Source organism: Rhinopithecus roxellana, chromosome 10 (assembly GCF_007565055.1).
Source record: "Rhinopithecus roxellana isolate Shanxi Qingling chromosome 10, ASM756505v1, whole genome shotgun sequence".
NCBI lineage: Eukaryota > Metazoa > Chordata > Mammalia > Primates > Cercopithecidae > Rhinopithecus > Rhinopithecus roxellana.
Window position 1 is genome coordinate 40,456,189 of NC_044558.1, and position 288,358 is coordinate 40,744,546.

General features: G+C 36.2%; 2 protein-coding genes and 1 pseudogene across 8 annotated transcripts; 1 reads left to right on the forward strand and 2 right to left on the reverse strand.

Moving 5' to 3' along the window:
• Positions 1-10,660: 10,660 nt before the first annotated feature.
• On the reverse strand, positions 10,661-120,746 carry CNOT2 (CCR4-NOT transcription complex subunit 2). 2 transcript variants are annotated; one of them, XM_010358718.2, is made up of 16 exons: positions 120,599-120,746; positions 82,922-83,064; positions 55,346-55,468; positions 46,841-46,907; positions 36,402-36,549; positions 35,509-35,691; positions 33,126-33,205; positions 30,420-30,545; positions 28,462-28,586; positions 27,413-27,533; positions 27,154-27,310; positions 23,838-23,899; positions 23,699-23,748; positions 21,812-21,912; positions 19,401-19,545; positions 10,661-11,804 (listed from the first exon to the last, which is right to left on the reverse strand). In XM_010358718.2, exons 2-16 carry the CDS (start codon positions 82,967-82,969, stop codon positions 11,718-11,720), a joined length of 1,623 nt encoding a protein of 540 aa, XP_010357020.1. In that variant the 5' UTR covers positions 82,970-83,064; positions 120,599-120,746; the 3' UTR covers positions 10,661-11,717. The 2 variants fall into 2 exon arrangements, with proteins under 2 accessions (XP_010357020.1, XP_010357023.1); XM_010358721.2 differs by lacking the exons at positions 82,922-83,064; positions 120,599-120,746 and adding an exon at positions 64,794-64,923.
• LOC104658651 lies at positions 120,444-140,344 on the forward strand. Of its 6 annotated transcripts, XR_004059533.1 has the most exons (4): positions 120,683-120,767; positions 120,873-121,011; positions 121,171-121,240; positions 123,746-124,899. XR_004059533.1 is itself a non-coding variant. In XM_030938638.1 (3 exons), exons 1-3 carry the CDS (start codon positions 120,630-120,632, stop codon positions 137,897-137,899), a joined length of 246 nt encoding a protein of 81 aa, XP_030794498.1. In that variant the 5' UTR covers positions 120,444-120,629; the 3' UTR covers positions 137,900-140,344. The 6 variants fall into 6 exon arrangements, 3 of the variants coding, with proteins under 3 accessions (XP_030794498.1, XP_030794497.1, XP_030794496.1); XM_030938638.1 differs by lacking the exons at positions 120,873-121,011; positions 123,746-124,899 and adding an exon at positions 137,862-140,344 and having other exon boundaries at positions 120,444-120,767; XM_030938637.1 differs by lacking the exon at positions 120,873-121,011 and having other exon boundaries at positions 120,467-120,767.
• A 129,396-nt stretch (positions 140,345-269,740) lies between these two features.
• Positions 269,741-269,877, reverse strand: LOC115900241 (annotated as a pseudogene).
• Between the last annotated feature and the right edge of the window lie 18,481 nt (positions 269,878-288,358).

The window sequence follows — 288,358 nt, forward strand, 5'->3', positions numbered from 1 at the left end:
CGGTGACCCTTGTGGCAACTTACGTCTCTGGCAGCCGGGTCGACCCCAACTTGATTTGCCCCCATGGCTGGGGCTGACTGAGACCAAAGGAAACAGGTGGAGAGCTTTGCAGCCTGGAAAGAAATACCACTTTTCCCATCAGAACTTGCTTCGGAGCTCCCAAGAACAGAATCGTTTCTGTCGTTTCCCTCCTTAGGAGTCGTGCCACCCCTGACCCGCCCCAGGATTTGTAGATAAGCTTTCCAGGAGCGCTGTTTAAAGCGACAGCGGCAGGCAGACCCACTTTGGGACAGGTACTGTTTCTAGACCTGTGTTCTGCTCTTAATACTTGCCGTTGCTCCCTCCACCCCCAATTACCTCCACCCCAACTATGCTTCAGCCTCTATTCTTTTCGCGACCTTTTAAAAGTTAGAATTACCTTTTTTCCCAAACCACACTTTTATCATAAAATCAAACTTGAGACCTATTTATATCTACATTTCGAAGAATAAAATCAGAATATTGACTTCCTTGCAAACTACATAAACTTTGTAAGTCGCAAATGAATAAACTCTTAATTATGTTCCTGATGAATACGGAAACATGGAATCATGGAATTCTTGATTTCTCTTTCCTGGACTTCAAATGTTACTTAACTGGTATTGAGTACCTTTCGACTGCAGTTCTGATACGTTATTTGGAAGCACTACATTATGATAGGTAACAAGTATTTCCCAGCAATGGGCAAATTAGTTACAGGAAGATCTTAAGTGTCTTTTTCTCAATAAATTAAGAAGATGTAGGGTTTGAAAAACTTCCAAATTAGGAAGATGCTTTGTTCTCTAATACCTTTTAGGTTTTGAGAGAGATTTTCTTTTTTTAATTTAAATGTAAGTATTGTATTCTTTTTCTGTTAGCATAAACACAATTTTGATTACATTACTTAAAAGCGAGTTTAATAGTTGAAGTAGCATAACCCAAAATCACAAATCTTCAATCTGAATATTTTTCCTAGTGCAGGAAAAATAAAAAGAAATAGGAAATTTTTTTTCTATTGTTATAATCTTCTTTTCCAAGAAAGCAAAAGCCATGTCTAAGATCTGAAACAATGATGAACAAACAAGATCCAGTTATTCTAGCTCAGTATGATGAGGAACTGAAACTTGAGGCAGAATTAATTCCTATTGATGCATAGCAGTTGGGGGACTACCAATAATTAAATGAATATGATTCATTTTTCAATGATTCCAGAGCTCAAAGTCTTCTGTGAATGAAACCTCTGCCTCAAAACTGAAGTACGGTGGTCTAAGTCTAGGGAACAAAATCAGAAAATTCTATCTTATTTTAACCGAAATTCTTGAAATTTTAAAATCCATTTTCTTTTAGTTCTGTTTTTAGTCAATTTCTTTCCTGGCAATTATTCTTAAAGTATTTGAAGAAACTTGTGTCTTCTGTTCTTTAGACATTTTTCTCCTGTTTTCCTGTTTTTAATTTAGCTTGTTTTCTCTGAACACATTATCTTCACATCTTTATTGCAAGTCAAACGTATTAAGACTTCACAAATCAAATCAATTTCTATTTTATTCTTAATGAAATACTGGAAATGTTTATTAGTTTTACTTACTTGAAGCGGAGCTGCTTTATCACATTCCCAAGGAAGATTGCATATGTCAGCCTCTCAGTTTCAGAATACAGGTCACCACTTACTAAGTCAGAATGGTAGTAAGAACTCCAGGAAAGCTCAGAAATGCTAAGCTCTGAGGTCACTTAAAATCTCTGTTCCCTGTGGAAAGTGGAAGTAGCACAGAGAAAGCAGCTAGTCTTTTCTTTGAATAGTGTTCCACCAATTAAGATTAAAAATGTATTATTAAGAACCAGACTAACTTATTTGATGTACATCATCTGCAGTAGTTTTTCCAGTAGGATCATGGCCAGGTCTTGATAAAGTTCAATTTAAAAGAAAAAGCCTATCTAAACAAGGGCATTTAAAGCTATGTTATTTATAATTTGTTCTCATGATCAATATTCAAAAAGTCCTGTGGCTGATGCTCAAGTTGCAACATACAATATCATATTATATATATTTTTATTAAAAGACTCTAAGAAGAATTATAAGGCAGGCTTTTGTATCCTAGGAATAGAAGGGAATTTAGAGCAGGTGGGAAATTTTTTTCAAAAATTGGCACATTATGAAGTTTTTTGATAACTGCCACTAAACACTTGAAAAGCTAAAGTACATAGGAAAATAATGTATAATCACCTTCTATTAAAATTTACATTCTAGAGTTTAGACCTTTTTAACTGCTATAATTATAGATTTTGTTAATGTCATAGGAAACTGAGTTCCAGCTTGCCAATACTAAAACATTAATTTTCTTGTCATGCTCCATTATGAGTGTTAAATATTTGTCATTAGCCTCAGAATTTTAAATTCAAAATACATTTCCTATGTGGTCACTATTTTTTCTGATTTTTTTTTCCTGGCCATAAACTTCACCTATTAAAATGAGCATGTAATTATTACTAAGAACACTACTTACTATTTCTATTTCTAATCACAGTAAATTAGAACAGGGATTTTAACCATTGCCTAGTTCAACATTAATGAAGAAGCTCCCAGACTTTGCATTTTGCTTGTAGTAATAATTATTTAAAATATTTTTTAAAAGCTCAAATTTGTTTGTGTATAGCCTTTATGTTTGCAATTGAGGAAAGCAAAACACAGATAATCAATTCACATTTTTTCCCATTAAAATTTACATTCTGGATTAGCAATTTTTAATACCATACTGGTAGTGCCCTAGAGTTCCTAAAATCTCACCAACTGTTGAGTCTTTCATGTTAACTGCAGTAAATCTCTATGGGAGAGATACACACAGGTATGTAATGAAAGGGAAATCAGCTTTGGAACTTGAAACATAGAGGCCAAGAGGTTTTGGTCCCAGCTTAAATAGTAAATAATTTGACATAAGGTAAATAATCCTTAGTCTATTTTCTGTTGCTATAACTGAATACTTGAGACTGGGTAATTTATAAAGAAACTTATTTCTTACAATTCTAGATGCTGGGAGGTCCAAGAGCATGACAGTAGTATCTCGTCAGGTCCTTGTGTGCCGTAACATGGCAGAAGGCAGTTGCATAGCAAGAGAGCAAGAGTCCCTATTAACTCAGACCACCATCCATATAACCCATCAGGCCCCACACCCTGATGACCTTATTTAATCCTAATTATCTCCCAAAGGCCCCATCACCAAATACCATCAAAAATATGAATTTGGGGAATACGTTCTAACACATTAAATTTGGGGGACACTTTTAAACCATAGCAATAATTTTAGTTTCCTCCTTGTCATACAAAAGGGTTGATCTAGAAGAAAGTTTTAGTATTCTACTAATTCTCCATTTTTGCTTTGCTATGCACTTTAGAAAATTGGGTATTGCTATATAACAGTATCTAGTGAAGTTAAAAGGTCTTTAACAGAATCCCAAAACATGGAGAGCATGTCCTAGCATGACGGCTAATAGGAAGAGTGTTTGTCTTTCGAGAAATGGACCTACGTCGATGTAACACCTAACATAAGCTAGGTTATTTATAAATGCCCTAATTTAACCTTCCCACGAGAAAAGGGAAAAACATTCAGAGATTAGGTAATTTCTGCAAGGCTGCACACATATTGTGTGACAGGGCCAGGGGATTTTATATTTGCATTTTATGAGATCACTTGGACTCGGGAAGGGGAACATCACACACCAGGGCCTATCATGGGGAGGGGGAAGGGGGGAGGGATTGCATTGGGAGTTATACCTGATGTAAATGACGAGTTGATGGGTGCAGCACACCAACATGGCACAAGTATACATATGTAACAAACCTGCACGTTATGCACATGTACCCTAGAACTTAAAGTATAATAAAAAAAATTAACCAAAGATAATAAATTACTTAAAACAATTTTTCTACTATACTATGCCACTTCTAAGAAATTTGTTAACAAAAATGAAGTGTAGATAATACAAAAGCATTTACAAATGGATTTAAAATGTGTTTCTATACTTATATTTAAGTAGTTAGGCTTAATCAAAATCTCTACTGTAAAACCTGATTATGAAGGGGACGGTGAGTAGAGGCTGAAGGAATTAATAATTTAATCTGGTCCCCCTGCTTAATTTTACTCTGAATCACATTTGTGTTGAAAAAAGCCTCTTCAGATCCTTAGCAAATAGTAGTAGTACTGTTTTATGTGGAACAGAGAGATTAAGTTAGGTTTCTAGTGGCTTGCTAAAAATTCAAGGTAAATTCAAGGTAGAAGTAAATACAGGGAATAATTAGATGTGCAATAGTTATAAGGCAGATAGAAATCCTATCCTCTGCAGACTGAAAAGCATCGAATACTTCTAATAATAGCTTTTTTTTTTTTTTTTTTTTTTTGCCTTTGCTTGGACACTTCCAGTGATGGAAAGATCATTCACTCCTAATGATTTCTGGAGCTTTTGAAAAATTATAAAGTGGTACTTTATTACTGTAGGTGGAAATTTGCCTTGCCATAACAGCCATGTAATGGTCCTTATTCTGCCCTCTGGCATTATGTAAGATAAACATATTTTTAAGAATAAAGCCTTACAAGAGGCAGGAGAATGGTGTGAACCCGGGAGGCAGAGCTTGCAGTGAGCCGAGATTGTGCCACTGCACTCCAGCCTGGGCGACAGAGCACGACTCCGTCTCAAAAAAAGCAAAAAACAAACAAAAAGAATAAAGCCTTACAAATGACTCTACCTCAGATATGAGAAGACAGCCATTTGTCCCTCCTAAGCCTTTTGTTACGCGCATCTTCCAGTTTCTTCAGTTTCTCTTTTGATATGATTTAGGAAACTAAGGTTTTACCCTTAGTCCAAAATGCTAAGAATGGTTAAGTCAAAGTTGGAAAGGATGCCCCACTTTAACATTTGAAAGTCTGAACTTTGCTTTTCCATGATATCCAATTTACAAACACTTCTAGGATAACGGATTTTGTTGTTCAATGACAGTGTCATTGCAAATGTAGAGAGAATTTAGATTCATAAGTGATATACAAGTCAACTAATATTCAAATTTTAGACCTATATTAAATCATTTAGATTGAACTGAAAAAAATTACACAAAACTTTAGATAAAAAAGGGAAATCTGGAAATAACTTTTTGAGCAGAGGAGTAACATGACTTGCATTTTTTAAAACCGAGATATAACTCATGCAATAGAGAGCATGTTATAGTTGAAGAATATTAACCACTTGAAGACAATAAATTAAAACATTAAAAATAAACAAATACATCTTTCTCTTAAAAGGGGAAATATTTAACAACTCAAAGACAGCCCATTTTTCATGCACTGTTACATATGGTAATTAAAACTCCATCTTAAAATAAATGTTCAGTATGTAACAGATTTAAAGGTAGCTTTGAAACATTCTGGCTGCCCCAAATCTTTATTTTTATACATAAGAAGATGAAACTATTTATATCATTCCCTCATGTAATGTTTTCTCATTCAGATGTATAATTTTGAAGAATAAATGTTTAATTTAAAATAGTGTTCTCATTATAAATTAGTATCAAGAGGCCTGATTCTAAAAAGAATCAAGCAGACTCAGCGATTTGTGGACATGATACTACCCTTGAAATTTGAAGCATTTCTTCCAAAATGTTTGAAGAACTCATGTATTATCATCAAAATTATCTTCATTATGCACTAGGAAATAGTTTGGTCTGGAAGAAAAAAGCATTTATTGTAAATTTTAAAAGTAAATTATGTGGTCAAAATGTCACTTAGGCCAAAAATAAATGCAAATCACAAAAACATTACATTTCAGGAAACACATACAAATTAGAGACCAGCTCTGATTGATAGTAAAGATTTGTTTTCCTCAGCTAATGCCCTCAATTATTGTCTAAAAGAACGAACACTTTTGGTATAAAGCCAGTTTTATTTCATCTTCTCTAAGAAAGATATCAAAACATTTTTGTGGTATGGTATGGCCTTTCAGGCCTAGAAATGAAAACTAAGATAAATCTCAAAAAGAATGAAAAATTGGCTTTGCTATGTAGAAGATAGTTTAACTGAAGTATTTTAGCTCATGTCAACTGGTTATCATATGCTATTTGACTATGCAATAATCTAGATTTTCAAGATAGGGAATTATGACAATTATGACCTTGTGAATTTTGATACTTTCAAGAAGTCATTTAAATAACTGAGAGAAAACTGTATAATAAACATGGAAATGACTAGCTTTTTTAAAAAGCCTTAAAAATCTTGAGTTCTTATGATAAAGAGACATGTCACTAATATCTTGTCACAGTATTTACACAACTGTTTAACTGGATTAAAAAAAATCTTCAATTAATGCACATGTAACTGATCATGTAATTCCCATTACCAGTTTTTATACATACAAACTGAAGAGGAAATCTTAAGATCAGCAGAAATATTCCCAGGAAATAACTGAGATAAAAGCACTTTTGCTGTTTTCTATTTATGTATGGATTCAACTTTCCTCCTGTTCTGCTAACAAATACTATTGTAGTAACATGGTTTCTGCCCTAGAACACTGGATGTCATAGGAAAAAGTAAATGAATGCCCCTGATACACAGGGATTACAAGATTTTGTGGGATTTCATCAGAAACTTAAGATTTTATTCTACTTAGTACTTGTACACAGGAGATTGCACACTAATGCAATGTACAATTTCAGACTAAACATTTACGACAAAACTTAAAAACTGTGTTTTTCCTCTTTCAAATGTAGGACTAAAATATACACATAAATAAATCTGGTAAATACATACATATATATATGATTACTATTTGTTGTGCTTTATTAATGTTTCACATTCCTATTCCTAACATCAAAAGAAAGCAACTCTACCAGGTAAGTTCGATAAAGTTGCCTTTTGTAATTTTTTTGATTTAAATTTCTTTCCAAAGATACAGCAGTGATTTTAAGTATACCTTATCCATGATTCACAGAACAGCATATTCTTATGTACTTAAAGGTCAATGCTTTAATTATATACCTTTTAGCCCTGGTGACATCATAGTCTCCAACTTCAAATCAAGAAAAGGGTATCAGCCCCTTAAAGAGCTGAAGAGAGGCCTGGAAGTAATCACATTCGACTTTTTATTTAAAAAGGCAGTCCTGTCAATTGAGTCATTCAATTTCTGTTTGCACATTGACTGAACCTTTACTTCATGAAGCAGCTAAGTACTGTGTAGCACCTTAATATAGAAAAAGTCTGTTTCATTCAACTTCTCCCTATTGGTTTGAGACTTGCTCTGTTACAGTTCTTCCTGTGTTTGATGACAACTGTCATGCCTCCCCTTAGTATTTTTTAGTTGTCTCTTCTCCAAGCCCTACATCTCATCAATTCTAAGGTGCATGTTCTTTCCTCACATAATAGATACATTTTGTAATTGGTGGCTTGTCATAGTTGGAGCTTTTTTTTTCTTAGTGGTACATAAAATGGTGTACCTTACAACTGATGGCAATTAGATTTCTGAAATACAGTAATTATCTCACTTACTTTAACACTTTTTCCATGAGCCACCGGAACATTAAGACATTCAACTCCTTACCTTATGCACAGAACACTGTCCAGCTTGTCTCTCCTAGGTTATGTTCTATGAGGTTAAATTTAATGTTTTACAAAACAACTGATTTGAAAATCTTAATTAACTCAGTTACTTTTTAATATTGCACTGAAATCTATTATTTGTCCTAGTTCTTCTCTTCCAGTCACAAGAATGAGCTTAACTGCCTTTCATTGACAGCTCTTGAATTTGATACCTGAAGACAAATACCATGTTTCCAAAATTTTATTCCTATTTGTTGTTTTATATACTTAAAATCTACTCTAAAATGGGAATACTAAATTTCACCTTGTGATGCTATTCTTCAAACAAGATACAACAATATATATAAAAACACACAGCATTTGCTGGGCAGTTAGAACTTCTCCCTCCCCTTCTCCTTCCCCAGGCATGGTAGCTCTTATAATACGGCATTCAAACAGAACGTGACATTTCATATGCGTGATTACTTCCAGTACAGTGGGCTTCCTATCTTTTTCTGAGTGCTATATTTTCCTTAATGTAGCTTAAGATTACATTAGTATTTTTGGCAACAGGATCACAGTTCTTATTGATCTATATATGAACCACTCAAATCATGATATATTCCATTATCCTTTATTAAGAACCAAAGTGCAAAACTAAGTAATTTTCTTGATTGAATGTATCTTATTTGATTCAACTCTACACACCAAACTACTGGGTTAGATTTAGGTCCCAATTTTAACCTTCAATGTGTTTATTTGCTTCATCTTCCACATCTGTCACGTATTCATGGTATAATCAAAGTCACTGGTAATGCCAGTGGCAAGGAGACAACCTTGTGACCTGCCATTAGGATCCAACTTTTAGAAAGTAAAGGCATCTCAATGTCTGGCTTAGTTCATTCTCCAGAGACTATCTTAATGGAACCTAGTAGATATTTCTAGATCTTATTAACTACATAGACAAACCATGGTTAACATACAATCCTGCTTCCACACACACGTTTAGGTTTTCAGCAACTTTTTGCAAAATTGAGCTATTAAATCTAAGTTAAATGAGTCCTACTGTATAGCCATACTCAGATGCCACATATTTTATGAGCAATGGATGTAACAAAGTGGAAGATCTATGGCTTGTGAATAGAAAAGGATATATCAACTAGAGAGGCTAGAGACTGGAAAATTTTGAAATATTTAAAAGTTATTGAAAATGCTTAAAAAGATTCTTGTGAAAATGAAACTACAGCAAATGATAATTGAGTAAACTATCTCAAAGCCCAATGCTTTAAATTATACACTTTATTTTCAAATTGAAATATCAACTTTTATCATTCGATCAACTATTTATCAAGCACCTGCTTTGTCCCAATTTCAGTGTCAAAAAGAAACAGACTAGTTAAGTGGCTGGCTTTATATATACTTTAAGAATTTAGATAAACTTTCAGTTCTTAAAATGTATTATATCTAAGGAAAACTATTTGTGAAGTCTCTGAAAATACAGCTTTAGCATATAAATTATAGTACCACTTAAAGAATTATATTTGAAACCAAATAAAGGATTTCCCTTTGCAATTAAATACCTTTTATTCCCAGAAAGTCAATCATAGTTTAATCTAAAAAATTTATTTAACATAGTGTACACTATATTTCACTAATTATATAAGGGGAAATTAACAGAATTAAAGCTTTGAAAGAAAATGTGAAATATAATTAGTTGGGGTCAGTACATGTATAACCATAAGTTATAAAATCAAGGAGTATTATAACTGTGTTATATTTAAAAAGTTTAAAGTAGTGTTTTAAATATTTCAAATAGAGTAACTTGTATTTTGAAGTCCACAGCATGGTAATTTCTGATATTAACAAGTTATAAAAAGTTGGCTAACATGCAAGAGTTTCTTCATTTTGGTAATTCAGGATAAAAATAACTCAGAAAAATGGAAAAGTGTGCATTTAAAACTCTGTATATGGCAGTTAACAAAAAAAGAGAAAAAAGATTAGAGCCAAGACAACAAACCACTTGATATGAGCTATCTTACTTTTCTGAGTCATTCATCAGTACCAGTCATGATCACGCTTCAGTTGAGACTTCAATCTATATTGTTGTTTATATTCATCAGAATAAAGATCCCCTTCCACATTTTTCTTCCTACTTGTTTTTTGTGGTTATGTAGGAAAAGTTACATTTTATTTTACGAAGTGAATTACTAGGAAAAAATCTAATTTTTTTTTTTTAGACTCATTTCTATGTTTTGACTCTGGTTTATGTCAAATTAGGTATAGTGTTCTGTGAAGGTTTTTGTACAATAGATAAAATGATAATTACATAGTGCTGTCTTACTGAGGAGATGCTTTGGTTTAATTCTGAAAGACAGAAATTCCTGTTTTTTTAAATGTTTCTCATATCTCAAAATGCATAGAAAAAGGTAAATTTTAAGCCACTTTATATTCCTGGTACACAAACACAGCAATGTTATAAATGTTTCATTTTCAAAAGATTTGGTTAATGCCAACAGACTTTTATTCTTCATAGAAAAATAGGTTAAAAATGAAAATTTAAAGGATCAAAACTCATTGCCTTTTTTCTACTCTCTAGTTCTGCTTTTGGTAGCTTCAATCATCAGATTTTTTAAATGCAGTACTTGTATATAGATGGGAAAAGAATCCATTAACTTGTAAATATGAGGTATCTAGGCCAGCAAACTGAAGGTAAAGTCTACCCATTCCCACCTTATGGCTTACCTTAATTTGCACATTACTTCTTAGAGATACATTTAAAGGTCCATCAAGAAATTTCTAATAAATTTTTCACAGAAGTACTTTGGTTGGGTTCCAAGAGTATTTAGAATGTTTTATTTCTAATGCTGCCACAATTCATTTAAAAAAATAGTTTTCTCTTATTAATACTGTCTACATTTTTAACCTACAAGTGAAATGGTTCACTACATTTCCATTAAATTACTTGTTTGAAGCTGAAAAAGACATTTGAGTCACACCATTCAGTTTGATATCTGTAAAACTTCAGTTTGTTTCCTCTATTTTTCATGTTGAAGAAATAATTTCGCAATTTCAAATCAAAGCCAACACTGCAGTGAGGAGAGCTTTTCTACTTTATTACAAAGAGAAGAAGCCTTTATGTGGTCAGAAAATACAAGATTGATCTTTTTTTCTCTTCCTATGAAACGCTGCTGTTCAAACAGCCAGAGTGAATTGTCTCAGTTCACTTCTTTAAGTCCCATCACATTCACTTGGGTATGGATGTCCTTGGCTGCTGAAAATCTGGCCCTTTTAGTGCACAGGGCGACAAAGTCCCCTGACCAGCAGTTCCAGAATGTCCCATTTTCATATATTGCATCCATGCACACCTCCTAAAAATGAGGTACAGCAGGGCAAACATTTTCCAAAATAGATGTCATATATATAATATATACACATTCGTACATACATACCTTTATTCATGTGATGTCCAAAAATTTAAAAAAAATGTACACATTTATTACAAAATCGTAACAAAGACTGGACAGTGTTTTGCTCATTCTGGAAAGATGAAGCTCAGTAATAACACAACCCTGGAGAACCATCCAGAGATTGTGGCAATATCTTTCTTCTAAACAGTCAGATATTCTTGCATTAAGCTTGGCGAAACTGCCTTTCAAAAACAGAAGGGGAAGTAAAATGAAGGAAGCAGACCTTGCTCATCTTTCCAAATGAAATACGAGAAGGATCCTCACATAAAAATGCACAAACATTTGTTATTTTATTACCAATAGTGCTACAATGAACAATGCAAAATTTGTGGTCTAATTTTGTTGAGTCTTTTGTGGGTTTTCTTTTTTACATTTTAGAAACTATGGTAAACTTCTGTCAGTGTATTTGCTTGTCTTTACAGACTCAAGTCTGCTGGCAAGAAAGGAAATAAATGAAAAAATTTCAGACCCTGCTCAAACTAGAGAAAAACAAATTATAAATTTAGTTGTTGGGCAGCACATAATTAGTAAGGCAGGACCTCAAATGGTGACCCTTTGCGTAAGCCAATTGCCAGATCCTCAAGGAATTAAAACCAGGGTGCCTGAGCCACATCAGTTCTGCAGTTATGTTGAGTATTGTGCTGAGACAGCCATACCCCAAGAAAAGGGAAGTCTTTTTTTTTCAGAAGGCTTGCTGAGCAGGGTTGTAGTTGAAGGTGGATGGCAGGTGAGGCCGTTCTTCTAATTTGTCATATTCCAGATGGAACTCCTATAAAAACAAATTCAAGAATTTAGATATCTTCTCCTTTTCATCTTAAATTATTGTCAAAATGTATTTACTATACACATAAATAAAATACCCAATATATATGAATCAACATCAACACAAATATACCAACTCTTTTTCCTGTACATAAAATACAGCTTGAAGAAAAATAATGCGCTGTAGTTTCTAACCGATGAGTACAAAAATATAGACAGGCTCTCTGTGTGTTAGTCAAGAGACTACTAATGGAACATTTGACACTGAAATGTGTATTGTTTTTAACTTAAAAAAAGAGGGGGGCAATTACTGTATCTCTAAATCACTGGAAATTACAGGATATTTAAAATAACGCCCCCTTCAATGAAGTATAAAAACCTCCCCTTCAATGAAGTATAAAAACCTAACGATTTATTTTGTCCATGAAAAAAGTTTAGAAATAATTTTCCAATTTGTCTTTATTATATTTATATTAAAAAATAAGCAGGGCCGGGTGAGGTGGCTCACGTTTGTAATCCCAGCACTCTGGGAGGCCGAGGCAGGCGGATCACGAGGTCAAGAGATCGAGACCATCCTCGCCAATCAACATGGTGAAACCCCGTCTGTACTAAAAATACAAAAACTAGCTGGGCGTACTGGTGCACGCCTGTAGTCCCAGCTACTCAGAAGGCTGAGGCAGGATAATCGCTTGAACCTGGGAGGTGGAGGTTGCAGTGAGCCAAGATTGCGCCACTGCACTCCAGCCCAGGTGATAGAGCGAGACTCCATCTCAAAAATAAATAAATAAATAAAATAAATTTAAAAAAAGCAAACACATAAAATTATTCTAACCTCATTAAAATCTGGGGAAAACAACGAACTTAAAACTCACACATCGCTAGATTTTCATTTCACAAACCCAAAACCCTGACTCAAATATAAATCAACTGCCACCAAAAACTAGACAATGGTTCTGCTGTAGGAACATTTGAAGACTTAACTAGATACCAGCTCATTTTAATCAAACTTTCAAAATACTATATTAACTTCATGAGTTTTAACATTTAAGAATGGTGAAATTAATTTCTTCACACTTCCCACCCAAGATCAAGATAGAGATGCAGAATAGCTATGTTTATTAGAAAAAAAATGCAAACAAAAAATACCTCTGCAACCCCAAAAAGCAAGAGGCTCTAAAAGCCTCTTACCAATTCTACAATCTGAATTAGCACAAATTACTGCACAATTCAACTTAAAGAATTATGAAGCTTAATATGTATTATGTATTAAAGATTAAGCCAACAAGTGACATTAGCTACCATGGGTTAACATATTTTACCTTATCTGTCTGGTTTCAAACTGATTCCATGATGAGTATTTCCATTATTAAATTAAAATGAAAACCTAGACTATAATGATCAAATTTTAAGATGGAATACCAAGTATTTAAAATTTAAAGATATTACATTACATTTAAATAAATTTAAAGATATTACAGACCTAACAGCAGAATTTATTGAAAGCCTAATATGTGCTAAAATTAGAGACATAGCTAATTTTATTCTAATCTTTATAATAATTCTGCAAAGCAGATATCATTTTCATTTCGTGCCCGAAGAAAATGAGGCTTACAAGTAACTTGGCCAAGTCATACAGTAAGTGATACACATAGCATTAGGATCCAGACCCATGTGACAAAAAGCCTCCATGTGACAAAAAGCCTGTGTCTTTTGTAGTGTAACACATCGTTTTTAATAGTTTTAGTCCAAGATCCAAAACATATTCATTTACTTCATTACACAGCAATCCAGAAATGCTGAAAAAATTCAGTCCCCTTCTCTCTTGGTATAAGGTGAAGAAAAAGGAAAAAAAAAAAAAGAAAAAAATTCAGTCCCCTGACAGAAGTTTATAAATAAGGTACACCTTGGTGACTTTAGCTTGAAACGGTTGACTTCATGTGACTGGTACAGTAATTAAGGCACAGAGGTTATCTGCTTATCAGTAAAAATTAGCAAACACCAGAATCACCACCACAACCACGACATCCTGCCCTAATGCACTGTGTAGCTACTACTCTCCCTCTCCCAGCCCTAGCTAGGAATTAAAATAATTTTATTGCTTGGTTCAAGTTGAGTATCTGAATTCGTGAAGAAGAAAATTTATTCTTATTATTCTTCTGAAATTAAAATTGGCATTTTTGTTTTCAAAATGTGTAGTTACAGGGAAAATAGTCTAATTGTAACTTCCACAATGTGATAAGTTACACTGAATAAGTTAACTAAAATTTTTCACATTGGTGAACTACAATGTATTACTAGGAATTTAAACTAGATTAGCTTTATCAATGTACATTTTCCCCTAGAAAAATATAATTTAAACATAAGGAGCATAAATAATTTTGATATAATTTAAAAAAATCTTCAAAGACTCTAGTGTATCAGAGATTTAGAAATTATATAGGTCAAATTTTGCCTTCCAAGTTTTAAAATCTTGTTTTCCACGTATTTTTATTCTTCTTAAAATACATAAAAGTTACTTTATTTAATTTGATTACTGGTAACACCATTTACATGTTTATGTTATACACACACACACACTACACACATGCACATCCTCCTACATTCTGTAGGATCAAGTGTCTATCTACTTTGTATACTACTACCTACAACTTGGAATAGTGCCAAGTCCCTAGCAGGTGTGTTATTAACATATGATGAATTAATAAACACAAGCTTTCTTCCTTTGTTTTAGAAACAAAACATTTAATTCTTCTATTATTATCGAATGATACATTAGAGGATCTATGTATCTATTTGCTTTTAGTGGGGAAAAAAAGGATTTCTAGATTATAATACAATGATTGCAAAGGCTAGAAAGAGTTTCAAATACTTTTTAGACAACTTTTTAATACCTTAGTTCTTCTATTAATAAAATTAGGTTATGTATTCTCCAAATGTTACTTGTTCAATTCAAGCAAAACTGAATGCAATGGATTCATACAGTCAAATATTATAAAAACATTAATGTAATCACTGATCTACTTATGTAGAGAAACATACACCGCAGAAGTGTTTTCTCAAATTCTCATGAAATGTTAGCTTTCTCTTACCTACATGTTGAGTATCTCTTATCTGAGATTTTGCTTATTCTGGGAACAGAAGTGTTTGGAATTTTGGAATATTTATACATATAAAATGAGATATCTTGAGGATGGGACCCAAGTTTAAACATTAAATTAATTTGTTTTATATATACTTTATTCACATAGCCTGAGGGCAATTTTATACAATGTTACTAATATTTTGTGCATAAAATGAGGTTTGTTTACACTGTACACTGAACCATCAGAAAGCAAAGGTGTAGGGTATGGAATTTTCCACTTGTGACACCATGTTAGTGTTCAGAAGTTACAGATTTTGGAGTATTCAGGTTTTAGATTTTTGAATCAGAATGCTAAACCTGTATAAGAAATCCACATTAACTTAAATTTTAGGAAGTAGCATACTATCTTAAATACAGTTATTAGAAATAATCTTTGAAGAAAAGTACGTATTACTAAAGTATAAGGCTGTACTAATATGTAACAGTGAAATTAATGAAAAATCACATTTATATCAGACTGTGACATAAAAAATCTTAATTGTTAGAAATCCCGATAGATCTACAAGGTCAAATTAGGCCGAAAGAATTCTTAAATTTTAAGTCTTTGAGAAAGCTACTAATAATAAGGCAGCCTCTATCACCTAAAAATTCACTGTGGAAGAAATTATTTTAAAAAATTTATGCATGAAGATTATATATACTATCTGAATTACTGCAAATTTAAAATTAGTGAAATATGAGTAATTCCAGCAAAACGACACAGGAGAACATGGCCTGCTAAAAAGTTACGAGTATCTAAAAGGAAAGAATAAGCAAAATACAATGTTAAATTAAAAAAAAAAATAGAGATAGGATCTGGCTCTGTCACCTAGGCTGGAGTATAGTGATGCAATCACAGCTCACTGCAACCTTGAACTCCTGGGCTCAAGCAATCCTCCCACCTCAGCCTCCCAAGTAGCTAGGACTACAGGAGCACACTACCACATCTGGCTATGTTTCTCTCTCTCTCTTTTTTATAGAGACAGAGTCTTGCTATGTTGCCCAGTCTGATCTTGAACTCCCGGCCTCAAGTGATGGTCCTGCCTCATTCTCCCAAAGTGCTGGCATTATAGGCATGAGCCACCATGCCCACCCAATATCAACATTTTAATGTATATATTATTGATTTACAGGAAATTCTGTAAATAAATAATGGATTGGATTCTAGAACTCAGGGCCACAAAATTTTTAGAGGATAAGAAATACTTCTGGTTTAGATTATCTATTCTCTTATTTAATATTACAATTACCTGAAAATAGTAAGTGATTTGGGGAAAATGCTCATACAAAATATTATGAATGGACATAAAATATTATGAATGGACTCCAGGATTATGGTGTAGAGCAGTTCAGTACCTTTCAAGAACACCATAATATCAGCTATTATTAAAATATTAATCCATATTGTAGGCCTCTTACAATGAATTGAGGTTATTTAATATACATTCTTTAACTGTGAATAGTAAGGCACACCCACTTTACAGGTGGGGACTCAAGTTAATTTGGACATGACATATTAATGGATTTTCTATAATTTGATGAAGGCTGTTAATAAATATACTCATGAACAGGTCCCAGATTTCTTCATTCCTAATCAATATTCTGGGAAAGCACTGAACATATCCTTTAAAAAAATGTTGAAAAATCTATTCTGTGAATATAATGCAACTTCAAAATTTTAAGTGCATGAATTTGTATTTTAACATAATCAAGAGTGAGCTGCTTATTAATGTCTTAATACCAACAATTCTGCCTGTTTTCATTACTATGAAAATAATTTTAAAGGGTGTCAGTGCAAGGGACCAACAAACTATTACCTTGAAAGGGATTTCTGAGGGAGTAACTTCATGATACTATTTCTCACATTTTTCACATCACAGTTAAAACATTTAAAAAGACAAAAGCTTAATTGTACATGAGATAGATAAAACTGAGCTAAATTATTTTATATATAATGTATATAAAATATGTAAATCCATTTAGATAGATAGATATAATTTTCTTTAAAATGACATTAACCTGATTGAGGAATTGCTTTTGCTGGAAATTAAAGGGGTCCTACATTAATGTTAACATTGTTTTCTAAATATTTAACTTTATGAGGAGAACTTAATTCTGGAAAGCTGATTTTCTCATAAGTTGATTTCCTCACACATATATCTAACTAAAATTATGTAGCTGTTTACTGCAAATATCCACCCCTTTTTACATATGTAAGTTTGGAATAATTTACAATAATATTGAGCAAAAATGTTCAAATTGAATGGAGAAAACCTCAGTTATTTCCTAATAAAATTTTTTTCTTCTTCCAAAGATGTTTTTGACTCCTGTAGCATCACCTAATCCACAGGTTCTTTAAATATAGTTCTGGACCAGGACCAGCATGTCATCACTGGTGTCACTTAGGAGCTTGTTAGAAATGCATTTCTTAGGCATCACCCACAGACTCATTAAATCATAAACGATGGAGGTATGGTCCAGAAATCTGTGTTTTAACAAGTTTTCCAGGTAATTCTGATACAAGCTATAGTCTGAGAACCAATGACCTAACCTAATTAACAATCAGCTCTAATTTTTTCATCCTTGCAAAAACAGTAGCTACAATCATGATGATAAAAACAATAGCAGTAAACTTCTACAACTACCAAGATGTATCAGATACCCAACATGTGCCAAGCACTGTACTCAGTATGTGTATGTGTATATAAATATATATGAAATTTCATTTAATCTTCATAAAAACTTAAGAGCAAAATCTCACCTCAATTTTACAAAAGAGGAAACAGGCATGAAAAAGAAAATTGTAGAAGGTCAAAGCATAAATAACAGCAACAGGAGTTAAATTCAAATCCATGATACAAAGGCTATAGCTTTCTACTATATACTAGATATCTTAAAAAGCAGGTAACATATATAATATCTCAGGCACTATTTTTAATTAATGTGATTATTTAACCAAAAGGTTAACTCATAAATATGATTTTTGAAAACACAATGTTCACATAAATTAGAACTGTTAGAATAATTCAAATATTAAATACAGTATGTGGACTTGGTCTGAGAAGTAAAGACATTTACCACTGAGATACATCTGAAAAAAAAAAATGAAAGATTTAATTTCTTATGTGGATTTTATTTGGTGTTGTCTGTTAGGGGACATCTGTTTTTATTTCTTTTTTTGAGTTTTTTTTCTTTTTTTTTTTTTTTTTTTTGAGACAGAGTCTCACTCTGTCACCCAGGCTGTAGTGCAGTGGTGTGAACTCGGTTCACTGCAAGCTCCGCCTCCCGGGTTCACGCCATTCTCCTGCCTCAGCCTCCTGAGTAGCTGGGACTACAGGCAGCCTCCACCATGTCCAGCTAATTTTTTTTTGTATTTTCAGTAGAGACGGGGTTTCACCATGTTAGCCAGGATGGTCTTGATCTCCTGACCTCGTGATCCACCCACCTCGGCCTCCCAAAGTGCTGGGATTACAGGTGTGAGCCACCGCGCCCGGCCTTTTTTTGAGTTTTACATGAACTCTCGGGATGTAAAAAATTTTTGTGATAAATATCTCTGGTAAGCATTTTACATTGTCTTCTTAAAATGTTTTACCTTTTTTAATAATAATTTTAGTAAAGGAGATTCAAAACTACAAACAAAAAAAACAAATCGACAACTAAAAAATTGTCCAAAGAACTGTCAGAAACATTTTTCTTCTCTTTAAATTTATTTAAAACAAACAAATTTAACTCTTTAATTTATAATCCTAAGAATCATTGATGGAAAATGTATCAGAAAAATCATGGAGTTGTGAAATCAGATAATGTGGGTTATATTCTCTACTAGGCAGACTAAATAAATACAAGGTACTAAATAAACACAAATATGAAACATGAATTGACACTGATGAAAATTTTGCACATGGGACAGTTAGAAAGGTGTTTAAGTGAGGAAAAGTTGCAAAACCAAAATAAAATAATTAACATTTCTCCATAGCTGATTTCTCCCCAATATTTAGCAAAATAGTCACAGAAATAGTTATGGTTAACTTTAAGCCTTTAATTTTCTTTCTTAAAATTACTCACAAATAAACATTCAGATGTATTTCCTGCAATTAGTCCAAGTGTAAAAAGCCTTTTAATATCTGCTTTTACAAAAATCTCATCCTTGCTTAAAGTTACATAAATATAAAAATATATGACTGGGGATGCAAGAAAGTATCTTTATTTTACAATGCAGTAGACACAAAAAATATTTCGAATGTTACCAAGGCTTGTGCAAAATTACAAAATCTCTTACCAAATTCAATAATGTAACTATCAGTGAAATGAACTGTTTTGGGACACTCTTCTAAGTGTCAAGCCAAGGAGATGGAACAAAAGAGTTGGCAAATATGTGGCACATTATTGGAATTGGATGTATTGGTACTTACAAATAGATAAAAGAGGATGCTTCTTTTTTCAAGTTTAGATTTATACATTTGCACATGGAAAAAAATATACCTTAGCTACTTTCCTCCAGTTAAGACAGTCAAAGAAGTAATATGTTCCCCTCTCATAGGTATTGGTTTTCATTGTTGGCTCCATGCCTGGTGCCCTGGTAATCCATACTCGTTCTTCTTTGTGGTATCTCCAATCACGGTTAAAACTTCAATTTTTAAAAGAAAAGATAATTAACTTTTTCCTGTGGCTTACATCAAACATGTTCTACATTTTGTAAAGCTTTCCTCAGGGGGAAAAAAAAAATTACACATAAAATAAATAAATATGAATGCTTGCTACTCATTTATTATGTTATTAAATACAACCCTATTGAAATATAGAAAAATTATTTCTTAATTTGTCCAGAAGGCACACTAATTAATATACACACCTTTATTTAACTAAAGAAACTTTTTATACAAACAAGGATTTTAAAAGTTTTATAAGCAATGTGATAAAAACATAGGCAGACCAAATAGACACAATGTTACAAAAACTTCACTCCTTTCTTGCTCTTCTTAACACTGAAAAGAAATTGAGGTATCTCCAACTATTCGCATTATTTGACAAGAAACTAAATACAAAGTATATCTGAATTAACTATGTAAATTCCACATAATTATTTAAGTAACTTGAAAAGAGTATTTTGAAAAATTATACTGAATATATTTAATTCAAATTTCAGATTCTAAATTCTCAAAAACTAAGAGAAAATCCATTACAATTCATACAAGAGTCAATGAGAATTTACACTACTTGTAAACTGAGGAAGTAGCATCCAGAGGAGGTAACATCCCACAAAATAAACCTCCATGTAAAGAAATGCTTTCCTACCAACATAATGAGGTAGTTTTTAAGACATAAATATAAGCCGGGCGCGGTGGCTCAAGCCTGTAATCCCAGCACTTTGGGAGGCCGAGACGGGCGGATCACGAGGTCAGGAGATCGAGACCATCCTGGCTAACACGGTGAAACCCCGTCTCTACTAAAAAATACAAAAAACTAGCCGGGCGACGAGGCGGGCGCCTGTAGTCCCAGCTACTCGGGAGGCTGAGACAGGAGAATGGCGTGAACCCGGGAGGCGGAGCTTGCAGTGAGCTGAGATCCGGCCACTGCACTCCAGCCTGGGCGGCAGAGCAAGACTCCGTCTCAAAAAAAAAAAAAAAAAAAAAAGACATAAATATGAAAACAGAACTGCCAGTGATAGATGAATGAGTGCCTGAATGTATTTATTTACTCATGAACAATGAAAAGGAACAGGTAATGATCTCTATCTCACAAAAATGAAAGAAAAATATAAAGGAAAAATCCTCTCAGTTGTGAAATGAAACAATTCATTATCAACATAGTGAATTTTATACTTTACACTATGTCATCGAAAGCCATTTATAGAAATGTTACTAGAAATGCTATGAAATACTTAAATTTGAGAAAAGTTCTCCCAATCATAAGGTCATAAATAATTACTAATAATTTACAGTAAACATGATAAATAGAGTTGTCTATTGATAACAAAATGTGTTACCAACTATACGTATGAGTAATGACAGAAAATTTATTTTTAGAGCATCAAGTAAATACAGAACTGCTCAGGGAAAAAGTTATCAATGAACCAATTTCTTTACATTAATATTTGTTTACATTGGCCAATAGGCTGCCGATAATGAAAATGTGTACTTTATTTAATCAGCACTTCAAAACATACAACAAATATGCAGTGCCTTGCTTATAAGTAATAATGTTTATGAAATGATGAAATTCAGTATCTAATTATTTATACATACGGTTCCACAAGCAGTAAAAATTATAGTCTTGAATCATATCGTATAACTCACATGTTTACAAAAATTAGATTCACCAAACCCACGAGTTACGTCAATTCTGTGTTCTTACAAATCTGGCATTTATTAATTATTTTTAGAGACAGGGTCTTGCACCATCAGCCACACTAGAGAGAGTGCAACGGCACAATCACAGCTCACTGAAACCTCAAACTCCTGGGCTCAAGCAATCCTCCTGCTGTAGCCTCCCAAGTAGCTAGGATTATATAGATGTGTGCCACCACACCTAGCTAATATTTTTCTTTATTTTTTGTAGAGATGTGGTCTTGCTATGTTGCCCAGGCTGTCCCTAACTTCTGGCCTCAAGTGATCTGTCCACCTCAGCCTCCCAAAGTGCTGGGATTACAAGTGTGAGCCACTGCACCCAGTTTCAGCATTAAGTTTGAAATTCTTTTTATGTATATAGATTATGAAGCCATGGTAAGATATGGTTTTAATCTAAATTAAATTCACTTTAATGAATGTAAAAATAAATTTCTTGATGGAGAAACAGTCCCATTTAAAGATAGCCATCATCACTTAAAGAAAGACGTTTTCAGCATAGTCAAGATCCACTATAATACAAAAGTGATTAAAATACTTTGAACATACAGCTCCACTGCAGCTAAAAGTTGTAATACGTCTCCTCCATTCATGTAATAGAGATAGAAGAGAAGGTCTTCACCATATCGGCCAAGTTTTATCGCAGCCAGCTGAAAAAGAAAAATAACTTATTCTGAAATATAAAACAAATCTGCAAATCCTAACATATAGTTGCTACTACTAAAGTAAAAATGGAGAGATAAACAAAAACTCCCCACTTTGTAGTGGATAACTGTTATTACACGATTACACAGATAGGTAGTTATGACTCTAAAAGGCAATTTCCTCATTTAAATGACTCAAGTCATTTAAACAATTATTTCTGATACATCTATTTGATATGCTGATTGGAAGAAAAGCTCAATAAAAACTTCCAAGCAAGATCCACTACAAGGATTTAATACCCAATGGGGAAATGATGCTAACAATAGCATTGTGCTCAGAGATCTAGGACTTGTATTCAAGTCTTGGTTTTATTATTCATTAATATGACTGTGTCCTAGTTATTTAACATCTCTTAGCTTTACTTGTCAAATGTGGACAATGACACCTATGAGGGTTACTAAGAAAGTAAATAAAATGAGTGAAGGTATATGAAAGCACCTTGTAGAGTACCAAATATATAGAAGGCTTATAAAAAATGTTAACTGAATCTATATCTGACAGTGATTCACAAGTCAGTTGTATGCTTCCAGCAAATCACAGATGATGAATACAAAAACCATAAAGAAATGGCTTTTTAGTTTGTTTAAATAGATGCCTGAAAGATAACTGCTTTACATTTCTCTCCACAAGGTAGAAACATAACTGCCTACCAAGAAATTTTCACATTTAAATAAACCTTAAAAGTGTACCAAAACAACATTTTTATCTTGTTATTTGATCCTATATCTAATTACTTATTTGGCTATTACAGATTATCTGAATGTAATTTTTCTCTCCATTCATGCTATCCCTATTCAGGCAGCAGCCCCCATGTGACAAATTCTCCTAAATTAGTATTTCTCGAATTGGCAATAAGAAAAGGTTCTGGAACACTTAGGTAACTGGAGCGAAAGAGCTCTATAGTGGGGGTGAGAGCAAATCACACAATCCACAAATAGAAAATAGGAGACCTCTCGATCTCATACTTCTTGCCTTCCATCTACTGAAGTATTAAAAGACATTGAGAAAGGTATCCCTTTTACTTGCCTGGCCACAACGTCAACATCCACTTGACCACAGAACTGTAAGGCACCCTCAGAATGCTGTCATATATATACACATACACATACACATACATATTTATACACAAATATACAAAACTGTATTATTTTTTCAATAAATTGTTGTTTCCCAAGGCTAAAATTTAGATATCATTGTGAATTTTTTTGGTAGTAGAAACACTCAGTTCTAAAGCAAAAAGTGCCACCATTTTCTTAGATTGAAAAAAGAGAGATTAAGCTGTAATCTGTTGTTAATAATTACTTTAGAATTAGAATTTTAGGTGATTTAAAAAAATGGAAATGAAAAAATACAGAGAAAAGTCAAGGTCATAAATAGTTTTTAAAGATACAGACCATCTCATTAAAAACACTGTATCTGTAATACTTGTAAAGAAAATCTTTTTACTGCTAAGATCATAAAATAAGATTATCAGAAGGAAATTTATCAAATGTTCCAATCTAGTTTATTCCCATCAACTGTGGTTATGGTTCTAACCTGTTGTTAAATATAAGAATTTTTATTTTTTACCAGTCCTAACATTTACCATTTAACATGTTAACATGGACATATGAAAGCATATCCCTGAGACCATTACTAATTATTTCAAAAATAGTATGCTGCCTGAACTGAAAAACACGTGAAAAATAGATAAATTCATGCTGACTGAGTAGAATAATAAACTACACTCACCTTATCCCTAATGTGAATGTTCGTTAAGTACTCAGATGGAACATGGAAGTCTGGATAATAAAATGAAAAAAGCCTTATTAACTGATTCTCAGTTGTAAATTTCTTTTTAAAAGGCCTAAACACAAATAGATTCTCCTACCTATGTCTTGAGGTCGACAAGGTGAAGATGCCCAGGGTGATGCAAATTTGGGGTAGAGATTTCTGAATAAGGAGGAAAAGAAAACATTTTGAAATCCAAAGCAGAAAAACAGATTTCTAATTTTATTTCAGGAAAAACAAAGACTCCAAATGTAAAATGACCATCTTTACTTCTAATTCCCTTACTTGGGTTTACTGACTTATACAGAAGCAAAGGAAGAATGCATGTGTGTGTGTGGGGAGGAGGTGTATGTGTGTGTATAAAATATGATAAGACTCCTTCCCTCAGTATTCTTGCAACACAGTATAAATAACACAACATATCACAATATACAAAACACATGATTAAAAATTTTCTACTTTTACTTGACTTCAACTCAAGATGCTTTAAATTCTTCAATACCATGCTCCCAATTTAAATTACTTTCCCACTTATTTATGTGGCAAGAAGAAAAATGAGTAACTATTTGTAAAAGTTTAAATTCATCAATATGTACTGAGTGCCTATTATGTGCCTGGCACTGTTCCAAGAGCTTATGACACGTCAGTGACCAAACAAGATCACTGACAACATGAAACTCACTTTCTGGTTGAGGAATGGTGGATTGGAGGGAGGCAGACAAAAATCAATTAACAGAATAAATAAATAAACAATGGCCCATGTTAGAGGGAACTGGGAGGGGAGACTGGACACATAATTATTAAATAGGGTGGTCAATTAGGTTTCATTAAGGTGGTCAGATCTGAAGATTTGAAGGCTATGAGGGAGATAATCTTAATTATCTGGCAGAAGACTCTTCTAGTCTGAGGGAACTGCTAAAGCAACTAAGGCAGGGACATGACTGACATGTCTGAGATACAAGGTGGCCAGTGAAGCTGGAATACAGTGAACAAAGGGAAAAGCTGTTGAGGTGGGGTTAGGGGACAAACAATAATCATGTAAGACCTTGTAGGCCTGTAAAGATTTGGGGTTTCTGGTCAGGTGCAGTGGCTCACACCTGTAATTCCAACACTTTGGAAGGCCAAGGTGGGCAGATCACTTGAAGTGAGGAGTTTGAGACCAGCCTAGCCAACATAGTGAAACCCTGTCTCTACTAAAAATACAAAAATTAACTGGGCATGGTGGCACATGCCTGTAATCCCAGCTACTCAGGAGGCTGAGGCAGGAGAATCGCTTGGACCTGGGAGGCAAAGGTTGTAGTGAGCCAAGATAGAACCACTGCACTCCAGCCTGGGCAACAAGAGCAAGACCCTGTCTCAAAAAAAAAAAGATTTGGGGTTTTTAATCATAACGAAACCACAAACTTTTACTGGGTGTTGAGCAGAGGAGTAATTTATTCAAAAAGAACTCTCTTGGCTGTTATATGAAGAGATTGTATGAGAAGAGGGATAAGGACAATCAGTTCCCCCAGGAACTGGCTAATGGAGTATTCAGGCAAGAGAGAATGATTCAAACAAGGGTAGTAGCAGTTAAAAAGTAGTGAACTTTGGTCAGATTCTGTATATATTTTGGGAAAAGCCTGATTATGGGGTATAAAAGAAAGAGGAGTTAAGAATAATGTCAAGCTTCTGGAAGTACAGAGTTACCACTGACTGAGATTGGAAAGGCTATAGACAGAGTAAGTTGGGGGGTGATAATTCAAGAAATATTTAATTGGCAATTGAATGTAGAAATCTCACACTCAGAAGTATGGAATGGAAACATATGTTTGGGATTCCTTAATATATATGGTATTTAAAACAATAAGACTAGAAAAGACCATAAAGGATATAAATGCAGAGAAGAGGAATGACACAAAGAGGTCAAGAAGAAAAGGAGGAGGCACCAGCAAAGGAAACTGAAAAAGACCAACCAGTGAGGATGAGGTAAAAAATGGTGCTCTCAAATTCAAGAACAAGAATGTGTATCAAGGAGCAAGAGTTTCTCCAAGTGATCACTGAATTTAATAACATAGAGGTCATTTGGTGACCTGAATAAAAGCAGCTTTAGTGAAGTGGCGGGGACAAAATCCTGACTGAAATGGGCTTACCAGAGAATGGAGAAGACCAAGTTGGAGGAAGGGAGACCATTCTTTGAAAAGTTTTGCTTCAAAGAGAAATAAAGAAATGGGAAAGTAACTTACAGAGGAGATTGGATCAAATGAAGATTTTAAGATGAAAGAAGTAACAATGTATTTCTATGTTGATGAAAATGACCCAACAAAGTGTGAAAATCTGTTGTTAAGTAGAACGCATGGGTCAATTGCAGTAATAGGGTGGAAGACAAGAATAACGTAGATGTAGATGGCTGTAGGTAGTCAGATTTGGTGGCTAGATTGTGCTAAATGTGCTCTTCTAATTGCTTCCATCTTTCTTAGTACAGTAAAAGTAAAAAGCAAGGTCATCATTTGATAGTAAGAACAAGGAGAAAAGGTATTAGGGGCATGCAGAAGTGTATGTAATTGTATAAGAGAGCAAAAGAGTAAATGGACTAAGCATGCAAGGTATAATTATCCCTGGTCGAATTAAGAGCCTACTTTTGAGGTTCCTGGGTACGAAAATAAAGGAAGCCCAGGCAGTGATATCATGTGTTTTTCTCTAGCAGGGCTCAGTAGCACAGGTCAGGAATGAAATAGGCAGAAACAACCAGTACTGTAGCTTTGGCCATGCAAGTATAACAACATGAGAAAATGGCAAAGTAGTCATGGGATATGTAAATGAACAATTATGACTGACCACAGAATTTCATGGGTAAGAAGGGAGTTGATCACAGAAGAAGAGAGACAGGGATATGGAAAAACAGTTAAAACACAGAAGAATCAATAGATTGAAGGCCCCAGTGGAGTGAAATGATTACAGGAATTACAGTACCAGAAGAAGATAAATAGAAAATAGAAAGTGGAAGTCGGAAAGCATGTGAGCACAGATTTTAAAATTGAGAGACTGCAGTTACTAACAATGACTAGCTCAAACGGTTAACTAAAGGAGTGGCTGAAGTATACTACAGGACAAAAATTCCTGGAGGAAAGAAATTCAAGGAGCTGAGATTTCAGGATTGTGGAAGGTGTGTGTATATATATACACACACCTACATACACACACACATACTTGCACACGCACGCACACACGCACCCACACACAGACATATAAAATGCCAAATTATAAAAGGAATACTGCAGCGTGCCAGTGATCTAAGAGCTAATATGAAAGGGAATGACCCAGAGAAAAAACAGATTACAATGAGTAGCAGTAGGTGAGATAATTTGATGACATGATATTAAAAACTGGAAGTCTGAAGAGGTATTATGTATAAACATGGAAAAACAGAAAAAACTTACTCAGGAGAGTTCAGATTGAGGCCTAATGTTGTTAAGTCACTTCCTAATGCAAGATGTACCATTCCTGGGTCTGTCTCTGCTGCCCTGATAAATGTTAACAGGCCAATCATTCCAAATTGGTCCGTCACCATCCCTTGAGGAATGTTAGTAACCCGACCTGGGTAGAAAAAACACAGTTGCTTTTATTTTCAAGGAAAAGTTAAAAAAAAAAAAAAAAAAGCATTCTATAATATCTTTGACATAGATTCTAGAGTCCCACCATCAGGTAACACCTGGATCCCTTTTTTCTGCTGGTTATTATTTTGTGTTGTTGAACTTTTATCTCCAGGGAATTTGGGTCCATCTGTACTTGAAGTTGTCTTGCCAGATGTATTCAAATTCTAGCATGAAAAAAATTAAATGTGACATTAAAATTTGTTAAGTATACAAATTAAAGTTCACATATTAATACCTTGCTATTTATTCTTTATTATATTTAAATTGGTAGTAAATTATTACCTGTTTTTCAAGTTCTATAGAAAATTATTTCCATCACTGTTCCATGGTATACAAATAAATCCTATATCATCCACATTTGAGTATTTAAAGAAAAAGAAATCAAGGGAAAATATTCTTATTTATCTCAGATCTTCAGTCACAGAAAAAAAAATCTATCTCTTTCTCAGGTCTTTATGCTTTGGGATACACTTGAAGTTACACTCCTCAATGCTTTCATGTAAAAGAGAAACTAAATATAGTACATTACCTAAAATCACCAAAGCTACCTCAAAGATAAGTTAGAACATGTAAGCTTTAAAACTTTGTACTTATTCTAATTCTTACCAATCTTCTTTATCAATTATTTTAATAATATATAAACTCCCATCACACACACAGAAAAGCTATTTTCAGTGAAATGTGGAAGAAATAAACATATTTGTTAAGTCAGAAAGAAGAAGCTGAGTTGGCTGAATCAACACAGGTATAAAAATGTGTATAAATTCTTCAAGGAGAAAACTTACTCAAGAAAAACACAGCTCCTTAGAAGGCTATATTATCAAACTTCATGGGATCCAGCTGACAGGGACTACAATAAAAGTCTAAATTAACTCTGAGAAGTTCAACAGAAATTTGCAAACCTATATGAAATAGGAAAAAAATAGGCTATCTTCTAAGTTATAAAGCTTTTCCACATTCTTCAGAAGTTAGATTATTACAGAAATCAAGATAAAACAGTTTTGTAATAGTATTTAGTAAGTAACTGTTAATATAAGAGAAATCTGAAGGGAAAAACTACATCACTCACTCACATAGTTCTCAGTTACTTACAGATTTACTGTCATCATTACTTGATGTTGGATCTTTATAACTGGAGCCTGGTAATGCTGGAAAATCTTCATTGTGTATTGAGAAGTCCTGGGATTGTTCATTTGCTGGTTTTGTTACCATTCCAACTATGTAATGAAAATAATCCGGAGAATTGCAATTGATACTTATGATATTTTGCTACAGATTATAAAGTTAACTTTCCTCATGATAATATACCAAAAGGTTTCTTTTTTTTAATGCTATGAAAGCGTACTTCAAAAAATTAGTATCCAGGGTAACAATGAAGAACTAAATTTTCATTTACTGATTAATAACTCAACATACAAAATAATACAAGGGAAATCAATAGTAATCTTGTACATCTACTGTCATGTGTAGGTGCTTAAAAATTTAATTTGATATTGGATTAATTATTAACAATTTTGGTTTAAAAGCTTGTTTTATTTAAATATTTGACTAGATATAAATACCAGTTAACTGTCAAATACAAATGAACAAAATAAAATCTAAAAGAATATGTCAGTATTCTACTTGAAAGCGACTTACAGAGTGAGCAAATTGCAATCAATTATAAAACAACTCCATATTATTTCAGATTTTCTTGGACTCCATGTTATAGATGTAAAACATGCAAGAACTGGGAAATAATCCTCCCACTATACTTGGCATTAGTCAGGCCCTTATTGGAGAACAATATCCAGTTTGGGGCTCCACAATTCAAGAACGATATGGAGAAACTAGAGATGGTCCAAGGAGAGCAACGGGAATGATTAAAGGGATGAAAAAATGGACCTATGAGGAAAGGTTAAAAACATTAGAGTCTGAACTGAGAACCAAGTAGCTAGGCACTCAACTTCCAGAGCAGATCATTTTTTTTTAAATTTTGGGGAGACTAATTTGGAAACTTTAGAATTTAAACAATACATTTTTCCCTTCTTCATATACTGTTATTTGTATTCATATCTGAATGGCACAGAAATCCTTCTTGGTTGAAAATGTGATCAAATATTAATTCTATCTTAAAATAATGGATGAACTGATTCTTTTAAATCCACCATTTTGTTACTGGCCTCCATCAGGTTTTCCCAAAAGAAAAAAACTATGTGATAAAAACAGTATAGCCACATTGCTGTCACAGAATTTTCATGCCCAAATTGTTACACTGTTATTGCATATGTTTCCCCTCCTTTATTTCTGTTTATCCCTGATTAGCCAAATCTCTTATCTGTTAGAGACAGTGGAAAAGGGTGATGAAGGATATTCATGGAAACCAACAGTCTGCATAAGCTATACATGACCCATGAGCAATGGTTTTCAACAGGGGGCAATTTTTTTTCCCCAGGTGACATCTGCCAATGTCTGAAAACATTTGTGTCTGTCACAATAGAGGCTGTGGGGGTTGGAAACAGAGAGTGCTACTGGCATCTTGTAGGCCAAGGCCAGGAATGTTGCTTAGCATTCTATATAAACACCACAGCCCCCCCACATCTCCTCTCTACAAAGAATTACCTGGCCCAAATGTCAACGGTGTGGAGGTTGAGAAACCTTGGCTCAGAAAAACATCTTCAATGTATAGTCAGTCATTATTAATCACCAGGAATATATTCTTTTGAAAAAATGTGTGATCAATTAAGAAGAGAAAAGGCAGACCACAAAAATAAATCACCTAAGGTAAACTAAGGCAGGGATAACAGAAGAAAATTAACTTCTGAATACCAATGAGGACTTCCTCTTGGGTTTTTGTACAAAGTTTTCCCATTTAACTTTGCTACCACGGTATTCTGGGAAGAAAAATCACTTTTAATATATCAATTCTGAAAAAATTACACTAACCTGATTAGAAAATGCAAATATATATGTACACACACACAAACATATGTATATGTACATGTAAATGCATGTGTGTGTGCACATACAATGGAAACTTCTCACTGGTCTTCATTAAAAAGCTTAATTACCATAAGGAGCTCTTCCAGCCAAGGGGTTTATTAATGGAGTTGGGTTACCACTTCCTTCCCTTCTGTTTCGGTCTGCTAATGCTGGGAAATCTGAAAGGTCCAATCCTGTCACATTTTCACTTCCGTCTAAATAATAAGAAAGAACACTGGTTACTGATTCTACAAATATTTTTAAGAGATTATAAAAACCAACCATAATATAATTAGAAATGATTGTGCTTTCTTCCTAAATAATGCACGGCACTGTACTAGGTATATGTAGCTGCTCAAAAGATACTTGCAGACTGATTTCATGTCAAAGAATTTCATGAACAATTTAGCAAAGCAATACGCAACCAGCATAATAAAAACCCCCAAATCCTAGAGATACAACAAAGAGAAGAAAAAACACATATTTCCCCCGTGGAAGATGGTAACCTAAAATTATAGCTTGTGAGCTAACAAGAGGGAGATTGTTACGATATAACTGGTCTTTTCATTATGCTCAGATGGAGGTTATATCTAGAATGCTTGAAGCTTCAGTTACACACAAATGGTGACAATGATAGTGCCTCCTGCAAATGGCCAGAAAGATAGCTGAGGCACAGGCAGTGACGCAGAAGCCCTGAGGACTTCCACCTGTAATTGATTGCGTTCATATACAAATGTGTGTGCACACGGGTGCGGTACAAAAGGGTAGCAGTAGGGTTCCCATATATGGTAAATGGGTTGGAAATACAGAAACACGATACAAAGCCCAGAAGTTTATATTACCTATTACACAGTAGGCGCTCAATAAATATATATAGAATAAATTAAATGTATTTTTGTTCATTTTAAGTTAAAACAATCAGCTGGCTTCCTTTAAAAATTAAAATTTAACCCAACTTCTCTACTTTGTCTATTTTAATCATCTCAATTTCTTAACTTTTTAGTATTCTTATAACCTTGTGTTCTTAATTTTTGAAGAAAACTTTCTACCTTCCTTTTAGCCTGTGCTATAGCTTTTAATTTTTGTTTCACCATTTTCAGTTTATTTTGCCATTTCCCAATTAATTTTTAGTTTTCTCCAAATTTCACAACTGTAAGAATCTCAAACAGCAAATGTTATCTCAAGATTACTTTGTTGACAGAAAAACAACAGACACCATTAATTTATTAACATTCAAAGACAGGTGACAATTTCAAATTACAAGGGTAAAGGATAAATCATTCATACCTGCTGTTTACAAAAACTGCAGTTTATAAATTTATTTCTGCAGTTTAAGAACTTTGAATTAAAACATCATTGAGTAAGACAATAGAAATTAACAATTTATATCCTTCTTCAATTTATAATTTCTCAAATTCTTTGATTATAAATTAATTATACATTTTGAATATATATTAACTTCTAATACATATCTTTAGGTCTTCCAAGATGGAATTTAAATTTGCCATATATTATTTGAGACTATGTTTTAAACTAAAAAAGTTAATCAAACCCCAATCTATATTTTTAGGAAAGAACTGGGCATTTTTCTAGCATAAAATACGCTTAGTTAAAACAGAATTGAAAAAATAATTATCGTTTTATAGCACTGTATAAAACCATAATGCAGAATCTAAGATGGCACTGTCAGACATCTTTACTTGTTACTTTACGTCACATTTAGGAAAAAAAAAAACTACAACTAAATTACGATATGCAGATGCAGCCTGATTTCAAAGACATTAAAGTATGAAGAAATGTACATTTTAGAAACAATGGAATATACTATTTCATACTACATCTTGAACACAAGCTACCACTTACAAATGCTAAAATTTGGAATCTTTTTTCAAAGCTTTTAATCTTGTGTGGTTAATCTGTGCTGCTGAGCATACATTAACATTTAGAAATTAAAAGCTCATAGCTACAAATGACATTTCCTTATTAAATCTTCTCTTGCCTCTACAAACGCTCCATTTCAGTGAGCATTCTTTTACCTTTCACTTCCTTTACACTTAATTCTCTCCCAATTATGCTGTTCATTTTTGCTCCTATGATCATAACATCCTTTATTTCCTTTCTCAGGAAAGGGTCTGTAGGGTGGAGAGGGTAAAACCTAAAGCAAAATAGCAACAAAGCTTCCTGTTCTCTTCTATCTGAAGCAGTTGATAAAAGAAATAAACCAAAAGACTGCAGGAATTTTTTACTGTCAAAATCAGAGTTAGTTTTCCATGTAACTAAATTTTATACATAAAACTGGATCAATAATTCATAAAGGTTAAATGCCAACATTAGTATTATTAAAACTATTAAGAAAAAATGTAAGTGTTCTACACAATTTTAAAGGTTCTCTTCAGTTTGGATCTCCATAGCCAGAATGTCATACCACCCAACGTAGTCTAAGCTATAGTTCTCACAGTTGCAGGGCTGAGGACAGTAAAAGCTATGAAGCAAAATATTTTGAGGCATAAATACGAACTAAGTTAATGTGTAGGCTCTCTCTAGGTGTTAAGGAAATAATCCTGATGTTATAACACAAATTACTATGTTACCATGCCAAGTAAAAAATACATATATTTACATATCTCTCAACTATTCACTGTATTGAATTCTATTCCTATTTCTCACTGAATTAAAATCTACCATCTAGCACAATAAAAAATCCTACAGTATTTAAAGACCAGTGTGTTGAATTGCTTTATATTTCATAAATCTATCATATTTTTTGTAGGGTACTAGCTCCAGAATAAGCTTACCTGTTCCATTAAAAATGTTACTTGATAAGGAGTTATTCATTCCAAATGCCTGATTCCTGTTCATTCCAAATCCAGACATACTGGGTACATAGAAAATAGTTTTAGATATACAGTAAGAACACTAACTTTCAGATGAAGAAAAACAGAAGTGTATATTTTTGGTCTCTTCATATAAAATAACAATATGTTTCAAAACCAACACTAGTATTATTTTTCTGAATCTATTCTTTATCTTTACTTGAAAACTTCTCTAAAGTCCTTCCATGAACAAATGAGAACCAGAACAATTTAAGCAGATTAGTTAAAAAACAAAATCTCAAGAATTTATATATGAACCTTGAGGAAAACAGATTCAGGGCACATTTTGTGTACTTGAAGAGTCAACTTACTGGATACCTGAATTACCTAACCTCAAAAATATGCAGGTTAGTGTTAAGATTATTCTTGCTAAATAGTTGTTTTTATTCTTTATTGGTAAAGCTTGCAATTACTACTTTTCATAACAGATCTTCTCTCATACAGCATCCATCTTTCCCAACTAGCATATAAACTCCTCATGGACAGAGTTTATGTCATATGCCTCCCATGTCAAACTCCTCCCTGCGTCCTCTGCCCTTTAGTGTTCAGGAAGACATAACAGACATTCAATAAATATGTAGCTGACCTGAACCGAATGGTGCGTTTTAAAACTGAATTCAGTGCTCAAAAACACATCATTCTTATCTAAATATAGTTTATCTTTCATATACTTAAAAGAAAACACAGTCTATGGTGTCCCCAATTTTAAATTAACGCACAACTGGTATTTCGTAAATAGTTACAAATGCCTCCCTCCCTTTTTTGTAAAAGACTAAGCATGTGAAGAAAAAAAAAAATAAGGCTGAACTTAGAGCAAGGCCAAATAATTAAGAGTGTCAATAGGAATTGTTAATGCAGATTCTATAGTGAAACTACACGTCTTTAACGTCATATATTCTTCTGATAAAAGGTACTTAGTGTATCAATGTTGTAAGTGGGGTTAATCTGTATGAAGATGACAGGGGTTTTTGGGTTTTGACTAAATCTATAAACCTATAGCGAAAACAATTTTTGGATAAAACATGCAGCTGACAAAACAACAAACACTCTAGAGAAGAGCCAGAAAGTCAATGGAAATTTTTGTTTAATAGCATATTAGAATTGCTGATGCTATTACAGGTACCATCAAACATGGAATAAGTGCTCAGAGATGAAAACAATTTATAATAAATACAATCTGCCAATAGTAGAAATAAGCAGGGTTTTAGAGATCCATGTTACATTGACAATTTAAGCAAAGTATATTTTAAAAACAAAATGTGAAAAAATACTGAAAGGTAAAATTTTAAATATACATTCAATGCCCAATACTATGAGAATGTACAAAGATAGGATAAAGTTACGATAAAGATATAAGGTTAGAAAGCTATCAAGGAGATGAGAATTTTGATAACTTCACAAATAAATTTTTTAAAATTTAAAAGAGCAGTAAAATTATAGATATCTAAATAAAAGCAAAACCCGGAGTTTATGGAATGAAGATTAAACAGTAAATGTGCTAAACCTATTTTAATTCAGATGTTACTAGACAAAAGAAAGTGAACCAAATAGGTATGATAATAACAACTAGATCAAGGTCATTTTGCCCCTACATTTCTCCATTTAAAAAATATACATATACATGTAGGCAATCAAGCTTCAATACTACTTGGCAAGAAAGTGTTGTATTTCAGACATAATTCTCATACAAATTACCCAAACAGCTTGAAAATCTAACAAAACGAGTAACTCCTCTTATTTGCAAAGTATATGCAACAGACTATGCAAAGAGAAGTGAAAAAGTACAAAAACCCATCTTTTTGTTTTGAATCCCTAAACATGATACGGTTTTCAAATACTATAGATGTGATCTTAAAAAGTCTTTGGTTGGTAAGTCTCCAATGCACAAAACCAAATCTTACTTGAGAAGGTATTCAAAGTATAACTAAAGCAAAGTAATAACAGTCACACATGTCTCCAGTTCTATTCATAAGCCTAGAACTCTTAACACACAGGTAATCAACTTATTTTATAAAGAGAGGACATATCAACTAAAATCTGCCTGGTGGCGAATCCAAGAACAATCCTTTTCTAACAACAACAACAACAACAACAACAAAAAGTTTTAATGTGCTTTCCAAAATCAACCTGATTTTCAAGAAAACGTATTGTTTTGTGATGGGTAACAGAATCTTTGGACATAAATGCATGATGAAACACACTTATTAAAGAGAAGCCACACCTCAAGAACAAAGTGAAAATATGAAAAGGCAAATCTGAGTATACCCAGAAAGACAATTATACACAGTATCAATAAACATCTTACCTGTTCACAGTAAAAGGCTGTCGAGAAGGCTGCTGCTTTGGCATACATATTATGCTTGGCGAGCTTCTGTTGGGGCTACCTAACCCTGAACTGCTCATGCTATTTGTCCTGCTAGGAATTCCAATGCCCTGACCAACCTGGGAGTGGTTCATCATATTCCTAGGATTCATAGGCAAAATACCCCTGAAAAAGAAGTCCATTATACTAAATAAGCTCTCTACAATCACTCATTAAAATTCTCTATAAATAATCAATTGGTCCAACCCTAGAATCTCAAATATACTTTCAAATTGCAGTTCTAATTTTTATTAATTCTTTAGTCATTCTAGCTCTTTGAAAAGAAAAAGTAAATAAACAAGAAAGGGCAAATTATAGTGCAACTGACATGGTATCTAAGATAAAAGAACTACTGGTGTGACTGTGACATAAAATATAACATATTTCACACACATGATTAGAATAATTTCATTTCAAAGGCATATCGTTTTATCCTCTGCATACTAAATGTATAGTCTATGTCATCTGTTTTACTTTATGCTCATTAGAGCAATGGATGCGTGGTGAGGGAGCAATGATCACAATCATCTGGGGAGGAATTTTAAATTGCACATATTTCTTTGAGGAAGACAGATGCCTTTTGAAAAAGCTCCCCAGGAAGTGATTAACCCTTGATATCCACCCCACTGACAACCAGTATGAGAGCTGCAGTATAAAAACCACTTGTATTGTACTTAACAATTTGCACTGAAATAAAAAGAGCATAGGTATTTTCTTCCTCAGTGAAAGGCACTGAACCAGAAAATCAAATAATTAATTACCCTATTAAAAAATTAAAAGTTTGCTTACTCTACCAAGATACATTTTGAAAAATATTCTGGTCCATTAATAAATACCTGCTTGGAGATGGAGGCGTATGAAGTGACATTGTTGGTACCCCTGTTGTTGGCGTGACGTGGCTCGGTAACTGAGTGCCTTGTGATAAGCTGCGATTTAACTGAGGGGTATTGTTGCTCATCCCCCTCATTGGAAGGCCTAGTGCACCTAATAAAAAAATTCAGAAGAAGGAAATTCATTGCCATCAGGAATGAAATTGTTATCCATCTTCTGGAGTTGGCAATTTAAGACACTTTTAATGACCTAACATAGTACGCAAATTTTAAATGGATATATTTGATTCATTCCAAATAAACTCTGATTTTAACAAAAAACTATGTTCTAGTCTGAAATTTAATATTACGAATGGATATTTCTTTCATATTCCTATTTTTCATATTTCAATTTCATTATAAAGTATATCAATGACTAACAAATAAGTTACAATATTATGAATAGATATTGCTCCAAAATTTTCTTAAAGGCCTATTTGCACATATGTACATGTGTATATACAAAGAGGCCATTATGAAATTTTGCAATCATGTGTTTTTATGTCTTTATTCACAACTGATGTATACAGAAAGACATTTAATTAACCCCACTTTGCTGAAGTAGTTTTAATTTTATGTGATCCTTTAAAAATATATTTTAGAAAAAGCCAATTTACTATTTATACATATTTCTCAACATTAGTATTTTTACAACCCCAACATAAAATGCCAGCAACTGTTAAAAAAAAACTCAAACTGATATAGCTATAAAAGACAAAATTTTAAAACATTTAAAAATATGTCAAAATATAATGGCCCTATATTTATCTAGTACCCCTGAAGCCAGGTGTGGGGATGGACTATACATTCTAATAGGTTTATTTTTTTAAAGACTACTAAGAGTTTTATCATTCCGATACAAAACAAAACAAAACAAAAAAAATACTTTGGATAAACTTTTTTTTTTAAATGTATATTTCCTGAGTTTTTATTCAGATTATAGGAATTATAATTTATTTAATAATCCAGGATATTTATCATAGACAGCATACGTTTATTTTGTTTCCTTTTATGCTTCAAAGTCAAGAAGTATAGCTATCACTTATGCTGTCATATCTGTCTACGAATTCCTCCTCCTTTCCCCTATCTTCCTGACCCACACTTTTTAGTGCTTTCTATTTCTAGTCTGCTTCATCAACCAAACTTGTTCTGAACTAGAGATTAAATAAAAGGGATAAGATAGAGTGAGAGCTAATCAGTAAATAGATGACTTCAGTGCTAGGGACTTAAGGTGATTTTATCTTTTGGCATAATAATGTTTCACCTTCCAACCTAGGGACAGGAGTGGTTAGCGAGTATCTCACTGATTGTTATCTTAAATTTGGCAGCCTGTATCTCAGCTTGTAGCCTAACTTTGCCTCTCAACTGAATGAATCCAATCAATCTAATTCAATACAGCTAATATATTCTATGTATATACTTTTCACTCAAGTTTCATGAAGACCCCTGCTTGGTTCTGCCTTTCTGTAAGATACTTTAAGGGAACTGGCCTAGATTACATGTACACTGTTACGTATGTCTACAATCACCGTAAGTTTTGTGACTATGAGAATGCCACTAGCTGTAGCCACTTTCTCTGAATCTGGGACAAAATAAGGAAGAATAAGAGATTAAAAATCAGCCTGCTTAAGATTTCTTCTGAAGAAATCTGTCTTTTCCCTCCCTAAAGCACACCATTTTTCTTTAAGGCTTTCTAGGTGTGCTCATAACCATCAACATGATACTTTTCACATCATTCATTCAACAAACATTTAATGAATGCCTACTATGTAACAAGCATTGTGCTAGCTGCTGGGGATACAGCAGTGAACACAATAGAAAAGGCCCCTACCCTCAGGGAGCTTACATCCTACTCCCTAAACATGCTGTCCTGAAGTCAGCTATAGCTGCAAATTTTCCTCAGGAATGTGTTTCTCACAGTTACTGACCACCAAGATAATGTCAAACAATTTTAGAGCCAGAAGGGATCTTAAAGATCACCTAGTTCCCATTTCCCAGACAGATAAGGAAACTGAGCCTCATATAAGTTAACTGACTTCTCCATGGCAACACAAAGAACTAGGACTAGAATTTAGATCTCTCAGCTCCTTAATAGCAGCACTATGGGAGCCCAACAGAACTCTCGATTAGCACCCCTGTGAGTGCCTATTAATTGCAACACCTCTAATGTATTTTCTCGCTGCTTCCAACCTTTTTTCTAAATCTCCATGTCTTGCTCTCTTCCCTCCATTTTCTTTTTCTCTCATCTTCATACCTATCAGTTTTCTTTCTTGTTTTACTTTTCCTTTACTTTTCACCCTCTCTACACATTCACCACCATAAACAACATACATTTTTCAAAAATCTAGTGCACCTTTGTCCCCCTTTTAATAATCGTTGAGCCCTACAAAAGGCTCACTGAGATTTGACTCCTTCAAGTCTCCACATATATATTATTCTCTGCTGTATCATAAAAATTTATAATTTCAGGAATATTTTAGAGATTGGAAGTTATCTGAACATCAGCAAAAAAAAAAAATCTGGAGAAGAAAACAAAAATGGTAAGGCTGTCTTGTCAATTAGGGATTGGCATCCTTGAATTGATTTTAGTGCTAAAACTGGACAGAGACCATATGGAATAAAGTAACTTACTTTCAGTGTTTAATTTTAGCTTTCGAAAATTAATCTTCACAAAAACAGCTAACAATTTCAAAAAGTCTAAGTTTCATTTTGCTGAAGTAGTACAAAAAGATCAAAAAAGAGTACATCACTTCAAATTGGATCATCAACCCCTGAATACTCAATAACTGTTACTTTAAATTTATTTTAAAAACTGAATTTCTTTAAAACATAAAGAATTAATGGCACTGGATAGGTATATATAAAGATCTGTTTTTGGGAAACTAAATACACCAAGTCATTAACTTTGAGTTGCTTGAGTCCTGAATAGGATCAAGGGGAAAAAAAAATCTAACTTCTCACTAGTATAATTAGAAACAATCACAGAAAATCATCTCTAAAATATTATGCCAAGAATAGGACATACAGCTGAAAAAAAGAAAAAAAAAAAAGAAAAATGGGAAGAACTCAAGGAGTTTCTTGGCATAAAAAAATGAAAACAGGCAAAAATATGTATAAATGAGTTCTGTATGAGCAGGTGACTGGGGGGGACAGTAAAATTAAAATTTATCGGGCACTTCTCAACAAAGCACTATACTACTTCATCTCACTTCCTTCTTATAATCATCTTATAAAGAGGGTTATCACCTTTTTACAAAGAATAAAATAACAAAATTTTAAAAAAAGTTTAAAAGGTTGTAATTCTGAGTCAAATTTTTCTTTCAATCTAACAACTGCTAATTACGAATAATACAAATGGAGGACTATACGAACACATTCTAAATAGATTCCTGCCTCTTATCTGGCAGGGTGTTAGACAGTCAAAACAAATTCTTTATTGATCATTTTTCAGAAACCCTTAAAGAATATGATCTAAGAAATTATTCCACTAATTATTTTCACTGCACAAACTGATTAACAGCACATCCCTTAAACACTTATGGCAAAATATGTCATTCTTTATTCAATATTTTACTAGAAACAAAAAATACTAAGTTACATGAAAAAAATAAAATCATAGCAACCAAATCCCTGAATAGTCATACTTAAAGTCCTCTAATATCTTTATTGGGGTAGGAGAGAGTAGTCCTTAATTGATGCCTCAAAGTGTCCCCTTTTCCATTTGCAAAGCAGCCAGCTTCCTCTAGGAACTCACTGGCATGCCCATACTAAAAAGGGCAACAGTTCTAAATGGTGCTCTATCTCAATGGCTTCTTACTTTCAACCTGTCTTGCACTTAGCTGGTTAATGATCCCTGTAAAATGATTTCCTTATGCAATTTTCTTCATTAAATTGAAAGTATTTTAGAATAGAAAAGACTCCAGAGATTATCCAAGTAGGTTACAGATAAAGAACTCACTTTAGGCATTAAGTGACTTGCTCAAGATCACAAGTAATGAGGCATAAAGACAATGATCCAATTTCTTGACTCCTATTTCAATGTCCTTTTTGCAACCAATATAATTTTCCATTTTTAAATGGTAGTTAATAATGTTTGCATCATCCAGGGAACTTTTATGTCTGGGTCTCCTCTCCAGCCATTGTGATTTTGGGCAATTATGGCAGCAGAATTTTAAAAATTCCCTAGGTGTTTCTATGGGTGCAGTCAGGGTTGAGAACCACTGTTCTATAGTATTAACATTCTGTCAAGACCCAAAGATGTTTTCTAACCTTAACGGACATTTTACTCTGTTTACATACTACATATCTGATTTATAATCTTCTTTCTTCTTTCTCTATTCCTTTCCTCAAATCTGTCCTTTACTACTCATATCTAGCTCCTCACCAAGAATACTTTCCCTTCTCCTGTTCTAGAGATACAAAAGACTACTTAAAAATAAATAAGTGCTATGACCAAGGTGTTTACATGCAGTAGACACGAAGTGTTTGAGTGCTTGTAAGAACTAACTCAGACTTGGGAATAGAATGAGTCTGGGAGCAGAAAAATTTTCCTGGAGGGGATAGAAGTTAGTATATGAATTAAACAACATATGAGACTTAGCCAGGTGTCTGGTGGTGGCAGTGGTGGGGAGTCAGGTGGGTATGAATGTTACAACAGTTCTGTCTGAGAGAATGACAAGATATATGAAAATAAGGACAAGTTATACACCTGAAGGAGGAAGAGGCTTTGCCTTCTATGTGCTAAGAATGCATGAGACAAGAAACATGGATGGAGCTAAGTGGCTTCAACAACTATGAGAAGTGGCTGCTGTGCTCAAATCAGCTGAGAGTGCCAACATGTGGCTGGATCTTTAGAGGAGCGCCACAGAATCTTTACCTGTGGAACAGCTGTGTGGATCTCCCAAGTACACTCTACATTCCTCAACCTAAATTTCTGCTCTAGATTAGTGGCACTCATTCACAAAGGTTTGCAGGTCTGAAAGCTCAGAAATCATTCTTGATCCCTTTCTTTCACTCCTACATCATCCAGTCCCATTAGCTCTATCTACAAAATGTCCCAAATCTGATCACTTCTCAACACCTCCACTAGTCCAAGTCATCCTATTTTTTTTTTTTTCCTGGACTACTGCAGTAGTAGTAACATTCCCTCTCTCTCTCGCTCCATAAAAACAGGACATTTGTTGTTTGCCATATTCTTACTTATATCTTGAAATAATACCTCATTCATTGTAGGCACTCAATAAATACATAATTATTAGAATGAATACATTCCATCACAATGTCTTAATTCAACAGATTCTTGGCATCTGTGGATTTAACACTGGTAGCTTCTACTATGTACAAATGGCTTTCTAGGGTCATGGCATTCAGGTTTCAAAGAAACTGATGTTTTCAGCTAATGTTCACATAGTTACTCTTACAAAGTAATATAATCCTGGCTCTACTACTTACTATCCATGTAACCTTGAGCAAATTCCTTAACCTCTCATGGAGCTGTTGTGAAGGTTAAATGAGTTAATTCACATAAATACTTAAAATCGTATCTGAAACACAGTAAATAATACTCAATAAATATTAGCTCTCTCTGTGTATGAGACATACCTATGGAAAGAAAGCCAACAGGTGGTACCAAAACTGAAGATAAAATAAGATAGTCTAATGAAGTGATAGTTTTCGCCAAAAAAAAAGAAAACAGATGTTTTATGGCGGAAAATGTTATTCTATAGCTGTGTTCTTAAACTTGGAAAGTAGCAAAATATGAAGACTGTACTTCTTGCTGAAATCAATATTAACAGCCTAACAGGTTTCTCCTGTCTTGATATAGTAGGCCATTCCTAAATCTATCCCATGCTGTGGATGTTATTCCCACTGCTAAAACAAGTTTACTCACAGTGTGTTCAATGCTAATCTCAAATATAATCTCATCAGTAAATTATTTTCCTAATCATTTTCTAAGATACATGATTACTCCTGCCTTTGAAATATCCAAATAGTCTACAGCTGTACCATCCTGAATGTGCCCTATCTCATCTGAAATATCCAAATAACCCTGAACTTCTTACTCTACTACATAGCAAAATCATTTGTGTACTTATCCTACTAGATTATATGAGACTGCCTCTTGTTCATCATGCATTCAACATTTACTGAGTGCTTGTCATATGCAAAGTACTGAGGATACAAAGGCAATGAAGACATACAATAAATAATGCAGCAACACCACAGCAGTAGGTATACTATGCAGAGATGGCATAAATGAGGATGATCTCTTCTACCACACATCTGCAGTATCTAGCATGGCAGAACATGCATGGTAGGGACCCAATAAGTATTTGTCAACTTTAGTTCCTACCACCTTTTTGAAGCTTTTCCATACCACTATAGATAACTTTTTCTTTTTTTTGGTTCTTCTCAAGGAGAATGGTATAGACAGACTTTGTTCCCTACAAGTCTGTCTCCACCATTCTGCATATGGTATCTTTAATCTATGTGTTAGCATGATAAGCGGTTATTTAATATTTTACATATAAATACGTTCTATCTTCCCTAACTATAAAACACGTGTTCAAGAGAGCAAGAAATCCCAGAGCACTCTGTACTTATTACTAAGCATTTAGTATCTGTTCAATGGTCCTACAATTTCCTAAAGCAACCAAAATATGTCATGCACCTATTTAAATAGCTGATAGCATCACTTCTGAACCACCCCACCTGTGCTCTGGGTTCTCTATGAAGCAAACAGCTTTCACATAGGTGTTCTTAAAGCAGGAGGCTAAAGAAATGTCTGCTGGAAGCATGAGACTATGTCATTGTTCTCAAGCTAGGAGTCCAGAACTTAGAAAGACAGATTTAGTTCCTCTTCCAACTAAACACCTGGGTCCTCTGAGAATTCAGATACAAATTTGTATAATGAATTCACCCAGATATTTTGCTAAGCTATGTGCCTATAAGATAATATGCACATAGAAAGCACTCAGTAAATGACAGTTTCCCTTTTTCTCCAATCTTACAAGGCCCTAGATCCTGCTGGTAACTAAGAAAAGGTAAATGCAATTATCAACCACTTAATTCCAATGCTTTGACTATCTAGGAGAAATTAATTCCTGGTTCCCTGTTGATTCTAATCTAGGAGACAGCTTAAGGGAGCTCATGGGTCTTGAAGCCTGTAAGGTGTACAGAAAGTCCTCACTTAATGCCATTGATCGTTCTTGCAAACTGTGATTTTAGGCAAAAAATCATACAGCAGGTCCTTGAATAATGTTTCATTCAACATTATTCCATTGTAATGATGATGAGAACAAAAAAATTGGTTTTGTTATATGTAGTTTTGCTTCGAGTCGCAGTTTCAAAAAGCTTACAAATGTTTTTTTTTTTTTGAGACGGAGTCTCGCTGTGTCGCCCAGGCTGGAGTGCAGTGGCACGATCTCGGCTCACTGCAAGCTCCACCTCCCGGGTTCCCACCATTCTCCCGCCTCAGCCTCCGAGTAGCTGGGACTACAGGCGCCCACCACCGCGCCCGGCTAGTTTTTTGTATTTTTAGTAGAGACGGGGTTTCACCGTGTTAGCCAGGAGGGTCTCGATCTCCTGACCTCGTGATCCGCCCGCCTCGGCCTCCCAAAGTGCTGGGATTACAGGCTTGAGCCACCGCGCCCGGCTAAAACTTACAAATGTTAAGTGAGGACTTAATTCACCTAAAAACTTATCACACACTCAAATATAACAAATAGGAAACATTATGCAACTTGAATACAAGAGTATACCCATTGGTTTCTATACTTATCATTCCGTGCACAGTATTCACATGAATTCTTGGATGAAAAGTCTCTTACATATTTGGATACCATCATACTATACTAGAACCGAAGACCATACGAGTCTCTGTTCCAGCATTTTATGGCTACCTCATGGCACTGCATAATCACTTCCACCCAAATCTAGCCAAATCTAAGTTTAAGCACTTCTGTATCTATTCCAAGATGAACTCCCTTTCTTGTTTAATCTCAGTGACTCTTACTTCTAGAGAGGGCACTCTTCCTTCTGTATCTCTTCCACCACTAACCTTTCTAACCATCAAGAACACACAATAGATAGTAGATCTCACATTTTAATGGCATGAATTACAATTAAAGTTTGCCAACTGAATAGAATTAATAGTGGTACTCAAATGCACTTGGGAAACAAAAGAACTTTTAGTTACACCAATCTCAACGTGCAATTACAGTAAGTTGCCATAAGAATAATATCTCTAATCTACACTCACCTACTAATTCCTTATCTCTCCATCTTTCATTCAAGTCAGTCCCTTAAGTTTTGTCATTCTGACTTAAATTATTAAAACCTTAACCCTCAAGCCCCACATGGTAGCTTGTGTTCTGCTGTCTGACAAGGTGTTTGTTCAGAATACCTACCAGCTGAATGACCTATTTGGCCTTCCTGGGTCTGTCCTAACAGACAGAAATTGGCAACCTAGACTCTTTCTTTCTCCACTGGTTATAGTTTCTAGCTCAACATCTTGGAAAGTTGATCTAAGGTTCAATTTTTCTGCACTCTATCTAACATTTAAAATGTCATTTTAAAAGAGTAAGCCATACATTCAAAATGTTGCTTCACCAATGTGACAGGAATATAGTAATTTAATATATTGAACTCCAATGGAAAATGTTTGCCATACATGGCTTCTTTTTAAACTAATAAGTACCTTAAAAATTCTTTTTCTAATGAAAATAAATTTGCTCATGTATTAATCTTTGTATGTCCTTAAAAACAAAAACATAAATGTCTATCATACCAATGACATAACTGCATTTCAAACCTAACCCATTCCATATCTTAGCCCAGTTACAATTTCACATTTGTAGGTTAAAAAAATTAGACCAGAATTTTAAAAAATCCAGATAGCTAATTATAACTATAGTAATTGCCATTATCCTTTACAAAATAACCTTAGTTTCTCAAATACAATTTTTCTCCAATCCATATATACTTTCTGCTGTGATAAACGGTGGTCTTCCAAAAGATAAAGTAAGTTCCTTGCAGTTGCTCTAAAGAAATAAAAAGTAGCTTTAGAATAGCTAGATATTTCTATAGTAAGGGTTACCAGAAGGGTGAAAATCATTCTAAAACACAGGGTAAGCAGAATAAATTACTAGCTAATAATAGTCCTTCAACAACTAGGATAAGTATTTGTAGATAAACAACAATATTTTTTATGTAATAAGCTATGAAAATGTTTCTTGGTTTGACTGGAGAAAAACTGTTAATACAGAGTAAGTTTTATCTACTAATTCTATATTAACAAAATTGTCTTCCATAGCAAAAAAAGAGAAAAGCCACAAAAGAGAGACAGAAAAAAGTAAATGGAAACCATGCTTGTATATAAAATAAGTTTCATCCTCCCACTTTGAATCAATTTGAAAGGTAAAGTGGTATGACAAACTATTCTGATACCTATCAAAACTTTGCTTTTCATTATACTGGGAGAGTTCCAAATCAAATTATTGATTTTTATTTGAAACTGGTTAAGATAGTCAGTCATCAGATGTGTTCTTCAGTTACTCAATTATCCTATAATGTCTGATGGGAATTTATAACACTTTTAATTCCCTTCTATTAACAGAGATTACATTAACAGAAATGAGAGATCAACAGATCTGACATTAACAGAGATAAAATCATACTAATATTTAACAATTTGGGAAGTTAATTTGAGAAAATATAAAGATATTTTATTGTTTAGTTTTATAAAAATTTTATGTGATAATAGCTAACATTTATTGAGCACTTACTATGCACTAGGTTCTGTGCTAAGCGCTTTAAAAGTATTACAACGCTTTAAAAGAAATAGAAGCCTGCAAAATAGAACAAGCATTAAACTGTTTGAGTCAAAAATCTAGATTCTATATCCATACTGAGCTAAAGCAAAAGAAGAAATATTTCAGAAATATTTGTGAAACAAAGAACATTTTACAAACTGCTAAGTAATGAGCTTAAACAGGTGCGCGCGCGCACACACACACACACACACACACACACACACACACACACACACACAGCAGCCAATCAAATAAACTAAAAAAAGATTTTAACTTTCTTTAATTGAAAACAGAGAATGTCTATTTTTAGTTTGTTTAGCAAATTCTTCAAAAATACTGCAAAAAAATTAGATATAAAAGATGTTGAAATAAATTTCATTCTATGCTATATCCAAGTAATAGCAACCTTAGGATCAATAAGGTCTGAAATAATGAGATTTTGCTATGTAAGTAAAATAAAACGATGAAAATTAAACATTTTTCCTTTTAAATCATACAATAAACCCACAAAGGAAGTACTGGTTGTTCTTTATTCGGTAGTTACTTATTTTTCTCCTTGAATAAAGTATCCCAGAATAAACACAAAATTCTTACTTTGTTGCCCGTATAAACTTGCCCCAAACTGAGACAGCTGACCTGATGTAGATGGTGATGCCAGCATCTAGAAACAAATTAATTATATTAGAGCATAAAGAAAACAGAGCATTGCAATTATACTCTACAGATCTGTGAATCATACCATAAATGTGAAAATCTAACGCTTTTTCTCATTCTTCAGAAAAACATAAAACAAACATTCTATAATAGATTCCATGTTTCTTAAGAGAATATCACAATTGGATAAAACCAAACTGTGCAAATGAAATTAATATTTAATACTGTAAGTTTTCTAAAAGTCACATTAACTTCAGCTATAGCAACACTACTATTTCACTTAGCAAGTTAAAAAAATAAAATTTTATAGATATGGTATATAATTTATATTTTTGTGATATGAACTTCACGGCACTTGTATAATGCCTTTGAATTTACTTCATCAATTTTTTTCCTTGTAGATGTAAATTATTTGAAGATATATTATGTTCACAGAACATACATTCATTTTATATTCCTCATAGAAATGAATGTAGCAGTGCTATATACTCAAAGTAAATACGGAAGCTGAGTAAATGAAAATATGTGTGTGTGCCTATTTGTGTATTTACTGTCTTATATTAGACAACCATCAAAACATCCTAATTAAATAAGACATGAGCCATGTCATCAAGGGGCTTACAATCTAGTGGGGAAAGAGAATGAATTATACGACTCATATTTTAAGGCACAGTGTGGTAAATGTTCTAAAGGAAACATGAAACATCACTGGAGCTACACAAAGGTATCAGGAATACACAGAGTGGTAACATTTAGGTACATACAATGAAGGAGTCTTCCCTCAAGAATATGCAGTGTAACAAGTGTGATAAAGGTTAGTAATGTAACCGGAAACCATTTGTACCCCCAAAACTACTGAAATTCAAAAAAATTGAACAACAATTTAAAAATTGAACACAAAAACCCAGTATCCAGTTGTCAAAAAAAAAAAAATAAAGGTTTGTAATATTATTAGAGAACATAAACAGTGGTGACAGGATAACTATGAAAGGAGATAAAGTTCACCTCTATTCGGATATAAAGCTCACCCATGTTAGGGCATAGAAGAATGCAAAATAAATGCCATACAAGAATGGCTACCAACTATAGCAATAAAAAGAAAAATAATATTAAGCAAGAAAGTGGCAATCAAAATGGGCTTTGGGAAGATAACTCTAATAGCAGAAATGGATTGTGTTGAGATGCTAAACTATAACAGCAGAAGTGGAACTAAAAATAAGAGGCATTCTGGTGGTAGAAGTCAGAGTTATTTTATGTCCTGTTGACTAGATGGGGTATAATGGGAAAAGGAGGAGAATGGAGACTCATAGAAGAAAGAACTATCAGAGGCTGATCTGTGGTTTCCAGGGATGGGAAATCATGCTGACACTGACACAGTTAGAAAAACCAAGAAGTGAAACAAGTATTTTTGTTTGGTTTTCTCTATTTTCTCACCCTGTCTTGTGGTGCTGCGAGGTGAAACATTTAAATGGTAGAGGTTTTACAATATGCATTTCATACTATTTTCATGTCAAAATTCTAAGTTGTTTTAATTATACTAAAGTTTGCAAACTTTTTTATACAATTATAGTTTTAGACCAATGATAAACATCAGACGCTCCTGAGGTAGGGCTGAATTATACACTACTCTAAAAAAAAAAAAAAAAAAAAGCAGTAATATTAATAAGACAGTAGTGATTTTTCTAAAAAAAAAAAAAAAAAAAGCATCAAACTTTACAAATATTCCCTCCCAAATCCAGAGGATGTGTAACCTAGACAATTAAACTAACATTCTTTATCTATACAACTAAACTGTATAGTTCTTTCTCAAGTATAACCCAATAGATCAAAAGATGCCTGATAAGTTCTTTTCTTAGGTATTATAGATTACTGTTACTGCATTAACTGAAAATATTTTGTTAAGTATATTAAAAGTTCATTTCCAAATTGCAAGAACAAGAATATATAATAAAGCTTTAGTTGATCACACAAGGGAAAAGGTTTATGGCACATGTATACCTATGTAACAAACCTGCACGTTCTGCGCACGTATCCTGGAACTTAAAGTAAAATTAAAAAAAAAAAAAAAGAAAGCAAGTTTTATCCTTTTTAGTAAGTTTTATTTTATGATTATGTAGTGGCCTTCTTTATTCCAAATAATGCTTGATATCTTAAAATCTGGTTTTCCTAATAGTAATACAAATCAACCATCAAAACAGGGAGGTAAAAGATGTGTATAAAATTTATAAGAATCATGATTTTCTATCATTATAAGCTATAAATGAAAAAGTATAGTTGTTTCTAAAGGCTGCAAATATAAGGTGTTGGCCAACATATATGCATGCCTTAAAACAATCCATAATGTGAATGTTGTCAAAACACTTAAAACATTTTTCATCAGATATTTATGTTTATTGAATAGTTAACTCCAGACAACACACATTTTAGTCTACTTTCTCACACTGATTATACATCCATGAGTTACAAGTATGCCTGAGTATCTGCCCTCTCAAAATGGGAGGAAGGAGTAAGTAGGGAGGGGAAGCAGAGCATGAAGGTAAAGAGGCGGTGGGTCCCCAGGCCAATTACTTGACATCGAGAGCAGTAGGGTGATTCACTTACCACAGTGTGTACTATTAAATATAATTTTCTCTATGTGCCACTACATGAAAGCGGTTAGTAAACACAGCTTTACAGGAATAATAAAAGTAGTTTAACGTTAAATTTAAGAGTTTATAACCTTCAACACATTCATGTAAAATAAGCATCGATCAGCTATACAGACATAATGTTAAAATTACTGCCTCAAAATGTTTCAAAAATGCAAATATCTAATTTCTTATAAAGTCTATCCCTAAGAATCTGTACTTTTAAATTCTGAAGGCAATATTTCATGAAATAAATTGGTGCTAAAAATGGATTTAACACACAGTGAAGAAATGTGAATGTCACAGAAATGCTTTTTATGAGAGTATAGAAAACGCACAAGAAATATACTGACAGAACAGTAAGTACTATTAACAGAAAACAAAATTTATATATTTTTTAAATTCTGAAAGTTAATAATATAAAGGTAAATTTCTTAGAAAAGTATAAAACTTTAGATCAAGAAACACATTACAGTAGGGGATGCAGCACAAGTAGAAAGAGCCTAGTTTTGGAGTCAGAAATAATCTGGGTTTGAATCCTGGTTCTGCCACTTACCTACGGAACAGCCAATATTCGGTTTCTCCCATAAAATGAAAATGACTACCTACCTCACAGAGCTGAAGTGAAGGTTAAATGAAATAAGATACGGCATATAGTATGTGCTCAATAAATGGTAGCAGCAGCTGCTAATAATCCAATCTTCCCCTCAGTTGCAGAACTCTCATTAACAGGAGTGAGGGCGGGTATTCAGACTCTGAGAAATTTATTAAATAATACCCTTAATTTATATAACTTTTTGCCCAGGGTGCTAAAGAAAGAAGTTTATCTTCACAAATTCCAGGTAAAATAAGGCGTAGAACTTGTGTTCTCAAGAGTGGCAAAAGGTAGAAAAAGATTAATAGAATGCTGAAAACAACAAGTTACAGCACACTCTAAAATCATCAAAATAATCAGGTCTTCCAAATCTCTCAGAAATCTATAATGCACACTGCAGTCAAACAACAAAAAAAACCAGGAAGCAACTAGAAGAAATAGTAATATGATTCTGGTTATTTCCCTAACCCATCACAGAGCTTCTTTATCCTTTAATACACAGAATGTCAAAGAAATCCACAAATTGTTGTAAGGAAATACAAAAAAATTTTGTTACATAAAAATTCCCTGACCATGACAGCAATTAAAAAATAATATTTAAGTTTTAAAATATTATTTTTAAAAGACTGTATAATATACTCAAAATTATGGTGATAACATAATTCCTAGCACTATGTTATTCCAGGACAAAAACCACAAATGAATTATGACTTTTTAACTGTATCATATCTACAAAGAGAAAAAGAGACAAAGAAAAAGGAAGAAACCATATGCATGCACACACATAGAGTTCCAGATCTAGACAGAAGCTAAAGAACCTTTAAAATTGGAAAACGAATGACTTAAAACATGAAACTAATGAAATCTAGCAAACAGGCACAAAAAAAGGAAAGACTATGAGAAGGTAATACATTAAAAAGAACAAGGCCGGGCGTGGTGGCTCATGCCTGTAATCCCAGCCCTTTGGGAGGCTAAGACGGGCAGATCTCCTGAGGTCGGGAGTTCGTGACCAGCCTGACCAACAAGGAGAAACCCTGTTTCTACTAAAAATACAAAAATTAGCTGAGAGTGTTGGCGCATGCCTGTAATCCCAGCTACTTGGGAGGCTGAAGCAGGAGAATCGCTTGAACCCAGGAGGCGGAGGTAGCAGTGAGCCAAGATCGTGCCATTGCACTCCAGCCTAGGCAACAAGAGCGAAACTCTGCCTCAAAAAAATCCCCCAAAACAAACAAACAAACAAAAAAGAATAAAAGAGAAAAGGGGCAAGGGAGGATCTCCTGCAGGGAGTAAAACAAAACAGTCATTAAGTCACAGAATAGGGTAGCTTACAAATCAGATAACTGACAATATGCATCTACTAGGTATTTCAAATAATTTTCATTAAACTATTCTTATGCTTACATAAGGAACATTTGAAAAATAGTGTAATACTCAATGCAGTTAATTCCTTAGTGTTAAACACTTGAGACTCAAGTTTTTTATTTAAAAAAAGGTATGGCATTATATTATATTGTCTGAATGTCAGGTTAGAGCTGAAGTACAAATTTACAGAAAGACATATGACTGACTCAAGGAATGTTTACATTTTAAAGGTTTTTAATATTCACTGCTAACCTATTTTCTACAGTCTGTCTTAATTACAGCAGTCACTTCAGTGTCCCCCTCACAAACACTAACTATTCTCCCACTTAAAAAAAAAAAAAACATCCTCCATGAGCTATGTACTATTGTTCCTATTTTACAGATGAGAAAACTGAGACACACAGAGACTGATGTCCTAAGACACATAGCTAGCAAATCAGGTAGCTGACATAAAAATTAATACAGTAGGATTTCCAGGGCCTACATTCTCAATCACCAAAAACTAATAAAAGAGTGTTACATGGCAGTTTGTTATAAAATAAATACACAAAGTATTCCATAGGTCAGTAAAAACCAATCTGAAAAATGTAATGAAAATGGCAACTGTAAAACCCTATTAAAAGACACAAAGAACAAGATTAAAGAGAGAAATATCCTTCTGAAAAACCACCTACATAGGTATTAATGTGCAATAAGCAAAAACTATTTTTTAAAAAAAAGGATGTGGAAGATTCTTACCCAAGACGTTAAAATGGTCTACAAAGCTATGGTAATTCAATGACGTAGTTCGGACACAGAATCAGTATGGTAAACAGAACAAGATCTTAGAAACAGGCCTAAGAATGTATGAGACACTAGCACATATAATAAAGGGATATTTTAATTAGCCATAAATGAATGATCTAACCCAGGAGTGGGCAAATTATTGTCTGCAGGACAAATCCAGCACACTGCCTGTTTTTGTAAGATACGTGAACTAAGAAAAGTTTTTCCATTACAGACAGTTATATGAAGACCTATTATACAAAATAGGTTATGATTTTATGTATATCCTTGATTTTACTTCTTGGTCCACAAAGCCTAAAATAGTTACTCTTTGGTTCTTTAAGGGAAAGTTTTCTGAACCATGATTTAAAGCATAAATGGTGTTGGGGCAATTGGATAAGCTTGTAGAAAAAAAAGTATTTGGAACCCTGCAATTCAGAGGTTAAACCAAAACACATTTCTAATGGACATAAATTATATGTGAAGAACAAAACATAAAAGTATAATAAGAAAGTAATTGGGAAATGTCTTCCTAAGTATGATCTCAAAAACAGAAGCCATTTAAAAGTAAGACTGGTGGATCACATTTAATTAAAATGATAAATATACGTATACTACAAATACCATTAATTAAAGGTGAAAAACTGGGAAAATATTTGTAATGAATGACAAGAAGTTATTATCCTCAATACATGGAGAATGCAAACGAGTAAGACTTTAAGATCTCAATAGAGATATAGAAAATGGCACAAAAAAGGTACACAAAGGAATAAATACAAATGACCAATAACTATGTGGAAAAGACACATCACACTGTGTGTGTGTGTAAAATTAATGATGTTTTACTGTATGTACATGAAAACAATAAGCTTTTCTATTAGCAAAGACTTAAATGTAATTGCTGGTATTCTTGTTGGCATGGAGAGTGGTGATTAGAGTAAAAACTGGTACAAACTTTTTGACGGAAAATATGTCTGTATGACTCAGAAGATTTAAATAATCGTGTATTTTTCAATAAAAATATTTTAAACATAAAATCAGAATTTTAGCAATTAATTATTTCTGAGAGTATTATAGGTAATTTTTCTTCAAGTGTACTTTTTTTAATTTGTATAATTTCCCTGTGCTATTTTGTAATTTTAAAAAAGTAACAGCAACAGCAGCCAATTTATGAGGTAGTTAATATATTATTATTCCCATTTTTACAGAAAAGGAAACTGAGACTTGGAGAAGTTCTTGCTAACAGGCAAAGTCAGGATCCAAACACACATATTTGTATTGCTTTAGAGTCCAAGTTCTTAATTCCTATGCCATACTATGTTCTTAATTAACATTTTTTAAAAAAAGATTTTGTGGAGCAAACCATTCCGTTACTTCCGTGACAACCAACTGGATCAGAATGGTGGCCAACATTTGTGAGTATGTAAGTATATATACTAATTCTGATTTTAAAATTTAGACATACAGTATTTCTGCTTTTGAGAAGACATATATCTCTTTGTCATTCATTCTCTTTATATACTTTATTTTAGATTTCAATCTGAAAGCTTCCTATCTTCCTAATTAGAATAAATGCATTCATCAGTAATAAACATTTCACTAACATTTTCCAAGCAAACTCAACTTTCATTATATAATCACAGCAATACACACAAATTGTAGGTTTTTGTTTTTGTAGTTGTACTACCAAAAATATATCCCAAATTCTTTATTTACAAGGTCAACACTTAAAATAGAAACCTGTGTAAATAATAATTCAATTATAACTTACATAGCACATAGCTAAAAGGGCAGTAAGATAACAGAAAATTAGATGGCATTATTCCATAAGCTGTTAAACTACACACTAATTATGAACAAAGCCACAACACACATTAGTTGAAAAAAGCCCAATAATGCCATTGATAGTTTGTTTCCAAAATGACACAAAAATGTTCAAATCAAAATAAAAAAGGAAAATACCAAAACAAAAAAAGGAAAATACCAAGAACAAAACATAAAAGTATAATAAGAAAGTAATTGGGAAATGTCTTCCTAAGTATGATCTCAAAAACAGAAGCCATTTAAAAATAAGACTGGTGGATCACATTTAATTAAAATGATAAATATACGTATATACGAATAACAAATGTCCTAGCATAAACCTAGTAGGTTAAGCCGATTTGCGAAATTCTGCAAAAAGGAAGTGATTTACTAATGATCAACTTCAAAGAAAAACGAGAGCATTTGTTACATATCTTAGAACTTTATAAATACTTCAAACATCAGTAAAAGTCTCATTAGGTTAATAACTACAGTAGATTGTTTTATACATAAGGAAATTAGACATAGCAAGTTTATAAAGGTGTGAAAGGTAAAAAAAGTTGGGCAGGTGTACGAAGTATAAGAACGCAACTGGTGTGACTAGAGTGTACAGTGTATAAAGTAGCTTAACAGAATTTTAATAATTACATTCATTTTAAAATATTTTGTAAATTTGCTAATTATGACTTCGTTACATTCTAAATCCTTTTATCCCAAATGGGATTATTGAACTATTAGCCTTCCAAAGCATTTAATTCATATCTCTATATCATCCATCCATCACATTTTGAATACAGTTCTTCCAAATTTTTGCTACTGTAGTATCCTTATGGCTGAACAGAGAGATACACCTGAGGTCTAGAATTACAGCTAGATGACACAGTAAGCATAAAGTTTTATTGCAGCTTGCCATTGTATCTTCAAGTCTGCATAAATCTGCTTTCTGTTCTATATCTGCATTTGTTTTAATATCAAATAAATTATTTCCCATATTGAACAAACAAAAAAAAATCAGTGATCTAGAGGTTATACCATGTTTACTCCACATCTCTGAGTACTTCTACCACAGTATCACCATATCCCAACTTGAGAATCATGGGATATTTATTTTCCCCATTAGAATACAAGTTCATTATCTTTGTATCCCAAAAGGATACAAGCACCAAAGGGACTAGCACTGTGCCGAAAAGATTGTCACCCAACCACAGACAGTATTCTGCACTTGATACGCTGTTTTTCAGGAACTCATAGACTTACATTGCTGAAAAAATACAACACAACTGATTAACTTACATCTTTTTCTGACCGATGTGGAAACATAGAAGACTGGCTGTAGTACATGTTTTCGTCATGGTAGTCACTGTCGACCCCCTCTACAAACTTCTTTCTTGAAGCACCAAACATGCTGTTTGTCACCTAAACAAAAATATTAATTTTATCAAGGGTAATATTTTGGAAAATGTTCAGTTTTACCTTACTCCTACATGGAAGACAGAACATGAAGGGAGCATTGTTAAGGTACAGAAATTGATCAACTAATGGCTAGTGGGGCATGTGATAAAGTCATAAATCTGATAATAACAATAAAGTGTTAGACGTTTATTTCCAGACCCTAAAAGTAGGAGAATCACATAAAGCTTCTCAACAATTCCACTTCCTTTAAAAAAACTAAGTATCACTTACTCTTCAAAAATGGCAACCCCAAATATCATTTTCCCATACATAGATTTTTTAAAAAATTAAGTTTAGGTTTAATTATTCAAAATCTTCACATGCATCTTCCACCTTTGTGTATTTGCCATCACCTTATTTTCTCAGTTATCTGTTTTCCCAAGCATTCATCTTTCCTTACAATCTAAGGTTATTGAAATATACCATTTTTTTGAATCAGTGCATATATAGTGGCATACTAGAATTTTATCTCAAGCAAGTACCCACTAACATAACTGGAGTACAATCTTTCATTGATCATACTGGTGTAAAATTATTTCAATGATATAACCTGTGTATTTGTTTGCTTTTCCAGTCTTTGTAACATCCAACGTTAGCAATTTTGAGCTCACACCAACATAAATTGTTATTGCTTGTTATCTGTGGAAAAATGGTTCTAGGACCTCTTCCCTTATGGATTAAAAAATAAAATCCACGGATGCTCAAGTCTCTCACATAAAATGACTTATAATATTTCCATATAACCTATACACATCCTTTCATATACTTTAAATCATCTCTAGATTACTTACAATATCTAATACAACATAAATGCTATATAAATAGTCATTGTATTGTTCAGGGAATAATTACAGGAAAAAATAGACTGTACATGTTCAGTAGAGACACAACCATCCATTATTTTTCACCAAATATTTTCATTCTGCGGCTGGTTGACCCACAGATGCAGAACCCATGGGTATGAACGGCCAACTGTAATTATTAAAATCTGTGCTAATTTTTATTTTTAATCATTTTTAAAATGTGACCTCTATAAAATTACCAAAACTATTAACTGACTAAAGTTATTTAAGGTCAATGTGTCTTTCTCCTAACAGTACTTTGAAAATCAAGGTAAATCAATGTTAATGAGAGATTTTAAAGACTTGAATACAAGGTGACTATGTCTTTTCACAAGTACATTTTTGGGGAAAACTCATCTCAAATTTGGTATCTGTCTTGTACATTCACTATGACAAAGAATATTTTCTTCCATTATAAATAAGTGAACAATTTCCATGTCTCATTTCAAAAAATGCTGTAGTCACTATTATATATCAGTAGACGTGGTGAACTATGTTGCAGACTTTAAAGGCCAAACTTTAGGTTTAACTCTGTTGAAAGCACCTATGATGTGTAATATTTGTTATATATTTTAAGTTCCCTGTTAAATATGTAAGAAACTTAATTATTTGACTGACCTCATCCTAACGAGGTCTGAAAACCTATTCAGTCAGGGATAAATAAAGTACTTTGCTATATGCTTTTAGGCGAGTAACTGCTGGAGGTATGAAATAAACAAAGATATTTTTTAAGGGTCTAACAATTTATTAGAACACAGGTACTTAATCTTTTTTTGGGAAGCAGACTCCTGGTGAATCACAGAATGCTATTCTGTAACTCTGTTATTTCAGACTAGGATCCCACATGCCTATCCACCAGCTCCCTAAGTAGTCCCTACTAGGGGGAAAATAGATGTTTCTTAGTGAGTAATTTCAAAAAGCAAACAGTGGCAAAAAATCACTTTAGAGCTTGCAAATTAAGATTCAATACACATAAGATTTTAGAAGTTTGTTTTGTGAAAGTTGAAGATACATTTAATCATCTTTACAGAACTTTTACTACTGAGCTCTAAGAAAGAATAAACATGGAAAATGCATAAAACGTACATAATTCAATAAAGTTTCAGGTGAATGTCAAGGCCTCTCTCATCAAATTTTACACACATAAATAAGCTCAAATTGATAAACTCTTCTTTTGACACTGCTTGTATAACACTTATCATCAAGACCATTATAGACTCCTAGAATTCTCAAATTGAAGTTAATTGTATAGAATTAAAACTTTTATGCTTAATACCTTGCAAAAAGGTTTGAAGGCAAAATTAAACATATGTTCCAGATGAAAGAAAATGAAGAAATGTTCCTTTTCCACCAATACCAGATTTTCTCAAGAGTCACTGTGTGTGTGTGTGTGTGTGTGCCCGCGTGTGTGTTAGAGAGAGAGAGAGAGGGAGAAGAAAGAAAATACGCTTGGCCGGGCGCGGTGGCTCAAGCCTGTAATCCCAGCACTTTGGGAGGCCGAGACGGGAGGATCACGAGGTCAGGAGATCGAGACCATCCTGGCTAACATGGTGAAACCCCGTCTCTACTAAAAAATACACAAAACTAGCCGGGCGAGGTGGCGGGCGCCTATAGTCCCAGCTACTCGGGAGGCTGAGGCAGGAGAATGGCATAAACCTGGAAGGCAGAGCTTGCAGTGAGCTGAGATCCGGCCACTGCACTCCAGCCTGGGCGACAGAGCGAGACTCCGTCTCAAAAATAAATAAATAAATAAAAAAGAAAGAAAATACGCTAAACTTAATTTCCGTTTTGTGTGCCTTGGCACAGAAATTACACATCAGTGACAATACTAATTATTTTTACATGACTTTGGCAAATAATTAAAAAACAAAACAAAACGAGAGAGAGACAGACAGACAGACGGATGGAGGGAGGGAGAAGTAAGGGTGTTTTACTTCTCCCCCACAAATGCAAGCCCCCATCCAGAGATGGGTGCTGGTATGAGACAAAGAATTCTAATCCACGGCAAAATCACAAGGGAAAAGACAACACAGATTATTCATAAAGCTAGATTTATTTAAAGTGCCTATTCTTTATTCTACATAGAATGATGGAACAAGGTAGAAGTATCTTAAAATAATCAGGGAACATAAGACTGGGATGAAAACAAGCAGAGAAGTAACTGACCAGGCAAATGCTTGAAGGAAAAGCAGTCAGTTCACAGGGTCCGTAAGCCCCTCACTGGTATGGCTCAAGCAGCATGAACTTAGGTGGTGAAGGGTAGGAACTGATGTTAAGAGAGACTGGTTGGGGCTAGACCATATAGTGCACCTTGCAAGCCTGAGAAACTCTGGATTTTATTCTTTGTCAGATGGGAAATCAAGAGAGGATTTAGGGGAAGTTTAAGAGTAACTTAATTTGGCTTTTTTTTTTTTTTTTTTTTTTTTTAAAGGTCCTAGCTACTTCATGAGGAATGGGCTAAAGAGGGTATAAAACGAAAGCAGAAAAATAGGGTGGTGAGTAGTAGTTGGATAAAGGATATACTCTGAGGCAGAACTAGTATGAATGGATGGATGGATGATATGAAAGGGTGAAACTATACCCATCTTCTCCCTGGAAGAAAAGTTAGCGTACACAGAAATCAATTTCTATACATTTCAAAGAGGATATGTCAATATTATATCAAAATACATTGAAATTACTGGTTATAACGTACGCTAAAAAGTTAATTTGGTAAACAAAAATTTTAATAAACGACAGTCATGTGCTGCATGACATTTCAGTCAATGATGAACCATATATATGACGGTGGTTCCACAAGATTATAAGCAAGCTGAAAAATTCCTATTGCCTAGTGATGTCTTGATAGACCTAAGCAAATATAAAAGTGTGTATATCAGTTTTTAACAAAACAAAAACATTTAAAAAGTAAAAAAACAAAAAAATTCAAATAGAAAAAAACTATGAATATAAGGGAAGAAAATATTTTTGTACAGCTGTACATGTTTAAGTCAAGTGTTAAGAGTCCAAAAGATTAAATAAAAAAGTTACAGTAATCTAAGGTTAATTCATTATTCAGGAATGAAAATTTTTAAATAAATTTAGTGTAGCTTAAGTGTCAGTGTTTCCAATGTCCACAGTAGTATACTGTAATGTCCTAAGCCTTCACATTCACACACCACTTACTGAATTACCCAGAACAACTTTCAGTTCTGCAAGCTCCATTTATGATAAGTGCCCTATATAGGTGTAACCTTTTTTAAAAAATGTTTTCTATCTTAATTTCACTGTGTCCTTTCTGTGTTTAGGTATGTTTAGATACACAAATACCAATGTGTTACAACTGCCTACAGAATGCGTATAGTAATATGCTGTACAGGTTTACAGCCTAGGAGCAAGAGGTTATATCACCCAGGTTTGTGTAAGTATGGTCCACATTCGCAAAATTGCCTGACGCATTTCTTAGAATGTACTCCCATTGTTAACTGACATACAGCTGTAGTTTAAAATTTAATCAGACTTCATCATATATTAGATACACAGCATTAGAATCTTTGGTGTGTACAATTTGTCAGCTTTAGTCAAGCAAACAAGTGCTTGTATCTACTTTGTTAAGTGACCGCCTTTTTACTTGACACTCACACCAGACTTTCTAAGAACAAGAAGCAGGACAAATTGAGATTTTACCAAGAAAGAATATATGCATGTAGCAAAATCAATGTTCCTTTAACGTTTTTTGAACACAGATCTAAAACGTTTAATCAAGACATTTAATCTTTCCTTTGATTTCATAAGAACTAAGCAGCATATTCTAAAAAGTACACAGAGGTCAGGAACGGTGGTTCGTGACTGTAATCCCAGCACTTTGGGAGGCCAAGACAGGCGGTTCACTTGAGGTCAGGAGTTCAAGACCAGTCTGGTCAACATTGTGAAACCCTGTCTCTACTAAAAATACAAAAAAATTAGCCAGGCATGGTGGCGTGCACCTGTAATCCCAGCTACTCAGGAAGCTGAGGTGGGAGAATTGCTTGAACCCAGGAGGTGGAGGTGGAGGCTTCAGTGAACCAAGATCATTGTGCCACTGTACTCTAGCCTGGCTGACACTACGAGACTCCGCATTTAAAATAAAATAAAAAATACAGAGATAAAAAAGCTAATCCTCTGTACCAAACCGAATCCCCAGAAAGAACTGGCCTCAAAAAGTAACAGAGAAAGAATTAAACTGGAAGATGTAATGGAGGCACTTAAGTTGGGTGGATTTTCCCAGTATATTCCTCCTCCATTATTTAGTTTAGACTAGCTATGAATTCCTAAGGTATGACATTCTCAACATTTAAATACAGTATTTCAAAGCCAAATGTGGTAAATCAGAATAACCATAGAAATTTACCAAAAAACAAAACAAAAAAAAAAAAAAAAAACAAACTTCAGATAATCTAACCAAGAACTTTAGAGAAGACTGTAAAGTGGTCCCTGATACAGGCAGGATGAATGGCAATTAGGGAACCGACGAAGTAAGAGGCAAGGCATGAAGCTACATAGAGGATACAGCTCAAAATCCCTGAGATCATCACCTCAACATGACTTTGCAGCACTAGTTATCTTAGAACCCAACACAAATCTTATGTTTCAGCTTAATTTTCGCTATTCACAGTTGTTACTGTTCATGGTAATCTCTGAAAAAGGTCACTTTAACTCTGAAAAATGCTGTCGGTAACTTTTGTGATCTTCAACAATTAAAATTCAAGTTGATCAAACCAATCCTACATATTTATTGAAATTATTTATATCATCAGTATCTTTTCATTTCTACTGTCATTTCCTAGCTGATATGGTTTGGCTCTGTGTCCGAACCCAAATATCACCTTGAACTGTAATAATCCCCACGTGTCTCGGGAGGAACCCCGTGGGAGGTGACTGAATCACGAAGGCAGGTTTTTCCTGTGCTGTTCTCATGATAGTGAATAAGTCTCATAAGATCTGATGGTTTTATACAGGAGGGTTCCCCTGCACACGTTCACTCTTGCCTGCCGCCATGTAAGACGTGACTGCTCCTCATTTGCCTTCTGCCACGATTGTGAGACCTCCCCAGCCATGTGAGACAATTAAAACTCTTTCCTTTATAAATTACCCAGTCTCGGGTACGTCTATATTAGCAGCGTGAGAACAGACTAATACACTAGAACAAGCCACTCCAATAGCCTCCAAACAGGTCTTTATTAATCTATTCTTCTTCCCCTCAATTCTACTCTCCCATATCAAAGTGATTTTTTAAAGTAAAAATTTCTTATCTTCATGGATTTGCTGATAAAAATTCCTTAACAGCACTCCCAAATCAACAAGGCTTATAAGACGTTTGCAACCTCTGACTTCTCTCCTAAGTCCCCTGACACCACCAAACCCTTGCCATACCTTCAGTTACTCAGAACACAAGGTAGTTTCCATGTCAAGGTCTTTGCATATGCTGATACGGCTACTTAAAATGCCCTTTCTCCCATTCTTTGAAATTTTCACACTAAGTTAGGACTCTTGTTTTATACAGTCACTGAAAACACTTTATCATAACTACAACTATAAAATAATAAATTATTGCACCAGGCAATATTTTAGGTGCTTTAAATTTTATTTTTTTATGTAATTATCAAGATAATGCTATAAAGTAAGAAAAATTAACTATCCCTACTTTGTAGCTAAGGACCAGAGAAGTTAGGTAAACTTCCTATGGTTATGTATCTGATAAATGCGGAGATGGGTTTTGAACCCAGACCAATTTGCTAGAGTACCCCTTTTTAACCATGATAGTACACTGACTCTCAAATACACAATTAATAGTTGAATGTGTGTTTTGTTCTTGAATCTGTAAAGGGAAAAAAGGAGCAAATAAAAAGCTGGTTGGAGGAGGGAGGTCCTTATGCTGTGAACAATGGTAAGTAGGGTATACCGCAATTCGAATATTTATGTGTGTCAAAAAGATCACTTTAGCACAAGTACAAGAATGGACTGATTATGACTGACTATAGACATGTGAGACAAAAGCCAGTCTCTACAAGACTAATCACATGTGTTTTACAGAAAGTTGCATTAATTTGAGAATGAAGTTACACTTAAAAGAAATACTATTATACCAATTAAAAATTATTACCCGCCAGGCGCAGTGGCTCATGCCTGTAATCCCAACACTTTGGGAGGTTGAGGTGGGTGGATCACCTGAGGTCAGGAATTCAAGACCAGCCTGGCCAACATGGCAAAACCCCATCTCTACTAAAAATATAAAAATTAGCTGGGAGTGGTGGTACACACCTGTAGTCCCAGCTACTTGGAGGCCGAGGCAGGAGAATCACTTGAACCTGGGAGGTGGAGGTTGCAGTGAGCCAAGATGATGCCACTGCACTCCCGCCTGGTTGACAGAGTGAGACCACGTCTCAAAAATCCAAGGAGGGCTTCAGATAAGTAGAAATAACTATTAAAAGTTATATATACCCAGTTTCTATGTTCCCAAAGAACTAGCATTTTTAGGTACTTAAGTATAGTGAACACAATTTAACCCTTCAAGGAATTAGGATAATTATAACCAAACTCTTAATTTCATTATAAAAGGTCTAATGTAGACATTATAGCATTACATATAGAGGACACATCTAGAACTTGTGTTAAAACAAAAACAATTCCCTAGTAGCAACTTTTTATTGTAGATTCTCTAATGTAGGGAGGAGTTTTACTGCTAACATGTTGATACAGGTGTCACATGGTAAAATCAATTGTCTCATTCACTGCTTCATACTGAGTACCACATTTTCACTCCCAGCTGCAGAGTTTGTACTCGTTTTGCATTATACAAGATGAAGAGTGCTAACTGCAAGATATACAGTACCTAAGAACGGGGAAAAAGTGTTCCTTTCTCAGGCACTGTTTTCCTAATGGAGATCTGAGTAATTTAGGATTTGTCTTCTTTCTTTCTCTCTGAATTCCATATTCAGTATCAACAAACACTTAATATACAAATATGCACAATTTCTTGTCTATAAAATAGGCAGAAACTTAATAGAAAATCACAGCTAACTGCCATTAACACTCAGCTGCCTTTTATCAAGGTGTAGCCAATTAACATCTGAAACCAATCATGAGGAGTCCTAATACCTGAAGACAATCTGGTGTTTTTATAATTGCCCTTTAGAGGGAAAACATGATAGGTAAAAATCTCACAGACTGCCCAAATTCTATGGAAGCAGAATATTCCTATATCAAATATTATATTGTTACAACCTGGAAATATTTGTTAAGAAAGATATTTTTGTTTTAGTAGTATTTTTCCCGATAGGATTTTAAACTGCTTATCCTGCTTCACAACTACTATAAATAATTCTAATTTTATTTAATTCTTGAAAAAGAATTTTAAAAAGGGGAGTGCTTAAATAAAGGACAGAAAGGCACCTACACTGCACAAAAAAATTCTAGCTTCTTAAAGAACAAAGACATTAATACCCGGAAATCTTAACTAAAACAAAACAAATAAAACCTCTCTCTTCACGTGAGAAACAAATTCAAGTCCTCCTAGTTCTAGAATACTGTGGTTTCATATTTTTAATATGATATATGCATAATGAAAAGTTCATGAATTTGCTTAGGATGGATCTAAGAAAAGCGAAGAATCAGATAAATTTTAAAGTCTAGAATTACAAATCACCAAATCAATAGCATGGAAACAAATAAGAGCAACTCATTTCATAGTTTTAGCCAATGCAGAATGACCATAAAGAAGCAATAAAGGCCTTAATGAATACCAAAGATAGTTAACATGTAGATACACACACAAAAATCTATGACTAGTTGGAAACAGGCTTTAGTAGAAAACTATGGACCTATACAAACATTTCCACAACAATCATTTTGGAGAGTAGATAAATATCCTGGCAGAGTCCTTTCCAAGGTTTACAGAAATATTTAGCATTATTTCTGTATATTTTTGGGGGGCTCATCCAATAAAACAAGATGGCCTGTATCTGAAAGATGGGGAGGGTGTGTATGAGTGTTGGTGGGGAGAGGGGAGGGTGAAAAAACACATCACTCTTTCCCAATCCGAAAACTAGAATCTGGTGTCTGAAGCTGATTATTCAGAAAATAATCCGAAAAGCCATGTACGTTATCCCTTAATATGCAATCCCAAAGTCTGCAAATTCTCTAGGGAGTGTTACCAAAATGCTACAAATGCCTCCACAAGTTTGACTCTGATCTAGAGAGAATAAGTTCTGTATGCTTCAACATGAATAAACTGATTTTGTGGTTTTCTAGAATCTTAAAATGTGCTGCACCAATATGCTTTATACAGATTCACACTCGAACAATCAATATATAAGCTTTAAAAGCAAAGTGCATCATCCTAAAACCAAAATTCTAATTATTCAAAAAGTGCTAATCCACAGGAAAAAAGTACACATATACCAAACTAAAAAACTAAATATAATTGGTACCTCTTATGAGCAGTAAGAAGTTAAAAGTTGAGAACTCGGCCAGGCGCGGTGGCTCACGCCTGTAATCCCAGCACTTTGGGAGGCCGAGGCCAGCGGATCACGAGGTCAGGAGATCGAGACCATCCTGGCGAACACGGTGAAACCCCGTCTCTACTGAAAATACAAAAAAATTAGCTGGGTGTGGTGGCAGGCGCCTGTAGTCCCAGCTTTTAGGGAGGCTGAGGCAGGAGAATGGCGTTAATCCAGGAGGTGGCGGAGCTTGCAGTAAGCGGAGATTGCGCCGCTGCACTCCAGCCTGGGTGACAGAGCAATACTCCATCTCAGAAAAAAAAAAAAATAAAGAGTTGAGAACTCACACAATAGAGCCTGAAATTAAAGTAGTACTTTATCTTTAAATATTAGGATGTAAAACTATAAAATACAAATTGAATGACATATAACAGTAGAAAATTTCTACATTTAGAATACAAAACAAATCCTCTATTCATAAAGAAGGAAAATCTTCTAATGAGAATATTTTAAATCCTTAAAAGAGGGTAGGCAAAGATGGGTCTGATAAAGAGGGAGGAAGGAAGGGAATATGAATATATATTGAGAAAAAAACGGGATGTACTTTGCTGAGGGAGATGTGTTTGTATAGAGCTTCCAGTTATCTAAAAAAACTCAAGAAAAAAAAGGGAGACAAATTGCTGGGAAGTCTGTATTTTGAAGACTTGTTTTGAGACCTGAAATACCAAATACACTAGTACCCCAATCTCATTTAACCCTCACATACTTTCGCTCAAGAAATTTAGCAACCATAGGCCATCTTAAGAGTCCGTTTTTCTTGGGTTTAATGTGAATGTCTTGTATGTGCAAAAATCTATAAATCACATGAACATGAATTATATGGGATAGATGTAAGAGAACGAAAGAAACAAGTTTTGAAAGCTTTCTAAGAAGCTCAAAAGTATAGTAGTGAAGACCCAGAACTACATCCCTACAAAATTAAATCTGTAATGTTTAGATCATGATTTCCAGTGCAAGGCAGAGAAGGAGAAAATGCCAGGAGTGTTGACCTCTCTCTGTCTCTCCCTCTCTCTCTCTCACAGACACACACACACAGAGGACACAGGATGTGACGAGTTTATTCATTCGTTCAACAAATATTTGCTGAATTATGTACCAGGTATCTGTACTTATTTTTGTTAACTTCAAACCTAGAGATTGGTAGAAATGTTCCAGTCCTCCTGTCAAGACTTCAAGGAAAAAGATGTTTGAAGTTTGTATTTCTGTACAGATTAAAAACATAGCTACCTGCCTAATACCTCGGGAAAAAATAGCACATCTAAAGCTAGTGGAAGAAAACCAAAACTTGCCTCCTTCTGAGACCAAGTTACATATGGCAAAATTATAGCCTATGGACTTACGCCTTGCCCAACTTTTTTTTTAGCTTCTTTTTTGAACATGGGTTTTCTGGACCTGTTATATAAACTGTGGAGAATATAAAGTTTAAAAAAATTTTAAGAATCTTCCTTTGCAATATAATATTAATAGTTTATTAAGGTTTTTTCCTATGTCACATCTAACAAGAATTAAAATTATTTCTTCTACACTATTTTTTAAAATAATTTATGAGTTTTATGAGAAAAATAATTTATAACAAACATTGTATTTCTAAACTAACAAAATGACTCATTGATAAAATGGCCCAACATCCACCCTCAAAATACTGATGACAGTACCATTTTCCCCCCGGCTTTCCCCACCACATACTTACCTGTGCAACTTCTTTCAACATTTGCTACTCTGGGGATTGGAAAGCTCAGAGCTGGAGGCTGAAGTGAAGAAGGAAAGGTTGGAGGGTGAGCCATGGTACCAGCCCCACACTAGGAGCTCCCCTGAGATATTACAGGAGGGTTCACACCATAGCTCTTAAGTTCGACTCCAGCAAATAGTAAGAAAGGAGTCCAACCAGAACATGATAAACGATGGGATTCTTCCACTCTTGAAAAATAAGGAAATCATGCTATAAAGTTCTGAATGTCCAGTTTCAACATTATGACTCCCTGTTCACCTCTTCATTATTCCTGAAACCCAGGTTCAACTTTCAGACTAATTCAAAGTACTAAGTTTACAAAAAAAAAAAAAGAGCAGTGCTCATTATAACCTTACACACTTTTCCAGAAAATGCAAAAACAGAGTTTACCTGGCCATCATGAAAACATGTAAGGCAATGTGTTCAACTACTTTGTGCCTATCCACTCCTTATACACTCTCTTGCTCTCTCGAGTACTCAACATTAAATCTAAGGCTCTCATACACATTAACACCATCAACAAGCAGAATTAAAGTTGCACTATATGGATGTACTTAAAATTCCTAAAGGTGGCCCAGTGAACTTGTAAAAACTACACATAACTCTGATATAAGTACATTCCTTGGGAAAAAGTGAATTTCTTAACTGTTCCATGCTGATAAAAACAAATAAGGACCCCTCCATTTAAAAAAAAAAACAACTTGGCACTTTAACCAAACGAGATAACAAAGAAAAAAACTTTAAGATTTTAAAACAAAACAATCTGAATATAGGATTTAAATAAGATACGAAATCCAGGCCAGACACAGTGGCTCATGCCTATAACCCCAGCACTTTGGGAGGCTGAGGTGGGCAGATCACCTGAGGTCGGGAGTTCGAGACCAGCATGACCAACAAGGAGAAACCCTGTCTCTACTAAAAATACAAAATTAGCCAGGCATGGTGGCCAGCATGTCTGTAACCCCAACTATTCGGGAGGCTGAGGCAGGAGAATCGCTTGAACCCAGGAGGCAGAGGGTGCAGTGAGTTAAGATCGCACCACGGCACTCCAGCCTGGGCAATAAGAGCAAAACTCCATCTCGAAAAAAAAAAGGGGAAAAGGAAAAGAAAAAGATATGAAATTGATTCACTTTTACAAAAATACTGAATCTTTGAAAATATAAAAAGTGAGTTATTATTCAGAGAAAAATAGACTCTAAAACTAATAAAAATAGAAGCTTATTTAAGACATCTATTCAATAGCATAAATAGGTATTACTGAAGGTGACGAATTATTTTAAAACCTTTACATTTTAAAAATATAAAGAGGTATCAGAATCCTAATTTATGTTATAGGACGTAATTAAAAATGAAAAGTATTCCTTTAGCAAGGAAAGACATGATCTTTAAAATGTTTCTAAACATCTCGCCATGTACACTAATTCAATAATCATTGAGTGAGCATCTACTACACCCAGTGCTAGATGTTAGGTATTACATTTTATACTCATATACTTTATTCCCTTCATGCTCAGAATAAAAGAACATCAGAAATCAAAGGGAACAGAGGTGAAACACATTTACAATGGACTCCTGCACCAATACCAAGGCCTCCAAGGCTTTCATGACCTTACTCTGTTACCTCTAGTCTCCTCTGTTAGCATTCTCCCCGTCTCTTCATGTGCTCCTGCCATACTGGCCTCCTTGCTATTCCTCAAACACATCAGACATACTCCTGTCTCTAAGCCCTTGCATTTGTTATCCTCCAGGAATGCTCTTTCTCTAGACATCCAGATGGCTTCCTATTCACCTACTTCAGCTATGAAGTCATCTCAGTAAGGAATTCCTTGTCTATTTAAAATTACAATACTTTGTCCCCCAACTCCTTACATTTAGTTTTACATTTCCTTAGTCTTCTCCAATCCGAGACTTATTCCAGTCTTTCCTCTCATCTTTCCCAATATTGATGTTGTATCACACACACTGCAGAATGTCCCACAATTTGGGTTTGTCAGATATTTTCTCATAATTAGATTGAAGTTGTGCATTCTGAAAGCCACATCACCACAGGTGATGTAGTCTTCTCAAGTGTATCATATGTGATGCATATATTCCAATATATGAGTGCATATGATGTTAATATGTCTTATTATAGGTGAAGTTAACCTTGATCATGGTTAACGTGGTATATCTGGAAGTTTTCTCCACTGTAAACTACTAGTTTTCTCTTTTTAAATAAGAAATGTTTTGGAGAAGTACTGTGAGAACATGCAAATACCTGTCTGTCCTTACATTTCTGTCCACTCATTATAGCATTCATCCATGAATACTGCTTGCAGTAACTATTCCGTGGTTTTTTCTTTTTGTTTTTTTGAGAGGGAGTCTTGCTCGTCGCCCAGGCTGGAGTGCAGTGGCACAATCTCGGCTCACTGCAAACTCCGCCTCCCCGGTTCACGCCATTCTCCTGCCTCAGCCTCCTGAGTAGCTGGGACTACAGGTGCCCGCCACCACGCCCAGCTAATTTTTTGTATTTTTAGTAGAGATGGGGTTTCACCATGCTAGCCAAGCTAGTCTCAATCTCCTGACATTGTGATCTGCCCGCCTCAGCCTCCCAAAGTGCTGGAATTACAGGCATGAGCCACCGTGCCAGGCCTACCGTGGTGTTTTAATGGTAATTTTCTACTTTCCTTCTCTATTTAACAGAAATGCTTTAACAAAGCAAACCAAATCTTTTAAAGATTTCACTGTTAACTATGCCCACAGTGTCAAAGACTTTATATAAATGGACCCAAGTGATTCAGGTAGAAGGTGAAGACTAATGGCTCAAACTAAAGGCTCTTCACTCCACCAAGCACATTTGTTTTAGCTTTATCACAGTGCCTTTAGAAAAGTGCCTTGGGGCCGGGCGCGGTGGCTCAAGCCTGTAATCCCAGCACTTTGGGAGGCCGAGACAGGCGGATCACGAGGTCAGGAGATCGAGACCATCCTGGCTAACACGGTGAAACCCCGTCTCTACTAAAAAATACAAAAAAAAACTAGCCGGGCGAGGTGGCGGGCGCCTGTAGTCCCAGCTACTCCGGAGGCTGAGGCAGGAGAATGGCGTAAACCCGGGAGGCGGAGCTTGCAGTGAGCCGAGATCCGGCCACTGCACTCCAGCCCGGGCTAGAATGAGACTCCGTCTCAAAAAAAAAAAAAAAAAAAAAAAAAAAGTGCCTTGGTAGAAAAGAATAGGTGTAAAATTTCACGTGCTCTTAGCATTTTTGGCCCTAATAAGGGTGTTTTCTTTTTCCTTGAAAACATCTTCAAAAATTGAAGATGTTTTCTTCAAATTTTCAAAAATCCTTGAAAACATCTTCAAAAATCATATAAAAATTAGCACATTTATTATACTGTCTTTAATTTACTGATCCAGATAAAATAATACAGAGATAATATATACTATTTTATGCTATACAACACAAATTTTTTAAAGAAATGCTAATTAGTAAAATGTTTACCTTATAGCTGAGAAAATGAATGACCACTGTATCTACGAGCCTCCTGGATTCTTAAGGGAATTAGGAAATTCAGGGCAAACAGTTCAACTTTTAAGTTAAATTGAATCAGGACTGTGACAATTCTACGTAAGAACTGGAATTCATTTACTGACCTGTACTGTTTTATATTTCTTTCTAAATGACCTTAAGTGCTGATAAATGGCCCAAGATTTGTGTATATTGCACACTATATAGTATTTTATATAACAGAAAGCTTCCAAGCCTTGTCTGAATATTGACACAAAAGCTTATTCTCTTTATCAGGAATGGTTTTCATTCATCTTCTCAACCAAAATACAGTTTTTAAAAATGAAATAGGGGTGAGTGGCTCACACCTGTAATCCCAGCATCTTGAGAGGCTAAGGTGGGAGGATCACTTCACACCAGGAATTTAAGACAAGTCTGACATAGTGAGACCTTGTCTCTATAAAAAATTTAAGATATAGTGAGACCTTGTCTCTACAAAAAAATTTTTAATAAGAAAAAATACTTTAAAAAAATGAAACATTAAGATTTTCACTTCCAACCAAGAGAGAGTAGTGGTAGTACTAGTTGTAGCAGTAGCCCACCTAAAACAACTTGAAAATGGACAAAATATATTAAACAATGAATTTTAGACACAGGATATTAGGCCATGCAGGACAACAATCCTTGAGACAAGAGAAAGAATCAATGAGGGCTCAACAACTACCCTTGCTTATAAGACCGGAAGAGTTTTCAGTCTGCAGTGAGGGAGAGGGATTCCAGACTGGTGGAGCCCAGCAATCTTTGTGAACTGAGGAAGTGGAAAAGACAGTCTGGGTAATTAAAGGCAGCCAGAATGAATAGGCTGGGACACTAGACGAGAGAAAGTGGCACAGAGAAAGAGTTCTGAAAATATGCAGAGCGTCCCTCTGAGTCTTCAGCTAAGTACTGATTAGCACATGCATGTAAGGAAACTATCAGAAACTTTAAAAAAAAAAAAAAAAAAAAAAGCCACCTGAAAGAAACAGAGAAAACAATCCCCACGGCCCAGACAGGGCTGGGAATCATTTATTTTCCTACCAGCCAGAGTAGAAAAACATAATTTACATAATTCAGAAAAGAATTGCTTAAGTAGTTGGAAGAAAATTAACCCTAAAGACTACTCTGGTTCTGTTAAACAAGACCTAAAAAAAAGAAAAAAAGAAAAGGATGTCTCAAAGATCAAATGGTTTCCATTATAAGTAACTTAACTGCAACCACAAGAAATCTAAGGAATATTAATACAAATACAAACATTATATAGCACTCAACAAGATAAAGTTTCCAAAGACTGGCATCCAAGCAAAAAACACCAGCCATACAAAGCAACAGTAAAAGAGAACAGGTAATGAGGAGGGAACAAAAAACCAACACTCAATAGAAACAGACAGAGTTTCTACTAGTAAACATGAGTAATAGAATTAGTAGACAATGATATTCAAAGAGGTACAATTACATTTTGTATGTAAAAGAAGGCAGAACAATGGGCATGCCGAAGAAAAGATTAGCAAACTTAAAAACATAGTAATATTTTATCCTAACTAAAACATGGTGAGAAAAAAAGAAAAAAAAAATGAACAAAGCATCAGTAAGCTATGGGACAACTCCAGGCAAGTTGATATATGTGTAATTGGAGTCCTCAAAGGACAGTAAGATGGGTAACATATTCAAATAAATAATGGATGAAAAAAATTCCTAAATTTGTATAAACATACAAATTCAAGATGCTCAACAAATCCCATGCACAAGACTCATGAAAAAATTACACCAACATAGACCTTAACAAAGCTGTGTAAAATAACTGACAAATTTAAAAATCTTAGTATTAGCCAGAGAGAAAAAGGTATATTATATACAAAAGACTAAAGATAAGAATGACAGCAGACTTTTCATGGGAAATAAGATAGTGAAGCACCATTTAAAAATTTCTAAAAGCAAAAAACCTGTCAATTTTGAACTTCAGACTCAGTGAAAGTATATTTACAAATAAAGGTGAAATAAAGACTTTTCAAACAAAACCTAAAATAATTCATTACCACTAGAAATGCCTTAGGAAAAAAATTTTTAATCCTTTAGGCAGAAGAAAAATATTATGAAGAAGGGAATAAAAAAGGAAGAGAAGTGAGCAAGAAAATAAAGAAAGCAGGGCAAGGGAGGGAATTAAACAAAAGAAGGGAAACGAGAGAAGAAAGGGTTAAGAAGTAAGAAGAGAAAGGAAAAGATGGGAAGAAAAGGAGTCAACAAACCTATTCAGTTATGAATGATAATAAAAAGCAGAAATAACATTACCACCACCCCTAAAATTACCATGAACCATGAGAAAATATAACAGAAGTCTAAGCAGAAAATGTTTCCCTTAGAAAATGAGATTTCAGCTGAGATCTAAAGAATAATTAAAATAGATGTTGTTTGGTAGTACTACTAAGAATCCAGAACGCTCCACTAAATAACAACTAAAATTGCTCCATAAAATACTAACTTTATCCAATCAACAATACTTACTACATGCCAGACATTATTCTCAGGGGAGGATATAGTAATGAACAAAATAAACACTAACAGAGGTTACATTTTTAAGTGTACAGCTGAACCTGGAAGGGAGCAAGGGAAATTCAGCACCCTTAAACAAGAGTAAAAGCTAGAATCCCAGAGAAGCCACAAGCTTATATTCCTAAAGGAGAAGCTATTTAAAAAATCTTTTTATAAATCAGATACCTTAAAATGTTACACCATGGCTGGGAGCAGTGGCTCATGCCTGTAATCCCAGGCCGAGGTGGATGGATCACCTGAGGTCAGGAGTTCGAGACTAGCCTGGCCAATGTGGTGAAACCCCATCTATACTAAAAATACAACAAAAATTAGCCAGATGTGGTGGCAGGCGCCTGTAATCCCAGCTACTCGGGAGGCCGAGGCAGGAGAATCACTTGAACCAGGGAGGTAGAGGTTGCAATGAGCCGAGATTACACCATTGCACTCCAGCCTGGGCGACAAGAGTGAAACACTACCTCAAAAAAAAAAAAAAGGCCGGGTGCGGTGGCTCAAGCCTGTAATCCCAGCACTTTGGGAGGCCGAGACGGGCGGATCACGAGGTCAGGAGATCGAGACCATCCTGGCTAACACGGTGAAACCCGGTCTCTACTAAAAAATACAAAAAACTAGCGAGGTGGCAGGCCCCTGTAGTCCCAGCTACTCAGGAGGCTGAGGCAGGAGAATGGCGTAAACCCGGGAGGCGGAGCTTGCAGTGAGCTGAGATCGCGCCACTGCACTCCAGCCTGGGCGACAGAGCGAGACTCTGTCTCAAAAAAAAAAAAAAAAAAAAAAAAAGAGCTACACCGTAATTGTAATAATTCCTTAGTAAAGAATACAGCAAAAATCTTGTAAGCAAAAAGTGGTGACGGAATGCCCTGAAAATTTATAGCCACAAACAAGCATGAATTCACATTACCTATGTGGACTCCAACCTCAAGCTAATATTTTATTTGGAATTGGTTCTGGATTGGTAGTGCCTTAGGGGCTTAGCAAAAACAAGTGAAAATTCCCTTGGGAGAAATGTCCCCTTCTACCTAGTCCTCAAAGAATTCCCAGAGTTCTAAGAAACATGAAATGATAGCTTAATATACACACAAGGAAACAAAGCACAATGAGAACCAGCAGAAACAAAAACATTAGCATAATCTATGACAAATTCCAATTGTTGGATCTATCACAAGCTAAACACAAAAACGTATAAAATAATTAAAGAAATAAGATATATTGGAATCCAGATCTAAACAAAGGGATAAATGATTATATGGATACATAAGATATACATAGTAAGATTAACAAACTTGATCTAATGGAGAGAAACAAAGCAATACACCGGCCAATTTGGTTAATATACATTTTGTTCAAACACATGAACAAATAATTGTATCATACAGACCACGTTCTTGAACCAAAATGGAATTATATGAGAAACCAGCAACAAAAAGATAACTAGATGAACCTGGTAAGTTAATTACCTGGAAAACTAAAAACATAAGATTAAAGAACAGTATAACAAACTCTAAGAAGTGAAAGGAAAACATTAAAGAACACTGATGAATAAAAAACAAAACTAAATTTTAGAAATAAAAAAGGCTAAAATTTGACTCCTAGTAAAACTGACATCACTAGCAAGTCTGAGCAAATAAGGGGAAAAGGCACATGGTAAACAACCTTAAGAAGAAAAAAGATGCTACAGAGGCAAAAATATATAAGGTAGCATCATGAACAATTTCTTTACCCTGACAAAGTATATCTATTAAAAAAATCCTGTATCAAACATTATTTAATGATGACAACTTCAAAACTGGTGATAATTTCAAAACTGTCATTTCCTAATGATGTGTTTACTTACATGAACCCCCCCAAAGCCTACACATAAATTATAAAAATTAAAACGTTTAGCAACATTGATAGATACAAAAATCAATTTTAAGTCAACTATATTTCAGTAACACCTATAGCTAAAAATATTTTTTAAATTTACAACCAAGAAAAGCAACAAAAGTAGTCATAAATCAGACTAAAGATTTCTAAGTCCCTTATGAAAAAAATATAAAACTTTGAGAGAAAATTCGAAAGAACTCAATATATAAATTCCAGGTTAGGAAGAATATCATATACTTATCAATTCTTCCGCAAAGAAAACTGAAGTCAATGCAATTCCACTTACAAACTCAGTTGTTGGAGGGGAGCATTTTCATGAATATTTTAAATTTGTCATAGAGTAAAAGACCAAGTCAAGACTCTTATGAAGAAAAGGGCAGACAGACACAAAGATTTAACACAAAGCTTTAGTATTTAAGAAAACATGATATTGGTACAGGCACAGACAAACACATCAAGGTAACAGAAACATAAGAAATCCATGCATATAAAGAGAAACTTGATTTACAAAAGAGCTAGCACTGCTGAATAGTTAAGCAGGGTAGAACAAACTGGTACACAATGCTCATATGATAATTTAGGTGCAGGGGAAAGGAAACTGTACTCCTAACACCATGTACAAAAATCAATTTCAGGTAGACTGAATATGGAAGACAAAACAAAAAATCTTTTTTAAAAGACTACGAAGACTATCTCAATATATCTCAAACACAACCTCAACAGATGGAAATAATTTTAATTCTGAAATTATCAAATGTCAGATGAATATGAGTACTGAGGGGGTTCAAAATTGGTATAAACACTCCCAAACATATTTCTAGAAGACCTCTTAGGAATTGAATCTTTCTGAATTTTTAGAACACTGCTTTGTTCAGATAAACTTCTCTAACTTCATAAAGTTCTCTGTTCTGTTATTTTCACATAGTGTTTGAAAATACGATCACTTATTTACTGAGATTTCCTGGTTCTGTTCTCCTCTCCCATTTTTGTCTGGACCTTCTCTTTCCAATGTCTCTTGTCCCCTTCCCGCACAGTTTTAATTCCTCTCCTCAGTGGAATCCTAGAAGGACACACTGGTGGGTCATTCTCAGGAGGTCAAAGAGCTAAGCTGTTCCAATCACTAGCCTTACCATGGGTCCCTCACACTCACCTTATGAAGCTGACAAAATCTCTCCCAATTTCAAACTGGCTAATCGTATTTACCAGTGAATACTTGTTGACTACTTTGGGTGCTTCCATTCTCAGGTCCATCAGACATCCCAGTGTCTCTCTTTTTTATGCATAAAAACTGGTAACTGTAGGTCTTTTTCTTAGTTCTCACCTGCTTGTATTGGGGTTCATGGGGACACTTAGTCAACAAGTTTTGCTATAAATGTTTTCATGAGTTTTAGTTTTGCTGTCTAGTTGGTTCTATTTTTATGTGGAAATTCAGAAAATAGATTAAAAAAAAAAAAAACCAACTAAACCTGCCACCATCAATGCTATCATCCTAGACTCCACGCAAGACCTAAGAATTACGTCTTAAAAGATAACTTTGCTTGCTTCTGTATTTTCTCTGATTCACAGAAATATCTGCATTAATGTCTTAACTTTTGGTTTAATGAGTACACATTTCATATTCATGATTAAGGCAAACCACTTAAATGTATTTTTTTGAAAGAGAACACTTCATATTTCATATACAAAGTCTAAGGCATACATTGCCAAAAGGAACACCAGAGTGAACACACAGGGGTGCTACTAGATATTTTATATCTTCTTAGGAAATACAGCAGTATCTATCAGATAACCATGTGAATATAAGTGATTTGGACCTAATTACTTACTTAGCAGAGTTTCTTTTGGCCCAAGGCCACTATGAAAAATTTACCAATTCACTAAGGGTGCCATAAACCAGGTGTCTTGGTGAAACTTACGTTTTGGAAAACAAATGTCACCTTATTTGATGATTTCAGATGATAAAAAAAGTATCAGAACGAATAATGCATTCAAAGAAGGGTTAACACTTAGCATCACACAGCAATGAGCCAACCACTGAGGAACTTGGGAATTCATTTAACTTGATTTGACATTACTGGTTGGCCTGAGAAAGAGGACAAAGAGAAGCCATGAACGCCAGAAAAAAAAAAGGTCAAATTAAAAAATTTAGATTAGGCCAGTACAGTGGGTCATGTCTATAATCCCAACACTTTGGGAAGGCCAAGACAGGCAGCTCACCTGAGGTCAGGAGTTCGAGACTAGTGTCGGCAACATAGTGAAATCCTGTATCTACTGAAAATACAAAAATTAGTCGGATGTGGTGGCGCGTGTAGGTAGTTCTAACTACTTGGGAGGCTGAGGCATGAAAATTGCTTGAACTCAGGTGGCAGAGGCTGCAGTGAGTGGAGACAGTGCCACTGCACTCCAGCCTGGGTGACAGAAACCCTGTCTCCAAAAAAAAAAAAAAAAAGTTGGGTGCAGTGGCTCACACCTGTAATCCCAGCAAATTGGGAGGCCGAGGCAGATGGATCGCCTGAGGTCAGGAGTTCAAGACCAGCCTGACCAACATGGAGAAACCTTGTCTCTACTATAAAAAAAAAAAAAAAAAAAAAGCAGTATTAGCCGGGTGTGGTGGCATGCCTATAATCCCAGCTACTTAGGAGGCTGAGGCAGGAGAATCACTTGAACCTGGGAGGTTCACCTGAACCTGGGAGGTTGAGGTGAGCACTCAAGCGATCACGCCATTGCACTCCAGCCTGAGCAACGAGAGAAACTCTTTCTCAAATAAAAAAAAATTTTTTTACATCACGGAGTCAAAGTGACTTCTGTTGCTAATCATGTGATCATGACATTAACACAGCTTTCACAATCAAAAATTTAATTATAAGAACAACTTCATCTTAAGCAGCTGTCCAAATGCAAGTAAAGGGCACATAAAAAGTCATCCATGTGAGTTTTTTCTACCCCTTTCTCTGGCTAGTGATAACGTGTCACAGTCATCTGGTTGCAAGACTTTCAAGAGCAAAGAAGAGAAAACTGAACCAATTCAGTGGATTCAGGCTTTTTTCCTTTTTTAAAAATCATTCTGTCATTAGGTTGCTCTTACTCATCTTCACCCAACACCAAGCCGCAGTATATAACTAAAAACTCAATTTTTCTTCTCTGGGCGCCAGATCTGACAAATTTTCAATTAAGTATTAATTTAATAAAATTCTATCCATCTATCGATCCATCAATCGACTGATCGATCGACCAACTGACTGAGAGGGTCTTGCTCTGTCACACAGGCTGGAGTGCAGTGATGTGATGATAGCTCACTGTAGCCTCAAACTCTGGGGCTCAAGCTATTCTCCCACATCACCCTCTCCAGCAGCGAGGACTACAGGTGCACAGCACTACACTCAGCTACGATTTTATTTCCTTAAGTGTTCTTTATATTCATTATATATCTCTAATATACTATATATCATAGATTCTAAGATGCTTTGGTGCTGGTACTGTTTGTCACAACTATGACTCGAAGTCACCATAAGCTGTAACATGCATCCTGAACTTCAGGGAGAAAAAAAATGTTCAATAATGTGCCACTTGCAATAAAAGAAAGGAAATACATTAAATTGTTTATTTACAATTACATTTTTATTGCAGTATAAAAGAAAAATTATGATCTGAATACAGCACATACTAAATGGAAATATACTTAGTGATTCATTTGTTTCTGTTTATATTAAGTAGCTTGTATTTCAAATACTCTGTATTATGGAGAAATCCTTGGTGAATTGTCAAGTAGGTGTTGAGTACTTTAGCTATATCTAGGAAATTGTTTAGGGTCTTGAGTGGGCTGAAAATTCATTATGATTTTTCCTACTCAAAATAATAAAATACGGGGCACCACTTTCCAAAAAATTGCCACACAATACATAAAAAAGATGTACCTCAATATACTGAAACACATATATGTAATAAAGTTACAAAAATATAAAGAATGAAACACAAAATTAAAACTGCTGATTACTTCTGGGGAAGAGGGCAGAGGAAAGAATGGGAAACGGAAACAGCTCCATTAAGTACAATGCAGAAAAATACACATTTGTTAAAGACAAAGATGATGAATCACAGCTACACTATATAGTCACTAGTAAAGATCTGAAAAGGTACACAACAAACTCTTAAGAGTAAAGTTGTCAAGGCAAACTTTCTCATTGTTATTTTATATTCCGTATTTTTCTTCAATGTTTTGGTAATGGGCATCTGTTATTTTTAAAGTTAATAAAAAGGAAGTAAGGTATTTAATATTGGGAAAGAAAATGGCAATACAATCATTGTTACAGGTCTCTGACACACTATATTCCACAAAAATACAGTGTTTTAGGTTATGAATCATTCTTCAGAAACGTATGGACTAGGATGCATTAGACCCAGTTTGTAGATAATGCATTGAATGAACTAGCATATGATGTGACCAGTGACCTCATATTGAAAAGTTCCACTCAAAGTAACATCTAAATATCTTGAAAATACCTCTATTTTCCCATACCTCTTACACTGGTATGTTACCCAGTATACTTTCCATTTCTTCCTTTCCCTTCTTTCACTGTTTTGTTTAATTTTATTGGAACAACATGCACTGAACACCTATCTACATACCAGGCACCAAGCTAGGGATTGGCAGTACCAAAATATAGATACGGTCCCAGTTTTCAAGAAGCTTATTAGATACAGCAGTATTATCTAATTCGATTTTCTGCAATGATGGAAATGTTCTGTACCTGCACTGTTCAATACAGTAGCCATTAGCAGCATGTAGCCACTGAGCATTTGAAATGTGGTTAATGTGACCAATGAACTTTCAAGTTTATTTAATTTAAATGAGTTTAAATTTAAATAGCTACTTGTGACTAGTGCCTATGGCACTGGACTGCCCAAGTCTACAGGAAGACAAGGACAAATAACCACAACTACAATGTATTATGGTAAACTCTGAACTAAAAGTATGTTAAAGGCTATGAAAGAAAGGGAAAGGAACACTAAGTCTACCATAGGGTGACGTCTGGAAAAACTGACACTTAATTCTTGAATCATGTGAACAAAGGTGAGGCATTACATGAAAATAACCAATATAAGTAAACCCTTGTGGATTTAAAACTGCATGGCAGGGAGATTAAAAGCAGTGTTGTATTACTAAATAGGAAAATCTACTACAAAGAGTAACAGGACAGATACCAGAAAGGTAAATGTATGTTAAGAAGGCCAGAATGTGGGAAGTCTAAATGTAATGTTTAGAAGCTTGAATATGCTATGTAACAAAGGAAAGCAGGGTCGGGCACAGTGGCTCACACCTGTAATCCCAGCACTTTCAGAGGCCGAGGCGGACAGATTACGAGGTCAGGAGTTCGAGGCCAGCCTGACCAACATGGTGAAACTCCATCTCTACTAAAAATACAAAAATTAGCTGGGCATGGTGGCGCGCACCTGTAATCCAGCTACTTAGGAGGCTGAGGCAGGAGAATCCCTTGAACCCAGGAGGCGGAGGTTGCAGTAGTGCACCACTGCACTCCAGACTGGGCGACAGAGTGAGAGTCGGCCTCAAAACAACAACAAACCCCACCCCCCCCCAAAAAAACAAAAAAAGGGAAAGCCATTGATTAGTCAAATTGGTAATTAAGATGGTTTATATTTGTGCATGCGCATGCTCATAGTTAGGGTAAGTTAGTCTAAATTAGAGGAAGATAAGAAAATGCTTACAAAAACTGAAGGTGCATTTCCTTGGAAAAACCTTGACAATCCAAAAATGAACCGTGAGCCATATAAATAAATTGTTTTATCTGAACTAATATGGCAAGTCTATCTCTGCAAATAAACTTCAACTACTGTATTCAAACTCCGAATACCTAACTGGGCTTAAATTTATAGTAAGAAAGGAAACACACAAAGTAGATACCACCATAAAAATCAATACTTCAAACCATGCCCATTTAAAAGTCACTATCTTCAGCACATAGCCGAGGGAATGCACTTTCCTACACTAAATTCCTAAGGCTTTAATCAGGTCTGAAAGGAAATGAGACCTGGAGAAATGTTACAAAATTTTTTGTTAAACTCTGGAGTATTAGCCTATTATCAGAATGTTCGAATAAATACAAAGTGTCTCTCAAAAGCAAAAGCCCTCAAAGATAAATGAAAATGGTTATAAACATAGACACAAAAAAATTCTACTTTACCCTTGAAAAATAAATAAATTTCCTCCAAAATAGAATTTTTAAAAACCCAAAATCATTTTCATCAATTCGGAAGATTTAAGTTCTCTCTTCTAGCTATTTTGAAATATACAATACCTTGTTAATTATAGTCACCCTACTCTGCTATGGAACATTAGAATTTATCCCTCTATGTCCCTTTTCTCTTTTGTTTTTACTTAGTGATGTTAAATGCATATTGGAGTATCCTTGGAAACAGTTGTTTAAAGCTGGGTTGTAAAATTATTTTATTTTTGAACCCTACTCTGAAAAGCACATGTATAGAAACAGAATTTCCTGTTAGGTATTATGATGAATATATTAAGAATATAAAAATTCTTACACTACCAGTACAAATACAAATGTTACTTTAGTGATGAACATTCCTTTGAATTTCCCATACATTCTTATATACACATTCTAAACATGTGACAAAATACCACACGTACCTCATAAATATGTACAACTATATATCAATAAACAGAGAAAAGGGACAACATTTTGAGGCAGCAAAACCACAACCAAAAATGTGTTTTCCAGGTATGCTCAAAAACCTGGATTATTTGTAAATAATGTGACTGGAACAATGGAGTATTTTTAGTGTAGAATGAGCAAGAATAAGCAGATGTCTTCATATATAAAACCTAATTCTGTTTTCTTTCTTAACTATAAATTTTGGAATTCTATATTAATATGGTTCCATGAGACAAATTAACTATAGTGTGTAATTACATAAAAATTCTACATTTACACTTTACAAACTGGATTATGAGCACTGAAAAGCTACATAATTCAGAATCACAAAATTCTTAAAATAATTTGGCAGAACCTACCAAAAGATGCAGAAGTTCAAGAAGTGTGACCAATTAAAATCTTATGAGTCAAGGTAATTGGAAGTGGTTGGGAAGCAGGAGCTACACCTGAGTACAAATAATTAGCAAAGGCTATGTTGGTCAAGTCTGTGAGGACAACTCAGAAGAAAACTTACAGAGAAAACTGATTCAGCATAGCCTCAGTTTTCTCTGGCTTATTAAAATCATAAAGATCTGGCAAGAAACTTTAGACACCAAGTTAGAAAAAATTCTAGAAAGGTTAAATATGACATTATTTTTAATTAGGAACAGTGCCTAAACCAGAACCCAGATCTTATAGTCAAAGGCTCTTTGTTATACTACACACCAAAAAGACTAATTTACAATTTGCTCCACCGCTCACTTTTACAATTTGAGGGAAGAAAAGATTAGCTGGGCTAAAATAAATGGTTAGCAGATAAACGGTTAACCAAAGCTGCTGCTATCATACTAGTTGCCTTCACAACCTAGAGGGAATGAACTGATGAGTGAAAGGAAGTGTGGGAGGTCGGGAGGTTTGACACATATCTGTGCAGGAAGCCTAAAAGTTTATTTGTACTCAAGCTTTAAAGTATTCTCTATTCCGGATAACTAAATAAATGTGATAACAGATCACTATCAAATGAATAAAGGATATTTCCTTTAAAAAACTAAATTCAAATATGTTGGTTTTCTTTAAATCACTGTTTAATAGCACAATCCTTAAAATTCACCTTCTTTTCAAAGTTCAGAAATAGCAACATTACATTTCCACTATTCTTTCAGCCTTCCTACACACTCAAGGAATGGATATGATTAACCACCTTATTAAATGAGAAAACAAGAATTGAGCATTTTAAGGACAGCAAACTAATAACAAATTCAATAGAATTTGGGTCTCTGAGCACCCTGGGTTTCTCATTTCTATTTCTTCTATACTCTACTCACCTCTGTCTACATTTCTGTGACATATACTTTGCTATCCAAAATACAGCACAAGACTTAGGGTTTAGCCTTCCAGGAATAATATACATAAAAGCAATCAACACTTTCATTTTTACTAGCTTTGAATCCAGTCATGAAGTCATAACGTGTATATCATATAATCTAAGTTTTGACATACATCTCAGAAAACCTGATTTGACACTAAAAGAATATACATTATGAATATGTTTTATTCTGAAAAGTGTTCCCAACTGTTTCAACTATCAAATCCAGTACTTAATTTAAAATTATAAACCCAAATTTTCAAATTGAGGTGTATCGAATTTGCTGGTTCCAATTACATATAACACATTTAAACAGTTTCAATATAGCTATAAGACCAATAGAGAAAAAAGCAAAAGACTGGTCTTACCTGGTAGTTTCTTTTCTCAGATAATGTATGTCCATCAGTCCTCACCATAGAGTCGTGTCCTTTCCTCACAGTACCGGAGGCAATCAAATAGAACTGTCACTCAAGGGTCGTGTCACAGGAAGGACCGCCCACCACTTCTCCCTCTAGAGTGGAATTATCCAAAAGCCGTCAAAATTACTAACACATAAATATATCAACAGTAGCAAAAATATTCAATATGATACACAGAAAACAAAAAAAAGTAATTGTTCTATACTCCAACCAGTCTTCCTCGTAATCATTTTCGTGGGCTAGACTAGCATACTTTATTTGCAACAGAAATTATTAAATATGAAATATTCTTCCTACCCACTTCTACTTTCCTCAGTTAAGACTGTCTGCCAGACATCATACACAAGGGAGAAATTTACAGTGAATAAAAAATGAAATGGACAAAAAAGTTTACCCCTCCCACAACTGATATTTTTTTCTTTTACGTGTATCTTCTCCAGTTATCTCAAAAACATACAATTCATATTCAATCATTTAACTACAAATCCTTCCCCTCCAAATTATTATATATATGGTGATAGAATATATAAGTTACTCACACAGCTACTGATTCACTCTGTGTAGGTTTATTCCCATACAACAAAATGGGAATGCAACATATATTCTTAACATGATTAAGAGATACAAACCTAACTCAATATTCCATTAAGCTTTACTCCAAAAAGAAGAGCAAAAAATGTCAACTTCCATTGATGCTTTTGTCTTTCAGTCATCCAATTTCACGCACACTCCAATAGGGAATTCACTTTTTTTACACTGGGCAAAAAAATGATAGGGCTAATTTCTTAAACTGCAGAGATATAAATAAGTTCAAAATGACCTGCACTCGAGGTACCACCTCCCATCAAAAAAAAAAAAAAAAAAAAAAAAAAAAAATCACTGAAGCTGAGGTGACAGCCACAAGAAATGCTGTCTTTAAAATGAATATTGAAAATGAGAGTTCAAATGTTCAAAGGTGGAAATACAAACAATTCGTAAATATGCATTTTCAAGACAGAAATCTCTTAGCTAAGTTTGGTTAAACATTCTCCCTAAGGAAGTACTATGTATACCTACTGAACTAATAATCTTGCTAGCCACTAAAGATTATATTCAAATTCAGAGCAACTATGTAATATCAACAAACATATTTTGTGAGGAGGTAACATCTAATCTATAATTTATAAGGAGAATGAATCAGTATTATTAAAACCAACAAACACGCATGTACATATATACATGGAGTACCTCTAAAAAGCAATCTATACGGGCAGAACATTTAAAAAAAAATGTTTAAATTTAAAAAAAAAAGTTTTTTTAAAATCATAAAAAATGAATATTACTAAATTTAAGTTTTAAAAAGAACCCAGGTGACAAAAACCTATCTTCTGGCTCCTCGTTTATGTTTGATCACAAAAGTAGTGGGAGGTGTATTTTTACTTAAGTCTGACTATCTTACAGTGTACATTTAGCTGAAATATTTCAAGATGTCAGGCTGCATGACAAAATTGTAATTGCTGATTACCAAATTTATAAGTACCTTTGAAATTAAATATGTCTCTTTCAAAAACAACAAAGGAGTAAAGTTTTAAAAGCATATTGACTACTATAATGTAATCTTTATCATTTAGCAAGCAATGAAGTTTTCATAAGGAAAAGTTACCAAGTGAATTGGATATTCAGGAATTGTTAAATGACGCACATTTGGCACCAACTCAAATTTTCACGATTGTCACAAAAAGAGAGCAAGATTATTTTATTATGCATCCCCTAAATATTAACTGTTTTAATATTAGTGTTTTATAATATTAAATTGTAAAGTAGTACTTGCTTTACCATTAATACATACATGGTGACTCTGAATTTAGTGGATAATAACGCAAAATTTCAGTCAGTACTTACAGAATAAAATGTTTTCCTTCTTATATAATACTTAGGGTCTGTGAATTACTTTCAATTATATTAATGTCAGCAAAAGAATGTTGGAAATCTATAATCAGGTAAGGTAATTTTCTTTTCTTTTTTTTTTTTTTTGAGACGGAGTCTCGCTCTGTCGCCCAGGCTGGAGTGCAGTGGCCGGATCTCAGCTCACTGCAAGCTCCGCCTCCCAGATTTACGCCATTCTCCTGCCGCAGCCTCCCGAGTAGCTGGGACTACAGGCGCCCGCCACCTCGCCCAGCTAGTTTTTTGTACTTTTTAGTAGAGACGGGGTTTCGCCATGTTAGCCAGGATGGTCTCGATCTCCTGACCTCGTGATCCGCCCGCCTCGGCCTCCCAAAGTGCTGGGATTACAGGCTTGAGCCACCGCGCCGGGCCAGGTAAGGTAATTTTCAATACACTAATGTTGTATACATCTTTAACATAACCTAATTATATACAAAAGATAACTGAATTTTATATGCTAATACCATAACAATACATATTAATATTTAATCTGTAAGAATTTATCAGATAAAAGTTCACTTTGAAGAATTATGGATTTTCGTATAAAGGGAAAATCTGTTTATTATTTGCTTTGTTTCTTCTTCTGGGGATAATTGGAAATATTTCATGGCCTGGAGTTTCAATCCATAGCCACCATACTCTAATCAATGTGGGAGCTAATATTCTATACTGAAATAAGAATCATTATCTCCTTTCAATAAAGAGAAAAATGACTGAAGACACTGTATTTTCTTCCAAATAAACATAAAAAGTTAACATTTGTCACCACTATCTTCACTGTACTATATTAAATAAAAATATTCAGCAATAAATTATGTTGATAACCTTCATATTGGAAATGAAAGGATGTACAATAAGTCAAAGAGACAGTCTGTGAAAAGGAACAAGCATGACAGAGAGCAAGCACCCTAGGTGCCAAAATTTATTAAGGTTTATACACTGTTCTCCCACTAAGTCCTATAAATATTCAAGAATTCAGAAAAGACAAATATTTGCAAAACTACAATGAAATTTTCTATAAGGCAAGGGTGTATTTCATGATGAAAAAAAGAGGCTATGTTTACCCTTCTACCTTAAATAAACAGAAAACTAGACAAAATATATGAAACAATGGTTTCCAGACATCACACAACAATCTTCTCAGGACAGAGATCATCAAGAAAAAGGAACAAATATAGTGCACCCAGCTCACTGCCTGTAGAGTTTTGAGGCTGAAGCACAAGGAGGGGAAACTGGAACTAATTCTTTTTAATATATTTGATGAGCACTATAAACCCACAGATCCAAATTCACCACCTCTAAAGAGAATAACAACAACAAAACCACATGATCATAACATCTCAGAGTAAAACTGCTACAAAACAGCAATAAGAATCTTAAAGCAGGGGAAAAAATACATAGAGTAACAAAGGTAGGAATGACATCAGACTTCTCAGTAGAAACAATGCAAATCAGAGGACAGTGGTTCAATATATTTAAAGTATAGAAAAAAGAAAACTATCAACAAAGAATTCTAGGCCCAGCTAAAATATCTTTCAAAAATGAAAGTAAGTACAGCCATGTTAGAAGGAGGTTAGGCAATTTCTTATAAAGGTAAACAAAATCTTACCATACAACTCAGCAACTATGCCCCTAAGTATTTACCAGTATAAACTGAAAACAGGTTCACACCAAAACCAGTACATGTATGAAGATGTACTTCATTCCAGTGAAGATGTGATGTCCTTTAATAGGTGAACGGATAAACAGAGTATCTACACAACAGAATACTCTCAACAATAAAATAGAAGCTGTTAATTCATGCAAGATGGATGAATCTTAAGTGCATTTTTGCTACAGGAAAGAAACCAGACCCCAAAGGCCACAAGTTGAACAAGTCCATTAATATGACATTGTGGAAAAGGCAAAATTATAAACACAAAAAATAGACCAATTACTTCTCTCTGGCCTTAGTTTCCTAAGCTATAAATAAAATGATTTAGATGAATCTTAACTTTTCCTTTCTTTAAACTTTTTAAAAAACTTTTCCCATGTTCCCCTCAACCCACTTCATTACTCAATAGTATTTAAACAATGGCCAAATATTTTAAAGGCTGAAAATAGTATCTAAAGTATCTGTAATTTGGTAGTCATTACCACACTCAAAATATGAATTTCATCAGGTTAAGACAGCTGAACCAGCTGAACAGGTTTTCTTTTTTTTAACAGAAGACATTACATTCTAGGGTGGCTATTAATTAGGACAAACTACAAGATGTGACCAATTTCACTGGAGCTCAATAAAACGTGCAGTAAATGCACTTAGCCATTATCTTGAAAATAAGGGTTCCTCAAATTCTAGAACTATGTCAAGCAACGTTTTCTTAATAGGTCGACTGCAGTCACACAAATATTTCCTTGCCCTTATGAACTAATTTTTTGCTTGATCAAATGGATAAATGTTTTTAAAATTCTAAGTTGATGGGCAGATGAAATAAATATAAATAAAATTCAAGAATTTCAGTAAAATAAAAATAAATAAAACTCAAGAATACCATACCTGGTCTAGGAAAATTGCCATATTAACTAAGAACAGTTTCTCTATTTTAGTAATATAGGTTTCATAGACCTATAATTAGCATGTAAAATGAAAAGTTGCCTATATCTACAAAGAAAAACAAATACAACTTAACAATATTCTACTGAAATGAATTTGCTCTCTGGTTGTCATAATGAATGAATTTGCTCTCTGGTTGTCATAATACTGTATAACAATGTTGTATGTGTCTTCCATTTTCTATAGTGGTACTACTTTTAACACAACTGTATAGTTCTCTCATCCATACTCCAAGGAGGATTCTACACATCCGATACAAAGAATTTACTCTAAGGAGAGAGTCAGGTCTATCTAAAAGGCCCACCATCTTGAGACATAGAAATTTTCTTCTACTGCAGCTTAAAAGTTTCAAATGAAGTGAATACTTAAAGGGAATCCTACTGATCTTAAACGACAAAAGTTCAATAATTTCTGAACCACAGGCTTGAAAATTAAAAGCTCTTCATTTGATTTGGGCTTAAATAAAACTGGGGTCTGAAATTCAGACAATAGGGGTTGTTTCTAGTCTTCCTGCTGCCCGAAATGTACATATGTTTACACAAGTTGCTTAGCTTCTGTCTGATTTAATTTCCTCCTATTATAAATGAAAATAATATGGTCTAGTTCATGGTTTAGAGAAGGAGCAGCCGGCGAGGGAGATGAAAACCAAAGAGAGTATGGGAGATGTCTTGAAAGTTAACTGGAATAAGTGGTTCAAGGAAGAATGTAATCAACTGTTTCAAAATGCTGTTAATTTAAAAAAAAAAAGAGAATTAATCTTTGGATTTAGCAGCATGGAGATCACCGACTTGGTAAACTTCACAAGATAGCTTTGGTGAAATAAATGTACTAACTAGACTGGATTCACAAGAGAACAGGAAGAGAGAAACTGGAGACAAAGTATAGACATCATTTTCAAGAAGTTTTGCCATAAAAGTGAAAAATGGTATTAGCTGAAAAAATACAGCGTTGACAGAAGGCTTTTTTTAAAGACAGGAAAAATTATGGCACAGAGGAAAATGCAGATGATACAAGATGGAGAGAGAGAAATTACTGGAGTGATGACTTTGAGCAGATGTGGATGGCATTAATAAGAGAGAGTGGCCTTAGATAGGCACAAAGATGTATCATCAATAGAAACAGAAAAAAAGATAGTAAATAGGAATAGATTCAGGTAGACCATAGTAATAAAAGCTATGGAAGTTCTCATGCAGCTGTTTCTGTTTTCTTCGTAAAATAAGAAATGAAGTTATTGGGTGAGCCTAAGAACATGGGAGGAAGTGTTAGAGGTCTGAGGAGAGAGGAAAAGGTCTTCTAAGAAAGGGAGAGTGAAGGGATTAGAGGAACGACAGTAGGTAGAATTGCCAAGTATCACTAAGGACCCATGGGAGGTTGGTGTTCTCCAGCCACACACAACTGCAGCCATGCAAGAACAGTATAGATAGAAGCAGACTTAACCAAAAGTCTTGAGTATTAAGAAGCATGAGAGAAGCAATAGAATTAAGGGTATAAGCAATATAGTGATTACTGATGATGGGTAAGAAAACAAAGAGTAAGAAAAGTGAGAATATCTCAGTAAGTACTAGCCATACTGCCTTTCTTCGTGTTTCTCAAACACATCCAGTCAGTTCTCAATTTAGTGTCTTTGCATTTGCTGCTCCTTTTCAATGATCTTACCCCAAATCTCCAAATGCCAAGAGGTTAACATGTCTGCTTGACTATCTCTTTTCAGAAAGGCTTTCACTGAACACCCAACAGTCTGAATTTTGTTCTCATTTGTTTTGTTTGTATCCCTTATGTTCCTTAAGCAGAAGAACCTTGTCTGTCAAGCTTATCACTGTTATCACAAGTACCTACAATAAGTGATACATAACAGATACATTTTACTGAATAAATGAAACACAAAAAATACACTAAATCCTTTACTAACTTTAATTTTATGGAAACATCATTTTCCTTACAAGGACTGCAGCATCTTGTCTAGTAAGAGAAAGACCAGCAACCAGAAGGTTAATTTTAAAAGTTAGTTCCTACCAAATCAAATACTTTTAAAATATAAATGTACATTGATTCCCCCTTGAGAGTCTGATGTAGGACAAGCTTTTTCTTTGAGTGTAGGATTAGTAATTAACTTTTCACACGATGTTTTGTATGATGCACTTCTATAATGCATCTTTTAAGATGTCCAGTTTCAATTTTGTTTAAAGTTGAACAAGACCTTAAAGACAACTAAATAGCAGAATCTTTCTGAAATTTTACAAACACTTTCTAGTTTTTTAATAGCTGTCTCAGCATAGCAAACACTCATGGTTGATATTCTAAAAGCCCTTTTATCTGTGACCACCATAGTTGTCCAAATATTCAAACTTTCCCACATGGTTCAAGAGTAAATGCTGGTTGGGCGCAGTGGCTCATGCCTGTAATCCCAGCACTTTGGGAGGCCAAGGCAGGCAGATCACCTGAGGTCAGGAGTTCAAGACCAGCCTGGCCAACATGGCAAAACCCCATCTCTACTGAAAATACAAAAATTAGCCAGGCTTGGTGGTAGGCACCTGCAATCCCAGCTGCTCAGGAGGTGGAAGCAGTAGAATCGCTTGAACCCGGGAGATGGAGGTTGCAGTGAGCTGAGATTGTGCCACTGCACTCCAGCCTAGGCAAGAGACCCTGTCTTAAAAAAAAAAAAAAAAAAAAAAAAAGCGTAAATGCGATCAGTCTAAGTCAATATGGTAATCCTATCCCCCTTGTCAGTAATTGATTTATGAAAGGACACTTGAACCAATCCTGGCTGGTGAGACATAAGGGAAAAACTGATGGTAGGATTTTAGGAAAGGAAGAAAAACAGTCCATCTTTCCCAATAGCTGTTATATCAGAACAGCACAACTAGAGCTACTATATCCATCTTGTAACCATAAAGAGAGAGAGACTGTGGACATGCTGACACTCTGACAATGGCAGAACAAACAAAAAGAATCTAACCTTGAAATTAATTATTAAACAACCACACAAAACCTTCCATTCCTCCAGATATATGAGAAAATAGTTTTCCATACTGCTTAGTCAGTTGAACCAAAAGCTTCCTAAACCTCTGGGCTTATCCACACCTAATCCTTTAGCAATTTATAAAGAACTTTATATAAAGTCCTTCCAAACCATTCACCGTGCTTTTCATTAAAACAACAGCTCTATTTTTCTACGCTCATATTTTATTCACTTAGATCACATTTAAAGTAAAAGTTACATTAACACTCGCATAAAAACGGATCCTCGTTAAGCATATAACTAACCTGGTGGAGAAAAGGGTACAAGGGTAAACGAGAGCGTAGTTTACTAGCTATAAATGTTCAGAATACTCAGGACTAAGAATCTAAAATAATGGTTTGTTTAAAAGAGGTCAGTTAAGTGTAGGTTTAAGAATACTGGTTATAAACATATTTCTGTATATATTAATATCTTTATTTAACAAATGGATATTTTCCTATGAGGAGGAAGAAGGCAGCTAAAAAGCCCTATAAAAACTTAGAACTTACATTTCCAGGAGAAACATTAAAATTAGAGTTAACCTAGAATCAAAGAAGTAGGGGTATGAGTCTACTCTAAGAACAGTGGAAGTATACTATTAATGTAAAGAACTTTTACCTCAATATGTGTTGTTTCACTGCTACTGAATTGAGAATATTTGAAAAATTGTGCAATTCAAAATTTTCAGGCAGTGCAGACAAAGGTATTGTTTGCTTTACTAAGAACTAAGTTCCAGTTTATCATACATTATACTAAGGATAACTATAGCAGCTTGCCATTTATAGGGGATACCAGTATTCCCTGTTAAGAAATACTAGAGTAACTAAACAAATTGTTTCACACAGAAATTTACCAGAGATTTTGAAACAAGTATTTAATAATAAAATGGTCAAAAATCATTGATATTAATAATCAGAGACTCTTCTAACTTCCTTCCAAAAATACTGAGCCCTACATATGCCGGGTAGTAAATAAAACTCTGTGTTTGCCAATTTTCTCTATGGATTTATAAAGCACTAATTATAATGAACACAAGGTCACAAATGGCAATAATATTCAAACTTTTATTAGCAATACTTTTTCACTAAGGAATGTATTTCCTATGTATTACACAAAACTTATGTTCACCTAATATATATTGGGCACTAAGCTAAATGTCTCGTGGGCTGGAAAAGACAGAATTCTTAACCAGGTTCTATAAATCTTCAGTCTTTTGACTGAATGCAGAGGGCACATAAACTTGGCTGGGGTAAAAAAGTTAGATCCTTAATTTTACAAACCTCTAACTGAAATTTAGTATTTCCTTAATTTAAAACGTAGGTAACAAGCCACAGTGGTGCTAGAGGCACCTGTGATGATTTTTGTTACCACTAGAAACCACAGATATTTTCATATCACTTTAGTTGCTTCAAATCTCAAATTATCATTTATATTCATCACAAGTCTAAAAGTTATTAATACCATATACCAGTAGACTTCCTGTTGATATGCATGATACTGACTTTGTTTAGTCAATATTTTAAAAACTGTACTTCAATATAACTGGTGCCCTCATAAGCATATGTATTTAATTTTGTACATGTAAAATATTATTGAGAAGGGGTCTACATTCTTCACCAGAGAGCCAAAAAGGTTCATGGAACAAAAAAATATTAATAACCTCTGGATGAGAATATCACAGCATGAACAAGGTTGTTGGCAGAGTAACTTAGAACAGTAAACAGCTTTAAAAAAAAAAAAAAAAAAAAAAAAAAAGGCCTCAGAGCAAAATTGAGTTGAAACACCTTGTTTCAGAGATACATTGTAGTCTGGTAGGCCTAACCTTGTTTAAGGTCTCATACACACACCTAATTAGTGGCAGAGTGAGAGAAAACAGAATCCAGAATTTCTGATTCACAACCCAGGGCTAAGTCAACTTTGATGTGACTTGGTTGTAAGAAAGCAAGACAGGGCAAAGACACTGAAAATACATGACAGAAAGTTATTAGGGAAAGACATAAATTATACAGGAAAAAGAGCTAGTTTGAAAAAGAAAATGATGGGTGAGATGTTAAAGCATTTTGAAAATATATGCTGCAGCACAAGATGCCAACTCAAATGTTTAAAAAGACTAGTCTGAAAACAGGTATGATCCTTTTTGCATACTGGACATGTATAAACATTTCAAATGCCATTAAAAATTATTATTTCTCCCACATTTCTTGAAACATAGACTTATTATTTTGTTTTCCCACTACATAGAAACACGAGTACAGTAAAAAGTTTACTTCTGGCTGGGTGTGGTGACTCACACCTGTAATCCCAGCACTTTGGGAAGCCAAGGTAGGAAAAATCGCTTGAGCCCAGAGTTCGAGGCCAGACCAGGCAACATAGTGAGACCCCATCATTACAAAAAAAATTTTTTTTTTTTTAAATTAGCTGAGCGTGGTGGCACATGCACCATGTAGTCCCACCTACTTGGGAGGATCACTTGAGCCCAGAAGTCCAAGGCTGCAGTGAGCCCTGATGCACCACTGCACTGCAGCCTGGGAAAAAGAACAAGACCCTGTCTCAGAAAATAACAAATAAATTTTACTTTCTTCTGATCCTTTGATAAGAAAAACCACCACATAGGCACAATAGTAAATAACAAATGGCAGTGGGTATCAATGTCAAAGAGACAAGAGAAAGTAGCAAAAACTATGGCAAATCAGAAAGTCCACAGACCACCTAAAGAAGGTAGTTGCTGCTACTCTACTCTAGTTAATTGCTACCGAGAGAACTGTCCACCCAGAATTCTATATGGATCAAAAGCATCCTTCAAAAATGAAGGTGAAATAAAGATGCTTTCAGATGAAAGAAACTAAGAGAATTCATTGCTAGCAGACCTGCTATAAAGAAAGGAAGATTCTTTGGACAAAATGAAAATAATACCAGTAGAAAACTTAGAGTTTTATGAATGAAAGGGAAAAAAATGGAAAATATGCATGTATACATGTTAGACCAGGAGTTGGCAAACTTTTTTGTAAAGGGTCAGATAGTAAATACTATGTAAAGGGTCAGATAGAATATATTTCAACTTTCACAAGCCTAACAGTCTCCGGTGTAACTAATTAATTCTGCACTGCAGTGCAAAAGCAGCCAGGGACAATATATCAACTAACAAATGTGGCTGTATTCCAATAAAACTTTATTTACAAAAAGCAGATGTCAGGCTAGACTTGGCCTGCAGTCATAGTTTGCAATCCCTGTGATAGACTATTCTTTTCCTCTTAAATCCTTTAAAACATGCATGATAGTTTTAAAGCAAGTGACCTCACTGTGTGAAGAGTATCTGAAGTATACAAATGTAATACATATGAAACTACAACATAAAAGGGGATGAGTAAAGGGAACTACATGCTGACAAAGTTTCCACATTCCACTTGAAGTGTTGTAAGTGCAGTGGAGTGAGCTGTGTACTCAAAAAAGATGTGTTCAAGACTTAACCCCCAGGACCTCTTAATTTCACCTTATTTGGCAACAGAGTCATTGCAAATCTCACCAAATTAACAGGAAATCATACTGGATTTACGAAGGCCCAAATTCAATGACTTGTGTCTTCAGAAAAGAAAGGAGCGATTTAAGTACAGAAACACAGTGGGAAGAGAAAGAAAACCATGTGAAAACAGAGGCATAGACTGGAGTGATGCAGGGATAAGCCAAGGAACACGAAAGATTGCTGGCGATCACCAAAACTAGAAGGAAGGATTCTTCCCTATACCCTTCAAAGGATTCACGGCCTTGATGACACCTTGAGATCTGGGGCTTCCAACCTCCAGAACCATGAGATAATAAATTTCTGGTATTTTAAGCTACACAGCTTGTGGCAATTTATTATAGCAGCCCTAGGAAACTAACATAACAAGTAAATTCTGAAAAGGTAAGAATGTGCATTGTAATCCCTAAAGTAATCTCTAAAAAAACTACACAAAGAATATACTAAAAAACTCAATAAGTAAAATGCAATATTAAAAGTAGTCAGATAATCCAAAAGATGGCAGGAAAGAAGCATCAATTACATGAGTGAAAAAGCAAATGGAGCAAACAGAAAATTTAAAACTGCAAATGGTTTACCTAAATCCACACAGATCAATAATTGTATTAGACATAGATAGTCCCAAAGAGTGAGACTGTCAAAATGGTTATTAAAAAAAAAAAAAAAAAAAAAAAGACTATATGCTGTCTACAAGAAACATGCTTTAAATAGAATAAGAGGTAAGTAAACAGGTGAAAAAAGATATACCATGCAAAAAGTAAACAAAAATAAGCTGGAGTGGCTACCTTAACATCGGAATAAGTACATTTCAGAGCAATAAAAAATATTACCAGGGCTAAGAAATATATGTTAAATAATGATAAAAAGGCCAACTCACCAGGAAGACATAATACCCCTTAAATGTGTATGCACTTAAAACAGAGCTTCAAGTTAAAAATAGCAAAAGCTGATAAGACTGAAAGAAATTAACCATTCCAGCATTACATTTGGAAATTTCAATACTCCTCTAAGTAATTATAAAAGCAAGTAAATAAAAGTCAGCAAGGATACAGAAAAACAGAACACCATCATTAACCAACTAGATCTAATTGACATTTATAGAATACAATTTCAACGGCTGGGCGCTGTGGCTCACGCCTGTAATCTCAGCACATTGGGAGTCCAAGGTGGGCAGATCACCTGAGGTCAGGAGTTCGAGGCAAGCCTGACCAACATGGAGAAACCCTGTGTCTACTAAAAATACAAAATTAGCCGGGCGTGGCGGCACATGCCTATAATTCTAGCTACTGGGGAGGTTGAGGCAGGAGAACCGCTTGAATTTGGGAGGTGGAGGTTGAGGTGAGCCAAGATGGTGCCACAGCACTCCAGCCTGGGCAACAAGAGAGAAACTCCGGTTCAAAAAAAAGAATACATCATCAACAACAGTAGATTACAAATTCCTAAAAGGGGAAAATGAAACATTCATCGAATTAATTGCATCTTAGACCATTAAAAAAAAAAAAAAGCAAAGTTAAAAGAACTGAATTTATACAAATGATATTCTCTGACTATAAGAGAATTATACTAGAAAATGACATGAGAAACTGGAAAGTATCTCCAAATACATAAAAATTGAACTGTGCATATCTAAGTAATCCATGGTCATAGAGGTATTATAAAGGGAAATTTAGAAATATGTTGAACTGATTGGAAATAAAACATATAATTTGTAGGATGTAACCAAATTAGTACTCAAGGGGAAATTTAGAATTTCATGTGCTTATCTTTGAAAAGATCTCAAGTCAATCACCTAAGCTTACATCTCAAAAACCTTGAAAAAGGGCACAAAATAAGCCAAAAGTAAACAAAAATAATAATAAAGATGAGAGGAAAAAACACAGAAATTGAAAAAAAGAACTAAAGAAAACAGAAAATCTAATTCTTTAAAAGGAAAATCACCAAAACTGATGCATCTCTTAAGGCAGACTGACAAAGAAAAAAGTCAGAAACTACCAGTTATCAGGATTAATACAGAAAATATATAACCCACAGGCATTAAAAGGATAATAATACCAGAACAACTCTATAAAAATAAATTCAGCAACTTAGATGAAATGCACCTATTCCTCAAAAACTTCAAACTACTAAAACTTACTCAGAAAAAAACCAAAAAACCTGAAAAGTCTTACACCTACAGAAAAAAATGAACTCACAATTGAAACAAAGAAACGGAAAGGTAAAGGTAAAGGTAAAGGTAAAGGTAAAGGTAAAGGTAAAGGTAAAGGTAAAGGTAAAGGTAAAGAAAGGAAAGGAAAGGAAAGGAAAGGGAAAGGGAAAGGGAAAGGGAAAGGAAAGGAAAGCAAGGCAGACAGAAAGACAGACAAACCCTCCAGGTTTGGTAGTTTTACTAGTCAACTCTACCAAAACATTTAAAGAAGAAATAATACCAACTTGACATAATGTTTTCCAGAAAATGGGACACAAAACACTTAAGTCATTTTTGAGGCATTACTGATACCAAAACTAAAAACAAGAAAACAATAACAAACAAAAAAAAAATTAAAGACCAATATTCCTCATATATATAAAGGCAAAAATTCTCAACAAAATATTAGCAAATCAAATTCAGTAAAATGCCCAAAGATCTATGAACAAGTAAGGTTTATCCAGAGAAAATAAGACTGACTTAATTGTCAAAATTCAATCAATGAAAAAAACATAATTGGAGAAAACTACTTGAAAACAAAAACTCAGTGCTCTGGGGAGTGTTCTAAGGGAATACAGCAAATGAAAAACTATTTTATTTTAAATAATCTACTAAATCTCAATAGAAATAGCAAGAATCTATAGTATCTGAGCCACACTGCCCCTTTCTTCCCTCTGCCAGCTCAGCATAATGAAATTTCTACTCCTGGCAGATGGAGTCAGGACAGGGCTCTCTCCCTGCTGAGTTTCCAGTCAAGGGTTAGAGTATCTTTCCAGGACACACAAGCCAACAGAATTTCTTATACTCAACTCCCTCACTTCCGCCACCAGCCTCAAAACACTGGCAGAAGCTCTAACGTAAACATGACAGGCCTCCAACACAGCGGCCCCATTTGCCTTCAACCCATCTCATTCGTAAGACAGTGGTTACACACAGGGATAGGCAAGCCAAAAAGACTAGAGGTTACCACCCTGCCCAGTGGTAGTGGCTCAGAGATTCTGCTGCAGAGGAGTAGACCTAAGAGCAGAGAACTCTAAAAGCCTCCCCAAAAGAAAGACTTTATTTGGAACAGATTGTAGAGAAGTTCAAGCCCAAGGGTACCCTCAAAAATATGGAGATTTGGGCAGTAAGCAACTAAAAGGAAGCTGGTAGCTCTAAGGCAGGAGAACAAGTTAAACCACAGGTCAGCTCATGTACCAAAGAGAACTGGGAAGAGAGACAGCTAGGAAGAGACCTCCTCGGTTCATAACAAACACTGAAGACTAGCCTCAAAAAATGCCCCTACAAAGGGGCCAAAATTTAATTTGATCTGACTGTGGAGAAATTTATGATCCGGAGAACTATTAATAACAAAAGAGTAGTCACCAGCAGTTAGTAAAGGCTATCACATCTGGGTGTGACAGCAACAGAAGCAGAGGTTTTAACAGATACATATAAGTGAAAGAGACAATCGTCAACAGTCCTACTAAAATCACTGTCATCCCAATATACCTGCCCATGTCCAAGGCTGTACCCTCTAATGGGTGACAACAGGCACTTCACTCACAGTACAAGAAATATAAAACTTCATTGAAACAGCCCGGCCAAGCCATTAAACAAGCAAACAATAAGCACAAAGGATAGGAAGAATCAGTGTCCAGAGATGCTGCAAAGTTTATGTAAAATGTCCAGCCTCTCGCCCACAAATTATGACATACAAATAAATAGAAGTAATTCATACACAGGGTACAAAAAGCAGTCAGCAGAAACTGCCTGTTTAAGAGCCATGATATCAGACTTAATACGACTTCAAAGCATTCATTAAAAATATATTCAATAATTTCAGGAAATCACGATCAAAGAAGTAAAGGAAGGTATGATGACAATGTCTTATCTTTAAGAAAGAGTAAGAAAAAAAGAGATATTATGTAGTTAACAAGTAAAATGACTGAACTGAAAAATTCAGAGGCTCAAAAATAAGAGGGGCTCAACAGTATATCTGAACCAGGAGAACAAGGAGAATGCCAATTTGACGACAGACTGATAGGGTTGTGCAATGCAGAGAAAAATTAATAAAGAAATGTGAACAAAGCCTCAGGGGAAAAAAAAGCATAGGACACTATTAAGTGAATCAACATATGTGTAATGGGAGCATGAAGAAAGGAAAGACAGAAAACAACAAAAATAGTTCAGGAAATAATGGCTGAAAACCTCAGAAATTGAAGAAAAACACTAATCTACACATCCAAGAAGCTCAATTAACTCCAACTAGGATAAACAAAACAATTCATGCCCTGAAACATCATAGCACAAAATGCTGGAAGCCAATGACAAAGAGAGACTCTTGAAATCAGCAAGAGAAAAGTGATTTGTCACAACTAACTTCTCATCAGAAATAATGGTGGCCAGAATGATGTAGGATGACATATTCAAAATGATGAAAGAAAAAACTGTCAATAAAGAATTTTATATCCAGTAAAACTATCCTTCAAAAAAGGCAAAATAGGCTGGGTGCGGTATGCCTGTAATCCAGCACTTTGGGAGGCCGAGATAGACAGATTACCTGAGGTTAAGAATTCAAGACCAGCCTGGCCAACATGGCGAAACCCCATCTCTACTAAAAATACATAAAATTAGCCAAGCATGGTGGCAGGCACCTGTAATCCTAGGACTCTGTACTCTGGAGGCTGAGGCAGGGGAATTGCTTGAACCCAGGCGGCAGAGGTTGCAGTAAGCTGATATTACACCACTGCACTCCAGCCTGGGTGACAGAGAAAAGACTCCATCTCAAAAAACACAAATAACAAAAAACAAAAACAAAAAGGCAAAATAAACATGGAGATTAAGATGTATTGGTAGAATTCACTGCTAGCAAACCTGACTGATAAAAATAATTATGTAATTATAAAAGACAGTATAAATACAAACTTTCTCTCCTTCTACATAATAAAAAGAAATTACACAAGCAATACGTATATAAGTGTATTGTTGGGTCTATAACAAATAGAAATGTACTATATTTGACTATAATAGCACAAAGAAGGTTGTTGAAAGGTAAGCTATTTTGGAGTAAGGGAAAGAAACAAGATGGTAACCCAAGTCCACAGGAAAACTGGAGAGAACCAGAAATGTCAAATAAGAAAGTTAATGTAAGAAATTCTATAAAATTATACTTGGTCTCCTTCTTTCTCTCAGATCCATTAACCCTTTTCTCCTTTGCCCCAAGAATACTCACTGGCAGCACTTGTGGCTGCAGCATTTACCCCAAGATAACTTTGCCATGAAATACTTCGCTTTTATTATTATTTTTGTATCGCTCTCGCATATCAACTTTGTAAACAAAAGACATCATTGTATTTATAGCAATCTGTTTTTAGTGGTGGTATTTCCATTTACAAACTACGGTAATTCTTGATTGCTGAAAATGTCAAATATTCGAAAATGTGGCATTCCTACATGTGATGTTAACATCATTCTCAAACAATTGTTGGCCAAAGATTCATTTGATGAATCCAATTTTTCTGAAATAATTATAATGATTCAGATAATTCTGATGTTAGTTTTGTTTAGAAATAACTCCAAGAGCCAGGTGTGGTGGCTCACGCCTATAATCCTAGCACTTTGGGAGGCTGAGGTGGGCAGATCATGAGGTCAGGAGTTCGAGACCATCCTGGCCAACATGATGAAACCCTGTCTCTATTAAAAATACAAAAATTAGCTGGGCGTGGTGGCAGGTGCCTGTAATCCCAGCTACTTGTGAGGCTGAGGCAGGAGAATCCTTTGAACCCGGGAGGCAGAGGTTGCAGTGAGCCAAGATTGCTCCACCGCACTCCAGCCTGGGCAACAGAGTGAGACTCTGTCTCAAAAAAAAAAAAAAAAACAGAACTCCAAGAACAGTTTTTTAATATTTTATTTTCACATTGAGTATCTGTCAGATTTGCTTCGGCCTCAAAAAGTATATTTATGTAAAATTAAATGAGCACTGGCAGCAAGCTACACTTTTTTTTTTTTTCTAAATGGGAAAAGGGTTAAATGACACAAAATTATGTAAAGTAGTAACAATACATTGTTGGGTTTGTAAACTATAATAACTGCAATATGTATAACAATAATGGCACAAAAAGAAAGAAAAAGGAACAGACCTATATATGAGTGAGATTTCTGTATCTAGCTAGAATTAAGTTAGTACAAGTCCAAAGTAGCTTTTGATAAGGTAAGATGTGTATAGTAAGCAGCAGTAAGCACTAACAAGAAAAAAAAAAAAAGAAATAATATTGTGAAAATATCATTAAAGGAATTAAATTAAAATGTTACACAAGAAAGTCAACTAATACAAAAGACAGCAGCAAAGAAAGACTAGAAGAACAAAAAAGACATGAAACATACAGAAAATGAAACAAAATGGCAGACATATATTCAACTATATAATTAACAACATTAAATATAAATGATTAAATAATCCAATTGAAAGGCAGAGACTGACAAACTACAAAAAAATCCAACAATCTACTATAGGAGACACACTTCAAAAATGCAAATATAACATCAGACAAAATAAACTTTAAAATAATTATTAAAGATAAAGAGAAAAAAACTTACTATGATAAATTGGCCAATCATCAGAGAAATACATCAATTATAAACACATGAACCTAATGAGAGCCCCAAAACAAATGAAGCAAAACCTGACAGAACTGAAGAGAGAAATAGCCAATTCAACAACAGTAGTTGGGAGATTTTAATACTCCATTTCAATAATGGATGCAACAACCAGATACAAGGTAAGTCAACAGACTTGAAAATATAAAACAACTACACCTGACAGACATCTATTCTCTAAGATGACCATATGCTAGGTCATAATCAAGCATTAATTTAAAAGAACTGAAAAAATACAAAGTATGTTCTGTAGACACAATGGAATGAAATTAGAGATAATGACAAAATAAAATCTGTGAAGTTCACAAGTACACAGAAATTAAGCAACACTTCTAAATAAGTAATGGGTAAAAGAAAAAAAAATCACAAAGGAAACTAGAAAATAATTTGGGGGGAATAAATTCAAAAATACAAGATACCAAAACTTATGTGACACAGTGAAAACAGTGCCGGGGGGAAAATTTATAGCTGTAAATGCCTACACTTTTAAAAAGATCTCAAATCAATAACCTAATCTTCCACCTTAAAAAAAAAAAACTAGAAAAAGGGCCAGGTGTGGTGGCTCATACCTATAATCCCAGCACTCTGGGAGGCCAAGGAGGGTGGATCACTTGAGGTCAGGAGTTCGAGACGAGGCTGTCCAAGGTGGAAACTCCATCTCTACTAAAAATTCAAAAATCAGCTGGATGTGGTGGCACACACCTGTGGTCCCAGCTACCCGGGAGGCTGAGGCAGGAGAACTGCTCCAACTCTGGAAGCGGAGGTTGCAGTGAGCCGAGATTGTGGCACTGCACTCCAGCCTGGGCAACACAGTGAGACTCCACTCATTTAAAAAAAAAAAAAAAAAAAAAAGGCCAGGCACGGTGGCTCACGCCTGTAATCCCAGCACTTTGGGAGGCTGAGGCAGGCGGATCACGAGGTCAGGAGATCCAGACCATCCTGGCTAACACGGTGAAACCCAATCTTGACTAAAAAATACAAAAAAATTAGCCGGGCGTGGTGGCACGCGCCTGTAGTCCCAGCTACTCGGGAGGCTGAGGCAGGAGAATGGCGTGAACCCGGGAGGCGGAGCTTGCAGTGAGCCGAGATCGCACCACTGCACTCCAGCCTGGGTGACAGAGCGAGACTCCGTCTCCGAGGCGGGTGGATCACGAGGTCACCAGATGGAGACTATCCTGGCTAACACGGTGAAACCCCGTCTCTACTGAAAATACAAAAAACTTAGCTGGGCGCGGTGGCAGGCGCCTGTAGTCCCAGCTACTCGGGAGGCTGAGGCAGGAGAATGCGTGAACCTGGGAGGCGGAGCTTGCAGTGAGCTGAGATGGCACCACTGCACTCCAGCCTGGTGACAGAGTGAGACTCCGTCTCCAAACAAACAAACAACAACAAAAACAAAACCTAGAAAGAGATAGCAAACTAAACCAAAAGCAAACAATGGATATAATAAAGATATCCGATATAAGTGAGAGCCGATATAAGTGAACTAGAGAATAAAAAAATGAGAAATACTTTTTAAAGTTTATTATCTAAAAAGATAAACAGATTGACAAACTTTGAGCTAAACTGACCAAGAAAAGAAAAAAAAACAAAAGAAAAAGAAGACTCAAAGTACTAAAAACAGGAAAGAAACAGAGTACATTACTACAACTTTGTAGGGTAGGCATAGCAAGGATCATAAATAATGTGAACTGAATACTAACAAATTAAATAACTAAAGGAAAGGGACAAATTCTTACAAAGTCACAGACTATCAAAATTGACTTAGGATGAAACAGGCAATCTGAATAGACCTATAACAAGTGAAGAGATTGCATTAGTAATTTTAAAACTTCCCATTAAAAAAAAAAAAAAAAAAAATCTCAGGCCCAGGCAGCTTCACTGGTGAGTTGTACCAATTATAAGAAAAGCTGCTATCAATTCTTTGCAAACTCTTCCAAAACAGAGAAGAGTTTTGGAACCTGGAACATTTCCTGACTCATTTTACAAGATCATTGTTATCCAGATAACAACATCAAAGAAATCTCAAGAAATGAAAACCACAGACTGATATATCTTATGAAAATAGGCAGAAAACCTAGTCAGGCGTGGTGGCTCACACCTGTAATCCCAGCTTTGGGAGGCTGAGGCAGGAAGATCATGAGGTCAGGAGATCAAGACCATCCTGGCTAAGACCGTGAAACCCCATCTCTACTAAAAAATACAAAAAAATTAGCCAGGAGTGGTGGTGGGCGCCTGTAGTCCCAGCTACTCGGGAGGCTGAGGCAGGAGAATGGCGTGAACCTGGGAGGCGGAGCTTGCAGTGAGCCAAGATGGTGCCACTGCACTCCAGCCTGGACGACTCAACGAGACTCCGTCTCAAAAAATAATAAAAGAAAATAGGCACAAAGACCCCCAACAAAATACCAGAAAACAAATACAGCAAAATAGGGATTATACAACATGACCAGGATACAATTTATCCCAGAAATTCAAGAACTGTTCAACATCATAAAAACAAAAAATGTAATACAACATATTAGAAGAAACAACCACATGATCATCTCAAAAGATGCACCAAAAAAAAGCATCTGAAAAAAATCTAACAGCCCTTCATAATAAAAGCACTCAACAAACTAGAAATAGAAGGGAACATCCTCAAACTGATAAAAGGTATCCATGGGGGGAAAAAAAACAAAAACAAAAAAACAAACAAAAAAACACACACAGATATATACTTAAAGGTTAAAGTCTGAATGCTTTCCTTATAAGATCAGGGATAATACAAGGTTGTCCACTAAACAGAATTGTCATTTCTATTTCATACTGTACTGAAGATTCTAGCCAGAACAATTAGGCAAGAAAAATAAAATAAAATAAAATGCATCCAGATTGGAAAAGAAGTGAAACTACCTCTAATTGTAGATCACCTGATGTCATAGAAAAGAAAATCCTAAAGAAGCCACTAAAAAGATGATGATAAACACATGAACCTTATAAGACAGCACCAAAATGAATGAAGCAAAAACTGACAACTGAAGAGAGAAATAGCCAATTCAACAACAGTGGTTGGGAGACTTTTAATACTCCATGTCAATAATGAATGCCAAGAACTAGATACAAAGTAAGCCAACAGGAGACCTGAAAATACAAAACAGCTGACATAGCAGTTTAATAGTTAAGATTTTATTAATAGTAATGTTTTATAATAAGTAAACAAGTTCAACAAAGTTGCAGGGTACAAAATCAATATGCAAAAATTAATTGCATTTCTATACAATAACAATGAACAATCCAAAAATGAAATGAAGAAAATAACTCCATTTCTGAAGCATCCAAGAGAATAAAATTCTTAAGTATAAGTTTAACAAAAGTAATACAAAACATACCATAAAAACTACAAAACATTATTAAAAGAAATTAAAGTCTATTCCGGTCCTCAATTGATTTTAAAAGAAAGAAATTAAATAACTATATAAATAGAAAGATATCCCATGTTCAGTTTCAACACAATTCTATCAATATTCCCCCCGGCTTCTTTGGAGAAATTAGCAAGCTAATTCTAAAATTCATATGGAAATTCATGGAGCACATACTAATAACATAATCTCGAAAAAGAACAGAGTTGGAGGATTCTCAAAAATTCCTGTTTTCAAAATTGCAGACTGTAATCAAGGGATACTGGCATAAGGATAGGCATATCAATCAATGAAACAGAATTGAGAGTCCAGAAATAAAGCTTCACATATACAGTCAGTTCATTTTAAAGAAGGGTACTAAGATAAACGAATAGAGAAAACAGTCTTTTTAACAAATACTGAGCTCCAAATCATGCACATTTTCCACTATTATCTCTTCACATATTCTATACACAAATTTAAGTCTAGCAACATACAAAATCTAGAAAAGATTTTAGCAGTCTCATCATAAAGGAAAGCAGTAAAACTGGGGGAAGAGGGTATTTATTACATGCATTCATTCAACAAACATGTTTCAGGTACCAGTGAGAAAAGCACTAGCCAACAAAACAACATCCAACAGAAATGAACAACTGATACATGCAACATAAATAAGTCATAAAATTATGTTAAGCAAAAGAAGACACAAAACAATGTAGTACCTACAAATCCATTTGTTCAAATCTCTAGAAAAAATCTCAAATATACTGACAGAAAGCAGATCTGTGGTTGCCAGGGCCATGATTGGGGTCTCCCTGCAATCAGTGAACTTCAGTGGTGACAGGAATGTTCTGTATCTGAATGATGGTGATGGTTTAACGGGTGTATAAGTTTGTGAAAACTCATTTAAAAAGGACACTTAAATGGGTACCTTGTATTATGTGTAAACTTCCTTGACAAGGTTGATTTAAAAATAAGAATGGAATTAGTTCCTATGGATATTAAAAAATAATAAGCCCTGCATGAAAATTCACCCTAGATCAACACTAAAAACTAAGCCCGGTCTGAATTTCACTGTAAAAGTGAAAGCCTCTAGAAGTATGCTTGAACAAGAACAGTACAACGAAAAAATCAGGAGGTTATGAAGTCAAAGACCTGACTCTGGATCTTACTGGCTAGCTTATATGACCTGGAAGAACTTAATTACCACTTATGTGGTAGAACCTACCTTATTTACTCAACTGTAAAATGGGAAAAATTCAGCTAACCTCATGTAACAACTGTGAAGAGTATATACAAGGCATATTTTACTCTAAGTAAAAATGTCCTTACGGTGGCTTAGCAAAGTCTTGCCTCATTTGCCTCTGACCTTTTCTGTACCCTAGATCTACCATTCTCTTCCTTTCCTACTACACTCTAGGCACACAGACTTCTTTGCAATTTTTTAATCATAAGACATCAAGAATACAACTCTCTCAGGATTTTTCTTCTTTGTTGTTGTCCCTTCCTGAAAGCTCTTTCTCCTGAATAAGCACAGGATTGCTCCCTACCACAGGCTCACTCCTTGAGGGAAAATCAGTGGGAAAGGACTTCCCTGACCAGCCTATTTAAATCTGCACCTCATACACACTCCACACTTTCTCTTAGTTTCTTTTTCTCCTTGTCCTTACCACCATCTGTCAGACTATATGTATCTATATAGATTTTATTTTGTACACTGCTATATTCTTTTGGAATAGCACTTGGGGCACATAGTAGGAGTTAAATAAATATTTGCCAAATTAATGAATAAATGAGTAATATAAAGAAAGTATCTAATACCTAAATGTTGTCTTTGCCTACTTCCCACAAGCAAAATACTATTTTCAAATACATCCAGATATCAAAATGATTTTGAAGCCCTCCAGAAAACATAAGCTTAAGAAAATACTGAAAATACAATCTGATTTTAGTATTTAACATAACGTCTTAACCTACATTTTCAGTGTTGATACAGTGAATTAAATTAGGCAAAAATTCTTTTAAACTTTTTCACTGTAAGTTTATCCAGTTTAAACCTCTTGGAGATCAATTTTGATATGGTACTTCTGTATATTAACCCTGTCTCATAATTGTGTGATATACTATTTACTTTTTTTTCCCAGGAAGTACGGAATAATGCTTGGGAGGGGACCACAGACAGGACTATAACATGTTACTCTTATTTTGTCTTTATGCTTATTAGTAAGAATGAAAAACATAAACAGAAAACGTGAAAATAGAAGTGAATATAAAATATTCCCTCTTCAGAGAAAAAGCCAAAAAATACAAGTTTTAAAAATTATCAGTTTGTAACTTTGAAATTTAGAACTTTTTTAAAACACAACCATACGCAGTGTCAGTGACAGTAAATTAAAAAACACAATTCACACAGAGTTGGAAAGAACGTAAACTGGCACAGCTTTGCTGTAAGAAAAAAAGCAACTGAATATTAAAAGCTTTGGAAGATAACCTTTCATACACCCAACATATTTATATTTGTTAGGCCCTGTATGAGGTTTCAAATATACATTAATGAACTAGACTGAACTTGTCCCTACTCATGATCTAGTGGTGGAATGAAAGACAAAATTTTTTAGCATAATAGCTAATTACAATAGATGCTAGGTGAGAAGAGTCTACTTAAGAAAAGGGTAGTTGGGGAAAGACTCTCTGAGAGTATCCTGTATACTATCGGATGTGCTAAATGCTGTAAATATGTTATCATTTACTCCTTCCAACCTCTGAGGTAAGTATCATTATTATACCTGTTCTTATGGAGAGAATACTAAGGCTTGAAAAGTAATTTGACTAAGGACACAGCAATTGGCTAAGCACTGGACCTGCTTACCTCCAACATTCATATACTTTGAAATGATTGTACTTACAGAAATTTCTTCTAAAGAAACAAATGTACAAACAATTCAGGTACAAGAATGTTCATCACAGTGCTATTTGTAAAAGTAAAAAGTCAAAATAAAATGTTCAATCATACACAATCATTAAATCAGTTATGTTCTGGCAATTAAGAATCTTATTTTGGATAAATATATGACACTGGAAAATGCTTATGGTGTCAGTTTTGTTTTTTGTTTTCAATACAGGTTCCAAATTAGCATGTATACTCCAATTTCTTCATCACAAAAATGCAAACTTTCATGGATATCTCTGACTTTTTCTCCCCTCTTTATTACAACTCTCCAGCATTTTCACATCCCCCTATATTACCTTAATAATCAGAGAGAAAAATGAGAGACCGTAGAGCTTACAAACACATGCATACAAAGGAAATGACAACGTTTGCATCAGTTAACAATGGTTCTCTAGGTTGTAGGCTTGGAAGTGATTTTTATTTTCTTCTCTCGCTAATCTTTCCTTTCTACTTTTTCTATAATAAGCATATGCTATTACTACTTTTTTTTTTTTTTAAACCACAGGTCTCCTTCAGCAGAACCTCACATTTAATTCACTCCATATAAAAATTTAAAAACCAGTAAATAACAGTATTACTTCCTTGGTATGCTGTAATAATACATATCAATATACAAGAATCCAAAATTATAAAATAGGTAAGTTATAGGGGAACTTTCTATTACAAAAGAATCTTCTCTTTAAAAAAATTTACCTCAGAATCCCAAGTTGAAGTTCCCAAAGTAAATAAAAACTTCTCAAATCATTAATTTGAATCAGATGTTCAAAATCAGAGGAATTAAATACTCTTTTTCTGAGCCAATTGATAAATCCGAAACTATTCTGAAATAGTGTTAAATGACAGAAAAACAAAAATAATCTTTGCCTTGTCTTGATATTTTAGCATGTACATTTTTGGTACAAGGCCGAAATATATAATTAATCATATAGCTTAGGATACAAATTATTCTGAGGAATGAATTCCCTACTTTTAGTTAATTCCAGTGAAATAAGCAAAGAGCTTTGGATATTGAAAACTTTAAAGTGTGGTAATAATCTTCTAATAGTAAACCTAACAGTTAACTGAGTATCTGATGCCCGAGTATTTTGCTGTGCCTGACAATTATTATTAAAACTATCAAAATTATAAGGGGGCATATCTTGACCAGAATCTGTAGATCTTCTAGAAGTTCATATATTTTATATCACAAGGATAAGTTTTATAAATAAATTTTAGATATGAGTCCTTTGCTCAATTTTAAATTATTTGCCTTAGTTAATATGAAAGAATGGAAGAGCAAACTAACTAAGGATTTAGGGTAGCTGTATTCCAGTTTCTAAACTTTTAGTATATGTTTTTAGAAGAAAAAAGTATTTTGCTTTTAAGTGGCTTTATTACGGTACACGATTAAATAATCAGCACACCTAACAAATATTTAATGTCAGCAACTAGATTTTACAAGTTGATAGTAAAAGCAATGCCTTTTCCTACAATGCACAACAGTCATTTTCCAAATTCATTACTCTGTGATTCACTTTCCTTGCTTTGCTACTGCAGCTATTTAGTACTATTCTGGTTGCCTTATATGGTCTTTACTTTTAATGTTTCAAAAGGCTCAGTACCCAAGAGATCTTACAGATTTAAGGGACAAAGAACAGTGTAAGTTATTCATACACATCATATGCACAAGAATACACAAGAGTTTCCAACTACTGCACTGACATTCTCAATGCTCTAATTATAAATTACAAATGATTTTCAAAAAATAGACATGATGTTCACGAAAAATATGCTTGGCTAACAATGATAAAGGAAAGGACACAAATACAGTTACAAAAATGGGAATACCCCAAAGATTATCATGATGTTTTACCCCAATGATACAGGAGTTAAGATGAAGTAAAGTTCCTGCTATAGACACATATAGAAAGCATCAGGACCTCAGCATGCAAAAATATTCAATTAACTGGCCTGCTCTGATGAACACAGCAGAATCATTCTTTACCACTCCCACAATCTTTCCAAACTTTCTCCCAAAGTCCAATAAGCCAGTTGTCTTTTTCTTTTTTCTGAGATGGAGTCTAGCTCTGTCACCCAGGCTGGTGCACACTGGTATGATGTCAACTCATTGCAACCTGCACCTACCAGGTTCAAGCGATTCTCCCGCCACAGCCTCCCAAGTATCTGGGATTAGACACGCGTGCCACCACGCCTGGCTAATTTTTTGTATTTTTAGTAGAGACAGGGTTTTCCTTGTTGGCCAGGCTGATCTTGAACTTCTGACCTAAGTGATCCACCTGCCTCGGCCTCCCAAAGTGCTGGGATTACAGGCATGAGCTACTGCGCCTGGCCTAATAAGCCAGATATCTACTTAAATAAAAATGCATAAAGGGCAAAGCACCCAAATGCAGCAGCATCACAAGATAAAAATGAATGAATCATTCAATCAATCATACAACTTAAGAAACTACAGTAGTTCTCCCCTTATCCGCGGTTTCTTCTTCCTCAGTTTCAGTTATTCATGGTGAACCACAGTCCAAAAATATTACATGGAAAATTCCAGAAATAATTCATACATTTTAAAGTAGGCACCATTCTGAGGAGTGTGATGAAATTTTGTGACATCCCGCTCCATCCCACCTGGGACATGATATCCTTGCTACATATGCTACCCACCCCTTAGTCATGTTAGTAACTATCTTGGTTATCAGACGGACAGAATACAAGAAGTACAAGTACAGTACAAGAGGTGTTTTGAGAGAGAGATCACATTTGCTTAACTTTTTTATAATATATAATTATTCTTTTTTTTTTTTTTGAGACAGAGTCTCGCTCTGTCCCCCAGGCTGGAGTGCAGTGGCTCGATCTCGGCTCACTGCAAACTCCACCTCCCAGTTCAAGCGATTCTCCTGCCTCTGCCTCCCAAGTAGCTGGGACTACAGGCGCGTGCCACCAATCCCAGCTAATTTTTGTATTTTAGTAGAGGCGGGGTTTCACAGTGCTAGCCAGGATGGTCTTGATCTCCTGACCTTGTGATCCACCCACCTTGGCCTCCCAAAGTGCTGGGACTACAGGCGTGAGCCACTGCGCCCGGCCTATTTTATTATTAGCTATTGTTGCCCATCTCTTATTGTACCTAATGTACAAGTTAAACTTTATCATAGGTATGTATGTATGCGGGGGGAATAGTACATATAAGGTTCAGTACTATCTGTAGTTTCAGGCATCCACTGGGATGTTAGAACATATTTCCCCTTGAATTAAGGGGAAACTACTATACTAGTTTATACTAGCTTCACTACAATAACTAATAATCAGGAATAATTATCATGATACTTTGACACGCTCTACAGTTAAACACTTTTGCTTTCATTATCTGAGTTGTCATCAGCAACACTGGGAGGTATAAATTATCAAACAGCTGAGGCTCTTCAATACTAATTGATTTGTCCAGGCACACAGCTAGTAAGTTCATAGAGCCCAGACTGGAACCCATCATCTAAATCCAAGTGTGAAGTCTTTCCAAAATAATGCATTATCTCTTCATTAAAGATGAGCACATACTCAATGGTACATTTATCAACTTTCAAAAAAATAAATGGTAGGTGTTGTTTCTTCTGAACTTTCAGAATTTTTGCAATATTTGCTCTACATAAAGGAAATGGCATAGGAACCAACACCAGTAAATAACCTACTGTCAGGAGTTTTACAGGATCTTATTTAAACCCACTTAAATACACTTAAGCGAAGGAGATATTTTATTAATTTTAAGGAAGAAAACAGGCATAGAGGAAAAACTGCTACAGGTAACTGCATTATTCAGGTTGTAAAAGGTAGACACTGTCTGTCTGAAACCTAACCCATTAGATTTATCCCACTTAACAAAGGAATTATTAAATGCCTATTATGTGCCCTGTGCTTTGCCAAGTGCTGCAGACAAAGCAATGTGAAGATTTATTTATGTTACTCAAAATATTACACATCTTACTTCACAGAAGGTCATCTAAACAAAATTCCTGGTAGGAAAACCATGTTTAGACTCTAAAAGCAAGACTGCATTCTTATTTACATTTACAAATCTGATACAAAAAAGAGTATAGTGCACTCTGTGAAATAAATTGTGGCTAATTCTCATAAGCCTCAGAAGCTCCTCTTTAACCTAACAAGTCCCACTCCAGAACGAAAACAAACAAAAAATTCACAAAAATCTTTAATCCTTACATCAGTCCTACTGGGTAAGTATTGTTACTTATCTACATTTTTCTTTGTTTTTATTTATTTTTAATCTACATTTTTCAAATGAGAAAACTGAAGTATAGGGAGGATAAGTCACATAGCCAATTGAAAACAGTACAATGGTGATTCCATTTCAGGCTGGTTAGTTCCAGACATTATGGACATCATGTAAAATTTCAGAATATAACTCTCTTTAACAGCAGATAGATCAGCTCCATTTTATTCAGTCAAAAGTGAACTAAATAGACAATTAGGCTACGTGGGCAGCTCTACATGCCATAGTTGAACCATTAACTTTTGCTATGATAAAACAGTATATAATGCATACAATAAAAGCAGCAATTTAAGTCAGTAATCCCAGCACTTTGGGAAGACAAGGCAGGCAGATGGCTTGAGCGCAGGAGCTCAAGACCACCCTGGGCAACATGGAGGAACCCTGTCTCTACAAAAGATGCAAAAATTAGCCGGGCATGGTGGTGTGCGTCTGTAGTCCCAGCTATTCGGGAAGCTTAGGTGGGAGGATTGATTAAGCCCAGGAGGTCAAGGCTGCAGTGCACTGTGATCATGCTGCTGCATTCCAGCCTGGGTGACAAAGTGAGACCTGTCTCAAAAATAAAAATAAAAATAAAATTAATAATTTGCTAAAACTACATTCTCAGAGAAGCAATTCTTTTTCTTTAAAAACATTAATTTAGGATTTGTTTTTGCACGTCAATTAACAAATAATGCTAGCAACCTAATACAAACAAGTGTTATGTAGAGTATTTTGAGAAACACACAAACAAGTATATATAAAATAAGCACTTTTAGTAATATAACATAAATATCAGCTCCTATGTAGGGATTTTATCACTGATTTAGATTTTCTTCATATTTTTCCAATTTATCTAAGAATGTTAAATCTTATGTCTAATACATTACGTCAGATACTCAAACTTTGCCTGCCCCAAAACGTATGTAAAAATTCCGTCCCAGTAATGGAAAAATCTTGAACAGTAGGCATTCATTTATATGTATAACAAACAAGTTCTCTAAAAGAAACTACAGAGTTTCAAAGTCATACAGTTCTTAACAAATAAAAATCCTGCTTATATGAATACAAAGTACTCAATTTGTTTAATGGAGAGAAAATAATCTTTCAAAAATGTCACAAATACACACCATTAAGCTATAATTTTAATTGCAAATCGACTGTGGAATCTAAACTTTCCCCTGAAACACAAATCTGTTTATCAATCTTACTGGCTATTTTTTTCCCCCAATGGTTAATGGTTTCCTCATCACATATAAGATAAGACCTCTCATACTGTGGCTACTTCATTCCTTCAACTAACTTCTCCTATGAGGTCCCAGAATTCCATCAAGGGCTGTGGAGGATTACCTCGCCATTCTCCAAATCCAGAATATTTCCCCAAGATTTGTGCATTTACAATGCTGATACCCTCCCCTCCCCCACCTAGTTAACTACAAATCACCCTTCAGAACCCAGCTCACTTACCACCTCCTTGAAGCAAACTCATTAACTCCCTGAAACAAGGTTACTGTACTCTAGGATGTTTCTACAGTATGACAAAAATTTAACTTGAGGAATCATGCAGTGCAACTATAATAGTGCACAGCACATAGTACCATTTATTGGACTGTACAAGGAAATCTAATTAAACATGAAAATCATTACTAATTTCTAAGAAAAGTATAGATTTTATTATTCTACATAAACACATGAATTAAGGAAAGTTTTCAGTTTGCTTTCCTATGTCATTTTCCAGTACTCCAGACAGACCACCCCCCAACCCCCACAATTCATCTGATGTAGAAAACAATTTCAAGGCACTTTAATAAAAAATAATCCCTCCTCCCTATTGCTCTTTATAAAACTTATTACAGATTACTGGGTCCACCATGGTATTTTCAGAAGTTGAAAGACACAGATTATTATGCTTTAATCATCTCTTCCCCCCTTTAGAGCTTACCCCCATTTATGCAGAAAGCACTAAGTAATTGTTGATGAAATTTCTTATCTTCAAACATGCAAAACTTGACTCTATCTCAGGGCCTTCTATTCCTTCTGTCTGGAAAAGCATTCAACCACATTTCTGCATGGTTGACTCCTTTCTGTTTCTGCTCAAATGATACCTCCACAGAAGTCTTCTCTCATCACCCTACTTAATCTCTTTTTCTCCATTTCTAATCAATTGCTGTACTTTTATCCCCCTTTATTTTTTCCTAAATTACCACTACCTGAAATTATATTTATTTGTTTACTGTCTGTCTCCTCCTCCAGAATGTTAGGTTAATGAAGGTGGAGACTTGTCTGAATCACCATCATATATATCCAGTAACAATGTCGAGCAGAGACTAAACACTTAAATTACTACAGGATTTACTTGAAAACATCTAGAGTGCTAACCTATAACCAGCAGAGCCTAAACTTTAAATTTAATTTAATAAACAATTTCTATCCAAACACTACTAAAAAACAGCTAAATTGTATGAGTTTCGCATGTGCAGGGAATAGAAAAAGAACTTTTAAAATACACAGAATTTTACTGTTGGAAGTGACTTTGGCGATCAACCACAGAGATTTTCAAACTATGATCTGAAACACCTTAGTGTTTCACTAATTTGTCCTTCACAAATTCATTTAAGCATTGGATTACACTTTTTTTACACACATACATCCATTTTAGGATGAGTGATATACACACACAAGTGCATTGTATACCAAACTTAAACACTTTAAAGACTATCTCAGATGTCAGGTTAACCAGTTTGGCTGTACTAAATAAAGTTTGGCCTGACATACTTATAAATATACCTAGAATTTCTCATAAGCATAGATTAGAAAGATTATGGCTCCAATTTTTTGTCTAATTTCAGGCCAGACATGTTCACTCCCATAAAAACTACACCCCTAAAGCATTACTTTGTCCAGTAATCTGTTCAGCATAGGACTACCTCAGAATAATGGTGCAATAGTATGTAAAATGTAGCATCAATGATATGTTATTACCTATTCTCATTATAACAAACTATTTGCTTTCAAGTTTTTAATGTTTCTCAATGAATGTTTATAATTTTTAAAAATCAGCAGTTGTTGTATATTGCCAGAAAGTCAAGCTTGAAACAAAAATTTCCTACTGCTGCTTGTCTTTCAAACTTCTGTATCAATTTGATTAAATATCTAGGATCTGCAAGATGATCAGATGCAAACAAAAATAAATCTTCCATTAACACCTATTTTATTTAATAAATCATGATTTTCTCTATAAAGTAGCGCTAAAATAAATGAGAAAGAAATTAGACTCTGAGTACAGTCTGAAGATGAAAATGGCCTTCATAATTCCCAACTTCTAATTTTCTTATTGACCAAAATAGCTTGTTTATAAACATAAATGTTAAGTTTTAAACTTATTTTAAATTATATATATAAAATTAAGATAATGAAAGTCCTCTCTGCAAGCTGTAAAACATTTTTAAAATATTAAGTAGCAAAGCCAAAAGTAGTCAGGTGCTTGGAATGGCACAGTAAACCTAATATGTTATTTTACTGACCTATGAAAGATTCTTACAAGCAGAAAACTAAATACAAAATTTACATGCAGGATAGGCATTATAATTTACAAAGTAGAAAATAATACAAAAGCACATTCTTGCCAGATATGACACAAAACCAAATGTTCCTCTCTCAAACACACTGTATTACATAATCAAGTCATTACGTTTTGTCCAGATGCTAATACAAACTGGAGCTGTTACAACATCTGAATACACAAATGGAAAAATAGTATATCAATATGTTTGAAAAACAAGCAAGTCTACTCACTGTTACCTAAATTGCCAGGACACATAATTTTCTCTCACTCATTTTATCATTAGTTTTTACTAAGTTTTTACTAAAAACTTAGTAAAAACTTACTAAATGTGCATTTTCATCTACTCACATATAAGGAAAGACATTTCCATTCAGAAAAGGCAGAGAAAGGATTGGTGTCTTGAATACTGGATCATATTCCCTTTTTAAAAATATATACTCTGTATCTTTAGCAGCTCTTAGTCACTAAAAGGTCTCTGGAACATATACAGGCAATTAAGACATAATATTCCTAAAATCATTATCAATATGAGCATATCTACTAAAATGCAATTCTGGGAGTCATCTATCCTGTTTTGATTTTGACATCTCTAAAATGGGCACAAAACTGGCTCACAAGCTCTTAAACAAACCTGTCGAGGCCAGATGTTTCTCAAAATCACAGTTTCAGATCTGAGAAAGGTAAAATGTTGTATGTATCATATATGACATAAGATCTGCCAATGGCAACACCTGCAGTCACACACGTGAACATTTCCATATGAAAAAGTGGGAAAATCAGATTAAGAAAGATGATCATCAGATTCACAGGTATAACTCCAGTTGATATTTTCTCACCTTGCTTATTCAAAACAAAACAAAACAAATGATCAACTTTCAGAGCTTTTTAAATTTTGGACCTCCAATAAGACACATCTCACCTTATTTCCGTAAGGGCAATTTTATTCAAACTACAGAAATCCTGCTTTCTACTGACCAGTGGGCCAGGCATTAAGAGGAAAACGGTGAGAAAAACAGAATCTAACTTCAGAAGCCCCAAATCTAATAGGAGCTCATGGGTAAGTACTGGTAAACATGTTACCTTGTAAAGACAAATACAAAATAATCTCCTTCAAATAATGGCCATAACCACACAAAATATAGCAAGAAATACAGACCTAAACATCCTGCCAGAAGCAAAACAAGGTATTAATCACTCTATTACTAACATCCTTCCCTAATTCCATACTAATTCAACACACAGTTCTCTAAGAAGCTAGTTATCTATTTTTCCATATGTAATTAAGAAGCAAAACTATAAGACAGAATTCAAGAAAGTGAAGGAATACAGGATGCCATTCTCCCCACCATTTTTCCAATCTGTTGCTTCAGATCTGTGTATTGTGAAACAGTACTGACAAATGACAATCTAGCAACAGTTCAGTTTAATAGATGCGTATTGAGAATCTACTAAGTATTATGCACTATAGAGGCATTCGAAACATGAACATAAACAAATCAAAGCCCTACCTCTCAGGTGCTCCCAGTCCAGATGGACAGTAAATTACAATACAGTGTGACATTCTATAATAGAATTTTGAAGACTAAAAAGCAATACAGCAGAAAGATTTGGGGAGTCAGGAAAGATTTATGAAGAAAGTGATACCAAAGAGGAGTATGGAAGAAGTTCATCAAACAACAGAGAAGTGAAAGATACATAAAATATGCACCACCACCCTCCCCCACACACACACATGCAATAACATACACATGAATAAAAAGAATAGGATGGGCGTGGTGGCTCACACCCGTAATCCCAGCACTTTGGGAGGCTGAGGCAGGCAGGTCGTCTGAGGTCAGGAGTTTGAGGCAAGCCTGACCAACATGGTGAAACCCTGTCTCTACTAAAAATACAAAACTAGCCGGGCACATTGCCTGTAATCCTAGCTACTCAGGAGGCTGAGGCAGGAGAATCACTTGAACCTGGGAGGTGGAGGTAGTAGTGAGCCAAGATCGCGCCACTGCACTCCAGCCTGGGCGAGGAGCAAAACTCCGTCTCAAAGAAGAAGAAAAAAAAAGAATAAGGAAAGGAAAATGTTCAGGGTTAAGTGGCAAATAGTCCAAAATATCTAACTATATATCTCAGTGGACTTAGATCCTCAGTCTAAGCATATACAAAACACTAAAGTGCCCAGAAAACTAAAAATTTCCCATTTTTTCTAAATAATTCACTTTTTCTGTATTTCCATATTATATGTCATGAGCTCTTGACAAAAAGTAAACATCGTAAACTGTTTTATTACTTTATAATGCAGCACACCCCCAAGTGATATACCAACAGATACCAACAGATTTGCATCTGTATTTCAGAGAACAAGCTGTCAGAAAACACAGTATGAATTCTATTTCCAGGACATTCCTAATAGTATACACAAAGTAAATAAATGAACAAGCCACATCAGCATGATTACTCATAACAGTTGAATTCTAAAATAGAAATCCAAGGATGTCAAACAGAAAAACTAAAGAAATGAAACCCTAATTTTCATTCCACTTCAAGGTAAACTTTCTACAACGACATCAACTTTAGCACAGCTCTTTTCAAAATATCTGGTATAAGTCACAGTGAAATTCAATCCCTTTAAGTATCACAGGTAGAAACTGCTCTTAGTAAGGAAGAACAGTCAGCTAGCTGTATCATCAAGCAGAATAAGTTCTACCATAGCACTAGATCCCTTGATTAACACTGTATGTAATTCCACTCAAACATTACAGTACACCTCATATTAACTCTGCCCCTAAACTGCCCTACCCGGTACCTTGGATCTTTTGCCTCTTTGTGTTACAAAATCCACTACAGATCCAGGTAACAAATAACATCATAAATGTTTGGTTGTATATTTTCCTGAAATCTCAGGAAAATTTTAACAAATTTTAACAACAAAAAAACCGCTATTGTTTAACATTGCTTTTAAAGAGCAAAAAAATAAATTGTAAGCTAAGTGTTTTTCACTAGTCCATTAATGCTTACTCATTATTTCACATATACATGTGAAGCATACATTCTATTTATATTATCAGAAAATCTTATGAAGTCTGTCACTAGAAAACATAAAACTATAACTTATACAGGTTGTAAAAAATTCTGTAATGGTCTTTCAAAATATAGGTACTTTTAATACCAGTATCTACTAAAGGAATACAAATGAGAACTGGGTTAGAAGCACTTCTAATAAAATCTGTTCATACACCTGAAAATTTTATTTACTTTTGAACAAATAATTTTCAGGTTATAATAACTGTAAAGCATCTCTGAAAAATCAAAAAGTGCAACACCCAAAGTTATAAAGCAAAACAATGGTAATTAGTCCTTGTAGGGAGGTATATGGGAAGTTGTATCATTCTGAATTGTTTTTGTTTTTGTTTTTTGCCCAGCATCAGAAGATAAGCCACATTCTGAGTTTTATCTTCAAGATCAGGTACTTGGGGATATAAATCACTCACACACAAGCATTTTGCCCTCCTTTTCCACCATATAAATTAAAGTATTACAGAAACTGAAAAACTGTATAGGCTGTATTTGCTGCTTGGTTAAACAAACAGGCAATTCTCATTCCCTGAGATCAGATTAGGTTACAGATCTCTCTACAATGTATACTTAAAAAAAGATTCCTGCCAACAAATGTTTACATTAACTTTCTTTGTATTGATGAAGCACTAATTCAGATACAAAAAAAAAACTTTAGCAGAGGTTCTCACTTCCTCTCTAAAATACAAAGTATTCACAAAAGTTATTACAATTCAAGCTCTCAGAAAATATGAGAGAAAGATACCTTTTTTACAATAAGGGTCTTACAAAGTCAAGAAATAAGTGAGTAGAGTGGAACATGTTTTGTCTTTAAGTGTATTTTGTATTTCTTTTTCTTTAGATTTAACATTATAAAAGAACTACAAACTAAACAAATTCAACATACAGAGCTTACTAATTATCTTGGTCCATTATAAACATTTCAATGAACTGGGCTCTGAATATAGACAACCATTTCAGCCCACTATGATTCTTAACCCTTTCAATTCGCAATCTTACAAAATTATAAGAGACATATTCATTGACGTTTGGAAAGAACTGTTGTCAATTATGCCAAGCATTCCCAAACTCAACATAAACCTTGTATGTAAATGGATACTTTAAATTTTCTATCTCATCCCTCACCCCATACTTTATTCTTTCCACTTATCTTGCTTCAAAAGGGAAATCAAGAGTCACACTTATGATACTGAGCTCTAAAAATTCCTAATATCAAGCATGAAGTATGTTCAACTTTGGAACCTTAAATTCAAGTTGGCCTCCCTCGTGAACTGACTTTGATTACTTTTTACCATTTCACCAAGAATCTAAGGGTTCAAATCAGTGTACTTAATTACGAAGAACTGCCCAAACGATTTTAAAAGGAGTGGGATTCTCTGACCAAGAGTTTTATGGAAATGAAACAATGTTGCACTCAGTCTTCCGGATGTTGAAAAGTGAAGATGTCTCCAAGGATTCGAAGGAAGTTGATGTTTAGGTTCCTTCTGAGAGGGTGGTACCCTTATGTAAGACTTTTGTGGTGGTAATACCGTACCTACAGGCCTGGAATAAATATAAAGTCTAAAACCTTGGAAATACTTTGTGTAAAAGAAAACTACAATTCACTTTTGCTAAGAACCACAGTTACCAAGAGTCATCAGCTTTCTCCCGGACAGACAACAGTGCCTCAATTAAGAACTACAAAGGGCTCTTTTAACCCTACTCTTTTCTTCTGAGAAACTTTTAAGTGAGACCTACAACAGCAAAAGGTGGAGAGGCCCCTGCGGAAGTAGAAACCCAGGGCTTGCAACTTCACAGACAGAAGCATCTGTGGTTCCTCCGCCGCCCCAGGACCATCCGGACTCAGTCTACGACACTACGGAAGCTTCACCTTCCTGGTGCGGTGGCAGAAGCAGCATCGCAGTTGCATTCCTTCTCCCTCCACCATGCACAACCTTCGGTATCCCAGGGCCTGCAGTCTCCTGACACCCGTTAGCCAGTCCAGTGTCTCCCATCTGACACACACACACTAACAGAAATACACATAACTGGCAGATGATATACGTGTATTGAGAATGTAAGGAGCCAGAGCCAGCACCAGCTGCTGGGAAGGCGGCAGAGCCGTCTAAAGCGGGCTCGAGCTCCTCAGCCACGGCCGCAGCCGCCTTCTCTTCTCCCCCAGGAAGCAGCGCGGCGGTAGCGGCTCCTCCGCGCTGGCGGGAGCCTAGGGGAGTGGAGTCTGGGGAAGCCCAGCCACTCGCGGATGGGACCGGGCCTAGGATCTGGAGCTGCTGCTGCTGCAGCGGCCCGAGTACAGCGACGCTTTACGTCCCGTCCACCACCACCCCCATACACACCCCCTCCCTCCCTCCACCGCCGCCACCCCCCCTCCCCGCCCGCTCCGCTCTCCCTCTCTCGATTGGAGCCAAGACAAAAGCAACGGGAAGCGGCGGGCCGGTACGCTACCGGCGGACCCCGGGCGCGGCCGGACCGGCCCCGGGGCATTCCCCCGCCTTGCGGGGGCCCCGAATCCGCCGCCCCTGCCGCGCGCCCCGCTGCCAGACTTCCGAAAATTTGCCAAAAACTCACCGCATGAATTTTCTTGTCCCGCGGATCCAAGATGGCGACGTATCCACCGCGGAGGCTGCTGGGAGCAAGACCTTTACCCTCTGACCGCCGCCGTGACCCCCGTCGCTCCGGCTTCCCTCCGGGTGGCGGCGGAAGGTGGGAGCGGCGACTGCAAAGCAGCAGGGATAGGGTGGGTAGGCCGCTTCCAGCGCGCTTCTAACAAGGTGGAGAGAGGCGCTTCACTCCCCTACAGCCCTCTCACTGCTGCTCCGTCTTGTCTCCCATCGACTCACAGGGAGGCTTGCTGCTCCTCTGCGGCCGTTACAGAGAGCGGGGCTTCTGCGGCCGCTACGGTTTCCCTGGGGCCAAGTTGCTTCGCAGAGGGCTCTGGCCCTGAGTCCGAGGGGGACCGCAGGGTCCAGGGGCGATGAATGGTGAGGTGGCTTCAGTCCGCCCTCCCTGGGGATGCTGAGCGTGTTCGTGTTTGTGTTTGTGTTGGACACCCCGCCCCCGCACGTCCGCCGCCTCACTCCTCCCCTCCTCACTCCCGCCACCTGGAGCGAATTTAACCGTGTCCCTGTTTCCTCCCACAGCTCCCGCAACCTCTGGAGCTTGTGCGCGTACTTCTGGGACCGGCACCACGTCACCGTCACCTTCTGAGTAGTGAGTTCCCCTCTGATGAAACCACTGGTGTATTTACTCACCATCCTCACCTTTTTTTTTTCCAACCTGATGGAAGGAAGTACATAATGGAGAGCAAGTTTTTAAAGCACGGTCTTGTCGTGTGAACTTGCTCTAGCCAAATTAGGTTTATAGCACTTTTTCTGACTCTCATTCCCCCCAGTCTGCACATAAACAAGAGTGACCAGCTGGGTCATCCGCAAGACCATTTGAAATTATTGTGGCTTGGGTGGAAACTTAAAGGAGTGAAGTATCTGCTTTCCGGAAAAATCGTTGTCGTTCAAAGTGAAATTAAACTTGTTTTCTTTGCAATAATTCCCCTTTATTTCTTTGTATGTCTGTAAACTCTTCATTCTTTTTGTAATTACTAGACATTTCGTTCTTAAAAAGAGCCTCTGCATGTGTGTTTTGGAATTATGTAGCTTCATAATGTGAAAATTGTTCTTTTCTATTTGAGTAGTTAATTTGAAGTAAATAAAATGTCTACTTCAGTTGGTTGTTTCTTTTAAAAATTCACCTTTTCCTTACAAAAGAATCACTGTAATCCAATTTAAATTTATCATTGAAGATCAAAAGCAAGAAATAGCAAGAAACACAACATACTATAAAATAAAAGGTAGCTGTTATGTTTTTGAAGGTAAGGTGTTTTGACATAGCAGACATTGTGTGAATTTATTTCAACTCCTAGTGGTACTGGTGTAGACAGAAAATGTTTTGCTTGGTTATTCATTTCATCAAACATTCTACTTCATTTTTTTTTTTTTCACTTCAGGAAAATTCGAGGAGGAACAACACATTTGTGTCTTTCCTTCCTTTCTCCCCGTCTTCTCCAAATAGTCCCTTCCTCTTTCTGCTTTCTCCTCCTCTCATGTTAACATCTTCAACCATAAGATGGTGTGTTAAAAGATTGGTTATACCTCTATAGAATGACTTCCAGAGGGTGTAAGTCTGATTTGAGAGTTTTATTACCTTGAGTATTTTACTGGAAGAGATAGAACAAACATTTTTATAATAAACGTGTGGGTTAGGAGTGTTAGGAGAAAATGCACTGATACTATTACTTTCAATATTTGATACTACTTACTTTGACTCACTGAACACTGTTTAGGATGAAATCACTTGAAGCCATGTTGAAGAACAAGCCTTTAATTGTCCTATTATTTGTGCCAAATCTATTATAAATTTGTTAAAATTTTTTTAATACCTACCTTAGAGGGTACTGTAGGTGTTTAATGAGCTAGCATTTGTTAAAGGCTTGTGTAGTAAGAATTCTTACTATAAGAATTACTATTCTTACTGTAAGAATAGATGCTACATTTTTAAAATTGTCCTGTTGCATCAAAAAGTTCGTCTTTATTGGTAATGTTAATCAAGTTTGCCCATTTGGTAGTTTGGTTTTCTTTTGACTATCTTAATAGATTTTCTTTCTTTTACCTGAAAAGTAGTCCATACTAATAGGCACATGTTTTGTGTATTTCCAAAATATGTGTTATGTTAAATCCAGACTTTGAGGGAAAAAAAATACCCTATTAAGGGAAGAATGAGTTTGTGTATAACTTGTAGAAGGAGGCCACCCATTTTTAGAAAAGTATGGATGGTATTGAAAATTTTGCCATGGCAAGGGATAAAAAGCACAGGCTTCTCTAATGTGTCTAAAACAACATTTGAATCCCCTTTGTTCATTCCCTAAATCTCCTGCTCCTTTAGGATTCCTGGTTTTCATTAATAGTACCACCATTCACTTTTTTGCTCAAGCATAAAACTTGGAATTTTCTGTGATTCTTCACACTCATACAGCTCATCAGACAGTACCATCAATTCTGCCTGACAAATATATTCTGAATTTAGCTGCTTATCACCTCCACTGCTACAGCCCTTGGGAGCCACCATCATCTCTTGCTGGACCACAGCAATATCCACACTAGCTGCTTTCACTTTCTATCTGTACCCTCATGAAAATTTTCCCATTCAAACCATTCTCTATATACCAACCAAAGCAATCATTTAAAAAATGTTACTAGTTTATATCACTCCCTTGTGCACACAGAATGAAATCGGAATTCTTTACCATAGCCTTCAAGACTGCATAATCTGGCCCCTGCCCACTTCTCCATCTTCCCAGGAAGCAGTACGGGAAGTTGTTCTCACCCTTCTTACTGCCTCCTTTCTATCATGGGCTGAACTCTTTGTAGTCTGTAGCAGAGCCTGTTGTCCCCCAAAATTCCATTTTTTTCATAGTAGTAGACATGGATACATGGCTACCCAGAACAAAGACTGTATTTTGCAGCCTTCCTTGTAGCCATGTAATAGTGCTGGCTGATGGGATATAATCATTGTATCATGTGGCACACTTGTAAAACCATCCTTAAAAGATAGTCGGTGTACACCTTCAATGCGGCTTTTCCTTTATCGTGTACCATGGACTATAGATGTGATCTTGGAACTCTAGCTGCCAATTTGTGTCTCATGCAGGTTTTCTCATTCTAGGGATGGCAAAACTGGTGGAAACCAGGGTCCCTGAGGACTTTGTGGATGAGAGCACCATGCCAGCCCTGCACTCGTAAATGTCTATATTATTAAAGCCACTATTTTGGGGTCTCTTGTTCTCAACTGAATTTAATCTTACCTGATACTCTGTCTCAGGGACTTTGCACTGTTTATTTTTTATTTATTTTTTTTTCAGCCTGGGATGTGGTTTTACTGTCTTGAATATGGCTCATTCATTCTCTTCCTTCAAGTTAACCCAAATATATCTGACAGGCCTTCCATGGCCACCCTATCTAAAATAGCTCCCATTCCCATTTATTGTCTATCAATCACGTGCCCCTCTATTTTCTTAATAGCATTTATAATTTATCATTATCTTCTTTATTCACTGTTTATTTCCTACCTCCCTTCACCATACAAAAATATAAACTACACCTGTTTTGTTCACTACTTTATCCTTCACATATGGTGGGCATTAGATAAGTGCTGTTAGTGAGTCAGTGAATGAAGCAACAAAATTCTTATCCAAGATTAGCTAGACTTTTTTAATATTAAATGAGTAAATGTCAAAAGGTATCCTTAACACAAAATTTGTAAAATCCAATCTAGGAAACAGGAAAAACGGTACTAAACCAATACAATATTCCTAGCCTTCAACTTAATAAAGAAGATGTCTACCTTTTTCTGGGAAATCTGTAAGGCTATTACAAGGGGGAAAAAAAGTAGACTACACTGCAGTATATCCAGGGCTAAAATTCACACTAAAAGGGGTCTGATTTATAATTTATTAGACCTCAGTTTCTTCATCTGAAATACGTGTAAGAATCTTAAGCTTTGAATGGTAATATTATAACAGTTAAAAGTTTAATAGTAAGCCCAACTTATGAGTAACAAAACATGTTAAACATTAATCTTCAGGCATTGTTTTAACAAGTGGTTATTTCTTGATAGTACTGGCAAGGGTTCAGAGAAACAGGGCTACTTATGTTGCTGAGAGTGTATGTTGGCAGCACTTTTCTAGAATGCAGTTTGGCAATATGTATCAAAAGCCTTGAGCATGTGCATTTGACCTAGCAATTCTTTTAGAAATGTGTCATAAGCAGGCTGGGTGCAGTGGCTCATGCCTGTAATCCAAGCACTTTGGGAGGCCAAGGCGGGCGGATCACCTGAGGCCAGGAGTTAGAGACCAGCCTGGCCAACGTGGTGAAACCCCCGTCTCTACTAAATACAAACAGATTAGCTGGGGGTGGTGGCGCACACCTGTAGTCCCAGCTACTTGGAGGCTGAGGCAGGAGAATCGCTTGAACCCGGAAGGCAAAGGTTGCAGTGAGCTGAGATCATGCCACTGCACTCTAGCTTGGGTGACAGAGCAAAACTCTGTCTGAAACAAACAAAAACAAAGTCCAGGCATGGTGGGTCACACCTGTAATGCCAGCACTTTGGGAGTCTGAGGTGGGGGTGGATCACCTGAGGTCAGGAGTTCGTCAAAGACCAGCCTGGCCAACATGGCAAGACCCCCATCTCTACTAAATTAGCTGAGCATGCTGGCGGGTGCCTGTGGTTTCAGCTGTTGGGGAGGCTGAGATGGGAGAATCACTTGAACCCAGGAGGCAGAGGTTGTAGTGAGCCGAGATTGTGCCACTGCACTCCAGCCTAGGTGACAGCGAGACTCTGTATCAAAAAAAAAAAAAAAAAAAAGTATTATAAGCAAATAAGGATGTGTTTAACAAGTTAATTGCAAGGGTACTCTTTACTGCATCATTTATTAGGAGATTGGTTAACTAAGCAACATCCATACAGTGAACAGTATTCAGCCATTTGAAATGAAGTGGAGGAAATTTTATTGACATGATATATTGTTAAGAGCAAAGAAAAAGTTTTAAAATACAAATGTTTACTTTGTAAGTCTCACAAAGATCATCTAATGAAATATGCATGAAGTGTTAAGTCAGCCTTGCAAACGTAACTATTTTTTCATTATTTTTATCTCAGTTACTGTTAGAGGAGCATTTTATATTGAATGAGGATCTTTATTAAAACTTCTCGGCCGGGCGTGGTGGCTCAAGCCTATAATCCCAGCACTTTGGGAGGCCGAGACGGGCGGATCACGAGATCCGGCCACTGCACTCCAGCCTGGGCGACAGAGTGATGAGACTCCGTCTCCAAAAAAAAAAAAAAAAAAAAATACTTCTCTTCAGCCTTCTGTGAAATCTTGTTATGATGGCTATAGTGACACTATATTAAACATAACCAGAATATGTTTATGCTCAAATATTTCAAGCAATATTTGATGCTTAAAATACCAAAATGACAATGAAAATGAAAGAAATTTGGATAGTTCCTTAGAGTTAATTGTGTTTCAGATATGAACATAAAGTATGTTTTTAATATTACCAGTTTTGAGAATAATAGAATAAATGCCTTCTCACCTTAATAAGATGTTCTGTTCTGACTCCGTATTCATTTGGCATTTGTTTTTCAAATGTAGCTGAATCTCATTCATGTGCCAGGCACTGTGTTTTGTCTCTGAGAGACAGGAAAAACCAAACTTTTTTCCTGTTCTCAAATACTACTCAATACAATACTTCTGCAACAAGATGGGGTGGGGTAGCGGTCCCCTCTCACCCCTGCCCACATCAAACCATCAATTCTCTAGCAGACATCAGCTGGGTGTCTCAATTCTATTCAGTTTTGACACTGTCTACCTGGAGGCAACATCACATTGAACAGATTGAGGGCTTGGTACTACAAGACTGCCCCCACCACTTCCAGGGCCAGCCACAAGTAGTAGGTTGTCACCTATACTCCTGACCAAGCTATAAATCAGGATTCCCATGATCCCTTCCTCAGGTTCAATGAGTTCACTAAAGTGGCTCGCAGAAGTCAGAGAAACTACTTGCATTTACCCATTTATTATAAAGGATATTACAAAGCATACAGGTGAACAGCTGGATGGAAGAAGAGTCTGCACACCTTTTCTCCCATACCTTGCCCTATGTATAGGTAGGGAGAAGAGGTGTGGCAATTCCATGCCCTCTCCAGGCAGGCCAGCTTCCGAGAACCTCGTAGTGTTCAGCTATCAGGAAGCTCTCTGAACCCTGCTTGTCCTTTTGGGTTTTTATGGATACTTCATTTTGTAGGCATGATTGATTACATTATTGGTCATGGTGAGCAAATAACCTTTAGCCCCCTCTCCCCTCCCTGGAGGTGAGGAGCCAGCTTAAAGTTCCAACTCCCTAATCACATGGTTGGCTTCCCTGGCAACCAGCTCCCATCCTGAAGCTATCCAGGAGCCCATCAAGAGTTAGCTCATTAGAACAAAAGATTCTCCTATCATCCAGGAAATTCCAAGGGGCTTAGGAGCTCTGTGTCAGGAACCAAGGGTCAAAGACTGAATAGAACAAGATTCTCCTAGTGCCCCTATCTAGAAGTTTTAGGACTTCTGGGCTAGGAAACAGGGATGAAAACTAAAAAATCGATACAAAAGATAGATCTATATATATAATATTATAAATCACATCCTGTCATTTAGTTCTCAAGAAAACTATGTGATGTCAGAATAATAGTATAATGTTTTCCATTTTCTTGTATACTACATGTATGTAGTATATATCATTTAAACTTGTGAACCACATTTCCCCCCCTTTAAGTATCCTTTTCCGTATATTGAATCTCTCTAATACTCATCACCTTTGGAATTGATCATGGCAGTATTAAAGCCACTTCTCTTCTTAACTGAACATTAAAGATGCTATTATCCCTCCAGTGCTTTTGTGGGTCACTATCATCTATAAAAATAACCTAAAAGGAGAAGCCAAATAAATGAGGTAACCGGTGGAAAGAATATAAGATCCTTAGAATCTAAAAAGTGGCTGTAACCAATCAGCATAATAAAACCTCTAACAATAGAAAATATAGTTACCACTTAGTTTAGCATCTGCTAAATGGCTAGGACCATAATTACATGATTTCACTCAATCTGTGCAACATTTCTAGGTGATAGGTGGTATTTGCATTTTACAGATGAGGAAATGGAGGCTTTAAGAGAGGCTGCTTTAGATTACACAGATTATAAAGAGGATTGGAATTCAGGTTTTGTAACTACAGAACCTATTCTTTCTTTTTTAAATGTAATTTTAAAAATGTGTATAATATTTTTGTATATTCATTTTCTTGGGAGAGGATCCATAGATGTCACAAGATTCTCGAAGAGGTCTTTACTGAAAAAAAAAAAAGTCTGAGAACCACTAAAACTCCGTGCTGTGAATTTAGTGCACTTAATAATGGGGAAGAAAGTAACTCCGACATAGTTTGGCCACAGAATATATTTTTGAAATGTTACTAATCAATCAAATGAATAAATATGGAGAAACTAGGTAGATGCTTAAAATTCTGATTCAACTAACTTGAGTTGCTATTATACACTGGCCCCACAGAGTATACACTACTGTTTCTCAGTCTTGAGTATTATAGGAGCACCTTTTATGAATTTTTGTGGATACCCAGTGTGATAAACTATTTTCTTATACAGTTACCCTAATATATACAAATAGAAAACTAGGAGTAAACTTATGTTTTTAGCTCTATTTTAACTATTAAACTAGAAAAAATTAGGAATGAAATAAAATTAAAATATTTTAAGTTAACAACATTAATGTAAAAGTGTTTTGTTAAGCCTAAATCATCAATGGAAACAGAGCACAGATTTATTTGAATTTTAGATACCTATGTTGCCGTGTGATAACTCAATTTTCCTAAGTTTTCTCTGTTATAATTTTTTTGAAACCTTTGTTCCAGAAGCAAGCAATTACAATATTTGATGTTTCCCTGGCATAAATGGATCATTAATTTACTTATTCTTTACTGTAGCCCAGGGCAATTTTAAGTTAGATAGTCTGGCTCCAACTCTATTATAAGCAAACAAAAACATGGGCACTCAAGTCAAAGTGTTTATTTATATAATGGTGTTTTTTTAATCCAAAACTGAGATGTTAATTTTTAGATTACTTTCGAAATAAAAGTACAAAACTGAAGATTTTTTATAATAACTCACAAATACTAAAAAATATGTTAGTGGGCCACTAGAGATTTAAGAAGCAAGGTTATGAGCATAAGGATTTTGGATAGCTAAGATCTGGAATTTTATCTAACTGAAACACATGCAAGCTTCAGTGCCCTTTGATAAAAATGCAATATTTTAAAAATGACTTCTGTAAACCTCAGTTTTGCTGCCTAAAATTTGTGCATAAAAATATGACTATGCTTTTCAGGACTGTCACAAAAATGTTATCAGATGGGCTGGGCGCCGTGGCTCACGCCTGTAATCTCAGCACTTTGGGAGGCCTAGGAGGGCAGATCATGAGGTCCGGAGATCCAGACCAGCCTGGCTAACATGGTGAAACCCCATCTCTACTAAAAATACAAAAAAAATTAGCCGGGCATGGTGGCGGGCGCCTGTAGTTTCAACTACTCAGGAGGCTGAGTTAGGAGAATGGCGCGAACCTGGGAGGTGGAGCGTGCAGTGAGCTGGGATCATACCACTGCACTCCAGACTGGATGACAGAGCAAGACTCCATCTCAAAAAAAAAAAAAAAAAAAATGTTATCAGATAACATGTGCAAATGCTTACTTAGCACAGTGTGTGGAATGAACCAACCACTCAAATAGTTGCGATGATGGTGATGATAATAGTTTTATGTGGAAAACCACATGTAATCTAAGAATTTTTAATACAGAAAATTACTAATGAGGCACCTGAAAAGGATAATGGAAGAAAATAATAGACTATATAGATAGTCATTTAAAAAAAACAACAGAAATATAAATGTGCCAGCTAGTTGAGTGTTAAATATTTTCTGTTGAGAACTAAAAAATAAATCAGGTAAGGTAGGGAAGTAAAACGTATCCCTAAATGATTACATTTTATAGCGTCAACTAGTGATCATGTTTTTTTTTTTTTTTTGAGATGGAGTCTGGCTCTGTCACCCAGGCTGGAGTGCAGTGGCACAATCTCAGCTCACTGCAAGGTTCAAGTGATTCTCTTGCCTCAGCCTCCTGAGTAGCTGGGACTGCAGGCTCCCGCCACCACGCCCGGCTAATTTTTTGTATTTTTAGTAGAGACAGGGTTTCACCATGTTAGCCAGGATGGTCTTGATCTCCTAACCTCGTGATCCGCCCGCCTTGGCGTCCCAAAGTGCTGGGATTACAGGCGTAAGCCACCGCGCCCGGCCGTGATCATATTTTATTTTGCTGCCATAAAAATAGTATTTTTAAATCACTTTTAAAAATAAACATGTTAACTAATCTTGAGTTTATGTAATGGCATCCCTTTCACAGTTACTAAGAGGATTTTAAAAGACCCGTCACTTTTTAAAGACATTGTTTAGAAGAAGATAGTTACCGGATAGTTACAACAGTTTTTAAACAATCTTACATTTTTAATATGATGTCCAACTCTGAAGTAGTTAGAATGGATTGTCATAATCAATTAAGATTTTTAAAAACACTGCCTATTATAGAGGTAAACACCATATTTTATAAAACACTTACTGTACTTCGTCAGTAAGAGTAAGATTAATTTCCATTAGCTTGTGGATTATAAAAGTTGCTACTGCTGCCATAACTTTGGTGAACATGATTCTGGAGAAATATTATCCCCAAACCTCTTCTTTTCCTTCTAATGAAGCAGCCTGCAATTAGGAAATAACTCTTCATAAGCATAACCCATGTAAGTGAGCATGTAATAGTTAAATGGCAAAATCCAGAGAAACAGCCAATTGATCTTTTACAAACTCAGCAGCTGCCACTGAGGAAACAGATGATAATGTAGCACAAAAAGATACCAGAAAACACAGGGCTTCTAGATACTTAGTAAGGAAGACCTTTTTGAAAGCTTTATCCTGAAAACTAATCTCTTCTTGCTGAAAGCCAGGGGATCTTAGAATCTTAGCAAAAACACCACCACTTACAATAGAGCAGAGGGAAGAGAAAATTTGTTTTGAATGAACCAACAACAGCAGACATTTATTATACTTTTTTTAATTTATAAGAAAAAAAGATTGAATTGAATCACAGTTCTGCAGGCTGTACAGGAAGCATGGTACCAGAATCTGCCTGACTTCTGATGAGGGCTTCAGGAAGCCTACAATCATGGTGGAAGGTGAAGGGTGAGCAGGCATCTCAACATGGTGGAGGGGGAGCAAGAGAGAGCTATTATACTTCTTTAAGTTAAAGAATCTACTTGGCTTTGCCTAGTTCCTTATAGAAACAGAAATTACAAAAAGGGAATGAAGGAGGGAGAGAGGAAGGAAAAAGGAAGAAAAAAAGGAAAAGGGAAAGGAAAAAGGAACAAGGAAAGGAAAAAGAAAAAGGAAAGGAAGATTCTAAACTAGATTCCTCAGTACACTAGTTACGTAAGATACTGATAAGTATTCTGTTAAAAAAAAAAAAAAAAGATTTCATTCTAATGCTCTGAATTAAGAGGTTTCATTATTGCCAAAGTTGTTTGTTCCTTGTTTTTCTTCTTTTTTTTTCTTTTTTTTTTCTTTTTTCTGAGACAGGATCTCAGTCTGTCACCCAGGCTAGAGTACAGTGTGGCGCAATCAGAGCTCACTGCAGCCTCCAACTCCTGGGCTCAAGTGATCCTCTCACCTCAGCCTTCAGAGTAAATGGGACTAGAGGCATGCACCACCACATCCAGCTAACTTTTAATCATTTTTTTGTAGAGACACGGTCTCACTATATTGCCCAGGCTGTTCTCAAACTCCTGGGTTTGAGACTCCTCCCACCTTGGCCTCCCGAAGTACTGACTGAGATTATAGGTGTGAGCCACTGTGCCAAGCCTCTTGGTATGTTAATGTGTTAATATATGTGTACCTAAGTACCTTAGTTCTTTTTTATTGAAGATTTTAATTAATATCTCACAAAACCACAAGCTATCTAACTACATTTGATGGAGATACTGTACTTGAAAGGCTGAATTTTGGGTTCCTGTACATAGGGATTGACAATTCCCTACCACAGCTTTGTTATAAGAAATTGACACAAGGCCAGGCATGGCTGCTCACGCCCCTAATCCCAGCATGTTGGGAGGCCTAGGCACGAGGATCACTTGAGTGCAGGAGTTTGAGACCAGCCTGGGCAATCTAGTGAGACCACCTCTCTAAAAAAGTTGACACATGATGTGAATTGGATATCACAGGAGATGTTTTTAACAGGACCAAATAAGATATTTCTCTTACCCTTTTAGGACTGAGGTTTTGCCAATACATTAGGCAAGGACTGGCTAACACTTGATATCATAATACTATAGGTACAACAGAATCTTTTTTTTGTTGATGCATTTATAATATTGAGTGGGAGTTTTCCCATTGCCCCATAATTATGATTATGTCCCAAAACTGAGAGTAAAATGCATTGAATACTTCACATTCTAAGTTAAAATAACTTTGAATAATCCCATAGTATTAGCCAAGTAGTGTTACAACCATACCTATCACCACCACCACTACCTCACCACCACCACTCCTACTCACCCTTCGTTAAAAAAATGGTAGGCCTGAGAGAAAATAAGGAAGCCTTTTGGAGAATCCGTTTGTGGATGGGACTGTTCCTGATATATAATTGGAGTGGGGGTTGTATGAAGAGAATCATATCCAAAGATTGAAATTACGAAAATAAGAGGCATATTTCTTTTCTCTGTTGAGTGGTTTGCTGGACCAGAGGACTTGCTGACCTCCTCTACTCATACTTGCTGAGCTGTATGAGTAGAGGAAAGAGAATTTGCAAGAGATGATAGAGAGGCCAGGACAGGAAGAAAGTGGCCTTCATGCCTGTCATTTAGTGTGTCAAGAATAATGGAGATTCCCATGGGTGGTATGAACACCAGGGAAAGTAGGTGAGCTTCAGCCATTTGGTCAGTATGCAGGCTGACCTCAGCAAGAGGGAATCTCTGCAGCAAGAGAAATTAAAGTGGTTTAGTAAACTGGATCCAGATGACCAACATCAGGAAACTACATAATGGGAAGCCCCTGCAGGCTCCTTCAAAGAAGCCTCATTATAGATCTAGCTTTTGGATATTGTCACACAGAGGTTATCAAAATCCAGTTAATGAGGACTGCATCCTTACCCAGTTAAGTAAGAAAATAATCACCCCTTTCTCTGTACTTGGGGTCAGGGTAGAGTAGCGGGGAATAGTGAAAAGAGCTTTAAATTGAGCTGGAGATTGAAGCTTTAAAGTTAACAACATGATTCTTTAATATCATATTGTGATTGTTCTAATAACTTTAAATAACCGAAAAATCAGAGAATCTAGGTAGAATATCTGGGATATCATTAAAGGAGCCATCCTTCTTTTTTTCTATTTGACTTTAAAACTTAAGTAAAGCCAGGGCCGGGCGTGGTGGCTCACACCTGTAATCCCAGCACTTTGGGAGGCCGAGGCGGACAGATCACCTGAGGTCAGGAGTTCGAGACCAGCCTGGCCAACATGGTGAAACCCCGTCTCTACTAAAAAAGTACAAAAATTAGCCGGGCGTGGTGGTGGGTGCCTGTAATCCCAGCTACTCAGAAGTCTGAGGCAGGAGAATCACTTGAACCCAGGAGTCGGAGGTTGCAGTGAGCCAAGATCGCACCACTGCACTCCAGCCTGGGCGACAAAAGCAAGACTCCATTTAAAAAAGAAAAAATAATAAATAAGTAAAGCCAATGCTAAAAGTGGTAGTTCAGACTCAGTTGCTCTCTAATCCTACTTTTCTGTTTAAAATCTGGACTGACTGACAATATACAGATTGAATGATTTTGCTGCCTATGGGTAACAATATCAGGATTGAATGACATAGCTACCTGTCTTTGTAACGGATAGCAAATGCAAAAAGGAGGAGGATTTTTTAGTAAACCAGACAAATAAATAACATGCATGCTTACATTATATAGTTCATTTCAAAATGTGCTTTCAGTCTTTCTTTATCAACTTCTTTGGTGAACTTTATAAAGTTCTGCAATTGAAAACATCCTGGGAAGAATTTTAAAGGTATATCTAAAATTAACAGTTTGAGTGAAGATTCTGGTGTTCAGACAGAACAGACTAGGTAAGCAACATCCTTTGCAGAATGCCATTCTTAAAAATCTTGCTCCTTTTTTCTTTTTTTTTTTTTTTTTTTTTTTTTTTTTTTTGAGACGGAGTCTCGCTGTGTCGCCTGGGCTGGAGTGCAGTGGCCAGATCTCAGCTCACTGCAAGCTCCGCTGCCTCCCGGGTTCACGCCATTCTCTCGCCTCAGCCTCCCAAGTAGCTGGGACTACAGGCGCCCGCCACCTCGCCCAGCTAGTTTTTTTTTGTATTTTTTAGTAGAGACGGAGTTTCACCATGTTAGCCAGGATGGTCTCGATCTCCTGACCTTGTGATCCACCCGTCTCGGCCTCCCAAAGTGCTGGGATTACAGGCTTGAGCCACCGCGCCCGGCCGTTCCTTTTTTCATTTGCCACCCATTACAAAGACAGACAGCTATGTCATTCAATCCAGATATTGTCACTCAGTCTTAGATTTTAAACAGAAAAGTGGGATTAAAGAGCAACTGCGTCTGAACTGCTTTACTTCTGGCATTCACCTTGCTGAAGTTTTAAAATCAAACAATTTCACAGAATTTTAGATCAATATCTTCTAATCAATTAAATTAATATAATTTCACCCAGAAAAAAGCACAGAGTAAATCTAAAACTTGTATTTATTATGACTTAAGATTTAATGTTCCAGGTGAATATTGAATCTCATTGATACTTGGTGCAGTAACATCTAGCATATATCTAGTCAAGCCTTTTAACCATCTCAGTCTATATGGTGTGAAGCGTGAAGAACTGTTCTTCGTTTGTTTGTTGTATTGGTGAGGGAATAATACAAGTGATTGCTTTCCAACTTCAGATCTGGATAGAAACAATTAGATCATTCTTTTATATGAAGGACAACATGAGTCCATGCAAATTCCCAGTGCATTCATGCTGATAAGTATTTACTGTGTACCAGGCACTCATCCAAATACAGGGAAAGTAGAGCAATAAGGAAGGCACCTAAGGTTCCTGTTTTTATGGAGGAGATAAACAATAAATATTCAACATAATATGGAGTGATTAGAACTATCAAGGAAAATAAGATAAGAGCTAGAGAATGATAGCATGCTCTTTTAGATAAAGTGGTCAGTGAAGACATCTGTGAGCAGGTAACACAAGCAAAAGATCTGCAGGAAATGAGGTTACATCAAGTGCATGTTGATATATACATGATTTAGGTGTCAGGCTATGAATTTAATATTCCTTAAGGACAATATTTTTTGTACACTCTGAACAACCCAATCCAAGAAATACAATTAACTTGCCTTTACAAAAAATAGCATATTGTTACATACAGTTATATCTTCATAAAATCTGATTGTTGCTTCTGGTCTTACTCATTTCATTTTAATTCAGCAGATCTTTATTGAGTAATTGCTGTACTTCAAGGCTTTATTCTAGGTTTTTGCTGTATACCATTGAATAAAATAATGAACACTGGCTACCTGGAGATTGCATTCTAATAGGAAAATACAGACAATAAGCAATAAACACAATAAACAAATTATATACTGTGTTAGAAGGTGATTTGTGCTGTAGTGGGGTAGGTAGACGAGAGAAAGGGAGATACTAATTACTTGGACAAGAACAGGTTCCATTAGTAAGTACGCTAGCAGGATGGCCCTCAATTAGGTTAGACCTGAGCAAACAACAGGGACCTGAGGGAGTTAGCCAAGTGCCTGTCTGAGAGAACAGCTCTCCTTGACTCATACGTATATACCTACCCTTTTGCCTCCAAGAAAATTACTATCTTTTTTCCAACCCTTATTATTTTTTTAGCTTATAAAAAATAGAGTAGCGGTGATATACCATCAGTGTATATAATTTACTTGAATACATGACTTGGTTATCTTGTATTTGCATAGGTAGCCACTACTATACACACATATACACACATATGATTTATATGTATATCTGACATAATATGATTTAAAATTTTTGTCATCTGCAAGTGTGAAGCACTACCTTTTTTTTTTTTTTTCCTTTGAGATGGAGTCTTGCTTTGTGGAGTGCAGTGGTGCGATCTCAGCTCGCTGCAACCTCCATCTCCCGGGTTCAAGTGATTCTCCTGCCTCTACCTCCCCCAGTAGCTGGAATTACAGGCATGCGCCACCACGCTCAGCTAATTTTTTTGTATTTTTAGTAGAGACGGGGGTTTCACCTTGTTGACCAGGCTGGTCTCAAACTCTTGACCTCAAATGATCCGCCCACCTCAGCCTCCCAAAGTGCTGAGATTACATGCATGAGCCACCGCACCCAGCCAAGAACTATTTTTAAAGGCACTGAAAAATAACTTATGATTAGAAAACATGTATTTTTATATACTGGCATGTGTAGGTTACACAACAAATATACTTTATGCTTTCCAGTTAAAAAGTAATGGTGTTCTTGAAGACGTGTTAGAAATCCAAAATAATAATTTAAGATAAGTTGGAAGACATGGTAGATTACTCACTGCATGCTATAAATTGAGTGCAGAGCTAGCTAACAAGTGTGGTATGTTGGTATGAGTAGTTAGAAAATTGACTTTTATGAGTTTATTCAATAAAATTAGAATAATTTCAATTCTTTTATTTTTGCTTCATTCCATCTACCTTCCAGATATCATTGACTTTATTATAAAGGTGTTTAAAGTTAACATTATTAATCTACATATATTTGTTATTCTGCAGAGTTAAGTAAAATCTTCTAATCTTTATGTTTCTAAAAGCATGACTTTTAAAAAAAGTAACCACACAATTACAACCAGGCATCTAGGTATTGTAACTGTATTTCCTTTCCATTTTCAAATTGTGTTCTGTTTTTTGAATCAACGTTAAATAACAGGTAACTTTTTGTAACTTTAGATACAATATATTTTACTAAAAAGATCATAAATGTTCCATAAACATATATACTTTTTATACTTCCTTTACTAACCAGGAAGTAATAGGTTTGATTTGCTTTAAAAAAAAAAATAACTTTTTTTCTTCATAAAACCCTTTCTTTCAAATCCTGTCTACAGTGTCTCCTTTCATCTTCTGAATTTACTTTCTATACTTCCTATGTAAAACTTACTAGTTTGGTGCAAAAGGAATTGCGGTTTTTGCAATTACTTTTTTTTTTTTTTTTTTTTACTTTTATCTCCCTAGACTGATGAAGGATGCAATTACTTTTTTAATGGCAAAAACCAACCTAGTAGTATGTGTTGTCTTGTGTCTGTTTTAGCTTCCAAAAATAGACCATACATTTTCCAAGGACAAAGATCCAATTCTTATCAGTTAGAGTAATGATTGTTTCCCAAAGTAATTGTTCCACTGCACTTGTAAAACTCAAAGTTATGTTTTATCCAGATATCTACCTATCTATATCTAAATATGGATATTTATAGTATAGTATACAAAATTATGCTATACTAAAATTGAAATCTTCTTAAAATTGAAAGGGTTTATTTAGTCTGCCTCCCTGAGATAGAGAAAAAAAGGCTTTCTATCACCCCTCCTCTGTCTATAGTGGTTAAGGTTCTATTACCTGAAAAGTTGTGTAGCCAAAGCGGCAATCACCAGCTTGTATATATAAAAAGTTGATCATAAGGACTACCATATAGAAATAAATTTAAACCTAAAATGTTTTTGTTTTATGTTGACACCAAAATATTTTGCTTTTATATCTATACAGTCTGAAAATTCAAAAGAGAAGCAAATGAAAGGACTTTCATTTACTTCTTTCCCCTCTAATCTGCACAAAATGTTAAATGTAGCAGTGTAATAGTTCTTACCATCAAAATATGATTATTGTACTTTAAAAGCAGCCATGAGAACTCTACTCTTTGATAGACTTCGACTTGCAACAACTAAGGTAACATATTATCTGGTTCTACCCAGAAATACATATCTTCATCCTACTCATCTTAGATCATGTGTAAGATTCAGTTATGTTTAAGATGTCCTTTGGAAAAACTCACAGGTTGATCTTTAATACCCACCCTCTACTCACTTTAGGTCCTTATCCCTGATGACTACTTTATTTCTTGCAGGAATAATCCAATTCCAGAGGAGATTAGGAGTTGGATGAGAGGATAGACTCTAATCTTAGAGAAATAAGGTATTGTACAAGTTATCAAGGCCTAGCAATCCAACCACTTTGGCCAGAATTATTACAGAAAGTTGGAAAAAGATTAACTTGATGCAGAGTAATCAGACCTATGGACATTGTGCTTCTTCAGTTTTTCTAACAAGTTTGAACAGGTCAGTGTTGTCACTTGTTAAGAAAAACTAACCAAGATTGGAGTGTCACCTCTGGGCAGAGCTGAAGCTTCATGTGAACTTTAAGTTCACAACTATAAGTAGTGGAGAGATTGGGCATCCATACTGATTTCCAGCTTCTCCGAATATTTTGCTGCCATATTGGTCTTCACTTTACTGTCTCTCTCTCACACACGTTTTTCATGGAAATTTACTTGTTTGATACATGATCTTCTCAAAGTCCAGTGATTCCTACTTTAAAAAGGATACCAAGCAGTTAATCTAATAATACAATCAAGCATGGTGCCTTGTGCTACTTACTGCACACGTTGCATGCCTATGAAGCAGACCCTCTAAATAAGAAGTGCAAGCAAATAATGAAAATCTTAGAAGTCTATTACTTGAACTAACAGGACTTCTAGTTTTGTCTCCTGTAAGAACTCTTAAGAGTATATATGCTTATTAAGGTTTTAGTAGGAAAATTATTTGATATTGTAATTATAAAGAGTTATTATTAGCTGTTTTATCATAATCCAAATTAAAATGTATAGCTATGTTAAAAATTCATACAGTAGTCCTAGTTAAACCATATTTTTAATATTTTTTAAATAAAAATTCAGACTCTAAGGAGAAAAAATTATTTATTAGTCTTAGGTCTTATTTTCTATGTGAATGGCATCAGGTTGAAATTATCACAGTTTTAGTAAAATATTATTTTGGCCTCACTAATAAAAATATATGCTTTACTGAGGGAACCCTAGTGTTATGCCAAGGAATTGCTTCATTGGCCTGATCATTAATAATCATTAGACAAAGAACTAGGGAAAAAACACCACATTTCACATTTGTCAGACAAGCTTATGACCTTAAAACCTAAAAAGTATGGCAAATAAATTGCAGTGTGGTTAATTGAGCTTATTCAGTTTACATATTTTTATAATGTAGGCTTTGACCAAGAACCTTTCAACCCAATCTATTATAACAGATTTAATTGCTCTTCTCTCCTTAAAAAGTTTATGACAGTTAAGAAAGCTAAGCAAAAGTTTTTTTAAATTTCTGATTTTGACTTTTAGATTAGCTACTTAATTAGTAGATGAAATTGATAAATAGCCACTATGATTTTCACTGTGACAGTTTGTTGTAAAATAAATTAAAAATACAGAACTTAAGTTTCAGCCTTCCTAAATTGCTCCCTTGGACTTTACAACTTACTGTTGCCCTTGAGAAACTGGATCACTGAACGAAATCTCTTTTCACACTACCTTCTCTCTAGCAATCTACTGTCTAACAGATGGAGATACCCTAACCCTTGCCTCAGAGGGCTTAAACCATAGAGAGAGTGAAGCAGGCAATAGAAAAATCATAAATAAAATTTGGGTATGTTAAATGTGGTTAGGTACTACAGGAGAAAGATAAAGCAAAGAAGGAATGTAAGGAGTCTGGGTAGGGGTAGGAGCATGGAGGATTGTAATACTAATTTCGATGAAAGGAAAGTCTGAAAAGACGACTACATAGAAACCTGGAGAAAGAAAATTACAAACCATTGAATATCCAGGGAGGAGCATTTCAGGCAAAGGGAGCTGCACATGCAAAGTCCTGGTATGTTCAAGGTCCAGCATGAAGACCAATGAGCCTGGAAAGTAGTGTGCAGAGTGGAAGCTCACTAGGAGACGAAGTAAAAAATGTAATGAGGTGAGAGTAGGAGTCCAATGAAGAAGAGTACAGAGTTCCAATCATAGGTCACTGTAAGCTATTTTGGTAACTTTGATTTTTACTGTAAGTGAAATAAGCCTTTGGAGGACTTGAAGTAGAGAGGTGACATGATCTGTTTTATTAAGAAGAGCTAACTGAATTGGGGAAGAAACAGAAGCAGCAGGAAGGCCAGGTAGGATGCTATAGCAATATTCCAAGTAAAAGGAGATAATGACTTGGAACAGAGCAGTAACAAAGGTGGTGGTGAGAAGCAGTCAGCTTCTGAATGTAGAATAAAGAGCCATTAAATCCATTTAGCTTATTGACTGAAGTACTGTTTTTGTAATTATTTGTGATACATACTTTCATAGTAAAATGTTTGAAAAATATAGGTAGGTGAAAAATCACAGTAAAAATCACCCAGAACCTCACTCTAAACATTTGATGGATAGTCTTTCACTTTTTCTGAATGTATGTGTGTATGTATCCTATATTTATTCAAATGTGATCATACAAAAATCATTTGTTACCCATTATATATATTTTTATATATTTTGATAATTTCCTATTTCTTTGTAAATATTTTCTCGCACCATAGTATTAGTGGCTGAATAATATCGTTTGGATATAGCATAATTTAACCATTTTATAGATAGAACAGTTTATTTATCCAGTATTCTATTGTTGGCCATTTATATATTTTCCAGTTTTTCTCTATTATAAATACCACTAAAATGAACATCTGCATTGCTGTGTCTTTGAAGCTATAGTCACTGTATTACTTAGGAATCTCTGCCTATTAAAAAAATTGTTTTTCATCATATTTGTTTTTTCATTGTGTTTATTTTTAATCAAATAATTACTTTTTTTTATTATTTCAGTAGTTTTTGTGGAACAGGTGGTGTTTGGTTACATGGATAAGTTTTTTGGAGTACTACTCAGCCATAAAAAGGAACAAAATAATGGAATTCCCAGCAACCCGGATGGAGTCGGAGACCATTATTCTAAGTGAAGTAACTCAGTTACTTCATCGTGAAAAACTTCATAAGTGAGAAACATCGTATGTTCTCACTTATAAGTGGGAGCTAAGCTATGAGGACACAAAGGAATAAGAATGATACAATGGACTTTGGGGACTAGTGGGGAAGGGTGGGGGCTGGATGAAGGATAAAAGTCTACACATTGGGTACAGTGTACATTGGGTTTTTTTTCCAGCTATAACCATAGAAAGAAAAGATTATATCAGATGCATATTGATAGATTTTAAAGGGTGCCAAAATATTTGAATATGAGCTATATATAAATTCCTACTGAAGACTAAATAAACATTCATGTATTTTGGAATTTGTTTTCTATTTCTGATAGACTTAGTTATTACTAGGAACAGATGACCAGTTGCAAGAACTGTCACTATTTTAACATTCTCTATCAGCTGTGGCCATGTTGAATTTCTGGCACCTGAGCATTCATATCCATCTGTTTATAGGGCATTATGCCCACTCATGAGGTTTATGCCAGTTTCAAAAAGTCATGTGTAAACCAAAATTGGAAATATATATTCCTTGAGGTATAAATAATCTATTATTTGAACTTTTTGAGTTATGTTTTTAGAAAGAACTTTAGCCACTTACCAATTTGAGATAACTTTCAATTAGGCATATATGGAAAACAACGTTATCAGCAAAATTTTAACTTTACTAAGTAATAAATAGAATAATAGACTTCTTCAATATGAGAAAGTTGAAATTAGGAAAATGCTATAACATATCCTTGAAAAATATTTTGAAACCAACATTTATTTGATACCTGCTGTGTGTGAGGTGCTTTTATATAATTTGTGCATATAATTGTCATAATAATCCTGTGAAATAGATATTATCCTTACTTTGCAAGCAAAGAAACTAAGAAAAGTGATTTACTTAGTGTCACAAGTAGGAAGTGATGAAGATAATTTCAAGCCCAGTTCTTTCTGACTTCAAAGCCCATGCTCTTTTAACCATACTGTGTTGCTTAAGAGATTGGGATCCAAGCATTAGAGCAGATTGACACATCTGTAATGTTGATTGTAAGCAGTTACAGTAGTTAAAATGTACACAACAACAAAACAACCAACCAACCACCAACCAAATGATTGCTTTACTTTTAAAACACTAAATAGTCCAAGATAAATATAAGGATATAAATTAGCTCTCATTATCAGGAGGACAGTGCCATACAGTAATTGTTTTAACTGTAAGAGAATATCTACTTAGACAAAATAAGAGAAGAAAATCTGGTGAGATGTTTGCTTGTTGTCTTTACATTAGCGATTTTCAAAGTTGAAAAAAAAAAAAAAAGTTATTTTTCCCCTACAGAAAGCTACATAAAACAAGTGAAAATGGTTGAAGTGGGGTACAAGTCAAAGATGGGGGAATGTAGCTCTATTTGCTCCCTACCTAGTTCTCTCCTCTAATTCTCCATGTAAACTCTGAAGAAAAATTTACAAATTCCAGAACTCAGAATGTCGTTTAAAAGCCCATGTTGTGGCTGAAACACTTGGTTGATTGGCCTACTTTTTAAATATTCAGCTGATTTATTTTGGTTATCTAAAAAATGTGATTTGGGTTGGGCGTGGTGGCGCACACCTATAATCCCAGCACTTTGGGAGGCCAAGGCAGGTGGATCACGAGGTCAGGAGTTTCAGACCAGCCTGGCCAACATAGTGAAACCCCATCTCTGCTAAAAATACAAAAATTAGCTGGGCATGGTGGTGGGCACCTGTAGTCCCAGCTATTCAGGAGGCTGAGGCAGGAGAATCACTTGAACCCGGGAGGCAGAGGCTGCAGCGAGCTGAGATCACACCACTGCACACCAGCGTGGGTGACAGTGTGAGACTCCGTCTCAAAATAAATAAATAAATAAATAAATAAATAAATAAATAAATAAAAATGTGATTTGAAAGAGGGGAACAGTTCCTGGGGCAATGGCTCACTTTTTATGTTATACTGAATTATCTTTCCTTATTTCTCCCAACCAGAATCAATAAATTTATTCTATCAAATTATTTTTGAACTTCAACTAAATGCCAGGCACTATACTGATTCCTACCTTCAAGAAGTCTAGAATCTGTTTGGAAGAGATAGATAATAAAAAAGTGAAAAAAAAAATCAATTTGTGCTATAAAGAAAATCTGTTTGTTTTTTGTTTGGTTTTTTTGTTTGTTTGTTTGTTTGTTTGTTTTGAGACAGAGCCTCGCTCTGTCCCCTAGGCCGGAGTGTAATGGCATAATCTCAGCTAACTGCAACCTCTGCCTCCTGGGTTCGAGCGATTCTCCTGCCTCGGCCTCCCTAGTAGCTGGGATTACAGGTGCCCACCACTATGCCCAGCTAATTTTTGTACTTTTATTAGAGACAGGATTTCACCATGTTAGTCAGGCTGGTCTCGAACTCCTGACCTCAGGTGATCCACCCGCCTCAGCCTTCCAAAGTGCTGGGATTATAGGCGTGAGCCACCACATCCGGCCAAAAATCTGTGTTTTTGATAAACAATACTTTTAGTATGTTAGGGAACTACTTTATTTTGGTCTTTTTGGCAAAAGTTACTTGTTTTGGATTGAATATTGTTCCTCAAAATTCTTGTTCACCCAGAACCTCAGAATGTGGCTTTGTTGGAAGTGGGGTCTTTGCCAATATAATTAGTTAAGAGGAGGTCATATTGGGTTAGGATTGGCCCTAATCCAGTGATTGGTAATCGTTATAAAAACAGAAATAGAGACACAGACAAACAAGGGAGAATGCCGTATAAAAGTGGAGGCAGACTGGAGTGATGCATCTACAAGCCAAGGAACACCAAAAATTGCCAGCAACTACTAGAAGCTAGAAGAGGCAAGAAAAGATTTTCTAGAGCCTTTGGAGAGCATGATTCTGCCACATCTTGATTTTGGACTTCTAGCCTCCAGTACTGTGAGAGAGTAAGTTTCCATTGTTTTAAGCCACCCAGTTTGTATTAATTTGTTATAGAAGCCCTGGGAAACAAAGAAACTACTTTAGATCAGTTAGGAAGGCTTCTTGAACTAAATGACTTTTAAACAAGAGACATAAATGATGAGACTGTCCCAGTCAAAATAAAAATATCACTGGGAATCAAACTCACTGGTATTATTCCCGCTCAGTGGTAAATGTTCTACTGGTATTTTAAATAATTCTAAAATAAAGTCATTATTTTTCTTCGTACTCCAAAGTCCTTTGCAAAAACTATATGAAGTAGACATTAATATTTGAACTTACTATGTAGAAGCTAAGGAACTTAGACAGAGTCATAGACCTAGTTAAGTAGCAGAGCCTGGATTCAAACTCAGGTAATCTAGCTTCAGGAGCCTGTGATTTAAACCATCAGGTTATACTGACTGTTCTCAACCTTACGCACTATGCTTTCATTCTTCCCACAAGCTTCCAAGGTGCCCTTTTTTTGTGATATCCCATGGAATCCAGTCTCATGTGAAATTTAGCTTTTCTTTTTTGTCTCCCACTTTTTCTCCTTCCCTTTATAATGACAGTAGTACAGATTGCTAAATATTGAGCACTAAGTGTGCCAGCTCTCTTAATTCAAGCAACAACCACATGAGGTAGATACTATTACCATCCTCATATTCCAGAGTATTTCTATGGCTTAGAGAGGTTAAGTGACATATGTGGGATCATAATACTAACATATGTCAGACCATGGGTTGGTTGGATCTGTCTGACTTCAAAGCTTCCACTTATAAAAAAATTTGATGTAAAACCAAGGCATAACTTACATGATTTAAAATGCACAACTCCTAAATATTTATTATGATGAACTCTGGTATGTTGTATACCTGTGTAATTATCACCCAGAACATTCCCCGATGGAAAGCTCCTCCTTAATCATCCCCCCTAACAGTAGATAATCCTCCAAAGATAAACAACATTCTGTTATATGTCGCCATGAATTAACTTTGTTTATTTTGAACTTTCTAGAGTACAATCATATAGTATATTTTCTTGGGTGTCTCATTTCTTTTTTTTTTTTTTTTTTTTTTTTTTTTTTTTGAGACAGAGAGTCTTGCTCTGTCGCCCAGGCTGGAGTGCAGTGGCCAGATCTCAGCTCACTGCAAGCTCCGCCTCCCGGGTTTACGCCATTCTCCTGCCTCAGCCTCCGGAGTAGCTGGGACTACAGGCGCCCGCCAGCTCGCCCGGCTAGTTTTTTTGTATTTTTAGTAGAGACGGGGTTTCACCGTGTTAGCCAGGATGGTCTCGATCTCCTGACCTCGTGATCCGCCCGTCTCGGCCTCCCAAAGTGCTGGGATTACAGGCTTGAGCCACCGCGCCTGGCCAGGTGTCTCATTTCTTTCCAGGGTCCTTATTTTTAATGACCATACTATACTTTGTCCAACAAAACTGCCAAGTCTATTTTTTCTTTGGTGTCTCATTTCTTTCCGGAGTCCTTATTTTTAATGACCGTGTTATACTTTGTCCAACAAAACTGCCGAATCCTCAGTCCTGTTTTCCTAGGCTCTTGCTAAGTAACCTATGTTGATGATGTAATATGCTAATTCTTGCTAAAATATTAGTGAGTGAAAATCGTTCAAGTTACTTTTTTGGGAGGATAACTTATTAGTATCATAACTGATCTTAAGCTGAGAAGAATGACTATTATGAAAATTCTAAGTAGTCTGAGAGACTTTTAGGCAAAAGGGGCCTACCTAATTCCAGTTTTATATAGTTTGTTAACTTTAGGAAAGATGCTCATAATGAATGCATAGAAGGAAAGCAAAAGGTGAAAAACAAGGGGGAAACTGAAAGTATGTAAATACTTCTGGGCAAAGAAAACCTGTATGAGTTTTATGGTATTGGGAAAGGGGAGTGTCCTGGTCCATTTCTCCTGCTGTAACTAAATACCTGAGACTTAGTAATTTATAAGCAATAGAAATTTATTTATCTTAGTTCCAGAGGCTCAGAAGTCACAGATCAAGGCACCAGTAAGTTTGATGACTGGTAAAGCCCCATTTTTCAGATGGTGCCATCTAGGTGTCCTTACATGGTAGAAGGGCAGAAAGGGAATAAATGATTTTTCCTCACATGACAAAAGAGTAGAAAGACAAGAGAGTGCTTCCTTCAACCTTTGAGCCCTTTTATAAGGCTGCTAATCCCATTTATGAGGTCAGAGCCCTCATGACTTAATCAACTCCCTCTTAGTACTCTTGCACTGGGGATTGAGTTTCAACATGCATTTTGGAGGGGACACAAATATTCAGATCATAGCACTGGTACACTAATTGTGGACCTTTAAAATTTATTTCTAAAATGTAAATGCTGTATCTATAACTGAAATTGAAATACCACAGAAGAAATCTTAGATTTATAAAAAGAAATGCTAGTGTCATACAGAAAAATGAACATTGAAGTTGTCAAAAGTTTTGAGTTCTGGTCACTGCCCTGCAGCTTACCAGCTAATTACCTCGCTTAAATCACCTAATCTTTCTGAGTGAACTTCAGTATATGCAATAAAAATTACCCTGCCTGACAGGATTGGTGTGAAGTTTAAATATGAAATAAGCTAGTTTATATTAATGTGCTTTATAAAGTCTCATATATGAAGCTTTATATATATATATGCACATATCACTGTCATAAAATAGTTAATACAATATTAGATATATAAAAAACTGAATACTGTAACCACCTGATGCAACAGAAAGTCTTTTTTTTTTTTTTTTGAGACGGAGTCTCGCTCTGTCGCCCAGGCTGGAATGCAGTGGCCGAATCTCAGCTCACTGCAAGCTCCGCCTCCCGGGTTTACGCCATTCTCCTGCCTCAGCCTCCCAAGTAGCTGGGACTACAGGCGCCCGCCAACTCTCCCGGCTAGTTTTTTGTATTTTTAGTAGAGACGGGGTTTCGCCATGTTAGCTAGGTTGGTCTCGATCTCCTGACCTCGCGATCCACCCGTCTCGGCCACCCAAAGTGCTGGGATTACAGGCTTGAGCCACCGCGCCCGACCAGAAAGTCTTAATGACATTGTTTTTGAAGAACTTCTAATTTAATAACCCAGAATGCCACTCAGTTCAAGTTTGTCAGAACTCTAAATGAATGGATTTGGAAAAATACAACAGCAATTTTCTTTCCCATTTCCTTTTGCTTTTACATTTCACCTCTTCTCAGTTATAAATTTTGTTGGAAAACAAGACACAATTTTTTTACTTTTACCCTTTTCCTTAGAATTTCTTGCATGTCACATGTGAATTTGCCTAGGGATTCTCCTGTAACAAGAATTATCTAATTGCCAAGTAAGAGTGTGAATAATTTATTAGAAAAGTGTGAAAGACTTCATACTGATAACCAATTATTATTAGTAGTAGTATTTTTTTTTTTTTTTTTTTTTTTTTTTTTTTTGAGACCAAGTTTCACTCTTGTTGCCCAGGCTGGAATACAGTGGCGCAATCTCGGCTCACTGCAACCTCCACCTCCCAGGTTTAAGCAATTCTGCCTCAGCCTTCCTGAGTAGCTGGGATTACAGGCATGTGCCACCATGCCCCGCTAATTTTGTATTTTTAGTAGAGATGGGATTTCTCCATGTTGGTCAGGCTGGTCTCGAACTCCCGACCTCAGATCATCTACCTGCCTCAGCCTCCCAAAGTGCTGGGATTACAGGCGTGAGCCACTGCACCCAGCCGATAACCACTTGTTAATTTATAGCCAATTTAAAAAAATTGACGTGGGGTGGGGAAGCATGCTGGGTAGGAGGATGGGTAGTAATAGTATGTTCAGCTTTACTTTGGACTGCCATTTACTGGTAAATTAAGTCAAGCAATGTTTGACAAACAAAACAATTATGTTCAGAGATTAGAACAATGAACTTGTTGAAGAACGACATCAGCAAAATGGTGGAACAGAAGTTCCTGGTACTCATCTCCTCACAGAAATAATCAATTTAAACATCTATCCACACTAAAAAAAAACCTTTACAAGAACTAAGAAATTCAAGTGAGGGATTCTAGCACCTGGATGTAGCATGGAAATAAGAAAAGATGTATTCATGATGACAGAAAAGACAGTTTTACATTACCTATGTACTATGGTTTGAGCGTGTCCCCTCCAAACTTCAGGTGTTGAAACTTAATGGCCAATATGATGGTATTAAGAGATGGGGCCTTTAAGAGGTCATGAGAGCTCCTTCTGTCATGATTAAGGCCTTTATAAAAGGAGCTTTGTGCAGTGTTCACCTCATTGCCTTTCCACCTTTTGCCATGTGAAGACCTAGTATTACTCCCCTCCAGAAGATGCAACAATAAGGTGCCATCTTGAAAGCAGAGAGCATCCCTCACCAAACAACCAAACCTATCAGGGCCTTGGTCTTGGACTTCTTAGCCTCTAGAATGATGAGAAAATAAATTTGCTATTTTTAAATTATCCAGTCTCTCAGATATTTTGTTATGGCAACACAAAACAGACTAACTACACCATGTCACTGTTTTCACAAGCCTGGGCAACACATCACACAGATAAATACTCTTCATGTGGGAAAAGCAGTGTGAAGTGAGCTCTCACCTTCACTTCAGAGCCTGGCAGCAGGCCTACCCCAGTAAGCCCAGACTCAAGGAAACCCCAGCACCAGGAGTCTCCAGGCCAACTGTCCCAGTCTCCAGACCAGCTCATGTGAACACAGGCTCCAGGCCCAACCTAGAGACAGGCTTGCCCTTGCAGCCTTAGGTCCTAGGCCAGCCCCTTGGACACAAGCTACAGGCTTCTAAAGGTAAACAACATTCTGTTATCTCTCACCATGGATTAACTTTGTTTATTTTTGAACTTCCTAGAAGTGGAATCATATAGTATATTCTCTTTGATGTCTCATTTCTTTCCAGAGTCCTTATTTTTGATGACCATGTTATACTTTGTCCAACAAACCTGCCAAGTCTTCTGTCCTATTTTCCCAGGCTCTTGCTAAGTAACCTGTGTGATGACTGTAATGTGTTAATTCTTGCTAAAATATTAGTGAGTAAAAATGCCCTTCCACTGCACCAACCCACCCCCTGCAGACTCAGGCTCTAGACCCATCCTAGCACCAAGCCAGCCCCCATGGTCCCAGGCTCCAGATTGCCCCCTGAGGCCCTATGCTCCAGAATATCTAGGTTCCAGGCTCACTTCAGTAGAATTTAATACTAGTCCAGCCCTCAAAGACCCAAGCTCCAGACTGGACCCATCAACCCAAGACCAAAGCCTGCTCCCATGGACTCAGCGTCCAGGCCCACTACCATGGACCGAGATGCCCAGGCCACCCCATTGAACCCCGGTGCCAGGTCAGCTCCTGTAAACTCAATACCAGGCCCACCTATGGACCCAGGCACCAGGCCTCCCCCAGCAACAAGTTTTCCCTCATGGACTCAGGCTTTAGGCTGGCCCCTGTAAACACATGCTTCAGCCTGCCTATGCATGCCTACCATGAAGGCCCAATCTCTAGGCCCAACCCAGTGGAGTCCAGCACCAGGCTGGCCCCTGTGAACCCAAGATCCAGGCCTAACCACCTAGATTCAGGTTCAATGCCAGCCCTGCTGGACCCATGAGCTAGGCTCATCCAAGTGGATCTAGCCACCAGACCAGCCTGCCTGAGGATTCCAACAGCAAGCTTGCAAGCAGACCCCATTAAATGGCTCACCAAGAATCTCTGATGGTCTGACTGGTAAAGGACTTTCTCTGCCAAAGCCAGTCTGTAAAGATGGGAAAAGGTGCCTGCTTCTTTTTCAAAATTGTATTTTATTTTTTAGAGACAGAGTCTCACTATGTTGCCCTGGCTGAAGTGTAGTGGATATTCGCAGGCATAATCATAGCACACTGCTGCCACAAACTCCTGGGCTCAAGTGATCCTCCTGCCTTAGCTTCCTGGGTAGCTAGGACTTCTATGCCTGGTTAAGAGGTTGCTACTTCTTAGAATAGACAAACACCAACACAACACCACAAGGATTACAAATTGCCTGACAAAGAATTGAAAATAATTGTCTTCAAGAAACTTAATAAGCTTCAAGAGAACACAGCTAGACAACTAAACAATATCAGGAAAATAATACATAAACAAATGAGTTCAACAAAGAGATAGAAGGCATTTAAAAATTCTGGAGCTGAAGAACACAATGCTTGAATTGAAAAATTCCACAGATAGATTTAACTGCAGATTTGATCAGTCAGAAGAAAGAATCAGTGAGATTGAAAACAGGTCACTTGACATTACAGCAAAGGAAAAAGTGATAAAGAGTTAAGAAAGCCCATGGGACTTAGGGAACACCATCATGTAAAACAATATTTGCCTATAAGTGTTCTGGAAGGAGTAGAAAAAGAAAAGGGGAGAAAGCTTATTTTAAGAAATAATAGCAGAAAACTTCCCAAATCTGGAGAGGGAAATGAATGTCCAGATTCATGAAGCCCAAAGAACCCCAAATATATTAAATATAAAGAGATCTACCCTAAGACACATTATAATCAAATTCTGTATTTGATTATTTTCAAATTAATAAAGATTATTTTGAAAGCAATAAGAGGAAAGACACTTGTCACATGCAATGGAACCCACATAAGATGGTCAGTGAATTTCTCAGCAGAAACCTTGCAGATCTTGAGAGAGTGGAATGATATATTTAAAGTGCTGAAAGAAAAACACCTGAAAACCAAGAATACTACCCCTGGTAAATCTTTCCTTCAGAAATGAAGGAGTGATAAAGACTTTCTCAGACAAACAAAAGCTGTGGGAGTTCATCACTACTAGAAATGCCTTACAAAAACTGTAAAGGGAGTTCAAGTTGAAACAAAATGACACTAACTTTCTAGAAGCTGAAGTTGTGAAAAATTTTTAAAAATGACATAAAAACATAGAAGTATAAAACTATAGAGGTAAGAATACAGTCAAATTCAGAATACTCTAATACTAATGATGGTAATGACAGTACATAAATAACTCTAGTAAAAAGTTAAAAGTCATGAGTATTAAAAATACATATGGCAACAATAATTTGTTAGTGGATATACATTATATAAAACATGCAAATTGTGACACCAATACATAAAATGTGAGAGGAGGAGAAGTTAAAAGTGTAGAGTATTGTATGTGGTTGAAGTTATGTTGTTATTAGATCCAAACAGACTGTTATAAGATGTTTTATGTAAACCTTATGGTAACCACACACAAGAAAAGTCTGTAGTAAATAAAAGATAAAGAAGATGAAATAAAAGCACATCACTACAAAAATAAATCATTAGGCCGGGTGCAGTGGCTCACGTCTGTAATCCCAGCACTTTGGGAGGCCAAGGCAGGCGGATCACAAGGTCTGGAGATTGAGACCATACACGGTGAAACCCCGTCTCTACTAACAATACAGAAAATTAGCCGAGCCTGATGGCAGGGGCCTGTAGTCCCTGCTATTCGGGAGGCTGGGCCAGGAGAATGGCATGAACCCAGAAGGTGGAGCTTGCAGTGAGCCGAGATTGCACCACTGCACTCCAGCCTGGGCAACAGAGGGAGACTGTCTCAGAAAAAGAATAAAAATAAAAATAAAAATAAATCATTAAGTCACAAAAGAAGTCAGCAAGAGAGAAAGAAAGGAACAAAGGAACTACAAAACATTTAAATGATTAACAAAATGGCAATATTAAGTTCTTCCTATCAATAATTAATTGTAAGTGGATTCAATTCTTCAACTATAGAGTGACTGAATGGATAAAAGAAAACAAGATTCAATTATATACTACCTACCAGAGACTCACTTAAGCTTTAAGGACACACATAGGCTGAAAATGAAGGGATAGAAAAAGATTCCATGCAAATGGTAACTAAGGGCGAACAGCAGTGGTTATACTTATATTGGACAAAATATACTTTAAGTCAAAAACTTTCACAAGGACAAAGAAGCTAATTATATCATAGTAAAGAGATCAATTTATCAAGAGGATATAACAATTGCGAATACTATGCACTCAACATTGGTGTACCTACATATTTAGCAAATATTAACAACTGAACAGAGAAATAGAAAGCAATATAATAATAGCGGAGTACTTCAGTACCTCACTTTCAAAAATGGATAGATATAGATCATCCAGACAGAAAATTGATAAGGAAACAGTGGACTTGAAATACAGTATAATGTGAACCAAATGGATCTAACACACACATACAGGACATTCCATCCAACAGCAGCAGAATACACATTCTTTTCAAGTGTACATGAAACATTCTCAAGGATAGATCACATGTTAGGCTGTAAAACAAGTCTTAACAAATTTAAAAAGACTGAAATAATTATGAATATTTTTTTCAACCACAATGTTAATGAAATGCTGTAAAATGTTACAAAATCAACAGGAAGAAAATTAGAAAACACACAAATATGTGTAAATTAGATAACATACACTCAAATAACCAATAGGTCAAAGAAGTCTTCAAAAGAGAAAGGCCAGGTGCCTGTAATCCCAGCACTGTGGGAGGCTGACATGGGTGGATCACCTGAGGTCAGGAGTTCGAGACCAGCCTGGCCAACATGGTGAAACCCCCGTCTCTACTAAAAATACAAAAATTAGCCAGCCATGGAGGCAGGCACCTGTAATTCTAGCTACTTGGGACACTGACGTAGGAGAATCACTTGAACCCAGGAGGCAGAGGTTGCAGTGAGCCAAGATCGCACCACTGCACTCCAGCCTGGGCAACAGGAGTGAAACTCCATCTCAAAAAAAAAAAAAAAAAAAGAGAGAGAGAGAGAGAAAAGAAAAAAAAAAGAAAAATATCTTGAAACAAATGAAAACAAAACCACAACATAACAAAACTTACTGGATGCAACAAAAGCAGTCCTAAGAGCGAAGTTTATAACAATAAATGCCTACTTAAGACAACCTATCTTTATATTTTAAGGAACTAGAAAGAGAAGAATGAATTAAGGCTGAAGTTAGCAGAAGGAAAGAAAACACAAATCCAAGCAGAAATAAGTGAAACAGAGACTAAAAACAGTACAAAAGATCAAGGAAACTAAGAGTTGAGTTTTTTAAATATAAGCAAAATTGACAAACTTTAGCTCGACTAATAAAAAAAAAGAAGACTCAAAATATTAAATTACAAATGAAAGAAAAAAAATTGAAAAAAAGCCAGGCAAAAAGTTGTGCAGCTGTAACCCCACCTACCCAGGAGGCTGGGGTGGGAGGATCTCTTGAACTCAGGAGTTTTAGGCCAGCCTGAACAATGTAGTGAGACCCTATCTCAAAACAATTATAATTGAAAGAGGAGATATTATAACTGATATCACTGAAATATGAGGAATCATAAGAGGCAACTATGAAAATTATATGCCAACAATTGGATAACTTAGAAGAAATAGATAAATTTCTAGAAACATACAATTTACCAAGGCCAAATAATGACGAAATAGAAAATCTGAACAGACAAATGATAAGCAAGAAGATTGAATCAATAATCAAAAAAAACCTCCCAAAGAGAAAAACCCAGGACCTGATGGCTTTATTGGTTAATTCTACCCAACATTTAAACAAAAATTAATGCCAGTTGTTTTCAAACTCTTAAAAATTCAAGAGGAGGGACCACTTACATCATGAGAACAGCATTACCTTGACACCAAAGCTAGATAATTGGACACTCTAAGGAAAGAAATTATAAGCCAACATCCATGATGAACATAGATGCAAAAATCCTTAACAAAATACCAGCAAACTGAATTCAATTACACATTAAAAGGATCATACACCACAATCAAGTGGATTTATCTCTGGGCTGTAAAGGTAGTTCAACACATGCAAATCAATAAATGTGATACACCACAATAATCAAATGAAGGACAATCATATATTCAATTCAATAGATGCAAAACAAAAAAGTATTTGACAAAATTTGACATGCTTTCATGATTAAAAATGCTCAACATTAGCTGTAGGAGGAATGTGCCTGAAAGGCCATACATCACAAGCCTAGAGCCAATATAATACTCTATAGTGGAAAGCTAAAAGCTTTTCCTCTAAGATGAGGAACAAGACAAGAAAATCCACTCTTGTCACTTCTATTCAGCATACTACTGGAAGTCCTCATACTACTGGAAGTCCTAGCTAGAGCAATTAGGCAAGAAAAAGAAATAAAAGACAAGAAAACCCACTCTTGTCATTTCTATTCAGTATACTACTGGAAGTCCTAGCTAGAGCAATTAGGCAAAAAAAAAGAAAAGGCATTCAAATTGGAAAGGAAGAAGTAAAACAGTCTGTTTACAGATGACATGATCTTGTATATAGAAAACCCTGAAGACTTTACCAAAGAACTATTATAGCTAATCAATGAATTCAGTAAGCTGCATGACACAAAATCAACATGCAAAAATAAGTTGTTTCTATACACTAACAATGAACTATCTGAGAAGGAAATTAAGAAGATAGTCCTATTTACAATAGAATAAAGAAATACTTCAAATACATTTAACCAGGGAGGCAAAAGATTTGTATACTGAAAACTCAAACGTTGATGAAAGAAATTGAAATAGACACAGATAAATGGAAAGATATTCTATGTTGATGGATTGGAAGAATCAATGATGTTAAAATATCCATACTACTTGTATAAACCTAAAGATTCAATGCATTCACTCTCAAAAGTCCCATGGCATTTTTCACAGATAGAAAAACTATCCTAAAATTCATAAGTCACTGTAAAAGATCATGACTAGCCAAAGCAGTCTTGAGCAAGAACAAAGCTGGAGGCATCATGCTACCTAATTTCAAAATATACTACAAGACTATAATAATCAAAACAGCATGATACAGGCACAAAAACACATAGGCCAGTTGAACAGAATAGAGAGCTCAGAAATAAATCCATGCACTTATAGTCAATTGATCTTTGACAAAGGTGCCAAGGAAACACAGTGGGGGAATAAACAGTCTCTTTAATCAGTAGTGGTGTGGAAACCATCTATTCACATGCAGAAAAATGAAATTGGACTCATGTCACTTCATATGCAAAAATCAAGTCAAAATGGATTAAAGCTTAAATATAAGACCTGAAACTATAAAAATACTGGAAGAAAACACGGGGGAGAAATTGTTGGTGTTGGTCTGGGTACTGATTTTTTTGATATGACACCAAAAGTACAGGCAACAAAAGCAAAAATAGTCAAATAGGGTTATATTAAACCAGAAAGCTTCTGAACATGAAAGGAAACAACAGAGTGAAGAGACAACCTATGGAATAGGAGAAAATATTTCCAAACTATACCTCAAATAAAGCATTAATATCTGAATTATATAAGGAACTCGAACAAATCAATAGCAGGGAAGCAAATAACCCAATTAATGAAGTGAAAGGACTTGAACAGAAATTTCTCAAAAGAAGACGTGCAAATGGCTAGGAGGTATATGAAAAAATTCTCAACACCACTAATTATCAGGGAAATGCAAATTAAAACCACAATGAGACCGGGCACAGTGGCTCAAGCATGTAATTCTAGCAGTCTGGGAGGCTGAGGTGGGTGGGTCACTTGAGGCCAGCATTTGGAGACCGGCCTGGCAAACATGGTGAAACCCTGACTCCACTAAAAATGCAAAAATTAGCCATCCATGGTAGCGCATGCCTGTAATCCCACCTACTTGGGAGGCTGAGGCCTGAGAATTGCTTGAACCTGGGAGGTGGAGGTTGCAATAGGCCAAGATCACACCACTGCACTCCAGCCTGGGTGACAGAGTGAGACCATGCCTCAAAAACAACACAATGAGATGTCTCCTCACACCCGTTAGAATGGTTAATATGAAAAAGACAAAAGATAGCAAGTGTTGGTGAGGATGTAGAGAAAAGGAAACCCTTGTGCATTGTTGTTGGGAATGTAAATTGGTATAGCCATTATGGAAAATAGTATGGAGCTTCCTCAAAAAAACCCAAATAGAACTACCATATGATTCAGCAATCCCACTTCTGGATATGTATCCAAAGGAAATGAAATCAGTATGTTGAAGAGGTATGTGCACTCCTATGTTCACTGCAGCATTATTCACAATAGCCAAGATGTGGAATCAACATAGTGTCCATCAATGGATGAATGGAAAAAATGTGACACACACACACACACACACACAAAATGGAATATTAGCCAGCCTTAAAAAAGGAAATCTTGGGCCAGGTGTGGTGGCTCACACCTGTAATCCCAGCACTTTGGGAGGCTGAGGCGAGCGGGTCAGGAGGTCAGGAGTTTGAGACCAGCCTGGGCACCATGGTGAGACCCTGTGTTAGCTCTACTAAAAAATACAAAAAAATAGCCGGGCGTGGTGGCTGCATCTGTAGTCCCAGCTGCTCAGGAGGCTGAGGCAGGAGAATCGCTTGAACCTGGGAGGTGGAGGTTGCAGTGAACTGAGATTGCACCACTTTACTCAGGTTGGGCAACAGAGCGAGACTCCATCTTAAATAAAAAAAAAAAAAAAAAGGAAATCTTGTCTTTTGGGACAGCATGGATGAACCTGGAGGACATTTTACTAAGTGAAATGAACCAGGCACAGAAAGACATACACTGTGTGATCTCACGTACATGTGAAATCTAGAAAGGTAGAACTAGAGGCAGAAAGTAAAATGGTGTTTGCCAGGAGCTAGGGGGTAGGAGGAATGGGAAGATGTTGGTGAAGGTTGCGGAGTTTCACTTACGCAGGATGAATAAGTTTTGGAGATTTAATGTCCAGCATGGTGACTGCAGTTAATAATACACTATTGTATACCTGAAATTTGCTAAGACAGATCTTAAATGTTCTCACCACATAGACACACAACAAGTAACTATGTGAGGTAATGGATATGCTGATTAACTTGATTGTAGTAATCATTTCACAATGTATATGTTGTATCAAAATATCACCTTGTATACCTTAAATATATTCATTTTTTAGTTATCAATTATACATCAATAATGCTGGAGAAAACAATGGACTTATTTTGTGTAAAATATATACTAGTTATTAGAATCATTATGGAAAATGGTGGTTTGATTTACTAATTTAATGATTCAATTATTAAATTTTTCTCAAGGCTTTTTTAAAATTTCTTTATTCTAATTTCTGAGCTCCAATTAGAAACATCAAATGTATGTATTGAGGGTCTGTTATGTTAATGAATCAAATATTTAAATGTTTATGTATCACTCTGTGCAAGGCACTGAAGTTGCGACGGTGAAAGGAACAGACAGAATTTCCCTGCCCATATGAAACTGAGGTAAGGCTAAAAATAAATAAAATGACAGATTTCTAAAAGATGTTATGAATAAAATGAGGCAAAGAGAGAGAATACTCAGCATTTGAGGTAACTACTATCAGGAAAGGCTTTTTTTGAAAAAACAAACAACAATAACAAAAAAACAAGGTCTTGTGCTGTCACCTAGACTGGAGTGCAGTAGTGCCATCACAGCTCACTGCAGCCTGCACCTCCCAGGCTCAAGCAGTCGTCCCATCTCAGCCTCCTGAGAAATTGGGACTACAGGTGCAAGCCATCATGCCCAACTAATTTTTTCATTTTTGTAGAGATAGGGTCTTGCTATGTTGCCCAGGCTGGTCGCAAACTTCTGGACTCAAGTGATCCTCCCACCTCATCCTCCTAAAGTGAAGGGATTACAGGTGTGAACCACCATGCCCAGCAGGTAAGGTATTTCTGAGAAGACCTTTAAGTATATGTTCTCTGCTATATTCCTAATACTAGGCACAGTGCCTAGTACATAGTCAATACTGAATGTATATTTGATGAATTAAAGGATGGATTATACCAGGAAATGGCCTTGAAGAGAGGCATTGACCAGAGATGAAATACCATCAGCTTTTCATTTGTGACTGGTCATAGATGTGTGGGTTGGTCTGGCCTAAAGGTAGAAATATGCGATGGGAAAGAGAGCATAGGAAAACTATTGGAAATATATGTATATATATCATAGTAATTTCCTTTTGATATGGGCCAGCTTATAAAGTCCAATCTAGGCACAAAGATTGATGTGAATATTGACTCCGTCAGTTCAAGTCTACTATCATTTAGTTTACCACTAAAGTACCAAACAAGCAGTGCAAAGGATGTGTACACCAAATAAGTATGTAAGTGAATGGATGCCGCTCTTTGTTGCTTCCTTGTACTTCACAAATGCCCAAGTTCAGTAATTGAGGCAGCCCATGAGGATAAGATCAAAGGGGTTCAAAACTACAGACCTTTGTAACATTAGGCTGGGTGAGGGGACCATAGTTAAGGATCTAATTTACTAATATATAAAAAATTTGTTGTTGTGCTATAGTAATGTATTTATACAGTCTGTTCCTTCTGCACCATCTGGTCAATACTAGAGCTGTAGGCCTACCAAACCTTTCTTGAAGCAAAGTCTAATTGAATAACTAAGATTAAGATGCAAACTTTTGTGGGATAATTAAATGTTATAACTGTAATAATAATATAATAAGAAAGGAGGGAAGCTTATTTTATGATCCAGCTCTTGTTAAACTGACTCACATTGACAGTCTTTCACCTTGCATTCAGTAGACCGATCTATTATGCACATCTTTTGTCTACACATAAAAATATGCAAATAGAACATCTATAAATACAATCTATAAGTATTGATGAGTGCTTGGTTTTCTCACACCCATTCTCACCTTCTTCAACAAGAGAACTCGGATTTTTATTTGGGTATATTGTTATTCAGCTAAAAGACTACATTTCCTAGCATATAGCTTAGCTTACCTTTAAGTGGAAATATTGTGTGGTATTTCTGGAAAAATCTTTTTGAAAAGGAAGGAGTGTGTACCTATTCTTTCCTCTGTCCCATCTTGCTGCTTGAAATGTAGATGTGGTGACTGATGCTCCAAAATTCATATCGTATCAAGGGGACAAGAACCATACCTAAAGCATAACAGAGCAGAAAACTGGAAGGATCTCAGCCCTTTGATTACTGTAGAGCCACCATATCAACCCTGTGCTCTCTCTTGATTTCTCTTATACAAGAGAGAAAGAAGCATCTGTCTTGTATATGACTATTCATTACAGTTTCTGTTACTCTCTCCTGAACTTTATCCTAACCAGTTTGGTGAGCAATATGGATTTGCTGAATTTTTTTTTTTTTATGATAGATGGAGGAGAAGGCAACATTTCATTATACACAGTAAACAGTATTTTCATTATGCAAGTTCTCTGTCTAGTTTCTTCCCAGATCCAAATTCCGTTTAGCACCCTTGTCCCCCTACCAAGCAAGGCCCATCCACCCCAACTCTCTATGATACTTTTCTCTTCTCCTGGAGTCAGGGCCCACTCTGATCCCAAAATGACATTTGGGTGGACATTCTACTTACTTCACCCCTTCTTCAGGGATTCTTTTCCCTATATAGAGGGACAACTTAATTTTAGCTGAGCTTTTGCTCGTAGACGCAGTCTACCACAAGATAATAGTAACAGCATCAACAATAACCCATATGATTAAGTGCCTACTGTGGTCAGTCATTTAATCCTCACAACAATCCTATAAAGTGTTATCTATTTTACAGAGAGGATAAATAATCTGCCAGTGGCAGAAAAGCCTAGTTGTCTACCCAACATTCATATTCCTTCTTCCCTAAAATAAGAGTTTTCACTGTGAAGTCACCATCCATTGTGGCTTACATACACATTCATAATTGTCCTATCTTCCTTATATATTGATCCTTTATCATTATGAAGCATTTCCTTTTGTCTCTAGTAATACTCATTTTCTTGAGGTCTATTTTGTCTAATACTAATATAACAACTCCTCTCTTGTGGTTATTGTTTGCATGGTATACTTTCCTCCATCTTTAAAATTTTTATTCTATTTGTATTTAAAGTGCATCTCATGTAGACATCATGTAGTTGGTGCTTACTTTTTAGCCACTCTAACAATTTCTGCTTTGTGATTGGATCATTTAGTTTATTTGCATTTGATATACTTATTGATATGATTGTATTTAAAGGTCTGCCATTTGCTGTTTATTATCTTACCAATTTATTTTTTGTTTTTTTGTTCCTCATTTTCTTCCTTCTTTTATGTTAATCAAATATTTTTCACATTCCATTTTAATTTCTCTATTGACTTTGTAGCTACATTTTTCATTATTTTTTTACTTTCTCTAGTGTTTACAAAATGGATCTTTAGCTAATCCAGTCTACCTAGTTATACTGAATTACTCCAGATGAAATACAGAAAACTCGCAAGAGCAAATTCCATTTACTTCTTCTTCTTAGTGCTATTATTGTTATATTTGTTACATCTACATTTGTTATAAACCCATTAATATTAGTGAAGTGTCATACTTTTTTGCTTTAAACAGTCATATGTGTTTTCAATAAGGAAAGAAACATACACATATTGATTATTTTTATACTTACCCACATATTTACTATTTCTACTGTTTGAGAAGTCTTGAAATATTTATATTCTTTTACCAAATAGTTGCACTTATAGGATTTGTTATGGCAATAAGTAGAGATGATAATAATTTTCTTTTATCATCATGTTTTGCTCACTGTTTCTTATAATTAAAATTTTGAAATAATTTAAATGTCTAAGAACAAGAAAGTTATTACATAACTATGTTACGTATGTAGGACAGATAAATGTTTATTTTTAGCATATTGATTAAATGAGACAAGTATATATTATATGTGTATGATACATATACATATATAATTATAGTTTTTAGGGAAAGACTGAGAAGAAATATATCTAGATATTAATAATGGTTCTTTCTGGCTATTTGGATTATGCATTTGATTTACTGCCATTTTCTTATTTAAACTTTCTATAATTTCTACATTTTTACAAAAATATATTTTCTTTTGTAATCAGAAGAACAGCACAATGAGAAGATTCAGGATTGGGGAGTTACGTTATATAAGCACAGGTCAGAATCTTTTAAACTAGTTAATCATAGTAGTAAGACTAATTGTCATAAATATATTTACCAACTTCAATGTCCTCAGTTTGGCAAATTTGGAGGATAGAAGGTAAGAAGGCAAGTTACGGTGAAAGCTATATGAATTTACATGTTATTCAACACAGTAAGCCTATTCTGTTAGTAGGTCTTCTTTTCTATTCTGTTGTGATTTAAAGATTGCCACAGATTCCTAAATGCCTCAAAGGATCTCCCTCACTGGCTGCATTGGGCGTTAAAATTTTTGTAAGGTAACTCCTTTTTTTTAAAGCTCTATTGTCTCTCTTCCTATGAAAGCTACCTTATTTAATCTAGGAGGGGAGCATCCATTGACATATAAGCATGGATTACTGTATCAAACTCAGGACATTCTGATGAAGAATATTTTGGTGGTTTGGGTAATGCTCTACAGTTATAAAGCTGACTATGTAGGGTTAATTCTAGTCAGAATTCTATGGTATCCTAGAGGTATCACCTATTCTAGGGTGAGGTACTGGGCACTTTGTGAGGTTGGTAGGTGGATAGAAGTGAAAGAAAAAAAGAAGAAAAAGGAAGGACAATACCAAATGAAGATGCAAGAATCATTCAAAATTATTCATTTGTTCAGTGAACCTGTGTTCGCAGCTATTAAGCCTGTATTCCTCTTTAAGTGTCATTTATCAGTGGCCAGTCATTATTGTGGTTCTTGGCTGCTTGTTCCTTCATTTAGATAGATGTCAAAATCCTTGTAAGTTTTAAAGTTCTTTACCTATACAAGATATGTTTATTATTTTGCCCTTCATACCTTCAAATTTCAAAGAGTGACTTCAGTAGTTAAAGAAATTAACCCCCAGTAAAGGGACATGGTAAGTAAACCATCCCCAGGGAAAATATATATAATAGTTAATCCAGGCCTTCTGGAGACTTTACCTCTTCTTCCTTGGCTTTCATACATGCTGACAACTCTTTAAGATGGAATTTAAAGCCAAATGAGGAAGGAGGCAGAGGTTTGTGGATGCTTTGTGGTAAATGGATCTTTCAAAGGCCCCTAAGTCAATTTGCATTGGTAGCCCCTGTTCAGTCTTCTCTTAGGAGACCAGTCCAAAAGACAGTAAGTTTTTAAAATGCGCTCATAAAGTCAGAACACATAAAGATGCAATAAATCCAAATCTAATGCCTTTATTGTACAGGTGAAAAAAATTAAGTCTTGATAACTTGGTTGACTTAACCAAGATTATAACTAGTTAAAAACAGTGTAAGAATTAAAACCCAGGTCTCTTAGCTGATCTAATGGATTTTCTACAATATAAAGTTGCCCCAAGTCCAGATATTAGATATACACCTTCAAAGCCCATAAATACATGAAACAAAGCAAGGCAAAAAACAAGCAAGCAAAGAAAAATCCTAGCAAGTCTCATATCAACTACTGGGAGAAAATGTGTAAACATTAGATGGAATCGAATTGCAAGCCATATTGTCTTTTATAAAAAGTAGATTGTGTCAACTATACTAAATAATTTTCCCCCTAAAATTGTTGAACAAAAGAAGGTAATGTAGGTGTTTACTTATTTGGGCCATCAGGCCTTTTTGTTGTTTTGAGACAGAGGCTAGCTCTGTTGCCCAGCTGGAGTGCACTGGCATGATCTGAGCTCACTGCAGTTTCCACCTCCCAGGTTCAACTGATTCTTCTGCCTCAGCCTACTGAGTAGCTGGGACTACAGGTGCACACCACCATGCCTGGCTAATTTTTGTATTTTCAGTAGAGACAGGGTGTCACCATGTTAGCCAGCCCCGTCTCAAACTCCTGACCTCAAGTGATCCGCGCTCCTCAGCCTCACAAAGTGCTGGGATTATAGGCATGAGCCACGGCACCTGGCCCTGAGGCATTTGATATTTGATATGGGATGATGTGTATCATTTAAAATCTGACTTCAGCTGATTTGGGCAATATTTCTTAGCCATAGACAAAGAATGAGTCTGTTGTGTGAAGATGCCTGGTTGAGTGTCATAGGAGTCAGGATAAGGTCACATTTACTTTATTGGACGTTTTATTCCATATCTTGACTCAAAGAAGGCAAGCAGCAAGATAATGAAATCCATTGGTGACCTAATTTGGAAGGCATTGTCAATGTGAACAAGAACTGAGAAGTAAAATAAATACAAGTTGAGACATATATGCCAGGAAGATGCAGTAGGATGTCACTTCAAAAGCAACCTAATAGCTTGGAATGGAAATGGGTGCCCAAAATTCTAGAGATAGAAAATGATAATGACTTTTAAATGGTGGGGGGAGGGAGTTATAATAGTTTGCAAATCCATACAAGATTACAATTTTGAATGGACAAAAAAAAACCCCAAACAAAAAGAACTGTGTACTTAATACACATTTACATAAATCTTCCATCTCAAAATCAGAATGGAAAGATTTCCATTATTATTTTGGAGATATTAACATTTTGGGTATAAAATTGGAGATAGTATCAAAGTAAACATGTAAAAGGATGAGTTACATATAAAATGACTGTGAGTACAATGTGAAGGTACAGATAGTATCCTCAGGATCTCAGATCTCACATAAAGAAAAAACTGAAAGGAAGAATTGGAAAAAATTAAAGAAGGAATTGAAAAGAGAGAAAAAAGGAATTGCTCTTTCTGCCCTCTATTGTCTATTGTGCTTTTCTCTGTTGCTTTATAAAGAAAAAAAACAGACTTTTTCTTAATAAAGCCTTGCTAATATATAGGTTTAGAAAAGAACAATCAGGCCACAGCAACAACCCATAGCCAGGTAGTCGAGGAGAGACTCTTTCTAAATTTTATGAGTACTCTTGATGTCCCAGGGGACCAGAGCCAGTGCTGTTCAATTTTTTAAAATCCTCTCACAATTTTGGAATTCATAGGGTTAAAATTCTCGCAAAGTGTCTTTATGAGAACACATAGCAGTCTGTTTTCAATTGCATAAGTAATGGCATGATGAAATTCAGCACTGTGATTGCTATAAAATAAGAGATTCTTTCAGAAATCATATGTCGTTGGATAAGAAACAGACCCTTTCTGCACAGCTGGAGGGAGTAATTGAGGTGTCCTTTACAGCAGATACCTGTATTTCATGGTAGAAGCAATCCATTAAAGATTGAAAGAGATATTTAAATTAAAGGCTAACTTACCCAAAGAAATTAAAGGATCCAAATACACAAACACTCACTAAGTCACCAGTAAGTATGGGGTTAATTATTCTGCACAAGTTTAGTAGAAATCATCAGTGATGATGAGACATAAAAGGGAACAGAAGCAAAAGGAATAAAGGATACTTTAGCATACTTTTTAGTAAACATCCATCTAGTCTCCAGTTTTAAGGGGATGCTCACAGCTTTACAATGAGGTAGTGAGTATTTATGGGTCAGAATTCCTGGGAACTTAAAAGCAACAACTTTAGATGATCTCCCAGGAGAAGAGTTAGGAATGACCTGGATACAAATTTTCCCCTTCTCTGCTAAAAGTCTGGCTGCTTAAAAATCAGCCATCTGGACTGCTTTTCTCTTCCCTAACCGGCACATATGCTGCTTGTGATCATTTTCCTCAGCCAGCAGGCTGTTTTGACAGAGGGCACTGTGTCAGCATTAATTTACCTCACTATATCCTTTTATGAACCAATTCAGGGAATCCTTGACCACATCCTGTTTCCTTTGCCTACTCAGTTCTGTCCATCTGAAATATTTGCTTAAAAATAAACTCAATGAAATGCCACAACTGTTCAGATTTATAGAACAACATCGTATTTGATATCAGAGAAGTGAAAGCAGCACCACATTGTTTGTGAAGACACAGTGGTGATTATAAGAACTCATTGAATACATGAGATTTAAAGTCAAAATTGGGTGCATTGATTTTATATTCAAAAACTTTCAAATAATTGCTTATGGCTGAGGAAAACCTTTTATCGCTTATTAATAACTAATGTTTATGGCATTTAATTATGGTTACCTGCTACATGAGCCAAGCACTATTTATTTCATTTCAGTCCTTGCTAAATGCCAAGTATATCTCTGTCTTAGTTCGTTTCAGCTGTTATAACAAAAATACCATAGACTGGTTAATTTCTGAACAACAGAAATTTATTGCTCACAGTTATGGAAGCTGGGAGGTCCAAGATTAAGGTGCCAATAAATTTATTACCTGGTGAGGGCTCACTCTGTGCTTCAAAGATGGTCTTCTCACTAAGTTCTCACGTGCAGAAGGGGCAGACAGGTTCCCTCAAGCCTCTTATATGGGCACTAATCCCATTTATAAAGACAGAGCCCTCACGACTTATCACCTCCCAGAGGCCTGCTTCTTAATACCGTTGCATTGGAGATTAAGTTTCAACACATGAACCTGGGAGAAGCACAAACATTCAGGCCATAGCATGTGATTATGCTGGAAGTACAAAGATGAAAGAAACATAACCACTTCCTTCAAGAGGTTTAGTAGGGGAAGAGAAAGAGTCATTAAGTAGTTACTTTCAGTAAAAATGTGGTAAATGTAATAATAAAAGAGGCAAGCATGGATAAGGCTATGGAAACATATAGGAGGGGTTAGAAAAAGTTTTCTGCAGGAAGTGACTTTTGAAACAAGTCTTGAAGAATGATAGAAGGGGAAGCAACAGCTTCAGTTAGGGCCAAATGCTGAGAAAGTGCTTCAGTGGGAGTAAAGAATAGAGTGGGACATGTGGAGTCGGGGGAATGATGGCTGAAGAATGCGGCAGAACCAGATCATGGAAGGCTTCATATGACATGTTAAATAGCTTTCCTTAGCAGATATTTGATGGAATAATTTATTTCTAGCAGAAAAATTCTGAGGGAAAAAGTTTGGAAAACATATCAACAATACTTCTTTAATGTAGAGTCTCTTGGAAATTTAAATATGCTAATACATATTGTGAATCTCCAAAACAGGAATATACTATACAGTTTCTGACCATGAAATACTTATCAGAGATAATCTTTTGGGGCCAGAGTTCTGACAATTACTTTGGGAAGTAGTGCACAAATCTCTAGGGAATCATTAAGAGTTTAAATTAAGCTTGTCCAATCCATGGCCTGTGGACTGAATGTGGCCCAGGACAGCTTTGAATGTGGCCCAACACAAATTTCTAAAATTGTTTAAAACATTAAGAGAATATTTTGCAATTTTTTAAAGGTCATCAGCTATTGTTAGTGTATTTTATGTGTGGCCCAAGACAATTCTTCTGCCAATGTAGCCAAGGGAAGCAAAAAGAATTTTAAAATATTTAGGAGGTTAGATTGACCGAACTTGGTGATTGAATTATATAGGGAGGTAAGGGGTAGAAAAGATTAAAAGTTTCTAACACAGATGATCAGATGGATGGGGGTGCCAACAATGGAATAATTATAAGAGGTGGAATAGCTTTAGAGAAGATAACATGAGTTTAGTTTTGGACAGGTCGAGATTGAAGACATGTATAGAATATCTAGCGGAGATTCTAGGAAGTGATTGCATATGTGCGTGAAGTTTCTATTAAATGCCCGGATTTTGGTAGTTAACAGGATATGGATGTAGTTACAATTATGACAATATTAAAAATTACCCAGGAAGAGTGAATAGAATGAAAAGAAGTATGGACCAAGGACAGAAGTGAGGAAATTCCAACAAAAGTATTTACATATATAACAACTTCAAAACCTTGAGTCAACTCAAACCATAAACACACGTTGCTGTTGAAAAAGACACCACCGACACAATATTAGACCTATTTCAGTAATGATTTTTGGATCTATACTAAGTTCATGTCTCTCTCTACTTAGACTTTATATTGGTCTATAGCAAATATTTTAATATGCATTCTCCACTCCCACAACAATTCAATTACCAGAATTTTATTTTTTCTTTAACTTCAAAGTGTTTTTCTTCTTTTAGTTACTCTTTGAAAGCAGAGAGATTTGGCAGTCGAGATTTGAACTGAGGCTGACATTTTTGAATCTCTGATTTTGCAGAATCCTAGTGGTGGCTCCAAAGGTTCTATATAGGAAGGGCTTATGGAAGCAATCTGAAAGGAGGTGCTAAGTCAAGATTTACATGGGAAATGTTTTTACTAAGATTGTATGTTACTTTAGTAACATTAAGGGTTAATGAAAATTATGCATGAAGTGGAGAGAGCCAAATCTTTTAAGCTGCCTCAGCTTGGCCTCATGACTGCTTTTTAACATCATTAATATTTCCAGCTGCTATTAAAATAAACCCTTTAAGCAGCTAACAATGTGTTAGCAACTAAATTTTGCTAAGCCATATCATCATGCATTTATTAACCTCATTTATATTGGCGATTCAGATATCCACTAGGATTCTATTATTTAGTAGAAATTGCTTTTTAAAAGCAATGTGGCAAAGTTTTAAAATACAATCACCCATGGCAAAATGTAGCTTTACTTAGTATCTACCACTGTTTGTGTCTACCACAATTAACTAAGATTATTTAGTATCTGCCAAAATATAAAAACTGTTGGCTCTCAGTTTTTATATTGTAGATGCTAAAATTTTCATGTGACTGTCTAAATTATTTGTGAAAGGACTTAGAGTGTAAATAAAAATGAGTAAATAAGTATATGCTGCATTATATCTAATCTGAATAATAAGATACATGATGTATCTAGTTCACTTTTGTTTTAAATGGCATATGTTGGTGTTTGTGGTGCAGGTTTAATATTATATGAATGTGAAGAAGTATGAAGAAACACAGAACAAACTTCAAAAAATAAAACCAAGCCATATGCTAAATGCCTGTCAATTAATAGGAATTTAATAAGTTTATATGTCATTGATATGAAGAATTAAAGCTATTAGTTTTTTTGGCACAGAGTTTTCTTCTCAGGAGTAATTTAGCTATTAAAAAATATAACTTGTCATGTAGTTATTACAGCCTTGGAAAAAGCAGAAGCAACAAATCTGGTGCATATGCCCACTCCAAATGTAGCATTGCAGAATGCATATTTGCCTGGAATCCTTGCAAAGGGTAAAATTAAGTTTAAGCTTAATGAAATCAAGGTGGTTTTCAATGCCTAGTTTTCATGATCAAAACAATGTTCATTGTTATGTGCATGGTCAATGCATGGCCTGTTTAACACAAGATATAAATTAAAAGAATAAAACAATGGTCACAATTACTTTTTCCATAGACTGGCTTCTTTCAAATAATGCCAGATAAACAGTATTTTCTATTAATATTTGAAAATTTAGAGCAGAAATGGTAAGTCACATCTCAAAGGACTTCAGAGCTGGTTCTTTAAAACAATCATTATAAGAAGAAAGATACATAATAAGAACAGGAAATATGAGGCTTGGAGAAAAGATAGTCTATATATTATCCTTTGTCATGAAATATCTGGGTTTAGGCACTATAGGCTGAGATTTTAGTTAATGGGATAGATGATTATGATTATATTTGCTGGTATTTCTTGGGAAATTTAGCTGGTATTTCTTAGGAATTCCTTAGGAAATTCCCATGAAGTCTGCTCTTATAGATGTATACTGTACCATTTTGTGAGAACCTATCTCTGCTACAGAGAGATGTCAAGTCCTTGGGTCTGAATTTTCCATTTGAAAAGAAACTCTAAAATGTGTTAACTTAGAGTTTAAGAATCAGTCTGAGTAAAAGTCTAAGTAGAAGGCTATATAAAATTTCAAGATCCTGTGATATTAGAGGTGCCATTTCTTCCCTCTCCTCTCCCCTGTATCATTCCCAAAAGATAAATAATCCAAAAAGGATGAAGTAAAATATAATTGGGAGTCAAAGAGTAACAAAATAATGTTAATAGAAGAAGAAACAAAAACAAAATTTATTCAGATACATAATTTTATGAGCTTGCATTCTTCAAATATATGACTTTTATCTGTGTCATCTTATGAAAATCAGATGACATAAATGACCAAGAAATCTAGGCAGATGGTTGTGAAACAATCTTGATGGATTTTCTATGTTTAAAGATGTGGTTTAACATAATAGTATAATTATAGATTCAGTGTTAGTTGATTTTTGGGGGGTAACATTCCTATGCCTGTGTTATTTCTAACCATATTTTCAATTTTAAATAATGGCTGCTATTGGTCATAATGTGACCAGCTTTCTATCTTTCATTTAATTGTATATGCATATGTAATATCCTTTATGTTATATAAACAATATATATATTCCTAACTATTGTGTATTTCTATTATAAAAAGGACTCTAACCTACTATGTTTTAAATTGTTAATTAGCCTGATTTTGTACACAAACACAGATTGCTTACTGTTTGAATGTCTACAAATGTTCTTCCATCTCTAATCTATCTCCCCCTACTCTCTGTAGCAATCTTTTCCAGCTGCTGTTCTCACTCTGTACTATGTCTCCCTGCTAAATTAGATTGGAATGTACTTGCCTAGGAAATCACAAGTTCAAACATAGTACATCTAGATTTGGCAAAAGCTGTAAATAATATTTTCATTTTAAAAATCAAATAATTTTCAGAGAATCTAAGTGTTCTCTAGAGTGGACACTCAGTACCTAGGGCATGTAATAGATGATCCACTGGTGCTTCTATTTCTATTTCTGTTTTCTTATCCCTTTATAGTTTCCATTTTTGCATGTTTTACAATGTGCATAATATATTCATAAAATGTTACTCTAGTAGAACATATGTACCAATATATGTTTGTTTGTTTGTTTGTTACTGCTAGGATGTAAGGTCAAAGAAGATAGGAAATCAGAGGGGTAAAGGTTAAGAACACTTGCTTAGTCATATGATAAACCTAGATTTGATTCTTACCTCTAACACTTACTAGCTTTGTGATCTTAAGCAAGTTACATAAAATCTGTAAGCCTCAGTGTTCTTATCTATAAAATGGTAATCACCTTATAAACAAGGAGCCTCAATCTCCTTATCTTTTAGATTTGAGGTTTCTTGATTTTTAAATATTATTGTAAAACTCATCCCATTAGAGAAAATTTTTAATTTTTGTAAAGAGGTAAAATAAAATAGTTGACAATCATTTACCTACTCAAAAACTATTGTGCATTGAATTTGGTTTATATATACAAACACATACCTTCACACACACACTTGTAAACAGCAAAAACTCATTAATAATTACTCATGAAGTCCTACAAATTATCCTAAAAAACACATCTATTGATAACTTGCTCCAGAATTAGAGAATACAAAACATAATTTTTAAAAATCAGTGAGGAAGTTAACTTTTCTTCTCAGAAATGTGGTCTTATCTCAGAGGGATTTAGAAGACTTTTTTAGTCTGTTATAGCAGAGCAGGATTCCTTTCCCCCTAAACCTTTGATGGGCATCAAAATACATTTTAAAAGTGTACATTTTGTTTTGTTTTGATTTGTTCAGTTTAGACTGTGTTTACTCATTGCTGAAACAGTCACTTATTCACAGAAACCTCATAAAACCTGAATAGCAACATGCCTAGATAGTAGTAATGTTATATGCTCACTATGAATTTCTAAGAGGAAAGAATGAAAAGTAAAGACAAAAGAAGACCAAGAGAGTTTATTGCTAGCAGACCTACACTGCAAAAAATACAAAAGGAAGTTCTTCAGGCAGAAGGAAAATGATAACAGATGGAAATTCAGACATTTAAGAAAGAATGAAGAGCTTTTCAAATGGTAAATATGTGGGTAGATAATTATTTCCTAGAAACTGATATAAAAATAATCATATTTCTCTATGTAGCATTACTTTATAATAATGTATATAAATATCACAAATTTCAATTGAGACACCAAGATACAACAGAGAGCACATTCCAGCGGATATGATAATCCAGATGCAAATTTTCAAAGGAAATAGTCAAGAGTATGTTAGATGACTCATCCTTATTAAGAGCATAAAAAGGCCAGGAGCAGTGGCTCATGCCTATAATCCCAGCACTTTGGGAGGCCAAGGTAGGAAGATCACTTGAGGCTAAGAGTTAGATAGCAACTTGAGCAACAGTGAGATTTGTCTCTAAAAAGAATTTGGAAAACAATGAAGTTAGTTGGGCATGCTCGTGTGTGCCTGTAGTCACTGTAGTGAACTGTGACTGCACCACACTGCACTCCAGCCTGGGCAACAGAGTGAGACCCTGTCTCTGGAAAAAAAAAAAAAAAAAAGGACAAAATATTTGGCTTTTTGGAAGATTGAAGAGATTTTTGAGGATGATGAATTTAGAGAGCTATGCTATACTGTAATTACCAACCTTCACCACCCAAATGGATTGGGGAACCTGGGACTCAATTCTGGTGACAGAGGTTTCCATAAGACCACTTATATAGCTTGATATGTGTTAACCATGGTTGAAGGGCATTCGTGGATTTTATTTATTAAGTCAGGTTTATTGAGGTATAATATACACACAGTAAAATTAACCTTTTAAGTTAGTATGAGTTTTGACAAATGTATGCAGTTATGTAAAAAATATCACATCATTACAAAAAAGTTATCTGGTGCCACTTTGAAGTTAATACCTTCTCATACTCCCAGATGCTAACCAACACTGGTTTGATTTTTGCCCATTTAGTTTTGTCTTTTTCAGAATGTCATATGAATGAAATCATATAATAATATGTAGCTTTTTTTTCTTTTTTCTTTTTTTTTTTTTTTTTTTTGAGATGGAATCTCGCTCTGTCACCAGGCTAGAGGCTGGAGTGCAGTGGCGTGGTCTTGGCTCACTGCAGCCTCCGCCTCCTGGGTTCAAGTGATTCTCCTGCCTCAGCCTCCCAAGTAGCTGGGATTACAGACATGTGCTACTATGCCCAGCTAATTTTTGTATTTTTGGTAGAGATGGGGTTTTACCATGTTGGCCAGGCTGATCTTGAACTCCCGACCTTGTGATCCACCTGCCTTGGCCTCCCAAAGTGCTGGGATTACAGGCGTAAGCCACCGCGCCCGGCAATATGTAGCTTTCTGTATCTTCCTTCTTTCAATTAACATATTGCTTTTGAGACTCATCCATGTTGTTGCATGCATCAGTAATTTTATGGATGTATGACAATTTGTTTATCCATTCACCAGTTGATGAATTTTTGGATTTCTCCCAGTTTTTGGTAATTATGAATAAAGCTGTTTTAAGCATTTGTAAATAGGTCTTCACGTGAACATGTCTTCAACTTCTCTTGGGCTAGGAGTGGCATTTATGGGTCAATATGTTATGTATATGTCTAACTTTTATTGGATTGCTGTTTGACTCTACTTAGGAAATCTTTGAGATGGGTTGATAAACAACATGAGCAGCAAAATGAAGTAGAGTTCTCTGCCCTCCCAAAGTATGTGTGATCAGGAATACAGGAGTGTTTACTGTAGACCAGATAGCCTTTTATCAGTTATATACTGCTGCTGGAAAAAAAAAAAAAAAAAAAAAGTACCACAAAATATAGAAGGTTAAAATAAAAGCAATAATTTATATGCTTACAATTTTGCAATTTGGGGTAGGCTCAGGGCTGGCTTGTCTCTGCGGTGTTGGCTGGAATCTCTCTTCTCTGTGTTCCTGGGGTATCTAAAATGCCCACTCCATACCTGGTCCCTCAGCTGGCATGGCTGGAACACCTGGGATCTGGCTGAGTCTGTCTCTCCAGCAGGGTAGTTGGACTAATAAGCATGATGACTCAGAACTCCAAAGGGGCAAAAATGGGAAACTACAAGATCTCTTAAGATGTAGACCTGGAAGTCACAAAGCATAGCTTTTGCTGCATTTTATTGGGATGGTCCCAGTTTCAAAAGAAAGGAAAATAGACTTCATCTCCTTATGGGAAAAGTGGAAACCACATTACAAAAGAGCAAGGGGATGAGGAGAGAGTGTTATGGCTAGCTTTAGAGGCAATCTGTCTCAGTTTATATTGCATTTGTATTAGATTCTGTTCAATGGTGCTGCTTAGAAGGGTGATGGGACCTCAGAAGGAAGGAAGTGGAGGTAGGCTGAAAGATTCTAGAAGAATTAGCTGCCAGAATAAAATCCATTCAGCGAGATCAAGACAATGGAATTTGAGAGGCCCTCAACAGAGATTTCCAAAGAGCCAATAAAAATGGCCCATGGGGGGATAAAAATGTCAAATTATATGTTTTCCAGTCCCAGAGAGCACAGAGTCACCTTACGACAATAACAGTCATGTAAAAACTTTCTCATCCTTTTATTTCTTCTCCCCTCCCCATCCCAATTTTCACTCTGGTGGAAACAGAAAATCAAAAATCGTAGTTAATAAACTAGGGGAAACAGAGCAGGGACAGGAAGGAGGACTGCACTCACTTCCAACTTGCCTGTGTCCAGCTTCTGCTGGCCCATGTTGCAAAAGGCAGGAAGACTTTAACATTAAAACAGTTTTGGAGTTTTGATCATTATATTGTACACTTATAATTACTATACTCAGACTGTATTTGTGACTTAACATGATCATAGGACTTTACCCAAGAGTGGCCAGAAAAAATATGGGGTTTACTTGAGTTTTAATCCAAGGGTAGGAGAAAGATTATCCATATCAAAGAGCTTAAGTAAAATTGTGGGAAATAAAGATAATTGTTTAAAATACCAGTTATGTAGTTAGGTCTATGATAGGTAAGTTTTCATGACAGTTAAGAAGAAAGAGTAAATAATTCCATATAACCAATGTTTGTTACCACATGTAGTAGTATGTTCCATCACTTACCAGCTGTGTAGTCTTGATCAAGTCAGTTAATCCCTCTGTCCCTCATATTTTTGATGTGTAAAATGAAATAAATAATAGTAATCTCTGGGTAATTTTGAGAATTAGATAAAATCTAGATTAAGTGCCTAACAGTGTCTAGCAAATAGCTGTTCAACAAATGATAGTATCATCATCTGCCTTAAGTTGTTTTACTGAATTAAAAATTTTTTGCAAGAAATTGTCCTACTTTTTATTTCCTTTTTAGGAAATAGTATTTTAATAAATGCAATAATATCCTTAAAATGATTAACACAATCACTGGAACATGGTAGGTGTTCAGTAAATTGTGGTGGTGGTTATAATTATAGTTGCTTGAATATAGGTTCTTTCACCTCCCTCTCTTCCCATTATGTACTAGCTATACCATTTCTAGTACTCTAATCTCTTTGAATCTCAGTTCCTTCATTTGTAAAATAGTGCTTTTTACTTATCTCACACGGTTGTTATGAAGAATAAAATTCAGTCTTTGAAAGTATTTGTAAATGCTATACACCTATGAGTTAGCATTATTTTCATTCATTGAGGTTACCTTTCAAATATTATTTATAAATCTCTTTCAAAATTATTTTGAGTGATGCTCAAAGATTTTCTATAAGGAAACAAAGCTGATACCTCTATTTACAAACTGCTTTCTAAAAGTAAGTGTAGTGTTCACTTCAGTAGCACATATACTAAAAGGTAAGTGTGTATTTTCTAGTCTTTATGCATAGATGCTGTGATTTCAGGGCAGTTGCAAGATCCTACTAGACCACCAATCTTTCTTCTTCTTCCTGCTGATCTTCTCTCCTACCTCACCTGAAATTTATCAATTAGTGTTTCTAGTTGGGTAGACTAGAAGGGTTTAACTTCTGATAACATGTTCTTATTTTACTTAGAAAAATAAAGCAAAATTAGGGGTTGAGAGAAGGGACTGTCTCCTTCAACTTCTCTGTTGGCACAAATTAATTGATTAGATTAATCTCAGTGTTAGCTAAGAATATCCATTCTAAAAGTGTGAGATCAAAAGCTCATTTCAGTGGAGGAGCAAAACATGGTCACAACTACCTAAGAATAAATAGCTCAACAAGCTTTCATTTCATTTATTTCCAACAGAAGGTGACTGCTTCCCCAAGATGCCTCTCACCAGATGGTGAATTCTCAGTTCATTTTTAACTACCTGAAAAATCATGGCACATGGCTCTGACCTCATTTCATTTTAGAATTCACCTTTTATTTTAGCTTATGATTTCCATCTGAGCAAAAAAGTTCCTTAAAAGGCAGGAGGTTGGCCGGGCGCGGTGGCTCAAGCCTGTAATCCCAGCACTTTGGGAGGCCGAGGCGGGCGGATCACGAGGTCAGGAGATCGAGACCATCCTGGCTAACACGGTGAAACCCCGTCTCTACTAAAAAATACAAAAAGCTAGCCGGGGGAGGTGGGGGCGTCTGTAGTCCCAGCTACTCGGGAGGCTGAGGCAGGAGAATGGCCTCAAACCTGGGAGGCGGAGCTTGCAGTGAGCTGAGATCCGGCCACTGCACTCCAGCCCGGGCGACAGAGCGAGACTCTGTCTCAAAAAAAAAAAAAGAAAAAAAAAAAAAAAAAAAAGGCAGGAGGTCAAAGTCATGGACAAACACACATGTGCATGAATATGTTTATTTTAATAAATAACTTACTCTTGATAATCCATCTGTAATTATGAGCAACTAATTTTTGTTGTGTCAGACCAGTTTTCCTTCTCTACCTATGTAACATCAGTTATCTTTTATTGACTCAAAAAATGATAACTGATTTTAAATTATTCTAAGGAAAACATAATTCTAAAGACAAATTGGCAGTTCTCTTCTACATAGTGCATTTTAAAGTCAATATAAAATCCCTTGGATTATGTATATCAATCCTCATTCCCCAAATCTCTCTTTGTTAGTATTCATGATTGAGTTTCTTTTTTTTTGTTTTTTTCTTTTTTCTTTTTTTTTCTTTTTTTGCGACGGAGTCTTGCTCTGCCGCCTGAGCTGCAGTGCTGTGCCGCGATCTCGGCTCACTGCAAGCTCCGCCTCCCGGATTCACACCATTCTCCTGCCTCAGCCTTCCCAGTAGCTGGGACTACAGGCGCCTGCCACCACGCTCAGCTAATTTTTTGTATCTTTAGTAGAGACGGGGTTTCACCGTGTTAGCCAGGATGGTCTCGATCTCCTGACCTTGTGATCCGCCCGCCTCGGCCTCCTACAGTGCTGGGATTACAGGCGTGAGCCACCGGGCCTGGCCTCATGATTGAGAATTTATAGCACAATTATTCTAGGCCTCCAGGATAATCAGGGTAAGACCTGTCAGTTATGAGGAGTCACCAGGGAGTTTAGCCACCAGTCCAATCAATTACAGCAGGTCCTTGAATAACCTCATTTTCTTCAACATGGTTTCATTATAACATTGATGAGAGAAAAAAATTGTTTCCAGCCAAGGCCACTCACTGTCTGTGTGGAGTTTGTAAGTTCTCGCCATGTCTTCATGAGTTTTCTCTGGGTAATCTGGCTTCCTCCCACATCCCAAAGATGCATACATTAGGTGAATTGGAGTGTCTAAATGGTCCTAGTATGGGTGGGTTTGGGTGTCAGTGTGTGTATGAGTATACGCAGTGATGAAAAGGCATCCTGTCCAGGCTAGTTCCTGCCTTGTGCCCTGAGCTGCCAAAATAGACTCCAGCCATCTGAGCTGGAATAATTGGGTAAGTAATTATCTTACTTGTTTTTATTAATCATTTAAAAATTTATACATAGCTCACATTTATTTTAATGTTTAATATTAGAAGTGTTTTGGTTTTTATTTAGAAGTTTGGTGATATTTTTGTGACCAAAATATACTATAGGAACTTAACTCTGACTTACATCAATTAGCTTATGGTAAAATTGGTTTCGTTATCTGTTGTTTTGCTTAAAGTTACAGTTTCCAAAAATCTATCGACAATGTTAAGTGAGAACTTTCTGTACTTTCATATGCCTGAACTTTTATGACCACACACTGCCCCCTTAAAGTTAGAGGTGGACATCTTGCAAAAGGGTACTCCTTGTAGATAGACGTATGAGGCCAGTAGAAGGGTCAGAATCTGCTCATTACCACTATTGAGAAAATAAATTACACTAACCCAAGGGTGGACTATTTGTCCTCTTCATGGGTGCAATTTGGCAAATGATGTTTTAGAGAAATCAAATATAAATTAATCTCAACTGTTTTCATCTTTGTTTTCCAGGGTGATTTGATTATTGTGCTGAGTAAAACAAATAGGCACTGGGGGAAAGTGGTATGTATATCTGAAAAAGATACTTAAAAATAATAAAATTATTTATAATATAGTTTCCTAAATAATAATAATTACTCTTGGTATCACATGGAGTATTTTTGTTGCTGTACACTTTTATAGCATAGAGCATTATAGCAATTATCCATAAAAATGTGAAGATGAAAAGAACATTTGAGAATAGCTAGTCCAACATCATAATTTTACACATGAGGAAACTGAAGCCCAGATAGATTTGGTGACTTTCCCAAGGATACAGAGTTGGCTTGTGGCAGAGGATCATATCAGACATAATCCCATGTCCTTCAGCTCTTCGTCTGACAGTCTTTCCACTCCCATGCAGACTATACAGATAATTAATGTTAAAAATGGGATTATGCACATACTTAAAATTGCGCTTAAAAAGTAGTTCTCTAGCTTGGCCACACATGGAAATCACCTAGAGAGCTATTAAAACCACCAACACCAGGTTACACCTCAGATGGATTACATCACAACATCTGGGGATGGGGATTTTTGGAAACTGTAACTTTAAGCAGAACAACAGATAACGAAACCAATTTTACCATAAGCTAATTGATGTAAGTCAGAGTTAAGTTCCTATAGCATATTTTGGTCACAAAAATATCACCAAACTTCTAAATAATCCAGGTGTCAGTAGTTTTCAAAGATCCCCAGGTGATTCCAATGAGCACCCAAGTTTGAGAACGACTCTACTAAAATAATTATAATGAAAAAACAGGTGTCTTCTGTTCCACTGTTTCTAACTCCTTAATTCTACTTTCCATGGCAGTTTTTCTCAAAGTTTGGACCTAAGAGCAGTAGCATTGGCATCACCAGTGAGCCTTTATTTTTTCTTTTTGAGATGAGGTCTCACTCTGTCACCCAGGTTGGAGTGCAGTGGCATGATCTTGGCTCTCTGCAACCTCTGCCTCCCAGGCTCAAACGATCCTCCCACCTCAGCCCCCCATTAGCTGGGACCACAGGTGTGCACCACCATGCCTGGCTAATTTTTGTATTTTCTGTAGAGAGAGGGTTTCACCATGTTGCCCAGGCTAGGAGTGAGCTTTTTAGAAATGTACATTCATGGGGCCTACTCCAACCTATTGAACCAGAATCTCTGAGGTTCCACAAAGCTGGAGGCATCATGCTACCTGACTTCAAACTATACTACAAGGCTACAGTAACCAACACAGCATGGTACTGGTACCAAAACAGAGATATAGACCAATGGAACAGAACAGAGGCCTCAGAAATAACACCACACATCTACAACCATCTGATCTTTGAAAAACCTGACAAAAGCAAGAAATGGGGAAAGGATTCCCTATTTAATAAATGGTGCTGGGAAAACTGGCTAGCCATATGTAGAAAGCTGAAACTGGATCCCTTCCTTACACCTTATACAAAAATTAATTCAAGATGGATTAAAGACTTAAATGTTAGACCTAAAACCATAAAAACCCTAGAAGAAAACCTAGGCAATACCATTCAGGATATAGGCATGGGCAAGGACTTCATGACTAAAACACCAAAAGCAATGGCAACAAAGGCCAAAATAGACAAATGGGATCTAATTAAACTAAAGAGCTTCTGCACAGCAAAATAAACTACCAATAGAGTGAACAGGAAACCTACAGAATGGGAGAAAATTTTGCAATCTACCCCTCTGACAAAGGGCTAATAACTAGAATCTACAAAGAACGTAAACAAATTTACAAGAGAAAAACAAACAACTCTGTCAAAAAGTGGGCAAAGGATATGAACAGACAGTTCTCAAAAGAAGACATTTATGCAGCCAACAGACACACGAAAAAAATGCTTATCATCACTGGTCATCAGAGAAATGCAAAACAAAACCACAATGAGATACCATCTCACACCAGTTAGAATGGCGATCATTAAAAAGTCAGGAAACAACAGATGCTGGAAACGATGTGGAGAAATAGAAACACTTTTACACTGTTGGTGGAAGTGTAAATTAGTTCAACCATTGTGAAAGACAATGTGGCGATTCCTCAAGGATCTAGAGCTAGAAATATCATTTGACCCAGCAATCCCATTACTGGGTATATACCCAAAGGATTTTAAATCATGCCACTATAAAGACACATGCACACATATGTTTACTGAGGCAGTGTTCACAATAGCAAAGACTTGGAAGCAACCCAGATGTCCATCAGTGATAGACTTGATTAAGAAAATGTGGCACATATACACCATGGAATACTATGCAGCCATAAAAAGGGATGAGTTCATGTCCTTTGTAGGGACATGGATGAAGCTGGAAACCATTATTCTGAGCAAACTATCACAAGGACAGAAAACCAAACACTGCAAGTTCTCACTCATAGGTGGGAATTGAACAATGAGAACACTTGGACACAAGAAGGGGAACATCACACACCGGGGCCTGTCATAGGGTGGGGGAGGGGGGAGGGATAGCATTAGGATAAATACCTAATGTAAATGACAAGTTAATGGGTGCAGCAAACCAACATGGCACATGTATACCTGTGTAACAAACCTGCTTGTTGTGCACATGTACTCTAGAACTTAAAGTATAATTTAAAAAATACAAAAACAATCTCTGAGGTTCCAGTTAACTGTAATTATTCATGTTAAAATTAGCCTTACCCTGTGAGGTATCATTTTTCACTATTTTTAGCAGTATCCTCTATATTTACCTCCATGTCTGAATAATATGTTCATAATCCTATTTCTTGATTTGACAATTTTATACTTTATCTATTGACTTCCTGTTATGGCAAATAAGGATTTAGTTTTTTGTACTTTTCCCCCTCCTCTCATCCTTCCAGTAGAGTTATATCACAATATTTTGCTAAATCAATTACTCTGTTTATATTGTTAATACTATGAAAATATTGTTCCCTGCAAAGCTAAATAAACCTATGCTTTTATACCTTTTATTATATACTTATTTTTTTCCTAAGATTAATAATTGCCTGGTTTGTTTATTGCTTCATTTTCTGTGTATCTACTCTTAATTTTTAAATATGCTCTACTAAATCTGTTATATGCCCACTAATATAATTTTCAAGTATTCAAAACAGAGATATTTTGCCCATCTCATTTGGAAATCTGTGCCCTCACCTCTTCATCCATTTGCTGTGATTTAAACTGGTTATTTTCTGAAGTCAGCTATGCAGTTGACATTCTAGATCTTGCCCTTGACCTTTCTTCTCACACTATATCCAGGTAAATATGCTGCCTTTACCTTCAAAATGTATTTGGAGTCTGAGTCTGATCCCATCTTTTTTTTTTTTGAGATAGAGTCTCACTCTGTTGCCCAGGCTGGAATGCAGTGGTGCAATCTCGGCTCACTGCAACCTCCGCCTCCCAGGTTCAAGCGATTCTCCTGCCTCAGCCTCCTGAGTAGCTGGGATTACAGTCATGCACCACCACGCCCGGCTAATTTTTGTATTTTTAGTCAAGGTGGGGTTTCCGCATTTTGGTCAGACTGGTCTTGAACTCCTGACCTCAGGTGATCCACCTGCCTGGGCCTCCCAAAGTGCTGGGATTACAGGTGTGAGCCACCACGCCCAGCCTGATCCCATCTCTTGACCTCCTCTGCTACCATCCTGCCAAGCCACCATCATCTCTCTTAAACACCGAAGTAGCCTGCTTAACTCTTCCACCCATTCACCCTTTCAGCTAAAAATGTAACACAGATCATATCTCATATATTTATTAGTTAAGTGCAAGTAACAAAAGGAACCATATGCCATTTGGGAAATGTTTGTTTCTTTTTCTAAGTGTGTATGTAGTGGAAGGGTTTCGGGCAGCAGTTGGTGGTGGTGATGAACAGATTATGGGTATGGGAATTCTATATACATTCTCACTGATTGCCCTGTAGCAGATCAATGTTATGGAAAACATAGAAAAATTTTTTAACATTTCCACAATCAGTACTTACTATGCACTGTGAGGTTAAAGTAGAAGAAGATTCTTGCCAGTGAAAATTTACAAATTTCTGTAGGAGATAAAACATGTACATATACCACACTGAAAGAACAAAACAATATTTGATTATATGTAGAAACTAGTATTATAGACTCCTTAGAAATATTGAGAAAGAATGCAGCATTTTGGCTGATTAATAATATAGTAAAAGTAGGATTTAAGTTTGAATTTAAAATATGGGTGATATTAATATTTTACTTCCAGTGACTGCAAGGAGAATTTTAGGCTGAGATAATGATGATGAAATTAAAGGTATGCAACAGGAAGTTTTATTAAGGTTCTCCAGATAAATGAAAAACAATAAGATAGAAAGGTAAATATTAATAGATTAGAGAAGAGAGTTATGGGAATTGGCTCACATTTCTTTGGAGACTGAGAAATTCCATGATATGCCATCTACAAGCTGGAGAGCCAGGGAAGCTGGCAGCATGGCTCAGTCCAAGTCCAAAGTCCTGAGAACTTGAGGGAGTAAGGGGATGCTGGGTTAAGTCCCAGTATCCAAAGATCAGAGAACCTGAGGTTTTGATGTGCGAGGGCAGGAGAAGATGAGTGTTTCAGCTCCAGAAGAGTGAGCAGATTCAGCTTTATCCTACCCTTTTGTTTTATCCAGGCCCTAAGCCAATTGGATGGTGCTCGTCCACGGGGGAGGGTGGATCTTCCTTACTCAGTCCACTGATGCAAATGCCAATCTCTTCCAGAAACAGCTGCACAGACATACTTAGGAATAATGCTTTACCAGTTATTACTAGCTGAGTATTCCTTAACTCAGTCAAGTTGGTATCCAAAATTAGCCATCACAGAAAAATATACCCAATTTAAAGAGAATGTGGACCAGGACAATTTGATATGTAAGATTTGTGCCAAGGAGTAGCTGAACATAAGATGAAATGGATAGCGTAGACTCCACCTCTGGGGACAGGGCACAGCTAAAAAAAAAAAAAACCACAACAAAAAGGCAGCAGAACCTCTGCAGACGCAAACGACTCTGTCTGACAGCTTTGAAGAGAGCAGTGGATCTCCCAACACGGAGGTTGAGATCTGAGAACGGACAGACTGCCTGCTCAAGTGGGTTCCTGACCCCTGAGTAGCCTAACTGGGAGACATCCCCCACTAGGGGCAGTCTGACACCCCACACCTCACAGGGTGGAGTGCACCCCTGAGAGGAAGCTTCCAAAGTAAGAATCAGACAGGTACACTCGCTGTTCAGCAATATTCTATCTTCTGCAACCTCTGCTGCTGATACCCAGGCAAACAGGGTCTGGAGTGGACCTCAAGCAATCTCCAACAGACCTACAGCTGAGGGTCCTGACTGTCAGAAGGAAACCTATCAAACAGGAAGGACACCTATACCAAAACCCCATCAGTACGTCACCATCATCAAAGACCAGAGACAGATAAAACCACAAAGATGGGGAAAAAGCAGGGCAGAAAAGCTGGAAATTCAAAATATAAGAGCGCATCTCCCCCTGCAAAGGAGCACAGCCCATCGCCAGCAATGGATCAAAGCTGGTCAGAGAATGACTGACGAGATGAGAGAAGAAGGCTTCAGTCCATCAAACTTCTCAGAGCTAAAGGAGGAATTACGTACCCAGTACAAAGAAACTAAAAATCTTGAAAAAAGAGTGGAAGAATTGACAGCTAGACTAATTAATGCAGAGAAGGTCATAAACGAAATGACAGAGATGAAAACCATGACACGAGAAATACGTGACAAATGCACAAGCTTCAGTAACCGACTCGATCAACTGGAAGAAAGAGTATCAGCGATTGAGGATCAAATGAATGAAATGAAGCAAGAAGAGAAACCAAAAGAAAAAAGAAGAAAAAGAAATGAACAAAGCCTGCAAGAAGTATGGGATTATGTAAAAAGACCAAATCTACGTCTGATTGGGGTGCCTGAAAGTGAGGGGGAAAACGGAACCAAGTTGGAAAACACTCTTCAGGATATCATCCAGGAGAAATTTCCCAACCTAGTAGGGCAGGCCAACATTCAAATTCAGGAAATACAGAGAACGCCACAAAGATACTCCTCCAGAAGAGCAACTCCAAGACACATAATTGCCAGATTCACCAAAGTTGAAATGAAGGAAAGAATCTTAAGGGCAGCCAGAGAGAAAGGTCGGGTTACCCACAAAGGGAAGCCCATCAGACTAACAGCAGATCTCTCGGCAGAAACTCTACAAGCCAGAAGAGAGTGGGGGCCAATATTCAACGTTCTTAAAGAAAAGAATTTTAAACCCAGAATTTCATATCCAGCCAAACTAAGTTTCATAAGTGAAGGAGAAATAAAATCCTTTACAGATAAGCAAATGCTTAGAGATTTTGTCACCACCAGGCCTGCCTTACAAGAGACCCTGAAGGAAGCCCTAAACATGGAAAGGAACAACCGGTACCAGCCATTGCAAAAACATGCCAAAATGTAAAGACCATCGAGGCTAGGAAGAAACTGCATCAACTAACGAGCAAAATAACCAGTTAATATCATAATGGCAGGATCAAGGTCACACATAACAATATTAACCTTAAATGTAAATGGACTAAATGCTCCAATTAAAAGACACAGACTGGCAAACTGGATAAAGAGTCAAGACCCATCAGTCTGCTGTATTCAGGAGACCCATCTCACATGCAGAGACACACATAGGCTCAAAATAAAGGGATGGAGGAAGATCTACCAAGCAAATGGAGAACAAAAAAAAGCAGGGGTTGCAATCCTAGTCTCTGATAAAACAGACTTTAAACCATCAAAGATCAAAAGAGACAAAGAAGGCCATTACATAATGGTAAAGGGATCAATTCAACAGGAAGAGCTAACTCTCCTAAATCTATATGCACCCAATACAGGAGCACCCAGATTCATAAAGCAAGTCCTTAGAGACTTACAAAGAGACTTAGACTCCCATACAATAATAATGGGAGACTTCAACACTCCACTGTCAACATTAGACAGATCAACGAGACAGAAAGTTAACAAGGATATCCAGGATTTGAACTCATCTCTACACCAAGTGGACCTAATAGACATCTATAGAACTCTCCACCCCAAATCAACAGAATATACATTCTTCTCAGCACCACATCGCACTTATTCCAAAATTGACCACATAATTGGAAATAAAGCACTCCTCAGCAAATGTAGAAGAACAGAAATTATAACAAACTGTCTCTCAGACCACAGTGCAATCAAACTAGAACTCAGGACTAAGAAACTCAAACAAAACCGCTCAACTACATGGAAACTGAACAACCTGCTCCTGAATGACTACTGGGTACATAACGAAATGAAAGCAGAAATAAAGATGTTCTTTGAAACCAATGAGAACAAAGATACAACATACCAGAATCTCTGGGACACATTTAAAGCAGTGTGTAGAGGGAAATTTATAGCACTAAATGCCCACAAAAGAAAGCTGGAAAGATCTAAAATTGACATTCTAACATCACAATTAAAAGAACTAGAGAGGCAAGAGCAAACACATTCAAAAGCTAGCAGAAGGCAAGAAATAACTAAGATCAGAGCAGAACTGAAGGAGATAGAGACACAAAAAACCCTCCAAAAAATCAATGAATCCAGGAGTTGGTTTTTTGAAAAGATCAACAAAATTGACAGACTGCTAGCAAGACTAATAAAGAAGAAAAGAGAGAGGAATCAAATAGATGCAATAAAAAAATGATAAAGGGGATATCACCACCGACCCCACAGAAATACAAACTACCATCAGAGAATACTATAAACACCTCTACGCAAATCAACTAGAAAATCTAGAAGAAATGGATAATTTCCTGGACACCTACACTCTCCCAAGACTAAACCAGGAAGAGGTTGAATCCCTGAATAGACCAATAGCAGGCTCTGAAATTGAGGCAATAATTAATAGCCTACCCACCAAAAAAAGTCCAGGACCAGATGGATTCACAGCTGAATTCTACCAGAGGTACAAGGAGGAGCTGATACCATTCCTTCTGAAACTATTCCAATCAATAGAAAAAGAGGGAATCCTCCCTAACTCATTTTATGAGGCCAACATCATCCTGATACCAAAGCCTGGCAGAGACACAACAAAAAAAGAGAATCCTGATGAACATCGATGCAAAAATCCTCAATAAAATACTGGCAAACCGGATTCAGCAGCACATCAAAAAGCTTATCCACCATGATCAAGTGGGCTTCATCCCTGGGATGCAAGGCTGGTTCAACATTCACAAATCAATAAACGTAATCCAGCATATAAACAGAACCAAAGTCAAGAACCACATGATTATCTCAATAGATGCAGAAAAGGCTTTTGACAAAATTCAACAGCCCTTCATGCTAAAAACGCTCAATAAATTCGGTATTGATGGAACGTACCTCAAAATAATAAGAGCTATTTATGACAAACCCACAGCTAATATCATACTGAATGGGCAAAAACTGGAAAAATTCCCTTTGAAAACTGGCACAAGACAGGGATGCCCTCTCTCACCACTCCTATTCAACATAGTGTTGGAAGTTCTGGCTAGGGCAATCAGGCAAGAGAAAGAAATCAAGGGTATCCAGTTAGGAAAAGAAGAAGTCAAATTGTCCCTGTTTGCAGATGACATGATTATATATTTAGAAAACCCCATTGTCTCAGCCCAAAATCTCCTTAAGCTGATAAGCAACTTCAGCAAAGTCTCAGGATACAAAATTAATGTGCAAAAATCACAAGCATTCTTATACACCAGTAACAGACAAACAGAGAGCCAAATCATGAATGAACTTCCATTCACAATTGCTTCAAAGAGAATAAAATACCTAGGAATCCAACTTACAAGGGATGTAAAGGACCTCTTCAAGGAGAACTACAAACCACTGCTCAGTGAAATAAAAGAGGACACAAACAAATGGAAGAACATACCATGCTCATGGATAGGAAGAATCAATATCGTGAAAATGGCCATACTGCCCAAGGTTATTTATAGATTCAATGCCATCCCCATCAAGCTACCAATGAGTTTCTTCACAGAATTGGAAAAAACTGCTTTAAAGTTCATATGGAACCAAAAAAGAGCCCGCATTGCCAAGACAATCCTAAGTCAAAAGGACAAAGCTGGAGGCGTCATGCTACCTGACTTCAAACTATACTACAAGGCTACAGTAACCAAAACAGCATGGTACTGGTACCAAAACATAGACCAATGGAAGAGAACAGAGTCCTCAGAAATAATACCACACATCTACAGCCATCTGATCTTTGACAAACCTGAGAGAAACAAGAAATGGGGAAAGGATTCCCTATTTAATAAATGGTGCTGGGAAAATTGGCTAGCCATAAGTAGAAAGCTGAAACTGGATCCTTTCCTTACTCCTTATATGAAGATTAATTCAAGGTGGATTAGAGACTTAAATGTTAGATCTAATACCATAAAAACCCTAGAAGAAAATCTAGGTAGTACCATTCAGGACATAGGCATGGGCAAGGACTTCATGTCTAAAACACCAAAAGCAACGGCAGCAAAAGCCAAAATTGACAAATGGGATCTCATTAAACTAAAGAGCTTCTGCACAGCAAAAGAAACTACCACCAGAGTGAACAGGCAACCTACAGAATGGGAGAAAATTTTTGCAATCTACTCATCTGACAAAGGGCTAATATCCAGAATCTACAAAGAACTCAAACAAATATACAAGAAAAAAAACAAACAACCCCATCAAAAAGTGGGCAAAGGATATGAACAGACATTTCTCAAAAGAAGACATTTATACAGCCAACAGACACATGAAAAAATGCTCATCATCACTCGCCATCAGAGAAATGCAAATCAAAACCACAATGAGATACCATCTCACACCAGTTAGAATGGCAATCATTAAAAAGTCAGGAAACAACAGGTGCTGGAGAGGATGTGGAGAAATAGGAACACTTTTACACTGTTGGTGGGATTGTAAACTAGTTCAACCATTATGGAAAACAGTATGGCAATTCCTCAAGGATCTAGAACTAGATGTACCATATGACCCAGCCATCCCACTACTGGGTATATACCCAAAGGATTATAAATTATTCTACTACAAAGACACATGCACACGTATGTTTATTGCGGCACTATTCACAATAGCAAAGACTTGGAATCAACCCAAATGTCCATCAGTGACAGACTGGATTAAGAAAATGTGGCACATATACACCATGGAATACTATGCAGCCATAAAAAAGGATGAGTTTGTGTCCTTTGTAGGGACATGGATGCAGCTGGAAACCATCATTCTTAGCAAACTATCACAAGAAGAGAAAACCAAACACCGCATGTTCTCACTCATAGGTGGGAACTGAACAATGAGATCACTTGGACTCGGGAAGGGGAACATCACACACTGGGGCCTATCATGGGAAGGGGGGAAGGGGGAGGGATTGCATTGGGAGTTATACATGATATAAATGATGAATTGATGGGTGCTGACGAGTTGATGCGTGCAGCACACCAACATGGCACAAGTATACATATGTAACAAACCTGCACATTATGCACATGTACCCTAGAACTTAAAGTATAATAAAAAAGAAAAAGAAAAAAGAAAAAAAAAATTAAAAAATAAATAAATAAATAAATAAAAAGAAGCATTGCAAAAAAAAAAAAGATGAAATGGATAGATAGGTTTTTATTATTGTTCAGTATCTAGTGGATCAGTTCCACTTATTTTATTGATTTAATTAACCTTTGATATATCATGGGCAATTATAATAGTTCTCAGCTAACCCAAGAAAATAGATTTATTATTATCTCCTTCTTATAGATGAGGAAACTTGAGGCCCAAGGAGGTTGAATAATTTGCCTAAGGTCAAAAGACTAAGAATGTGGTGTAGTTAATATTTGAACCTATGTGATCTCATTTCTGAGCCTATGCTCTTAAACACTGCCTTTACTGGCTTTCCTTGTCTATCAAATATGTTACAAATATCTTTTCAATTTCTCATTCATAATTTTAATTTTGTATATGCTCTTTCTTACTGGATGATATTTAAAATTTTATGTAGAGGCCAGGTGCAATGGCTCATGCCTATAATACCAGAACTTTGAGAGACCGAGGCAGGAGGATCACTTAAGCCCAGGAGTTCAACATTGCAGTGATTCATTGGGGCCTGTCGGGAGGGGCGAGGTAGGGGGAGAGAGGATCAGGAAAAATAGCTAATGCATGCTGGGCTTAATACCTAGGCAATGGGTTGACAGTTACAGCAAACCACAATGGCACACATTTACCTACATAACAAACCTGCACATCCTGCACGTGTATCCTGGAACTTAAAATAAAACAAACAAAAGTTGCAGTGATCTATGATTGTGCCACTGCACTCAAGCCTAGGCAACAGAGCAAGACTCTGTCTCTAAAATAAATTAAATTAAAATTTTAAAAACCACAAAATTTCATGTAGTCAAAGTTTCAATATTTTTCTTAGTTTTATTTAGTTTTGTTTCATAAGAAAGGCTTAGTATAAAGAATAATAAAATATTTCCTATTATATTTTCTTTTGAATTTTTAACTTTATGATAATTAATCATAAATCTTTTATTGTATTTGTCTATGGCCTGAAGTAGGGATCTAATTTAACTTTTCTTCCAAATGGCTAGCCAATTATCCTCAAAATATGTCCTTTTTAAAATGACTTGACATGCCACCTTGATAGAGTAGATGTTTAGAAATTTGCCAGTTGCTGGACATTCTACCAATAAGTGTTTCATTCTGGTTAAGTAGAATTCTTTTAAAAGTGTAACCCTGGAAGGAATATTAGTTAGAAACACTGTAATGTAAATTAGTTAGATAATACTGGGTTCTATTGATACCCAGCTGAGATAAATGTAGCTAAAAATAGTAATTTTGGCTCTGGAGGTCAAATCTTCCTGGGGACGAGGATGTTAAAAGTAGAAAAGTTAATTTTTCATGTGGCATGAATAAGAGAAACTATTGTTTTCTTCACAATTGTTGCCATTGACAAAGCTCTCACATTTTTTATGACAATTACTGAAGTATTATCTGGCACCAATTGAAATAGTAAGGACTTATAATATGGCTTTTTAGTAAGCAAATCACTCCAAATTTTTCTAATACTTTCAGCTTTAAACCAATGAAAAAGCCATAAAAATAGCCATAAGGATAACTAGTTCAATGAAGACCCTTTCTTTGTAAATGTGAAACTAAGATAGATTTTTGGAGAAAATGTCAAATCTTTTCATTTCCTCTGGGGACAGCATTATGCAGGTATGTTAGTAGTCTTTCTGTAGAGTATCAGGAAATCCATCTGCAAATAATGAATAATTTCCTCCCATTTCACTATGTGCATGCTCTGAACAATTAATGTCCTTACTTGCCTTCACAATGGTTCAGTGTGATCTAACACAGATTGAGCCATCTGTCTGTGTTTTCTTCCATTTGCAACATTTGTTCTTCCTGCTGATCTGACTGCTTCTTTTCTCTGCTTTCTCATTCAGATTGAGCAAGCTTTCCCAGAAATGTACTTGTTAGCCAGAAGCAAGTCTCTTGGACTACAGAAATATAAAATATTCTCCTACTATATTCATCCTGTTAGTAACATTTTTAAAAACCCTTTTTAAAAAAGTATATTTCCTGGAAAGCATACCAGGTTCTTACAGAATTTTTAACCTCTTGGCAAAATCAAATATATGTAAATCTAAAATCATGTTTGGAAGAAATAAATACAATTTTCTGTAAATGTGGTCCTGAGGATCATTAGTGTCTTGTTCTAGTGAAGTTCCAGTATTCCTTCTTAAGAAGAGCATCTCAGTACATCCTACTGGAATCAGTTGGCTTCCTCTTGAAGTACATTCTTTTCATGTTCCCTCAGTGAAAGTCCTTTGGTGCTAAATCCTGTTTTCAATTTTTTTTTGGATAGTATCTTTAATTTGTTTTCCTTCTCAGAAGATCTTTCAATTGTATATTATTTCATTATCTTCTGATTTCTTTTTTTTTTTTTTTTTTTTTAAGCAATGGGGTCTTGCTGTGTTGCCTAGGATGGTCTCAAACCCCCAGGCTCAAGTAATTCTCCCACCTCAGCTTCCTGAGTAGCTAGGACTGCAGGTGCACAACACCACACCTGGCCCATTGTTGTTATTAAGAAATTAAGCTGTCAGTTTAATTGTGTCCCCTTTGTTGGTTAATCTACCATTTCTTTCTAGTTGCTTTTAAGATTTTCTTCTTGTCTTTGTTGTTTTGCAGCTTCACTCTATGTTGAGGTGGGAATTTCTTTTATTTATACTGTTCAGGATTTGTTGACCTTCCTGAATATGATAATTGATGTCTTTCATCAACTTTTTAAGATTATTAGTCATTATTTCTTTAAATATTGCTTCTCCTTATTTGAATTACCTCTTCCTGGAATGCTGATTAGCTCTTCTCACTCTATATTCTATGTTTGCAAACCTCTGTATACCTGTCTCTCTGAGCTGCAATTTGAATATTTTTTCAATTTTATAATCCATTCATTAATTCTAATTAGCTGTATCTAATCTGCTTTTTAACCTTTTGATTGAGTTTTAAATTTCATTACATTTTCGTTTTTGAAAGTTCAGTATGGTTAGTTTTCAAATTTTCCTGATGAGTTTTGTCTCATTGATTTGTTTTTCATTGCTCATATTTGTCAACCCCTGTTATATTTCTGAAAACATAGTTAACAATTTTTTTTTTTATCTAATAGCTTCAATACTTGAAGTCTGTCAGGGTTTTATTATTCACTGTGTTGTTTACTCCTGTTTCTGATGGCTTATTTTCTTTTGTGTTTGTGATTTGAAAATTGTTATTAAATAATACTTGGATCTTTATCTGTAGGAATTCCTTGAAGCTAGCATAAGTGTAAACCCCTGTAGGGTGAGGGGCCTATAAACACAACACACCCAACTCCACTTAAGTTTCAACCTTCCATTAATGTAGATTTAGGCCCTAAATTCTTGTGAAGTTCAGAAAAAGGTCACAGTTTTCTGTGGAGAGACTTAAGCAAACAAACTTTTATCCAGAGCCAATGCTGAGACAGGTCATCTATTTGATTACAAGGTCAAGTTGCTTTTTTTTCTAGTTCACTCTTTCCCTGAGATGCTAGGTCTTCCAGGGCTCCACCTTTATGCAGCATGATCTTTGTTCCCATACTCTCTTCTGCACAGTAGCTCTAACCTACCATGACTCAGAGTTGGCCAAGAATTTGCTGGCTTCAGAGTTTTCATATCTTCTTGATCTTGTGTTCCTGATGCAGTCCTATATTTGGTGGATTTCTCTTAGTTTATTGCAGGTTCATTCAATAATTAAAGTGAACTATCTTTAATTTTATAGAACATTTTTAGATGTTCTGTGGAAGGAAGGTTTTTTGGATCTCTCCAATATTCTACAACACTACTGATTATTTCTCTTTCATTTTTGAAAGGTAATTTCACTAAATACAGAATTTTAGGTTGATTTTTATTTCTTTCAACAGTTTAAATATTTCACTCCATTCTCTTCTTGCTTGCATCATTTCTGATGAGAAGTCTGCGATGCTTTATTATCTGTTTTTCTGTATATGTAAGGTGCTTTTTCCACCTTGCTTAAAAAACTAATATCTTTGGTATAAATTTAAGGGCTACAAGTGCAGTTTTGTTACACTGATGTATATTGTAGTGATGAAGTCTGGGCAAGATTTCCTTTGTCTTTAGTTTTCTGAAATTTGAATATGATATCCTTAGGTATGGGTTCTTTCTGTTTTTGTATGTATACTATTTGGTATTTTCTGAGCTTGCTGTATCTGTGGTTTAGTGGCCATCATTAATTTAGGAAAAATATAGGCCATTAATCCTTCAAATATTTCTTCTGCTCTGTTTTTTCTTTCTTTTTTAGATATTATAATTATATATATGTTTCATCTTTTGCAGTTGTCCCACAGTTCTTGGATGTTCTGTTCTGTGTTTTTTCATTCTTTTCACTCTTTGCATTTCAGTTTGGAAATTTTCTATGGGACTATTTATCTATAAGGTCATTGATTCTTTCCTCAGCCATGTTAAGTCTGCTGATGAGCTCATTGAAAGCATTCTTCATTCCTGTCACTCTATTTTTATTTCTGGTATTTCTCTTTTATTATTTTGGAGAATTCCCATTTATTTTGTTTATATTACCATCAGGTCTTGTGTTTATCTACTTTTTCCACTAGAGCCCTTAACATATATTTTAAATTTCCTATCTTATAATTCCAACATCTATGACATAACTGAGTCTGGTTTTTATGGTTGCTGTATTTTTTCAGACTATTTTTTCTTGACTTTAGCTTGTTTTGTAATTTTATGTTAAAAGCTAGACATGTTATATCAGGTAGTAGGAACTGAGGCAAATAGGACTTTAGTAAAAGGATGTATGTCAATCTGGCTAGGAATCAGAGACTTCAAATTTCTCTAGCGTTCTGGGATTTTTGTTTTTATTTTGTCTGCACTCTTCATATGTACCTCATATGTACTGTTCTTCAAAGACAGTCTGTGTCTTGCAGTTCTTTCAGCTATATTCCACTGTTATTATATTTGAGACTTGCCTGTATGGTGGTAGGGTATGTGGGAGGAGAAGCACTTTATAATTTTCTGATTGACTCTCACTCTTTTAGTGGGCTAAGCCTTGAGTCTATGGCCTTCACCAATGTTTCTGTCCTTTTTTTCAGTGTTACAGCATTTATTCCCTACTCTACTCTCTGGCTGCAATGTTGTCAATCTATTTCCTTAGGCGTGTCTCCAGTTGACCATGGTCTCTCTCCCCACCCTTAAATGAAATAGGAATGCCAAAAGGGGCTGTAGTGGGCAGGAATTCTTTTTCCCCACCAGGGATAAGTTATCAGAATTATACTTTGGCAAATAAGTTTTCTCTGGAGAGTAGGTCTTCGTTATGGAGAAGGATCTACATATGGTTTGCACATAGATCCCCTTCAAACCCCCCCTTTTCCAGCCAGAACCAAGAGTGAATTTCTCTGGGATCTTCATGATGAAAATTTGGTGAGACTCAGAAAGACCATAAAAGTGTGAGGCTTGCAGTCTCCAGGAGTTTCTTATTCTCACACTAGTCTACACTCAGCCTCCAGCAATTTATCAAAACTATTACTTTTAAGTGTTTCTAACAGTTTATGTCTCCAGTGGCTTCTGCTCCAAGTTAAGCAGATATCAGTTGCTCTATTTCTCTGGGAGAATGTGCCTCTGCAGATTTCAGGACGGTGGTTTGATCCAAAGCATTAGTTCTATGATGGGTCCAAGAAGGGTCATTTGATTTTTTAGTTTGTTCAGATTGTTCTTGTTGTAAAGAGGTCAGTGACAACTTCTAAGATCTTTAAATGTTGGAGCTGAAACAAATTTACTACTTAAGATTTTCAATATAGTTTGGGTTCTTTGTTTTCAAACAAAAGAAGCTGTCTAGCTAACTTAAGTGAAAAGACATTTGTCAGAAGGATATTAAGAACCAAGGCAACTCTGGGCATCAGTAAACAAGAACTATAGGAAAGTTTTATCAGCAAAATTTTAGTTAACACATCTCCACTAGGTGTTCAACTGTTTTCAATATCTTTATTCATCTACTCAAGATTCCAATTTCAGGAATTCTGGGACAAAGGTGCTGAGGTGGCTGCAGTTTTTTAATATTCTTGAATTCTTGCATAAAATTAGAGGAAGCAGCTAGATAGCAAAAGTATCTGGAGATCATTTACAACAGAACTGGATTATAAGATGTCCCCCAAAGCCTAAAATACCAATATCTTCAGGCCTGTGATTATCACTGTCTTTATTGAAGAAACCTATACAATTCAGGATGATGATGATTTTTATAAGGAGGGAATAGTCTTTGGGATGAGCTAAATGAAGGGGTTCTGAAGTGGCTGAAAAAGTCCTTAATGTAGATGGTAGTTGAAAGATTGTTTGCATTGTAATAATTCACTAAACCATACATTTGTGTTTTTTTCCATATCTGTGTTTTATAATAAAAAGGCTATACATTTTAAAAATTATATTCTGGAAAAAAGAGAATATAATTATCTGGCCTAATTTGTTATACAGGGATATCCTGTATGGGATATGTTAGTCCTACCAGATTGTGTGCATAGGGTTAGAAGTTATTCCCCAAAAGGAAATAAGGTTCCTTCCATATGGATAAATGAATGCTAGGCAGCCCAAACCCAATAATTTTCTATTATAATACAACATTTTTATAGATTTGGGATAGCCCTCTTGTGGTATATATCAACTCTATTATTGTAAGCAGCAAACAAATTAGGTGAGGAAGGCCATTCAAAAGAAGAAAGTTCTAAAATTCAGCCACTAGGAAATGAACAAATTAAAAAAAATAGTTTTATGAGCAATGGTTTTACAAGTGTTAGTGTGTAGCTAATTAAAGATGACACTTTTAACAATATTTATAATGAACAAATATATTGAATATGGAGAACTTTTCCCATTGCTCATTTTTGTTGTCTTTGTTGAAGTTCAGATGGCTGTATGTGTGCGGTTTTATTTCTTCATTCTATTCCACTGGTCTATGTGTCTGTTTTTGTACCAGTACCATGCTGTTTTGGTTACTGTAGGCTTATAGTATAGTTTGAAATCAGGTAATATGATACCTCTAGCTTGAACTGAATTGAGAATAAATGTGCTGTAAGAAAGTGAAGACAAAAATATAGACTATGCCTAGAAGTCTGAATGAGAAGAGAAAATAGTTGGTGGTATTAGGAGGAATATGAATTAAGGAGTTGATTTTTTAACATGAGAGAAACTAATTATCATCTGAGAGCATGCTGCTAGTAGAGAAGGAAAATTTCACATGGTGAAAGAGAGAGGTAGTAAGGCCAAGAAGAGGTGAGAGAGTCTGGGATCAAGGACACAGCTAGAGGGACTGGCCCTGCATATAAGGATAGACAACTAATCCTAAAATGAAATTAGATCTGTGTAGATGCATGTATATTTGTGGGGGTGGGAAAGAAGTTTAGGAACATGATATCTAATGCCTTTGAGTTTATTAATTAAGAAGCTGAGTCATCTGCAAAAAGTAAGGATAGGTAGTGGGGAATCAGGAGGGGGCTTGTAGATACCAGTGAAGATTTGGAAATAGCTGTAAGGATTGGAAATAAAAACTTACCAAGGACAACTAAAAGGATTGACAGGACACGTTGAATATTCAGATTTAACTGATAAAATTATTCATTAATGTGCCTAAATGCTTAATATTTTCTAGTTTTCTTGAGCATACTTTTTAAAACAAGATTTATCAACAGTTATTTATCTAAAGGGATAAAAAGAAAAGGAAGATGGATTCATCATATATTAATAGTTTCTTATGTATAGGAATCTTATTTTTGGAACTTAATTTCAGAGTAGTATTCCATATTATAAGCAAATGTAATATTTTTTTCTTTAGTGAAACCACTCAAACATAACTTGTATAATTCACATATTACCTTAGTTCTTTGGGGCCACCTTAGATATGAGTGAGACTGACTTAATCCAACATTATCCTGTGGATTGTAGACTTACAAAATTTTTGTTAAAGGCAGTCAGATCACCTGGGCAGTTGTGATCTCATAATCATTTCTTACTCTGGGCTCTTTTTTTTTCAATTTACTCAGTCTAGTTTACAGATCATACACCACTCTGTTCATGTTGCCTACGTTTCATAGCATGTTAACTCAGTTCTGGATTTTGGGCTTTTTCCTTAATAACGCCATTAAAAACATTTGATAGGGCACGGTGACTCACGTCTGTAATCCCAGCACTTTGGGGGTCAAGGTGGGTGGATCACCTGAGATCGAGAGTTCAAGACCAGCCTGATCAATATGGAGAAACCCCATATCTATTTAAAAAAAAATACAAAATTAGCTGGACATGGTGGCGCATGCCTGTAATCCCAGCTACACAGGAGGCTGAGTCAGGAGAATTGCTTCAACCCGGGAGGCAGAGGTTTCAGTGAGCTGAGATCATGCCATTGCACTCCAGCCTAGGCAACAAGAGAGAAACTCTGTCTCAAAAAAAAAAAAAAAAAAAAAAAAAAAATTCACACTCACAGCATGTATATGTAGAAATTTTTGCTGAAGGCTGGTAGTATGCAGGGATTCATTTCATATCACAGTAAAATAAAAACTCAACTTGAGGTCAGCCTCCTGTACTTTTCTTATTCTTCTCAGTTTCTGTCCTCTTCTCTAAGGAGCAAAATCTCAGTTTCTCTTATTCTTTAGTAGCAGAATAATTTAGTTCTCTATGTCCCCTATACCTAAATTCAGCTTAAGGAACATCGTGGCCTATCAAAACCCAGTAAAGTGCTCAACAGAACAAATGGGCCTTCTTTAGAAATGTTTTTTTGTACCCCTCACATACATTTGTACATTTGTAGCCAATTTCAAGTCTTTTTCTTTTTCAGGCCTTGTAATGAAAAATATTTTATTTTATTTTTTTTAAAGAATATGCCATTAGACAAAATAATACTATATCTGAGCTGGAAGAAAACTTAAACACTGCCCCTTACCCCTGTATTTTACCATAATGAATGAGGCAGGTCATATAGTTTTCATACTCTTGAGCTTCCAAAACTCTTTTATATAAATGTTGTAATTTATAAAACACCTCAAGTTTCCAAACCAGACCATGATCTTTCATTAAGACACCAAAGTCACATAATTTCTTCAATGTTTGATTTAAACTGTGATGTCATTGGTAGGGATCTTTTACTGGCCATCATGGTACAGTGTTATTACATATTCCTAAAAATCCCTATGTCAGATTTACTATTCTCTTTACTGAGAGAAAAAAAAAAAATCAGAATTTGCTTCGGTAACTGCTATACCTCACTTTTCTTAAGTTAATGAAGCTTTCCTCTGAAAAAGCCAACAAGGTTCTATATCTTTTCCTGAGGATGGTTTGTTGAGTCTGTATGGAGAATCAAGAAAACGGTTTATAATATTAAATTTGCCACTAGCTGCTTATATCAACTAGTTATGTCAGTTATTATATAACCAAACCTAATTATTTATTAATTGCCTCTTCACAGAGATGAAATAAAGAAGAAAAAGAAACTGTTTGAAGATAGCTTAAAAATTAAAAGCAACTTAGAAGATGAGAACATAGCAAAATGACCCAGTGAGTCCAAGATAGTGCTCTATGGATGCTGAAGTGACCAATCAATTATGAAGAAGATGACAAGTACATATCACATGCTGGCCTCATCTGTGAGATGGGATCCAAAATATCAACAAGAATACATAGGAAGTATTTTAATAGGAGGATAAAAAGGAGCCTGTGATTTCCAGAAAACGATGTTCCTGTGTCCAAGGAAAATACTCTCCCAGGACAAACAGAGCAGGCTTTCCAGATTCAAGATGCCATTCTAGATTCCAGATTCAAGAAGCCATTATATTAATGCAAATTTAACTTAATGAAAAATATTTCATGCTGTGTCTATAAAATGTGATTAGAAATCATTACAGTAGCTGGGTGTGGTGGCTCACGCCTGTAATCCCAGCACTTTGGGAAGCCGAGGCAGTCAGATCACCTGAGGTTGGGAGTTCGCGACCAGCCTGACCAACATGGAGAAACCCCGTCTCTACTAAAAATACAAAATTAGCTGGGCGTGGTGGTGCTTACCTGTAATCCCAGCTACTGAACCCGGGAGGCGGAGGTTGTGGTAAGCCGAGATTGTGCCATTGGCTCCAGCCTGGGCAACAAGAGTGAAACTCCATCTAAAAAAAAAAAAAGAAAAGAAAGAAAACATTTAACTTTAATAAAAGTAAGATGACAAAATATCTGAGGCGTGGATAGCATAAAAGGCACCATTAGTAAGAGAAGTTACCTATTGCTGAAACATGGAATTGTAAGGAATAAAGAAAGTGGGGAGATTGCCATTCGATGAGTAACATAAGCTTAGAAGACAGAGGCCTGGGGTTTTGTGGAGAACGGGTAAATGATGACTATAATGTCTGAAGACTAAGAAAATCAGAAAGACTGCTCAGCAGGCAAGAGCATTTTATTTGATACTGTATGACCACATGTGAAAAGAACATCTTATCTGATTCTGTATGTGTTAGTCTGATTCTATGAATGTCAGTAGTGTTGTATTTCTGCATTGGACATGGGAAAATTGTAAACATCAATGATAGGATGTTTTCTAGGACCTTCTGAGGAGTCACAGAATCCTTCAGAAAGAGGAGACTGGAGTTGGTAACTTAAAGCAAAAATTAATGGAATATTGATTGAGTTTGAGATATGTGTAAGCCTAATAATTCACAATTGAACAGCGGAGAATAATAGTGTAACCACCATTTATTGAGTACCTTCACTATACCATGTACTGTACTACTCATTTTACAAATGGAATCTCATTTAACTTACATAATAAAAGGCATTTTTTTTCAGTTTTAGAAATGAAAAAAAAAAATTGAGATGAATTAGATGCATTCCAAATACTGGAATCTGTAACATATTGGGAAGTTCCAAGAAGGCATGTTTATACAAGAAAAGCTTGGTAATCTCAACCCAGGGATGATGAGATAGTATCATCTACTTTGTGCTTTATTGCAGAAGTTAAGACATGAGCTAAACTTGGGTTATTAGTGGAGAAGTAATTATCAAAATCTTGTCCTCACCTTGCTACCTTTTCAAACACTAATCACTAGCCGATATTACTATGCTTAACACGTGAATAGAATCCCAGGTACCATGGAGATTATCTTCTAGTGAGGGAAAAAGATCACAGACAAGTAGACAAATGTTGAAGTAATTTCCAATAGTAATATTGCTGTGAAGAAAACGTGATGATAAGATGGGTGAGGTTAACTTTAATTAGGGTGGTTAGGGAAGGTTTCCCTGAGGAGGCAAAATTTGAGCTGATTGTCAATATGAAGTCAGCCATCTGAAGATCTGGCAGAAAATAATTTCAGATAAACAAGGTAAATATTTGGGAAATTATCTGATTATTAAATATGGATGGTCTATTTTATAGCCCTGTACTGTTTCAGAATTGACAATATTTCACTGAATGAAGAGTTTCAGTTTGTCCTGGGAAGTATTTCCCCTAACTCTTTTAATATTTAAACACTTAGTGGTCCAGTTTGTTTCTAAGATTCCACTATCAATATACGGGCTAGCTTCTTGTATGGAGGCCTCTTGTGGTCTTTTCTGCTTCTGTTCCTGCTCCTAAAGGAGAAAGCATCTCCTTAGCTGTGGTATATCATTTACAAAGACTGCTACAATAATTTCTCCCATCTGTATACATTTCTTTGCAACTGTGATTTTGCTACTTCTTTCATCAAGTGGTGAAATTCTTTCTCTGCAGCCTTAAAACTGGGCTGGCCTTCTGACCTGCCTTACCAATAGAATGCAATGGAAGTAATATTTTGGGACTTCTAAGCCTAGTCATCAGGAAACCTTTGAAGCTGTTGCTCTTATCCTCTTGGAATGTTGCCATCACTACATGAAGATGCCCCAGCCAGTCTCCTTGAGGATGAGGAGACCACATGGAGACAGAAGGCCAGCCAAAGCTGTCACAACTCAGCAGACTTTTGAGTAAGGCTATCTTGGACCATGTGTCCCAAGTGACCTCCAGATGATAGCATCTGCATGAGTGACCCAATGTGAGATCAGCAGACAAACCATTCCACTGAAACCAGCTCAGGTTTCTGACCCATAGAATTATGAGCAAATAAAATGTTTGTCATTTTAGGCCACTAAGTTTGTTATGCAGCAATAGATCATTATGAAACTAGCTAAGCTCCAAAAATCTTTCTTTGGGGCTTTATGTCATTTTGCTCTGAACTTGAAGTTGCTGACTGAATGCTTCTTCAAGAGGTCTCTTGAAAGATGCCAGAATACATTACACTAAGCTTTCACTCATTTAAAAAATTATTTCACTTCAAGAATATATATCAGCGGAATTGAAAGACTGTTTCTACTCTTTGATGGAGAAAGGATCCTTCACTTATTATTCTGAACTAATAGGCATATTATGATACCATGGAACCTGCACAGATAGATTCATAGTCCTTTCTCACTATTTCCAAACTCTTGCTTTCTTTTAACACAAACTCTAAATTTCCAGCTTAGGAACTTCTACATTCTGTGCTACTCACCAAGTATGGGTATCTGGCATTCTGAGTACCAAAATCTTGCCTACTGTTTATCTATTGATTACTGGTATTTCAAATACCTGCCATTAGTAGTCAAAAGGGAAATTTTGCTTTGAAATGTTATGAAGATATAATTGAGAGTAGCAGAACCCACATTAATGAAGGAATCATATGTAGTTTTAGCATACTATGTAGCTCGGGTTTTAATTAGTGCCTCCTCCCTGTTAAGATTTGGAAGGATAGGAAGACATTGGTTACCGTGATCTTTAAATTTTTCATTACCTGACTACATTTATTTATTGATCTATTTATTTTGCTACTAGCTACACTTATTCTTTTTTTGCTGCTAAACAGATCCAGGTCGAATTTTCCTTCTTTAGTTAAAAAGAATGCCTGCTATATCTCGTTTTAGGTACCCTCCCTTTTTGCTCATGGAGTTTGATGAATAGAAGTAAGTTTCTGATGAGTATTTACTTAAAGGTCTTCCTATGTCATACTCACAATCCCACCATCCTATGGTTATGTTGTACATCACTTAATCAATGTCCCTTTTCTACTACCCTATCATCATCATCTATGGTAAAGTTACCCATTTGCTGGCCCACTGGGCTTTGTGTGGTTTATCCAAGCAATGACACTTGAATGTGAATGATACTAGTTTCTCCAAGGGTTTTCTTTGTTGCCCATGCAATATCTTGAGCATTTTATTTTTAACTCCAGTTTTTCTTCATGGCATCATATCCCTTTTAGATCACCCTCTTTGTGTTCTAAGCTTGTGTTGCCTTTTAGCCTAGGCACTCAACTTCCTGCTTCCTGTTTAAAAAACAGGTCTCAGTTTAGAGTAGAAATAAATGGCATTTTCTGAACTCAATTGTTGAGACTATTCTGTTATTCACTGGACTGCATATCCAGCTCTGCACACTTCCCCATATTCCTGGTGATTAACATTTATGTGTTCTTCAGAGATAATGTTTCTAAATATCCTTTAGTTATGGTATTATAGTACACAACACGAACCTTCAAACATTTTTAGATGTTGGACAGATTTATAAATCTTTAACATTTTCATTTTGGGAATGTTCTTCTGTGATTTCACATTGTTGGCCTCTAAATGTGAAAGGCTAAGAACAAAATGAGCTGGAAGTGTTTGTAGGACTCTCAATCTAAATTTTGAGATATATGAAAGAGTATGTAGACATTGATTACTATTTATGAGGTCCTCCCTTAGTGAAACAAAACATAAAATCCCAAAACAATACTCTAAAATTAAAGGTTTAATTTGTTAAGCCTAATACTTCTTAATTAAATTTTTTGGATGACACAAGTCCTACATGCATATGTTGTCATTATGAAAAATTAGTATTATTTGGGAGCATGTAGAACAAAAACATAAGTATTTCTTATCTTAGTTTGGGTTCTTACCAAAGAAGAGTCTAAGAAAATGACTTGAGTATAGGTATGCTGATTGAGAGGTGATCCTAGGAAGCACAAGAGGAATGAAGAAAGTGAGATGGGAAAAGGAAAAAGGCCAGTAAAGTGTGTGGTAACAAAACAAATGGATTGCTACTGTAGACAACTGAGGCTCAATTTTGCTGGGGAACCTCTAAGGAATCTTGTAGGATTGTAGACATGTACTTCAGAATTGTCCCCCTAAACTCTATTCTTTTCCTTAGTGTATTTGTTTAGTCCTAGGCTAACTAATACCTTACTGTTTTATTCTAGTTGCATAGTATGTTTTGATTTCTAGTAGAATAAATTATCTTTCCTATTATTCTATTATTATTCTTTTTAAAACTTAATGTTTATAAATCTTTTCTGTAATTTTTGGAATAAGCTAATTAAGATTTATTTTTTAAAAATACTGAGGAGATTTGAATCAGAATTGCTTTGCTTTACAATATTGTGTCTTCCTATCCAGGAACATCATATGTCTTCATTTAGTTGGATGTTTTATGTGTTTCAGTTCTGCTTTTTAAAATAGATTTTGTACATTTCCTGTTTCATTTACTCCTCAATATTTTATAGTTCTTATTGCTACTGTGAATAGTCTTTGTAGTATTTTAAAAACATGTGTAGTGAATTTCTATAATTCCTAAGCATCCGTTTGAATATAGATTGGATTTTCTCATAGCAGAAGCAGGGCTTACTTACCCTTGACCCAGTTTTCAGTTTCTCACCTCCTCCTACTTTCTCCGTGTTGTCAATCCAGATAGCTGTCTTGTACAACTGCCTCCTGGTGACCACCTCCCTGTGAAACATGCAGATACAACCTACTTGACCTGCCTCGCTGACCCCTACACTTTGCACGGACTGCACAGATATACCACGGTGACCACCTCTCAGTCACAGAGTGCCCCCACAGAACTCATGCTTTCTTGCTTTAAATCGACCCATTAGAATTCCCCTTGGGAAATCTGCTTGCATAATGTCCTGGGCCCCAGTAAAAGGTTGTCCCATAGCTCCTCTCTCTCTTTCTCTTGTTCTTTACCTTCTGGTTGAGTATACATGTCCTGGATGATTCCCCCTTTCCAACAGGCTTTGTGAATCATGCTGCCCTCTTCTCTTATGGATCTGTAAGTAATAAAACTGTTTCTGTTATTTATGTGTTTTGTTGCACTGCCTCCTTTGTGTCTTACCTGACCAACATATCTGAATGTAGCTTCTGTCCTAGACAGGGCAGAAAGCTCTTCTAAAGTTTAGGGCCCTCCTAGAGAATGGCTATCTTGGTAGGAAAAATGGACTCCGGTCACATAAGGGCCACAGTATAAACAAATTTCCTGTGAGAGGGACACCTGGTCAGTTTAGACACTTGGGCATTAGACTGTCAACCAGGATAAAGAACTATCCTGTGAAATGCGCGATGTAACCATCTATAACTACCTCCTCTGGAGTCCCATCAGGACAGGGCTAGAATTACAGCCACTTCCTAGAGAAAGACCTATAGACCAAAGTTTTTAAAAAAATTATGGAACATATTATTGGTAATGTGTAAGAAAGCTATTTATATCTGCGGTAGATAATGTATCTAGTAACTGGTTAATTGTAAACAGATTTTTACCCCTTTACATTCTCTCCCTTTCAAACCTCTTTTATTAGCAGAAGGAGACACAATCTTGCTGCTGCCTTTTCCATCTCATATTCTTGGAGATTAAAGATAAGACTATAGTTTATTTTTCTGACTCTTTTAACTATAGCTTACTTCCCTTTTGGGAAGGGTAAGTAATCAATCTAATTTCCTCTACCTCCATTGTATACTGGTCCACTGAAATACATTTTTTTGCCTTTCACATTCTGGCTTAACTATGGCTAGAATTTTTTTAAAACTTAGTAAATTCTAATGGATGTCAAGGAAATACTGGTAACAATAAAAACAAAAACCTACATTGATAGAAGTACAGAATTTTAACCATAGCACTGTTTACTTAAAAATGATAAACATTTTAAAAATAAGAAACATTTATTTCCAAATATCAACATATTTCTTTCAACTGTAACTGAACCTCTTCTTCATTATTAATTCTGCTGACATAAAAAAAGAAGTAGAAAAGCTTGTATACAATTCTTTGGTATTGATTTTATATTAGTAATTTGTTTATAATGTAATGTTATACATTTTTTCCAAATTCAAATATAAATTATTCCTAACAATCCAACTTTTTAAAGTTCTTGCCCTAGTCCAAACCAAGTTCTTGTTACCCCCATCCCTTTCAAGTAAATCTTTTAACGAAATTATCTGAGCTTCTGAATTTAAGTACTAATATTAGCATTGTCATCAAGAGTTTTGAAATCAGACAGGCCTGGATTTGAGTCCCAATTCAATTATTAGACATGTGAGTGTATGAAAATTATTCATCTGCTTTAAGGTTTGGTTTATTTTTGTAAAATTAGAGGTGAGGAATAAAAGATAAGTAATAAATCTAGCTGTTTGACAGGAATTAGAAATACATTGTATTAAACCCTAAGAGATGAATGAAACTATAGCATCAAAATAAATAACTCAGTGGGTCCTTTTGCTATAAATTCAGACATACCAAATTACTTGTAGTTTCTTGGCCATCCTATGGAGTTTTATATCTCTGTACCCTGGCGCATACTGCTTCATCTTCCTGGAATTCCCTTTCCACTTTTGTCCACCTAGTCGACTATTCCCAATCAGCTAATACAGTGCATATGTGCCTTCCTCATGCAATGTGTTAGGCCATACTGTTCAAAATCATCTTCACCAAGATTCAGATTAATTACTATGTCTTTTTAAAAGCTCTCTCTAGTGTTCTATGCTCCTATAAGACCTGATGCATACCCCATCCTAATAGTGATTACATCTTATTGTTATTTTTATTTATCTACCTTTGTCCCCTCCATCACTGTAAGCCTCAGTATGCATTATATATTTGGCATCTAAAGATGAGTAGTAACTGTGTGAATTAATGGACACTTACATTGCAACATCCATGTACCATAACTCACCTAACCCTGGAGCTTCTGAATTCTTCAGTTATTCATTCATTGCATCCATTCATTTATCAATTTCATCCACTTATTCCATTCATCCATCCTATTTATTCCATACAACCTCACATCTGTTTTATCTATCTGTTCATTTATTCCACCAACCTATCCATCCATTCCTTCTATCTTATTCATCCACCCACCCCATCCACCCATTCCATCTATCCAGAAAACAGTATGTGATTAGCACTAGAGATAAAAATGAGAAATATATAATTTCTGATTTCAAGGAACTCATAATGAGAAGGTGGCACAAGCTAAAAAATATGTCACCTTTCTATTTTTTGTAGTTATCAAAATGAGAACTTATGGTAATAATAGCATTATTTTTATCTAACTACTTTTTATGTTTCAAAATGCAATAAATATTTGTTTACAACTGAAGTGAGATTTTACTTTTTTCTGGAATTTAGTATCACATAGCAACTTTTATGGCACAAGAAATAACTTTAAATTTCTGGAAAAAAAACATAAATCTACTTTTTCCAATAGCTTAGTAAACTTTTAAAGGAATAGTGAATAATGTGTCTTCTAATATAATAAATAATGCTTTTATTTTAAAATTTATTTTATTTATGTTGATATATAATAAAAATGTTTATTATCCCCAAAATACATATTTTTGGGGTACATATGACATTTTGATACCTGTATGCAATGTGTAATGATCAAATCAGAGTATTGGGATATCAATCACCTAAAACACTTATTTTTTTCTTTGTGTTAAAACATTATAATTCTTTTATTCTAGCTATTTTGAAATGTACAATAAATTATTAACTATAATTTTGCTGCTGTACTATTAAATACTATAATTTATTTTTTATTTTTATTTTTTGAGACGGAGAATCACCCTGTCACCCAGGCTCGAGTGCAGTGGCATGATTTCAGCTCACTGCAACTTCAGCCTCCCGGGTTCAAGCAATTCTCCTGCCTCAGCCTCCCAAAGGCTTTTAGCTCCCACAAAGGCATGAGAACATGCCATATTTGTCTTTCTGTGGCTGACTGATTTTATTTAACATAATGACTTCCAATTCCACCCATATTGCTGCAAATAACATGATTTCATTGATTTTTATAGCTGAATAATATTCCATTGTGTATATATACCACATTTTCTTTATCCGTTCACCCACTGATGGACACTTAGGTTGATTCCACATCTTGGCTATTGTGAATAATACTGCAGTAAACATGGGAGTACAAATCTCTCTTTGATACATTAATTTCCTTCTTTTGAATATGTACTCAACAGTGGGATTGCTGGCTCATATGATAGTTCTATTTTTAGCCTTTTTCAGAAACTTCATACTTTTCTTTATAGTGGCTGTACTATGTACATTACATTCCCACCAATGCTGTGTAAGAATTTTCCTTTCTTTATCCTTGCCAGCATTTGTTATTTTTGTCTTGGATAGTAGCCATTCTAACTGGGGTAAGGTGACATCTCATTATGGTTTTGATTTGCATTTCCCTGATGACTGGTGATGTTGAACATTGTTTCACACACCTATTGGCCATTTGTATGTCTCCTTTTGAGAAATGTCTACTTAGGTCTTTTGCCCATTTTTAAGTTAGATTTTCTTTTTCTTTTTTTCCTATAATGACTTTTATTTTAAGATCAGGGGTACAAGTGCCAGTTTGTTATATAGGTAAACCTGTGTCACGGAGGTTTGTTGTAATGATTATTTTGCTGCCCAGGTATTAAGCCTAGTACTCATTAGTTATTCTTCCTACTCCTCCCACCATCCACCATCTGATAGGCCCCAATGTCTGTTGTTCCCCTCTTTGTGTTCATGTATTCTCATCATTTAGCTCCCACTTATAAGTGAGAACATGCAGTATTTGGTTTTCTGTTCCTGCATTAGTTTGCTAAGGATAATGGCCTCAAGCTCCATCCATGTAAACAACAGATTCTGGCAAGGTTGCAGAGAAAAAAGAATGTTTATACACTGTTGGTGAGAGTCTAAATTAGTTCAACCATCATGGAAAACAGTGCAGCAATTCCTCGAAGAGCTAAAAACAGAACTACCATTCAACCCAGCAATACCATTACTGGGTATATACCCGGTGGAATGTAAATAATTATATCATAAAGACACATGCACACATATGTTCATTGCAGTACTATTCACAATAGCAAAGACATGGAATCAATGATAGGCTAGATAAAGAAAATGTGGTACATATACACCATGGAATACTACACGGCCATCAAAAAGAACAAGATCATTTTTTTTTTTTTTCTTTTACTATTAAGTTGGTCAAAGTCCTTGTATATTCTGGTCATTAATCTCTTGTTGGATGGATAGCTTACAAATATTTTCTCCCATTGTATGGGTTGTCTCTTCACTTTGTGGATTGTTTCCTTTGCTGTCCAGAAGATTTTTAGCTTGATGTAATCTCATTTGTCTATTTTTGTTTTTGTTGCTTGTGCTTTTGATCTTACCCAAAACTCTTTCCTCAGACCAATGTACTGTAGTGTTTCTCCAATGTTTTCTTTTAGTAGTTCTATCATTTCAAGTCTTACATTTAAGCCTTTAATCCATTTTGAGTTGATTTTTGTATATGGTGAAAGATGAGAATCTAATTACACCCTTCTGCATATGAATATCCAGTTTTCTTAGCACAACTTATTAAAGAAATTGTCCTTTTCTAGATGTATGTTCTTGGTTCCTTTGTCGAAAATGAGTTGGGTGTCAAGTATGTTCTTGGTTCCTTTGTCGAAAATGAGTTGGGTGTCAAGTGCTTGAATTTATTTCTGGGTTATCTGTTCTGTTTTGTTGGTCTATGTGTTTGTTTTCATGCCAGCACCATGCTGTACTGGTTACTATAGCATTGTAGTATAATTTGAAATCAGGTAGTATGATTCCTCCAGCTGTATTCTTTTTGGTGAGGATTGCTTTAGCTATTTGGTGTCTTTTGAGGTTCCATACAAATTTTAGGATTTTATATTTTATTTCTGTGTAGAATGTTTTTGGCATGTTGATAGGGATTGCATTGAATCTGTAGATTTCTTTGGGTAGTATAAACATTTTAATAATATTAATTCTTCCAATCTATGAGCATGGGATATCTTTCTATTTTTTGGTGTCTTTTCAGTTTCTTTCATCAGTGTTTTATGGTTTTCCTTGTAGAAGTCTTTCATTTCTTTGGTTAAATTTATTACTAGTAATTTTTTGGGTACCTATTGTAAATGAGATTACTTTCTTGATTTCTTTTTCAGATTGATCACTGTTAGTGTTTATAAATGCTACTGATTTTTGTATGTTAATTTTGTATCCTGCAACATTATGGAATTTGTTCATCAGCTCTAAGTGTTCTTTGGTGGAGTATTTAGGTTTTTTAAAATGTAAAATCATATTGTCTGCAAACAAGGATAAGTTGGCTTCTTCCTCTCCAATTTGGATACTTTTTATTTCTTTCTCTTGCCTAATTGCTCTGGTTAGGACTTCTAGTATGATATTGAATAGAAGTGGTGCATGTCAGCACCCTTGTCTGATTCCAGATTTTAGTGGAAAGGCTTCTGATTTTTTTTTAACATAACATTCACTGTGGATTTGTAATATATGGCCTTTGTTGTGTTGAGGTATGTTCTTTCTATGACAAATTTGTTTTATGGCTTTTATCCTTCATTCTGTTGATATGATGTATCATATTTATTGATTTGCATTTATTGCATCCCTAGGATAAATTCCACTTGATTATGATGAATAATCTTTTGAAGATATTTTTGAATTTGGTTTGCAAGTATTGTGTTGAAGATTTTTACATATATGTTAATCAGCAATATTGGCCTGTAGTTTTCTTTTGTTGTTGTTTCTTTGTCTGGTTTTGTTATCAGGGTATTGGTGGCCTCATTGGATGAATTTAAAAGTATTCTGTCTTATTCCACTTTTCAGAATAATTTGAGCAGAATTGGTATTAGTTCTTTAAATATTTGTGGAATTCAGCAGTGAATCCATCAGGCTTTTCTTTGATGGGAGATTTTTTTTATTATTGCTTCAATCTCATTACTTGTTATTGATCTGTTTAGGTTTTCTATTTCTTCATAATTTTATCTTGTTAGGTTGCATGTGTCTGTGAATTTATCTAGTTCTTCTAGGTTTTCCAATGTGTTGGTGTATAGTTGTTCATAGCAGTCTCTGATGACACTTTTTATTTCTGGGTACCAGTTATAATGTTCCCTTTTTCATCTCTAATATTTATTTGGGTTTTCTCTCCTTTTTTCTTAGTCTGGTTAAAAGTTTGTCAATTTTCTTTATTTTTTCAAAAAAGCCCAACTTTTTATTTCATTGATCTTTTGTATTTTTGTCTCAATTTCATTTATTTCTGCTCTGATCTTTATTATTTCTTTCCTTCTACCAATGTTGTGTTTGGTTTGTTCTTGCTTTTCTAGTTCCTTGACGTGCCTTATTAGGTTGTTCACTTGAAATCTCCCTATTTCTTCAATGTATGCATTTACTGCTGTGGACCCCAAATATCTGAGACAGGTCTCAGTCAAACCAGGAAGTTTATTTGCCAAAGTTAAGGATGCACATCCTTGACACAGCCTCAGCAGGCCCTGATGACATGTGCCCAAGGGGCACAGCCTGGTTTTATACACTTTAGGGAGACAGGAGACATCAATCAATATATGTAAGATGTACACTGGTTCTGTCTGGAAAGGTGAGACAACTCAAAGTGGGGAGGGGGCTTCCAGGTTATAGGTAGGTAAGAGACAAACGGTTGCATTCTTTTGAGTTTCTGACTGGCCTTTTCAAAGGAGGGAATCAGATATGCATTTATCTCAGCAGAGGGATGACTTTGAATTTTTCTGTCCTTTGTGCACAAGGGAATTCCTTGTGAGGGAGGTATGTAGCTTTTTAATGTTAATAGCTATCTTTTTTAGGAATAGAATAGGAGGCAGGTTTGCCCTAAGCAGTTCCCAGCTTGACTTTTCCCTTTGACTTAGTGATTTGAGGGATCCCAAGATTTATTTTCCTTTCACACTTCTACCTTTTCTTTTTAAAATCTTTCAGAGAAAGAGTTTTAGAAGAAAATGAGTCTCTGGTCTCAGATTTTATCTGATCTCTCATGGTTAAAACAGTTTATTTCTAGATGGGTAGGTCCCATGTTGTTAGGAAAAATCATTTTTAACAGGTTGTGAAGTCTCACACCCTACAAAGATAAATTAAGGCGAGGAAGGGAGAAAAACACAACAAACAAAAAAAGAACAATCCTGGAAATTCTATATAGGCCCTATTACTCTGAAGCCCGTACATCAGTAGGCAGGTATGAAAGTGGCTTATGTGTGTAAATAGGCTACTGTTATTTTCTTCTGAATTTTAAGTTATCTAGCTTCAATTTGCAGAGCTTTAAGAAAGCATAGCTTAGCTGTTAGTGATTTTTAAATCAGGAAAAAAGGGGGAAAAAGAAAAAGAAAGAAGAAAAAAATTGAAAAGATTATTTTGGAGACTTGTAGCCTGGAAAAATTAGAATTCAGTCTAAGCCAAAGAAAATAATAAAAATTGAAAAACATTAGGCAAGACTAGAATCTAACAACAGATGTACTATAGTTTGTGATCCATAATTTCTCTCTCTCTTGTTCCCCATTTTTACTAAAGACAAATCATGGTAGGACTGATTTGCTTTATTATACTTGGCCTGATTATTTGTATAAAGTGCAGCAAGAATAATTATTTTTCACATGGGCTTTTAAATTGGCTTTGAGAGAACTTTGTTCCATAGAAGGAATCTCAGAAAGTCTTTTTAAAAACTGATACCAGTCATGGCTCTGTACCATCAAATATCTACTGAGTTGGGTAAATTCCTTTCCTCTTGAGCTCCCAGGATAACTTGAGACCCTTGGGCCTCTCAGAAAGTGATATTCTTTGCTTACCACAGAAGAGAAACCCTGTACAGGGACTGAGTAGACAAGGTATAAGGCCAGTTTTCCCAACAGGCTTTTATTGGATCTATAAGTCAAGTTTGATTCCTTATGGAAAGCACACCATTCCAGTCAAAGTCTTGGTAAAATAACCAGTTTCGCTAACAGTGTCCAGTTGCAACACATTCTTATTGTACTTATGCAAATAACTATATTCCTGTAAATTAAGAATACTCACAAATAGTTTCCAAATCCTGGAGACATCAGGTAGACAGAAAGAAATATGCTCCAAATTTTGTTCACAGGAGTATACTTTCTTCAATTGCTACAAGCTGTAAATAGCTCAAAATAGTTTTCTTAACTCTGAAAAACAAAACAAATGATTAGCAACATTTTTTGTGGGTTTTTTTGTTATTTTATTTTATTTTACTTTAAATTCTGGAATACATGTGCAGGATGTGTGGGTTTGCTACATAGGTAAACATGTGCTATGCTGGTTGATCAGCAATGTTGTAAGCAAAAAAGTAAAAAAAGATTACTTCAGTCTTCTCTTAGTTCAGTCCATGCCGTTAACTCCTGTTCTGCTTGATATTCAAGAACATTCAAGCTCTCCATGAGAGTCCTGAAAGTTTTCCTTCTAATGTCACAATCTCCAAAGTTATCAGAACCCTGCATCCAAGAATACCTGTTAAGAGTTTTATAGCTGATTGTAAAACTGCCTTCTAAAGAGGGCCAAAACCAGACAACAAATGTCCATGGATGACAAAAAGTCTTAGGGCAGCCACAGTCAAAAACACAATTGACAAGGAAATTTGTTACCTCTGTACCACATAATAATTTAGCATAACAATTATAATTATTACTGATAATGTATACTAAGTTGTATCAGAATTATAGGTGTTCCTCATAATTTTGGAACATATACCAATAACATATTTCATACAAATAAAACCCAAAGAAAGCCAAACACCATTTCATATTTGACAATGCTTCCAGTAAAATTTTCATATCAAATAAGCCAAATATGTCATCATTTTTGAACTTTAGGGAAACTAGTATCTGAAAGGATTCATTATGTCAGAAAAATACATAATTTATAATTTGATTCTGAAAAGTTTGCCAAATATCAAAGGTTGAAAATGCTTGATATCACAAAATAGGATCACAGGTCATTGTAAAATAAGTCATTTATTTAACCAAAGTGATAATTTAAAGATTTCCAAAAAAAGGCAAAAACATTTATTCTTTGAGAGAGGATAGTTAATTTTACAAACAATAAGCCCTAATAAAAATAGCATGAGGGCAATTACATTTGTTTTTCAAAAATTTATAAACAATCTGTAGCATTTTAGTCATCGATGATAAGATATAATTTCCGTAAGCCTTTATAACCTCTATTAAGGAGCAGGTTAATTCTTCAAGAAAACCTTGTTAATCTGACAGAGGGGCCCATATGCTAGTTTTGCATCAGTGTGCCTTTGACATTGATGGTTAATTCATAGAGAATGAATGAACTTATTTCATCTCTCAAAATTGGCCCCTACAATCTATGCACCTACCTCTTCTGTGATAGTCCCTCGGCCCTGAGGAGTTGAATGGCTTTAGTTTTTGGCCCTGTGTTTCATGAACACAGTTTATTTTGATTGGCATCTTCTACTGGGTCTGAATATGAGGCTTTAACTGCGATCAGTGTTAAGATTTAGCAGGACTTGGTGTCCTCTTTAGACCCAGGAGTCAAAGCCCTGTAACTTAATGGCACAAGGACTTTAAAAGCACATAAAGAAAGTTACATGGATGTAATAATCTTAATTAAAAAATTTTTTAATCTCAGTTTTTACTAAGCAAACCAAACTTAGTAATAACAACATAGGAATTATTTCAATAAAGCTAAGATGTATTTATTAGGCCAGTTACCCAAAGGCAAAAGAAAAGACCTCCTGCAGTTTACCTGCTATTCCTTATAGGGAATATTATGTTGGAAGGAAACATTTCCTTTATACCTTTAAGATATAACTTGTTTGTTGTTGTTTTTTAGTGTCAGGCCACAACAATTAGAACCCAAAGGGAAAAAAAAACAACTCACAGGAGCTGAAAATGAGTTGACGGATAGAGTTATCATTTCAGGCCTTTTAAAAGGGGAGAGAAAGCTGAAAACAACGAGACACAATAAAAGTTGAACTTTGCATAAAAAATTATAATGTCTTATAATTTATTAAGCATAAAGCAATACCTTAAGAAGTTTGCATATTTTGAAGCAGTTCCTTAGTGTTTAAGTTTTTAAAATCAAACCCAACCTCTAGAAGGACCATTATAATTTCTGTTTAATTAGAGACAATTTGATCATATAAAGTTTTTTTTTCATAATCCTCTCATTATGACTTACACAGACCATTCATGACATGCTTAGACTTTCTGGTTTGTCCTGAACATCCTTCTTTCTTAAACAACCAGTCATTCTATTATAGGACAAAATTTACCACACAAGATTATTTCTCATGTAAAATTATTTTTCTTTAAGCCTTCTTACCAAAAATACCTCTTTATTTCTATAACTTCCTTTATATCTCTCGTTCCTGGTTCCTTTTACCTTGTTTTATATATAACCTTTAAATAAGCTTTGAAAGGCAAATATTTTTACCTTTTTATAAGAACACATGTTTTTAGATAGAATGTTTTCTTACGATATTTTTTATTGGAAAATATCCAATTAATGAACTATTCATTATTTAGTTTAACTTTAGATTATAAATTATGACATTTGTCTACAAGTAGTTATCCCATTACATTTACCTAGTTGTTTTATTTTAATAATTTACCTAGATTATTTACAAAAACTGTGAAAGTTCTCATTTAAAGTTATGAAACCACTATTGTAAAATTATAACTGAAACAGTGAAGATATCTGACCTAACCAACTCCATCTTGCTTCTAACCTCCAAGCTGTTCTTGTTCATTCCTAGGCATAGGCTGAACTAACTTTGGGAGGAACTAGCTTATAGTTTAGCTTTGAAACAAAGATGATAACAGTCCTTTCCCAAAACAAACCCCCTTCCTGCCTGGGAACTATCTAAAACCACCAGATTAGAAACTGTGGTTTAGGAGTCATGTGGCTGAAGGCTGTAAGATTCTAAATCTCCCCAAATTGCTCCTGGGGATAATATCACTATTGTAAAATGTAAGATCAGTGCTTGAGATATTTTGCAGACATTCTACTCAATGGATCAGCTGGCACCACCCAGATCAATAAATTGGCTCATCTGGTCTTGTGTTCCCCACCCAGGAACTGACTCATTGTAAGAGGACAGCTTCTACTCTCTAGGATTTCATCTCTGACCCAACCAATCAGAACTCCTGACTCACTGGCCCCCCAATCCACCAAATTGTCCTTAAAAACTCTGATCCCTGAATTCTCAGGGAGATTGATTTGAGTAACAATAAAACTCTGGGCTGGGCACAGTGGCTCATGCCTGTAATCCTAGCACTTTGGGAGGCCAAGGAGGGGTGGGTCATGAGGTCAGGAGTTTGAGACCAACCTGACCAACGTGGTGAAACCCTGTATCTACTAAAAATATAAAAATACAAAAATTAGCCAAAAATTAACAGGTGGTGCATGCCTGTAATCCCAGCTACTTGGGAGGTTGAGGCAGGAGAATTGCTTGAACCCGGGAGGTGGAGGTTGCAGTGAACTGAGATTGCACCACTGCACTCCAGCCTCGGTGACAGAGCAAGACTCCATCTCAAAAAATAAATAAAAATAAAAAAATAAAACTCTGGCCTCTCACACACGGCTGGCTCAGTGTGAATTTACTCTTTCTCTATTGCAATTCCTCTGTATTGATACATTGGCTCTGTCTAGGCAGCAGGCAAGGTGAACCCATTGGGCAGTTACAGTTATTTCCCTGTCAACCATTTTATAGCCTGTGAATTTCAGGTATTTACCTAAGTAAGAACCTTAAAATTAAATATATAGTTATTGTATTAGTTTGTTCTGACACTGTTATAAAGCTATTACCTGAGAGGTAATTTATAAACAAAAGAGGTTTAATTGACTCACAGTTCCACATAGCTGGAGAGGCCTCAGGAAACACAATCATAGTGGGAGGTGAAGAGGAAGCAAGGCCTGTCTTACAGGGTAGGAGGCGAGAGAGAGAGAGCACAGGGGAAACTGCCACTTTTAAACCATCAGATCTCATGAGCACTTCCGCACTATCATGAGTATAGCATGGGGGAAATTACCCCCATAATCCATCTCCCAGCAGGTCCCTCCCTTGACATGTGAGGATTACAATTTGAGATGAATTTTGGTGGAGACACAAAGCCAAATCATATCAGTTACTTACTAAATAATTTAAGATCTGGTTATTTTCACTAAACCAATATTAATGTCTTTATCAAAAATTACACAAGCAAAACTCATTCCGTTTGGGGTTGGGGTTATAATTTTGTAATCCTTATGCCAAATGTTGACACCTTATAGTATTTGGCAGGGATAAGTATGAAATTGCTTGATCAATAAATGCAAACAAAATGTATGCTGGCAATTCTTAAGACATTTCTAATATTACTTTACCAGTAATTTTATAGCTAGCTTATTAAAGATTTTACTTAAGTCATGTGAACTTGTGAAGCTTTTGGGTTTATTATTTAATTTTATTCAATATATGAATACTCTTTAAGTCAATTTACTACCTTGTGGCCAAAACACTTGTACATAAACATAAACACACACATACACACTCACACACTCATACAACCAAAGATCATATAAGATCATATAGCTTTTACTTCATAACTCTAGCCATGATATATTAATACAAACTCATTGGTTTGCAAAAACACTAACAAAAAGAAATGGCTGGATGCAAACTGTGGATTTTATCATAGTGGAAAAGTAACAGCAGCTTTAAAGCAGGCAGAAAAGAAAATAGGAAAAAAGATAACTTAGGAACACTATAGTTTGCAGGTCAACCTTAGGGCTATTTTTCCTTGATGTAGATGTTCACAAAGACCATAACATTTCCATTTTACACAAACTTTAGCAAGTAGAGATGCTATAAAACCAATGGAGTGCCCAAAAGGTGGGTCACTCTCCTTGTTTGCTTCTCATTGTTATTTGTTTCCCACTTTTCTATTTTTGTTTTTTGTTTTTTCTTAAAAGAAGGAACAGAGCTGTAGTCTAGGGTTTTTGTAGAGAGGGTCAGAGTGTGTGTTGGTTGCAGGCAGGACTCCACCATGTGTTACTGAGTTGTTGCTGCCCTCTTACTTGTCACCGTTTCTCTCTCTGGAGGTCTGAGTACCTCCAGGAGGGCTCAAAGTGCTGAGTGACCAGCTCCCATATGAGCTTCCTAGATAAGCCTTTTAAAAACTACTTTTGTTGGGAGTTCCTGTAGGGCCACTGCACATCGCAAGGGGTCAACTCCCCAGACATTCCCATGAGGCCCCCAGGTCATCCAGGAGTGTATTTTGGCTGGGAGGGGCAGAATGCCCCTTTTCTTCAGAGCTGAGGAAATTCAGTCTCTTATTTACCTATGAAAACAACAGTTCAGTTCGTTAGCAAATACACACAGACAAGCCAAATCGAGATTAATTTTGGGAGAAAAAGCAATGGAGAAGCCCCTTAAGAATGCATCCCTGAACTAGAAGTTGGATCCCTAAACAATGACTTCCTAGGAGAGGAAAAGAAAAGGAAAAACAGCCAAGACCATTTCCTGTAAATTGTCCTCAGCCTCCCCTAACTTCATACCTTTCATTCTCCATTACACACACCAAGGCTAAATCCTATCACAGTACAAGATAATCTCTGGTACCCCCAAAACTAAAGAGGTCAAGGTAATGCAATACGGGAAAGCAGAGTTTTAGACCTAAGAAGAATCTACCCATGACTCTTAAAACTCCACAAAGAAAACAGAATACCCCAAAAGGGGTGAGTGGCATCTTTGTTCTGAGTTCTTTAAAGGGTTTGAGTCAATAGAAGCCTTCTCTCTAAATTTTTCTCACTACTGAAGATGGTGAAGGGGGAGGAGGTACAGGGTGGAAGAAAAGTAAATGAAAGAAAAATTTTCTTAGACCTGAAACAAACACAGAAACCAAGCACATTTTTTTTTTTTTTCATTTGGTTGGATGGTTTTATTTTCTTTTTCCTCGTTTGCACCTGCAAGGAATTTTAGCGAATTCAGAGAGGCCTTCCTTGTTACCCGTAATTTGGAATTATCATTCAGATTTGACAAAGTCAGGTAGAGTTGGTCAAATTTGACAGGCATAAGACAGGAACAAACAACAAAATGGATCTCCCACAATATGATTATAAGCACTCTGGTGGTAAGGAGAAATTAAGACCAGATGGTTGTTAATCTTAACTTTAGCCAGGACAAACCCCAATTCAACTACTTACCAAGGGATTGCTCTCAGGCTGAAGACTACTCTCTACCATCCTAAAAGCATGAAGAAACTCAAACTCACCTTCCCTGTTGGAAGTGAGCTCAATCTCCGGAAAGGAATTACCTGCCTTCCATCGTCATGGAAACAGGAAAACTTGCCTTCCTTGTTGGAAGCAAGTACAATTCCAAAAGAAAGGAGTTGTAAAGCAAAATTAAGTTAGACCTCAACCAAATTTGGGGAGATCAGGGATTCTCTGGAGGGGATGCTCCCAGACCTCAGCAAATTGTCCTATTGGTTGGAGTCATAAAAATAGCTCAAGCTGGTACCAAGCACCCATAGGGAATTTATCAAAGGTAAGGGGCACTTCCACTCCGAATCCCTTCATAGTTACCAAATGTAAACCCCAAATATCTGATACAGGTCTCGGTCAATTTAGGAAGTTTATTTTGCCAAAGCTAAAGACACTTGCCCATGACACAACCTCAGGAGGCCCTGAAATGTGCCCAAGATGATCAAGGCACAGCTTGGTTTTATATACTATAGGAAGACATGAGACATCAATCAATATATGTAAGATGTACATTGGCTCCATCTTGAAAGGTGGGACAACTTGAAGTAGGAAGGAGAGAAGGGAGCTTCCAGATCATAGGTAGATAAGAGACAAATGGTTGCATTCTTTTCAGTTTGTGATTAGCCTTTCCAAAGAAGGCAATCAGATATGCATTTATCTCAGTGAGCAGAGGGATGACTTTGAGTTTTGTCTGTTCTTTGTCCACAAGGAAATTTCTTGTGAGGGAAGTATGTAGCTTTCTAATCTTAGTAGCTATCTTTTTTAGGAATAGAATGGGAGATAGGTTTACCCTAAGCAGGTCCCAGCTTGACTTTTGCTTTGGCTTAGTGTTTTGGGGCATCCCAAGATTCATTTTCCTTTCACACGGCTATGAATTTCTCTCTTAGTACAGCTGTTGCTGTATAATGCTCAATTATTATACAGAGATTTAATCTGTATAAATGATAAAGCAAAATGTTTCAGCATATTTTAACATTGATGATTTTTTAAATGTTATCTTGTTCATAAATAGCTGCCTTAATTTAGAAAATATTCAAAATTTAAATTTTGGATACAAGCAAGATTTTAAAATATATTGTACTACTACATTGAAAAGAGAACAGAGAAGAAAGAGACAACCTCCTTCCACATGTGGGTAAAAGGACCAAGCTTTGGCTTTCTTATTATACTGATAATACAAATCCAGGAAGTAAAATAGAGGCCAAGAGGACATGCTATGCATGAACATTGACCTTTAACGTGACTTTACCATATACTAGCAAATATAGCTCCATAAAAGTCAGATTCTGACTGATCAGATGAGTAACTCCTCTTCCCAGTGGCCACGGTGAGCCTAGAGGTACTCAGGTGTTTCTTCTCAAGATTCACAACGCCCCTGTCTTCACCTTGGATAGAATTTAATTTTTTTCTATGTTCTGGGCTAAAAATATGAAGAGAGGAAGAAGGCATATAATGTTTGCATTCTACAGAATGATTTTATCTTTGGATAAGATAACTGCTATGATTTAGGGAATGAGGAGGTTAAAAAAATAATGTGAAATTCTGGCTACATATTTTTTAAAGCTTATTGCCCTATACTTTTACATTTTAAATCAGATTATAATGCACAACATTAAAGGTTATCATATTTGTGCTCTGTTTAATATCTCTGATATAGTTTTTTGTTTCTCCTCCAAATCTCACATTGAAACGTGATTTAGTTGAAGGTGGAGCCTGGTGGGAGGTGTTTGGGTCATGCAGGCAGATTCATCATAAATCGCTTGGTGCCCTCCTTGAGGTAATGAGTGAGTTCTCACTCTGAGTTCACTTGAAATCTGGTTGTTTAAAAAGAGTATGTCACCTCCCCCTCTCTCTTGCTCGCTCTCTGAGTGTGTGACATGCCTGCTCCCCCTTTACCTTCTGCCATGATTGTAAGCTTCCTGAGTCCCTCACAAGAAGCAGATGCTGGTGCCACGCTTGGTGTACAGCCTGTAGAACTGTGAGCCAAATAAATATTTTTTCTGTATATGTTGCCTAGTCTCATGTATTATTTTATAGCAACACAAAATGAATTAACATGGTGTCTTTGCTAGATTTAGATGTTTTCTCTGCTGAGTATTTTCTGCTAGTAAATTGCTTTTAAAACTACAATCAATTTGCTATTTCTTCCAATCTAATGTACATGTACTTTAATAAAATTTCTAGAAGATTAAGTTTCAAGACTAGAAATCTGAAATGGATTAATAATTATGATATCACTAAATAAAATCTGAACGGAAGAAAGAACAATTTAAACCTAAACAAATATTTTTCTATTTGTACAGCCCGACTGGCAATATTTTAACTGTTTAAAACTGTATTTTAAGACCCCAAATTTCCCATTTTTACCATCTGCTTTCATCAACTGGAATAGACTTGATAATGGGATTTAAGTTATTTGTGCTATTTTCATGTACTTAAAAAATTTATGCCTGCTGCAAATATTTATTTAATATAAATATTAAATATAGAACAAAAAATCCAAGCTGAAAAGATAGTGTAAGCTTTTTCATCTGAATGCTCATTTTAGTAAAAGGAGATAGCAGCTAAATGAGAAACTTTGCTACTATACAATTAGATAACAATTAGGTTAAATTAAAGCTCCAAAAGAGTTGAACTATTTTTATGTTTTCAGCAAAGTAGAAACGAGTAACATCTTGCTGTTTCCTTTGACTTCCTATCACTAACCCTCATGCTGAAAGTTGCCTGGCATAGCATATTAATTAATTCCCAATGCTATAATATTAATAGAAATTATTAGTAAAAACTATGATATATTGGTTTATCTTTTGACAAGTCAATAGAATATGCTTTAGAAAATATTACAATTAAAGGAAATAATAATGAAAAGATACCAGGAAGAATCAATATCGTGAAAATGGCCATACTGCCCAAGGTCATTTATAGATTCAATGCCATCCCCATCAAGCTACCAATGAGTTTCTTCACAGAATTGGAAAAAACTGCTTTAAAGTTCATATGGAACCAAAAAAGAGCCCGCATTGCCAAGACAATCCTAAGTCAAAAGGACAAAGCTGGAGGCGTCACGCTACCTGACTTCAAACTATATTACAAGGCTACAGTAACCAAAACAGCATGGTACTGGTACCAAAACAGAGCTATAGACCAATGGAACAGAACAGAGTCCTCAGAAATAATACCACACATCTACAGCCATCTGATCTTTGACAAACCTGAGAGAAACAAGAAATGGGGAAAGGATTCCCTATTTAATAAATGGTGTTGGGAAAATTGGCTAGCCATAAGTAGAAAGCTGAAACTGGATCCTTTCCTTACTCCTTATACGAAGATTAATTCAAGATGGATTAGAGACTTAAATGTTAGACCTAATACCATAAAAACCCTAGAAGAAAATCTAGGTAGTACCATTCAGGACATAGGCATGGGCAAGGACTTCATGTCCAAAACACCAAAAGCAACGGCAGCAAAAGCCAAAACTGACAAATGGGATCTCATTAAACTAAAGAGCTTCTGCACAGCAAAAGAAACTACCATCAGAGTGAACAGGCAACCTACAGAATGGGAGAAAATTTTTGCAATCTACTCATCTGACAAAGGGCTAATATCCAGAATCTACAAAGAACTCAAACAAATATACAAGAAAAAAACAAACAACCCCATCAAAAAGTGGGCAAAGGATATGAACAGACATTTCTCAAAAGAAGACATTCATATAGCCAACAGACACATGAAAAAATGCTCATCATCACTGGCCATCAGAGAAATGCAAATCAAAACCACAATGAGATACCATCTCACACCAGTTAGAATGGCAATCATTAAAAAATCAGGAAACAACAGTTGTTGGAGAGGATGTGGAGAAATAGGAACACTTTTACACTGTTGGTGGGATTGTAAACTAGTCCAACCATTATGGAAAACAGTATGGCAATTCCTCAAGGACCTAGAACTAGATGTACCATATGGCCCAGCCATCCCACTACTGGGTATATACCCAAAGGATTATAAATTATTCTACTACAAAGACACATGCACACGTATGTTTATTGCAGCACTATTCACAATAGCAAAGACTTGGAATCAACCCAAATGTCCATCAGTGACAGACTGGATTAAGAAAATGTAGCACATATACACCATGGAATACTATGCAGCCATAAAAAAGGATGAGTTTGCGTCCTTTGTAGGGACATGGATGCAGCTGGAAACCATCATTCTTAGCAAACTATCACAAGAAGAGAAAACCAAACACCGCATGTTCTCACTCATAGGTGGGAACTGAACAATGAGATCACTTGGACTCGGGAAGGGGAACATCACACACTGGGGCCTATCATGGGGAGGGGGGAGGGGGGAGGGATTGCATTGGGGAGTTATACATGATATAAATGATGAATTGATGGGTGCTGACGAGTTGATGGGTGCAGCACACCAACATGGCACAAATATACATATGTAACAAACCTGCACGTTATGCACATGTACCCTAGAACTTAAAGTATAATAAAAAAAAAAAAAAAGAAAAGATACCTATAGTTCATGATTAAAACAAAAGGGCATTAATTTATATTAAAATACTTAGATTGAAGAGTGCTGTACAAATATTAATAATAATAATTTTTGTGTTTTTAATCTTTACTTTTCCTAATATCTTTGTTCCTGCTTAGTAGGGATTTTTTTATGCCTTTTATTTGATCCGTAGACCACTTCTTTATCTTTTAGTCAATCCTACCATGCAGGGAATAAGAAACTAGCAAGCTCTGTGCTAGGCACTTTGTATAATGATTTCACTTAATCCTGGAATATGACAAAATCTTCCTAATAGGTCAATGGTTTTTTGTTTGTTTGTTTGTTTGACTCTTCTGGCCATAGATGACTTAGGTCATGGTTGATGCTTTTTTTGTGACCACTTTTGTCTTCCTGTTATTATCTCTGCAGTTTCCTTACTGCACTTCAGTCATCTTAAATTCTTTAAACAAAGCAATAAACATCATCATCATAAAACAATTAAACTGGAAGGGATCTTTAAAGACCCCAAGCCCAATCCTTCATTGTAAAGATAAAGAAACTAAGGGCTACTAGGAAGAGCATGACAGGGACTGAGTGCCACAAACAACAGTCAACTTTCCCCTGTTCATTCATAAACTACTTCTTTTCTTTCTTTCTTTTTTTTGAGACATAATCTCACTCCGTCACCCAGGCTGTAGTGCAGAGGCACAACCTTGGCTCACTGCAACCTCCTCCTCCCACGTTCAAGCAATTCTCCTGCCTCAGCCTCCCCTGTAGCTGGAATTACAGGCACATGCTATCACGCCTGGCTAATTTTTGTATTTTTAGTAGACACGGTGTTTCACCATGTTGGCCAGGCTGATCTCAAACTCCTGACCTCAAGTGATCCCCCTGCCTCAGCCTCCCAAAGTGCTGAAGTACAGGTATCAGCCACCACGACCGGCCCATAAACTACTTTTTTACATAGCATCTGCAAATGTTAGGATAGATGTATGCCCAAGATTCTATGACAGCATAATAAAGGATACTTAGATTATGCCTCTGTGTGTGTGTGTGTGTGTGTGTGTGTGTGTGTGTGTGTGAGAGAGAGAGAGAGAGAGAGAGAGAGAGAGAGAGAGAGAGAGAGAGAGAGAGAGAGAGATGCCTTAATACCCCTGTGAACAACCAGGGAGGGAGATGAATGACAAAAGGTTTCCTGCAGCGACTGATACCTTAGGATCAGTAAGGAGCAATCCAGGCAAAGATGAATGAGGAAGAGCATTAAACTCAGAGGAAATGGTGTATAAAAATATATGGATTGTTGAGAGAGTACAGAGGGTGTGTGAAACTGAAATGAGGAACTAAACTGATATAAGAAATCGCCAAAGGAAGAGCACCTCTGAAGGTTTTATCACTTCTATGGAAAATACCATCAATATTATGAAAAGGTAAATAATTTTCAGAACTCTGAAAGTGTTTATTTTGATGATCTTGTACTTTCTTTAATTATCTTATATGATTCACTCGCCCCACTCTGCCTATGTTTTTTCTTTTATTGCCAGGAAGCTTAGTGTTTTGTTCTGTCTTCAATTGTGGTAGCCTCTCTCAGACTGGTTTTTCTAATATAGGTATGTTATGTTTTTTTTTTCTTCATTTGTTTTTTTTTTCTTCGTTTCCTTCTTTGTTATTTGCTTTTAATTGTTGTTCACTTGTTTTAAGTTGTCTCTTAGAAAATTATTTGTGTTTAACCTATGCCCTGGAAGAGTCCCTAATGTGGAAGGGAGGTGAACACCATGACAAACTGCCTACCTTCCTATTCTGAGCAGGGCTGCCTTTGCATTGACCAGTGAGTTTGTTAATGGGTGTAGAAGATAGTTTTTGATGTTATTAGACATACGATTCAACTGCTTAACTATTTAATTAAAATGTTGAAGCTTAGATGTGAATGGCAAAAATGGAGACTTCAGCACAGAACAAACATTTACAATAATCAGAATAAATTAACTTTATTTCTTCCAGTGATTTAAAGTTTAAATGACCTTTTTATATTTCACATAAAGTGTGCAGGCTTAAAGTTTTAAGGAAGGTTTTTTTTTTTTAATTCTTATTTTCTCCCCTATTGATTCTAAAATTGGGAAAAACATACCACTCCTAAATTCCTGAACATAAATTACTTTTTTTTAGATCTTTAGTCAATCTGTTAAACATTTTTTCTTTGCTTTCTTTTTTTTTAAAAAAAATCTCATTCCACTAAATGCATCTATGTATTCCATACTCAATTCTTTTTGAAAGAAGACATAGCATAAATAAAAAGAAAAATACTTATTAAGCACCCACCTTGCACCAGACGTTTTAATGGGAGTTGAGATTATAAAAATAAATGTTTATAGCCTGATAAATGAGAAAAATATTTTAAGCAAATTATTATGACATGGTCTGATAAGTGCAAAAGTAGAGGTCTCCTATGCGGGTTTTAAATTGTCTCTTAGAAAATAGAGGAGACACTTGAACTGGCTCTTGATCAATAACAGGGACTTTGCCAAGTAAATATCTATGCTGAAGAGTGAGGATTATGGTAAGGAAGGAATTGCATGTGCAGATGTATCAAATCTTCAAAGGAGAGCTATTTGATCAGACTGGTTGGACTCTTAGATAGGGTCCTTTGTGATGGCAGAACCCAGAGTGAATGATTGCCAGAAAGGGTTGGGATCAAGGTCTCTTTAAAGTCTCTTTTTAACCTTTTATTTCCTATAGAACTTTATAGAAATTGGGACTACTAAGACCTACAAATAACACAACCTTTATTACAAAATAAATGGGGTCCACAAGAAAACTTTTGCTTTCCTTCAGAGTTAAAATCCGTATCTAGATGCCTGAAACATTTATCATTGTGGTGTAAAGGCAACATGGAAGGTTAGTGAGAATTGGGATGGGCTTCAATGTGTAGGCTGAAACAGCTGTAGTTCTTATTCTTTGATCTTTGTCTCTGGTCTTTGATGTAGTAACAATTATCAAATAGCAGTTTGATGATGAATACTGCACGATAATTTGGGATATCTTGTAATTTTTAAGATAGGGAGCAGTCTGTACAGCAGTGAAGTGATTTTCAGAGATGTGCCCTGATTAGTTTAGGGTATTGTTATTTAGCATTATTATATTCTGTTTTCTATTATATGTAATTAAGACAATTAAATTATATAGACTTGAATGCCACAATTGCCCATATGCCATGGCTATGTTAGTTGGCAGCCAGAGAATCAAAGCACGGCCTATGTGTCCATACTCGTTATTTTCTTTTTTTTTTTTTTTTTTGAGACGGAGTCTCGCTCTGTTGCCCAGGCTGGAGTGCAGTGGCCGGATCTCACCTCACTGCAAGCTCTGCCTCCTGGGTTTTACGTCATTCTCCTGCCTCAGCCTCCTGAGTAGCTGGGACTACAGGCGCCCGCCACCTCGCCTGGCTAGTTTTTGTATTTTTTAGTAGAGATGGGATTTCACCGTGTTCGCCAGGATGTGGGTCTCGATCTTCTGACCTTGTGATCCGCCTGTCTCGGCCTCCCAAAGTGCTGGGACTACAGGCTTGAGCCACCGCGCCCAGCCCATACTCATTATTTTCACGACTGATTGTAGAGCATGCAGTTAGACTGACTGTGTCACCAGTCACTCCAATCTGTTATACCATAGTTATTTTGTAAATTTGGATTTAACCCATTATGGAACAGAAATATGGCCAAGGTAAAGCTGTATCCAAAAATGTAATCTTTATAGTTTGTCCATTTAGGCTATTACTTCTTACTTCTGTCCTCGTTATCCTATTACTTGTGCTATAAATATAAGGGCTCACAATTGCCACTGAATCCATACCATATGACCTTGACTGCACATTAAAACAGTTATAATTCTATACAAGGAATAAACATTTTTGAAGGTTTCATGTAAAACTCTCAAATCCAATTTTTTCATTGCCTCTATTAACAAACAGATGTATCCACAGAAAATATGTTAGCTTCCAAGGAATGATAAAAATCACTCTTAGGGAAGCAGCAAATCTTTTAAAGTAACCATGTAAAGGAAAATATCACTATTTCCCTGAGAAAATAAAACAAAATAAATTTTCCATATTACCATTAGAGTATTCCATTGCATTCATAATTTTTCAGACTGCCCATAAACTATAGAATAAAATCTAAACCTTGGCCAGGTGCAGTGGCTTACACCTGTAATCCCAGCACTTTGGGAGGCCGAGGTGGGTGAACACCTGAGGTCAGGAGTTCGAGATCAACCTGACCAATATGGTGAAACCCTGTCTCTACTAAAAATACAAAAATTAGCCAGGTGTGGTGACATGCGCCTATAGGCCCAGCTACTCGGGAGGCTGAGACAGGAGAATTGCTTGATCCGGGAGGCAGAGGTTGCAGTGAGCTGAGATCAGGCTACTGCACTCCAGCTTGGGTGACAGAGCAAGACTTCATCTCAAAAAAAAAAAAAAAAAAAAAATCGAAAACTTTAGTATGATATCCTTTGTATCAGCCTACCAACTTCCTCTCCACTATTCTTCCCCATTAAATCTCTGCTCAGGTCTTCTGTTTTCCTTGTTGTTCCCTGAAGATACCATGCACTTTTGCCTTAGGACATTTGCATTCAAACTTTCCTCCCTCCATTCTTAGCAAACTTCTATTTACCTTTCCCCTCTTACTACTAATTTTGTTTGTAGTTACTGAGTGCTTACTATTCGCAGTCCCTTACGTGTATTACATTATTTAATTCGCACAGTAGCCCTATGACATAGGTATCCTGATTCATAGAGGTCAGGTAACTTACTCAAGATCATATAGATAGTAAGGTGACAGAGGTCAGATTTATATCCAGAGTTTTCCAAGTCAAGGACAAGAACTTTTAGTTTTTGTATATGCTGAGAAATATGGATCCAGATTTGTTCTTCTACATATGGCTATTGTATTAATCTGTTTTCACACTGCTATTAAGATACTATAATTTATAATTGATACATTAAAATTATAAATTATATGCATATTATATATTATACATAAATGCTATATTATATAATAATATATAAATATATTATATATAAATATATATGTATATATGTATCCACAGAAAATATGTTAGCTTTATATAAATTTAATATAATTTATAATATACAAATTATATAAAAATTGTATTAAGGTACTATAATTTATAAATTATGAACTTATAATTTATAAACAATTTATAGATAAAAGAGGAAGGGAGGCCTCTGGAAACTTAAAATCATGGCAGAAAGTAGAGGGGAAAAAATCACTTTCTTCACAAGGCAGCAGGAGAGACAGAGTGCGCAGGGGAAACTGCCACTTTTAAAACCATTAGATCTCGTGAAAACTCCCTCACCATCACGAGTACTACATGGGGGAAACCACCCCCATGATTCAGTCACCTCCCACCAAGTCCCTCCCTTGATACAGTGGGGATTACGATTCGAGATGAGATTTGTGTGGGGACTGAGGAGAGTGAAAATCACCTGGTGACCATTGAAGAGGTCCTGGAGACAAAAACTTCTTATCTGAGCAATTCAGAAAGGAACAAAGACCACCTGGCTGCATGTAATTCCAGACCTCTTTCAACTTTTATGGGTAACTAAAATTTCTATACATCTCTGGAATGCCATGCCAAAACTCATTTTACAATCCTAAGTTCCCTCCTTAAGGTCACAAATACCCCTAGGGAAAATCCACCATGGTGTGCTTAGTCCTGTTGCTGAGGCAACCCGCTGCACCCTTTTGGAGCGTTCTTTCTTTCTAATGAACTTTCCTTTTTCAAGCCTATACTGTTGGTAAACTCTTTTTACCAACCTGTGAGTCAACCACTTCCCAGTGTCAGGGCTCTGACACATCATCCAACATCTTGGTGACCCGTTATGCGGACTTTACTGAGATTTCTCCATTCTTTTTTCCCTGCTTTTTCCTCCCTGCTTCCCTCGATGGTCTGGTTCTTTACTTTTGGGAATTGACGGTCCCTAGCCGAGGATACTCTTCGTGGGATTCTGAAGCCCTAGAGAAGGGATACTTGTCCTTCCTTGTCCTTAGGGTTCTTTTCTATTTTCAGACTGCCAGTGAACTAGTTTGAGTACTCTTTGGCAATTGAGGGTTTCTGGCCGAGGGCACTCCCTCATGTTACCTGAAGGCGAAGACAAAAGAGCGAATTTGCTATTGCCTATTAGGGTAGCAAGTCCACTTTCACTTAACACTCTGTAAACTGTGCCTTGGAAACGGGCAGCAGTGATCTCACCTCTGCGCGGATGCACTCCACTGGTTGCAGACCCACTTTTGGATTCAACTCTGTCATAGGCACCAGATCCCAAGTTACAGGTGAGTTCTCCATCACATTAAGTTTGAGCTGACCACTCAAGCAAGGGCACGCCTGGTCTGGTCATCCAGGCAAGGGAAGGCTGTGGTGGGATACCCCTGAATAGAGTGAGTCAAAGGGAAAAGGAAGGTCCAAATCTCTCAGGCATGCCTCAGCGATCTTGTAGTCCCTTATCAAAACCCAACATGGGTTCAATTCATTCTTCATTTCATTCCTTCTCATCTTTGGGTTGCATTCTTAAAAACTGGTCCCATTTTAACTCGCAAACTCTCAAAAGAAGTGTATAATTTTCTTTTGTATTCAGAGGTCTCATATGTTCAGGTCTTTTTAGCTTTATCCCAAAACCCCAAATTACATAAAAATAGTCACATATGATTCCAAGGAATTTCCTCTCTCTCTGATTCTGATGTCTTAGATGATCCTTCCTTTTGCCTATCACATCCTCAGCCTGCTCCCGCTTCACCTACACCCTCTCCATCCGCTCCATCCCCCAGTCAACCCCCTCCATATCCAAATACATTTATCCTCTTCATATACGTGCACAGGAGTGACTTACACCACTAGTGCAAAGAGTCCTCAGAAAATCCCCAAAATATTTTGCCTCTCCATGAGGTAGCAAATGGAGATTTGGGAACAATTCGAGTTCCTGTCCCTTTTCCAGTGTCTGATCTTTCACAAATTCAATCCATGCTGGATTCATTTAGCCAGAATCCCTCTAAGTTCATTCGAGAATTTTGGGCTTTAATTATTGCCTTTGATTTAACCTGGCAAGACATATTGGTGGTATTAACTACTTATTGTTCCCATAAAGAAATATCACACATATGGTCTTCAGCTCAAACTTGGGCACATGCAGCTCATGCTCACAATCCTAACGATAATAAAGCTGGGGAAAAGCTGTCCCTGACACAGAAACCAATTGGCAGTATCAGGCTGCTGATGTCGGCCCAAACAGAGGCAGGGCCAGATGAGATTATATGATAACTTGCTTATTGGAAGGAATGAAAAAGGCTGTGCTACAACCTGTTAAATTTTCTAAATTACAAGAAGTCACCCAGAAGCCATCTGAGAACCTCGCCCTTTTCCCATCTAGACTGGTGGAGGCCATGCATGAATATATAAATTTAGACCCCAAAAGCCCCGAAGGCTAATCCATTCTCGCTGTACATTTTATAAGTCAGGCTTACACAGACATCAGACAAAAACTTCAAAAATTAGAACAAGGCCCACGAACTCCCTTTTCTGTTTTATAAAATACAGCCTTTGAGGTTTTCAATAACCAGGAGAAAACATCACAAATAAAAAAGCTGAATTGGAGGAAGAAAAATGCCATCACCAAGCTAATTACATGGCAACAGCCTTGAGACATTCTTTTTCTTTATCTAATAACCCCAAGGCTCATCCCCATAATACTAACAGAATGGGGAGCTGTCATTGCTGCAGAAATCCAGGACACTGGAGTAGAGAATGTTCCAAACCTTCAGGTTACAAGCCACCTCCAGGACATCACTGCAAACAAGAGGGTCCTTGGAAGAGCAAGTGTCCTCTCTCTTCTCATGAGGAAGTCCACCTCTTCCTTCTGGGCTGTCACAGCCACAACCTCACCAACCTCCCAAGGGTCCTGCAGGACAGGATAGGGCAAGGGAAAGAGAAAGGGCAAGGACCAGCACCTCTAACTTTATTCCTGGATTATAATCAAGCCTCTGAAAGTCGTCCTCTAGATGACTGATGGGGCCTTGAGGCCATCCAGGCCCCTATCTTTTCCATCTCTGTGAACAAACCTTGGGTAAATTTGATTGTGGCTGAACAAGAAATAATGCTCCATATAGATACTGGGGCCAGTTATTCAACTTTAAACATTTATTACAGCCCAATGTGCCAGTCCTCCATTTTTCTTACAGGTATTGATGGAAAACCTCAATGAGGCTGTTTCACACCACCACTCCCTTGTAAAATGGAAGGCTATTCCTTTACTCACTCCTTTTTAATCCTGCCAAACTGCTCTGTTCCAATATGGCTCATGATTTACTCACAGAATTACAAGTTAATTTACAGTTAAGACCTCAATTTCTAGCCATTTAACTCATACTTCACTGAAAGAGCCACTACAGTCTATGGAACCTCGCATTCTAAAACAAGTGCCATTTGAAGTTTGGAATACTTCTATTCCATTCAATTATCAGCTGCTGCCATCGTCATTCAGCTTAAAAATCCCAATAAGTTTCCCAGAACCCCCCAATATCCCTTGAAACCAGAAGCATGAAAAGGGTTAAAGCCCCTAATAACAAAACTTTTAAGCTATGAATTATTGTGCCCCTGTAACTCGCTTTGCAATACTCCCATTTTAACTGTAAAGAAACAAGATGGCTCCTACCAACTAGTACAGGACCATAGAATTATTAATGAAGCTGTTATTCCTATTAATCCTATTGTCCCAAACCCTTACCCCCTTTTTGAACAAATGGCGGCTTACTGTACTTGATCTTAAGGATGCCTTTTTCTGCATTCCTGTATACCTGGATACACAATTTTTATTTGCTTTTGAATGGCAAGACCCAGATACTCAAATAACTCAGCAGTTAACTTGGACAGTTTCGCTTCAGGGATTCAGAGATAGCCCCCACCTTTTTGGACAGGCCCTAGCTAAAGACCTGTCCACCCTGCAGCTTCTCCCAGATAGCAATCTACTCCAGTATGCGGATGACTTGCTAATCTGTAGTCCTAACAGTTTCAGATCAAAATACCGTGTTAGTACTAAACAATCTTTCTGATTGTGGGTACAAAGTATCTCCTTCTAAGGTACAAATATCCACACAAGGCTTCAATTTTGGGATCTTATCTTAATTCCCCATACAAATAGAATCTCTAACACTCATAAAGATCTTATCTTCCCAGCATTTTGGGAGGCCGAGGCGGGTGGATCACGAGGTCAGGAGTTTGAGGCCAGCCTTGCCAACATAGTGAAACCCCTTCTGTACTAGAAAAAAAAATACAAAAATTAGCTGGGCATGGTGATGCGTGCCTGTAACCAGCTAAAGGCTTAGTTAGATCTAGTAGAGCTAAGGCCAGGGCCAAGATTAAGGCCCGTTTTAAAGTATTTAGAGCAACCTTCATATCATTAGTCCAGGGTAAAGGTTGTTCCTTAGTTCCCTTGACGGCTTCATACAAAGATTTCACTATTAATCCAAAGGAAGGAATCCATATTCTGCCAGACCCAGCCATATCCCGAAAGGACCAAAGCTGTTGTTTAGTTACTGGAGCTGTCATGTGTAAGATAAGATCTTTTTTTTTTTTTTTTTTTGAGACGGAATCTCACTGTGTTGCCCAGGCTGGAGTGCGGTGGCATGATCTCAGCTCACCACAACCTCCGCCTCCTGGGTTCAAGTGATTCTCCTGCCTCAGCTTCCCAAGTAGCTGGGATTATAGGCTTGATTTGCTGCTCCTGGCCTATAGCATATTTCTCAAAAACTTTAGACTTGGTTTCGAAGGGATAGCCCCTGTGCCTAGCAGCAATGGCCCTCTTAGTCCAAAAAAACCTCAAACTACATTACCTGCCCCTCCTGGACTCTTATGGCTTTGTGGCACCACCAATAATTATTTAAAGCCTTTTTAAGCTTTGGCCCTATCCCACCTTACTAATTCTCTTCATTATGGTGATTGTACTCTGAGAACAGCAGCTCTTACCCAAATCACTGTCTTGAACATAACTTCCAATTCAGAATTCCATTATACAAAAAAAAAAAAAAAAAAAAAAAAAAAAAAAAAAAGGGCCCTAGGACTTATTCTGGCCAGAGTTGTGGGAACTATCGCAACTCTTGCTCCTTGGGGAGGTTTTACTTACCATGAAGTCACACTACAAGAACTTACCGCCTCCTTTGAAACAGACTTAACAAAAACTGGCACAAGTATATAAGCAATAGAAAAGTCTTTAGACTCACTAGCAGGGATGGTTTTTGATAGATGAGCTTTGGATTACCTCCTAGTTGAATAAGGAGGAGTCTGCTGCCATCAACAAAACCTGTTGCACCTACATTAATGTGTCCGGAGGAGTGGAAACTGATGTCCAAGAAATTTTCAAACAAGCCAAATAGCTACACACACTTTCCCAGAGTAACCAAGACTGGACCAAAACTTTCACTGATTGGTTTCCAAAAACCGCTTGGCTTCTCCCATTCTTTGGATCTTTGTTCCTTATCATTCTTCTAATATTCAGTCCCTGCCTTTTTAATACTCTCATTACATTTCTATCTTACAGATTACAAAAATTCCACCTACAGATGGCTATGTAATCTCAATTCCAGCCTGCAACAGCACTTCCATTTACATGGGGACTTGTGATAGAAATCTGGTCTCTGCCCCCCACCCCCATTAATGAGTTTTTCATGACCCTTCATTCCCTTCATGACAGAGAGCAAGAAAGAGAAAAACACAACCTATCCCTTCATTGCCCCTTTCAGCAGGAAGTAGCTATACAGACTTGATGCCCCTCTTATTAGACCCTACTTGATGTCCCTCTTATTGAGACCTCAAAAGGCAGCACGTGGACATGAGCATGGGGGAATATAAAGGATCAAAGGTTTGACCAAAATATTTGTCAGGGGGAAAATGAGGAGAGCAAAAATCACCTGGTGACGATTGAACAGACCCCAGAGACAAAAACTCCTTATCTGAGGAATTTAGAAGGGAGCAAAAGCTACCTGGTTACATCTGGTTTCAGGACCCTTTCAACTTTTATAAGTAACTAAAACTATATATCTCTGGAATGCCATGCTGAAACTCATTTTACAACCCTAAGCTCCCACCGTAAGGTTCATAAATACCCCTAAGGAATCACTCGGTCATCTCAGTTAGGCACCCCACTGCATCCTTTTGCAGCGTTCTTCCATTCTAATAAACTTTGCTTTTTCAAACTTAAACTGTTGTCGATAAATTATTTTTACCAACTTGCAAGTTGACCCCTTTCTAGTGCCAGTGCTCTGACACCTCGCTGGGCAGGGACACAGAGCCAAACCATATCAGCTATCCAATTTTCCCAGCACCATTTGTTGAATAAGGTGTCTTTTCCCATGTATATTTTTCTTGACTTTGTCAAAGATCCGTTGGTTGTAGGCATGTGGCTTTGTTCCTTGGTTCTCTATTCTGATCCATTGATCTATTTTTATACCAGTATGTGATGTCTCCAGCTTTATTCTTTTTGTTTAGAATCGCTTTGGCTATTTGGGCTCCTTTTTTATTCCATATAACTTTAGAATTATTTTTCCTAATTCTGTGAAAAATCACATTGGTAATTTGATAGGAATTGCATTGAATAAATCTACATTAAATAAATGTAGATTGCTTTAAATGGTATGCTCATTTTAACAATATTAATTCTGCTAATTCATGAGCATGAGATGTTTTCCCACTTGTTTGTGTCATCTATGATTTCTTTCATCAGTGTTTTGTAGTTCTCCTTGTAGAGATCTTTCACCTCCTTGGTTAAATTTATTTTTAGGCATTTAAATTTTTTGTAGCTATTGTACATGGGATTAAGTTCTTGATATGGTTCTCAGCTTGTTTTTGGTATACAGAAATGCTACTGATATTTGTACATTGATTTTGTATCCTAAAACTTTACTGAAGTAATTTATCAAATCTAGGAGTCTTTTGGAGGAGTGTTTAGGGCTTTCTAGGTATAAGATCATATCATCAGTGAACAGAGATAACTTGACTTCCTCTTTTCTGATTTGGATACTTTTTATTTATTTCTTTTGCCAGATTACTTTAGCCAGGGCTTCCAGTACTCTGATGAATAAGAGTGGTGAAAGTGGACATTTTTGTCTTGTTCCAGTTCTTGGGGGAAATGCTTTCAACTTTTCCCCATTCAGTATGATATTTGCTGTGGTTTTGTCATATATGGCTTTTATTCTTTGATGTATGTTCCTTCTCCGCCTAGTTTGTTGAGGGTTTTTATCATGAAAGGATGCTGAGTTTTGCCAAATGGCTTTTCAGCACCTATTGAGATGATCATAGGATTTTTGTTTTTAATTCTGTTGATGAGATGAACCACATTTATGAGTTTGCATATGTTGAACCATCCTTGCATCTTTCGAATAAAACCCACTTGATCATGGTGTATTATCTTTTTGATGTGCTTTTGGATTTAGTTTGCTACTATTTTGCTGAGGATTTTCACATCTATGTTCATCAGGGATATTGACTCATAGTTTTCCTTTTCCATTGTGTCCTTGTCTGGCTTTGGTATCAGGATGATACTGGCTTTGTAGAATGAGTTAGGGAGAATTCCTTCCTCCTCGATTTTTGGAAACAGTTTTGGTAGGATTGGTACCAGTTTGTCTTTGTAATTCTGGTAGAATTTGGTTATGAATCCCTGTAGTCCTGGGCTTTTCTTTGTAGGGAGATTTTTTTATTTCTCATCTAATCTCATTACCAGGAGAATTCCTTCCTCCTCGATTTTTGGAAACAGTTTTGGTAGGATTGGTACCAGTTTGTCTTTGTAATTCTGGTAGAATTTGGTTATGAATCCCTGTAGTCCTGGGCTTTTCTTTGTAGGGAAATTTTTTTATTTCTCATCCAATCTCATTACTAGTTATTGGTCTGTTCATGATTCCTATTTCTTCTTGGTTCAGTATTAAGAGGTTTTTTTCCAGGAATGTATCCATTTTCTCTAGTTTTTCTGGTTTGTGCGTGCTCATAGTATGCTCATTGTTTTCTTTGATGATCTTTTGTATTTCTGTGGCATCAGTAGTAACTTCTTTTTCATTTCTGTTTGTGTTTATTTGAATCTTCTGTTTTTTCTTGGTCCTTCTAGCTAGTGGTCTATCAATTTTGTTTATCTTTTCAAAAAATCAACTTCTTGTTTTATGAATGCTTTATATTGCTTTTGGTCTCAATTTCACTTAGTTCTGTTCTGTTATTTATTTTCTTCTGTTACCTTTGGTTTTTCTTGTTTTGCTGTGTTCTTGAGGTGCAATGTTAGGCTGTTAATTTATAATCTTTCTTTTTGATGTAGGCCTTTAATGCCATGAACTTCCCCCTGAGTATCACTTCTGCTGTATCAGAGGTTTTGGTATGTTTTGTCTCTATTCTCGTTTGTTTCAAAAACATTTTTACTTTCCCCTTTTTTTTTTTTTTTTTTTTATTGAGATGGAGTCTCACTTGCTTGCCCAGGCTAGAGTGCAGTGGCATGATCTTGGCTCACTGCAACCTCTGTTGCCCAGGTTCAAGAGATTCTCCTGCCTCGACCTCCCAAGTAGCTGGGATTACAGGCACCTGCCACTGGGCCTGGCTAATTTTTGTATTTTTAATAGAGACAGAGTTTCCATCTTGGTCAGGCTGGTCTTGAACTCCTGACCTCGTGATCCACCCAGCTTGGCCTTCCAGAATGCTGGGATTACAGGTGTGAGCCATCGTGCCTGGCCTACTTTCCACTTTAATTTTGTTATCAACCTAAATATCATTCAGAATCAGGTTGATTTCCATGTATTTGTATAGTTTTGAGAGTTCCTCTGGGTATTATTCTTGTGTTATTACACTGTTGGCCCAGAAGATACTTGATATGATTTTGATTCTTTAAAATGTATTGAGTTATTTTGTGGCCTAACATATGTTCTGTTTTGGAGAATGGCCCATGCATTGATGAAAAGAATATATTTTCTGCAATTGTTGGGCAGAATGTTCTATAAATGTCTGTTAGGTTCATTTGGTCTAGGGTCTGATTTAAGTCCAGAGTTTCTTTTTTGATTTTCTGCCTCAATGGTATGCCTAGTGCTGTCAGTGTATAGTCCCTCACTATTATTGTGTTGCTGTCTATCAATTTCCTTAGGTCTACTAGTATTTACTTTATGAATTTGGGTGCTGTGGTGTTGGGTGCATATATATTTAGGATTGCTAGATCTTTTTGTTAAATTGATCTCTTTATCATTATATAAAGACTTTTTTTGGATGAGTTCATGTCCTTTGTAGGGACATGGATGAAACTGGAAACTATCATTCTGAGCAAACTATCACAAGAACAGAAAAACAAACACTGCATGTTCTCACTCATAAGTGGGAATTGAACAATGAGAACACTTGGACACAGGGCGGCGAACATCACACACCAGGGCCTGTCGTGGGGTGGGGGAATGGAGGAGGGATAGCATTAGGAGAAATACCTAATGTAAATGACGGGTTAATGGGTGCAGCAAACCAACATGGCACATGTATACATATGTAACAAATCTGCACATTGTGCACATGTACCCTAGAACTTAAAGTATAATTAAAATATATATATATATAAATAAAAAAGTTTTTTTTTTTTTTTTTTTTTTTTTTTTTTTTTTTACTATTGTTGATTTAAAGTCTGTAAATTAACTGAAGATGGATTAGAGACTTAAATGTAATACCTAAAACTATGAAAATCCTAGAAGAAAACCTAGGGAAAATCTTCTAGACATTGTCATAGGCAAATAACTTATGACTAAGACCTCAAAAGCAAAGCAACAACAATGAAATATACAAATGAGACAATTAAACTAAAAGGTTTCTGTACCACAAAAGAAGTAATCAACAGGTAAAAGATAACCTACAGAATGGGAGAAAATATTTGCAAGCTATGTATCCAACAAAGGATTAATATCCAGAATCTACAAGGATCTCAAACAAGTAAAAAGCAAACAAACCCATTCAAAAATGGGCAAGGACATGAACAGGCATGTTTCAAAAGGGGATGTACACGTGGCCAACAAACATGAAAAAAAATGCTTAACATCATTAATTATTAGAGAAATGCAAATTAAAACCACAATGATATAATATCTTATACCAGTCAGAGTAGCTATTATTATTATTATTGAGACAGGGTCTTGCTCTATCTCCAAGGCTGGAGTGCAGCGACATGATCACGGGTCACTGCAGCCTCGACCTCCCAGGCCCAAGCAATTCCCCCTCCCCTAGCTGGGACCACACATGCATGCCATGATGCCTGGCTAATTTTTAAATTGTGTACAGACAGCATCTCCGTATGTTGTTCAGGTGGGTCTTGAACTCCTGGGCTCAAGCAATCCTCCTGCCTCAGCCTCCCAAAGTTCTGGAATTATAGGAATGAGTCACCATCCTGGCTAGAGTAGCTATTATTCAAAAGTCAAAAAAGCAAAAGATGTTGATGAGAATGCAGAGAAAATGGAACTCTTAAACACTTTGGTGGGATTGTAAATTAGTACAACCTCTATAGAAAGCAGTATGAAGGTTTCTCAAATAACTAAAAATAGAACTGACATTCGAGCTAGGAATCTCACTACTGGGTATCTACCCAAAGGAAAAGAAGCAGCTATATTAAAAAGATACCTGTATTTGTATGTTTATTGCAGCACTATTCACAATAGCAAAGTTATAGAATAAACTTGTGTCCAACAATCGATGACTGGATAAAGAAAATGTGATATGCACACACACACACACAGGATGGAATACTACTCAGCCATAAAAAGAATGAAATCATGTCTTTTGCAGCAACATGGATAAAACTTGAGGCCATTATAGTACCTGAAATAACTCAGAAACAGAAAGTCGAATACCTCATGTTCTTGTAAGTGGGAACTAATCAATGTGTACACATGGACATAGAGACTTTGAAGAATCCAAAAGGTGAGAGGTGGGAGGGGAGTGAGGGATGAGAAATTATCTGTTTAGTGAAATGTACACTATTCAGGTGATGGTTACACTATAAACCCAGACTTCAGCACTATGTAATATATGCACATACAAAACTGTATTTGTACCCCCTAAATCTATAAAAATATTTTAAATGGCAAGAAAATGTTTGGAAAAAAGGACAGAAGCTCTTGTCTAGTAACATAGGGACACTTTCAAGCTAGCATTTCCTCCCTGTGAAACTCTCTCTGAATGTCACATGTGGACTTAATTCTTCCATCTCACATTGTTGATATATTAATAGCTACCTGTATAACAGCACTTACATATTACTTGTGTTTGCACTTTGGTAAGTTCATTCTCATAAGGTTCTTATTTCTTTTATTTTTCCATTCCTTATGTGTAGTATAGTGGCTAAACTATACTAAATTGGAGGCTTGATGGAGACTTCCCAACTGAAAACAGTACTAATAATTATCAAAATAGCTTGTAAAATAGAGAATTGTGTCAATTTTCCCAAACACCCTATGAGGTATGTAGGTTCTTTGATATAACTCCAGTTAATGGATGAAGAAACAAGTTTTAAACTATTTGCAAGTTTGCATTTAAAGGTGGGGATGTATGGTAGAGATTAACAACTCAAAATCTGGATTTAGACAGCCTGGGATAGAAACTGGCTCTCCCATTTTTTATCTTCAGTGACTTAGCCTCTCTAAGCCTTAGTTTCTTCATTCAGAAAATGGGAGACAATAATAGTACCTAGTTCACAAACAGGATCATAAGATAACAAATCCGACTTCACAGGTGCCTGGTAACTTTTCTATTTTGCAATTATACACATGGTATATGGTGGAAGCTGTGCTAGGTCTTTGGGAAACAGAGATCAGTAAAACATACCTGTTCTCAAGAAACTTGTAGTTTACTGTGAACTGTAACTGCCATGTGGATTAAATATAATACTGAATTGTGTATATGTTATTATTAGCACACAGCAAAGGCAGGGTCTATTTCTGCCTTCAAAAATCAGGGGAGTGCCCAAAAGGCAGAGAGAGTACATGTAAATTTTCTGATCTTTCTGTTCAATTTTTTTAATAAATCAAAAACTTTTATAATTAATTAAATCTATTAGTTCAAACTAAAACTGTTATAAGGTAAGAAGTGAAACATATTAATTGAAACAAAGAAGATTGAGGAGATTTAACAGAGGGGTTTATGTTAAAGATTGAGCCTTGAAGGATGATATAGGAGAAGACTTCTGGGGAAATGACAGGAATGAAGGCCGGAAAGATAGGTTGGGTCCAGGCATATGTTTGGTGTTCCCCAATATGTCATTTTAAAAAAATTGTAATTTCATATTGACAATTTGCAAGTTTGTATTTAAAGGTGGGAATGTATGGTAGAGATGAACAACTCAGAATCTGGATTTAGATAGCCTGGGGTTAGAATCTGGCTCTCCTATTTTTTTATCTTAGGTGACTTAGCCTCTCTAAGCCTTAGTTTCTTCATTCAGAAAATGGGAGACAATAGTAGTACCTAGTTCACAAACAGGGTCATAAGATAACAAATCAATCTTTTTGCAAATATTACTAATGAAAATCATTTATGTTTTTATTGCCTGAAATATTGTTATTAATATTTCAATTTAAAAACTAAATTGTATCATACATTATCTGTTAAAAGTAAAAAAAAAAAAAAAAAAAAAAATGGCCAGGTGCAGTGGCTCATGCCTGTAATCCCAGCAATTTGGGAGGCCGAGGCGGGCAGATCACCTGAGGTCAGGAGTTCGAGACCAGCCTGGCCAACATGGCAAAACCCTGTCTCTACTAAAAGTACAAAAATTAACTGGGCATGGTGGTGGGTGCCTTTAATCCTAGCTACTCAGGAGGTTGAGGCAGAAGAATTGCTTGAACCCCGGGGGCAGAGGTTGCAGTGAGCTTAGATTGTGCCTCTGCACTCCAGCATGGGTGACAAGATGGAGACTCCATCTTTAGCAGAGAAAAACAACTTAAATATGGTACCGCTTCACTTATCAAATTGGACAAAAAATCTTGCAATTTTTATAAGAATTTTATATACTTATAAAATATAACTTTTATATATAAATATGTATATGTGTATATACTTATATATATATTTATATATGTATATGTGTACATACTTTTTTTTTTTTGAGACAGAGTCTCTCTCTGTCACCCAGGCTGGAGTGCAATGGCATGATCTCGGCTCACTGCAACCTCCACCTCCCAGGTTCAAGCGATTCTTGTGCCTCAGCCTCTCAAGTAGCTGAGATCATAGGGGGCTAATTTTCTGTATGCTTAGTAGAGACAGGGTTTTGCCACATTGCCCAGGCTGGTCTGGAATGCCTCAGCTCAGGCAATCCACCCATTTCGGCCTCCTAAAGTGCCAGGATTACATGTGTGAGCCACCACGCCCAGCCATGTATATACTTTTTATTGCAGTCTTTACTGGCTAAAGTTTGGTGAAATGGGTACAATCATAAAGACAATTTGGTGATAAATAACAAAAGCCTTAGAAGCACTCACTGCTTTGATTCAGCAATTCCACTTTACAAATCTATCCCAAGTAAATAATCATTTACATTCACATGGATTTAGTTTCACAGGTTACCTGTAGCAACACTAATAAGAAAGCAATACTGCAAAAAATCAGCATACGATAATAATTAATTATATAAACAAAATATGATACGCCCATATAATGCAATACTGTGCATCCTTGAAATTGATGTTATAGAAGAATATTTAATTACATGAGGATATACTGATAATATACTGTAATTTTTTAAAAGCAGATTATAAAATAGCATATATGTAATCTTATTTTTTATTAAAATGTGTTTCTATATATTTAACATAGGAAAAGAACTAAAAGGATATGTATTTACATATATAATATATAAATATATATTATATATAAAGAATGTTAAATTAATTTAGTATTAATTTCTGAACAGTAGAAATTTGATAATTTTTAAGTTTTTCTATAATTATCATTATTTATTTTATAACTAATGAGTATTAGTAGTTAGTTTAGGAATCATTTATCTGTTTAGATATCTGTTTCATCTAGGAAGATTCTAGGCTCCTTTATATTAAGTGATATATTGTGTTTATATATGCATATAAGGGATCTACTTTAGTAGTTTCAAATATTTAAAACCTCTTAAATATTTGATAAATGACTAGTAATTCAGGGTTTGTGACTGTCAGTGTTTGTTGATTAAAACTCTTTACACATATGTATAACTCCTTTTTCATTTCAGCAGTGGATTTTATATTATTTTACACATAGATTAAATTATTTATTGAAAATTAACTCACATTAGGACACAAAGGCCTAAGAGTGATATAATGGACTTTTGGGACTCATGTAGGGGAAGGTAAGGGGGGTGAGAGATGAAAGACTACAAGTTGGGTACAGTGTACACTGCTTGGGTGACAGGTGGACTAAAAGCTCAGAAATCACCACTAAAGAACTTACCCATGTAACCAAAAACCACCTATACCCCAAAGACTATTGAAAGTAAAAACCCCAGAGGGTATAATGTAAGAAAAGAAAATTAATTCACATTAACTTTCAGGAACTATTATTCTGTTGTTCTAGGATTTTTGTTCTGTTTTGTTTTTATTTTTAGTAGAGACGAAGTCTTGCTATGTTGCCCAGGCTGGTCTCAAACTCCTGAGCACAAGCCATCCTCCAGCCTTGACCTCCTAAAGTGCTGGGATTACAGGATGAGACACCATGCCCAGCCTATTTTAGGTTTTGATGAAAAGTTATTATAAAGAAGTAGATATTGTAATTGAAAATAAGGATAAATTTTTTGAGCAGAATGTCAGTTTTTGGCTTGGGTTCTTATTACTTGTATCAAACTTTATATTAGAAATGTTAATTTGCATTACTCTGTGTCTTCCTATATTGTTGCACTGGATTCCCTAGAATCAGAGCCTGAAAGCAGAATTCTTGTTCAAATGTTTTATTTAGAAAGTTATTTCAGGAAAGGAGAGTCACATAGGAAGATAGGGAAGCAGGATAGGACAGAGGGGAAAGCTAAGCATCAATGTGGTCTCAGCTTCAGACTAGATTCAGTCTGATTCCACAAGGAAGTTCTGACACACAAATTGTGCCACAGAATTAATCTCACATTGAGCTGAAAGGACTGGCTTTTGGTACATACATTTCAGTCAGTTATTTGCTGTGGGGTCTCCTGGAAGGGGTTGTGAGAGGTAGGCTGTAAGGAAAGGGGTATAAACCTAGCAGGCCAGGCAGCTTCTGTCAGCTGAGGATAATTCCCTGGAATAGAGGATCTGGGTGAGACCCCAACAGTGTCCACCATAAGAATAGTTCTCAAAGTGTGTTCTCTTTTCTAGCACCATCAGTCTGGCAGAATACAACAAAAACAACAAAATAACTTCTATTTTATTTATTTTTATTTTCATTGTTCTGAGATGGAGTCTCTCTCTGTCACCCAGGCTGGAGTGCAGTGGTGTGATCTCGGCTCATTGCAACCTCTGCATTCTGGGTTCCAGCGATTCTCCTGCCTCAGCCTCCCAAGTAGCTGGGATTACAGGCACGCACCACCATGCCCAGCTAATTTTTGTATTTTTAGTAGAGACAGGGTTTCAGCATGTTGGTGGTCTTGAACTCCTAACCTCAGGTGATCCACCCCTCTCAGCCTCCCAAAGTGTTGGGATTACAGGCATGAGCCACCGTGCCCAGCCACAACAAAATAAATTCTAAAGTGGCATCATGAATTATTAGATTTTATTCCTGTGTATCAAAATTGCTGAATCAATTAGCAAACTGATTAAAGAAGAAAATTTGTAGATTAGAAAACAGTATAAAAGTTTAGTAATCTATGAGATAGTGAGTGAACTGAAGCATCCAAGAACATCCATTCAATGAGTATTTATTGAGCTCTTTCTATGTACCAGGTTCCATACTAGGCACTGGTGATATAGGAGCAAACAAAACAAATGTGTCACCCTCCCCCAATGATATAGTCACCTTCCCCCCAAATATAGTGGATTAACTAAGTATTACACATGCAAATCCACCTACAAATCTTGTATGATAGTTGGTTGACAGATTAAAATAGAATTCCATGCTATATATTTTCAGTATTATATGATAAAAATTATCTTTCAGTTTTCATCTTCTGCACTGTAGGTTTTTCTTGTGGGTGTGATGAGTAGGATAATAACATTATGGAAAAAGTATGTAAATGTTATGATTAAACACACGTATTAATTCTGGAGCAGGACTTATTCTGCAATTTAAAAATCAACAAGTTACTTAATCAATTTAAGACTTTGTTTTTATATCGCTAAAGAAAATGGCAATAAAAATACCTATTGCGTAGAGTTAATGTGTGGTATTCAAACAATGTTAGTTCTTTCCTCCGTCTGGAAATTATATTTTAAACATAAATTTTGAAAGACAGGAAAAGAAAACAAAAAACCTATTTCCAATTACTTTAGAATTATATGACAAGGGAAAACTGAATCTATACAATTCCTTTTTTAAAAGAGTTTCTGATTTTTAATTTTTGTAGGTACATAGTAGGTATATATATTTATGGGGTAAAAAATACAAAAAGCTAGCCGGGCGAGGTGGCTGGCGCCTGTAGTCCCAGCTACTCGGGAGGCTGAGGCAGGAGAATGGCGTAAACCCGGGAGGCGGAGCTTGCAGTGAGCTGAGATCTGGCCACTGCACTCCAGCCCGGGCGACAGAGCAAGACTCCGTCTCAAAAAAAAAAAAAAAAAAAAAAAAAAAAGATATTTTGATACAGGCATGCAATGCATAATAATCACATCATGGAAAATGGGGTATCCATCCCCTCCAGCATTTATCCTTTATGTTACAAACAATCCAGATATACTAATTAATTATTTTAAAATGAACAATTAAATTATTATTGACTATAGTCACTCTGTTGTGCTATCAAATACTAAGTCTTATTCATTCATTTTTTTGTACCCATTAACCATCCCCACTCCCCGTCCCACACCCACTACCCTTCCCAGCTTCTAGTAACCATCCTTCTACTCTCTATCTCCATGAATTCAATTGTTTTGACTTTCAGATCCCACAAATAAGTGAGGACGTATGTTTGTCTTTCTGTGCCTGGCTTATTTCACTTAACATAATCACCTCCAATTCCATCCATGTTGTTGCAAATGACTAGATCTCATTCTTTCTTATGGCCGAATAGTACTCTCTTGTGTATATGTACCACATTTTCTTTATGCATTCATCTGATGATGGTCACTTAGGTTGCTTCAAAATCTTGGCTATTGTGAAAAGGGCTGCAACACATATGGGAGTGCAGATATCTCTCTGATACGCTGATTTCCTTTCTTTGGGGTATATACCCAGCAGTGGGATGGCTGGATCACATGGTAGCTCTATTTTTAGTTTTATGAGGAACCTCCAAACTGTTCTCCATATGGGTTGTACTAATTTACATTTCCACCAACTGTGTACAGAGTTCCCTTCTCTCTTCATCTCCAGTATTTGTTATTGTCTGTCTTTTGGATAAAAGTCATTTTAACTGGGGGTGATATGATACCCCCTATGTTTACTCAAGGCCCTAGGGCTCTACAATCAGCAGGTGGTGAAACCAGCCAGTTTTATATCCATCCCTTCAGGATATAAGTTTCCCTAGGCTCTGGGCGGGTCCAGAGATGCTGTTTGGGAGCCAGGGACTAGAGTCAAAAACTTTAGAAATTTCCTTGATGTTCTACTCTACTGTGGTTAAGTTAGCACTCAAACCGCAATACAAAGTCTTTCACATTCCCGCTTCCCCTTTGCACAAGTACAGGAGCCTCTCCCTGTGGCCACCACCATCACCAGCACACAGCGGGTTCTTCCAAGCCACCACTGATGTTCACTTAAACCCAAGGACTCATCAGTCAGGCTGTAGTGAATGCTGCCAAGCCAGGGATTCCCATTTCAGGGGAATGGGCTCCCCTCTGGCCCAGGGCAGGTCCAGAAATGCTGTTCAAGAGCATAGACCTGGACTTGGGGACCCCAAGAGCTTACTTATTATTCTACCCCAGTGGCTGAGCTGGTACCTGAAGTGCAAGACAAAGTCCCCTTTACTTTTTGCCGTGCTTCTCTCAAGCAGAAGGAATCTTTCACCGTAACTACCACAGCTGGGAATGTGCTTGGAGACACCTGAAGTCAGTATATTTCAGATCCCAAGGCCCATGGTGTATGATCTGGTTATTGCTGCCGGTTATTCAGGACCCAGGGGCTCTTTAGTCAGGACGGTGTCCTTCCATTCATGCTGGAGGGTTTCCTTCTGGCCCAGGATGTGTCTAGAAATATCTTCCATGAGCCAGGGCCTGGAGTGGGGAGTGTTATGACTCTGACCAGTGCTCTATGCTCCTGTGGCTGAGTTAGTATCCAAGTTGCAAGATAAAGTCCTCTTTACTCTTAACTCTCCCCTCCTTAAGCAGAAAGAAGGAGTCACTTTTGTTGCTGCCAGCACTTTTGTTGCTGCTGGCTGGGATTGGGGTGGGGACGCTGGCACAAGTACTTCTTCAACTCCCCAAGCTGGTGTTTCCTTAGGTCACATGTCACCCGAGTCCACTGGTTCTGAGCCCAGCCCAGCATGAAGTCTTGCCTAGAAATTGCAGTCCTTGTGTCCTAGACTGCCTTTCAGGTTTACCTAGGAACTCAGAGCACTTTGGCCCACAGTGGCAAGGCTTGCTGAGAAACTCAGGCTCTGACTGCATGATGGGTAATTCCCCTTAGGCTAGCCCTGGTCCAAATGCTCCCTCTGTGGATGGAGTGGTGCTGGCTAAGCCCAACATGGCTTTATTTTCTGCTGTGACAGAACAGCACTGAGTTCAGTGTAAGGCCCTGTAATCACTGCACTCTTCCTCCTCCAAATGCACAGATTCTGTCCCCGTGCCACATGGCTGCTGCTGTATACTGGGGAAGAGGTGGCATCAGTGAGTCAAGACTGTCTGTCCTCCCTTCCTCAATGCCTCTTTCAGCAAGATTAAGTTACAACCAGGTACTGTGATTGCTCACCTGGGTTTTTGGTTCTTGTGACTCTTCTTTTCTACATGCAGGTATTTGTTAAAATCTGATGTTCCTACGGGGGACAAATAGTATAGGCTTCTATTTTGCCATCTTGCTCCACCCCACCTGCAAAATTTCTGTCCTGAACATTAGTATTGCTATGCATTTTTGGCCCTGTGCAGACATTTTGGAAAGCAAGCCTTATTCCTGGTAAATTGGAAAATATTATTCAATTTTTATTTCTCCTATTCCAAGGGGGATATCTGAGGAAAAAGAAGGGCATTGGGAGGCATTTTCTTTTTCTCTGAATTTTTCTACGTCCTTTTCTATGTATTTTCTATGTCTTTTTCACAATCTCATGAAGAAATATCAGCTCACTGACTAAGGGCCCTTGTTGAAAATAACTAATCTTCAGCTACTTAGTTAATTCCTGCAAAATAGAGGATTTAGCTGAAAGGGAGTAGAACAAAAATGCAAACTTTTATGAGCCTTATACCAGGGTCAAGACTAGACACAAGCATGAAGACAATGTTTGGCATTGGTATCCTTGACTTCTTTCACTGCCCTTTCCCATCGCGTTGCACACACAGAGTTCTCAAATGCCTAATTTACAAATGTATTACCTACTTCAGGAGTATTTGCTTGTCAACAAGTGACAGACGACAAAGTTAGAATATATAAATTGTTAATTTTAGAAATTTATAAATCTGTAAGCAATATGAGGAAGATGTTTATGAACACATGACTTTCTCTACCTCAACAAGACAGTTTGATGTGGTAAAATGAACACTGGATAAGTACAGTAGACATAGTATTTTAAAAATCCATTCTCCTTTTTGAGTAATAGTATAATAGTATTCCAATTTCCTTTTGTGGAATTACTTCCCCTATTAAGTGAAAACTTGGTGAGACCATGAATAAAGCACCTGCCTCCAGTGGCCAGGGTGTGGATGAATGACTCAAGGCAGGTCAATCTGATTGTTTCTTCCTGGTTCTTTAATTCTTTAATGTAATGATGCAGAGGTAAGGGTAAAACAACAGTTGGCACCTCTTATTCAGTGATGGCTCTCTTTCAGTTCCTATTCCTGAGACTAACAAAGCTAACTGGTTTCGGGTTTTTTTTCTGATCTTGGTACTCCAGGCTTTGCTTTACTTCTCTGAGCACTCCATAGTCTTCCAGCGTGATTATTTTTGCTAGGTTAGCCAGGGAAGATTCTATTGCTTACAGCCAAAGACTCACATTAGATTCAAGGTATTAGGAGGCATGATGGCTCTCTGTGAAATACTTAGCATCTCTGGCTCTGTTTTTTCATATGTGAAAAGGATATAGTAGGACTACATGGTTTCTAATTTCTTCTCTAATTCTGAAAGGAAATAAATATATAAAGCTGGCCCTCCCTAAAAGCCACGAATAATTCCGAACATATGCCTATTCCTCGATGAGTAAGTTGGGGGTTAATGCACTTTCCCATTAACTGTGACTTCTCATTTGGTCTCTTAGCATGCCTTCAGCCTCTAGGCCCTGGGATCCATTTAAGGTCATTTAGGCAGAGGCCACATCTGTGGTATCTGAATTATCTGGCTAAGCATCCTGTATTCACTGGGTATTTGCCAACCGTATGCTAGATCAGGGTCTGTCAGAATGCCCTCATTTTGGAAAACTATTTAAATGGCAAGAAAAATTAGATCTTAGAAAGAAAAACCTGGGTGTAGAGCTCAAGGAATTGCACAGCTGGGTATCATTAGCAATAATCAAACTTCATCCAGTATAAAAAGCAACAGAAAGTGATGATGTGGGAGCAGTGTTTATTTGTATGTGTAAGTAAGTTCATGTGTATATTTATGTGTATGTTTGTGTAAATGTATGTGTCTGCATAATAAAGTAGATGTATATAAAATTTTTTAAAATCTTGGTTTCCTTGACTGCTTCCCCCCTTCACCCTGAACTTGGATCTTTCTACTGTAATCCAGTGGGAGTGTTTGATGTATTGAAATCATCTTAGAATTTCACAGTCTTTGAGGCAGCAACTTTGATGCTGCAGACACAGAGGAGGACTAAATAAATACATTATTAACAGGGAAAAAAGTGCAAATACTAAATAGCTACTGGATAATCTACTTTCTAAAAACATATCCATGAAAGAGTCACATCTTTTTTCTCCATAATGACTAATTTTTTATTATAAAGGAATATTATTATTTTAGAAAACAAAAACTTGGAAAATATATGAAGTATATATAAAGGAGCGGGTAAATGTTACCTACACTCTTACCACTCAGAGCTATTAAGTAACATTTTTGGATATTTTCTTTAATTTGCAGAAGGTAGTTTTTAATGAGCGAATCCAAATTTGGGATTACTGAGCTTAGTTTGGAAATTCTTAATTGCAGACACGCATTTGGTCACCAATTTGCTAAATGGAAACAAGATAAGAGTTCCCTTAGTATTGCTTAATTTAACTTTATAAATAGACTTTAAAATCACTGTTATACAAATTTTCTTTTTGAAGCTTAAACTTGGCATTTTACGTTTGCCCCTCCAAATCCATTCTCTTTAACCTGCTCTATTGCACCAATCTCTGCTCACCTTCAAGTGTAAGCCCAAAGCCCCTCCAACCACACAAATCCATAGCACACATTAAGATAGGAAGAGACAGTCAATAATAACTGAACACTTACCATATGGCAGGCAGCACACCAAAGGCTTTACATATATATATATGTGTATATGTATACACACACACACACACACACACTAGGTTGATCCTCAAATCCAAAGGCTTTGTGTATGTTTGTATAAATATATTGTGTATGTGTTTGTATAAATTTTATGTGTCATCTTGTTTAATCCTTACAAAACCTGATGAAATAGGTATTATTCACATGCTTACTTTACTAATGAAGAAACTTCATTTCGAAGAGATCAACTGACTTGCTTAAGATGGTCATAAGCTAGTTACTGGTAAAGCTGACACTTCAGCTTAGGTCTACCTGATTCCAAAGCCAGTATGCTACTGCAACATATAAGGACAAAGAAAAGGCAGTGGTCATACCTACACAAAATTTTGAAGAAGACAAAAGTCTGTGTTTTGTGCTCTCAATTCCCTGCCAATAGAAACCCATTTTAAAAGTATAGTGTTTGATAAGAAGGAGAATCTTCATCAAAGGCTTTATGTATTAAGTATTAAGGTGGGTGGAATGCTCTTAACATTATGATATTCATAAGGAACATTGATGTCTAGGACATTAGAGCTCACAGGATACTTAGTATGAACTAATTTAATTCTTTCAATTTACAGATTAAAAAACTGAGGCCTGGAGGGATGAGGTTACAATTTCCTGTCAATAACAGAGCATCGTAATTGTAATTCTACAGCCTAGAATCTGGGTCCCTTTTTCTTTCAATCTACAGATTCCAGAAAACACCAAAGCCTTTTTGTTTCATAATGTAGGTTAATCTGATGAAGCAAAATGACTTTGAATGAACTTTAGAGGGTATTGCTTGTATGTCTGCTAGCTGATTTTTCTCTAGGTTCAGTTATTTTAGGCCAAAGCCAAATAGTGACTAATATTTACTTTACAGGCTTTGTGTCTTTCTGATATTTTATCAACAGAATGACTTGAGATTTAATCAATGCATACCTCTAAGTCTAAAAATCTCTCACCTAAAGCTTTTTCTGTAGCACCTATGTGTTATAATTTATATGTAATTGATAAGGTAGAAGTTATGCCTGAAATGATTTCACATTTCAATGTGTGTTACTTTTTTCTATTTGGTTCTCTGTTTTAACTTTTAAAATGGAAATGTGTTGAACACAAAGAGTAATCAAATGAAACAACAGTATAAAACATAGTCTCTTCATTTAATTTAACAATAGTCTAGAAAGTAAAAGGATAAATTGAGTTATATAGTTTTATACCTGTTTGAATCCCTATGATTTTTCTCTCAAATGTACTTAACCTTGACAGAGTTCATTCTAAATAGTCCCATCATTACTCCAGTGCTTCTCCTCAATCCAGAACTCAAAAACATATATTTAAGCCACTTTACCTTCAGACTTTACTTTCCCTTTTTTTTTTTTTTTTTTTTTTTTTTTTACCTTAAGCTTGATCTTGAGCCTCTGGGTTTGACTACTTAAAATAATTAGGATGCAAAAATAGCAAGAACATTTCTCATTAGGAGAGAAATGATGAGGACAAAATGTCCATTTAGTTTTATTTTGATAAAGTGAGCTGGAATTCCCAGAAGATTGAATAAGGATAGTGAGGGCAAATGCTATCAGATTTGTGGACTCATAAAGTAATTCTGTAGATATCATTTGACTAAATATATGTTTTGCAAAACTAAGCTCTGTCAGCACCACACCCAGATTATTTACTATAGTGTGCATTTCAAATGAACGCATATGGATTTTCTATTTTGATGCATTTTCTTTGAGTTAGCTGAAGTTGTGGGTTGTGTTAAATTAAATGCAGAGAAGGAGATCTAAATGCCGGATGAAAAATGAAGGTGATGGACACCTATAATTTGTGTATTCAGTAATCTATCAAAAGCATAGTAAGTAATGAAGGAGTGATCACATTTATAAATCTCTCGCATTTAAGAATGCTCATAAGTTATTCAAATTTAGTTACATTTATACTTAGGAATGTAATAAAAGGTGTACATTTGTACATTTTAATATTCACTAATTACACAGTACTTAGAAATATCCTTATAATATACTTTTGGCACATGACATAAAGAACATTAACAGTATTTGTGCATCCAGAAGTTATCTTCTCAATTCCTTGACAGTGGCAAAAGCTGGAGGAGAAAAAGGATTTCCACATAATTTATATGAGAGGCTCTCTTCTGTGATGTTCAATGATTGCAGTCCTGTGTAGGGCTTAGATCCATTCATTATCAAATATTTACTAAATGTCTACTGTGTGCCAGGCACTAGGCTGGGTTCTGGATATACAATGGTGAATAAGGTATACATTACTCTAGCTTCCTGGAGTTTCTAGTTTTATGGGCAAGAAAGATAAGATAAATAAATAATTACAAATTGTAAAAGTTCTGTAAAAGAAACAAACAGGGAACTCTGGTAGGGAATATCTCGGTTAAAGGGGATAGGCAAAGAAGACACCTGTCAAGAGATGACATTGAAATGGAATGCATGATGAAGTAGGGAGTAGATGGTGCTCTTGGTTTCTACCATTTATTGAGTCACAGGCCTGGGCTAAAATTTTTTTATATATTATTCAACAGCTCTATAATATGATGCCCACGTTACAAATGAGAAAACCAAGGGCTTCATTACTCAGGTCACAAAGCTGGTAAGAGATCTGAGATGGGAGAATGACATGGAGTCTGAATCCAGAGTTCATACCTTTTGAAGCAGTAATTCCATTTCTAGGAAAAATATCAAAAAGGAATAACCAGAAATTTAGACACAAATTTACTGAACAAGATAATTCTCTGAACTCATTTTAAAAATGGCACTAGTCTTTTATTTGGGGGCTGAGGAAGGATTTCAGATTGAGCTTATAGCTTCACTTAATAATATTCCTCATCTTCCTTTTTAAAAATGATTCATTGGTTTTTAATATATTCACAGAGATGTGAAATCATCACTACAATCAATTTTAGACCTTTTCCTCAACTTGAAAAGAAACCCCATACTCTTTGGCCTCCCACTACTCCTCATTTCTAGGCAACCACTAAACATGTTGTTACAGGTTAGCTTATTTCATATATATGGAGTTATATGTACACTTTAGTCATTTGCGACTGGCTTCTTTCATTTAGAATAATTTTCCAAAGTTCATCCGTGTTGTAGCATGTATTAGTATGGATATACCACCTTTTATTTATCTGTTCATCAGCTGGTGGCGATTTAGGTTGCTTCTACTTTTTAAGCCATTAAAATTATTATTATTATTATCATTATTTTTGAAATGAAATCTTGCTCTGTTGCCCAGGCTGGAGTGCAGTGGTGCAATCTTGGCTCTCTGCAACCTCTGACTACGGGCGTGCGCCACGATGCCCAGCTGATTTTTTTTTTTTTTTTTTTTTGCGGGAGGGGAGACGGAGTCTTGCTCTGTGGCCCAGGCTGGAGTGCAGTGGCGCAATCTCGGCTCACTGCAAGCTCCGCCTCCTGGGTTCACGTCATTCTCCTGCCTCAGTCTCCCGAGTAGCTGGGACTACAGGCACCGGCCACTACGCCTGGCTAATTTTTTAATATTTTTAGTAGAGACGGGGTTTCACTTGTGTTAGCCAGGATGGTCTCGATCTCCTGACCTCGTGATCGCCCACCTCAGCCTCCCAAAGTGCTGGGATTACAGGCATGAGCCACCGCTCACGGCCGATATTTTTTGTATTTTTAGTAGAGATGGGGTTTCACTGCGTTAGCCAGGATGGTCTGGATCTCCTGACCTCGTGATCCACCCGCCTCGGCCTCCCAAAGTTTTGGGATTACAGGGGTGAGCCACTGCACCCAGCTAAAATTATTTTTTAAAATTACTTTTATTTGTACAAATTTATGGGGTACATGTGAAATTTTGTTAATGTGTATAATGTGTCATGATCAAGTCAGGGTATTTAGGGTGTACATTATTCAGATACAACACATTTCTATTAACTATAGTCACCCTCCTTTAAGACCTGAAGTTTACTCCTCTGACAGTATGTTTGTGCTCTTTAGCCCACCTCTCTTCAACCTCCCCACTTCTCGGAATTATGCTTCTCAGTCTCAGTTACCTATCTTTCCATTCCCTATCTCCTGCATAAAGTGATAACATGCAATATTTGTCTTTTTGAAATGACCTCCAGTTCCATCATGTTGCTACAAATGACATTTCATTCTATTTTATGGCTGAAGAGTATTCCATTGTATACCATATTTTCTTTATCCATTCATCCACTGATGAACACTTAGGTTGATTGTATATCTTTGCTATTGTGAATAGTGTTGCAATAAACATGTGAGTGCAGGTATCCCTTTGATAGATTGATTTATTTGCCTTTGAGTAAATACCTAGTAGTCAGATTGCTTGATCGAATGATGATTCTATTTTTAGTTTTGGAGATATCTCCATGCTGTTTCCCATAGTGGCTGTACTATTTTACATTCCCACCAACAGTGTATAAGAGTTTCCTTTTCTCTGCATCCTCACCAACATTCATTATTTCTTGACTTTTTAATAATAACCATTCTGCAGTCTGGATTAAGATGCTATCTCATTGTGGTTTTGGTTTGTATTTATCTGATGATTACTGATGTCAAGCATTTTTTCCCTATAGCTCTTGGCCATTTGTATGTCTTGTTTTGAGAAATACCTGTTCATGTTCTTTGCCCCCTTTTGGTGAGACTATTTTTCTCCTGTTGATTTGTTTGACTTCCTTGTATATTCTGGATATTGGTCACTTGTTGCACGAATAGTTTGCAAATGTTTTCTGTCATTCAACAGGTCATCTTTTCACTCTGATGATTATGTCCTTCGTTGTGCAAAAGACTTTTAGTTTAATTAAGTCCCATTTGTCTATTTTAGTTGTTGTTGCCTGTGCTTTTAAAGTCTTAGTCACAAATTATTTGCCTAGACAAATGCCCAGGAGAGTTTTTCCTAGGTTACCTTCTAGTATTTTTATAGTGGGTCCTATGTTTAACACTAATCCATTTTTGGTTGGTTTTTGCTTACAGTGGAAAATAGGGATCCAGTTCCTTTTTCTGAAAGTGGCTATCCAATTTTCCCAGCACCATTTATTGAACATGGTATCCTTTCCTTAAGTTCTTCTAGGCTTTGTTGAAGAGCAATTGGCTGCAAATATGTGACGATTTCTGGATTCTCTTTGCTGTTCCATTGATCTTTGTGTCTATGTTTATACCAATATGATGCTGTTTGGGTAACTATATAGCTTTGTAATACATTTTGAAGTGAGGTAATGTGATACCTCCATCTTCGTTGTTTTTTGCTCAGGATTGCTTTGGCTATATGGGCTCTATTTTGGTTCCATACAAACTTTAGGATTGTTTTTTCTAATTCTGTGAAGAATGCATTGGTATTTTGATAGGGATTGTATTGAATCTGTAGATTGCTTTGGGCAATATGGTCATATTAATGATATTAATTCTTCTGTTCCATGAGCATGGGATGTTTTTCCACTTGTTTTTGTCATCTTCAATTTCTTTCATTAGTATTTTGTAGTTCTCCTTGTAGAGATTGTTCACCTCCTTGGTTAACTTTATACCTAGGTTTGGTGTTTTTGTTTGTTTGTTTGTTTGTTTGTTTTTGTAGCTATTGTAAATGAGGTTTCTTTCTCAGCTAGATCATTACTCGTGAATAAAATGCTATTGATTTTTGCATATTGTTTTGTGTTCTACAACTTATCTGAATTCATTTATTAAATCTCAGAGTTTTCAGGTTGAGTCTTTTTTTAACATTTTTAGTAAATGTTTATTTTTTACATTCCTTAAAAACAAAACAAAAATCACAAGTTTAATACTAACCCTTTGAAATATTGTACACCAAAGCCACCTTACTCATGCAGCAAGTCGGTCTATGTTCTCTTTACTTCTGTTTGCCAGATAATCCTTAATCATTTCTACAAACAGATTCCTCTTCAACAGATTATATGCAAGAGGTAAAAGCTGACCAGTAACTTTATGAAAATAATGTGAGCCATAGCAAAAGAGGTCCATTCCCAACTCAAGCCCCATCCCATAATCACATTCATCACTAGCAAACTGCACAAAAGTCATCATTTCCTGAATGGGAGCAAAAACTTTCAGTCTCAACTTCTGCCTTGCAAATTCTCTTGAGGTCAGCATGTGTTTCAGGCACTTCTCTGTACCTAACATCATTTTTATCTACTGGAACAACAAAGCACCATGAAAGGTCTTTGTCACAACTTTCTTATCTCTCTGTTTTATCTTCATGGTTCTCTGTTCCAATGAGTACCCTGGCTGCTTTTGTAAGTTTTTATCTATGTTTTTCAGGAGATTAGTTTTCTTTTTATCCGTTACTGTGGGTTGAGTCTTTAGGTTTTTCAAAATATAAGATTATATCATCAGCAAAAAGGGACTATTGGACTTTCTCTTTTCCAGTTTGAGTGCCTTTTATTTCATTCTCTTGCCTGATTGCTCTAGCTAGGACTGTAGATATTAATTGCTCTAGCTAAGACTTCCAGTACTATGTTGAATAAGAGTGGTGAAAGCGGACATCTTTGTTTTGTTTACATTCTTGGAGAAGACTTTTGACTTTTCCCCCATTCAGTATGATGTTAGTTACAGATTTGTCATATATAGTCTTTATTATTTTAGGTATATTCCTTCTATGCTTGGTTTTTTGAGAGTTTTTATCATGAAGAAATGTTGAATTTTATTAAATGCTTTTTCAGGAATTTTGTGTCTATGTTCATCAGGAATCTTGTTTTTTTTGTTGTGTCCTTGTCTGGTTTTGGTATCAGGTGATGCTAGCCTTGTCAAATGAATTAGAAAAAATTCCATCCTTTTTGATATTTTGTAATAGTTTCATAAGGATTGGTATTAATTTGTTGTACATTTGGTGTAATTCGACTCTAAATCCATCTGGTATAGGGCTTTTCTTTGTTGGGAGATTTTTGAAATTACTGATTCAATCTCACTACTCATTTTTAGTCTGTTCAGGTTTTATATTTCTTCTTAGTTCAATCTTGACAGGTCATATGTTCCCAGGAATTTATCCGCTTCCTCTATGTTTTCCAGTTTGTCAGTGTATAGTTTTTCATAAGTCTCTGATGATCTTTTGTATTTCTGTGGTATCATTTGTAATGTCTCCTTTTTCATTTCTGATTTTATTTGGGTCTTCTTTCCTCTTTTCTTGGTTAGTACAGCTAGCAATTTATCAACTTTTTAAAATCTTTTTGAAAAACCAATTTCACATTTCATTGATCCTTTGTATTTTTTTTTAGTCTCCATTTCATTTATTCCTACCTTGATCTTTATTATTTCTTTTCTTATGCTAATTTGGAGATTGGTTTGTTCTTGCTTTTCTAGTTCCTTGAGGTGAATTGCTTTATTGTTAATTTGTAATCTTTCATGTGTGTGTGTGTGTGTGTGTGTGTGTGTGTGCGCGCGCGACTGAGTCTCACTCTGTTGCCCAGAGTGGAGTGCAGTGACACAATCTTGGATCACTGTACTACAACCTCCGCCTCCTGGGTTCAAGCAATTCTCATGCCTCAGCCTCTGGAGAACCTGGGATTGCAGGTGCATGGCGCCATGCCTGGCTAATTTTTGTATTTTTAGTAGAGATGGGGTTTTGCAATGTTAGCCAGACTAGTCTCAAACTCCTGACCTCAAGTGATCCACTGCCTCAGCCTCCCAAAGTGCTGGGATTACAGGCATGAGCCACTGCGCCTAGCCTAATTTGTAACCTTTCTACCTTTCTGATGTAGGCAGTTGTTGCTATAAACTTCTCTCTTAGAACTGCTTTTGCCGTATCTTACAGTTTTGGTATGTTGTATTTCTATTTTCATTTGTTTTAAGAAATTTTTTGGTTTTATTTTAATTTTTTCATTGACCCTATGGTCATAAAGGAGCATATTGTTTAATTTCCATGTATTTGTATAGTTTCCAAAGTTCTGCTTGGTATTGATTCCTAGTTTTACTCCATTATGGTCTTAGAAGACACTTAATATGACTTCAATTTTAAAAAAACCTGTTAGGGCTCCTTTTGTGTCCTAACATATGGTCTCTCCTGAAGAATGTTCATGTGATGACGAAAAAAATGTATATTCTGCAGCTGTTGGATAGAATGTTCTGTAAATGTCTGTTAGATCCATTTGGTCTAAAGTGCAGTTTAAATCCAGTGTTTCTTTTTTTATTTTCTGTCTATGTGATTTGTCTGCTGCTGAGAGTGGGTGTTAAAGTCCTCCACTATTATTGTTTTGTAGTCTCTCTCTCTTTATACCTAGTAATATTTGCTTTATGAATGTGGGTACACAAGTGTTAGGTGCATATATATTTAGAAGTGTTATATCCTCTTTCTGGATTGATCCTTTTACCATTATATAATGACATTCTTTGTATTTTGTGTATTTTTTGCTGCTTTTGACTGAAAGTCTGTTTTATCTGATGTAAATGTAGCTACTTCTGCTCACTTTTGGTTTCTGTTTGCATAGAATCTTTTTCTATCCATCTACTTTCAGTCTATACATGTTTTTATTGGTAAGATGAGTTTCCTGCAAGCAGTGTATAGTGGAATAATATTTTTAAAATCCATTTGGCCATTCTGTATCTCTTAAGTGGTAATTTAATATGTTTATATTCAAGATTATTGATATGTGGGGCTTTGTTCCTACCATATTGTTAATTTTTTCTGGTTGATTTACATATGCTTTGTTCTTTACTTTTTCTCTTATTGTCTGTCCTTGTGTTTTGGTGGATTTCTGAGTAGTATCATGATTCTTTTCTCTTCTTCCTTTGTGTAATTGCTTTACCAGTGAGTTTTATACTTTCATGTGTTTTCATGATGTTAAATGTCATTCTTTCACTTCCAGGTTCAGCATTTCCTTGAACATTTATTGTAGGACAAGTCTAGTGGTAATAATTTCCTCAGCATTTGCTTCTCTGGAAAGATTTTATTTCTCCTTCATTTTTAAAGGATACGTTGGTTGTATATAGTATTCTTGGCTGATAGTTTTTTAAAAATTCACTTTGATTATATCATCTCATCCTCTTCTGGCCTGTAAGGTTTCTGTGGAGTGATTCACATAGTTTGATGAGGTTTCCATTATAGGTTACTAGATGCTTTTCTCTTCTTATTTTTAGGAGTCACTCCCTATCTTTGACTTTAGACAGCTTGACTATAAGGTACTATGGAGAAGACCTTTTGGCATTGTATCTGCCTGAGGTTCACTGAGCCTCCTTTATATGAATGTTTAAATCTCTTGCTAGACTTAGGAAATTTTCATCTATTATTTTGTTATGTAAGTTTTCTAATCCTTTCACATTTTCTTCACCCTTGGGAATGCTAATAGTTTAAATATTCTGTCACTTCATGTTGTCCCAAATGTCATGAAGCCTTTGCTCATTCCTTTTTAATCTGTTTTCTTTATTTTTACCTGCTGAATTGTTTCAAAAGACTTGTCTTCAAATTCTGAGAATTTTTATTCTGTTTGATCTAGTTTATTGTTGAAACTTTTACACGTATTTTTTATTTTCTGCAATGAATTCTTCAGTTCCAGAATTTCTATTTAGTATCTTTTTTTTTTAAATGTATCTCTTCGGTAAATTTCTGATTCATATTCTGAATTATTTTTCCGATTTCTTTGTATTGTTTTTCAGAATTCTCTTGTATCTCACTGAATTTCTTTAAAATCCATATTTTGAATCCTTCATCTGGGATTTTGATTTTTTTTTTTTTAGCACATCAGAGTTGCAAAGTATATCTGGGATTTTGACCTTTTTAAAAATTAAGATATATTACTGGAGAATTATTGTGTTCCTTTGGAGGTCACATTTCTTTGATTTTTCATGTTTCCTTTGTCCTTACGTTGACATCTACACATCTGGTGTTATAGTCACTTCTTCCTATTTTTACATTAATTTTATAGGGGAAAACCTTTTTTCCTATAGATGTATCTGTAGTGTTGGCTGGATAGGGCACTTTGGCTTTGATTCTGGGTGTGTGGAGTAATGTGGTCTCTGTATGATTTTTTTAGGTATAAACAGTGTTAGTGCTATCTGTGATTTCCTTGGTAGGTTAGGGTGTTTTTTAGTGGAGTTTGTGGTGAAGTTGAGCTGGGACTGAGATGCCAGGTAGGCCAGTCTTCAGACCCTAGTGGTGGCAGGGGTGGGCTAAGAGTGCCTATCCTTGCGCCTTATGGCAGTTTATGCTAGCACTGGTGTTGGCAGTTACCAGCAGACCAATTCTTGGGCCTTCTTGTGGCTTAGATGCCAGCAGTAGCAACAGTGGTCTGGGCAGATGGACATGTTCTCAGACCCCTGGGAAACTGGTATGAGAGATGGGTGATGGCAGTAGCAGTGGTGGGACAAATCTCTAGGTCCCAAGCAGTGTGTGCTGATGTTGGAAGTGGCTGTGATGAGCTAGGTGGGCCAGTCTCCAGGCACACAGGTGGTGCTTGCGGGGAGGTGCCAGCTGAGGTGGTACTGGCCAGGAATTTAGGCCCAAATTCAAGTCCCCGGAGCACTCAGGTACTCAGTGTGGTGAATTGGGTTGGGCCATCCCCAGGACTCTGGGATATGCCATCTCCCTCAGAGTGGTAGGGATAAAGCCTTGCTGGGTAGGCTTGTGCTCAAGTTCCCTAATGGTGAGAGCAAACACTAGCCATGGTCAGCAGGAACAGAACAATTCTCAGGCCCCAGGTGGAGTGCTAAGTTGAAGGTCTGTAACAGCCTTCAGTGGCAGGGCCTCAGTGGGGCATTCCTCAATAACTATGGCCTTGCCTGTTGGCTAGGGAATGCTTGTCCCTTTCATGTCCCAGTCCCCATAGGCTTGCTCCCCAGCTTTGATGGCCACAGCCTACATCTAGCTCCTGTCCCAGCCCTGGTTGCAGGAGCCCCCATGCAGCTTGCAACTCAGTCCCAATGGCAACCTATTCTCTGCTCACATCCCATTCTCAGTCCTGGCAGTGTTCACTTCCCAGCCCCAGCAGCTGCAGCTCACTCCTAGCATGCTTCTCAGTCCTGGATGCAGGAGAACTCTCAGCACACACCCTAGTCACAGCAGTGACAGCCTGAGTTTCCCTAATAACTCAGACCCAGTGCCACCAGACCCCAGGACAGTGTGAAGTCTTCCAAAGGCTAGGTTTGAAAGTGGCACCTTGCTCTAGCCCTGTAGCTGCTTAGGTCTCAGAAAGGGTGTAGGACCCAGCACAAGCTCCCTCCCTGTAGCTGTTCCATCCCATGGTCTCCTGGCAGCTCTCTGTGTTAGTTTCAGGGCTTGGAAGTGTCAACGGGCTCTCTTGTGACGAGGACTGTATGATTCTGTGGTGGGTCTGTGGGTCCCTGGAAGTCTCTCACACTCTCTCCATGTTGGGAAGTCATTCCAACCTCCCAGCTGATCCCAGACAAGTTGGCTTCCTCTTTTGCTTCCTCTTCCTTGATGTTGGTGTTTCCTGTCACTTCTTTGTTGAATTCCAGTGTTCTCTCTTGAGTAAAATATTCAAAATACACTTATTTATACACTATTTTGATTCTTCTTCTTTTTTTTTTTTTTTTTTTTTTTTTGAGACAGAGTCTGGCTCTGTCGCCCAGGCTGGAGTGCGGTGGCGGTGGCCGGATCTCAGCTCACTGCAAGCTCCGCCTCCCGGGTTTACGCCATTCTCCTGCCTCAGCCTCCCAGGTAGCTGGGACTACAGGCGCCCGCCTCGTCGCCCGGCTAGTTTTTTGTATTCTTTAGTAGAGACGGGGTTTCACCGTATTAGCCAGGGTGGTCTCGATCTCCTGACCTTGTGATCCGCCCGTCTCGGCCTCCCAAAGTGCTGGGATTACAGGCTTGAGCCACCGTGCCCTGCCTATTTTGATTCTTCTAAGTGGAGGAGGTAAGCGTGCAATGCCTCTAGTCAGCCATCTTGAAGCCCCTCCTTGTCTTCCATTTTTAAATGACTTATATGTAAGAGGTTGATATGGTTTGGCTTTGTGTCCCCACTGAAATCTCATCTCGAATTGTAATCCCCACAAGTTGACCTGGTGGGAGGTGATTGGCTCATGGAGGTGGTTTCCCATGAACATGCCCACCTGCCCAGGCCATAGCTGCCACTACTGGCATCTGAGTAAGCAACAGGAAGGCCCAAGAATTGACCTACAGGTGAATGCCAACATCAATGCTAGCATAAACTTCCTTAGGGCACAAGGATAGGCACTTTCATGGGGGAAACCCATGGCTGTTCTCATAATACTGAATCAGTTCTCATGAGAGCAGACAGTTTTTTTTTTTTTTTTGAGATGGAGTCTCGCTCTGTCGCCCAGGCTGGAGTGCAGTGACCGGATCTCAGCTCACTGCAAGCTCCGCCTCCTAGGTTTACGCCATTCTCCTGCCTCAGCCTCCCGAGTAGCTGGGACTACAGGCGCCTGCCACCTCGCCCGGCTAGTTTTTTTTTTTTTTTTTTTTTTTTTTTGTATTTTTTAGTAGAGACGGGGTTTCACCGTGTTAGCCAGGATGGTCTCGATCTCCTGACCTCGTGATCCGCCTGTCTCGGCCTCCCAAAGTGCTGGGATTACAGACTTGAGCCACCGCGCCCGGCCGAGAGCAGACAGTTTTAAAGTGTGGCACCTCTTTGCTCTCTCGCTTGCCACCATGTAAGATGTGCCTTCCTTCCCCTTCGCCTTCTGCTATGATTGTACGTTTCCACTGAGGTCTCCCAGCCATGCAGAACTGTGAGTCAATTAAACCTCTTTTGTTTATAAATTACTAGTCTCAGATAGTATTTTTATAGCAGTGTGAGAATGGACAAATACAGAGGCTACAAAACAGTAACCATCAAAATTCTAGAAAAGTGGTCAAATTTTATCAGGTTGTATATAGAGAAAGGCAAGGAAATAGAGATAGGAACATGTAAAAGTGAAAGGCAAGAAATAACCACAGAGGAGATGGGTTTTGAGTAATGGAAGAAAGTCTTTCTGTTAGATGTTAGTCTGAAAGTTTTTCTCTGCACTATCTAAAGCTAGTGAGAACTATAGGGTTATCCTAAACACAAAGAAAACACTGTCAGACATTTTTCAGGAAGCTGTAATGAAGAATATTTTTATATAATGGGAACATCTCCAATATTTCCTTAGGGCAAATCCACATTTGTGCAAAATTAACTAAGAACAGAAAACCTAGGGCAATAGAAAGTATGTTTTATGAAATCCATGTAGCTTGGTTTGAAAGTTATACTTTTAATGACTATGAAATAAGGCAGGCAGAAAGAATGAGAATTCTTGTCCAATCTGAGTATTAGTTTTGATCTATGGAATGGTTTGGACTCACTTAGATTATGATTCTGTAGAAGCTAATTAATGAAAAGACCCATCAGAAAAATTACCCAAAACTTGGAAATGAGGCAAAAACAAAAACAAAACAAAATGGTGACAGCATGACTTTCAGTATGAAAACAGTAGAAAAGGCCACCCAAAGATTGTTCTTCTCAGTGCTACTGTAATTATAGGCTCAGACTTAGTAAGTCACTCATTAACTGAGAGACTTTGTCAGGTAGAGATAATGGTAATTTCTGCGGAACAGATGACTATAGAGATTTATGGCCTACTGGTCATTACCAATTTATATCTAACCCAGCAATCTTATCCTAACATTTGTTTGTTAAATGTCCTATCAATAATCCAGCTGCTTAACTGCTCTTTCAACCTATCATAACATCTTACTGGTTCTCCCATAATTTTATATTTGCTTGAGAGTCATGGTTTTGCTTTTTGAAAATTATACTTTAACAAGAAGAGTCCATCCTCATTACTCAGATTTATTTTTTATTAATACCCATTGAAGTAGGATTGTTATTTCTATGTCACTTGCAATTTACCATGAATACTTATTCCTAATACTTGACTTATAATGCTATGTATACTTATGTATAATGCTATGTCTACTTATGACTTAAAATGCTATGTATACTTATGTTAGTTAAATCTTCACAGAGGAGATTTTATTGTTTTAAACTGGTGCTTATGCAAAATAATCCTCAAAAATTTTATAGGTGAAATACTCAAATTTGGTGGATGCAATTAACATTTTGAGTCAGGCCTGTACTGCCCAGAGTAGACAAACTAAGTAAGCAGTGGCCAATTTAGTGCTGCAACTGAGTGAAGTTGACATCATCACAGATCCTTCTGTATCTGTCTTTTGTCTCATTCTCTTTTTATCATTCTTCTTTGTCTCATTCTCCTTTTATCATCCGTATACACTTTGCAGGATATTTTGAGACAGGTTTTTTTAAAGAACAGTTGAGTTGGCCAGTATTTTATATCTGTTTGCATGCCTTTGTTATTTGCCATTCACTAAGGTGAATGGATACCAAATTGCTAACAGTATCATATACCCTGGGGTTCTATGCCAGATAGTGTTCCACTGATTTAAAAGAATATGGACTGCCACTTGACAAACAATGCTCATTAATGGATTACTCCATTTCTTACACTAGAAGTTAATGACAGATAGTTGAAATTGTTTTGAATTATGAGGAAACTTTTTGATATGAATGAAGACTTATAGCAAAACATTCACTCACTGATCACACCTCACATATCTACATTCCATTAATTATGCGTAAGGTGATGCTAATTGACTGAAGGTAATGTATGTTTATTATGCTAATGTCCTGTGAAAATAACACCTTTTAAAATTCCCACCTCAAAGTATCCTGCGTAACAGTTGAAAGTGACAATTTGAGCTTTACCGGGGGCTGTATCAACTCATCACTATTTTTCACTTTCGTAAAAAAAAAAAAAATCCAAGGTAGTTGAAATATAAATACTCTAATTTTGCCTAATTATTGTATAACATCATGTGCCTTATATTAACTGCTATCTCATGTATATAAACCATTAGTCATCTTTCTGCAATGGCAAGAGAGAGTGTGTGCAGAGAGGCGAGGGTGGGAGGGGGGCCACAAAGTTGCCATGTTATTGAAAAACGGCTAACGTTCCCTTTGTGTTTTATGTTTACTTTCTGCAGGCAAGTCAAATCATTGACAGGGTCTTGAATTCTTACGTCCCTCCAAAAGTCTCAAGACCTCTCACTGTGTCCTAACAGTTTAACCTTTTCTAAAAGAACTATCTGGCTTTTATCAGACACTAACAGATGCTTGAAGTGATATTTGGCTAGTCAGTTCACATTTTCCTTCCAGATTTCCTTGTCTTGAAGAGGTGGTTATTGAAGTAGGTGATTGGGAAAATTCCTTTTAACTAAGCATTTTTGAATCTTTCATTTAGGCCTTGGTCTAATAATATCCAAGGATTTATAGGCTCTAAGTAATTTGTGAGTTTTCTGTTAAAATAATAACACTGTACATTAGTGTTTGTAAATCACTCCCAGCAATAGGCTTGTCTCCTCATACCTAACAATGTGTGGTGCATAGTAGGTGCTCAGTGTATGTTTGTTGTGAATTAATATATCCCGTCTATAAATGTTCAAACCTTCCTAGCTTAGGTTTTTGTTGTTTTTTTTTTCAAGTATTGGAACAACAGTAGATGAGAAAAACATTTGGCCTTCACACATTTTCCTTCTGGACATCAGTTAATTATGTCCATTATAGTGTGTGAAAAGAAAACAAATACTGGGGCCCCCAAATCATTAAGCCAAGGGGAAATTCAACTTGGGAACTGCTTAGGGCAAACCTGCCTCCCATCCTATTCAATGTCACCTCTCTGCTCACTGAGATAAATGCATATCTGATTGCCTCCTTTGGAGAGGCTAATCAGAAAGCCAGAAGAATGCAACCATTTGTCTCTTATCTACCTATGACCTGGATGCCCCTTCCCCTGCTTTGAGTTGTCCCGCTTTTCCCGTCCTAACCAATGTTCATCTTACATATCTTACATCTTATATGATTGATATCTCATGTCTCCCTAAAATGTGTAAGATCAAACTGTTTTCTGACCACCTTGAGCACATGTCATCAAGACCTCCCAAGGCTGTATCGTGGGCGTGAGTCCTCAACCTTGTCAAAATAAACTTTCTAAGAAAAATTACCTGAGACCTATCTCACATATTCGGGATTCACAAATGGAAGAGTACTCATTTCTTAAGTGATCTGCAAAAGGTAAAATGTGGAAAGAGCACTAGATTTGGACAGAGAACTGGTTTCTAGTCTGGCTTTGCAAGTCAGTTTAACAATTCTTTTATCTGCAAAGCAAGAATAATATCTCACAGTGTTGTGATATATTTGAGATACTTCATCATCTGCGAGGTGCTTTACAAATATGAGATTTCTTCATTCTTTGATTAACTTATGTTGGCACTCAGAAAGCAGTACACCCAAAGACTGACACTTTGACATACTGAGAGACCTTAGAAGCTGTGTTGGAATCATGGTCTCTCTAACATTGTCTTGTTCCCCCACAGCCCCACCCCTGCCTGTGCGTGGAGGGATTCTCTATGAAATTTCCTTATCAGACCAAAAAAACTTCTTTCCAAACAAACAAAAAAGCAATTGTCTTAAATGGACTCCTTAAGGATCTTATCAAATAACCAGGAAATATTAACATCTAGAGAGACTGGGAGTCTCCACGCCAGACAGACTTTTTTTTTTTGGAGAAGTGGTCTTGCTATGTCGCCTAGTCTGGAGTGCGGTGACTATTCATAGGTACCATCGTAGTACTCTATAGGCTCAAACTCCTGGGCTCACTGCCAGCACACCTGGCTGAAGACTTTTCATCTGTTCTTTGAAAGGAAGCTCCAAGAGATTATTTGAATAACTTTATTTGCATAATAAGACAAACTTTGTTTCTATGCAGCTCCATCTCCTGCCTCTCAGGTCCATGTATCTCTCCTCTATGAAAAAGGGTAAATAACCTTCTGTCCTCTATTGGGTTATTGGATAAACATTTTCCTGTGAATCCCCCATGCCATGCATGTTAAAATAAAATTTTGTATGCCTTTTCTCCTATTAATCTGCCTTTTGTCAGTTGATTTTCAGTGAAACTTCAGAGGGTAACGGAGAAATTTTCCCTTGGTCCCTACACTTATACAACTCTACATACAAAATTAAATCTTTTTTTTTTTGAGGTGGAGTCTCACTCTCCTGCCCAGGCTAGAGTGCAATGGCACAATCTCGGCTCATTGCAACCTCTGCCTCCTGGATTCAAGTGATTTCCTGCCTCAGCCTCCCAAGTAGCTGGGATTACAGGCACCTGCCACTATGCCCGGCTAATTTTTGTGTTTTTAGTAGAGAGGGGGTTTCACTATGTTGGCCAGGCTGGTCTCGAACTCCTGACCTTGTGATCCACCAGCCTCAGCCTCCCAAAGTGCTGGGATTATAGGCGTGAGCCCCTGTGCCTGGCCTTTAAATTAAATCTATTAATTCTTTTTTTTTTTTTTTTTTTTTGAGACAGAGTCTCATTTTGTCACCCCGGCTGGAGTGCAGTAACACAAACACAACTCACTGCAACCTTGACCTCCTGGGCTCAAGTAATCCTTCCACCTCAGCCTCCCAAGTAGCTGGGATTACAGGTGCATGCCACAATGCCCAGCTAATTTTTAAATTTTTTTTATAAAGACGGGATTTTGCCATGTTGCCCAGGCTAATATCTATTAATTATTTTCCCCTAGGATTGAAAGAGAAAACTGGAAAGATTGATGGACTTATGCTAACACAACCAAGCCTAAAAACCAGAGCAGTGACACCAAGTGTGACAAGGTTGAAGTTCATTCATCAGAAGTGAATGAGATGGAAGTATTCACCTCTATAATTATTTTGCTCACCTTAATAATGATGACTGACCAATTAGGCTGGTCATTGACATTCATTACAAAGATGGCCATAACAGATGTTATCCGCTCTACTAGAAGTAATTTAAAGAAAAAACAATATAGGACTGGAAGTTAGGATGCCTAAGTTTAGTCTCCTGCCAAAGAGAAGGCATGTGATTTAAGGTTAATCACTTGGCCTTTCTGAGCCCATTTCCACTTCTGTGAAATTATGGTTTGGAGTAAATGACTTTCATGTTTCTTATTTGGTGTTATTGTGATTCCTTTTCCAGCCATGCCTGCCAGTGATGGAGCTGAGGCAGGTATTTCCTTTGATTACATTTTTTATTACATTTTTATATCTCAGATTTATCTGGAACACCATTTTAAACTGTTTCTTATTTTGTGCCTACTGATCATTGCATTTTAGGTTAGTCAGAATACCAGTACTGGCTTTTATGATTTGATGTTTGAAAGGATGCTTCCAAAGGAAATTTAAAGAAACTGATAATTAAATTTATCAGTTCAGGGAATAAATTAGGCAGGTTCTTTTAACAACAAAAATGATGTTCTCAGCACAGTCTAAATTAATAATAAGCCTAAATGATCATATTCTAAGATTATGCATATCTAAACCATAGAATGAGACTGCTGATTTAATTAAAACAGATCAAATAAGAAGGTTTTTCTTCAATAACACATCATCACTCAAGCTTAAAAATATTTTGAAAGTGAGATAACACCACATTCTAACCTCATCTTTACAGAGAAGAATTTTGCTTAGGGGAACAAAACAAATATGCTACATCTTGACTTTAAAACTGATAAGGCAAGTGAATTGTCTTCTAAAGAAACTGAAGAAAGTGCTCTCCCTTGAAATGTCTGAATGTTAACCTGGTGAGGCTATTTATAAATCAGTCTTAAGGAACTAAATTGAATCAGAGCCTCCTTATAATATCACATACCTTGTCACCATTTACTCATTTACCTGTCAACCTTCCTTGGCTGCCACAAAGGCCAAATAAGCAACAAGTGAAAACTTAGAGAAATGCCTTGAGACCAGAGATTTTCTTGAGGTAGGATCAAGCAAGTTGGGGGCTGAATACTGGGTCTCTGCAGCTGGCTACCTGCAGCAGCTATGCTAGTGTCTACTGTATTGAGTACATTGCTACTGGTATGAAATCAAGGTATGGTTAGCAAGAAATAGGAGGAAATGGCTTCTGGTTAGGCAACAAACACTGTCTTTCATACATATTATCCAACATACCTACAACTGATTGATTTCCTCTGAGTGAGTACCTGTTCAATCATGATTTCTAACCTTTACTCCTTTTCTTATAAGCTACAGAACCCATGAAGAAAAAGCAATCTATGCAAAATAGAAAACAAAACAAAACAAAACAAAAAACTAACAACTTCTTTCACTTGAGCATTCTAATATGGGAGACCAGAATATGCCACCCCAAAATATAAAGGATTGTTGAGCTGAAGACAATTAAGAGGATACAGGAAAGCTCTCTGCCCTCCTTCTATAAGCCTAAAAGCAGGACATAGATTTACAAAGACAAAAGAAAGATATTCGGCCTGTGGCTCACCCTAGTCCCTCCATCCTTTCCCCAACCCTCTTCTACCAGGGAGAACAAAGGTTTAAACTTTGTTAACCACTGAAGACAATTTGTCATCCCAGAGAGGTACCAGTGGAATCTACATTTATTGGTTTTACTAACTAGAATTTATCAGTCAATTTTTTTACTTTTCCACAAATTTTAGCACCTAAAAACTCAAAGTCCTTTTCCTTTGTCTTGTCATGTCTCTAAAAATTTACTTTCCTTTCTTGAAGATGCTATTTAAACTGGAAGTCAAAGCCACCTCTAGGAGAACTACTTATTTTCTGGATGTCTCCCATGTAAATATATAAAATATACATGTGAATAAACTTCTGTCTTTTTCTTGTTCATCTGTCTTTTGTAACAGGGATCTGTTCCAACTAAGAACCTATGGGAGTTATTATTGCCCTACAGGTAACTGCAATGGAATCATAAAACTCTGCAGAACAGTTTGTAAACCATTTTTCTAGTTGATCAGTTTCTGTGAAATATGACAGCCAAAAAGAAAGATATAATTTAGGGCTAGTTTTGCAAGCACAGAATTGATCTATCAGCTTACTGTTCTATATCTGGTAGATTTTTTAAAAACTCACTTTCTGTTCATCTACACATCAGATTAACCAAACTCTTCATTACCTCGGTAAACTTACCCATAAAGCCCACAATGCTGAAGACCAAGGCTGGGGAGGTTATTCTCTAGTATATGCTACATGTCTGCTATGCCAGTCTAGTTAGTATTTACTAAGACTCAGTTGTGCTTCCCTAAGCTGTTGCACTTATAATAATGTACTTAGAATATTATATAAACAAAAACGTATGAAAATAAAAGTGTTATTGTTTTATGAAAACCTAGTAGACAAAAGTTAACCAGAACTAAATGTAAAAGCTAAAACTCTAAAATATGTAGATGAAAATGTAGGAGACAATCTTTGAGACCTTGGGATAAGCTAACATTTCTTAGATGGGACACAAAAAGCACAACTATACAAGAAAAAAAAACAATAAATTGGACTTCATCAATGTGAAAAACTTTTAATATTCAAAAGAAAATGAAAAGGCAAGACATGAACGGAAAGAAAATATCTGCAACATATATGCCTGATATAAGAAATATCCACAATAATAGAGAATAAGTAAAGAACTCATACACACAATAATAATGAGATAAACAACTCTATTTTAAAAAAATCAGAAGCGTTGAACAAATTGGTAAATGGAGGGTAGATGGTAAGACCTAGTTTCCCACTATTGGAGAGGAAAGTTACAAATCAGAAAGAAGAGAAGGCTAGAATGACCCCTGTGGTGCTGGATTACTGTTGGAGATATCAGTCTGTATTGGCTTAATATATATACAAATGGATAGGTACAGAAATAATGAGAGATCTCTGAACGTCAGTGAGTTAGTATACATAATTACCTAGCTCTCTCTGCTAAGAGGTCTTAAAGGTAATGATGTTTCTGTAACACTAAGTAGTCCCAGTGCCCAAATCTTGGTTTCTAAATCTTATTCTCCAAAGAACCAGGGCTCCTTGGAGAAATGGCTGATTCTAGTACTGGGACACAGAAAATATAAGATGAGCTTGGAACATCTTGTAGTGCCAGAAAATAGCGAAGTGCTCCTTCCTTAACCCCTCCAGAAAAGGGCAGGGTCCTGTATAAGGGACACAAGAGTCAAACTGAAGAAATATCTGATATCTAAAGTTGGAACAATTTGATCAACAAAATAAATATAGTAAAGGCATATAACCCAAAGGATAAAATAAATAGTCATGTGTCTATACTGATATAAATCAATGACTGAATAAATAATGTAGGAAAAGAGACAAATCTTTATTACGGAATTCCAAACAATATATGTAGGTCCCCTTCCTCCAGGGGGTATAGCTTAGTTCTTCCCCTGCCTCCCTTCTGAGTGTGGGCTTGACTTAGTGATTCACTCCAAGGAATAGAGTATGGAAAGAGAAAACAGTAACTTTACAATGGAAAAGCCTGTAAACACTACCTTAACCAAGTGATGAAGATTAACATCACAGGTAATGTCACATGAATATCATAGGCCCCCTAATACAATGCAATGAAAAAGGCACTTCATCTCTGTGTTATTCATTTCAAAATTCCATAACCCCAGCCTAACCAAAATAAAAACATCAGACAAACACAATTTGAGGGACATTATACAAAATACCTGACTGGTACTCCTTAGAACTTTCAAGGTTAGGAAAAACAACTAAAGCCTAAGAAACTGTCAGAAATCAGAGATGACTAAGGAGCCATGACAACTAAATGCAATGAAGTATCCTGGATGAGATTTTAGAACAAAAAAGGCAAATTAATGGAAAACCTGGTGACATTCAAATAATGTCTTGACCTTAGTTAATCATAATATACTAAAGTCTATTTCTTACAAAGGTACTATCATAATGTAAGTGTATAACAGCAAGGGAAACTAAAACTGGGTGAAGGGTCTAAGGGTACTCTCTGCACTATCTTACAACTTTTGCACAACTATAAATTATTCCAAAGTAAACAGTTGATTTTTTCAAACTTATAACCAAAAATATAATTACTCATTTAATCAATATACTACCTTAAAGCCAAAAAGTGGCAAACACTGGAAAACACTGAAAAATATTTGACAAATAGAGTAAGATATACAAGAGAACACTACTAAAGAAAAGTCAGCTTTGGAAGCCAAAGTTAAAACAGAACACTCAGACTTTGTTCCCTCCCTCTTACCTCATGCAAAGGGGGAGAAACGACTCCTCCTAGTATTCAATACTCTATATGGTAAGGTTTATTCTCTAGTAAGAAACTATGGAAATAATCTCCAAAAGTATAGCCTTGATCCTAACCCTACAGCCGTTGTTGGGTCCCCAGGAAAAAAATTTTGAACCGCTGGCAATTTTTTTTCAGGTCACGGGTCACTAGCTTTTGCAAATACAATCTATAAAGTATAGATTGTATTGTTCTTTCAAACGCAAATATTCCAAACACCATTTTAACTTATAAAATTTCCAGAAATTCTTCAAAATGATAATGGGCCTAATTATCATGTGTTTTCTTTTCTGACCCAATCACATGCTATACTTGCTAGTCTGTGACTAGGGCAGAGAGAGAAATTCTCATCCCAGTTGCACCAGACAGGATTGTGTAGGAGATTGGGTTTGCAGCTGCAATATGGTAAGGAAAAGTAGCAGTGGCCACTAGTCAGAGCTGTCTGGAGACCAGGTTTTGTATGACTTACGTATTCTGCAATTCAAAACAACAGAGGCTGGGCACAGTGGCTCAAACCTTTGATCCCAGCACTTTGGGAGATGGAGGTGAGGAGGTTTTGCTTGAGCCCAGGAGTTCAAGACCAGCCTGGGCAACATAGAGAGATGCCATCTCTCCAAAAAATAAAAAAATAAAAATAAAAATATATATGTATATATACACACACACATACACACACACACACAAACAAAAACAACGGAGAGAGAAATAGGGAGGAAGGGAAGAAAGAGAAAAAGCAATATGTAATCTTAATACCATATAATCATAATTACAAACACCATTGTTTACTGAATGCATCCTCAATGTCAGTGCTAGATGTTGTATATCAGCTGTCTGGTCTGATTCTTGAAATAACTGAACGAGAAGAGTATAATTATTTTCCCCATGTTGTAGATGGTGTCTGAAAGAGATTGCATAACTTGTCTGTCTGTGGCAGAACTACAGCTGGAACTGTGGCACTAAATCAAATAATCTTTCTAGTAAGGAAAAGTGGTCTTTCTCAGAGGTCTACTCTCCATTTAAACCCATTTTTCTAATAACACACTAAACTTGTCATCATCAAAAACAAACAAAAAAAGTCAAAAGATTTGGACACTTGATCAAAGAGTATATGCAGATGTCAAAGAAGAAATATATAAACAGATACATAACATTAGTCATCAAGGAACTGCAGATTAAAACCACATGAGATACCATCACACATTCACTAGAATTGCTAAAATAGAAAGGATCATTGGCAAGAATTGATGAGGATGTAGAGCAACTGAAACGCTGGTTCATTGCTGGCGGGAATGCAAAATCGCACAACCAACTTAGCAAAAGATTTTGCAGTTCCTTAAAAGGTTAAAAACACACCTACCATACAACCTAGTCACTTTACTTTTAAGAATATGGAAGTCCATACCAGGATTTACCCATAAATGCTCATAGTAGCTTTGTTTGTAGTAGCCAAAAACTGAAAACAATCTAAACGTCTATCAGCAAATGAGTGTATGAAAGAATTGTTCTAAGTTAATACACCAGAATATTACTCTAATAAAAAAGGAATGAATTACTGATACATGCAAAAACATAGATACTCTCAAAAGCATTATGCTAAGTGAAAAAGTGGACCCAGAAGACTATATTCAATATTCTTCTATTTATATAAAATTATAGAAAAGACAAAACTAGAGTTATGGAAAGCACTAGTTCCAATCAGTAGATTCCAAGGGCTGGGTAATGGGAGAGGAGATTCTGCAAGGGTACAAGAGAAATTTAGGTGGGGGATGGAAATGTTTTACACCTTGATTGGAATAGTGGTTAAATAGGTGTATGCATATGTCAACATTCATGGAGTCGTCCACTTAAAATTGACAATTTTAACTGTACGTAAAGTATTTCTTTAAAAAGTAAGTTACATGGTTGAAAAGACTCAACAAGTAACTAAAAAGTGGCTGTCAAAATGAATTGCTAATTAGACAATTATGAAAGATTAATAAATATAAAAATTTGGGGAAAATTTATACCCACATAAAATAAATTTGCATAAACCTTTAAATTCCTAACACAATTTAGAGAAATCAGAACTGGAAGTCAGCAATGTTGTGTTATGGGTGGAAGATGAAAGAAAAATTATTCTAAACTCTATTTGATGTACTGGTAAAATAAGACTTTGGGCCTATATTACAAAATTTGGTGGGAAAATATCCACTAAGTGTTTTAAATTTATAAAATACTTAACATATATCCTAGTTTTTATGATTCCCTACCTCATCCCCTATTTCGACCAGCTATTAATCCATATCATAGCAGCTAAGGGGCTTCTACTGAACCATTTTTCTCTGAGACTCTATAGCCTTCTTCTTCCCTCTACCTGGACCCCTTGACTGCCACCTCTGTTGCTAGTCTTGTTAAGGTTTCTACCACCAGCAGACAGGCAAAAGAGATCAAGAAACTGCAACCCAAACCTTTAGGATGCCACAATGTTGGCTTATTATGTCTTCCTGGCTTTTTCAGGGATTTTTAGGTTGAAAGAAAAAAACAAAAACAAAAACAGCAAAACCCCCACCATAACCACTACTCCAATTAGATCAAATTATGAGTAGGATTGTCAAAAGCTCAGCTGGGCCTCAAGAGAACAGGAAAATGGTCTACACAATTGGGTCTCCCAAGAACTTATCAGACAGCTTCTCTCTCTGCCTCTCATTCTTCTGTGGTCATGTGGTCTTGATTATCTCACCCAAAGCTGCTACATTCTCTAACTTTTCTCATGATTGGCTTTTTCTGCTTATAAAACTGGACGTATACAGTTGAAAATGGCCACCAGCCCTAAGGCCACATCAGCTTAGAGCTCAGTGCCCATACCTATCTAACTAAGTTTCTCTATCTCTTAGATCCAGTTCTTCAGAGAGAATCAAATTGACATTTTTTGGGTTAGCTGAGTCTGGGGATCAGGGATTACTTATGTAAACAGCGCTGTTGGACAGGCAGCTTCATGGGCTTGTGACCTGTGCAGTTGCCCAGGGTCCTGGGCTCAGAAAAGATCTGCATACTCAGTTTAATGTTCAGCTCTCACTATAATGAAATTCTTAATTTTGGAACAAAGGGCGCTGCATTTTCACTTTACACAGGGCCCCATAAATTATGGACCTGATTCTGCTGATATGGGGCAAGACTCAGTGGTATAGGCAGATTTTCTTATCAGAAGATATTGGCAGATAGGGAATATTTGGTATATTTATAGTCTTGGTTTTCATAACCAGGCTTCTCTCTATTTTGTACTCATATCCTTGCTTAGTACTTCATTTGTCTAATAGGCAAATTAGGAACAAATTGGCTACTAATAGGTGCTAACATCTGTTCTAGGCATTGGAAGTATTTGGTGTACAAGACATAGTTTATTCTGTCATGAACTTAGTGACAAGCCAAGTTACTCAGTCCTAGAGTTACGACTTTGCTCAATTCCTTCTCAAAAAACTGACATTCTGCCCATAACTTCTTTCCTGAAGCTTCCTGTCTGCTCTAGTTATTACTCAGGCAGCGTAACTGAAAAGCATGCTGAGACCTTAGTGGCAGAGACTGGTAGGGAAAAGAAGCTGGTAATAGGATTAGTGGATTTGCCAGACTGAAGTCTATTTTTTTTTGGGCCTCACTTTAACCACACTGAGTCCCTATAGACTAGTCAGCAGTCTAATATGGTAAGTCCAAAAGGTATAGTAAGCTTGCTTCCAGCTGTCATTAATACTCAAGTTAGTTTTATCTGATAGGAAGTGGGAGTCCAAAGCCAGGGAGTAATAAAACACATTCGATGGCGAGTGATGATGAGCATTTTTTCATGTGTCTGTTGGCTGTATGAATGTCTTCTTACATCATGGAATACTATGCAGCCATAAAAAAGGATGAGTTTGCGTCCTTTGTAGGGACATGGATGCAGCTAGAAACCATCATTCTTAGCAAACTATCACAAGAAGAGAAAACCAAACACCGCATGTTCTCACTCATAGGTGGGAACTGAACAATGAGATCACTTGGACTCGGGAAGGGGAACATCACACACTGGGGCCTATCATGGGGAGGGGGTAGGGGGGAGGGATTGCCTTGGGCAGTTATACATGATAAAAATGATGAGACGATGGGTGCTGACGAGTTGATGGGTGCAGCACACCAACATGGCACAAATATACATATGTAACAAACCTGCACGTTATGCACATGTACCCTAGAACTTAAAGTATAATAAAAAAAAAATAAAAAATAAATAAATAAATAAAAAAAAAAAAACACATTCGAGCAACAACATCGTGGTTGTATGTCCTGGATTTATTCTGTGGCAAGAACTCTAGCCAGGAGCTGAGAATATAAGAAAATAAGGCCCAGCTTTCTTTCTTTCTTTTTAAATAACTTTTCTTTTATGTTCAGGGGTACACACGCAGGTTTGTTATATAGGTAAATTGCATGTTACAGGGATTTGGTGCACAGCTTATTTTATCCTCTAGGTAACCAGCATAGTACCTGATCATTTTTCAATCCTCACTCTCCTCCCATCCTCCTTCCAGCTCAGTATTTATTGTTTCCTTCTTTATGTCCTTATGTACTCAATCTTTAGCTCCAACTTATAAGTGAGAACTTGCATTTGGTTCCTCCTTCCTTCCTTCCTTCCTTCCGTCTTTCCTCCCTCCCTGCCTGCCTCCCTCCCTCCTTCCCTCCCTCCCTCCCTTGTCTCTTTCTTTCTCTTTCTTCTTTCTTCCTTCCTTCTCTTTCTCTTTTCTCTCCTTCCTTCCTTCCTTCTCTCTCTCTCTCTCTCTCTCTCTCTCTTTCTTTCTTTATTTATTTCTTTCTTTCTCACTCTGTCACCCAGGCTGGAGTGCAATGCTGAGATTTCAGCTCACTGCAACCTCCACCTCCTGTGTTCAAGCAATTCTCACGCCTCAGCCTCCCAAAGTAGCTGGGATTACAGGCGCCTGCCACCATGCCTGGCTAATTTTTGTATTTTTACTGGAGATGGGGTTTCACCTTCACCATGTTCTCCAGACTATCTTGAACTCCTAACTTCACATGATCCCACCTGCCTCGGCCTCCCAAAGTGCTGGGACTACAGGTGTGAGCCACCGCACCCAGCCAGTATTTGGTTTTCTGTTCCTATGTTAGGTTGCTTAGGATAATGGCTTCCAGCTCCATCCATGTTGCTGCAAAGGACCTGATCTCATTGTTTTATGGCTGCCTAATACTCCATGGGGTATATGTACCACATTTTCTTTATCCAGTCTACTGTTGGTGGGCATTTATGTTGATTCCATGTCTTTGCTATTGTGAATAATGCTGCAATGAACATACACATGCATGTGTCTTTATGGTAGAATGGGTATATACCCAATAATGAGATTGCTGGATCAAATGGTAGTTCTCTTTTTAGTTCTTTGACAAATCACCAAACTGCTTTCCACAATGGCTAAACTAATTTGCATTCACCAACCATGTGTAAATGTTTCCGTTTCTCTACAACCTCACCAACATCTGTTATTTTCTGACTTTTTAGTAATAGCCATTCTTACTGGTGTGAGATGGTGTCTCATTGTGGTTTTGATTTGCATTTCTCTAATGATTAGTGATGTTGAGCATTTTTTTCATATTCTTCCTGGCCACATGCGTGTCTTCTTTTGGAAAGGGTCTGTTCATGTCCTTTGCCCACTTTTTAATGGGTTTGTGTGTGTGTGTTTTGCTTATTGATTTGTTTAATTTCCTTATAAATTCTGGATATTAGATCTTTGTAGGATGCATAGTTTGCAAATATTTTCTCCCACTCTGTAGGTTGCCTGTTTACTCTGCTGATAGTTTCTTTTGCTGTGCAGAAGCTCTTTGGTTTAATTAGGTCCCATTTGTCCATTTTTGTTTTTGTTGCAATTGCTTTTGGAGTCTTCATCATGAAATCTTTACTAGGTCCTATGTCCGAGATGGTATTTCCCATCTTCCAGAGTTTTTGTAGTTTTAGCTTTTACATTTAAGTCTTTAATCCATCTTGAGTTGATTTTTGTATATAGTGTAAGTAAGGGGGTCCAGTTTCAATCTTCTGCATGTAACTGTCCAGTTGTCCCAGCATCATTTACTGAGTAGGGAGTTCTTTCCCCATTGCTTGTTATTGTCAGCTGTATTGAAGATCAGAGAGTTGTAGGTGTGCAGCTTTATTTCCGGGTTCTCTATTCTGTTCCATTGGCCTATGTGTCTGTTTTTGTACCAGTATCATGCTGTTTTGGTTACTGTAGCCTTGTAGTATAGTTTTAAGTTGGGTAATGTGAGGCCTCCAGTCTTGTTCTTTTTGCTTGGGATTACCTTGGCTATCCAGGCTCTTTTTTGCTTCCATATGAATTTTTAAATAGTTTTTTTTTTTAATTCTATGAAGAATGTTATTGGTTGGTTGATGGAAATAGCATTGAATGTGTACACTGCTTTGAGGAGTATGACCATTTTAACAATATTGATTCTTTCTATCCATGTCCATGAAAATTTTTCTATCTGTTTGTGTCATCTCTGATTTCAAGATTGAACCAGGAAGAAATTGAATCCCTGAACAGATCAGTAGTGAGTTCCAAAATTGAATCAGTAATAAAAAGCCTACAAACCAGAAAAAGCCCAGGATCAGAGGAATTCATAGCCAAATTCTACCAGATGTATAAAGAAGATCTGGTACCATTCCCAGTGAAACTATTCCAAAAAAAGGAGGAGGAGGTACTCCTCCCTAACTCACTCTATGAGGCCAGCATCATTCTAATACCAAAACCTGGCAAAGACACAACAAAAGAAGAAAACTTCAGGCTAATATCTTTGATAAACATTGATGCAAAAATCCTTAACAAAATACTAGTAAATCAAATCCAACAGCATATCAAAGAGCTAGCACCACCATCAGGTAGGCTTTATTGTTAGGATGCAAGTTTGATTCAATATAAGCAAATCAATAAATGTGAGTCACCACATAAACAGAATTAAAAAAAGAAAAAAACACAGGGTCATCTCAATAGATGCAGAAAAGGCTTTTGATAAAATTCAATATCTCTTCATGATAAAAACCCTCAACAAACTAGACATTGAAGGAACATACCTCAAAATAATAAGCTGTCTATGAAAAACAGTCAACATCATACCAAATGTGGAAAAGCTGGAAGTATATGAGTGTAGGTGTCTTTGTGGTAGAATGATTTATTTTCCTTTAGGTATATATTCAGTAATGAGGTTGCTGGGTCTAATGGTAATTTTTAGTTCTTTGAGATATCTCTAAACTACTTTCCACAGTGGCTGAATAAGTTTACATTCCAACCAACAGTATATAGACATTCCCTTTTCTCTACAACTTTGCCAACATTCATTATTTTTTGAATTTTTTTTTTTTTTTAATGACAGGATATCACTTTGTCACCCAGGCTGGAGTGCAGTGGCATGATCTCAGCTCACTGTAGCCTCAACATTCCAGGCTCAAGCAATCCTCTCACCTCAGCTTCATGAGTAGCTGCGATTACAGGCATGTGCTACCATGCCCCACTAATTTCTTTTATTTTTATTTTTTGTAGAGATGGGGGTCTCCCTATTTTGCCCAGACTGGTCTCAAATTCCCGGGCTCAAGCAATCCACCCACTTGGCCTCCCAAAGTGTTGGGATTACAGTTGCGGGCCACCACACCCAGCCTGTTTTGACTTTTTAATAATAACCATTCTGACTGGTGTGAGATGGTATTTCACTGTGGTTTTGATTTGCATATTTCTGACAATTCGTGATTTGGAGCATTTTTTCATATGCCTGTTGGCTGCTGTATGTCTTCTATTGAGAAATATCTGTTCAGATACTTTGCCCACTTTTTAGTAGGATTATTTGTTTTTAATCTTGTTGATTTGTTTAAGTTCCTTGTAGATTCTGGACATCAGTCCTTTGTCAGATGCATAGTTTGCAAGTATTTTCTCCCATTCTGTAGGTTTTCTGTCTACTCTGTGATGGTTTCTTTTGCAGAAGCTCTTTAGCTTATTTAGGTCCCATTTGTCCATTTGTTTTCTTGTTGTTGCATTTGCTTTTGAGAACTTACTCATCAATTATTTACCTAGGCCAATATCCAGGGGAGTATTTCCTAGATTTTCTTCTAGGTTTTGCTTTCTTATTTTTTGTTTTTTGTTTTTTTCACCCAGGCTAGAGTGCAATGGCGTGATCTCAGCTCACTGCAACCTGTACCTCTGAGGCTCAAGAAATTCTCCTGCCTCAGCTTCTTGAGTGACTGGGACTACAGGCAAATGCCACCACACCCAGCTAATTTTGTGTTTTTTGTAGAGACAAGGTTTTGCCATGTTGCCCAGGCTGGTCTCAAACTCCTGAGCTTAGGTGACTCGCCTGCCTTGGCCTTCCAAAATACTGAGATTGCAGGCATGAGCCACGGCACACAACCTCTTCTAGGATTTGTATAGTTTCAGGTCTCACATTTAAGTATTTAATCCATCTTGAGTTCATTGTTGTATATAGTGAGAGGTAGGGGTCCAGTTTCATTCATTTGCATATGGTTAGCCAATTTTCCCAGCACAATTTGTTGAATAGAATACCCTTTTCCCATTGTTTAATTTTGTCGGCTTTGTTGAAAATCAGTTGGTAGTGTGTGTCTTTACTTTAGGGTTCTCTATTCTGTTCCAATGGTCTAATTTTTTAATGGACTCTTTTAGAGAGCAAAAGGTTTTTATGAATTTTTTTCTTTGATGATTAGTGTTAATTTACTACTGTTTATGAAATTGCAGAGGCCAAAGCAACTCCATCTTAGAAGCTAATCCGCCATGTTGACTTCTGACCAACCCTTGTTCCAGGAATGCCTCTGAAACTTCTAGTTTATCTATTGTTCCTTGTTTAAGATCATGCATTTACTGTATGTAAATCCTGCCTGTAGAGCAAATCAATCTTGGCAAACTTGTACTTACCGTAAATCCTGCCCTTAGGGGAAATTCCAACCCAAGCACCTGTGCCCCTTCATTATGGGTCTGGGGGATAATAGTAAGAGGGGAGATAGGAAGAGATTGGTCAGGCAGGCAGTGAGGGTGGGTCCTTGGTTGAATTCTTTCAAACGAAAAAACAGCCTGCAGGCACAGATAAGGGAACTTGCACAGGGGAGCTTGCCTAAGACATGCCCACAGCCACACAGATAAGAAAGGCTACACGGGCGACTTACCTAGTCATGCCCACAATGAAAAATTCTGTCCCCTGGCACATGCACAGTAAAGGGAACTAAGCAACATGGAGTAACTCAAGCTAAGGGCTGACATGCTCGTTAGGAGGATGGGGTGGAGCTACCAGAAATTCATCCCTTATGCAAATAAGACGCCCAGCCCTCATCAGTTTCTTATAAAAGCCTTTACATTCAACTGTAAGAATGGCAACCCTCTTCCAGGTACCCTCTCCACAGCAGAGAGCTTTCTCTTTTCACTTACTAAACTTTTGCTCCAATCTCACCCTTGGTGTCTGCACTCCTTAACTTGCTTGGTCATGAGACAAAGGACTCGGGTACTACCTCAGACAATGAGAGATTGCTACATTGTGGTGCATTGGTGAAACTGTAATTATAGTGTAGGAATCCACCATTCAGGCCACTCACTGCCTGAGACACACTCAGGCCACTCACTGCCTGAGAATCACCACTCAGGCCACTCACTGCCTGAGACACAAACATGGGTTCTGTTCATAAGTTCCTATTAAGTGTTGCTTTCTGAGAAACTGCATTCATCAGTCTCTTTCTTTGGCCTCTCAGCTTTCTTTGACTTTGGGATAGGTTTGCATAGGCCTGCCCACTGTGAGACAGAAATGTTTACGTACTTTCAGCTCATAAATGTTTTGTTTTCTTCTAGAATTGTAATAGTTTCACCATTACACGTTGTTCGTGTACTTCAAGTTCATTTTTGTGTAGATAAGGTCAGGGTCAAAGTTCTTTTTTCCCCCTGTATGTATAGGTAATTGTTTCAGCACCATCATTGAATAAAAATAATAAAAAATAGTAAGTGTAGGCTTTTTAGTACGAATTGAATTTTGGAACTTATTATTAGTTTGTGCAAGAATTCAACTTCTACCTGGTTCAATCTTAGGAGGTTGAATATTTCCATGAATTTATCCATTTCTTTGAGGTTTTCTAGCTTGTTTGCACAGAGGTGTTTGTAATAGTTCCTGATGGTTTTTTTGTATTTCTGTGGTGTGAGTGGTAACATCCCCTTTGTCATTTCTGATTGTGTTTATTTGAACCATCTCTCTTTTTTTCTTTATTAGTCTAGGTAGCAGTTTATTTATCTTATTACATCTTTCAAATAACCAACTCCTGGATTTGTTTATCTTTTGTATGGTTTTTTTGCATATCAATTTCCTTCCTTTCCTTTGGAAGCTGGGAGAAAGAACATATTATAGAAAAAGTTAAAGAGCATTTTAAAAGTTTAACCTATTTCATAGTTTAGTATAGGACATCTGTGGTACTCACTCACTGTTTTTTATAATACTACCTTCAATCACAATTCTGTTACAATTCATTTTTTTGAAGGTAATATTTTCCCAAAAATTTAAAAATAAACTTTACTAAGAAATAATTTACATACAATAAAATGCAACAACTGTATGCATACACTTCAATGCATTTTGACAAATGAATACGCCTATATAACAGTAACATAAGATACAGAATATTTCTATCACCCTGTGTCCCTTTTCATTCAATATACTTCACCCCTGACCTTAGGCAACTACTGGTCTGCTTTCTGTCACTATGGATTAGTTTTGCCTGCCCTAGAATTTTATATATATGAAAGCACATAGAGTGTAATCTTTTGTCTGGTTGATTTTACCCGATATGTTTCTAAAATTCATCTGTGTTGCTGCATGCACGCATAGCTTATTTCTTTTTATTGCTCAATAATTTCATTGCATGGATTTAGAATAATTTGTTTAGTCTGCTAAACAAATTATTTGGGTCATTTCCAGTTGTGGGCTTTTACTGATAAAGTTGCTATGCATATTAATATTCATATACAATCCTTTGTGTGGACATGTTTTCATTTCCTTTGAGTAAATACCTAGAAGTGGGATCACTGGATTGTATGGTTAGTATGTGTTTAACAGTATAAAAAACTGCCAATTGTCCAATGTGGTTTGCTATTTTAAATTCCAGTATATGAGTGTTCCAGTTGCTTTGTATTCTTACCAACATATTGTATTATCAGTATTTCTAATTTTAGCCATTCTAATAGGCTTTGGGTGGCATTTCACTGTGGTTTCAGTTTATACTTCCCTGATGACTGATGTTGAAGATTTTGATCTTTTTGTGTGTATATGGGTTGTTAATATATCTTATTTTTTGAAGTATCTATTTACAACTTTTGCCCATTAAAAATTTTGTTTCTTGGTGATTTTTAGTTGCAAGACTTCTCTATATATTTTGGATACAAGTCTTTGGTCTGGTCTATGTATAGTGAATGTTTCCTTCCTTCCATCCTTCCTTCCATCCTTCCTTCCTTTTCATCTTTCTTTTCTTTCTTTCCTTTTATTTTATTATTATTATTACTATTATTATTATTTTTGACACAGTCTCACTCTGTCACCCAGGTGGAGTGCAGTGGTTTGATCTCGGCTCACTGCAACCTCTGCCTCCAGGGTTCAAATGATTCTCGTGACTCAGCCACTTGAGTAGCTGGAATTACAGGCATGCCACCATGCCTGGCTAATTTTTGTATTTTGGGTAGAGACAGGTTTTGCCTTGCCATGTTGGCCAGGCTGATCTTAAACTCATGGCCTCAAGTAATTCACTTGCCTCAGCCTCCCAAAGTGCTGGGATTATAGTTGTGAGGCACCGTGCCCTGCTGTATAGTGAATATTTTCTACCAATCTGTGTCTTGTTCTTTTAATGTTTAAACAGACTCTTTTATTTATTTGAAATTTAAGGATCTATTTTATTTATTATTAATAATTATTAAATAATTATTTATTATTATTAATATACTTATTAATAATTATTAAATTATTTTATTTGTTTGAAATTTAAGGATTATATGTGCAGGTTTGTTACATGGGTATATTGCATGATGCTGAGGTTTGAACTTCTATTGATCCCATCACCCAAGTAGTGAATATAGTACCCAATAGGTAGTTTTTCAATTCTTCCCCACTTTTAGAATCCCCAGTGTCTTTCATTCCCACCTTTGTGTCCATGTGTACCCAATGTTTAGCTCCCACTTATAAGTGAAAACGTGATATTTGGTTCTCTGTTTCTGTGTTAATTCTCTGAGGATAATGGCCTCCAACTGCATCCATGTTGCTGCAAATAACATGATTTCATTTTTTTTATGGCTGCATAGTTTTCTGTGGTGCATATGTGTCACATTTGCTTTATCCAATCCACTGTTGATGAGCACCTAGGTTGATTGCATGTCCTGCCCTTAGGGCAAATGCCTACCCATCCTGTCTTAAACATACGTGCCCCCTCTTGCTATGGTATATAATCTCTGAGTATGGGGGATAATAGTGTGGGAAATAAAATTTCAATTTTAATTACCTCCAGCGTATCAATCCTTCTTTCATGAATCAGGCCTTTGGTATAGTATCTAAAAAGTCATTGCCAAAACCAAAATCATCCAGATATTCACCTGTTATCCTCTAGGAGTTTTACATTTTACTTTTAGGCCTGTGATCTATTTTTGAGTTAATATTTTTGAAATGTGCAAAGTCAGCATCGAGTTTCATTTTTTTTTTTTTTAATGTGGCGTTCCAATTTTTTTCAGCACCATTTGTCAAAAAGGTATCTTTCCTCACTGTGTTGCCTTTGCTCTTTGGTCAAAGATCAGTTGACTATATTTAAGTAGGTCTACTTCTGGGCTTTCTCCTCTGTTCCATTGATCTACTTGTCTATTCTTTTGCCAATACCATATTGTCTTGATTATTGTAGCTTTATAGTATGTTAAGAAGTTGGGTAGTGTCAGTTGTCTTTGTTCTTCTCCTTCAATATTATGTTTGCTATTCTGGGTCTTTTGCCTCTCCATATAAATTTGCTTCTCCATATAAATAAAAACATTATTTATTTATTTATTTATTTATTGAGATAGGGTCTCACTCTGTCCCCCAGACTGGAGTGCAGTAGCACGATCATAGCTCACAGCAGCCTCCCTTTCCCCAGCTCAAGTGATCCTCCCACCTCAACCTCCTGAGTAGATGGGACTATAATCACATGCCACCCAGCTGGCTAATCTTGAAAATTTTTGTAGATACAAGGTCTCACTATATTGCTCAGGCTAGTATCAAACTTCCTGACCTCAAGCCATTCTCCTGCCTTCGACTCTGAAAGTGCTGGGATTACTAGTGTGAGCCACTACACCCGGCTCCATATAAATTTTAGAATCAGCTTCTTGATATATCTGCAAAATAACTTGCTGGGATTTTTATTGTGATTGCATTGAATCTATAAACCAAGTTGAGGAAAACTGACATTTCAACAATATTGAATCTTCTTATGCATGAACAGAAATATGTCTCCATTTATTTAGTTTTTTAAAATTTCTCCCATTAGAGTTTTGTAGTTTTCCTCATATAGACCTCTACAACATTTAAGTTATTAAATGTTCAGGAAAGGGTAAACGTTTTCTGAATCCAAGATCTAAGAAGATAGATCAATTTGCTGTCTGTGGATATAACATTATCAAAATCTAAACCATCCCCCCAGAATGAACAATGTGCTTTGAACCTCTAATTCGAGCATCAGAACCATTCTAACACCGATAGGAACACAAATGCAAAAGACTTTATCCCTTCCTCCTAATAGCTTACAATTTATTTTATTTTATTTTTATTTATTTATTTATTTTTTGAGATGGAGTCTCCTCTGTCACCAGGCTGGAGCACATGGGCGCCATTTTGGCTCACTGTAAGCTCCGCCTCCTGGGTTCACGCCATTTTCCTGCCTCAGCCTCCTGAGTAGCTGGGACTACAGGTTCCCGCCACCACGCCCTGCTAATTTTTTGTATTTTTAGTAGAGACGGGGTTTCACTGTGTTAGCCAGGATGGTCTCCATCGTGATCCGCCGGCCTCGGCCTCCCAAAGTGTTGGGATTACAGGCATGAGCCACCGCACCCGGCCCAATAGCTTGCAATTTAATTCATAAAGGGAGACAACCACTTCTAGGCTTTAACTGCAGCTTTGCCAAGTTTGTGAATTTGTACAAGTCACTTAATCTTTCTTGGTCTCAGCTACCTCACCTGTAAAATGAATGGATTAAAGATTATACACAACGTCATTATCTAGGTAAAGCTTCTCATAAGTGTAAGAGGAAGGTGCATTAGACACTGTTTATTGTCTGCCCAGCATCCATTTCCCCCTTATTTCTTCATAATAAAAACCTAAATTTTGTGTGTATCTCCCACCTCATGTAGCCATAAGTATTGGGAAGCAAATGCCACCCTCAGTTCCAGAAGTGGACCTAATTGGTCTAAGTAAAAAATGTCATTTTTATCTATGATTAGTTCAGGAATAGTTATGAGATACAATTCTGGCACTGATATGTGAGAGGAAATATGGATATGCTGGAAGGCTGTACTTTGAAGAAAAGTTTCCAAAGACAGAATTATAGGAAGATACAATTTTTCCTCTTCTGTCCATTATATTCATAGCCATCTTGCCATTTTGAGAATGACACTAATATTGAGGATGACATAGCCAACAAATGGCAAGAACTGAAGTTCTTGAGCTGATAGATTAACCATGTAGTCCACCATAGGATTTGCTACTACATTATAAAATAATTTTCTTGCTGGGTGCAGTGGCTCAAGCCTATAATCCCAGCACTCTGTAACTCAGCACCCAGTAATCCCAGCACTCTGTAATCCCAGCACCCAGTAACTCTGTGAGTTGCATTCACACATGGCAATGCAGTTTCTCAGAAGGCTTCTTTCCAGTTTTAATCTGAGGATAAAACTGAGGATTTAATCTGAGGCCAAGGTGGGCAGATCATCTGAGGTCAGGAGTTTGAGACCAGCCTGGCCAACATGGTGAAACCCCATCTCTACTAAAAATACAAAAATTCACCAGGCGTGGTGATGTGCACCTGTAATCCCAGCTACTTGGGAGGCTGAGGCAGGAGAATCGCTTGAACCTGGGAGGTGGAGGTTGCAGTGAGCAGAGATCACACCACCGCACTCCAGCCTGGGTGACAGAGTGAGACTCTCTCTAAAAAATAAATAAATAAAATAATAATAATAATTTTCTTTATTGTTTAGCATAATTGTTTAGGTTGAGTCAGCATATCTATAATTTGTGGCTGAAATCATGATAGTTTTTCTAGTTATATAATAGTATTATGTGGCCTTAATATGTTTATGACATACAAGATAACAATGATGGAGATGTCCCCAGATAGTACTAATAATTGCAATTGCTAAATATGTATGTCCAGTGGTATTTGGGGTTGGGTATTAGTGGAGAATAAAAGATTTGTTTTGGATCTTAAAAGGTGGTTAGGATTATACCATGTATGGGAAAGTGGCAAACATCTGTTGTTTTTATTTGTTCAGCATTTACTTGTACTTCTTTTGATAGCAGCATTTTCCTTTTCCTCTGGGGAACCACTATCCTCTTACCCTCAATCTATATGGTTAGTGTAGTGGTGACCCACCCTCAGCTCCAAGGAATGGCAAATAACTAGATTTAGCCAGTCAGTGTACCCCATACTCTTGGTCACCATGCTAATCCCATGATGGTACAGTGCTTAATCTGTAGTTACATGTTGGTTTAATGAGACTCAATCCTGGAGTTTTATAGGGACAACTGAAAAATAAAATTACTTTTTCCTCTAGAGTTGTCATGCTGGCAGAGATGTGAGTTTGGAGCTGCTGGTGAGCCATCTTGGTATCATAAGGGGAAAGTCTGCCTGACAGCACAATCAACAAAGAAAAAGATAGAGCCATGAGTTGGAAAGATGGAGAAATTAAGTCCCAGTGACAGTTTTTAAACTCCCTGATCTAGTTAGGACTAAAGTCAACTTTGCTTTTCAATTACATGAGACAACACATTTTTTTTTTTTTCTTAAGCTAGTTGGTCTTAGTTTTCTTCACAAGCTAAGAATTTTTAGTAACGTAAGAATTTCGGCTGGGCCCAGTGGCTCACACCTGTAATCCCAGCACTTTGGGAGGCCAAGGTGGGTGGATCATGAGCTCAGGAGATTGAGACCAGCCTGACCAACATGGTGAAACCCCTTCTCTACTAAAAATACAAAAATTAGCTGGGTGTGGTGGCGTGTGCCTATAATCTCAGCTACTCAGGAGGCTGAGACACGAGAATTGCTTGAACTGAGCAGGCGGGGGTTGCAGTGAGCCGAGATAGCGCCACTGCACTCCAGCCTGGCAACAGAGCAAGACGGTCTCAAAAAAATAAAAATAAAAAAAGAGAGAGAATTTCATGAGCACAGAAATATGGGTCAATACTTGTCCCCTTTGAAAAAAATTTCCTGAGATAACGAAGCTCACATCTAAATCTCTTATATTTGTAGTTGTGGGGGAGGAAAGACTTTTACTCTATTCTCTTAGGTTCTGCTGCTCTGGCCTGTGATTTGGACTGACAAAAGACAGATTAATAGGAGAAAAAGCATACAGATTTTGTCTGATGTTAATATTTTTATGTGGTGCAGGGGGCTTCATAGAAAGAAGGGAAAATTCTAAGGAAGTCATTAGGTCCAGGTCTTCTATGTCATTCTCACAAAGAGCAACAAAAAATGGAGACATGACAAAGCAAAGGAAAAAGAGGTTTGGGCTACAGGTGGGGAAGTGTGGAAAAGTAACTATAAAATATATGGGGAAACTAATGAATGATAAGAGCTATTTTTTTAATAGTAAGGCTTGCCTTTGGTGGTAAGAATGTTCTCCTCCTCCTGGTATAGGGAGGTCACCTTTCTCATGGGAAACGTATGCCCTGCCTTCAGGTAGAAAGTGGAAAGACAGAGACTCCCTCCGGCTGCTGTTTCTCAATGGCTTTCAACTCACAATAATAAATATGACAAAGTGGTATATTTTGGGGTGACATGTTCTGATCCTCTTCACAGTCTATTTCCTCTTTCCTCAAAAGGAGCTGTAGAAAACATTGCTCCCTCAAGACTCTGTCTCAAAAAAAAAAAGAAAAAGAAAACATTGTTCCCTAATGGTGCTTTCTGTTCAATGTTTATTTACTCACATCATAGAATAAAAGGTTGCAGTATAAATTAGGTGATTGTGACTTTCTAACAGAGGAAACTGAAGTCACTTAGACTTTTAAAATTTCTATTCACTTCGTAGTTCATTAGTTTTCATTAGGCGCACACACACACACACACACACACACACACACACACACACACACATTACAGAAGGAAACTAAAATATTTCAGATTTATTTATTTATTTATTTATTATTTATTTTTGATATGCAGTGTTGCTGTGTCACACAGGTTGGAGTGCAATGGTGTGATCCTGGCTTACTGCAACCTCTGCCTCCCCAGTTCAGTTCAAGCAATTCTCTTGGCTCAGCCACCCTAGTAGCTGGGACTACAGGTGTGTGCAACCATGCCCAGCTAATTTTTGTATTTTTAGTACAGACGGGGTTGGCCAGGCTGGTCTTGAACTCCTGACCTCAGGTGATCCGCCTGCCTTGGCCTCCCAAAGTGCTGGGATTACAGGCGTGAGCCATCGTGCCTGACCTGGATAGTTTTAATAGTAGAGTCAATCTATGTCCATTTACTAGTCAATCCTCTTTCATGTACATGATTATTTCTAAGGACAAAAAAAAAAAAAAAAAAAACCCACCCTCATTCCAAACATCTGTATATTTACCATATAATCCTCCTGCTGGATTTGCTCTGGATTTAATTTTCAAAGGCTCTAAAGTCTTTAACTGAAGTTTAAAAGACAAATAGACTTTAGGTATCTAGGCTTTATTCTGAATTCTATGTCTCCTAAGTTTTTAAGACTTAACAAGAACCATTCCACTTTCCAGTATTCACTTTAAAAATGTTTTTTCCATACTTTTTCTGACTGCTATATGTTTACAAAATATCAGAGTAGTTTGTCTATTTGCGAAGGAGTGACTTCCTGAAGCTGTCATTAACTATACTATGTCTCCCTCCCCCAAATCCCAGGATAATCCCCTCTAAAGGCTTGGTAGACTTTACAGAATTATTATGACATTCAGAGTGCTCTTCAGGCTTTGAGTCACAGAAAGCATTTTTCCAGTGTTATAAGTTATCTGTGATCGTTTTACTGCCACGTCCTCTGAAATAAGAAGACAAAGTCAACATGGCTGAATTTGGCACTTAATTTGCTCTATGACCCTGCAGTCTCTTGGGTCTCGGATTGGTGCTGGCATTACTAGGAGAGATGGGATGTGTGAGTAGGCCCATAGAACAATTAGAGGAACGCTAGACAGTTCCTACAGAGTTGCTGTCTGTAGAGGCCCATATAGAGTCAACACTAATCATTAGCAAGTTAGCGAGGAATTACTTTATTCCAGAGCTAATGCCTCAGAGCGCAGTACTACAGAAATAGGATTTTGATGTGAGGGGAGGGAGAAAGT

Bases quoted from the DNA above. Each gene is read 5' to 3' on its own strand.
- LOC104658651 (XM_030938636.1), top strand. From the start codon at position 120,630: ATGGCGACGTATCCACCGCGGAGGCTGCTGGGAGCAAGACCTTTACCC. The intron at 120,768-121,170 runs GTGGGTAGGCCG...TTCCTCCCACAG, and splicing joins TGCAAAGCAGCAGGGATAGG to CTCCCGCAACCTCTGGAGCT.
- CNOT2 (XM_010358718.2), bottom strand. From the start codon at position 82,969: ATGGTGAGGACTGATGGACATACATTATCTGAGAAAAGAAACTACCAG. The intron at 27,534-28,461 runs GTAAGTAACTGA...TTTTCATGCTAG, and splicing joins GTAATGATGACAGTAAATCT to AATTTGAATACATCTGGCAA. The intron at 21,913-23,698 runs GTGAGTGTAGTT...TTTCTTTTTCAG, and splicing joins ACATTCACATTAGGGATAAG to CTGGCTGCGATAAAACTTGG.